The sequence below is a fragment of the Cuculus canorus genome, chromosome 28 (genome assembly GCF_017976375.1).
Source record: "Cuculus canorus isolate bCucCan1 chromosome 28, bCucCan1.pri, whole genome shotgun sequence".
Lineage (NCBI taxonomy): Eukaryota > Metazoa > Chordata > Aves > Cuculiformes > Cuculidae > Cuculus > Cuculus canorus.
In genome coordinates, this window is record NC_071428.1 from 1124527 (window position 1) to 1396441 (window position 271915).

General features: G+C 56.1%; 14 protein-coding genes across 31 annotated transcripts; 4 read left to right on the forward strand and 10 right to left on the reverse strand.

The window, feature by feature from the left end:
- Window positions 1-5126: 5126 nt before the first annotated feature.
- On the reverse strand, window positions 5127-27120 carry SEMA6C (semaphorin 6C). The gene is made up of 18 exons (XM_054050941.1): window positions 27060-27120; window positions 24199-24316; window positions 24003-24105; window positions 22262-22316; window positions 22112-22168; window positions 20251-20352; window positions 18774-18864; window positions 18567-18689; window positions 17797-17885; window positions 16083-16300; window positions 13845-13970; window positions 13611-13766; window positions 11661-11906; window positions 10044-10181; window positions 8830-8907; window positions 8687-8742; window positions 7939-7986; window positions 5127-6951 (listed from the first exon to the last, which is right to left on the reverse strand). The coding sequence occupies exons 2-18, from the start codon at window positions 24299-24301 to the stop codon at window positions 6242-6244; spliced, it is 2499 nt and encodes an 832-aa protein (XP_053906916.1). The 5' UTR covers window positions 24302-24316; window positions 27060-27120; the 3' UTR covers window positions 5127-6241.
- Window positions 27121-28877: 1757 nt separating this feature from the next.
- On the reverse strand, window positions 28878-31185 carry LYSMD1 (LysM domain containing 1). Its single transcript, XM_054050930.1, has 3 exons — window positions 31096-31185; window positions 29487-29758; window positions 28878-29380 (listed from the first exon to the last, which is right to left on the reverse strand). The coding sequence occupies exons 1-3, from the start codon at window positions 31168-31170 to the stop codon at window positions 29236-29238; spliced, it is 492 nt and encodes a 163-aa protein (XP_053906905.1). The 5' UTR covers window positions 31171-31185; the 3' UTR covers window positions 28878-29235.
- Window positions 31186-31703: 518 nt separating this feature from the next.
- Window positions 31704-36620, forward strand: SCNM1 (sodium channel modifier 1). The gene is made up of 8 exons (XM_054050927.1): window positions 31704-31812; window positions 32728-32798; window positions 34063-34151; window positions 34263-34348; window positions 34426-34520; window positions 35380-35525; window positions 35639-35762; window positions 35830-36620. The coding sequence occupies exons 1-8, from the start codon at window positions 31762-31764 to the stop codon at window positions 35927-35929; spliced, it is 762 nt and encodes a 253-aa protein (XP_053906902.1). The 5' UTR covers window positions 31704-31761; the 3' UTR covers window positions 35930-36620.
- Window positions 36621-36688: 68 nt separating this feature from the next.
- On the reverse strand, window positions 36689-46099 carry TMOD4 (tropomodulin 4). Its single transcript, XM_054050918.1, has 10 exons — window positions 45981-46099; window positions 43773-43915; window positions 43548-43704; window positions 40910-41032; window positions 39028-39117; window positions 38691-38821; window positions 37467-37574; window positions 37137-37280; window positions 36912-37056; window positions 36689-36835 (listed from the first exon to the last, which is right to left on the reverse strand). Exons 2-10 carry the CDS (start codon window positions 43893-43895, stop codon window positions 36813-36815), a joined length of 1044 nt encoding a protein of 347 aa, XP_053906893.1. The 5' UTR covers window positions 43896-43915; window positions 45981-46099; the 3' UTR covers window positions 36689-36812.
- A 752-nt stretch (window positions 46100-46851) lies between these two features.
- VPS72 (vacuolar protein sorting 72 homolog) lies at window positions 46852-51347 on the reverse strand. Its single transcript, XM_054050917.1, has 6 exons — window positions 51170-51347; window positions 49233-49382; window positions 48282-48390; window positions 48020-48199; window positions 47718-47859; window positions 46852-47510 (listed from the first exon to the last, which is right to left on the reverse strand). Exons 1-6 carry the CDS (start codon window positions 51284-51286, stop codon window positions 47120-47122), a joined length of 1089 nt encoding a protein of 362 aa, XP_053906892.1. The 5' UTR covers window positions 51287-51347; the 3' UTR covers window positions 46852-47119.
- Window positions 51348-52121: 774 nt separating this feature from the next.
- Window positions 52122-83001, forward strand: PIP5K1A (phosphatidylinositol-4-phosphate 5-kinase type 1 alpha). Of its 3 annotated transcripts, XM_054050885.1 has the most exons (17): window positions 52128-52214; window positions 58756-58797; window positions 62703-62737; window positions 63859-63948; window positions 66371-66501; window positions 66861-66978; window positions 67207-67359; window positions 68421-68720; window positions 69244-69449; window positions 70810-70893; window positions 71538-71586; window positions 71983-72067; window positions 72389-72526; window positions 73050-73179; window positions 74090-74170; window positions 77256-77340; window positions 79653-83001. In XM_054050885.1, exons 1-17 carry the CDS (start codon window positions 52157-52159, stop codon window positions 79653-79655), a joined length of 1788 nt encoding a protein of 595 aa, XP_053906860.1. In that variant the 5' UTR covers window positions 52128-52156; the 3' UTR covers window positions 79656-83001. The 3 variants fall into 3 exon arrangements, with proteins under 3 accessions (XP_053906861.1, XP_053906860.1, XP_053906862.1); XM_054050886.1 differs by lacking the exon at window positions 58756-58797 and having other exon boundaries at window positions 52122-52214; window positions 79653-83000; XM_054050887.1 differs by lacking the exon at window positions 74090-74170 and having other exon boundaries at window positions 79653-82998.
- An 853-nt stretch (window positions 83002-83854) lies between these two features.
- On the forward strand, window positions 83855-90383 carry PSMD4 (proteasome 26S subunit ubiquitin receptor, non-ATPase 4). 4 transcript variants are annotated; one of them, XM_054050907.1, is made up of 10 exons: window positions 83855-83995; window positions 85940-86080; window positions 87085-87199; window positions 87721-87807; window positions 88584-88652; window positions 88937-89152; window positions 89236-89344; window positions 89706-89840; window positions 90030-90097; window positions 90214-90383. In XM_054050907.1, exons 1-10 carry the CDS (start codon window positions 83970-83972, stop codon window positions 90379-90381), a joined length of 1134 nt encoding a protein of 377 aa, XP_053906882.1. In that variant the 5' UTR covers window positions 83855-83969; the 3' UTR covers window positions 90382-90383. The 4 variants fall into 4 exon arrangements, with proteins under 4 accessions (XP_053906882.1, XP_053906883.1, XP_053906885.1 ...); XM_054050908.1 differs by having other exon boundaries at window positions 89709-89840; XM_054050910.1 differs by lacking the exon at window positions 83855-83995 and adding an exon at window positions 84890-85436.
- A 1412-nt stretch (window positions 90384-91795) lies between these two features.
- ZNF687 (zinc finger protein 687) lies at window positions 91796-116949 on the forward strand. 9 transcript variants are annotated; one of them, XM_054050827.1, is made up of 10 exons: window positions 91825-91881; window positions 102022-102130; window positions 108550-110815; window positions 112527-112705; window positions 113610-113786; window positions 114033-114195; window positions 114455-114751; window positions 115012-115124; window positions 115380-115521; window positions 116029-116949. In XM_054050827.1, the coding sequence occupies exons 3-10, from the start codon at window positions 108569-108571 to the stop codon at window positions 116500-116502; spliced, it is 3792 nt and encodes a 1263-aa protein (XP_053906802.1). In that variant the 5' UTR covers window positions 91825-91881; window positions 102022-102130; window positions 108550-108568; the 3' UTR covers window positions 116503-116949. The 9 variants fall into 9 exon arrangements, with proteins under 9 accessions (XP_053906800.1, XP_053906807.1, XP_053906802.1 ...); XM_054050829.1 differs by lacking the exon at window positions 102022-102130 and adding an exon at window positions 93599-93682 and having other exon boundaries at window positions 91865-91881; XM_054050825.1 differs by lacking the exon at window positions 102022-102130 and having other exon boundaries at window positions 91796-91881.
- Window positions 116950-118357: 1408 nt separating this feature from the next.
- On the reverse strand, window positions 118358-147656 carry PI4KB (phosphatidylinositol 4-kinase beta). 4 transcript variants are annotated; one of them, XM_054050857.1, is made up of 13 exons: window positions 147513-147656; window positions 147200-147314; window positions 138910-139879; window positions 129156-129200; window positions 124873-125100; window positions 124042-124269; window positions 123768-123877; window positions 123285-123389; window positions 122508-122631; window positions 122149-122414; window positions 121863-121995; window positions 121532-121652; window positions 118358-120188 (listed from the first exon to the last, which is right to left on the reverse strand). In XM_054050857.1, exons 3-13 carry the CDS (start codon window positions 139849-139851, stop codon window positions 120007-120009), a joined length of 2484 nt encoding a protein of 827 aa, XP_053906832.1. In that variant the 5' UTR covers window positions 139852-139879; window positions 147200-147314; window positions 147513-147656; the 3' UTR covers window positions 118358-120006. The 4 variants fall into 4 exon arrangements, with proteins under 4 accessions (XP_053906832.1, XP_053906833.1, XP_053906834.1 ...); XM_054050858.1 differs by lacking the exon at window positions 147513-147656 and having other exon boundaries at window positions 147200-147491; XM_054050859.1 differs by lacking the exons at window positions 147200-147314; window positions 147513-147656 and adding an exon at window positions 142107-142252.
- A 1227-nt stretch (window positions 147657-148883) lies between these two features.
- Window positions 148884-153588, reverse strand: RFX5 (regulatory factor X5). Its single transcript, XM_054050874.1, is given in 10 exon segments — window positions 148884-149923; window positions 150047-150144; window positions 150326-150527; window positions 150764-150842; window positions 151204-151323; window positions 151555-151680; window positions 151843-151925; window positions 152346-152443; window positions 152446-152545; window positions 152547-153588. Coding segments are annotated over 10 exon segments (2082 nt in total). The 5' UTR covers window positions 152757-153588; the 3' UTR covers window positions 148884-148957.
- Window positions 153589-157159: 3571 nt separating this feature from the next.
- Window positions 157160-167638, reverse strand: SELENBP1 (selenium binding protein 1). The gene is made up of 12 exons (XM_009556861.2): window positions 167480-167638; window positions 165882-165935; window positions 162930-163042; window positions 162117-162302; window positions 161126-161246; window positions 160728-160910; window positions 159775-159953; window positions 158900-158978; window positions 158678-158799; window positions 158468-158560; window positions 158168-158286; window positions 157160-158021 (listed from the first exon to the last, which is right to left on the reverse strand). Exons 1-12 carry the CDS (start codon window positions 167532-167534, stop codon window positions 157859-157861), a joined length of 1467 nt encoding a protein of 488 aa, XP_009555156.2. The 5' UTR covers window positions 167535-167638; the 3' UTR covers window positions 157160-157858.
- Window positions 167639-168979: 1341 nt separating this feature from the next.
- Window positions 168980-174404, reverse strand: LOC104055704 (methanethiol oxidase). Its single transcript, XM_054050895.1, has 12 exons — window positions 174296-174404; window positions 174104-174157; window positions 173678-173790; window positions 172739-172924; window positions 172137-172257; window positions 171869-172051; window positions 171388-171566; window positions 170885-170963; window positions 170464-170585; window positions 170274-170366; window positions 169927-170045; window positions 168980-169662 (listed from the first exon to the last, which is right to left on the reverse strand). The coding sequence occupies exons 1-12, from the start codon at window positions 174297-174299 to the stop codon at window positions 169500-169502; spliced, it is 1416 nt and encodes a 471-aa protein (XP_053906870.1). The 5' UTR covers window positions 174300-174404; the 3' UTR covers window positions 168980-169499.
- A 7786-nt stretch (window positions 174405-182190) lies between these two features.
- LOC128849350 (methanethiol oxidase-like) lies at window positions 182191-187598 on the reverse strand. The gene is made up of 12 exons (XM_054050896.1): window positions 187466-187598; window positions 187274-187327; window positions 186848-186960; window positions 185903-186088; window positions 185301-185421; window positions 185033-185215; window positions 184596-184774; window positions 184093-184171; window positions 183672-183793; window positions 183482-183574; window positions 183135-183253; window positions 182191-182870 (listed from the first exon to the last, which is right to left on the reverse strand). Exons 1-12 carry the CDS (start codon window positions 187467-187469, stop codon window positions 182708-182710), a joined length of 1416 nt encoding a protein of 471 aa, XP_053906871.1. The 5' UTR covers window positions 187470-187598; the 3' UTR covers window positions 182191-182707.
- Window positions 187599-192864: 5266 nt separating this feature from the next.
- LOC104054232 (olfactory receptor 1052) lies at window positions 192865-195660 on the reverse strand. 2 transcript variants are annotated; one of them, XM_054050924.1, is made up of 3 exons: window positions 195536-195660; window positions 193566-193944; window positions 192865-193358 (listed from the first exon to the last, which is right to left on the reverse strand). In XM_054050924.1, exons 2-3 carry the CDS (start codon window positions 193928-193930, stop codon window positions 192992-192994), a joined length of 732 nt encoding a protein of 243 aa, XP_053906899.1. In that variant the 5' UTR covers window positions 193931-193944; window positions 195536-195660; the 3' UTR covers window positions 192865-192991. The 2 variants fall into 2 exon arrangements, with proteins under 2 accessions (XP_053906899.1, XP_009557700.2); XM_009559405.2 differs by having other exon boundaries at window positions 192865-193944.
- Between the last annotated feature and the right edge of the window lie 76255 nt (window positions 195661-271915).

Genomic DNA, 271915 nt, shown 5'->3' on the forward strand with positions numbered 1-271915 from the left:
GACTGGACCTAAGGAAGAACTTGTTCACAGTGAGGGTGGAGAGGCCCTGGCCCAGGTTGCCCAGAGCAGTGGTGGCTGCTTCATCCCTGGAGGGGTTCCAGGCCAGGTTGGATGGGGCCTTGGAGCCCCTGATCCCATGGGAGGTGTCCCTGTCCATGGCAGGAGGGTTGGAATTAGATGATCCTTGAGGTCCCTTCCAACTCAAACCATTCTATGATTCTATGGTTTTAGTTTCTTTTCCCTGCTAAGAGTTCCTGTGTTTCCTGATTCCCTTCCATAAGGAGCATCCCCGGAGCCTCGAGCTGCGTGCTTGAACATTTTCCCCAGCCCTTGGTTTCTATTCAAGGAAGAGAGAAGGAAACGCTGCCTCTTTTTTGGCGCTTACTTTATTTCTCAAGGTAAGAGGGAGGAAATAGTGGAAGCGAATCCCGTCAGTTCTGTTCTTCAAGAAGTGGTTGGCAGTAGAGCTCCAGAGCGCTCCTGCAGGGAATTTTGGTGTCCTCAGGAGATGCAATTCATCAGTCTTGTCTTCTACCACCAGTTCTTTCAGCGTATCCCAGGGATACGCGGTTATTTGGATTAACGTTGGTGCAGAACAAGAGGATTAGGGAGCCGAGCGGCTCTGCCGTCACACGCAGACAGCGTTACGCTGGTGGGTAGGTCACAGCGGTTCTGCCTGTTCACGGACGAAAAGCAACTTTCTAAAGCTGTTAATCATTCAGAGTTATTTGCCAGATTGCTACAAGTAATTCCTGGCTTGCAACCCCCTTCGTGGCCTAAGGAAGACAAAGGGAGAACTGTTGAGCCACCTTCAGCTGCGTTCCTCCGCCTTGGCCGGATGGGTTCTCGCTGCTGCCCTCCCGGAGTGCAAACCCAGATTGAAATGTGTTCGTGCCCAGGAGCATTTGCAGCTCCTGCAGGTGCCTAAAGCTGCTTTGGAGCTGGGCCGTCGGCATTGGCTGCGTTGGGAACGTTCAAGAAGAGCTTTCTGAACGCTTAGCCTGAGGGAGGATTGTTGCCTCGCGGTTTATTGAGATGTGGAGCTTTGACTTTGCGTTCCGTCAACCCCGTTGTGAAATACTTGAGGATTTCAGAGTCCTGAATAAAGAAAATGGGAAACCTGGTCCAGAGTTTCTCTGCTCTTTGGGAAGGCTTCGGCATTGCCGATCCATGGGTCTCCTTTTCTCCAGAACCACACCAGCAAAGAGATTTTGGAGAAGCCTTTTGAGAAACATCTGTCTCACCCTGTGTAATTTGTCACCTTTTCAATGTTTCAGTTTTAATGGTACCTGCTGGCCAGGTTGTGGGAGAGACCGTTACCGGAGACAGCGGTAACGCAGAGGAGGAAAAGCTGCTGACCGAGAAGCCGAAAGTGGAACGGATTGTAGCGCGCTTGCTAGAAGCCAAGGTAGATACTCCCACTTGTAACTCCAATTGGCACCAGCTCTGGCGTGTTTCTCCACACTGCTGAGGGTGTCTGGCTCCCGGTCTGCCAAAAAACCTCAGAAATGAGCTGAGCCATCACTTTGCCACCCTCTGCTCTTCTCCACGTGCTCCTGCGTTAGCAATGAACACAGGAGGCTGAGGGGCGACGCTCAGTTGAGTTACAGGTAGGAGGAAAAGAGCTGCCGAAATCCCTCGTGTGGTTTTTGCTGAAGCTGTAGCTGTAGCTCAGGGTTTTTAGTGGACTTAATGTTGCTGACTGAGGTTATTTAGGATTTCCCGTGGAAGTGCATGGGCTGAGCAGAAGGCGAGCTGCAGCTCTTGGTAAAGCAGCAGTAGCTCCATCGCGCTGTGCTGGGAGCGAGGCCGGTATTCCCCATCACTCCTCAGCTTTCCAGCACTGACAGCTGTTCCTTTTTCTTGCACCTCACTCACTCCTGCTTCCGACCTCTGAAATTCATCATAGTGTGAGAGCATCCCTGCAGAGGAGGACTCGGGGTGCTGTTTGAGGAGAAGCTCGACAGGAGCCGCAACGCGCGCTCGCAGCCCAGAAACCAACCGTGTCCTGGGCTGCATCAAGAGAAGCGCGGCCAGCAGGGAGGGAGGGGATTCTGCCCCTCTGCTCCTCTCTGGGGAGACCTCAGCGGGAGGATTGGGGCCAGTTCTGGAATCCTCAACAGAAGAAGGAGATGGAGCTGTTGGAACGGGTCCAGAGGAGGCTCCGAGGATGCTGCGAGGGCTGGAGCACCTCCCGTCCGAGGACAGGCTGAGAGAGTTGGGGTTGTTCAGCCTGGAGAAGAGAAGGCTCCGAGGAGACCTCAGAGTGACCTTCCATTACCTGAAGGGGCTCCAGGAGAGCTGCGGAGGGGCTGTTCATAAAGGCTGTGGGGATGGGATGAGGGGAAATGGGGATAAACTGGAGAGGGGCAGAGTTAGACTGGACATGAGGAGGAATTTCTTCACCATGAGAGTGGGGAGACATTGGCACAGGCTGCCCAGAGCAGTGGTGGTGCCCCATCCCTGGAGGGGTTCAAGACCAGGTTGGATGGGGCTTTGGAGCCCCTGATCCAGTGGGATGTCCCTGCCCATGGCAGAGGGTTGGAACTGGATGATCTGTTGGGTCGGGTTCTGCCTCTCACGTTTCTCTGCTGATAGATGGTCTGTGAAGGGACGTCGGAGCTGCGACTCGCGCTTCTGAGCCCATAAAGGTGTGAGTGCGCCATCACAGCTCTCAAGTCATTCCTCATCCCAAAAGATCCCGGCTCCGGTAGTGTTCTGGAGGATTCCCCAGTGAGAAGAGGAGACGTAGGTTTATGGGAGTTCCTGCAAAGACCTACAGAGACACTCTTGGTCTGGAGAATCCAAGTGCAGTTATTTATGACCAGGGCAGCACTGTTAATAACCTCTTTATCCTTTTCCAAGAGGGGTTTGGAAGATGTTTTTTTAAGGATTACTGTTTGGAGGAGCTTGGTTCCCGGCTGTAGTGTTCCCTCATTGACTTCAAGCGCAGGTTATTTCCTTCTCTTCCCCAGAATGCCAACAGTTTGGGTCTCTTGAGCTGAAAGTTGGTGTTGGAGGGTTTGAGACGGGATTACGGTAAAGCCAGGGCAATTCTTCTCCATCCCAAAAGTGTTTATGGATGGAAAAGGATGCTGTCAACATCAGCTTTTGTGTTTTGCCTGAAATTAGTGTTTATCACGTGTAAATGTGAGGGCTCGGCCGCTGTCAGGTGTACAAACACCAGCCTTTGCCAGCGTCGCGGTTCCTGGTGATGTCCATCCTCCCCGGCTGTGCCAGGAAGTCCTTCCAGCTGGGAAAACTTAAACGGAAGGGAGAGGCCGCGGCGCTCGTGGTGACGGATGTCATTGGTAGAGTTGGAATCGGGAAAATTGATGGTGCTTCACCTGCACAGCGAACCGCGCGGGAGTGGCATTTATCAGAGTGCCACGTTGGGGGTCGAACAACACCGAGGAGAATGTGTTCTCCGCATGACATTTTGAAGGAATTTAAACCCCACTGCATCCTCAGCTCTTCCACAGGAGCCAAAAGCAGTGCTTTTCCAGGGGGTGCGTGGTCAGCAGCCTCCCACCACCTCTGCTGCGTCAGGGCTTCTCCCGCCCGCGCCAGCGCCGCATCGCAGAGGTCAGCGCTGAGCCAACCCTGTGCCGAGGCAGCCCACGCGTCCGGCGCCGTTCCCCTCGGAGAATCCCTGCCCACTTCCCCGGGAGCAGAATCTGTGGTCGGAGAAGGGCGCGTGTTGTTCCTCCCGGGTGGAGGCAGCGTCGTGGCGCTAAACTGAGCCAATTTGGTTTGGTTCGTTGGGATTTCACTCACAGGAACCAATTCCCGTTATTCCACTTGGGAATCGAAGCGTTGAAAAGCAGTATGAGGGTTGTTTTTTTCAGTGGGATGAGAATAGGCCATGGAAATGCGAGCTCGATCCTCTCCGGAGGAAGGGAACAACAACCCTTGGGAGTCCTTGGCGGGGCCGGCCCTGGCTGTACCCTATTGCGACCCGATTCAACCCGCTCCGGGGGCCAAATCCGATTATGTTCCTAATCCCACCTTTATCAGCTTGTTCCTCGTGCCAGGCGCGGCGCCGGGGTGATTTATCGCAGACTGAGTCGCCACTGCTGGCGGTGGGGCCCCTGCGCCGTGCCGAGGAACGGGGCGCTCCGGCCCCGTGTGTCGTAGAATCATAGAACAGCTTGGGTTGGAAGGGACCTTAAAGATCATCCAGGTCCAACCCCACTGCCATGGGCAGGGACACCTCCCACTGGATCAGGGGCTCCAAAGCCCATCCAACCTGGCCTGGAACCCCTCCAGGGATGGAGCAGCCACAACTTCCCTGGGCAACCTGTTCCAGGGCCTCCCCACCCTCATGGTGAAGAAATTCCTCCTCATGTCCAGTCTAACTCTGCCCCTCTCCAGTTTATCCCCGTTCCCCCTCGTCCCATCCCCACAGCCTTTATGAACAGCCCCTCCGCAGCTCTCCTGGAGCCCCTTCAGGTACTGGAAGGTCACTCTGAGGTCTCCTCGGAGCCTTCTCTTCTCCACAACCCCAACTCTCTCAGCCTGTCCTCGGACGGGAGGTGCTCCAGCCCTCGCAGCATCCTCGGAGCCTCCTCTGGACCCGTTCCAACAGCTCCATCTCCTTCTTCTGTTGAGGATTCCAGAACTGGCCCCAATCCTCCCGCTGAGGTCTCCCCAGAGAGGAGCAGAGGGGCAGAATCCCCTCCCTCCCTGCTGGCCGCGCTTCTCTTGATGCAGCCCAGGACACGGTTGGTTTCTGGGCTGTGAGCGCACGTTGCGGCTCCTGTCGAGCTTCTCCTCGACCAGCACCCCAAGTCCTTCTCCTCGGGGCTGCTCTCCATCCCATCATCCCCATTGTGTACTGAAACCGGGGATTGCCCCGACCCAGGGGTAGGACCTTGCCCTTGGCCTGGTTGAACCTCCTGAGGTTCTCAGAGGGGTTCAGAAATGTGGGAATTCCGATGTTTATACGGGTTCTGTACTCTGTTTCTTAATAAACTACCAGGAGCTGTGCGAGCAGCTTCCTCTGCTTTGGTCCCTGTCTGTTCTCCCAGGGCCACCCCTGTCTCCACGCTGCGCTCTGGTGGCACCTTCCCATTGTCCCATCCCACTCCCGTCCCATCCCGCGCCCCGGACAGAGCCAGAGTGCAGGAAGGACCATGGCTTTAATGTGGAATTGGACCTACACAGTAGGAGGAACCGAGCTCTGGGGCCAAGAGCTGCCGTGTCCCGCGCCCTTCCCGGTGTTCCGGGGGCTGCAGCCATCAGGGCGGCCACGGCGGCTCCCGAGGCTCCAAAGCAACCAATAAATTAGAGAGGATCCAAAGGGAAAAGCCCTGGGAGCTCAGGACATAGAGGGGGGGACATAGGGATGGGGATCCTCGCACCCCCGTGGGGAGGGAGGGGACAGGGGGACCCTCCCTGGGGGCCACAGGGACCCTTGTCACCATGGCGGGGGGCTGGGGACACGGGGACACTCCTCACCCTGGGGAGGGGGACACCTGGGGACGTGGGGACCCTTGTCACCCTGGGGAGGGGGACACCTGGGGACACGGGGACCCTCGTCACCCTGGGGAGGGGGACACGGGGACCTGAGTCTTGCCAGGGGGGAGGACATCTGGGGATATGGGGACCCCAGTGACCTGGGGAGGGGGACACCTGGGGACACGGGGACCCCAGTGACCTGGGGAGGGGGACACTTGGACTCTTGTCACCTGGGGATGGGGGCACGTGGGGACACGGGGACCCTAGTTTTGCCAGAGAGGAGGACATCTGGGGATATGGGGACCCCAGTGACCTGGGGAGGGGGACACTTGGGGACACAGGGACCCTTGTCACCCTGGGGAGGGCGACACCTGGGGACATGGGGACCCATGTCACCCTGGGGAGGGGGACACGTGGGGATGTGGGGACCCTTGTCACCTCAGGGAGGGGAACACATGGGGACCCTCTTCACCCTGGAGAGGGGGCCCTTGTCATCCTGGAGAGGGGGACACGTGGGGACATTGGGACCCTCATCACCCCAGGGAGGGGGACACCTGGAGACGTGGGGACCCTCATCACTGCACAAAGAGGGACACCTGGGGACATAGGGACCCTCATCACCCCGGGGAGGTGGACACATGGGGATGTGGGAACCTTTGTCACCCTGGGGAGGGGGACACCTGGGGACACAGGGACCCTCGTCATGCCAAGGAGAGGGACATGTGGACTCTTGTCACAGCCCAGGGGAGGCTCGGGGCTGTCCCCATGTCCCGGGGGGGGCTCATGGCCGGCCGGGGGCCGCTGGTGGCAGCAGGGGCTTGGGCAGCATGGAGGGCTTCGGGGCGAAGGCTCGCTCCATAGCGGGGGGCCGGGGTCCCCAGGGGGGCCCCCCCAACGAGTGCATGCGGGTGAGCGGCCGGGCTGTGCCAGGGGGTCCCGCGGGTCCCCCCAACGAGTGTCTCTGTGCCAGCGGGCGCCGGGGCGGTGGGGGGCTGTCGGGGGGCACATCGAACCGGCGGGGCGCCCCATCCCGGGGGGCTGCGGGGACCCCCGCGCCCGGCTGCACCCGGTTGGCGAAGGAGCTGGTGACCGGGGGGGTCAACGGCCACCCCGAGCCCCCCGATCCGTGCAGGCGCTGCAGCAGCTCCTCCAGCGCGGCCTTGGCTGGGGGGCCCGGCCCGGGGGGCTCGGGGGTGCCCAGGCGGGGGGCCAGGCCGCGCTGCGGGGTGGCCTCAGGGGTGGCGGGTGGTGGCGGGGGGTCTGGCAGCCCCCCGGGTCCCGGCAGCGTGGGGTAGAGGCGGGGGGCAGGCGGTGGGGCTGGGGGTTGCGGGATGGCGGCGGCGGGGGGCTCTGGGGCACCCTTGGGTGCTGAGGGGCGGCAGATGGCCGCCAGCAGCCCCGTGGCCACGGCGCCCAGCGCGAAGGCGCCCAGCACGCAGCCCACCAGCACCGGCACCGGCACCGCGGGCCCCGGGCCGGCCTGGCAGACCCCTGTAGGACCGGCCGTCAGCCCCACGCACGGGCACCCCAACACCCCTGGGGGCCTCCTGGGGTCTGGGGGTTCCCTCTCTGGACCCTGGGGTCCTCCCCAACCCGAGGACTCTCTCCCACCCCTGGGGTCCCCCTCATCCCTGAGGTCCCTCCTGGTCTCTGGGGTCCCCTCCCACCCCTGGCGTCCATTTCTGGTCCCTGGGGTCAACCCCTACCCCGAGGACCCTCTCCCACCCCTGAGGTCCCTTTCTGGTCCCTGGGGGCCCTTTCCCACCCCTGGAGCCCTTCCTCATCCCTTGGGGCCCCACTCCAAGTCCTTCTCTGGTTTCCAGGGTCCCTCCCGGTCTCTGGAGTATCCACCACCCCAGGGGTCCCTCCAGGTCCATGGGATCCCCCATCCTGGACCTCTCCCACCCCACAGGTCCCTCCAGGTCCATGGGATCCCTCCATCCTGGGTTCCCTCTCCCACCCCAGGGGTCCCTCCAGGTCCATGGGATCCCCATCCTGGGTTCCCTCTCCCACCCCAGGGGTCCCTCCAGGTCCATGGGATCCCCATCCTGGGTTCCCTCTCCCATTCCAGGGGTCCCTCCAGGTCCATGGGATCCCTCCATCCTGGGTTCCCTCTCCCACCCCAGGGGTCCCTCCAGGTCCATGGGATCCCCATCCTGGGTTCCCTCTCCCACCCCAGGGGTCCCTCCAGGTCCATGGGATCCCCATCCTGGGTTCCCTCTCCCACCCCAGGGGTCCCTCCAGGTCCATGGGATCCCCATCCTGGGTTCCCTCTCCCATTCCAGGGGTCCCTTCAGGTCCATGGGATCCCTCCATCCTGGGTTCCCTCTCCCACCCCACAGGTCCCTCCAGGTCCATGGGATCCCTCCATCCTGGGTTCCCTCTCCCACCCCAGGGGTCCCTCCAGGTCCATGGGTCCCTCCCTGGTCCCCAGGATCCCTCCCAGTGGGTGTCTGGGGGGCAGATGGTGTCACTGACCATGGGCCAAGTCCCCGTCCCTGTCACTGTCCCCCTCAGCTGAGGCATCTGGGAGAGCAGAGCAGAATCAGACTGGGCCACCCGAGACCCCCAGTGGCAACCAAGGCCACCCGCATCCCCAAGACCACCCACATCCTGAGGCCACTAGTGTCCCCCAAAGTCACCCATGTACCCCAAGACCACCCACATCCCTCAAGGCCACCCATGTCCCCTGATGTCCTCCACATCCTCCAGCGTCACTCATGTCCCAGGTGTCCCTCAGTGTCCCCCTGGTGCCACCTCCATCCCCTCATGACTTCATGTCCCTCAGTGTCCCCCTGGTGCCACCTTCATCCCTTCATGACCTCACATCCCCAGAAGTTCCCTCTGTGATCCTCTATCCCCAAATGTCCCCCAGGTGCCCCTGAGGCCACTGTTTTCCCCCAAAGTCACCCATGTACCCCAAGACCACCCACATCCCTCAAGGCCACCCATGTCCCCTGATGTCCTCCACATCCTCCAGCGTCACTCATGTCCCAGGTGTCCCCTAGTGTCCCTCTAGTGCCACCTCCATCCCCCCATGCCCTCATGTCCCCAGAAGTTCCCTCCGTGATGTCCCCTGATGTCCTCCACATCCTCCAGTGTCACTCATGTTCCAGGTGTCCCTCAGTGTCCCCCCGGTGCCACCTCCATCCCCTCATGCCCCCATGTCCCCAGAAGTCCCCATGTCCCAGCTCCCCCCGATGTCCCCTCGGTCCCCTCCCTTCACCTCGGCAGCTCTCGGTGATCCCAAGGGCTCCCTCCACGTCCTGCTCAAAGCCGCTCCTGGGGCACAGGGGGGACGTCACCCGCTGTCCCCAGTGTCCCCACGCCGGGGGGAAGGGTCGCAGGGGACGGGCAGGGGGCACTCACGGGAGGTCCCGCGAGAAGGGGACGCAGCCCCTGGGTGGCAGCCACACGCAGTAGGGGTCCCGCGCCGCCAGGCAGCTCCTGCGCCGGGCACAGCGGGCACACAGCTGCCCTCGCACGCCCCGCGCCCTCCTGCCCTCCCGTGCCCGGTGCCCTCGCACGCTCCCAGGCCCTTGGCACACCCCATGACCTTGCACACTCTTGCACACTCCTGTGCCCTCGCCCATCCTTCGAGCCTTGCACCCTTCCACCTCCTTGCACACTCCTGTGCCCTCGCCCATCCTTCGAGCCTTGTACCCTTCTATTTCCTTGCACACTCCCATGCCCTCACACACTCCCATGTGCTTGCACATTCCTGTGCCCTCGCACATCCTTCAAGCCTTGCACCCTTCCACCTCCTTGCACACTCCTGTACCCTTGTCATCCTTCGAGCCTTGTACCCTTCCATCTCCTTGCACACCCTCATGCCCTCGCACACTCCCATGTGCTTGCACACTCCTGTGCCCTTGCACACCCTTCGAGCCTTGCACCCTTCCATCTCCTTGCACACTCCTGTGCCCTCGCATACCCTTCAAGCCTTGCACCCTTCCATCTCCTTGCACACTCCTGTGCCCTTGCCCATCCTTCGAGCCTTGCACCCTTCCATCTCCTTGCACACTCCTGTGCCCTTGCCCATCCTTCGAGCCTTGTACCCTTCCATCTCCTTGCACACCCTCATGCCCTCGCACACTCCCATGTGCTTGCACACTCCTGTGCCCTCGCACATCCTTCGAGCCTTGTACCCTTCCATCTCCTTGCACACTCCTGTGCCCTCGCCCATCCTTCGAGCCTTGTACCCTTCCATCTCCTTGCACACTCCTGTGCCCTCACCCATCCTTCAAGCCTTGTACCCTTCCATCTCCTTGCACACTCCTGTGCCCTCACCCATCCTTCAAGCCTTGTACCCTTCCATCTCCTTGCACACCCCCATGCCCTCCCACACTCCCATGTGCTTGCACACTCCTGTGCCCTTGCACACCCTTCGAGCCTTGCACCCTTCCACCTCCTTGCACACTCCTGTGCCCTCGCACACCCTTCAAGCCTTGCACCCTTCCACCTCCTTGCACACTCCTGTGCCCTTGCCCATCCTTCGAGCCTTGTACCCTTCCATCTCCTTGCACACTCCTGTGCCCTCGCACCTTCCCAGCCCCTCGCACGGCCTTGCACGCCCGGCTCACCTGCGGCAGGTGCTGTGCTGGGCGCAGCGGCTCAGGGGCAGCCGCACCAGGCACCCGGCGAAGGCGACGTAGAGCTCCTGGCCCGGTGGGTGCAGCTCCAGCCCCAGCACCCGGCTGGCATCCCGCGGCCCCCGGCACCTGCACCCCCACAGCACCCATCATGCCCGCACCCTGCTCAGCTTCCCCGGCCCCACGGCACCCACCAGCACCCCCCAAAGTCTGCCGGCACCTACCAGCGTCCCGCAGCCCCATGGCACCCACCAGTACCCCACGGCACCCATCAGCATCCTGCAGCCCCACAGCACCCACCAGCACCCCACAGCACCCATGAACACCCCACAGCACCCACCGATACCTGCATGAGTCCATGGCACCCACCAGCTCCCTATGGCACCCACCAATGCCCCACGGCACCCATCAGCATCCTGCAGCCCCACAGCTCCCCATGGCACCCACCAGTACCCCACAGCACCCCATCAGCATCCTGCAGCCCCACAGCTCCCCATGGCACCCACCAGTACCCCATGGCACCCATCAGCACCCTGCAGCCCCACAGCACCCACCAGCGCCCTACGATACCTGCATGAGTCCGTGGCACCCACCAGCTCCCCATGGCACCCAAGCACCCCACGAGCCCCCCAGCACCCAAGGACCCTATGAGCCCCCTAGCACCCCAGGACCCCATGAGCACCCCAGAGCCCCATGAGCCCCCCAGAGCCCCACGGTGCTCAGAAATCCCCCGGCACCCAAGCACCCCATGAGTCCCCCAGCACCCCAGGACCCCATGAACCCCTCAGAGCCCTACGGAGCTCACAAGCCCCCCAGAACCCCATGAGCCCCCCAGCACCCCAGGACCCCATGAGCCCTAAAGAGCCCCACGGTGCTCACGAGCCCCCCAGCATCCAATCACCCCACAAGCCCCCAGCACCCAAGGACCCCATGAGCGCCCCAGAGCCCCATGATGCTCACAAGTGCCCCAGTACCCAAGGACCCCATGAGCCCCCCCAGAGCCCCACAGTGCTCATGAGCCCCACAGCCCCCCAGCACCCCGTGAGCACCCCAGAGCCCCACAGTGCTCATGAGCCCCACAGCCCCCCAGCACCCCATGAGCACCCCAGAGCCCCACAGTGCTCATGAGCTTCCCAGCACCCAAGCACCCCACGAGCCCCCCAGCACCCCAGGACCCCATGAGCACCCCAGAGCCCCACGGTGCTCAGAAGCCCCACAGCACCCAAGGACCCCACGAGCCCCACAGTGCTCACAAGCCCCCCCAGCACCCCATGAGTGCCCCAGAGTCCCACGGAGCTCATGAGCCCCCCAGCACCCAAGGACCCCACGAGCCCCCCAGCACCCCATGAGCCCCCCAGAGCCCCACGATGCTCATGAGCCTCCCACCAACCAAGCACCCCACAAGCCCCCAGCACCCCAGCACCCCATGAGCCTCCCCAGCACCCAAGGACCCCATAAGCCCCCCAGCACTACAGGACCCCATGAGCCCCTCAGAGCCCCACGGTGCTCACAAGCCCCCCAGCACCCAAGCACCTCATGAGTCCCCCAGCACCCAAGGACCCCATGAGCCCCCCAGCACCCCACGCGTCCCCCACTCCCAGCTCTCACCTCCCAGGGTCGAAGAGGCTGATCTCCTCCAGCAGCAGCGTCTTGGAGCCGGTGTCCCCAGTGTCCCCGGGGTCCCCAGGCTCCTGGCTGTCCCTGGGGGCTGCGGTGGCACTGGGGGGCCGGGGGCCCTCGGGAGGCCGTGTGTCCACCAGGACCTTCAGCACGCGCCCATCCTCGGCGCCCAGGAACAGCACAGTCCGGTTGCCCCCTGGTCCCACGTCCACGTCCACCGCCAACTGCGTCAGCCTGCACCCAGCGCACCCTCGCACGGGGCCTCGCACACAGCTCTGCAGCCGCTCGCACACCCTCACACCAGGGCTTTGCACACTCGTGTACCAGGGCTTTACACACTCTTGCATGGGGCCATTGCACCCTTGCACCCAGGCCTTACACACCCTCACACACCCTCGCGCCAGGGCTTTGCACACCCTCACACCAGCGCTTTGCACACCCTCACACCAGTGCTTTCCACACCCTTACACCAGTGCTTTGCACACCTCACACCAGCGCTTTGCACATCCTCACACCAGCGCTTTGCACACCTCGCACCAGTGCTTTGCACACCTCGCACCAGCGCTTTGCACACCCTTGCACCAGTGCTTTGCACATCCTTGCACCAGCACCCCCTGTCCCCACAGTGCCCCTCTGTCGCCAGTGCCCCCCGTCCCCAAAGTGCCCCACAGTGCCCCCATCCCCAGTGTCCCCCTGTCCCTCCCTGTCCCCACAGTGCCCCACAGTGCCCCCCATTCCCAGTGCCCCCCTGTACCCACAGTGTCCCCACAGTGCCCTCTGTACCCAGTGCTCCTGTCCCCCAGTGCCCCCCTGTACCCACAGTGTCCCCACAGTGCCCCCTGTACCCAGTGCTCCTGTCCCCCAGTGCCCCCCTGTACCCACCGTGACACCCCCATCCCCAGTGCCCCCCTGTCCCCATAGTGCCCCACAGTGCCCCTCATCCCCAGTGCCCCCCTGTCCCCACAGTGCCCCGCTGTCCCCCCCGTCCCCACAGTGCCCCCATCCCCAGTGTCCCCCTGTCCCCCCGTCCCCACAGTGCCCCCCATTCCCAGTGCTCCCGTCCCCCAGTGCCCCCCTGTCCCCCCCGTCCCCACAGTGCCCCCATCCCCAGTGTCCCCCTGTCCCCCCGTCCCCACAGTGCCCCCCATTCCCAGTGCCCCCATCCCCAGTGCCCCCCCATCCCCACAGTGCCCCCCATCCCCAGTGCCCCCCTGTCCCACCGTGTACCCACAGTAACCCCCATCCCATGTGCCCCCTGTCCCCTCTGTCCCCACAGTGCCCCCCATCCCCAGTGCCCTCTGTCCCCCCGTCCCCCCAGTGCCCCCATCTACCCAGTGCCCCCCTGTCCCCACAGTGCCCCCCATCCCCAGTGCCCCCTGTACCCCCAGTGCTCTCCTGTCCCCCCAGTGTCCCCCAGTGCCCCCAGTTCCCACCAGTGCCCCCCTGTCCCCTCCGTCCCCCCTTGTCCCCCCAGTGCTCTCCTGTCCCCCCAGTGCGCTCCTGGCCCCCCAGTGCCCCCCTGTCCCCCCCCCCGTCCCTACAGTGCCCCCCCATCCCCAGTGCCCCCTGTCCCCCAGTGACCCCCTGTCCCCCCAGTGTCCCCCAGTGCCCCCTGTCCCCCCCGTCCCCCCTGTTCCCCCCAGTGCCCCCCTGTCCCCACACTGTCCCTCATACCCAGTGCCCCCTGTCCCCACAGTGCCCCCCTCCCCAGTGCCCCCCTGTCCCCACACTGTCCCTCATACCCAGTGTCCCCCTGTCCCCCAGTGCCCCCCAGTGCCCCCCTGTCCCCCCAGTGCCCCCCTGTCCCCACACTGTCCCTCATACCCAGTGTCCCCCTGTCCCCCCAGTGCCCCCCAGTGCCCCCCTGTCCCCCCAGTTCCCCCCAGTGCCCCCCTGTCCCCCTGTCCCCCCAGTGCCCCCCGTGTCCCCAGCACTCACCGCGCCCCGGGGTGGGTGAAGAGGGGCCGCCGGCCGGCGGGCGCGAGGGCGCGGTGCAGCAGCGGGTGCTCTTTGGCGAAGGCCAACGTCTCGTCGGGGAACTCGGCCGAGGTGGCGATGGCGGCAGCCGATGCCATCCCAGCGCAGCAGCCGGGCCTACGGCACAGCGGCCACCGTGGGCTCACCGTGCCAGCGCCACCGTGGGGGTCCTGGGCCGCAGGATAGGGGGGGTACCTGGGTCGGGGCACCCTCTCCTCGGGCACCGGCGCCCACACCGCCCCGCGGGCCTCGGCGAAGGCCCCCTCGAAGGCGCGCTCCACGTCCGCCAGGTAGAAGGCGCAGACGGCCGAGCCGGGGATGCTGGGGTGGTGGCAGCGGGTGACACCGGCGCTGGGGACACCGCTGTCCCGTCCCACCGCTGCCAGGCTGCCTCGGGTTTGGCCGGGGCGCCTCCATGTCCTTATGGGTCCCCGTGGTGGCCCCGCACTCTGTGCTGCTGCCACTGCGTCCCCATTTCCCTTCCGACTCCATCCCCATGTCCCATCTCCTGCAGCCCCGTGTCCCTCCTGTGTCCCCATCTCCCACGTCCCCGTTGCCCCTGTCCCCATCACCCCCATGTTCCCATGTCTGTCCCTCCCGGGTCTCCATGTCCTCATCTCCAATGTCCCCAGACCTCCACCTCCTGTGTCCCCACGTCCCCACATCTCCAACCTGTGTCCCCACATCCCATGTCCCCATCTCTTGTGTCCCCATATCTCCATCCCACGTGTCCCCACATCCCACATCCCCATATCTTCATCTCCTGTGTCTCCACATCCCCATATCTCCATCTCTTGTGTCCCCATCTCCCATGTCCCCACGTCCTACCTCCCCATATCTCCATCTCTTGTGTCTCCATCTCCCATGTCTCCATATCTCCATCCCATGTGTCCACACATCCAATGTCCCCATATCCCCATCTCGTGTCCCCACATCCCAGATCCCCATATCTCCATCTCCTGTGACTCCATCTCCCACGTCTCCATATCTCCATCCCATGTGTCCACACGTTCCATGTCCCCCATATCTCCATCTCTTGTGTCCCCATCTCCCACGTCCCCATATCACCATCTGCTGTGTCCCCATCTCCCACTTCCCCATATCTCCATCTGCTGCGTCCCCACGTCCCGTGTCCCCATATTTCCATCTCTTGTGTCCCCATATCTCTATCCCATGTGTCCCCACATCCCCATATCTCCATCTCCTATGACTCCATCTCCTGCGTCCCCATATCTCCATCTCGTGTCCCCATGTCCCACATCCCCGTATCTCCATCTCTGTGTTTCCATCTCCCACGTCTCCATATTTCCATCCCATGTCCACACGTTCCATGTCCCCCGTATCTCCATCTCTTGTGTCCCCAACTCCCACGTCCCCATATCACCGTCTGCTGTGTCCCCATCTCCCATGTCCCCATATCTCCATCTCCTGTGTCTCCATCTCCCATGTCTCCATATCTCCATCCCATGTGTCCACAGGTCCCATGTCCCCATATCTCCATCTCTTGTGTACCCACGTCCCCATATCTCCATCTCTTGTGTCCCCATCTCCCACGTCCCCATATCTCCATCTCTTGTGTCCCCATCTCCCACGTCCCCATATCTCCATCTCTTGTGTCCCCATCTCCCACGTCCCCATACCTCCATCTGCTGCGTCCCCACGTCCTGTGTCCCTATATTTCCGTCTCTTGTGTCCCCATGTCCCCATATCTTCATTCCATGTGTCCCCACGTCCCACATCCCCATATCTTCATCTCCTGTATCTCCATCTCCCACATCCCCATATCTCCATCTCATGTCCCCACGTCCCACATCCCCATATCTCCATCTCTTGTGCCCCCATCTCCCATGTCTCCATATCTCCATCTGCTGCGTCCCCACAGGTCCCATGTCCCCATATCTCCATCTCTTGTGTACCCACATCCCCATATCTCCATCTCTTGTGTCCCCATCTCCCACGTCCCCATATCTCCATCTCTTGTGTTCCCATCTCCCACGTCCCCATATCTCCATCTGCTGCGTCCCCACGTCCTGTGACCCTATATTTTCATCTCTTGTGTCCCCATCTCCCATGTCCCCATATCTCCATCTCGTGTCCCCATGCCCCACATCCCCATATCTCCATCTCTTGTGTCCCCATGTCCTCATATCTCCATCTCTTGTGTACCCACATCCCCATATCTCCATCTCTTGTGCCCCCATCTCCCATGTCTCCATATCTCCATCTGCTGCGTCCCCACGTCCCATGTCCCCATATCTCCATCTCTTGTGTCCCCATGTCCTCATATCTCCATCCTTTGTGTCCCCACATCCCATGTCCCCATATCTCCATCTGCTGTGTCCCCACCTCTCCCGCCCGCATGTCCCTGCCCACGTGACCCCCTCCCCTCCAGCCCCACGTCCCCTTGGCCACCGTGTCCCCATGTCCCCGTGCCTGTTGGGTTGGGTGCCGAAGAGGGCGAGGACAGCCGGGTGCCCGTGGAGGGTGCAGGGGGGCGTCACCGCCTCCAGGACGTCGAAGTAGAACACGGTGTCACCGGGGATGGAGCAGTGCAGCCGAACCTTCAGGAACGATGTCCAGCGCCGCTCCAGCACCCGCGGGGAACCCCCCCGGTCATTGCGGCACACGCGGGCCACCCGGGCCACCAGCACCTGCGCCAGCACCCATGGGTGTCAGCACCCAGGGACCCACGGGCATCGGCACCCGTGGACACATAGGAATCGGCACATGGGCACCCATGGGTGTCAGCACCCAGGGACCCACAGGCATCGGCACCCATGGACACACAGGCATCGGCACATGGGCACCCATGGGTGTCAGCACCCACAGACCTGCAGGCACCAGCACCCATGGACACATAAGCATCAGCACATGGGCACCCATGGGTGTCAGCACCCAGGGAGCCACGGGCATTGGCACCCATGGACACACAGGAATCGGCACATGGGCACCCATGGGTGTCAGCACCCAGGGAGCCACAGGCATTGGCACCCATGGACACACAGGCATCGGCACATGGGCACCCATGGGTGTCAGCACCCAGGGAGCCACAGGCATTGGCACCCATGGACAGACAGGAATCGGCACATGGGCACCCATGGGTGTCAGCACCCAGGGAGCCACAGGCATTGGCACCCATGGACACACAGGCATCGGCACATGGGCACCCATGGGTGTCAGCACCCACAGACCTGTGGGCACCAGCACCCATGGACACACAGGCATTGGCACACAAGCAATCATTGGTGCCAGCACCCAGGGATCAAGGGACATTGGCACATGGGCACCCATGGGTGTCAGCAGCCAGGCACCCATGGGAACAGGGCACCCATGGACACCGGCACCCATGGACACACAGGCATCAACACACAGGCACCCATGGGTGTCAGCAGCCGGGCACCTGCAGGCACCGGCACCCATGGACACAGGCATTGGCAAATGGGCACCCATGGGTGTCAGCAGCCAGGGACCCGCGGGTGCCAGCACCCATGGATATATGGGCATCGGTACATGGGCACCCATGGGTGCCAGCAGCCACGGACCCAAGGATATCAGCACATGGGCACCCATGGGTGCCAGCAGCCACGAACCCAGGGATATCGTCCCACGGGCACCCATGGGTGCCAGCAGCCACGGATCCAGGGAAATCAGCACATGGGCACCCATGGGTGCCAGCAGCCATGGACCCAGGGATATCAGCACACAGGCACCCATGGGTGCCAGCAGCCACGGACCCAGGGATATCGGCACCCATGGACACACAGGCATCAGCACACGGGCACCCATGGGTGTCAGCACCCAGGGACCAAGCGGCATCAGCAGACAGGCACCCATGGATGCCAGCAGCCATGGACCCAGGGATATCGGCACATGGGCACCCATGGGTGCCAGCAGCCACGGACCCAGGGATATCGGCACATGGGCACCCATGGGTGCCAGCAGCCACGGACCCAGGGATATCGGCACATGGGCACCCATGGGTGCCAGCAGCCATGGAGCCAGGGATATCGGCACATGGGCACCCATGGGTGTTGGCACCCAGGAACCTGCAGGCATCCGCTCCCACAGCGCCAGGGGCACTGCCCAGGGGGGTACCCGCAGGCAGCAGCCCCCCCCGTTTCCCCCCCGTGCCCCCCCCCGTGCCCACCTTGCCCAGAGCGCTGAGCTCCACCGCCACCTCCCTGAAGAAGAAATAGACGTGGGGGCCATAGGGCAGCGCCTGCACAAAGTGGGGTTCTGGGGGGACCGGGGAGGGGGGGAGGTGTCAGCCCTGTATCCGCTGCCCTTCCCTACCCTCCCCCCCCAGCCTGAAACCCAGCCGGGTCCCCCCAGCCCCCCAGTACCCTGAGCCACACACCCCCTCGGACAACCCCAGAGCCCCGACAGCTGCACCCCCACTGCACCCCAACCCCTCTACCTGCCCCCATCACACCCCCAGCCTGTAACCCCCCCCAATCTTCATCCCCCCTCCCTGTAGCCCTCTTTCTGCCCCCCATCCCCATATCCTGCCTCCCAGTACCCCCCTTCCTGCACCAGAGCCCCCCATCTCTGCACCCCCATACCCCCAACTCCCCCCTCCCTGTACCCCTCTTTCTGCCCCCTATCCCCGCAACCCTCACCCCATTCCCATCCCCCCGGTACCCCCTTTTTGCCCCCATCACCCTCCATCCCAGTACCCCCAAATCCCCTCTCCCAGTACCCCCCTTCCTGCCCCCACCACCCCCTAATCTCTGCACCCCCCAGCGCCCCCAGCACCCCCCTTCCTGCCCCATATCCCCCATCTCTGCACCCCCCCATACCTCCAACTCCCCCTTTCCTGTACTCCTCTTCCCGCCCCCCATTCCCCCCCCCCCCAATCCCCTCACCACCACCACCCCCCATCCACCTGTACCCCCCACCCCCCTAATCTCGGGGTACCCTGGAGCCACCGAGAGCTGTATTTGAGGGTGCGCAGGGGGGGTCGCCCGGGGCTGAGGCTGCGATAAATCACGGGGTCACTCGCCTGGAAATCGGCCACTGTGGCTGAGTAGAGGCTGTTGTCTGGGGGAGGGGGGGCAAAGCATCAGCCCTGTGTCCCCCCCACCCCATGGTGACCCCCCTGTCCCCCCCAAATCCAGCACCCACCGACAAAGAGGGCGACGACGCTCTGCTTGGCATCGAAGGGGCAGCGGGCCTGTCCGCTCAGCTCCTCGCCCTCCTGCGCCAGGCTGCTCACCTTGGGGGGGGGGGGAAGAGATGTGAGACCCCCCCCCAAAACTCATTACAGCCCCCCCCAACACCCCAACACTGCCCCCGTCTTCCTGAGTTGCTGCTGAGAACCCCCCAACTCATCACACCTTCGGGTGTTGCCGCAAAGAACTCCACAGTGAGGGCTGAGCCCCCCCAACTCATCACACCCCCTGTGACCCCCAATAAGAGCTGAGCCCCCCCAACTCATCACACTCCTTTTGCCCCCACAAGAAGGGCTGAGCCCCCACCAACTCATCACACCCCCTGTGCCCCCCAACAAGGGCTGAGCCCCCCCCTACTGTGCCCCCCCACACGAGCTGAGCCCCCCCAACTCATCACACCCCCTGTGCCCCCAACAAGGGCTCAGCCCCCCCAACTCATCACACCCCCTGTGCCCCTCAATAAGAGCTGAGCCCCCCAACTAATCACACCCCCAGTGCCCCTCAACACAAGCTGAGCCCCCCCAACTCATCACACCCTCTGTGTCCCCCAACACGGGCTGAGCCCTCCCCAACTCATCACACCCCCCGTGCCCCCAACACGGGCTGAGCCCTCCCCAACTCATCACACCCCCCGTGCCCCCAACAAGGGCTGAGCCCCCACCAACTCATCACACCCCCCGTGCCCCCTAACACGAGCTGAGCCCCCACCAACTCATCACACCCCCCGTGCCCCCTAACACGAGCTGAGCCCCCACCAACTCATCACACCCCCTGTGCCCCCCATTAAGAGCTGATCCCCCCCAACTCATCACACCCCGTGTGCCCCCAACAAGGGCTCAGCCCCCCAACTCATCACACCCCCTGTGCCCCCCATTAAGAGCTGATCCCCCCCAACTCATCACACCCCGTGTGCCCCCAACAAGGGCTGAGCCCCCCAACTCATCACACCCCCTGTGCCCCACAATAAGAGCTGAGCCCCCCCCAACTCATCACACCCCGTGTGCCCCCAACAAGGCCTGAGCCCCCCAACTCATCACACCCCCTGTGCCCCCCATTAAGAGCTGAGCTCCCCCAACTCATCACACCCCCTGTGCCCCCCAATAAGAGCTGAGCCCCCCAACTCATCACACCCCGTGTGACCCCCAAGAAGAGCTGAGCCCCCACCAATTCATCATACCCCCTGTGCCCCCCAACAAGGGCTGAGCCCCCCCCTACTGTGCCCCCCCACACGAGCTGAGCCCCCCCAACTCATCACACCCCCTGTGCCCCCAACAAGGGCTCAGCCCCCCCAACTCATCACACCCCCTGTGCCCCCCAATAAGAGCTGAGGCCCCCCCAACTCATCACACCCTCTGTGCCCCCCAACACGAGCTGAGCCCCCACCAACTCATCCCACCCCCCGTGCCCCCCAACAAGGGCTGAGCCCCCACCTGGATGGTTCTGCAGACGGGGCTGAAGGCGTTGGTGCCGCAGGCCAGGAGGGTGCGAGCGTCGCGGGGTACCAGCACCCTGATATAGTTGTGGCACTCATCCTGCCGGGAGGGATATGGGGGGGACATAGTGGGGGGCCCCCCACCATCCCCATCCCCCTCTGCCCTCAGCCCCCTGTTTGCCCCACACCCTCTACCCAGCACTTCTGCACCCCCATATTGTGTCCCTGCACCCCCATTCCATGCACCCCACTCACCCCATATCCCTACACTCCCCGTACCCCCCACCCCTGGCACACCCCCCCCCGCACCCCGATACCCCACGCCCCAAATCCCAACACCCCAATACACCCCCACTATTGTCCCGCACCCCAATAATTTGCACCCCAATGCCTCTTGCCCCACACCCCAACACCCCGCACCCCAATAACCCACACCCCAATACCCCCCACACTGACACACAGCACCCCAATACCTCACACTGCATCCTCCAAACCCCCATATTCCAACGCCCTGCACCCCAATACCCTGCACCCCAATGTCATGCACCTCAATAACACACATGCCAATACCCCCCACGCACTGATACCCTGCACCCCAATACCCTGCACCCCAATATCTCACATCCCAATGCCTTTCACCCCAATACCTCATGCCCCACACCCCAACACCCCATAATCCAATACCCTGTACCCCAATGCCCTGCACCCCAATACCTCACACTCCCTGCACCTATACCCTGCATCCCAATATCTTCACCCCAGTAACCTGCACTCCAATATCCCGCATCCCAATACCCCGCACCCCAAATTCCAATGCCCTGCACCCCAATACCTCACACCCCACACCCCAATACTCCAATGCCTTGCACCCCAATACCCTGCATCCCAATATCCCACATCCCAATGCCCTGCACCCCAATACTCTGTACAACAACACCCCACAGCCCAATGCCCCTCACCCCAATACCCTGCACCCCAATATCCCACATCCCAATGCCCTGTACCCCAATACCCCATATTCCAATGCCTCGCACCCCAATAACCCACAGCCCAATGCCCCCACTGCAATACCCTGCACCCCAATATTCCACATCCCAATGCCCTGTACCCCAATACCTCACACCCCACACCCCAATACCCCATACTCCAATGCCTTGCACCCCGATACCCCCCACCCCAATACCCTGCACCCAGTATCCCACATCCCAATGCCTCGCACCCCAGTATCCCACATCCCAATGCCCAGCACCCCAATACCCTGTGCAACAATACCCCACAGCCCAATGCCCCCACCCCAATATTCTGCACCCCAATATCCCACATCCCAATGCCCTGTACCCCAATACCCCATACTCCAATGCCTTGCACCCCAATACCCCGCATCCCAATACCCGCACCCCAATATCCCACATCCCAATGCCCTGCATCCCAATACCCCATGCACCAATACCCCACAGCCCAATGCCCCCCACCCCAATACCCTGCACCCCAATACCTCACATCCCAATGCCCTGTACCCCAATACCTCACACCCCACAACCCAATACCCCATACTCCAATGCCTTGCACCCCAATACCCCGCACCCCCAATACAACTGTGCAACAATACTGTGCAACAACACCCCACAGCCCAATGCCCCTCACCCCAATACCTTGCACCCCAATATTCCACATCCCAATGCCCTGTACCCCAATACCACATACTCCAATGCCTCGCACCCCAATACCCCCACCCCAATATCCTGCACCCCAATATCCCACATCCCAATGCCCTGCACCCCAACACCCCCACCCCAATACCCCATACTCCAATGCCTTGCACCCCAATATCCTGCACCCCAATATCCCGCACCCCATACCTGTTGGCGTCCACGTAGGGCGCAGCTGCCCCTGTCGCGTGGCTCCCACGTCAGGTGCTGCGGGCGAGAGGGGGGTGGGCACAGGCACCCCCAGTTTGCCCCCCCCGCGAGCACCCCCAGTTCCCCCCCCACCCCCGGGTCCCCCCTTACCCGCTGGGGGCGCAGAGGCCCCGTCGTGCCCAGCTCGAAGGCGAAGATGTGATCCCTGCGGAGGGGAGTGTGTGAGGGACACGGGGACACACGAGGGACACGGGGACACGTGGGGGCATGGGGACATGCAAAGGACATGGGGACAGGTGAGGGACATGGGGACAGGTGAGAGGACACACGAGGGGACACAGACATGTGAGGGACATGGGGACATGCGAGGGGACACGCGAGGGGACACAGGGACACATGAGGGGACACGGACATGCCCAAGCCCAGATGAGCATGCACAGGTGAACATGCTTGAGCCCAGGTGAGCGTGCACAGACCCAAGTGAACACGCACAAGCCCAGGTAAGTGTGTCTGAGCCCAGGTGAGTGTGCATGGACCCAGGTGAATGTGCACAAGCCCAGGTGAGCGTGCCCAAGCCCAGGTGAGCGTGCACAGACCCAAGTGCACATGCACAAGCCCAGGTGAGCGTGCACAGGTGAACATACACAAGCCCAGGTGAGCGTGCCCAAGCTCAGGTGAGCATGCACAAGCCCAGGTGAGTGTGCCCGAGCCCCGGTGAATGTGCACAAGCCCAGGTGAGCGTGCACAGACCCAAGTGAACATGCACAAGCCCAGGTGAGCGTGCACAGGTGAACATGCACAAGCCCAGGTGAGCGTGCCCAAGCCCAGGTGAGCATGCACAAGCCCAGGTGAGTGTGCCCGAGCCCCGGTGAATGTGCACAAGCCCAGGTGAGCGTGCACAGACCCAAGTGAACATGCATAAGCCCAGGTGAGCGTGCCCGAGCCCAGGTGAGCGTGCACAGACCCAAGTGCACATGCACAAGCCCAGGTGAGCGTGCCCGAGCCCAGGTGAGCGTGCACAGACCCAAGTGCACATGCACAAACCCAGGTGAGTGTGCGCAAGCCCAGGTGAACATCCACAAGCCCAGGTAAGCGTGCCCAAGCCCAGGTGAGTGTGCACAGACCCAGGTGAGTGAGCACAAGCCCAAGTGAGCATGCACAGGTGAACACGCTTGAGCCCAGGTGAGCGTGCAAAGGTGAACATGCACAAGCCCGAGTGAGCGTGTACGGAGCCAGGTGAACAAGCACAACTCCAGGTAAGTGTGCACAAGCCCAGGTGAGTGTGCACAAGCAGAGGTGAGCATGCACAGACCCAGGTGAGCGTGCACGAGCCCACGTGAGTAAGTACAAGCCCAGGTGAGCGTGCACGAGCCTGGGTGAGTGTGCACGGACCCAGGTGAACATGCACAAGCCCTGGTAACTGTGGTAACTGTGCCCATGCCCGGGTGAGCATGCACAAGCCCGGGTGAGTGTGCACAGACCCAAGTGAACATGCATGAGCCCAGGTGAGTGTGCACGAGCCCAGGTGAGCATGCACAAGCCCAGGTGAGCATGCACAAGCCCAGGTGAGCGTGCACAAGCCCAGGTGAGCGTGCACAGACCCAAGTGCACATGCATGAGCCCAGGTGAGTGTGCCTGAGCCCCGGTGAATGTGCACAAACCCAGGTGAGTGTGTGCAAGCCCAGGTGAACATCTACAAGCCCAGGTAAGCGTGCACACATGAGCATGCACAAGCCCAGGTGAGTGTGCACAGACCCAGGTGAGCGTGCACAGGTGAACATGCACAAGCCCAGGCGAGCGTGGATGAGCCCAGGTGAGCGTGCACAGACCCGGATGAGCGTGCACAGACCCGGGTGAGCGTGCCCGAGCGGGGGTGCCCCCCCCCCCCCACCTGGCCGCCAGCAGCAGAGCGCCGTCGATGCGCACCATGCGCTGGAAGCCCAGTCCGGTGCCGTTGCTGCCGAAGCCGCCGAACCGCGGGAGAGCGGCGGTGCCTGGAGGGGGGGGAAAGGGGGGGAGTGTCATGGGTCAGGGTGTCCCCCCGGGGGGTGTCAGTGTGTGCGTCCCCCTCCCCGGTCCCCGCTCACCTGACAGCCCCACCGCGCTGAGCGCCCGCGGCGCCCCCGGGAACGCCTGCGCCCCCCCCGCCAGCAGCAGCAGCAGCAGCGCCAGCAGCGCCCCGGCCGGCATCGCCCTGCGGGGAAACTGAGGCACGGGGCGAGGGTGGCACCCGCGGACCTTCCCCCCTCCTCCCAGGTGTCCTCCCAGGGACACCAGCGCCCCTCCCAGTGCCCCCCCCAGTGTGCCCTGTGCCCCTCCCAGTGTCCCTCCCAGTGCACCCTGTGTCCCTCCCAGTGTGCCCAGTGCCCCCCCAGTGCCCCCCCAGTGCACCCTGTGTCCCTCCCAGTGTGCCCAGTGCCCCTCCAGTGCCCCCCCAGTACACCCAGTGTGTCTCCCAGTGCACCCAGTGGGCCCCCAGTGTACCCAGTGCACCTCCCAGTGCACCAAGTACACCTCCCAGTGCCCCCCCAGTGTGCCCAGTGTCCCTCCCAGTGCGCCCAGTGCCCCTCCAGTGTGCCCAGTGTCCCTCCCAGTGCAACCAGTGCCCCTCCCAGTGCCCCCCAGTACATCCAGTGCACCTCCCAGTGCCCCCCCAGTGTGCCCAGTGTCCCTCCCAGTGTGACCAGTGCTCCACCACTACACCCAGTGCACCTCCCAGTACACCCAGTGCCCTCCCAGTTTGACCAGTGCCCCCTCAGTACATTCAATGCTCCCCCCCCGGTTGGCCCAGTGTGCCCAGTGCTCCCCCAGTGTGCCCAGTACCCCTCCCAGTGCCCTCCCAGTACACCCAGTGCCCCCCCAGGCGATAGTCCCCCCTCTCCAGTGTGCCCAGCACCCTTCCCAGTGCCACCAGTGTCCCCCCAGTACAACCAGTGCTCTTCCCAGTGCACCCAGTGCCCCTCCCAGTACCCCCCCAGTACACCCAGTATACCTCCCAGGGCACCCCACTGGCCGCCCCAGTGTGTCCAGTGCCCCTCCCAGTGCACCCAGTGCCCCCCAGTACAACCAGTACCCCCCCCAGCATCCCCAAACCATCCCCCAAACACCCCTAAAGACCTTCACAGCACTCAAAACACCCCAATTCATCCTCACAGCACCCCAAAAACCAACTTCACAGCCCCCCAACACCCCCACCTACAGCCTCACAGCACCCCAAAACCATACAGCACCCCAACATCTGCACAGCACCCCAAATCCCTCCAACACATCCCTACTCCACCTTCATGGCACCCCTAAACATCCTTACAATTACTCAAGTACCCCCCAGCACCCCAAAACACCCCCAAACCAACCCTAAATACCTTCAGAGCACCCCAACCCCCCCAAAACACCCCCAAAACACCCCTAAACTGTCCCCAAACACCTCTAAACACCTTCAGAGCACCCCATACACCCCAAAACCACCCAAAGCACCCCAAAAGCACCCCCAAAGCACCCCTAAACAACCCCCAGCACCCCCCGACACCCTTGCAGCACCCCTAAACACCGTCACAACTACTGAAGTACCCCCCCAGCACCCCAAAACACCCCAAAGCCGCCCCCCAAAAAACCTGAACACCTCCACAGCAGCCCTAAACACCCCAAAACACCCCCAAAACACCCCTAAAACACCCCTAAGCACGCCCAGCACCCCAAAGCACCCTCGCTGCACCCCTAAACACTCACAACTCCTCAAATACCCCACAGCACCCCAAAACACCCCAAAACTACCACTAAACATTCCCCAGCACCCCAAAACACCTTCGCAGAACCCCTACACACCCTCACAACTACACAAGTACCTCCCCAGCACCCTGAAACACCCCAAAACCACTCCAAACCACCCCTAAACACCTTCAGAGCACCCCAAAACACCCCTAAACCACCCCTAAACACCCCTAAACACCTTCGGAGCACCCCTAAACACTCCAAAACCACCCCTAAACACCTCCCAGCACCCCAAAACACCCCAAAACCACAGCAAACCACCCCAAACACCCTCACAGCACCCCAAAACCAGCCTTAAACACCTCTCAGCACCCCCAAAGTAGCCCTAAACACCCCAAAACACCTTTGCAGCACCCCAAAACACCCCCAAACACCTTCAGAGCACCCCAAACCACCCCGAAACCACCCCGAAACACTCCTAAACACCTTCAGAGTACCTCAAAACACCCGTAAACCACCCCTAAGCACCCCTAAACACCTTCAGAGCACCCCTAAACACCCCAGAACACTCCAAAACCATCCTTAAACACCTCCCAGCACTTCAAAACACCCCAAATCCACCCCAAACTACCCCTAAACACCCTCACAGCACCCCAAAACCACCCCTAAACACCTCAAAACCACCCCCAAAATAGCCCTAAACACCCCAAAACACCTTCGCAGCACCCCAAAACACCCCCAAACACCTTCAGAGCACCGCAAACCACCCCGAAAACACTCCTAAACACTCCTAAACACCTTCAGAGTACCTCAAAACACTCGTAAACCACCCCTAAGTACCCCTAAACACCTTCAGAGCACCCCAAACCACCCTGAAACCACCCCAAAATACTCCTAAAAACCTTCAGAGTACCCCCAAAAATATCCTAAACCACCCCAAACCACCCCTAAACACCTTCAGAGCACCCCTAAACACCCCAGAACACTCCAAAACCATCCTTAAACACCTCCCAGCACTTCAAAACACCCCAAATCCACCCCAAACTACCCCTAAACACCCTCACAGCACCCCAAAACCACTCCAAACTACCCTTAAACACCTCCCAGCACCCCAAAACCACCCCAAACCACCTCAAAACCACCCCAAAGCAGCCCTAAACACCCCAAAACACCTTCGCAGCACCCCCAAAACGCCCCCGAACACCCACGAACCTCTCGCCCCCCCCCCCCCCCCCGGTACCGCTTGCGCTCCCCGAACGCTCCGGAGCGGCTCCGAACGGCTCCGAGCGGCTCCGCCCCGGAACGGGGCCGGAGGGGGGGGGAGAGGGGGGGGGGCGGGACTGGGGACCCCCGGGGACACCCCCCCCCCCCACTCTATAGATAGTCGTTAATCTGCGGTAATGAGATGAGCCTCATTAGCCGGGGGGGGGCTGCTCGCGCAGGCGTGGGGAAAGGGAAGGGGGGTACGCGGGGGGAAACTGAGGCACGAGGGCAGCGGGGGGTGCGCCCAGTGCTCCCAGTCCCCCCCTCCCAGTACACCCATCCCTACACACCCAGTGCACCCAGTACTCCCTCCCAGTGCGCCTGGTAACCCCTCCCAGTGTGCCCAGTGCACCCATCCCAGTGCTCCCAGTACCCCACCGGTGCTCCCATCCCTGCGCACCCATCCTCGTGGTCCCAGCGCCCCCTCCCAGTGCTCCCAGTAGCCCCCTCCCAGTACTCCCATGCCTGTGCACCCAGTGCTCCCTCCCAGTGCGCCTGGTACCCCTCCCAGTGCTCCCAGTGCTCCCACCAGTGCTCCCATCTCTGCGTACCCATCCCAGTGCTCCCAGTAGCCCCTTCCAGTACTCCCATCCCTGCTCACCGAGTGCTCCCACTGCTCTCAGTCCCCCCTCCCAGTGCTCCCAGTGCTCTCATCCCAGTGTCCCCAGTGCTCCCATCCCAGTGCGCAAGGCGGAGGGGGGGGAGGGAAGGGGGGACTTTGGGGAGAGCCCGGAGGGTTTGGGGGTTCCCGGGGGGTCCCGGGGGTGCCGAGGTCCCAGGTCGCGGGTGCAGGGCGACACCTGGTGGCACCTCCCGGAGCAGCACCGGGAGCGCGGGGGGACCGGGGCGGGGGGGGAACCCGAGGGGTGACAGCACCCCCGGGGACAGGACCGAGTCCCCAGGGGGGTGACAGTGTCCCCGAGGAGGTCACCATGTCCTCAGGACTGTGACCATGTCCCTGGGGGGGCAATCACATCCCCAAAGGGGTATCCATGTCCCCAGGGGGTGACAGTACCCCCAAGGGGGTGTCCATGTCCCCAGGGTGTGACAGTACCCCCAAGAGGATGTCCATGTCCCCAGGGGGTGACAGTGTCCCCAAGAGGATGTCCATGTCCCCAGGGGGTCACAGTGTCCCCAGGGGGTGACAGTACCCCCAAGGGGGTGTCTATGTCCCCAGGGGGTGACAGTGTCCCCAGGGGGTGACAGTACCCCCAAGGGGGTGTCCGTGTCCCCAGGGGGGTGACAATGTCCCCAGGGGGTGTCAGTACCCCCAAGGGGGTGTCCGTTTCCCCAGGGGGGTGACAATGTCCCCAGGGGGTGACAGTGTCCCCAGAGGGTGACAGTGCCCCCAAGGGGGTGTCCATGTCCCCAGGGGGTGACAGTGCCCCCAAGGGGGTGTCCATGTCCCCCGGGGGTGTCCGTGTCCCCAGGGGGTGTCCGTGTCCCCAGGGGGTGACGGTACCCCCAAGGGGGTGTCCATGTGCCCAGGGGGTGACAGTGTCCCCAGGGGGTGACAGTACCCCCAAGGGGGTGTCTATGTCCCCAGGGGGTGACAGTGTCCCCAGGGGGTGACAGTACCCCCAAGGGGGTGTCCATGTGCCCAGGGGGTGACAGTGTCCCCAGGGGGTGACAGTGTCCCCAATAGTGGTATCCACATTTCTGAAGGGATGATTGCACTCCCAAGAGGAATGACTGTGTCCCAGGGGGTGTGACAGCATCCCTGAGGGGGTGACAGCATTCTCAGAGGGGTGTCCATGTCCCCAGAAGGGGTGTCCATGTCCCCAGGGGGGTGACAAACAGGCAGAACCGCGTGACAGTGCTCCGTTTTATTTACAGGGCTTTCGGAGTTGGGGTTCAGGCACTGGTCCGGGGAGGGCGAGGCAGGGGGGGGTCCCACATTCCTGCCTCCCCCCGCGAGGTCAAAGACAAATAAATACAACCAGAGGGAAAACATCAGCTGGTGAACCCCATCCCAGTGGCTCCCAGTGCCTCCCAGTAGCCCTGTGGGAGGGCTGGCACTGCACCCCGGCGCTGGGTGGTCCCACAGCGGGAAAAGTCCCTCGAGGAGACAGGGAGGGGACACGGCTTTCACCCCAAACCGTTGTCCCCCGGGCTGTCCCCGTCACCGCAGGGTGGGAGTGACATCCCTGGTGTCACAGCGTGAAGATCTCGTCCTCGGTGTCACGCAGGATGGCGGCGCGCGGGGTCCGCGTGAGGGGCCGGGGGCCGAGGCGCGGGCCTCGCGCGGCCAACACGCGCCCAGCATCGACGCTCCGGGAGCCTTCGGCCTCGGCCGTGCTGCGGGGGACACAGCGGGTGACACTGAGAGGTGGCCCTGTCACCTGCCCAGAAGCCAAAAGCCCTTCATTTTGCCTTCAAAATGGGAGGTGGGATAGATGCTCACCCTGCGTCGCCGGCGCGGAGCTGTTGGGCCTCCGCCATCGCTTTGGAGCGTCCGATCTCGGCGTCGAGCTGCCGCAGGAAATCTGTGGCGGAGAGGTCGTGGCGGGATGGGGTGACAGTGGCCGAAGTGTCACCTGGCAGAGCGGGAGCATCCGGGTCGTTATCCTGGGGACAGGGTCCCCCCGGCTGCAGCGGCGCGGGGATGAGGAGGGTGGGCTTGAGGAAGATGGTGTCCGAGGTGTAGAGGCGGTTGGCGCGCTTGATCTGCTCCACCTGCGGGGACGGGGACAGAGATGGGCTGAGGTGACACACAGGGATGGGACGCGGAGAGGGACAAGGATGGGATTGAGGATGGGGATGGCGATGGGGACGGGGACAGTAGGGGGGACCAGGATAGGGATGGGGATAAGTGGGGACAGGACAGGGATGGGGACAGAGATGGGGACAGGGAGAGGATGAGGACAGAGGTGAGGATGGGATTGGGAACAGGACAGGGACAGGGTAAGAATGGGGACAGGGATGGAGACAGGGATGGATGAGGACAGAGATAAAGCTGAGATGGAGATAGGGATGGGGAGAAGGACAGGATAGTGATAGGTATAGGGATGGGGACAGGGATTGGGATGAGGACCAGCGTGGGGACAGGATGGGACATGAAGGGGACAGGGATAAGAATGGGATAGGGATGGGGACAAGGATGGGGATGGAGACAAGCATGGGATGAGAGGTAAGGATGGGACAAGGACAGGGATGGTGACAGGATAGAACAGGGATGGGGACAGGAGACGGCAGGGGACAGGGTGGGAGAGGGATGGGAACAGGATAAGGGTGGGGACAGGGATGGGATTAGGAGAGGATGGGACAGAGATGGGGACAGGGATGGGGACAGGATAAGGATGGGGACAAGGACGGGACGGGGATGGGGATGAGCGTGAGGAGCAGGATGGGTGAGGGATGGAGACAGGGATGGGGACAGGGATGGGATGGGGATGAAGATGGGGTCAGGGACTGGGACAAGGACTGGGATGAGGATGGAAATGGGGACAGGGATGGGGACAGGGATGGGGTGGGGAAAAAGACATGGATGGGGACAGGCACAAAGATGGGAATGGGGACTGGGATTGGGATTGGGATGAGGATGGGGACAGGACAGGGATGGGGATGGAGACAGGCTTGGGGACATGAATGGGGACAGGATAAGAATGGGGACAAGGATGGCATGGGGACAAGGTTGAGGGTGAGGAGCAGGATGGGAGCGGGATGGAGACAGGGATGAGAACGAAGACAGGGATGGGGACAGGGATTGGGACGAGGATGGGGATGGGGACAGGATAAGAAAGATGACAAGGAAGGGATGGGGACAGAGATGAGGATGGGGAGCAGGACAGGAGGGAGATGGAGACAGGGATGGGGACAAGATAGGGATGGGGACAAGGATTGGGATGAGAAAGGAAATGGTGACGGGGATGAGGGTGGAGATGGGGACAGGGATGGGGACAGGGATGGGGTAGGGCCAAAGATAGGGATGGGGACAGGGACAAGGATTGGGATGAGGATGGGGACAGGGACAGGATGGGGACGGGGACAGGACAGGGCCACCCCGCGCTGACCGTGACTCCGTAGCGCAGCGCCAGCCCCGGCAGAGTGTCCCCGGGCTGCGGGCGGTGCTGCCACGGCCCCGCCATGGCCGGGCGGGACCCGCCCCCACCCCCACCCCCACCCCGGTCCGTCCCCGCCCCCCTGTCTGTCCCCGCCCCCCCGGTACCCCCCCCCCCCCGGCCCGAGACCGCGCGGAGCCCGCCGGGAGCTGTAGGCGGGGGCGGACGGACCAGTGCCCCCAGTGCCCCCAGTGCCCCCTCCCAGTGTGCCCAGTGCCCACCCGGTGTGCCAGTGCCCCCATTCCAGGGTGCCCAGTGCTACCATCCCAGTGTTCTTTCTCCAGTGTGTCCTGTATCATCTTCCCACTGTGCCCAGTGTTACTGCTCCAGTGCGCGACCCCTCTGAACTACAACTCCCGTGATGCCACGGGGCACGCCGCACGTCGGCCCCTGTGCCCGCCCCTCCGTGCTCTGATTGGCTCTCGCTTCCACGCGAGCCGCCCGCCCCGCCTCCAAGGGCGGGAGCGTCAGAACTACAACTCCCATGATGCCAGGGGGCAGCCCCGTCCGTCACGCCCTTCTCCCCGCCTTCCGCGCGCTCTGATTGGCCGTCTCTCGCGCACGCACCCGGAAGTGGAGCGCGGCAGGAGCGGTTCCCATGGTAACGTCCAGACCGCCATGTCCTTCAAGAGGGAGGGGGACGACCCCAGCCAGCTCGGGGTCCTGCAGGTGGGCCCGATCCCCCCCGACCCACACACCGGGTCACCAGACCCCCCCCCCCCCCCCTTCGTACCTTCTGCTCCTCCCCCATTCCTTCAACCCAACCCCCAACTCTCCCAGACCCTCCCAACCCACCCTCAGATCCCCCAAACCCAGCCCCACCCCCCCAAGATCCCCTACCTCCCCCCACACCTTCCCAGTCTCCCTTTTGCACCCTGTGCCCCCCCCGCTCCCCCAACACAAACTCTGTCGTCCCCCAACCATCCCCTCCCCGGCCTTCCCCTGCCCCCCCCATTCCCTCAACCACCCCCACACCGTCTCAGACCCCCCGTCCCCCCTGACCCTCCCCAGCTGAACCCTCACATCTCCCAGACTCCTACAACCCACCCCTTGCCCCTCAAATCCCCTCAGCCCCCTCCAGCCCACCCCCTATCCCCCAGCTCCTCCGATCTAACTCCCCCAACACCCCCAGACTCTCTCCAATCCACTCAGCCCCCCGCAATCCAACACCCCCAGCCCAACCTCCCACCTCCTAGAAGCCCCAACCCACCCTTTGGAACCCCCAGACCCCCTTAACTCTCCCCCCTGCCCTGCCAGACACCCCCAACCCAGCCTGCAGACCTCCAGCACCCCCCCAAACCCCCCAACCCAGCTTCCAGACCCCTCAACTCACCCCTTACTCTGCTTGGTCCCCCTAATTCCCTCCTTCCCCCACTCCCTACCCCACCCTCTCCAGAACCCCTGCCCCCCTCAATTACCCCTAGCCCCTACAGGCCCCCCAACCCACTCCCTGTCCCCCCAAGCCTCCTAACATCCCCCCCCTGCCCCTCCCACTACACCCCTCACCCCCAATTCCTTCCTCCCCCTGGCTCCCACGGCCCTGGTGGGGGGGCTGAGGTGGGGTGAACCGGGCTCCCCCCGCAGCGGCGCCGCGTGACCGAGCTGCTGGCCCGTGGGGTCCCCGAGGAGGAGGCGCTGCTGCTGCGCAGCGGGAGGTGAGCAGAAATCGGGGACACCAGTGCTGCCCCAGCAACCCCCCCAGTGTGCCCAATGACCCCTGTGTGCCCAGTGACTCCTCCCCCAGCAACCCTCCCACCCCATGTGCCCAGTGACCCCTCCCAGTGACCCCAGTGTGCCCAGTGACCCCTGTGTGCCCAATGACCCCTCCCAGTGACCCTTCCAGTGTGCTCGGTGACTCCAGTGTGCCCAGTGACCCCTCCCAGTGACCCCAGTGTGCCCTGTGACCCCTCCCAGCAACCCCCCAGTGTGCCCAGTGACCCCAGTGTGCCCAGTGACCCCTCCCAGTGACCCTTCCAGTGTGCTCGGTGACTCCAGTGTGCCCAGTGACCTCTCCCAGTGACCCCAGTGTGCCCAATGACTCCTCCCAGTGACCCCCCCAGTGTGCCCAGTGACCTCGTGTGTGTCCAGTGACCCACCCAGCAATGCCCACAGCCTGCCCACTGCCCCCAGTGTGCCCAGTGACCCCTCCCAGTGACCCTTCCAGTGTGCTCGGTGACTCCAGTGTGCCCAGTGACCTCTCCCAGTGACCCCAGTGTGCCCAATGACTCCTCCCAGTGACCCCCCCAGTGTGCCCAGTGACCTCGTGTGTGTCCAGTGACCCACCCAGCAATGCCCACAGCCTGCCCACTGCCCCCAGTGTGCCCAGTGACCCCTCCCAGTGACCCTTCCAGTGTGCTTGGTGACTCCAGTGTGCCCAGTGACCTCTCCCAGCAACACCCCCATTGTGCCCAGTGACCCCAGTGTGCCCAATGACCCCTCCTAGCGACCCTTCCAGTGTGCTTGGTGACTCCAGTATGCCCAGTGACCCCTCCCAGTGACCCTTCCAGTGTGCTTGGTGACTCCAGTGTGCCCAGTGACCCCTCCCAGTGACCCCAGTGTGCCCAATGACCCCTCCCAGTGACCCTTCCAGTGTGCTCGGTGACTCCAGTGTGCCCTGTGACCCCTCCCAGCAACCCCCCAGTGTGCCCAATGACCCCTCCCAGCAACCCTTCCAGTGTGCTCAGTGACTCCAGTATGCACAGCGACCCTCCCAGTTATCCCAGTGTGCCCTGTGACCCCCCCAGTGTTCCCAGTGACCCCTCAGCGAGCCCCCCAGTGTGTCCAGTGACACTTCCAGTGACACTTTCCCCGCCCCCCCAGCACCCCAGCTCTCAGTGCCCCCAGTACCCACACCACTGTGCTCCCAGTGCCCTCCCATTCCCTCCCAGTGCCCCCAGCTGACGGTGGCTCCCGGCACAGGTACGCCTGCACGGTGTGCGCCCACCGCCCGGTGTTCGACACGCTGGCCGTGCTGACGCTGCACCGCGCTGGCCGGAAGCATGCAGGCCGTGAGTGGGGATCCAGGGGGGGTTGGTTTGGGGTGTTTTAGGTGGTTTAGGGGAATGGGGGAGGGCTGCACCCCACGACATGGCCCCCCCACCCTCTCTGCTCCCCCCCAGACCTGCAGCGCTTCTACAGCCACAAGCGCTCATGTCAGGATGTGGCCCCGAAGCAGGAGGTACAGGCAGAGGCAGCCGGGGTGCAGGTGGGTGTGGACACCCCCTCCTCGCCCACCAGACCCTTGCCGCAGCCCCCCCTGAACCCCATCCCCCCTCTCCGCAGGGCTCCCCGGCCCCGCTCCTGGCTCGGACACGCCAGATCACCCGCAGCGCACTGCTCAAAGAGGCTCCCTACAGCAGCTGCTGCCGCAGGACCGCGTGAGGCCTCTGCTTCGGCCCCCCCAGATCTCCTCCATCCACCCCTTGTCCCCCTGTGACCCCCCGACCCATATTCCCCCCCCTCCCTGGACCCCCAACCAAACACCCTTGCCCCCCAGCCTCCCCCGAACTCACCCCTTGGCTCCTGTGGCCCCCCAGCTGAACCACCAGCCTCCCTAGACCCCCCCCAACCCCCTCAGATCCCCCAACCGACCCCCCGACCCCCTCAGCCCCCTAACCGACCTCCCTGCCTCCCCAAGCCCCAAAATTGACCCTTTGTTCCCCACAAAACTCTCCTCAACTCTCCACTGTGCCCCCCCAGATCCTCTTAACCCACTTCCCCATCTTCTCTGACCCTCACAACTGAAACCCCAGACCCACCCTCAACTCCCCCCTTGGCCCCTGTGATGCCCCCCCTACCCCCCTCACCTCCCCTGACCCCCCCAACTGAACTGCCGGCCTTCCTAGACCCCTCCCAACCCACCTCCAACCACCCCGGATACCCCATCTGACCCCCCCCGGCCCTTTCAGACCCCCCCTAATCCACAGCCCTCCCCTAACCCAAACCTTTGCACCCTCCCCAAACTCCCCCAGCTCCCCATTGTGCCATCCCAGATCCCCCTAACCCTCCTCCCCAGCCCCTTCCAAACGCCCAGACTCACTGCCCTGCCTCCCCGACCCCCCCAAATCCACCCCCCCTCCTACCCAGATCCCCCCAAACCACCCCACGTGCCCCACTGTGGCCCTTGGGGGATTTTGAGGCTGGAGACTGGGCAAAGCTTGGGCTCTCCGGGCAGTTCTGGTCACACTGTGGCCTCGTGTCGGTGGGTCGAGGCCCTGATGCCTTCTCCCATCGCAGGGCGCAGGGCAGCAGCTCCCGAGCTGGCATCCCCCGCACGGGGCCAAACGCTGCTCCGACGTCTCCAGAGCCATTGCAGATGGACAGAGAAGCCGTGATCGCCAGTCCCGCGGCCCTGCTGCCGGGGCACCGCGGCACGCAAGCGGGTAAGAGCCAGCCGGCTGTGCTGGAGCTGCGCTGGCACCAGAAAGGGGTGCCCAGGCTCGCAGCCGGGTCTTTCCACTCCTGGGGTCCCGCCAGCTCCTCTCTGCCATCCCAGATGCGCCGAGAGCGGCTCCGGTGCAGACACAGCGAGGTGGGAAAGCAAAAGCCTCCCTGAGCCAACCTGATGCCCTCAGCCCTGAGCGCCGCCGCGTGCTGGAGCGATACCTGCAGCTGCGCAGGTAAGTCCGGGCCACGTCGGGATGGGGAGCCCCAAAAGGAGCCATCCCTCACTGCCTCCATCCCCAGTGCCGGCTGGATCCAGGATGGCTCCGGCAAGTGGGTGAAGGATGAGAATGCCGAATTCGACTCCGATGAGGAGGAGCCACCCGTGCTGCTGCCGGCCTGAGGGTACCCCCACACCCCACCAGCAATAGAGGAGCACAGAGGCATCTAAGCCGCTGGGACTGTGCCAGGAAGCACTGGGATTGGGGATTCCCGTGTTTCACTGTCATGGGGTGCTCAGCCCAGTGCCTTTTTGGGGTGTCCTGGCTGCGGAGGGCACGTTTGGCTCATCCCCTCCTGTCCCAAGTCGCTGGCAGCTGCCTGCAGGTCGTGGCCTTTTGGGGTGGCAGTGCCGAGTTCCCCCCCTCCTTCCCAGCTCCAGCAGCTGTCCTGGTGCTTTGGAAAGAGCCCAGCCTCGCTTTTTCCCGCTGGCCTTTGGGTGCCTGTGGGTGCTCCCACATCTCTGGTTTTCAGGGCTGTATCCTGAGCTTACACCCACCTCCCCTACAAGGGTCACTCCGGGGCTGGATTCTGCCCCTGGGGAGCTCCTGGCGCCGCTTCCCAGGCTGATTTACCCCCGGCCACTGGGATTTGCCCACTCAGCTCGTGCCTATAAATAGTTGTGGGCCCTATAAATAGCTCCTGCATCCCCCTCGCCCGCCTGGGTGTCCCCCCACCACCCTGGGCACCTGGATCCATGCGGGGGAGATGTCTCCCTGCACCCCCAACCCCTCCCAGTGTTGTAACCCAATCCCTGGGCTGTAAATCCCGTGCTCCCGAGGGGCTCCAGGCGTCCGGCTCGGCCCCACAGACCAAGGGCTGGACGCTGCTGGAGGCCTGGAGCCCCTCTGGGACGAGGGTCCCTCTCCCACCCCGTGTCACCCTCCCTTGCGATCCTGATCCCAAATCCTATCCCGGGATGCATCCCGGTGGATCCCAATGCCATGTTTCTCCGTCTTCTTTATTTACACTAGATGCAGAGCTCATTCGTGCCGGGGAGGGAGGTGTTAGGTTTTCTTCTGCTTGCGACCTAGAGGCAGAGGGAAACGGGGGTCAGGGCTGGGCCCCCCACCCCGGTCGTGGTGCAGGGACACGGGGACACTCACGGATTTCGTTGTTCTTGGTGATGGCGATGGCGGCGCGGGCGCGGGGGCCTTGCTGCGTGAAGTGGTAGCCAAAGCGGGTGACAGAGGGACACTGCTCCAGCATGGTGGCCATCTCCATCTCCACCGTGTCTCCCAACCGCTGGCACTGTAGGGCCGTGGTGAAACTGGGAAGCTGGGGACACCCCAGTCCCCTCCCCGGGTCACCCATGGGTGCCCGTCTCCTACCTGGTTGTCCACCTTGAGCTCGCTGAGGGTGGTGTTGTTGTACATGGCCTTGATGATGCTCATCATGCCGGTGCTGGTGATGAAGTTGGACTCAATGTTGAGGCTCTGCAGGGTCTTGTTCTCCATCAGCATCTCAGCCACAGCCTGTGTGTCACCTCAGAGTGTCACCCAGTGCTGGCACTCCCCCCAGTGCGTCCTGGGCCACCGATGCCCCAGAGGACAGTGGAAAAGCCACCATTGCCCATGGTGTTGGCAAAGATGGAGCGAGGGGCAGGAGATCATGTCCCCTCCCTGTTAGGGGACATGTGGGGACACGGGGCCAGGACTCACGTTGGCCACGGGGTCGTTGCTGCGGGTGGCAACCAGGCTGAGCTTCTTGACGTGGGTGTTGGTTTTCATGGCTTCACAGATGGCCTTCAGAGTGGAGATGGGAATGTCCTGCAGGAGGGATGGGATGTGGGTGTCTCCAAGGGGATGGGGACATCCCAGAGGGAATGTGTCACCAAGAGCATGGGATGTTTCTGAGGGGCTGTGGGTGTCACCAAGGGGATGGGGACATCCCAGAGGGAATGTGTTACCAAGAGCATGGGGATGTTTCTGAGGGGCTGTGGGTGTCACCAGGGGATGGGGACATCCCCAAGGGTGCAGGATGTCACCAAAGGATGCAAGTGGCAGCCAGGGGGTATAGGTGTCTCCAAGGGTTTGAGGAGATGTCACCCAAGTGATGGATGTGGGATGTCCCTAAAGGGACACAGATGCTCCCAGATGAGGACCAGCACCCTGGATTCCCCAGAGCCACTCCAGGATGGGAACAAACACCCAGAGAAGCTCCAAGACAGGGACCCACCCCGTGGGCACACAGCGAGCAGCACCCTGGGACAGGGTGACCAGGCTCCATGGGGACACCCCATGGTGGAACCTGTCACCCTGGCAGCACCCAGGATTGCCCTGGGGACACTGGGACAGGGACCAGCCCCACCGTGATGCCCCTCCAGCATGGGGACCAGCACCTTGGGGACACCCTGGGATAGGGACCAGCCCCATGTGGATGGGGACTGTCACCCCAGGAGTGGGATCAGCACCTTGGGGACACCCTGGGATAGGAACCAGCCCCATGTGGATGGGGACTGTCACCCCAGGAGTGGGATCAGCACCTTGGGGACACCCTGGGATAGGGACCAGCCCCATGTGGATGGGGACTGTCACCCCAGGAGTGGGATCAGCACCTTGGGGACACCCTGGGATAGGAACCAGCCCCATGTGGATGGGGACTGTCACCCCAGGAGTGGGATCAGCACCTTGGGGACACCCTGAGATAGGGACCAGCCCCATGTGGATGGGGACTGGGACCCCAGGAGTGGGATCAGCACCTTGGGGACACCCTGGGATAGGGACCAGCCCCATGTGGATGGGGACTGTCACCCCAGGAGTGGGATCAGCACCTTGGGGACACCCTGGGATAGGGACCAGCCCCATGTGGATGGGGACTGGCACCTCAGGACCAGGATCAGAACCCTGGGGACAACTTGGGGTTGTCACCACCAGGTCCCTCACCTTGATGTTGTTAAGGTTGACGTCTTCCAGCGTGCCATCATTGGCCTGGATCTGCCGCAGCGTCTCCTCCACATTGGTGGGGTTGGGGGGCTCATCCGGCACCGGTTTGTACGTGTCAGGCTTCACCACACCTGGGGCACACGCGTGTGCGCAGAGACACACATCACCGTGTGCAGTGACATGACCACATGGGAGCACACGTGCACACACACGTGCATGGCATCTCCATGGGGAATCCCAGAGGGGTTCTGGTCCACAAATCCCCCCCCAAACAGCCCCAGGGACCCCATGTCCCCTGTCCTGGAAGAGCTTGTCCCCGTGTCCCCTCGGCACTCACTGTTGATGCCCTCCGTGTTGGTGATGTTGCCGCTGCAGATCGCGTCGTAGTACTGTTTGTTGCTCATCAGTGTGTACATGCCCAGGATGGCTGTGGGACAAGGGGGGGTCAGCAGGTCCCCTCGTGTCCCCCTGCTGTCCCCTCCTGTCCTCCCTGGGTGGCCAGGGAAGCCACGGGTGGGCCGGGGGCCAGCAGTGAAAGCCGAGCGCGGGGGCACAGCGCTGCTTTTAGCTGAGCGCTGGCGGGGACCCAGCACGCGCCTGGCAGCGGGGAGCACGGCTGGGACACGGGGCTGCGGCGGGCGTACGGCGTGCTGGCGCCGTGCAACGTGCTGCGCTGCTGCGGGGCCGTGTGCTGCTCCCATGTGAAGCTGCCGTGGGATGCGCTACCCCCTCTGCGAGGCCGTGGTGCGACACGGCTGCAGCGCGAGGCAGCGGCCGTGTGTGAGGCTGTGGTGCAAGGCGCAGCCCCGTGCAAGGCTGCAATGCGAGGGGGCTGCGCTGCGAGGCCATGGTGGAAGGTGCAGCCCTGTGTAAGACTGCCGTGCAAGGCTGTGGTGCGAGGCGTAGCCCCGTGTGAGGCTGTGATGCAATGTGGCTGCCCTGCGCGAGGCTGTGATGCAATGTGGCTGCCCTGCGCAAGGCTGCGGTGCGAGGCCATGGTGCAAGACCACAATGTGAGGTGCAGCCTCGTGTGAGCCCGCAGTGTGACGTAGCTGCCCTGTGCAAGGCTGCGGTGCAAGGTGCAACCCCATGCAAAGCTCTGGTGTGAGGCTGCGGTGCGATGTAGCTGCCCCGTGCAAGGCTGCGGTGTGAGGCATGGTGTGAGGTGCAGCCCCATGCAAGGCTGCAGTGCAGGGAGGCTGCAGTGCGATGGGGCTGTGGTGCGAGACTGCAGTGCAATGGAGCTGCCCTGTGCAAGGCTGCAGTGCGATGGGGCTGCAGTGCGATGTAGCTGCCCTGTGCAAGGCTGCAATGCGATGGGGCTGTGGTGCAATGCTGCAGTGCAATTGGGCTGCGGTGTGAGGCTGCAGTGCGATGGGGCTGCGGTGCAAGCCTGCAGTCTGATGGGGCTGCGGTGCGAGGCTGTGGTGTGATGTAGCTGCCCCGTGCAAGGCTGCGGTGCGAGGCTGCAGTGTGATTTAGCTGCCCTGTGCAAGGCTGCAGTGTGATGGGGCTGCGGTGCAAGCCTGCAGTCTGATGGAGCTGCCCTGCACAAGGCTGTGGTGCGATGAGGCTGCAGTGCAGGGCTGCAATGTGCAAGGCTGTAGTGTGAGACATGGTGCTCCCTGCAAGGCTGTGGTGTGAGACATGGTGCGAGGCGCAGCCCCATGCAAGGCTGCAGTGCAATGAGGCCGTGGTGCGAGGCTGCGATGCGATGTAGCTGCCTTGTGTGAGGCTGTGGTGTGAGGTGCAGCCTTATGCGAGGTTGCAGTGCAGGGAGGCTGCGGTGCAATGTACCTGCCTTGTGCAAGGCTGCAGCGTGATGAGGCTGCGGTGCAGGGCTGCAATGCAATGGAGCTGCCCCGTGCAAGGCTGCGGTGTGAGACATGGTGCGAGGCACAGCCCCATGCAAGGCTGCAGTGCGATGAGGCCGTGGTGCAAGGCTGCGATGTGATGTAGCTGCCCTGTGTGAGGCTGTGGCGCGAGGTGCAGCCCCGTGCGAGGCTGTGGTGCGATGAGGTCGCGGTGCGAGGCTGCGGTGCAAAGGCGCTGCCCCGTGCAAGGCTGCAGTGCGAGGTGCAGCCCCGTGAGAGGCACAACCCCATGCAAGGCTGCAGTGCGATGCAGCTGCCCTGTGCGTAGTTGTGGTGCGAGGCTCTGCCCTGCACGTGGCTGCGGTGCAAGGCTGCGGTGCGAGGCGCTCCCCGTGCCGGACGCACCGGCGATGTCACACATCTCGGCGTCGGTGGCGTTGGCCAGTGCCTCCTCCAGCTCGGGCTCCAGCGTGATCTGCTCCTCCCGTGGGATCTCCCGCTTTGGGTTCTTGGGCACAAACGGTTTCCCTGCGCACGGGGACGTGGGGACATAGGTCACACCCTGCACAGCCTCGTGCTGACACGGGACGTGGAAATATAGGGGGTGCAGGTGACACCATCATGGGGACACAGGGATGCAAATCACACCCCACATGGCTTTGTGGTGACTTGGAGTGCAAGGATGGGGGGATACAGGGGTGCAGGTCACACCTTGATGGCCTCGTGGTGACACAGGACAGAGGGACATGGGGAGGTGGGGACGTGGGTCACATCCTGCACGGCCTCGTAGGGACATGGGGCACAGGGACATGGGGATGTGGGGACGCGGGTCATATCCTGCATGGCCTCGTAGGGACATGGGAATGTGGGGATGCAGGTGACATCCTGCACAGCCTTGTAGGGACATGGGACACAGGGACATGGGGATGTGGGGGACGCAGGTCACATCCTGCACGGCCTTGTAGGGACGTGGGGCACAGGGATATGGGGATGTGGGGATGCAGGTCACATCCTGCACAGCCTCGTAGGGACATGGGGCACAGGGACATGGGAATGTGGGGATGCAGGTGACATCCTGCACAGCCTCGTAGGGACATGGGGCACAGGGACATGGGGATGTAGGGACGCAGGTCACATCCTGCACGGCCTCGTAGGGACATGGGGCACAGGGACATGGGGATGTGGGGATGCAGGTCACATCCTGCACGGCCTCGTAGGGACATGGGGATGTGGGGACGCGGGTCATATCCTGCATGGCCTCGTAGGGACATGGGAATGTGGGGATGCAGGTGACATCCTGCACAGCCTTGTAGGGACATGGGACACAGGGACATGGGGATGTGGGGGACGCAGGTCACATCCTGCACGGCCTTGTAGGGACGTGGGGCACAGGGATATGGGGATGTGGGGATGCAGGTCACATCCTGCACAGCCTCGTAGGGACATGGGGCACAGGGACATGGGAATGTGGGGATGCAGGTGACATCCTGCACAGCCTCGTAGGGACATGGGGCACAGGGACATGGGGATGTAGGGACGCAGGTCACATCCTGCACGGCCTCGTAGGGACATGGGGCACAGGGACATGGGGATGTGGGGATGCAGGTCACATCCTGCACGGCCTCGTAGGGACATGGGGATGTGGGGATGCAGGTGACATCCTGCACAGCCTCGTAGGGACATGGGGCACAGGGACATGGGAATGTGGGGATGCAGGTCACATCCTGCACAGCCTTGTAGGGACATGGGACACAGGGACATGGGGATGTGGGGACGCAGGTCACATCCTGCACGGCCTCGTAGGGACATGGGGCACAGGGACATGGGGATGTGGGGATGCAGGTCACATCCTGCACAGCCTCGTGCCAGCGTGGGGACATGGGGTGGCAGAGGCAATGGGGACACGGCTGTGGCAGGAGAGTGATGAGGGCCACGGGTGGCTGTGCTGGCGGTGGCACCGTCGGGGCAGGGGTCCGGGGGGGGCTCAGAGGACCCGCCTGGGGGTGACGGCGCAGAGGTGGCTGTACTGGGAGTGGCACTGCAAGGGGTGGCATTGCCGGGATGACATTGCTGCAGGTGACAGTGCAGGGGATGGCATTGCTGGGGTGGCCATGTAGGGGGGTGACATTGCCAGGGGTGGCCGTGCTCGGGGCTGGCAGGGCCCCAGCTCGCCCGGACACCTGAGCCGCTGGCGAGGACCGTTCTGCCGTGCTCCAAACTAAATATACCCATCTGCGGGGCCCCAGTCCCCCTGCTCCCCGCCGGGTCCCCCCCTGGCCCTGTCCCCCCTGTCCTCCCTGCTCCCCACATCCCTCCCTGTTTCCTGCCACGGTCCCCGCAATGTCCCTTCCCATCTCCCCATCCCCTCTGGTCTCCACCACAGTCCCCAGCGTGGCCCCACTCGGCTCCCCCTGCCCTTGGGTCCCCATCCCTCCTGCTCCCCACCATCAGCCTTCCCTGGTCCCCGTGTCCCCTGCTGTGTCCCCCCACCCCATGTCCCTGTCCCCCCCCAGTGTCCCCTCCAGGTTCCCCCACCCCATGTCCCCCCCAGGTTCCCCCACCCCACGTCCATGTCCCCTCCAGTGTCCCCCACCCCATGTCCCTGTCCACCCCCAGTGTCCCCTCCAGGTCCCCCCACCCCATGTCCATGTCCCCCCCAGTGTCCCCTCCAGGTTCCCCTCCAGGTTCCTCCACCCCATGTCCATGTCCCCTCCAGGTTCCCCCACTCCATGTCCATGTCCCCCCCAGTGTCCCCCCAGGTTCCCCCACCCCATGTCCATGTCCCCCCCAGTGTCCCCTCCAGGTTTCCCCAGTCCATGTCCCTGTCCCACCACGTGTCCCCCCAGGTTTCCCCACCCCATGTCCATGTCCCCCCCCAGTGTCCCCCCAGGTTCCCCCACCCCATGTCCATGTCCCCTCCTGTGTCCCCTCCAGGTTCCCCCACCCCATGTCCATGTCCCCCCCCCAGTGTCCCCCATCCCATGTCCATGTCCCCCCCAAGTGTCCCCTCCAGGTTCCCCCACCCCATGTCCATGTCCCCCACCTTTCTTCTCGCCGGTGAAGGGCACGAGGTCCTCGCGCTCGACGGCCTCCAGCGCCTGCTTCTCGAGGTGCTGCAGCAGAGCCTCCCTGTCCAGCGGCCCCGTGGGGCTCTTCTGGGTCTGGTCTCGCTGCCGCAGCCCGGCCGGCAGCAGCACGTTCTGGGGAGCCAGCAGGTCACCCCGGGGTCCCCGTCCCACCCGTCCCCAGCCCCTGTCCCAGCACCCACCTCGGGATCCATCTCCAGCAGCTCCATGTCCAGCTGCTCCAGCTCCTCGGCTGACAGCTCCTGCAGGATCTTGTCCTCATCGATATCCCGGTACTTCTCCAGCTCCTGCCGGTACGACGTCATGGTGGGAGCCGGGGGGTGGCCTGGGGGTGACAGGGGGGGTTAAGAGATGGGCAGGGGGGTCCTTGGGGCTAGGGGGTGGCCCTGAACCACCAGGGACTCCCCCAATGCTGAGGTGACACCTATGCCATGGAGACCCACCCTCACGCCAAAGGGATCCCCCCCAACACCGTGGTGACCTCCATGCCATGGAGAACCCTCCAGCACCATGGTGACCCTTCCCATGCCATGGTGACCCCCATGCCATGGAGAACCCCCCAGCACCGTGGTGACCCTTCCCATGCCATGGAGACCCACCCTCATGCCAAAGGGATCCCCCCCCAACACCGTGGTGACCCTTCCCATGCCATGGTGACCTCCATGCCATGGAGAACCCCCCCAGCACCATGGTCACCCTCCCCACGCCATCGTGACTCCTATCACCATGATGACCTCCATACCATAGAGACCCACCCTGACACCAAAGGGATCCCCCCCAACACCGTGGTGGCCTCCATGCCATGGAGAACCCCCCAGCACCATGGTGACCCTTCCCATGCCATGGTGACCCCCATGCCATGGAGAACCCCCCAGCACCGTGGTGACCCTTCCCATGCCATGGAGACCCACCTCACGCCAAAGGGATCCTCCCCAATACTGTGGTGACCCCCATGCCATGGAGACCCACCTTCATGCCAAAGGGATCCCCCTCAACACCGTGGTGACGCCTATGCCATGGAGAATCTCTCCAGCACCATTGTGACCCTTCCCATGCCATGGTGACCCCCATGCCGTGGAGACCCACCTTCATGCCAAAGGGATCCCCCTCAACACCGTGGTGACCCCCATGCCATGGAGAACCCCCCCAGCACCATGGTGACCCTTCCCATGCCATCGTGACTCCTATCACCATGATGACCCCCATGCCATAGAGACCCACCCTCACACCAAAGGGATCTCCCCGAACACCGTGGTGGCCTCCATGCCATGGAGAACCCCCCAGCACCATGGTGACCCTTCATGCCATGGAGAACCCCCCCAGCACCATGGTCACCCTCCCCAAGCCATCGTGACTCCTATCACCATGCTGACCCCCATGCCATAGAGACCCACCCTCACACCAAAGGGATCTCCCCAAACACCGTGGTGGCCTCCATGCCATGGAGAACCCCCCAGCACCATGGTGACCCTTCCCATGCCATGGTGACCCCCATGCCGTGGTGACTCTTCCCATGCCATGGAGACCCACCTTCATGCCAAAAGGATCCCCCCCAACACCGTGGTGACCCCCATGCCATGGTGACCCCCCAGCACCATGGTGACCCTTCCCATGCCATGGAGACCCACCCTCATGCCAAAGGGATCCCCTTTGCATGGAGCAGTTGGGGAAACTGAATCCTGCTTCCAAGGGTGACCCCAGGGCCAGGACCTGGCGGCCCCCCCTACACTCACTGTTTGGGGGGGCAGGTCCTGCTCTGGCCCCTGTGGATGCCCCCCCAGTCCTTGCCCTGTTGCCCCCCAGTGCTGTCTCTATCTCCTGGGGGGACAAATCCTCCTCCATTCCCCCCCCTCCAGTCCATGCCTCATTGCCCCCCAGCACCCTTCCCTGTCTCCTCGGGGTGGGGGGGGTGTAAATCCAGCTCCAGTCCCCCCAGCCCTTACCCTATTGCTTCCCAGCGCTGTCTCCATCTCCCGGAGGGGTAAATCCTGCTCCATCCCCTCTGCCCCCCCCCACTCCATGCCCTGTTGCCCCCCCAGCACCATTCCTTGTCCCCCAGGGTGGCAGCAGGGTGACCGCTGCAGCCACGAACCTCGAGTCTCCCTGAGGAACTGGGCTGGGATTTGCCTCCTAAATCCTAAGGGCTGGGGAGTGGGGGGACACACAGCAGCAGGGGGGACACAACCCTGGTGCCCCCCAAATGATCGGCCACCCCTGGGCGAAGGGGATCCCCAATGGCCCCAGGGACCCTGGTGTTCCCAGTAGTGAGAGATCCCCCCACCTTTGGGCTCCCCCAAGCTGGGAACCCCCCCTTTTTGGTGACCCCCCCCTCACCCTGGGAACCCCCCCTTTTTGGTGACACCCCCCCTCCCCTCCCCTTTGGGCCCTACCTGGCCGCTGGCCGGCGCCTGCCTGGGTGCGAGCCCCGGTGCTGAGCCAAGGGCTCCGGCCGCACAGTGCATGAGATCAGCGTTTTATTCCACGGGGAGGGGCAGGATCGCATGTCCCGGGCGTTATCGCACCCTCCCAGCCCCACCACGGCTCCACCCCGGGGCACCCCTGCACCAAGGGGGCTCCCCAGTGACTTTTAGGGTGCAGGGAAAGCCTCGAGCCCCCCCAGCCCCACTGCACGCCCCCTCACCCCCAGGTTGTTGGGGTGAGGTGGCTCCCAATCCCTCAAATCCCAACCAGTAGGGGTTATGGGGGGCAGCGCCGCGCTCAGAATGAGCTGCTTGTTTATTGGAGGGTCTTCTGGAAAAGCAGGGGTCAGAGGGTGTCACGGTGCCCCAGGTGCTGAGCGGTGAGTGGGAAGCAGGGAATTGTTGCGGTTGGAGAAGGCCTCCAAGCTCATCCAGTCCAACCATCAGCCCAACGCCACTGTGGGACTGAACCCTGTCCCCACGGCCACACGGTTTGTGACCCCCCTCCAGGGTGAGGACTCCCCCAGTGCCCTGAACAGCCTCTGCCAGGGCTTCACCGCTCTGTCAGTGAAGGAATTGTTCCCAAGATCCAACCTAAACCCTCCTGGCACAACTTGAGGCCATTCCTACTCATCCCATCACTTTCCTTGGGAGCAGAGAGCGGTACCCACCTCGCTATAACCTTTCCGGGAGCTGCGGAGAGCGATGAGGTCTCCCCTCAGGCTCCTCTTTTCTAGGCTAAACACCCCCAGGTCCCTCACTGCTCCCACAACCCCTGTTTTCCAGCTCTGTTCCCATCTCCGGACACGCTCCAGCCCCTCAATGTCCTTCTTGGAGTGAAGGGCCCAAAACTGAACTCAGGATTTGAGGTGCAGCCTCACCAGCACCGAGTCCAGGGGTACAATCCCATCCCTGCTCCTGCTGGCCACCGCATGGCTGATCCAAGCCAGGCTGCTGGTGGCCTTCTTGGCCACCTGGGCCACTGCTGGCTCACGTTCAGCTGGCGAATGAGTCCGCACCCTCGTCGTACGCAGACTGCTCCGTTTTATTTCTTTTTTTATATAAAAACCGTGGGAAGGAGATAAATAGAGCAAGAAAGCCTCTCTCACTCAGGCAGTGGGGACGCTCTGCTTGATGATGATCTTCTGGCGCGTGGGGCGGATGCCGGGATCGGGGCCGGAGGGAGCAGCGGCTCCCAGGGTGGCAGAGGCGGTGGCGGCACTTGGCAGCCCGTGGGCCGTGATGTATTTCTTGTACGCCTCACGAATGATTTTGAAGGCGCGGATGTTGGAATAAGGGATGTCGGTGATGGGGTCGCGGTAAACGGCTGGTTTGTGGGTGACCGGGCAGATCTCCCGCACCGGCAGTCGAGGTGGCTTCGATTTAGGAAAGAAACGCTCAAAGGTTTCATCGTCGCTGAAGGAAACGAAGGTGCGGGAGCACTTCCCGGCAGAAGGCGGAGCTGGGGCCGCTTCAGCCTGCTGCGGGTCTTGGTCCAACCTGGAAGAGCAGGAAACAAGAGCTGGCTGATCTGCTTGAGACCCCCCCCCACAAGACCAGAGCCAGGGGGTTCCTAGCGCTGCCCCAAATCCCCTTTTCCCACACCGTGCTGGCGCAGAGCCCGGAGAGGGATCGGGGTGGGAGCTGGGGAGCGGCTCAAGGGAAAAAAAAACCCACCAGGGCCACGCTGAGGTGACCCCAACCTACCCCTCCACGTCCACGTTCTCCTCTTTTCCCGGCTCTGGGACAAGGGGCATGGTGACGGACCAGTAGCGGATCACCGGCCCCACACACTTGCGCTTCTTCTGCACCTGCTTCTTCTTGTCGGCTTCCAAGCGCTCATAGTTCTCTGTGGGAGCAGTGACAAAAGGACGGAGGCTCAGCACCTCCCCGACCCCTGCGCTGTTCTGGGGGGGTCCAAGTCCCTCGCCCAGTGCCATTCTAGGGGGGTCCTGAGCCCCTCGCCCTTCTAGGGGTTCCCACATCCCTCGGCGCGGCGTCCAGCTCACCCAGCGAGCGGAGGTTGATCTCCTCGGTGATCTTGGCCTCCTCCAGCAGCTCCTCCTGCGTCAGGGGCCGATCATAGTTGGGGCCGCCCTTCTTCCGCTTGGACTGCACCTGCCGCTCCTGGATGCGCAGGAAGGTTTGGCGCGTGTGCTCTGTCGTCGACTGCCGCATGTGCTTCCGGCCTGTGGCGGGAGGATGGGGGTCACCGGGAGCAATCCTGGAAGGTCCCCTTTCCTGCTCCCGGCGCATACTCTATGGACTCACTGTCTCCCAAGTCATCCTGGAGCTCCACAGGGATGGATTTAACCTCTCGTGGCTTCTGGGAGCTGCTGGGGACATCCGACTTCTTGGGGCGCAGGGGCTTGAGGGGTTCCTACGGGATGGGGCAGAGGATGACGAGAGGAGAAAATTCATAGAATCATAAGGTTAGAAAAGACCTTTGAGATCATCAGCTCCAACTGAACCTGTCCACTATTAAACCATGTCCCGAAGCACCTCATCTCCTGCCTTTTAAACCCCTCCAGGGATGGGGACTCAACCACCTCCTTGGCAGCCGTTCCAGGGCTTGAGAACCCTTTCAGTGAAGAAGTTTTTCCTGATGTCCGATCCAAACTTCCCCTGATGCAGTTCGAGGCTGTTCCCTCTTGTCACCTCTCACTCGGGAGAAGAGACCAACACCCGCCTCTCTGCAACCTCCTTTTAGGTAGTTCTAGAGAGCAATAAAGTTTCCCCTCAGCCTCCTCTTCTCAGCTGAACACCCCCAGGGCCCTCAGCCGCTCCTCATAACTTTGGTCTCCAGCTCCTTCCCAGCTCCGTTCCCTTCTCTGGACGTGCTCCAGGACCTCAAGGTCTTTCTTGGAGTGAGGGACCCAAAACTGAACCCAGGATTTGAGGTGCAGCCTCACCAGCGCTGAGTACAGGGGATAATCCCATCCCTGCTCCTGCTGGCCACACTGTTTCTGATCCAAGCCAGGCTGCTGGTGGCCTTCTTGGCCACCTGGGTCACTGCTGGCTCACGGTCAACCACTGTCGACCAATACCCCCAGGTCCTTCCCTGCCAGTTGCTCTTCCCCAGGCCTGGAGCTGCTCGGAGTTGTGTCCCAAGTACAGGACTGGGCACTTGGCCCTGTTAAACCTCCACTGCCCCCGGCTGTGGCTTCGGCCTCGGTTAAACCTCATCTCTTCCTAACAGGGAGCCAGTCCCCGGTGTCGCACCCGATAGGCCTTGGTGACGAGGCGGCGGCGCTTGGGTTCGCTCTCGTCCTGGTCGCTGGCCGGTTCCTCGCCCTCATCGATGTCGAAGTCCGAGTCCACCTCATCGTCGCTGTCTGACTGGTCACCACGGTACTCGTCATCGCCCGACTCCTGCAGGGACAGTGGGGCCGCGTCATCCCCGGGCTCCCCACACTGTAGCCCCCAGCCCCATAGTGGGTGCCTCTTTGTCACACCCCCCAGCTCCTCCCGGGGCCCCCCAAAAATCCCCCCCTAGTGCTCCCCTCCCTGGGAGCCCCGGACACCCCTTCCCCCCCCATCCCCTCATCCTGTGCTCCCACCTCCGTCCCTTGGACTCCTATCCAACACAGCTTCTCCCAGACATCCCCTAGACCTCCTCCCTCAGACCCCCATGTACTCCTCCTCTCCCTCGTGGAGCCCCTCAACACCCCTCAGGGCTCCCCATCTCTCCCCCCAGACCCTCCCCCCATAAACTTCTACCTCCCTCCCACCCGAGAGCCCCCTGCGACCCCCAACCACCGACATCCCCCCCACAACAGGGCTCCCAATCTCTCCCCCAGGACCCCAATCCCCTCTCTGGGTCCCTCAAACAACCCCTCCTCAGAACCCCCTGTCCCCCCAGACACCCCTTGGGACCCCCAACCAACCCCTTACTCCCACCAGGACCCCCAGTTACCCCTTGGGGCTCCCATCTCTCCTCCACACAGACCCCTCCCAGGACCCCCGGTCCCCCAGGACCCTCAACTCCCGTATTCCTCCAGCCCCCCTTAGTCCTGCCCCCCCCCCCATGCACCCTCAGGACCCTCATTTCTCCCCTCAGGGCCCCCCCACTTTGAGACCCTCAACTCTACACTTCTCCCTTGCCCCAGTACCCCCCAAGGAACCCTTAGGCCCCCCCCCAGGCTCCCAGGGATCACCCCCTCCCCAGGAACCGCCACTCCCCAGTGCCCCCAGGACTCCTCGGACCTCCCAACACTCCCCCCCCCGAACCTCATGCACCCCCACCCTCAAGACCCTCATCTTATCCCCAGGACCCCAATCCCCCTTCCTCTGTGTCCCCCCCAAACATCCCTCTCCTCAGAAGCCCACCAGCCCTGCTTCCCCCCAGACAGCCCCCCAGACCCCCCTCGACACCCCCCGGGGCTCCCATCTCTGCTCCCCAGGACCCCTCCCTCCTCTTGGACCCTCAACTCCCCTCTTCCTCCAGCCCCACCCCTGGGTCCCGATGTCTCCCCAAGGACCCCCCCCTCCCCCCGAGAACCCCTGGGACCCTCAGCTCCCCCCCCTCCACCCTCCCAGGACTCTTAGAAAACCCTCAGGACCTCTCCCACCTCCCAGGCCCCCCATCTCTCCCCCTGACACCCCCTACCCCCCAGAACCTCAACTCCTCCATTCTCCAGGGCTGCCCCCCCAGTCCCATGCACCCCTAACCCCAGCCCCCCATCTCTCCCCCCAAGACCTCCCTCTCCCAGACGCCCATGAGGCCCTCAACTCCCGCGTTTCCCCAGGCCCCCCGAACCCCTCCTCCCCCCCAGCCGCCCCCCCCAGGCCCCTTGTCTCTCCCCCAGTGACCATCTCCTCCCTGAGGACCCCAATTTCCCCCAGGACCCTCAACTCTCCCGTTCCCCCAGCCCTCCCCAGCCCCCCCACTCTCCCTCCATGCACCCCCACCCCCAAGCACCCCTATTTCTTCCCTCAAGGTCCCCTCCTCCTCTAGACGCCCCCCCACCCCAGGACTCTTAACTCCCCCGTTCCCCACGGACCCCATACACTCACTCCCACCCCCCCCGGACCCTCAACTTACCCGTTCCTACAGCTCCCCACGGGCTCCCCCCTCCCCGCAGGCCGCAGCCACCCCAGGGGCCGCAGCCACCCCAGGCCCCCCCCGCCTCCGAGGACTCCCGCCCTCCGGCCCGCACCTCGTTGAAGCCGCCGTAGGTGGTCTGGTAAAACTCGTCCTCCTCCTCGGCCTCGAGCAGCCCCGACAGGCGGTTCCCGGCCGTGCGCCGCGGGGCTCGCCCCTCCGCCAGGCTCATGACACCGCATCGGCGCTCGGCCCGGCCCCCTGCCCGTCTCACCACACCGCCAGGCAGCGCCAAGCGACCGCCGAGCGACCGATCGCGACAGAGCGCCCCCAAACGGCGCGATGAGGCACTGCGGAACGACGGGGGAGGAGGTACGTAGCAAATGGAGGCGTGGCCACCGCGTCAGCGCAATATGGGGAGGGGTTATGGGGAGGGGCGTGGCCAAGAGGGGCGTGACCAAATTTGAGGCGTGGCGAATTGGTCCGGAACCGAGGGGCCAAGGGGGCGGGGCCAATCGGGGCTGCTGCGCGCTCAGCAGCAGCGTTACGTCAGCAGGGTAGTGACGTAATGGCAGCACGACGTCACTGCAGTGTGACGTCACATGAGCGGCTCACCCCGGGTGCTGCTCCAACCCCCCCCCCCCGCGTACAGCCACGTGATGCCTCAGGGGAGGGAATATGGACAATATTCCCCTGCCGTGATGTGCCACGTGCCCTCACACCACCTCCTCCCCCCAGGGCTTTGTTTTAGCCCCTGCCCCCTGAGGGGTTCCCTCCCCCCAGCCCGGCCCCGAGTGGTTCGGTCGGAGGGGCGGGTCCTGAGGGGCAGGGGGCGTGGCCAAACTTGTAGGGGCGTGGCCATTCTGGACCGGGTGTGGGCAACCGGGACGGTGCTGAGAGGAAGGGGCGTAGCCAAAGGCGAGGGGCGGGACAAGATCAATCTGGCCGCGCGGAGCTGTAGGGGACGGGGCTCTAAGGGGCGGAGCTCTAGAGGCGGGGCCTGGGGTGGGGCGGGGCCGGATGGGGCACGCGCGCAGCGGCCGCCGCAGGGGGGGGGAGGAGGAGGAGGAGGAGGAGGAGGAGGAGGAGGGCGCGCTCCAAGATGGCGGCGGCGGGGCCCGAGTCAGGGGGCAGCAGCGGCAGCAGCGGTGGTTTGGCTGGTACGAACGGGGAGCCTGAGGGGGTTCTGTTGGTTGGGTGTGAGCCTGAGGGGGGGCTCTGTGGTGGGGTGTGGGGCTTAGAAGGGGGGGCTCTGTGGGGCTGAGGGAGTCTCTGTGGGGCTGAAGGGGTCTCTGTGGGACTGAGGGGGGCTCTGGGGTGGAGTGTGGGGCCTGGAGGGGGAGTGCATGTGGGGTTTGAGCGGCGCTCTTTGGGGATATGTGGGAAGTAGCACTATGGGGTGTGAGGGGCCTGTGGGGCTGAGAGGGGGGCTTCGTGGGCCCTGTGGGGCAAGGAGGGGGCCTCTGTGGGGCTGACGGCGGCTCTTTTGGGGTGCGTGCAGAGTAGCATCGTGGGGTGTGTGAGGGGATAGGAGCTGTGGGACTGGGGGGTCTCTCAGGGTTGTGGGGGGTGTGAGGCTGAGAGGGGCTCTTTGGGGGGCTGAGGAGGCACCTGTGGGGCTGAGGGTGATTTTTCCAGGGTGTATGGGATGCAGGAGATTGGGGCTGGAAGGGGGGAGGCTGTGGGGTGCGTGGAGCCGGTAGGAGCTGGGGGTGTGGGAACTATGGGGCTGGGTGTGACTGGAAAGGAATGAGGGTCTGGGCTCGGCCCTGCATGGGGCGACGGGATGGGCAGGTGCGTGAGGTGGGGAAGGGGCTGTGGCTGAACGTGGGGAGGTCAGTTCGGTGCTGTGGTGCAGTGCTGTGGGGTACAGCTAGGGTGGAGGGGGCGCGATGGGGCCGAGCTCTCTGGAGAGGGTGGAGTATGGACACGAGGATGGGGAGGGTGGGCTGAGCCCCGACTTGGGGGGCTCTGTGGGGCAGGTTCTGTGGGGCAGCCCCTGGGGCTGAGCTGTGGTTTAGGGAGGTGGGCGCAGGATTGCCCTTTTCCTGGGGGGCGTCTGTGAGTGCGTGGCAGAGACCCCCTGGGTACAAACAGGAGGCTTGAGGGGGGTTGAATCCCCCCTCCAAGAGAGAAGCTGGAGGGGGTGGAGGTTGGGTTCTGTTCGGAGGGGGCTGCGATGGCGAGAGGAGGTGTTGGTGCCAGAGGAAACATAGCTGCTGTTCCTTGGTGTTCCCAAAGCCATGGATCATGGTTGGCAGGGAGTCTGGGGGCCCTGAAGTTGGATTGTGGGGTGGGGGGAGCTGGAATCCCCTTCTCAGGGAAGCGAGCATCTCCTCTCCCTGCGTGGTTGGTGGTGGAGAGGGCGCAGGCGGCTGAGGAGCCATTCGGCACCTGTGGGAGGCAAGATCTTGTGGGATGTAAACATCTCCCGTTTGGATCCTTTCTGGTGACTGGAACCAGAGCCAGAGAGCCCAGGGGAAGGGCCTGGAGTCCTGAGGGCCAAGGTTTTCATTTGCTCTGCTGATTTCGAACCAGGAAGATACAGAGTTAGAATTGGGCACCATCCTCATCCTGCAGGGGGATGGGAATGAGGTCTGGGATAAAATAGGGTGCTTTGGGTTCTTACACCCACAGCTTTGCCTCCTCGTAGCATTTCTGGGGGAGTTGGGAACCCCATTCCCCTTTCTACAGGCCCCAAACCACCTCTTGCATGCTTGTTTGTGGCTGGAAACCAGCGTGACTTTCTCAAAGCCTTGAGATTTGCATTTGGATGGATCCAGCAATCATTCCCGAGCCTCTCCAGGTTGTTATTGATGGTGTTGCCATGTGCTGAAGGTTCCCAGTCTCCGCATTTGTCACACGCACCACAGCAGGGAGAGAAGAAACCCCTGTGAGGACTCGTGGCTCTGCCCCATGTCTCTGCTATGAGTGTTTAGGGCCGGATCACCGCGCACCGCCATAGGAGACATTAACTTAATTACTGCTGCAGCGCTGATGAAGCATGGTCTGACGGGGGTGTCTGCCTGTGCTCGATTTTCTGGCTGTGTAGCCGTTTCCTTCGGGCGGTTTTGGAGGCAAACATCCGACATTCTGGCTTTGTCGTTGCTCACCGTGTGAACAGGCCCAGGGAAGTCATTCCCGTTGTTCTGACAGAGCCAGTTTGGCGAGGATGAGGAGGGTGCTCCGGTCTTTGTTGGCTGGGGCAGCCATGGGGCCTCGGCTTCTGGCTGAGCCATCAGGATCAAGACCTCTGTGTCTTCTCCTTTGGGGCTTCCTTTGGGATCTGTATCTTCCCTGTGCTTCCCCGTCTTCTGTGCTGAGAAGGAGAAGCCGGCTTGGGAAGGCTGGACGGATTTGAGAGCGTTACTTAAGAGAAAATATGCGAGTAGTCGGGTAAATCTCTGCTCCCTTCCCGGTGAGATAATGGCCATTGTTTGCTTCTCCGGCTGGTGGTATTGGTTTAACGCGCCTTTCCCACAGGATTTGAATCCTGGTTGTGACAGAGCCTTGGCCGCGTGACGTGTGCGGTGGTTGACGTGCGGTCACCTCGGCTGATCCCTGCCAGCGCAGGCTTTAAACCTCGGATCCTAGCTCCAGCAGATGCAGGGCTCTCCGGGTGGTATCCAGGCTTTGGGCAGGACCTGGTTCCTCTGTGGCTTCCAGAGGATGGGTCGAGCTGTGAGCTGAGGAGAGCAATCCTGAAATGGGCACTGGGAGGGCTCTGGTGCTGGATGAGCAGCCGGCAGTTGTTTTAGACAGGTTTTGCTTTGTTCCAGGGTGAACATTAAACCCCCTCAAGCCCTGCCAGGGCTTTTTTGGGTGGTCACCCTGAGGTGCCACCTGCCCTGGGGGCTGTTCCTCGGTCACTGGCATCATCTGGTGTAGATAAAGGAGATGTGGGTGGCTTTGGAACCCTTCCCATGCCAGGCTGGCAGCGAATTCCCCCCCTCCCTGTCTCAAAGGATGTTTAACTCCTGGGGGAAACACCCGCAGAGGTTTTTCTCATTTTTTTCTTTTTCATTTGAAGCAGAATCTGCCAGAAACTGCTCATGTGGGGTTGCAGTTGTTTGCTCCTTTGTGACTTGGGTGCCGGCTACTTGGGAATGGCGAGTTGGAGAGAGCTGGGAGTTCATTGTTGCCGCAGCTTTGAGCCCCTCCCTGGAGCCCACAGACAAAGGAGAGGCTCTCAGAACAGCTCTGTCCCTTCTGGGGACAGGGAAGTCATCCTGACACATCTGACCGGAGCTGGAGCAGAGTCGAGGCTGCTGAGCCCTGACTGTGGGTGTGAAACACCCAGAAAAGCTCACTCTCCGTCGCAAATTCATAGAATCATGGAATGGCTTCAGAGGGAAAGGTCCTCACAGCCCATCCAGTCCCACCCCCTGCCACAGGCAGGGACACCTCCTACTGGCTCAGGGGCTCCAAGCCCCATCCAACCTGGCCTTGAACCCCTCCAGGGATGGGGCAGCCACCACTGCTCTGGGCAATCTGTTCCAGGGCCTCCCCACCCTCACAGCAAAACGTTTCTCCCCAGGATCTCATCTCAATCTCCCCTCTTGCAGCTCAAAACTGTCCCCCTTGTCCTGTCCCTGCCCCCCCTGATCCAGAGCCCCTCCCCAGCTTTTCTGTAGGTGAAATAGGGACAAAGCTTTCCTTGATCCCACCTCACTGAGCCTGAGCGTATGAGCGGGAAGATGAGTTCATTAAGTAGGAACATCTGAAGGGCTCTTCATCCTCAAGTTGGAAACAGGACTGGTGAGTGACTCCAAGCCCTGGCTCTGTTATAAACATCTCCTTCTTCCTAGCCCTTTTCTGTGGGATCTCTGGGTGCTTCAGGTTCCTATCACAGCTGGGCCCATCACCCTAACTCCCACTGTTCCTTTGGGGCGATGCCCACCCCAGTGTGGGGCCAGGCTCCTTGTTTTCACGATGGAAAAGGTGACCATAAGAATTGGATCCCGCTCATCTAAATCAGTAGAAATCAAGACTGGAGCAACCTCCCGTATGAGGACAGGCTGAGAGAGTTGGGGTTGTTCAGCCTGGTGAAGAGAAGGCTCTGAAGAGACCTTCCAATACCTGAAGGGGCTACAAGAAAGCTGGGAAGGGACTGTTTCCAAAGGCCTGTAGCGACAGGACTAGGGGCAGTGGATATAAACTGGAGAGGGGCAGATTTAGGCTGGACATAAGGAAGAATTTCTTCACCATGAAAGTGGTGAGGCCGTGGCACAGGTTGCCCAGGGAAGTTGTGGCTGCCCCATCCCTGGAGGGGTTCAAGGCCAGGTTAGATGGGCCCTTGGGCAGCCTGATCCAGTGGGAGGTGTCCCTGCCTATCGCATGGGGTTGGAATTAGATGGTCTTTGAGGTCCCTTGCAACCCAAACCATACTGATTCTATGACTAGAAACCTTGTCTGTCGAGGAGAGCTGGACTGGGGAAGTGGCCACTGGAAAGCCAGGGAGAAGTGTGTGGTTTTGGGGGGCCCCTGATGACCTCGAGCACCATTTCCTGAATTATGACTGCATTTCCCTTTGGAAAGTAAAAGCCGTGCCTCCTCCCTCTGGCTGCGCTGTGTGGTGTTGGCGGGGCCGCTCAGTGTCCGTTTTTCTTCCCTACTGACTCGCATGAGGCGTCAAAAAGCCTTCCGTGAGACAGAGGGACATTAATGCTGCCTGCGCTGCTTCCCACTGCTCACCCAGAGCTTCCTTCTCCAGAGTGGGGCTTTGTTTCCCCGAAACGAAGGATTGGGATTGTTCTTGTCCTTTCTTGATTACTCTGCAATCACGGTGATTAAGCGTATGATTCTGCCGCATCCCAGTGGACTCTGCCTTGTTTAAGAAGCTGAGCAGTCCCAGGGCAGGTGGATATGTTCCGTCTGACCTAAATCCTGATCTTCTGGGAGAGGATTGCTGATCTTCCCCCTAGTTAAGGCAGAGGTGCAACAGGTGGGATGTCAGTTGTTCATCCTGGAGAAGAGAAGGCTTTAGGGAGACCTTAGAGCAGCTTCCAGTACTGAAAGGGGCTTCAGGAAAGCTGGGGAGGGGCTCTGGATCAGGGAGGGCAGGAACAGGACGAGGGGAATGTTTTTGAGCTGCAAGAGGGGAGATTGAGATGAGACCTTAGGGAGAGATCTTTTGCTGTGAGGGTGGTGAGGCCCTGGCCCAGGTTGCCCAGAGCAGTGATGGCTGCCCCATCCCTGGAGGGGTTCAGGGCCAGGTTGGATGGGGCTTGGAGCCCCTGATCGGGTGGGAGGTGTCCCTGCCTGTGGCAGGGGGTGGGACTGGATGGGCTTTGAGTTTCCTTTCAACCCAACCCATTCCGTGGTTCTGCCCTGCTCTCCTGTGTTCGGAGCAGGCTGTGTTTCTCTGTGGCAGAGCGTGTGCTCTCCCCACAGAGTGCGTGGTGGTTTCTGGTGAGGGGAGATGTGGAAGGGTTTACTATTTCTGCAGAGCAGCAAGCAGTGTCCAGATAACGTTACTGAGATTGCGTCTCCGCTGGCATTCCCTGGGTCTTTTCCCAGCGCGTCACCCGCTCGCTGGCACGCACACGTCAGCGCTATCCAGTGACTTCCCGGAGCACGCTGTCCTGTGCCTCCATCACCACGCTGGGGAATCGAGTGCAGGGGAGAGGGAGGAGGATATACTAGTCTGGGGCTGTAAAATCCATCACGGTCAGCTGTCGACGGCTAACGGCAGTGGGAGATATCCCCAGAGAGGGATCTCCAATGGGTGAGAGCTCATTAGTGAGGAACCGAATTCACCAGCAGTCTCGGCTTTGGTGCCTTTGGATTGAATCATAGAATCACCAGGTTGGAAAGGACCCACTGGATCATCGAGTCCAACCATTCCTAACACTCCCTAAACCATGCCCCTCAGTACCTCATCCACCCTTCCCTTAAACACCTCCAGGGAAGGTGACTCCCCCCCGTCCCTGGGCAGCCTCTGCCAGTGCCCAATGACCCTTTCCGTGAAAAATTTGTTCCTGATATCCAGCCTGAACCTCCCCAGTGGAGCTTGAGGCCATTCCCCCTTGTCCTGTCCCCTGTCCCTTGGGAGAAGAGCTCAGCTCCCTCCTCTCCACAACCTCCTTTCAGGCAGTTGTAGAGAGTAATAAGGTCTCCCCTCAGCCTTCTCTTCTCCAGGCTAAACAACCCCAGCTCTCTCAGCCGCTCCTCGTAAGACTTGTTCTCCAGCCCCTCACCACTGATGTCCTTAACGTATCAACCAAATCTCTTGATGCAGAGAATGTCACAATCCTTATTCGCTGCTTGGCCTTCGGGCCGGGATTGAATGTTAAGGGTTTATCTCCCTCTGGAGAGCCCCGTGCAGCGCTGGCAGAGGTTGCTGCCTGGCCCCACGCGTTTCTCTCCATCTCCAGCTGCCGGGATCAAGAGCGTTGGCTCTGACTCTTGGTTAGGCCAGACTTCCACAGTTTTTCATCAGAGGTTCCTGACTTAAAATATTCAGGCTGTTCTCTTATGCAGCAGAGGATTGGACTGTGCATGAGAGGTGCTGTGCTCGGGAGCGCTCTGCTCCTGAAGTTCATCCCTTTCTTTTCTCATTGAGCAGGAAGAGGATTTCTTGTGTCTTTAACTGTCTTGTGGGGACTTATCAAATATTTGAATATATTGAAAGATACTCGGGTGGCTGAAGTATCTGCTCACCGCCACAGCCCTGTAACCTCTCTGTTTTTCCTCATTTAGATCTCAGCTTTTTGTGCTGCTCAGTGGTCTCATTTCGAAGAGGTAGAAGTATTGCATATTTGTGTTTAAAACAAAGCATGGTTTCTTCCTCTCAGTAACCATTGGTGCAATGCTGCATCCCGTAACCGCCTGGGCTGTGGGAATTGACCAAACCCCAGTGGCACGAGGCCTCATCCTCTAACCGCCTGGGATTGACAAACCTTGGTGGGTGTTTTCTCCCTAAATCAGCCGCTGCTGCTTTACCAAAGCTGCTGTGGTTGGAGTGTTGTGTAAGCGCCCTCCTGATGCCCAAACGGCTCCCCGCATCCCTCTGCGCACCAGCGGGATTGTTCCAGCGGGGCTTTTCTGCTTTGCTTTCTGCCTGGTTTGCACTTTGACAAAAAGCAATCCCGCTGCCATTCCCGTTTGCAGCTGTGGCCTTGGATTAGTGGGGACTGAGCCCAATGGACGTTTGGGAGGGATTTGCAGGCAGAGAAGAAAATGTGTATGGAGATTTCTGTGCAGACCGTGGCTTGGACATGTCCGTGGAGTCTCCAAGGTACCACATGTCCTCCAGGGAGGGTTTGGTGGGTCCAGGGCTTGGTCTCACATGCTCTGGCCGATGGTGCCACTGCCTGCAGGCAAAGTCCAGGCAAGGAAGGTGAGAATGCCCATTTTTGAGCACTGAGCCCATTTTTGAGCACTGAGAGGACATTTGGGTAATACCCAGTTGCCTCTCTCCCCGTTTGGCTGGGATAAACCTGGGAGTGGGAGCAAGGGCGGTGCATGCGGCGTGGTGTGTCCTGGCATTCGCCTTGCCCTGCTCCGACACCAGAACGCTGAGCTTGACGCTGCGTTTGGGTGTGCTAACGTTTTCACTTTGTATTTTTGTCCCTAACACGAGGTGCAGACAGAATCTGCCTGAGAAGCTCTGAGTAAAAATAGAGTGAGGTGGGTTCTGATCCAGGCTCTGCCAAATTGGTGTCCGAGTGCAGATTGGAGCTGAACATCTTGTTACACCGTTGAACCAGGTGCCACCACCACGGCTTCTCCTTAGCCTTTTCCCCAGCATTTATGTCTCGGTCAGTAGGAGGGTGCTGGAAACAATCTCGGGCAGCTTCGGCCGGGAAGGCAGGCAGTTATTTATTCAGGTTGATTCAGCTTCCAGTAAACAGCTCTGAAACTGCCATAGGGTTTGCTGCTGGAATCCTGAAAGAGAGAAAGAAGGAAGCTTTTTGGGACACCATGAATTACTTTTTGGACAGGACTTTCTAACCCTGATCCATTCCTGTTAGCCAGAATTAACTACTTGGGGCACTCAGGCAGTGTTTCTAGTTGCCATTCTGGGTTGCGTTTACGGATGACAACGCTGTAGTTTAAATAGAAGCAGAAATAGCAGCTTTTGGGGGATGATTTCATGTTGTTACCTTTAAGCCATTGAATTCAACACCTTCGCTTCTCCAAGCAGTGTGGGATGGCACAAACCTGCCTTTGCGCAGCCATGAAAAGAGGAGGAGAGAATAGAAGCGTTTTCATATTGAAACCTCTGAGTTTTGTGCCCTGATCTCAGCTGCTGATGCTTTTGGTAATCAAGCACTTGTTTTCACACGAGGATGCGCAAGGGATGTGTCCGTAGCTTCATTCTGGCCGTGGAGCCGAGCAGACCTTGCGAGCTGTGGGTTCATCCCTGCACACAGGCCCGAACAGGCGCTTTAATCATGGTCAGACAGGAATTGCCTATTTCCCGATCAGCAGCAAACTCATTTGGAAAGGAGTAGGAGGGAGGGGGAGCTTCCTGCTGCGGAAACTGGGTGTGCTTGGACCAGGGCGACACTCCAACCGCAGCCTGCGGCTTTCCCTGCTTGACTCACCCTGTCTTGTAATCTCCCCAACTGGGAGGGTCCACAGCGCTTCCCGTATCCCTACGGGAAAGGGTGAACCAAGCCTCCGTGGTCTTGAGGGGGGGCTGGTGCTGTCCATCTTCCATAAGATCATGGTGCAACCTCCAAGATAAAGTGCCCTGTGCGTGGCAGGGGATGGCCGAGCCGGGCTCTGGGACGCCAGCGCTTCCAGCATTGCGTGTTCTTGCTTTCCCTGTTTGTTCCATGCAGTCGAAGCAGCGGAGCGATCTACTGCTGCGTCCTTGGCGAGGGAGCTTCAGTTAAAGCCTTGCAGAATACGGTTTTGCACAGATAATTAAATGTTAACACAGTGAATCTCCAAGGCGATGAGGCTGGATTGCTTAAATCATGGGGCTTTTGGAGGGTTGATTTACATAGTTATGAATCCTTGCTTAAAAAAAGACTTAATTGTTATTACACAAATGTGCTGTTGTGATGCCAGGGGTGTTTCCTCCCTCCCTGGGTCCCAGTGGATCCTGGTGAGTTCAGAAGCTTTGTGGCAAGGTCACGGTGTTGAGCTTTATCAGTTTCCTCACAACGAACAGAGTGATGGAAGCGTCCTTCAGGCTGGATCTGTTCCCTCTTCTTCTCACTGATGGCCCTGATTTGAGAAGGGGTGCAAGAAGGTCTTGAAGGTCTTTTCCAACCAGAATGATTCTGTGATTCTGTTGTAGATGTAGCATGACATAGTTTGGTGGGACTCAGTGGTGAGAAGTTTATGGTTGGACTTGATCTTAAAGATCTTTTCCAGCCTAAATGGTTTTGTGAGAGGTGAAGTGGGGCCGGATCCAGAGAGCCTCAAGTGTGCCAGGGTGGAAGAGAGTGGCTGGAAGAGACTTCAAAATGCCCAAATTGGAGCTTGTTGGTACTGTTTCCCATCTTTAAAAGAGGCGAGGGGGTGGGAGGGTGGTGGGAGCCACCACTCTGTGCTCGCTTTGTTCAGCAAAAAGCGTTTGTTATGGATTTTCTCCTTGTCCGCCTGTTTAATCTGTACTGAAATGAGAACTTTGATCATGCGATAAGGGGCTCAGAGGGTTTTGCTATTCAGCACCTCTGTTCCTCCAGCTGAAATGCAGCTTTTGTGGAGTGGTTGGGCTTCCTGAAACCCCAGCGTGAGCCTTTGCCTCATCTGTGACAGGGGCTGCTCCACTGAGGAGCGCTGTGGATGGACCAGGACATGGTGGGTTGACCAGATTCATCCGGTATCCCCATCCACCGGAGGCTGGGGAAGCACCCGCTGCTCACCCCGTGGTATTGCACAGGTGTAGCTTTTGGGTGGGGGTAGGTTTATACGGCTGTGGCCAAGGCTCCCACCTCAAAAAATCTGTTGCTGTGTCTGAAATGAGGGAGCTTGTCCAGTTTCCCGGTCTGGAGCGGAAAGCCCTTCACTATTCTGTGCATCTGCCTGGCGAGAGCCACGACCCCGTCGTGGGAGCTCCTGGCCTCCCTGTGCCTACCCCAGCCTGGCTGTGGTTTTGAGGTGCATGTGGACGGCAGTGGCATCCCATGGCCTTTTTTCCTTCCTGCATCCAGAAAAACCCAAGATGGGAGTCCAGGCCAAAAAGATAAGAGTTAGCGCAGCCCCTGGCAGAGATTTAAGCACAGGTTGGTTAGGAAAATCCCTGAGCTTGGCTTCAGGCAGAAGGGTCGATGTTCCCAGCCTCCTCATAAAGCTCCTGGAAGGAATTGTAGGATAAAGCGTGGTCAGCCTGTCTCCTGAAATGCTTGAGACCGCTTGGCTCTCCTAGTTTGAATTAAGAGGTGGCGATGATCCTGCCAAGCCCCAGAACCCCACAGCAGGCAGGGAAGGTGCCGCCTCCAAAGACAGTCCTGGTGTCGGGGTTCCGAGCAGGAGAGTGTGGGCCCTGGTTGGAAGCAGGAGCTAGAAGCAGCGTTGCCTTGTGGCTCAGCAGAAATCCTCCCTACTGGAAGAGGAAAGGGAATCAGCCGTGAGTCAGTGCTTTCTCAGCTGCCTTCAAAACCCTCAAACAGAGGCGGGGTGTGAGGCTTTTTGTGATGCTTAATAATGCTTAACCCTCTCTGAGCATGGCTTTGTTCTTTTGACAGGATCATCCACCTTCAAAAAATCACTCACCCCTGAGGTAAGTCGATGTCTGACAAAGCTGGTTTGGGCCCTGCCTGCGAGAGTCCCCACTTCCAGGTTTCTCGGCTGTTTTTCTGGGCTCATTCAAGTTAGGGATAACCAGGCAGCAGTCAGTGCTGTCAGCTGTAGATATCTCTTGGGAAATGAGAGCGTTTCTCCTTACCAAGGGAATCTCTGCCTAAAAACCCAGCTTGTCCTGGAACTGAGCGATTCTCCTGCCACCAAAACACTACCCAGATCTGCCGTGACGATCATCTCATTTTGACTGAGAAACAACTGCATGTGTCAGACAGAAGGCAATGAGTCAAGTGAGTTCTTGTGACATGAGTCAGAGTAGAGTTTTGCCGCCTGACGTGTTTCCTCAAAGACTTGGCCTTGCTGGCAAAAAAACATGGTGGCCGCTGCGCCGGTCCAGGCTTGCTTGGAGCCATTCTGTTTGTGATGATCATAGAATCGTGGATTGGTTTGGGTTAGAAGGGACCTCAAAGCCCATCCAGTCCCACCCCTGCCATGGGACACGTCCCACTGGATCAGGGGCTCCAAGCCCCATCCAACCTGGCCTGGAACCCCTCCAGGGATGGGGCAGCCACCACTGCTCTGGGCAACCTGGGCCAAGGCCTCCCCACCCTCACAGGGAAACATTTCTCCCTAAGATCTCGTCTCAATCTCCCCTCTTCCAGCTCAAAACCATTCTCCCTAGTCCTGTCCCTGCCCTCCCTGACCCAGAGTCCTTCCCCAGCTTTCCTGGAGCCCCTTTCAACTCTGGAAACTGCTCCAAGGTCTCCCTGGAACCTTCTCTTCTTCAGGCTGAACAACCCCACGTCTCTCAGCCTCTGACGGCGATTAGAAGAAAGCAAACCTTGAAGGCTCTTTAATTAGCTGTCTGGCCTCAATCATGCAGGAGTCAGTGGGTTCTTGGAAGGCATTTTGGTGCCTTTGCTGTCCTGGAGGCTGCACCATGTTCTCCCTTTGCACGTGTGCAGTGACCTGGGGCTTCAAAGCTTCACAGGTTCCCTGTTTGAGAAGAGCAAAATGAGGCTGGGTGCTTTCTGGGCAGCCGCCCGCTTCTGAATTGGGGTGTACATCCTTGGTTCTTACCATCTTTTACTTCCATCTTAGATGCCAGGTTCTTCTGGGCAGCCAGGCTCGCAGACAATAAAGAAAGGGCACAGAGGAGTGGATTCCACGGGCGAGACCACCTACAAAAAGGTATGTAGTCTCTTGCAAGGCTTGCCTGGCTGTTGTTCTCATCTTTGCAGTGCAGGTGCTGTCAGAATGGCATCTGCGAGAGATGCTGAGGAGGATCTTGAAGGAAGGAACCAGAGGACAAGATGTGTGCAGCTCAGCATCTCTCTGAGGAGGGAATTATTTAAAAACTTTGCTTGTTAGTGACACTTTTGAGGCCTCTTCTGGTTCATCGGTTGCTCTCTGGGCACAACGGTTCCTACAGATCTTGTGGCGCTGCTGGAATTTGTTTTACAAAGGGGAAGTTGTTGGGGTATTCTTAAAAAAGCCTGTAAATGTGGGGATTTTGTGGCTGCTATTCCCGTTTATCCAACTCATCAGAGGGAAATGAGTTTCTCTGTAGTGAGGTTGGCATCTGGGATGCAGATTAAACTGGTGATGACTTGATCTGGGCATTTCACCGCTTTGGGTCAGCGAAGCTTCTGGTCCCAAATCTCTAATCCAGATGCCCCTCCCTGTGTCGCGAATCAGAGTGGAAAGGAGGGAGGAATTCAGGTGGGATTTCTACAGAAGGCAGCTTTTGTTATTCTGCCTCTGTGGAACCACTGGTGTCTTTGGGATTGTGATCTGGCTTTTGGTTTCCCAGCACATTCAGAGGCAGAATTTTAGGCAGCAGTAACAGGAGAGGAAGCTAGGAGCCTATGGAGAATGCCTGCACTGTTTCTTGCCAGTGTCCCTAAAACATTGTGGGACACTGCATGGAATTTATCAGGAGATGAGGCTAGTGGGCAGCCTCTCTCTTTGCCATACCCTCTTTTTCCAGGGACGGTCAGTTGGTTTTTAGGATTCTTTGCTCTATAAAAGTGGTTGTAAACAGGCAGTCAGCTGCTCAGCTGCTTGTGCTGGCTGTGGAAGAGAAAATCCTCATTCCTTGGCAACCTGGCCCTGTGGCTCTGTGTTCGTAAACAAGGAGCAGCGCTGCGCCTGCTCGGCGGGTTCTGTTTCTCCTCAGCAGGGCTGTTCTGGGAGTCTGAGTGGGGCCAAGTGAGCTTAGACGAGGTCGGTTTTCTGCAGCTGTGGCCTGCAGAAAGTGAGGAAGGAAAGCAGAGTTGAGTTCTTCCTCCTTCCCTGTCTCATACCGAGGTAAACGTCAAACACAAAGAGGGAGCTGAGGTAGGAGAGGATGTTGTCTTCCAGTGGGCTGAAGCTGCTGCCAGTTCTTGTTGCTCTCTCCTCAGGGAACCATGAGCGGATCTCTTGCAGCTACGATAACAGGAAAGCCATTAAGGGGGAGAGATGTTCCTGGTCGGTTTACCAGGCTTCATGGAGGACTTGTGTCGGGGGAAGAGGCCTGGAATGTTTGTCCCCGAGACACCAAGGTCTCTTCTGTTGCCAAATGCTTTGATCCACAGTGATTTCTCACATGAGACAGGAGACTGGGCTTTGTTGAGTTTAAGGAAAACACATGGACTAGCGGGATCCTGAGCCTGGAACTCATGCTGGGTCCTGCTGTGAGCCAAGTGGGGTGTCTGTGAGCTGCAGAGAGCAAACCCAACACACGCCTGATCTGCAGCCTGGGTGTTTCCAGCAGGCTTTGCAGCAGGACTCCTGTCTCCGTGCTCGGAGAACGGACAGACTACATAGTGTTATGCTGTTCGGTTATAGGTTAGGTTATAGATATCAGCTGGGCTGTTCTGGGAAAGAATGCATCGCAGCAGCTAGGCTGAAGTGCGTCTTGGTGGTCTGGGATGAGATCACAGACAGAGGAGGTTTTTGATGCGAGTGGCTGTCACATGAGCATCGCCCTGCGTTGTTCTCAGGCAGTTTGAGCAGAGGATGCAGTGGGATTTGCATCTCTGCTGTTTATTTGAACATGACAGTGAGCTCTGTAGGGTTAAAGAGCTGTGGCCTGGTGAGAGAAGCAGACAGGAATGCTAATAGCACCATTATGTGCTTGCCCTGCCTGCCTTGTCCTATGGAAGACCCAGTTCTGTGCGCAAGGTGGGGAAGGGCGAGCTTCATGACATACAGTTCTGAGACCCGGCAGACCAAGGTGTCTAGAAGTGCATTTATTGCTAGGGGCACGAGCTAATCTGGCCCTCGATGTCTTCCACCTCCGGCTGCAGGGTGTAGGGAGTGCGGTGGAAGGATGAAATGGAAGTCAGGCCTTTAAGGACCATCTTGGTGTCGATTCTAGCTCAGATCCTTTCCTGCCCCCGAGAGCACAGGAATCAAGCAGGATGCTGTTGGGATGAAGAGGTGTTCCCGTCGCCAGAGCGATGTCAGTCAGTGAGAAAGAGGTGACGGAAGCTGGAAGCATTGGGTGTAAAACACCCTGGCTAACATATCTGTTTTAAACTGAGGGCTCTCTTTTCTTTCCCTCTTTTCACTCCCATTTCCATTCTGCTGCTCCACGTTGTCTAACTCCTTTTCTCTGCCCTTCCAGACGACATCATCAGCCTTGAAAGGTGCCATTCAGCTCGGCATCACACACACGGTTGGAAGCTTGAGCACCAAACCCGAAAGAGATGTTCTCATGCAGGACTTCTACGTAGTAGAAAGTATTTTCTTCCCAAGGTCAGTGTTCACTTTCTTCCCTACGTGGTACTTTGATAGTGGGTGGCAATGTTATTCCTAACCCCGCTGGCACCAAACCAGGGTAGTGACTGCAGAGTGGGCACAGATCTGAGCAAAGCTGCGCAGTGCACTGCTCACAGACCAACCCGTGCTCTTGGCTATGCCTCTTTCCAGAAGAACCTTGCCTTTCCGCATTGGTTGTAGGAACAAACACAGCGTGGCTGTGTGGCCCTTCTGGGTGGGTGCTTCGAGCCCTGTGGTGCTTGGTCGCAACCAGTCAGCAGGTATTTGCTTTTTGGGCCATTTCTTAAGGACTCTTTCAAATACAAACACTTGGGTGTGGTTCTCTCCTTGATCAGTGAAGGGAGTAACCTGACCCCAGCTCATCACTACAATGACTTTCGGTTTAAAACCTACGCGCCGGTGGCCTTCCGCTATTTCCGGGAGCTGTTTGGGATCCGACCGGATGACTACCTGGTAAGTTGGTGCCTGGACCAGGCTCTGTTTGCTGTGTACTCTGTGTGAGGGGTGTTTCTCCTCTGCTCCCTCCTGAAGCCTTGGAGCACCGTGAGGCCCTGTGGCACGCTTCAAATGCAGCATTGCTGTGTGCGACCCCTGGGCTTCGCCTCTGTTAATGTGTAAAGGAAAGAGCTTTCATGCTGGAGTTCGTTCTCACGTCTGCGTTTCTCACCTCGTTCTCCTCAGTACTCGCTCTGCAGCGAGCCCCTCATCGAACTTTCAAACTCCGGGGCCAGTGGATCCCTCTTCTATGTATCCAGCGATGACGAGTTCATCATCAAAACTGTTCAACACAAAGAGGCTGAGTTCTTACAGAAGCTGCTGCCTGGCTATTACATGGTGAGTGCTGGCGCTGAGGGACTCAGTTCGAGCTGGGTAAGGGCCCCAGATGTGCAAGGACACGGATATTGCCGTGTGCCGCCTGGTGGGTGTGAGGGAAAGGAAGGGAAGATCCAAAGGATGGCTTCTTCAGCTGGCCAATGGCAAAGTCAGTCTCACACAGACTCCCTGGAATCACGAGTGTGGTGCTGTGCAGGGGTCACGGGTTGCACTTGGACTTTTTTGGAAGGTCATAGGCTGCTTCATGACCAGCCGTGAAGTGTTCATTACTTCGCTGCTGCACGGTGTCACACGACATCCTTGTTTCCCTTCCCAGCTTGGTACTGGCTGCAAAGATGCAGAATCCCGTTAGAGAGCTCTGGGATTGAGTTCCTGCGTGTAGAAGCAGCAGCTTTGAAATCAAAGGCTTATTGATTTTATGAAAGTGTCTGTAGCAAAAAAGTTTTTTTTCAGTTCTGGAGCAACAAAAGATCCCAGCCTGAACACTGTGTAAATGATAAGAGTGCTTGTGTTTCTGTCCAGCCAGCCCTGAAGGGGAATTTAGCTGTGAGGATGTGGGAGCGCCTTAGGGCTTCTGATGCTCTTGGGGTCACTAGCTGCATTCTTTAAACTCCTTCTGATTCCACAAACCTTTTTGCTGTGGTTGAGTCCCAGAAACACATTGTTTTTCTTCACAATCCCGTCTGGTGTCTTGTGCATCCATGGGTGTTCAGCTCAGTCTCTGTCCTGATGTATTTAGCTTCACCTAAGCGCCACAGTTAAAAAGGTGAAGCTTAAGGTCTTCCTTGGCTCTTGAAGCCTCCCCAACTTAGCCTCTGTGTGGGTGGGCAGCAAACTCCTTCCTTCCTCCCTACAGCCTTTCTCTGGTCCATCCAGCCTCACAGAGGGTTTACTGACTGCTCATCTCTCCCTGTGTTCGCCTGCCCTTTTCTCTTAGCTGCTTTGAATCGTTGCCAGCTCCATTTAGATATGGAAGCATAGGAAGGAGCAGAAACTCCCCTCACAGGCAGGTGAATAGCCAGAACGGCTTTGAAGGTATTGCTTTGGTTTTGGCATTTCAGAATTTGAACCAGAACCCAAGGACGCTGCTGCCAAAGTTTTACGGCTTGTACTGTGTCCAGGCTGGAGGCAAAAACATCCGCATTGTCGTGATGAACAACCTGCTGCCACGCTCTGTCAAAATGCACCTGAAATACGACCTGAAGGGTTCCACCTACAAACGCCGAGCATCCCAGAAGGAGCGGGAGAAGATCTTTCCAACATACAAGGACTTAGATTTCATGCAGGACATCCCCGATGGCCTCTTCTTGGACTCTGACATGTATAACGCTCTGTGCAAAACGTTACAGAGAGACTGTTTGGTGAGTGGAAAGGTGGAGGGATGTGTGGAGGGATCTTTCCTTTTCCCAAGCGCCTGTGCCTGGGGCAGTGACTCAGAGACTGTGTTTTCAGACAAGAAGTAGGACCTGGACCTCAGTTCTGTTCAGTGCTTCAAACCTGAATTAAACCCAACGTTTTCTCTGGAGGTGGGGGAAGCCCCCTCTGCTGAGGCTGAGCTCTGGAGCAGGGCAGGATCTGAGGAGAGGGTTGGGATGCTGGTTGAGCTGGTCTCCAGCTGTCCTCTGCCTGTGAGCGACTGTGCAAAAGGCACTGTTCTCCCTGGCTTGGGTCCCTGTCTGCACAGGGAGAGCACGGACAGCTTTCCTGTAACTCCCTGTGGTGACCAGACATGAGCTGACTCTGCATGAGCTGCGGATTAAGAGTTGTCCCCTCAATACGCTTGGGGCTGGACGCAGAAATGCTGAGTGTGCTCCGGACGATGTCTGCTCCGGCAGTTTCACTGGGCTTGCAATAACTGCCACCCTTTGTTGCCTTTCTGCCCAGGTCCTGCAGAGCTTTAAAATCATGGATTACAGTTTGCTTGTTGCCATCCACAACATCGACCTGGCCCAGAGAGAGCACGCAATGGCAGATGGGACATCCCAGACGGATATGCGGCGACCCGCTGCCCAGAAGGCCCTCTACTCCACAGCCATGGAATCCATCCAGGGAGAGGCCCGGCGAGGCGGCACCATAGAGACCGATGACCAGTAAGTGTGTGTCCATGTTCCCAGTGAAATCCTGCAAGGAGCGAAGGGTGAAACCCAAGCTTGGTTAAAGGGGACCTCCACGGAGGTGCAGACTGGGCCATGCAGGGCAGAGGTCTTGGTATCATAGAATCCCCAGGTTGGAAAAGACCTTTGAGATCATCTGCTCCAACCGTCCCTGTCCACTACTAAATCATATCCCCAAGCAAATTATCTCCCCACCTTTTAAACCCCTCCAGGGATGGGTACTCCACCACCTCCCTGCCAGCTGTTCCAGTGCTTGAGAACCCTTTCTATGAGGAAGTTTTTCCTAATGTCCAATTTAAAATTCTCCTGACGCAGCTTGAAGCTGTTCCCTCTCATTCTATCACCTCTCACTTGGGAGAAGAGACCAACACCCTCCTCTCTGCAACCTCCTTTTAGGCAGTTGAAGAGAGCAATAAGGTTTGCCGTCAGCCTCCTCTTTTCCAGGCTGAGCAGCCCCAGTACTCTCAGATGCTCCTCGTAAGACTTGTTCTCCAGCCCCTTCACCAGCTTCATTGCTCTTCTGTGCTTTTATCTTTGATTTCCCCTCCTTAACATACAAAAGTTTTTTCCCCTTCCAGGTGGGATTTGAGAGTTCTCTGCCCACTGGTTCCTGCCTTCTGCCCCTAAAGCATTGTGAATGCTTTGTTCAGATAGGATGACAGCCTGGGAAGTCCACTGCCATCTCAGTGTAGATGGTAGTCGATGCTTTTTGCACTTGCTTGGGCCCAGATGAATCGGGATTAATCCTTCCCTCAAATCATAGAGTCATGGAATGGTTTGGGTTGGAAGAGACCTCAAAGCCCATCCAGTCCCACCCCTGCCATGGGCAGGGACACCTCCCACGTGGTCAGGGGCTCCAAACCCCGTCCAACCTGGCCTGGAACCCCTCCAGGGATGGGGCAGCCACCACTGCTCTGGGAAACCTGGGCCAGGGCCTCTCCACCCTCACAGCAAAACATTTCTCCCTAAACTCTCATCTCAATCTCCCCTCTTCCAGCTCAAAACCGTCCCCCTTGTCCTACCCTTGCCCTCCCTGATCCCAAGCCCCTCCCCAGCTTTCCTGGAGCCCCTTTCAGCACTGGAAGCCGCTCTAATCTTCAGTTAAACTGTCAGATGGAGAGATGAGGTGCTGGTCCTCAGCAGTTTTAGCTGCCATACTGAAAATGCGTTTTGTTTTGCCATGGTTTCCCCAGTTTTTAGCTGGACAGTGGGCACTTCCTGCATGTTAGTGCTTGTGAAATGGTTCCCATAATACTTGGCCCGTGCTGAGCTGTATGAGAGAAATGGTGGGTTGTGAAAATGCCCTGTTCCACCTTTGTGCCCTGTCCTCTTCTAGGATGGGAGGCATCCCAGCCCGTAACGCCAAGGGGGAGCGGCTGCTGCTGTACATCGGCATCATTGACGTGCTGCAGTCCTACCGGTAAGGAAGAGTTTCTTGCAGCCATGCATCACCCCTTTCCCAGCACCATCCAGCCCTGCCTGCCTGTCAAGAAATAGTTCAGACACAAACATTTTTTTTCTATTTACCACTTCCTATTTTGTTGAAATTGGGCATTTTTGGATCGATTTTTGGGCTTCGCTTACTGTATTTGGTTCGTGTTCCCAGAATAGATTCACTCTTGTGAAGCTGTTTTTGTTTGCTGTGGTGGTTGAACACAGGCATCGTGCAGGAAGTGGCAAAGAAAAAAACAAGCGGTGGCTTAAAATGGCCATAACCACTTCTCCCTGGGAGATGAAACACAGTTGTGAGGCTCACCTTTTCTTCTGCTCGTGTTAAAAGGCAACATGCAGGGGGTTACCTATGTAAAGCCTCTGTTAAATGTCATGGCGAGTTAACTGCCTGTGGTAATTAAGCCTGTGAAATTCAGCCCTTGGAGAGGGAATAGTGTCTGTGGAACAACCCTAGAAAAATGGGAAAATGCAGAGGATCAAAGCCAAACTGTCTGTACTGGGGGTTTGTTTGCCCCTGGGGTTGGAGGCCAGGTTCCATATGGAGCGAGCACGGTGTGTGACAGACGGTGGAGACTCTGGGTGAGAATTGGTCTGAATCCTTTCCTTTCTCAGGTTTGTCAAGAAGCTGGAGCACTCGTGGAAGGCCCTTGTGCACGATGGGGTGAGTAGAAACAGATCAGTTTGACTTATTTAGCAAGAACACTAGCATCTGTTTGAAACCTGCCTGATATCGTTGTTCCTCCTGGGCGTGGGATCGGAGTTTCTAAGGCATTTGTGCGTGTGTTTGCTTCTTATGTGAAACTACAACTCTCTAGGTACTCCCAGAAGTGTTGGGTTTGTTAATGCTGGTCACCTCCTTGTTGGTTAACGATTATCGATTGATTTGTATATAATCCTAGTGTTGGTGGCCAGTCTGCTTCTCGCAGCTGCTAGAGAGTAACTGTGAGATCTCTTGGCTGCTCTGAGCCCAACACAGCGTGTGTTTCAGGCCTGACAGTAACCTTGATCGCCTACCCGTTCAATTCCACGTGTTAACATTTGTTCCTCGTACTTCTAGGATACCGTTTCTGTGCACAGACCCAGCTTCTACGCTGAAAGATTCCAGCGGTTCATGTGCAACACAGCCTTCAAGAAAATACCCCGTAAGTCCCTCTGTGTGGCTGCACCCTTGGCGATTGCCGTGGCTTCTGGCTTCTTTCTCCCTGCTAAGCAGCTGTGGTTTGGGGAGGTGGACGGCTGTGCAAGAGCTTTAGGAAGTCTCTTGTGCTGTGGATCCTCTTTCTTCCTCCTGGACTGTTCTCACCTTCCAGATATGACTTTATGGGAGCTGTTTCATACGTCAGCTTGCTCCTTCGGGGCCCAGCCCTCGCACCAGACTCATGGGGAAGTTGCTTTGTCAGGTCTTTTACTCCTTCCTGAACATGTTAGAAAAATGCTTTCTGGTTTGTTTTTTGTCTTTTAAGTAAAGCCATCCCCTTCCAAGAAGGGCCGGCCTGGCATGGCAGTCCCTCGGCGGAGCTGTCAAGGAGGAGTGCCTTCCCAAACACAGATGTCGTGTGAGACAAGGGCACAAGTAACGACAGAGGCAGATGTTGAGCAAGGTCAGTGCCTCAGCTGTGGAAAAAAAAAAGCCTGGATGACTTTTTTTTCAATTTATTCATGTAATCGAAGTTTGCTGCCTCCCAAGCCTTCAGAGGCTTTGGGCTGTTTCCAACAAACGCAAGGCGGGTTGATAAACGCCATGTTTCAGTGAAGGCCAGTTTTCACTCATAAAGAGGATAAGAGCAGGTTGGGGATGTGGGGAATTGTTTCTTTGTGCATCTTCTTGGGGCCTTTCAGCCTCATCCAAGCATCCAGCGTGGCCTGCGCTCCCCTGGGGAGTTGGCTGGGGCTGCATCTCGCATGCCTGGTCTCTTCCCAATAACTCGCATCTGTGAGGTTTGGGTCGGGAGAAGCTCAGCCGGGCAGTTGTGTGGGGGCTTGGGACACAGAGCTGCCTGCAGGGCTGGTTCTTAGCCATCTTGGGTGGGATCCCACCCTGATCCTCCCCCCTGACTGGCATGGGAGCTTGTGCCACGCGATCACACTTGTGCTGGTGATGGAACAGTCTGTGCTTCAACTCAGGTTCCCACCTTGGTCGCCCAGATCTTCTGCCCAGGACTCTGCCAGTAGATGAAGCCAACAGTGACTCCATCGCAACCACCCTGTCCACCTCTTCCTTGGGCAGTGGAGGCCTCAACTCACCTGCAAACAGGTAAGGCTCTGCTGTTTTGGTGCATGGCAGGCCCGTGGCTCCTGCAAGTCAAGTTTGTGAGCTGTGGGAGGACTTTGTGCTGTATGGATGTTGCAGGGTTTGGCATGCTCGCAGAAATCCCAGTTGGAGTGGTCTGTATGTTGTGGAGCACGTTTCATGCTGTTGGTTCAAGCATGTGCAAGGCAGGAGCATCGTGTCCCTATTCCAGCGTGCAGTTCTCTGCAGATGACGTGATCCTGCATCTTCTGCTTGGGCTGCGTGGAGGTCCCAGTGGCTTTGAGTTCCTTCTGTGTTTTGTATTTATTTGCTTTTTTCTGGAGTCGAGGTAATTGGAGTTGGTGACACTGCCAAACCGTTTGTGGAGAGCATTAATGTGATGGTGGTGATGCTGAGGGTGACCTTCCTGCTGCTCTTCTCATAGGACTGGGCTCTTGTGACTTCCCAGTTGGGTTGGCATTGAGCTTCTACAGCTCCTTAGGAAAAGAGGCCGCAGGATGCGTCCTGGTGTAGTTCAGAATGTCTCAGAAGCTGAAATGCATGGAAGGCCCGGAGGGAGCTGGTGGCTGCCTTGAATGTTTTGTTTCTCGGTGAAGTGGTCGGACTGGCAGGGACGAGGAGGAGCTGTGGTCGGAGGACAATCCCTTTCGCATAAGTTGTTCTGAGGTGTTCGCTTCTCCTTGGAGCAACCAGAAACTATCATCCCCATTCCTGATAGAAGTGCCTGCTCTCTCCTGAGCTGCGGGAGAACAACGTGCAATTGTAACCAACCCCTCTTATCCCTCTGTAAAGCACGGAAACTTCTTGGTAGGGATCCTAAACCAGAGCTGCTCCTTTCCAGCACATCAGCATGCCAGAGGTTTTCGTTTTTGGTTACTTAACCACAGGTCTCTCTCCTTCAATCTCTACGTAGGTCAGTGGGCGTGCAAGTGCATAAAGCTGACAGCTCAGCAAAGGATTTGCCTAGAACAGCTCCTGGCATCTTCCTGTCTAGGTGAGGGGAGGAACTAGACTTTGCCTGAAACCTTCTCCTGGCTGTGCTTAGTGGGATTTACCTTCATGCATATTGCTGGCCAGTGGTTACAGAGGTTCTGTGCAGTTGAGTCACCCCTAAACCCAGCGGTTACAGAGCATCTGTGCAGTTGGGTCACTCCAACTGCAGTGCTGTGACGCAGGGTGTCCCTGTGCCAAGGCTTAGCATCTTAACGTGTCTGCCTGCCATGACAAAACCTCTCAGGACGGTTCCCTCCTTGCCCTGAGTGGTGTTGAGCATCCTTCCTGGTAAAAATGTGGTTCTGGTAGGTGAGATTGAGTCCCAGGTGGTTCCCAAGGTACAAAGCTTGAGCCGTGTTTGCCCCAGGTACCTCTGGGGAGCAGAGCACACCACTTCCCCTATGCTGTGGGCACTACAGCACGTGGTTACTCTCTGCCAGCATCCCATAAACCATGTGCCAGCACTAGACCGTGGTAATTAAATCCAAGAGGGAGCATGGAGCAGCATTTTCCCCTGCGTGGGGCCGTGGGAGGTGAGCTCCCTACATCATCTCTGTTGTAAGAGGCTTAAATCCGCTTTTGTGACCTTGGGAGATCCGTAAAGCTCTACTCTTGTGACGTGTTAGTTTATAACAACAGAACTTGGTGACTGGGTTTAAAAGGTGTGGGTTTTCTCTCTACAGGATCAGCCAGGCAAGTGGGGTGTTTGCCCCCCTAAATCTCAGTATTCCTGTACAGAGGGGCATGATCTCACGCCACAACTCTTCAGCCAGAGCTTCCACCCTTCCAGGGGTGAGCCCAGGGTCCGTCTTGCTCTGGATCTGCCTTAGGAACCAGGAGCTCAGCCCCTTTGTCCATACTATGACAACCCTGGTCTCTCTTTTGCAGCACGACCTCATGCCTGACTCGGAAACGTTGCCACATGTCTGTGTACATGGTGTGCAACCTGTGCATGGAAAATGTGCTCTCCACAGTGGCATAAGTGATGCTGGGCAGGCCGGGGCTGGCATTCCCTTGGGCCTCAGCTCGGTTCTGCCATTAAGTCTTGGCAGAAGCGTGCTGGGGGCACCTAAACATCGCCTGTGCCACTGGGAATGGGAGCTGCCGCCTGGTGTGCTGTGGCACAGGGGTTCCAGAGGGGAATCGCCTTTGTCTGAGGCACTTCTTTTTTCTTATCCGTGCTGGACGCACTAGGGATAATGATTGGACTCAAGGATATTGAAGGTCTTTTCCAACCAACCTAAGCTAGTCGGTGATCCGTCCTGCAGCCCTGCATTAGGCCAGTGCTGCTTCATGTTAATTAAGACGGACCTCAAGGACTGTGTGTGCTGTAACCGACACTGAGTATCCTTGCCTTTAAATCCATGCCCAGGGCAGAAGCAGCGAGACATCAGTTAGAGAGCTCAGCAGAGGCCAGGGCAGCGCAGAGTAACCAGGCTCAGAGGCCTTCCCGTGTTGATCTGAGCTCATTTGTGCGGGATGAGGTGTAGACCAATGATGGAACAGCTCGGGCAACAGGCGATGGGACACCTAGTCATTACGGCAGCCACTGCAGGCAGGCTGGGCCAAGCCCTTGGTGTCAGCTGCAGGAGAGCCCATCCGTAAGCAGTCCAAGAATTCCACTCTCACTTGCAAGTGCACCAAGAGCTCTGACTGATGAAATGTGTGCTTACAGACATGACTTGTCGTTCAGGGCACAGAGAGAGAAGCTGTAGTCACCATATCCTCGGTAGGAAGCGGGGTGAGATCCACACTAGGAATTGCCAAGTGCAAGGTCCTGCACACAAGCACAAATCAAGGCTGGGCAGAGAATGGATTGGGAGCAGCCCTGAGGAGAAGGACTTGGGGTGCTGGGGGAGGAGAAGCTCCACAGGAGCTATGACACTCTACTATGATACTACGAGCTGGCAATGTGCGCTTGGAGCCCAGAGACAACTCGTGTCCTGGGCTGCATCCAAAGCAATGGGGCCAGCAGGGCCAGAGAAGGGATTCTGCCTCCTGTGTCCAGTTCTGGTGTCCTCAGCCCAGGGAGGACCTGGATCTGTTGGAGTGTGTCCATAGGAGGCCACGGAGATGATGTGAGGGCTGGAGCACCTCCCATACGAGGACAGGATGAGAGAGTTGGGGTTGTTGAGTGTGGAGAAGTCTGTGGGGAGAACTTAGAGCAGCTTGCAATAGTGAAAGGGGCTCCAGGAAAGCTGGGGAGGGGCTCGGGATCAGGGAGTGCAGGGACAGGATGTGGGGAACAGTTTTTGAGCTACAAGATGGGAGACTGACATGAGATTCTTAAGGAGAAATGTTTTGCTGTGAGGGTGAGGAGGCCCTGGCCCACGTTGCCCAGAGCAGTGGTGGCTGCCCCATCCCTGGAGGGGTTCAAGGCCAGGTTGGATGGGGCTTGGAGCCCCTGATCCAGTGGGAGGTGTCCCTGCCCATGGCAGGGGTGGGACTGGATGGGCTTTGAGCTCCCTTTCAGCCCAAAGCATTCCATGATTCTTTAACTCTTCCTCCTGCAGCAGGTTGCAGCCTTTTAGCTGTAGGATTGTGAAAGAAGCAGGGAAATACAGGGTGTATTTGGGTAAATTGGTTGTTGCTCTATGACCCCTGTTTCCTCCTCGGCGATGTCGTGCACTCAAGTGTGCTTGTATAACAGATCTGCTCGCAGAGCACAGCTTGCAGTCAGAGCATGAAGGATTCATAAAAGCTTTGCCAGGGGCTTTTCCAAACAGAAGTGCCTCTGGGAAGGCTGAGGCTGACTGAGCTCCGGTGCTTTGCCGTTTCTTTGTCCTGGGACTGTTTGCTCCCGGGACCATTTCTGCGTGAACAAGGTTCTTGAAGACTTCCGTAACACGGTGCTGCTGCTCGGCTGGAGCACAGAGCCTCCTGTAATGCCACTGGGAGAGGGATTTTCTAGTTGGTGTTTTGAGTGCCTGGCCCAGCAGGGGCACCTCTGTATTAAACCTGCCTCCCAAACGCCTCTGTGCCGTGCTGGGATGTTCTCGATGGCCGAGTCCTCTATCAGGGTGATGACTTATTGATGGCTCACTTCTAAAAACTGCTTAACAGGTCTCCTCCTTCTGTTTCCCCAGTGGCTCCCCAGGGCCTTCCGTACCCGAGCGCTCTGCAGAGCTGAGAGAGCAGCTTGAAGACCTGCAGGAGACAGAGATAAGCTTTGTGAGTACTGCCCCACTCGCGAGGAAAGGAGTGGCTCTGGAGGTGGATGGGGCATTGCCGGGGTGATGAAGTCCCTTGTTGTGCCACGAACATGCGCACGGAGCGGGATGTGTGAGCTCCAAGCAGGGGTAGAGGTTCTCCTTCCCCCTCTGGTGTGTGAAAGCTCAGCCTGCCTTGTGCTGGGCGCTATTGGTGCTCTTAGTGATGCTCTGCTGCCTCAAATCATAGAATCATAGAGTCATAGAGTGGTTTGGGTTGGAAGGGACCTTAAAGATCATCCAGTTCCAACCCCCATGCGAAAGGCAGGGACCTCCCACTGGATCAGGCTGCCCAAGGCCCATCCAACCTGGCCTTGAATGCCTCCAGGGATGGGGCAGCTACAACTTCCCTGAGCAACCTATGCCGTGGCCTCCCCACTCTCATGGTGAAGAAGTTCTTCCTTATGTCCAGTCTAAACCTACCCCTCTCCAGTTTATACCCATTGCCCCTAGTCCTATCACTACAGGCCTTTGGAAACAGTCCTTCCCAGCTTTCCTGGAGCCCTTTCAGCTACTAGAAGGTCGCTCCAAGGTCTTCTTGGAGCCTTCTCTTCTCCAGGCTGAACAACCCCAGCTCTCTCAGCCTGTCCTCATATGGGAGGTGCTCCAGCCCTCGCATTGTCCTCAAAGCCTCTTCTGGACCCGTTCCAACAACTCCATCTCCTTATGCTGAGGATTCCAGAACTGGCCCCAATCCTCCAGCTGAGGTCTCCCCAGAGAGGAGCAGAGGGGCAGAATCCCTTCCCTCCCTGCTGGCCGCGCTTCTCTTGATGCAGCCCAGGACACGGTTGGTTTCTGGGCTGTGAGCGCGCGTTGCGGCTCCTGTCGAGCTTCTCCTCGACCAGCACCCCAAGTCCTTCTCCTCGGGGCTGCTCTCCATCCCATCATCCCCATCATATACTGAAACTGGGGATTGCCCTGACCCAGGGGTAGGACCTTGCCCTTGGCATTGTTGAACCTCCTGAGGTTCTCCAGCCCCACTTCTCCAGCCTGTCCAGGTCCCTCTGGATGACATCCTGTCCTTCCGTTGTGGCAACTGCCCCACTCGGCTCGGTGTCATCTGCAAACTCGCTGAGGGTGCCCTCGATCTCGCTGTTCATATCATTAATGAAGATATTGAACAGACCCCTGAAGAACACCACTGGTCACAGATCTCTGTCTGGACTTTGAGCCATTGACCACTACTCTTTGAACATGACCATCCAGCCAGTTTCTTATCCACCATACTGTCCACCCATCAAATCCATATCTCTGGAGTTTAGAGGGAAGGATGTTGTGGGGGACCGTGTCAAAGGCTTTGCAGAAGTCCAGATAAATCACATCCATCAGTTTTCCTGTGTCCACTGCCACAGTTACCCCGTCATAGAAAGTCACTAAGTTGGTCAGACAGGACTTGCCCCTGGTGGAGCTGTGCTGGTTGCCGTTAATCACCTCCCTGTCCTCCATGTCCTCTAGCAGAGCTTCTAGGAGGATCTGTTCCATGATCTTCCCAGGCACAGAGGTGAGGCTGACAGGTCAGTAGTTCTCAGGGTCGTCTTTTCTACCCTTTTAAAACATAGGGACATCGTTCCCCTTCTTCCAGTCATGGGGGACTTCTCCTGACTGCCATAACTTTTCAACTATCGTGGGGAGTGGGTTGGCAACCACATCGGCCAATTCCCTCGGGACTCTGGGATGGATCTCATCAGGTCCCGTAGACTTATATATGTTCAGGTTCCTCAGGTGTTCATGAACTTGATCCTCCTCTACTGTGGGAGGGGGTTTACCCCCCTGATCTCCATCTTCTTGTCCCGTGACCCAGGAGAGGTGAGGAGAGTGGCTTCAATGAAGACTGAGGCTAAAAAGTTAAGTACCTCAGCCTTCTCCTTGTCTGTTGATATGAGGTCACCATTTCCAACCATCAGTGGGGGTACGTTCTCTTTAACCTTCCTCTTCTGATTGACATACCTGTAGAAGCCATAAATCCCATAAATTAGATGAGCAAGAGGCAAAGCAAAGCCATTCTGCTCTCCAAAGGCCTGGAGTGGGTCTGAGGGCAGAGACAGAGCAGGTTGAAGCTGAGTGGGCTCATTGTTCTGTCCCTGAGGTGGTGAAGAGCGCTCAGCCCCCCTGGTTTGGTGTGAGGTGTTGGATGTGCCTGACCACGGTTAGGCTCAACTGCACCTTCCCTCCACCTCTTGCAGAAGGGGCGAAGCCAGGCAGGAGCGTTTCGGTTGCTCTTTTGCAGAGGAAAGCAGACTCCTCACTAGCATCTCCCCTCTCTTCTCTTTACAGTGAAGCAACATGGAGGCCTTGGCGATGGAAGCAGATTGTTCTGTGCTCTCTGGAGTCTGACAACCATTCAGCCCCCGTTGCTGATTCATTATATTTTGTATTTTATAAAAGAAACCTTGTCTGGACAGAAACCTTGAAGCTGGAGAGGCTGGGTTACACATAGCGGGATAGGATTAACAAAGCGCGCCAGCACGGCTGCGTCTCGGACACCAGGGAGTCTCCTCCCAGCAGAGCCCACCGCTGCATCCCTGCCATCTTCCTTCCTTCGAAGCCAGGCGGGAGCAGAGCCGGCTGGCGGGAGGAGGAATGGCTCCGCGTGGGCTGTAGTGCGCTGGAAAAGGGATCTGACTTGCAGGGAGTTGGCTGCTTACGATGCTGACACCGTAAACAGTGCGGAAGCGGGTGGCTCTTTGGAGTTACTAGGGGAGAAGGGGGCTTTAGAGCCTCGTGGGGTAGCTGGCACAGAGCAACGTACGTTTATTTTGTATTTCCGACGAGTTTTTAATTTCAGCGTTTCTCTGAACTTGGTCACATCACTCTTTTTAGTCCTACGGTAGAGTCATTCTTTTTTTCTTTAATAAATAGGGGGTTTTTTAGTGTTGCACCGAGCAGTATCCCATGGCAGAGAAGCAGAAAGGGAGAGCGGGAGTTATGCTGCCCATGGACAAGCTCCTCTCCCCTGCCAGCTGCTCTCGGCTGCCGAAGCCTCCTCCGTGTTCACTCCTGCATCGCCTCATGACAGCGACGAGGAGGGTTGCCCAGAGGACTTTGAATGTGTGAAGCTTTTTCAGACGTCAGGGAGGTTTTTAGGATCGCTTTCACCCCGGTTTTTAAACAAAGCTCTTTGGTCCCTTCCCCGCCGAGCAGGGAGTCGCAGGAGAAGGGAGACCTTTGTCAGGGGCACTATTTTTAAAGTATTTCTAAAGCAAATGGACCAAACCCAGCTGCTCCGCTCCCTTCCCCGGCCTCCATCCTGTGCTGGCACCCCCTGCAAATTCCTTCGCCGTTTTATAGCTCGACTCCCTTTTGATATCTCGCCTGTAGCAACACCGGTGCTCCCAGTGGTTTTGAAACCGGATCCCTACCTAAGCGGGACTGACTTCTGCCTCCAACAAAGCACGAGGTGTTCTGAGTCCGATTTTAAATGGAACAATCAGCTGGAGGGTAGAGATGGATCCGCTGCTGATCCCCCATGCCTGCTGCAGGCGCTGCTCTCCCGAGCTCGGAGCAGGCATCAGACTGATTGTTATTTTGACTAAATGTGTTTTTTTAAAGAGATGAAGTGACCCTTCCCCATCCTCCTGGTGGGTAAGAACCCTCCCTTTTTTATATATATATATTAAAAAGTAATTTAAAGCTTGCCCTTGCGGTAGTGCAAGGGCTTTCTATACTAATTAGCAATGATTGCTAAGGAAACGAGGAATGTAGTGGTGTAGAAAGGGGTGATTTTTAGTTGATGTCTCAGAGCCAAGTCTCTCCTCGCCTTCCACTTCAGTCCTCAGAAGTGGATGCGATGACACACGCTGAAGTTTTTTAAGAAAAAGCTTTGTTTTTTTAAAAAAAAAAATTGTATCATGTTTTTTCACAAGAAGGAGCGGAATGGCCTTATTCAGGGTCTCCGGATTCCGGGGGTCGGTGGAGCGCCGGGATGGTGCCCATTCACAGATGATTTGCTTCTCAAGGGCTCTCAAACCTTTCGACATGGATGAACGTCACGCTGAGGCAGGAGGAGGATCTGCTTGGGGCTGCCTGTGCCGGCTCTGCTGGATCCCCGTGTTCTCCTGCACCTCTGCCTGGATCCAGCGGCTCACACGTCCCTCTCCGGTCCTGCTGGATCCCCCTGATCTCCTGCACCTCTGCCTGGATCCAGTGTCTCTTGTCCCTCACTGGCCCTGCTGGATCCTCTGATCTCCTGCACCTCTGCCTGGATCCAGTGGCTCACGCATCCCTCTCCGGCCCTGCTGGATCCCCCTGATCTCCTGCACCTCTGGATGGATTCAGTGGCTCACGCATCCCTCTCCGGCCCTGCTGGATCCCCCTGATCTCCTGCACCTCTGCCTGGATCCAGAGGCTCACACGTCCCTCTCCGGCCCTGCTGGATCCCTCTGATCTCCTGCACCTCTGCCTGGATCCAGTGGATCACACATCCCTCTCTGGCCCTGCTGGATCCCCCTGATCTCCTGCACCTCTGGATAGATTCAGTGGCTCACACGTCCCTCTCCGGCCCTGCTGGATCCCCCTGATCTCCTGCACCTCTGGATGGATCCAGTGGCTCACACATCCCTCTCTGGCCCTGCTGGATCCCCCTGATCTCCTGCACCTCTGCCTGGATCCAGCGGCTAACGCAGCACAGTGGACGTACCTGTCTATATTAGACACTTCTCTCTCCTACCCCAGATTTGTTTGGTTTTTTTTTTACCAGGAGGGGAAAACCCCCAAGTCTCGAGTTTCTTTTCATGATTTAGTATTTATGAATTCTATTTAAGTGTTGGGATTTTCCTTTTCCAGGTAGTTACCGTCGAGGCGGGAGAGGGAGGGTGGGATGTTTCTATCTTGACCTTTGCTTTGTAATGGGGTTTCAGAACTGCTTCTTTTCTGTGTGTGCGTGTTTCAAAGCGCCGGGTTTTCCTATTTTTAACCACCTGAGCAGCTTTTCTCCAGCGCGGGGATGGGGACCTCATTTCCTGCCACACTGGACGGAATCAGGGAACAACCGATGCCGCCGGGTCAACACCGGGTGATGGGATGGAGAGTGGATGGGATGTCTCCAGTGATGCTACCTAAGCAGGACAATCATCACCACTGGAACTCCACGAGGGGTGGCCCTGTCCCCGGGAAGAGCTCGTGCTGTGTGTGCCTGATGTCCTTTCGGCTCTGTAACGCTTGTGGCTGGGGCTGTGGTGGGCACCAGGCCAGCTCTCGGACACGCAATACATGGTGTGCTGCCTACCCACCCGCCTGCCTCCTCTGTCCGTGCGTGGCGGGGCCCTGCCTGCTGCCACCTCCGTGTTTCTCTGTGTCACAATTTAAGGCAGAATAAGAGAAGTCAGAGGGAGAGTTTTACCAATTTAACTCGATCTCGCAAGAACAAAATAAATCACTCAGTTTCTCCGGTTACGGCAAACACTGAGCAGTCACGCCAGGATGTTTGATCGTGCCGAGCTTGCTCAACACCGTGGCACTTGAGTTCCTATCAGCAACCTCAAAGACAATTAATCTTGTCCAGTTCGCTGAGTTTGAACCAGAACCTCCCTTTAAATGCTCTTAACAGTTACTCGGATTCCTGAGACTCGTACTTGTGAAAACAGGTCAATTCTATTATAAACAAGTCTATTATAACAGTTTGTGACTCAAGGGTTCGGTGGTGGCTGAGGAGAAGAAGCCATTTGTGAAAATACATTAAACAACACTATATAGGACTGGGTCAGGGGGATCCCAAATCCAGGCTGGGAGGGGAATGGATTTGGAGCAGCCCTGAGGAGAAGGGGTTGGGGTGCTGGGGGAGGAGAAGCTCCACAGAAGATGGCAAAGCGTGCTTGGAGCCCAGAAACCACCCGTGTCCTGGGCTGCATCCAGAGCAGTGGGACCAGCAGGGAGGGAGGGGATTCTGCCCCTCTGCTTCGTTCTATGACACCCACTTGGAGGCTGTGTCCAGTTCTGGTGTCCTCAGCACAGGGAGGACCTGGAGCTGTTGGAGCGAGGCCAGAGGAGGCCATGGAGATGATCCAAGGGCTGAGAGCACCTCCTGTACGAGGCCAGGCTGAGAGAGTTGGGGGTGTTCAGCCTGGAGAAGTCTCGGGGAGACCTTAGAGCAGCTTCCAGTGCTGAAAGGGGCTCCAGGAAAGCTGGGGAGGGGCTCTGGATCCGGGAGGACAGGGAGAGGACAAGCGAGGAGAGTTTTGAGCTGCAAGAGGGGAGATTGAGATGAGATCTTGGGGAGGAATGTTTGCTATGAGGGTGGGGAGGCCCTGGCCCAGGTTGCCCAGAGCAGTGGTGGCTGCCCCATCCCTGGAGGGGTTCCAGGCCAGGTTGGATGGGCCTTGGAGCCCCTGATCCGGTGAGAGGTGATTTCGTATGAAGGGGCTTTTGGGGGTTCTCCCCCGTCCCCAACATAACTAGGGGTGTGGTGGTGACCCGGGCCTCTGCCCCCCCAACATGGCGGCCCTGCCTGGACTACAACTCCCAGCACGCCCCGCGGCGCAGTCACTTCCGTCGCCTCGTAGGGTGAGGGCGGCCATTGGCCGGCAGCGAGGAGCAAAGCGGCGTTTGCTGTGTTCAGCCGAACCGGGCCCGGGGCGAGGGGAAAAGGGAGCCAAGATGGTTCTGGAGAGCACCATGGTGTGGTGAGCGGGGCCGGGGGGGCAGCGAGGGGGCCACCGCCGCCCGAATCCCACCTCCTTCTGCGGCCTGGGCCGAGTCCGGATCCCTGAGTCACGGGGCGGGGGCGGAGCTGGGGGGCGACATGGGGGCTGAGGAGGGGGTGAAGGGGCCTGGGGGGGGACATAGGGGCTGAGGAGGGGGTGAAGGGGCCTGGGGGGGGGGAATTGGAGGCTGAGGAGGGGGTGAAGGGGCCTGGGGGGGGACATGGGGGCTGAGGAGGGGGTGAAGGGGCCTGGGGGGGGGACATGGGGGCTGAGGAGGGGGTGAAGGGGTCTGGGGGGGGGACATGGGGGCTGAGGAGGGGGTGAAGGGGCCTGGGGGGGGACATGGGGGCTGAAGAGGGGGTGAAGGGGCCTGGGGGGGACATTGGGGTTTGAGGAGGGGGTGAGGGGGTCTGGGGGGGCATTGGAGGCTGAGGACGGGGTGAAGGGGCCTGTGGGGGGAATTGGGGTTTGAGGAGGGGATGAGGGGGCCGGGGGGGAATTGGAGGCTGAGGAGGGGGTGAAGGGGCCTGGGGGGGGCATTGGAGGCTGAGGAAGGGGTGAAGGGGCCTGGGGGGGGAATTGGAGGCTGAGGAGGGGGTGAGGGGGCCGGGTGGGGGAATTGGGGTTTGAGGAGGGGGTGAGGGGGCCTGGGGGGGGAATTGGAGGCTGAGGAGGGGGTGAGGGGGGCTGGTGGAGGAATTAGGGTGGTGGGAGGCAGGATCTAGGGGGGAAATTGAGGGGAGGGGAGACTTGGGGTGGAGCGAGACAGGGCCAGAGGGGCTTCAGGGGGGAAATGGGGTGGGGGAGGCAGGACCTGGGGAAGCATGAGGGGGCAGGGGTGGGGGTAAGGGAGACCGGGGAGAGGAACTGGGTATGAGGGCAGGCTGAGAGAACTGAGGTTGTTCAGTCTAGAGAAGAGAAGGCTATGGGGAGACCGTAGAGCAGCTTCCCGTGTTGAAAGGGGCTCCAGGAAATGTGGAGAGGGGCTCTGGATCAGCGGCTGCAGGGACAGGATGAGGGGAGCTCATTTGAGCTGCAAGAGGGGAGATTGAGATGAGATCTTGGGGAGAAATGTTTTACTGTGAGGGTGGGGCCCAGGTTGGGCAAAGCAGTGGTGGCTGCCCCATCCCTGGAGGGGTTCCAGGCCAGGTTGGATGGGGCTTGGAGCCCCTGAGCTAGTGGGAGGTGTCCCTGTCCCCAAACCACTCCAGGATTTAGCAGTCACTTCTCGAGTTGTTTTCTTGAAGGCTGGTGTAAGGGAAGGGTTGTTTTTGCCTTTCTGTGCTATATTTGACAGCTGACAGAGTGCAGGGCAGGTATTTAATTACAACAACACGGGCTGTGGCTGCTGCCATCAGTGCTGAGGGGCCTGGTTCCCTGTGCGCGGCACAGGACCAACCTGCGTGCTGTGTGCAGGATGGTAAAGCCGTGCTGTGGGGCTCAGGGTTTGGCTCCTCATCGAGGAGGGCACCGTGCTGGCAGAGCAGAGACAAGTGTGGATAACTCTTGCTGTCCCCGTGCTGGGAAAGCTGCATTCATCCGCGTCAAAGCTCTGTGGTGAAAATGACTGCAGAGCTTTGTGCTTTCCCTGGGTGCCTTTTGGTGGGAGTTTGTTTGTGGAGAAGTCATTGAGAAGATGTGGGGCTGAGGTTGTGTCTGTTCGCAGCCACCTCTCCAACTCCACAGTGAGAAGCGGGAGCTGCCGGCTCTGGCCTGGCCGTTGTGGGGCTGCCCCATTTGTCTCGTGATCCAGAAGTCGGATCTGGAAGCTCAGGGAAGCACAGAGGCAGCTCTGCCTTGGAAAACATCAGTGTCCTGCTGCCTTTCCTCAGCTGCCTGACCTTACTGCGCTGCCCCAAAAAGCGCATTTTGGGGTAAAACTTGGCTCTTTCCCAAACTTAACCTTTCGTTTCTGCGTTCCAGCGTTGACAACAGCGAGTACATGAGGAACGGTGACTTCCTACCCACTCGCCTGCAAGCCCAGCAAGATGCTGTCAACATCGTGTGCCATTCAAAAACCCGCAGTAACCCTGAGAACAACGTGGGGCTCATCACCTTAGCCAAGTACGTGGGGGAGTGGCTGGGGGACCCTTGGGAGAGTGTAGGGACAGGGAACAGGAGACGGTGCAAAATAAGGCAGCAATAGGGCAGTCCAGACCCAAACCAGTTCTTCCAGGAGGACTAGTCTGAGAAAACCTGGTTCTGAGAAGTTTCTGGCTCACTTCTGCAGCACCAGGGAATGTCCTGGGGGCATTTCTCTCCCCGGAGCTCTCCCAGACCCATCCTCTTGTGGCCTGGTGTGCCCAGGGGTGGCAAATCCACACTGAGCTTTCACTGCAGCTCCCAGGATGACCTGAGCGAGCAGTTCTTCCATTTTCATAGAATCACAGACTGGTTTGGGTTGGAAGGAACTTCACAGCCCATCCAGTCCCACCCCCGCCATGGGCAGGGACACCTCCCACTGGATCAGGGGCTCCAAACCCCATCCAACCTGACCTTGAACCCCTCCAGGGATGGGGCAACCACCAGTGCTCTGGGCAACCTGGGCCAGGGCCTCCCCACCCTCACAGCTAAACGTTTCTCCATTTCTCCCTAAGATCTCATCTCAATCTCCCCTCTTGCAGCTGAAAACTGCTCCCCTCATCCTGTCCCTGCCCTCTCTGATCCAGAGCCCCTCCCCAGCTTTTCTGGAGCCCCTTCAGCACTGGAAACTGTTCTAAGGTCTCCCCAGAGCCTTCCAGGCTGAACAACTCCAGCTCTCTCAGCCTGGCCTCATCCTTCCCTGGAGTCTCAGTACCTCTATCAGCTCCCTTTCAGCCAGAGCTGGTTGAAACTGGCCTGTGGGCTCGGGATTGCTGGGGCAGGGACAGATATACCTTCATGAAGACAAAGTTCTTTGGGTTTTTTAAGAAACCAGGCTACAATTGCTGCTCCCTGCACGCTCTGACTGACCCAGGCGCTGGTGGGCTCCTACAGGCTCTGTGGCTCTTCTGCCCTACAAAAAATCCAGGGTTTCACAAAAAAAAAACCTCGGTGCAAGGTTGCCAGCGTAAGTGTTTGTGTTGCAGTAACTGTGAAGTGCTGACCACGCTCACGCCAGACACAGGACGGATCCTTTCGAAGCTCCACACGGTGCAACCCAAAGGGAAAATCACCTTTTGCACAGGGATCAGAGTTGCTCACGTATGTGGTATTGTTGGTTCCTGACGAGTGAGGCTGCTGCTTCTCCGTGATCCCTTTTGCCTCAGACTATCTCTTTCATCACCCATCCTGTTGATGGCTCCAATATGGGAAACCTTCTTCTTCCCTGCCTCTGGCAGAACAATACTGAGCAAATCATTTTGATTTTGCCTCTGTTTCCCTGTTTGCAAAGTGCAGATGAAACCCCATTTGTAAAATCCCATTTAAAAGCTCAGACGTTTTGGACTCCAACCCTGGTTTGCTTCCCAGAGTAGTGCAGGCTCCCCTGGGATGTGGCTGCCTTTTTGTCCCCTTTTCTGCTTCTGTCCCATGCTGTCTCTGCTAACAAATGTTTCCCGGCTGAGCCGTAATGTCCAGCTGAGAGAAGGCCCAGGCTGGTGGAACTCGCTCCTGCGAAGTCTCTCCTTGTGCTCAGCCTCAGTTTCCCTCTATGACCAGAGAAGTTGGGATGATACCCGACTGAGAGTGGCTTCTCAGGTACTGATGTTCCTTCTGTCCCACAGCTGGCTTTGAAACATCGCCAAGGCAAGAACCACAAGATGCGAATCATTGCCTTTGTTGGGAGCCCCGTTGAGGATAATGAGAAAGATGTGAGTAACAGCCCAAGAAGGAGACACTGGGTCGGCTCCGTGCTCTGCCTGGAGCTGTGCATCGCCTTTATCCTTTATTCCTTGTCCTGTACAGAAAGGAAGGATTTATACCCTAGTGGGGAGGCTGCTTGACAGACACTTGGGAGGAGAAGGAGGGAGAGAGATCTGGATGCCACGGCACAGCCAAGGACAGGTCTCACACTGGTTTGTGTGGGATTGCTTCCCATCCCCAGTTCAGGTGGCTCCAGAGGGAGCTTGTGCCATGTCTAGTGCCTCCTGGCTCGGGGCTGTCAGTGGGACCACTGAGGCAGGGTTGCTGGGGAGGAAATCTGCGTCCCTGAGCAGAAACAGTGCTCCCTGCCTCTGGAAGATCATAGAATCGCTAGGTTGGAAAAGACCTTTGAGATCATCAAGATGTTGTTTCCCTTGGCACTGGAAGTAATGTGAGTGGAGTTAATCCAGATGTTCTGTGTGTCTTGGAAAGAACAGGGCAGAAATGACCGTTTCCAGGGATGAGGAGAGCTACCTCCTCCAGGCTCTCCCTGGCTTTGCTGCCTTGCAGCGCCTCAGGCACTGTGCAGCAGCTCCTGTCCCACCGTGAGAGCTGAAACGCCTCGAGCGCTTTCCTGCTGGGAGGGTTTGGTCCTGGGAGGCTGATTCTGGGCCTCATGCATCCAGGACTGGATCCTAAGCGCTGCTGTTGTCTGGTTTCTGATGAGCTGAGTCAGGGTGAGAGCTGAAACCCAAGCTAATGCTGTGATGTCTTCTTATTGCAGCTGGTGAAGTTGGCAAAGCGTCTTAAGAAGGAGAAGGTCAACGTTGACATCATCAATTTTGGAGAAGAGGTGAGTCTTCTGCCATGTTTTTTGCCTAAGATACTAGCAGGATTTTTTCCTTTCCAGCCTGGAGCCCTTACTCCGGTGCAGGGGTTGTCTGAGCCTCACTCTACTCCATGGCTGCCCCAAGCGTGGATGATGTGAGGGGCAGCATTTCCCTCTGGGAGGACCCCTTTGCTGTTTTGCTGCGGGCGCTGTGAAATGCTTTCTATCCTGATGGAGACACTGGAGCTCTTGGCTCCCTCCCAGTGCAGGGAGAGAGCTCTGGTCCCAGCCTTTGCCTTTGGCCACAGGAAGCCAACACGGACAAGCTGACCGCCTTCATTAACACCCTAAATGGCAAGGATGGCATTGGCTCCCACCTGGTGACGGTGCCGCCGGGGCCCAGCCTGGCCGATGCCCTCATCAGCTCCCCGATCCTGGCTGGAGAGGGAGGTGCCATGCTGGGCCTTGGTGCCAGCGACTTCGAGTTCGGTGTGGACCCCAGTGCAGATCCAGAGCTGGCTCTGGTGAGTGCTGGGAGCTGAGGGTGGCTGCGGGCGCTCAGCTTGGTTGGTCCTGCTTAGCTCCCTGCTTCTCCCTGCCTCTCCAGGCTCTCCGCGTCTCCATGGAGGAGCAGCGGCAGCGGCAAGAGGAGGAGGCCAGGAGGGCTGCGGCCGCCTCTGCGGCAGAGGCTGGGATCGCCGCTACTGGAGGGGACGGTAAGGAGCTGCACAGGGAATAGAACAGCAGGAGGGTCCCCAGGGGTGCGTCTGGCTCCCCTGGCGGTGTTTGTTGCTGCGAGGCTGCCTGGTGCTGTGGGAAGTGTTTCTGTTTGTGACGGGGCCCTCTGGTATCTCCCAGACCTGCTGGGGTGCAGAGTGAGGGGCGGCTTCTGCCCCAGAATGTCAGAAGGAGACAATTTGCCTAATTCCTTTGCTTCCACTGAAATTCCCGATCAGAGGTGGGCTCGCTTCTGTCCTGGGTGCTGTGGGGAGTTGCTTTGCTTCGATTGCGTGTGCGTGAGAGGGGCTGGGATTGCTGGGAAAGCCCTCGCTGGTGTTGGAGCGTGGTTTTTATTAGCAGATTCAGATGATGCTCTGCTGAAGATGACAATAACGCAGCAGGAGTTTGGCCGGGCTGGGCTGCCTGACCTGAGCAGCATGACGGAGGAGGAGCAGATCGCCTACGCCATGCAGATGTCACTGCAGGGAGCGGGTGAGCGCCTGGGGCCAGCTCTTTGCCCCTTTGCAAAGGGAAAGGCAGTTCCTCTGCCTCCGGATGTGGAGCCCCGTGTCCTGTGGGGCTTTGTCACCTGGGCAGGGTCCCAGTCTCCCTGAATGCTCGCCAGGGTATGGGAGGCCGTGGGTGTAAATCCCATCCTCAGCCGTTCCTCTCCTCTGTCAGAGTTTGCCCAGGCAGAGGCGGCAGAAGTGGACAGCAGCACTGCCATGGACACCTCTGAACCCGCAAAGGTGAGCATTTGCCCTTCTGGGAGGGGATCCTGTCACAGCCCTGTCCTCTTGTCCTCTGTGTTATGATGCATCCCCCAGCCTGTCCCTAGCTCCTCTCCCTCTCCCTCTCCCTGCAGGAGGAGGATGACTACGATGTGATGCAGGACCCTGAGTTCCTGCAGAGCGTGCTGGAGAACCTGCCGGGTGTGGACCCCAACAATGAGGCCATCCGCAACGCCATGGGCTCCCTGGCCTCGCAGGCCTCCAAGGAGAGTAAGGACAAAAAGGAGGAGGAAAAGAAATGAGGGTGCAGGGCCAGGGCTCAGCAGTGCCTGGCACACGGGAGGGTTCTGCTATAAGGTGGCAATAAAGGCTTTCACCAGGGTCTCTGTCCTGTTGTGTCTGTAGGGAGGAACACTGCGTGCCTCAGTTTCCCCTGTATGGGGGAGCACTGAGAGCTGGGGCTTGCATGTGTTGGGGATGCTACGACTCAGGCTTCTCCTGTGTGAGGGTTGAGGAGGCGAGCTGAGACTTGGGCTCGTTCTGTCCTGAGGGACGATAGGACCAGCAGCTCCCCTGTGCTGGGGCACTGGCATCTAGGCTTCCCTTGTACTGGTGGCACTGGGATCTGGGGCTCCCCTAGGCAGGGGGCACTAAAATCCAGGGCTCCCCTGTGTGTTGGGAAGGAGGGATGCAGGGATCTAGGGCTCCCCTGTGCGAAGGCGGGGAGGCGCTAGCTGTACTGGGGTTTGTCGGGCTGCAATGTGTTGCGGGCAGGGGGCACTAGGACCCGGCACTCCCCTATACGAGGTGGGGGCACTAGGACCCAGTTCCTTTGCTTACGGAACCCCAGTGCTCTGCCGGATGTCTGCGGCCGGAAGGGGCGGGCCTTGGCGGTTGATGGGCAGTGACTCGACCAATCGGCGGGCGGTCGGGGCGGATGTTGCCACTGAGGAGGGCGGCACTGCGGCCCAAAGGGCGGCGGGGCGGAGGGAGGGATTACGGCAGCCTCCAGCCGGTAGCGCGGGGCAGGAGAGCGCTGGAGCGGCCCGGCCAACGGGGCGGGCGGGGTTGGGAGCCGCCCTGGCGGGCGTTCGCTGCAGCCAATCGCTGCGGCACCCCGAGCTTGAAGGGCGGTGGCGTTTCGCCCACGGGAAGCGCGAGGAGGCGGGAGGACGAAGGCTTCGGCTAATCCGCAGCGCGGCGGGGCGGAACCGCCCGCCCACGGGGCGCGGGGCTCTCGGCCAATGAGGAAGCACCAGCTGGGAGCCGCCGGGACGGGCGTTCGCGCCGCCCAATGGCCGCGAGAGCCGCGCTCGGGGGGGGGTCAAAGGGAAGCGGGAGAACGGGGGCTTCAGCCAATCGGCGGCGCGGTGAACGTTTGACCGGCAGCGCCGCGCACCACTGCGGCGCGGGCCCCCGCCGCGGCCTTTCCTCGCGCTCCGCCAATCGGCAGTGCGAGCGGGCGCCCCCCCAACCCCCCGCTATCTCCGCCCTCTCGGGATCGACAGCAGCGCGGGCCAATGGCGGCGCGCGGAGCGGGGGGGCGGTGCGCAGCTCGGCCAATAGGAACGCGCAGGGTTGGGGCGAGCGCGCGGCTCGGCCAATGGGAGGGCCGAGGGGCGGGGCGGGCGCGCGGCTCGACCAATAGGCTCGCACAGGGGGCGGGGCGAGCGCAGGACTCGTCCAATGGGAATGCGAGGGGGGCGGGCCGGGCGCGCGCGCGGTGCGGGGCGGGGGGCGCGCGGCCAGCAGGAAGCGGCGGGGGAAGCGGAGGGGTCCCCGGCGGGCGCCCCCGAGCGCAGGTATCCGCGGAGGTGGGTGGGAATGGGGGGGCACGGAGCTGGCAGAGCTCCCCCCCAGCTCGGGAACAGCCGGCATAGGGGGAGGGGAGAGTCCTGGGCCCGGTAGGGGTTGAGAGTGGGGGGGTCCTTGGCCCGTAGAGGGATTTTGGGGCTCGGGGAAGGGTCCCGGGCCCGGAGAGGGGGGTTGAGGCTCGGGGAACGATCCCTGGCTCGGAGTGGGAGGTGGGGGTTTGGGCTCGAGGAACGGTTCTGGGCCTGGAGGGGAGGGTTGGGGCTCGGGAAAGAGTCCCGAGCCCGGAGGAAGCGGGGGGGGCTCCGAGAAAGGTTCTGGGCCTGGAGGGGGCGAGGGCGGGGGGGACCCGGCAGAGGCCTCCCCAGCTCGGGAAGCCTCAAGGTGGGGGGTGTGTGTGCAGGGGGGGTTCCTGGTCATAGAGGGCGTGGAGGAGAAGGGGGTCGTGGCACGGACCCGGCAGAGCCCCTCACCCCCCATCAGGTACCGCCGCTCTGGGGTGGGGGGTGGTAAGGGGGAGTTTGGGGGGGTCCGAGGCCTCGAAGAGCGGGGAAAAGGGCCCTGAGTGGCCAGCTCAGATAACCCCCATGGGGTCTGGGGGGGGGGCGGTGTCCGGGGGTGAAGGGGCTTCACCAGGGCCGAGGCACCCCCTTCTCGCTGGGGGTGCAGCGGCCTCTGGTGCTGCAGGAGGGGATGATGGGGTCCTGGTCTCCCCCCATCCCCGCCCAGGCCGTGGGGGGGGGCACCGTTTGCCCCTGTCCTTCCTGGGAGATGGGCCTGGGGGGGGGGCAGTTTAGGGGTCATCCTGCCCCACCCCTCTGGAATTGTGTGAGGGGTGGAGTGTACTGGTAATTTAGAGGGGATTTTGATAGGGGGGGAGCGCAGCTGAGGGATGATCCTGTCCCATTCCCCTCTGGAATCGGGGTTGAGGGGCACACAGGTCATTCCTGGAGGGATTTGGGTAGGGTAGGGGGGTGCTGAGTAGTGTTTGGGGTCACGTCCCCGTCTCTTTCCAGTGGTGGGGGTTGAGGGTGCCCCACTGCCTCTCCTGGGAAGACCCAGGCTGGTTCCCTCTCCCCAAGCATCACTGGGAACGAGGTGGGGTGTGTCTGGCTGTGCCCCCTGTACTCAGGGGCAGGATGAGGCCCCCCCATGACTGAGGGAGGCTTTGGGGAGGGGATGGTGTTCCTCTCCCCCTGCAGATCCCTTTCTCTATCACTGGGTTTTGGGACTGCTCTTTCCTTCCCGAGCTCCAGGGATTGAGCTCCATCCTTCTCCCTGCCTTGGGGAGGGGGCAGCCCCAGCGCAGGGCTGGTAGAGTGTCTTCCCCCCCCCCAGTTTTCCAGCTGTGACATCATTTGTGAATGAGATGGTGCCTTGTTTTGGGGTGCTGCTTCCTGGGGGGAGTTTCTTGCTCCCCCAGTTTTTTGAGGAGCAACCGTGTGAGCCTGCAGCCAGGCAGGAGTTGGGCTGTCAGGTTCTGCTCCGGTTTCTCCAGGCACCGGTGACCCAAGGACGGTAACACGTGGGTTTCTTATCACATCCCGGCATCCTGGGAAGAACAGTGCCGTGGGTTTGGGTGGAGGGAATCTCGTTATTGCTTTGGTTTTGGTGAGGGAAGAGAATATAGGAGGCATGGAGAGGATCCTGTGGCAGCTTGGTAACGCAGGTGTTTTCATCTCTCTGCCTCCTTGGGATGGCTGGGAGGAATCGGGAAGCTTGCTGGGAGAACCGTGAAGCTCACTGGGAGCCCTCGTGCAGTTCCAGATGCAGGAGGAAGCTTACGGAGAGGTGAGCACCGTGGGATCTAGATCCACCGTGCAGGAAGGAACCTGGAAATAGCGAAGGATACAGGCAGGTCCTGTTGCTGCTCCCCAAGCCCAGCAGGGTTTGGGGCTTCTGGCATCGAGCATTTCAGCAGGGCAGCTCCTCTGGTCCCTGTGGGTCTTGGGCGCTTCCCTAAAAGCCTCCCAGGTTTTGGTTAGGAAGAGGGAGAGTGGGTTGGTAGCGAGAAAGGCTCGGTTCCACTCAGACTCAGTTCTTTTCTCTCTTTGACTCCCATTTCTCAGTCTTGGTCTCTGTAAAATCCATTCATCCCTCGGTGCTGGCATCCTGGAGTGCGTTGGGGCTGCGAGTGCCGGCCAAAATGAGTTTAATGCAAGCAGACTCCCCTGAAACGGGAGCAGGGAAGTCTGACAACCTCCATCCTTAGGTTTTGAGCAATGTGTTAGGAATTGTGCCTCGGCTGTGGCATGGCTGTCCCAGAAGATGAGTTTTCGGTTGTCTGAGGAGAAGAGGATCCAGGTCACCCGCACACGGCGGTGCTGGCGGAGGGGCTTTCCAAAGGCTTTTTCTCCCAAGCATTCCTGGTGAGGAGCAGGAGGCTCGTCGTGCTCTGCTAGCTCTTGCTCCTGGTGTGAATCCGGATGCCTGGGATGTGAGAGGGCCCGGATTCCCCATCCGGACTGCTCCAAAAATGCCCGGCTCCGGCAGTGGCATCAGCATGGAGGTAGCTCAGGATCGCCCGTGATGACCAGCAGTGCCAGCAGCACCTGAGGCTCCTGTTGTCGTGCAGGAACCACGTTTGTCTCCTGTTTCCTGGGTTGATTCCACCCTCATTTGGTTCTCCCGGGCCTGATCCCTGCTCCCGTGAATCCCTGCTTCCCCCTGCTAGGAATTTCTTAGGGCTGTGGTGTGGGGCAGTTGCAGCGTGCGATGGGAGTGAAAGAACTCGCTGTCCCCTTCCTTTCGGCACGAATTTCCTATCGATACTCCTGAGATAATCAGGGTGTCCTGGCTGAGTTTAGAAACTTTGCATCATCAAATCTGATGGAGTAGCAGGGATCACGCCGGGATGACTGCTCATGATGCGGAAGCGATCCTGGCAAGGGCGGCGACTGTTCGCGATGTGGAAGTGATCCCGGCGAGGGCAGCATCGTTAGGCTGAGCGCTTGGGGAGATCCTGGTCACTCTTCCATGAAATGTCGGCCTAGAAGCACCGAGCCGTTCTCTATGGATGCCAGCGCGGATCCTGGTCAATCTGGGAATACAATGCTCCTGGTGGTGATGTTCTGGTTGCTTTCTGCTGATTGTGGCTACGGAAACACCTGCCAGGGCTTAAAAACTGAGTTTTTCAGGCTGGTCAAGTTGTTGGGATTTCTGGATCTCGTCTACACTTGTTTATTCTGGAATCTCCAGAGTTGGCAGATGGGAGGGATGGAACATGTGGGGGTTTAATACCCAGTCAGGCTCCGGTCGGGGTGCGGCATCGCTGTCTGGCGGCTGTGCTCTGTACTGGGATGGAGCGTGGGACCGTGCTGCTGGGCTCTTCTCCTTGGATTTCCCCTGGCCTGTGGGGATGGGGGACAGGGAATAACAGTTTCCTGCTCCTCTTCCTGATGAAGCAGCCTTTTTTGCTGGAATTCAGTGTAATCCATGAGCCGGCCATTGATATCCGAATCTGGGTTTGCTGTGTGGAGCTGAGATTGTCTCCTCGTGCCTTTTGCCGCAGTATTGGGATTCCCTCTTGCTTTTACCGGCTCCCGCTGCCGCAAAATCTGTGGGAAGAGAAGCCCAGTGTTCTGGGGCTAATGCCACCAGGTCTTGCCGTGCCCTTTCCTGGCACTAGAACCGTTCTTCTCTCCTGGTTTCATTCCCTCTGATGCATCAGAGGGAGATCCAGGTGGGATTTTGCCCCCCAAACAGCAGGGAGGGATCCCCGAGGAGTGAGCATGTGGAACAGAGGGAGCATGGTTCTTAATTACTTTAATTACAGCAATCCTAAATCTGTCTTATAAAAAAAAACCAAACAAGGTTCAAACTTTGTAACCCAGCATCTTCAGACCGAAGACGGCAAAAAAGTTGTTTCCTTCTCCGAGCTTGGCTCGCCCGGCTCTGCGGAGCTCCGGGAGCGTTTGGAGCAGGTGGAGCAGCCTGGATGCAGGATGCTGTGTCCTTCTCTGGGAGGGCTGAGCTTCTGCGGGGATTATCAAGAGGGATTTCAGCTTGGGATGTCCAGGACAACCCAAGAACTCCCTTGTGCCGTCTTCCAGTGAATCCTCCGGGAAATCAGAGGTGGATGGCAGCTGCAGGTGTTGCTGGGGAGGCGATGAGGAGAAAATGTATTTTCTTCCATGTTAAACTTTAAAGCCGAGATAATTGGGGTGTGTGAAAGAGGAGGCAAAGGAAAATGCTGCTGGGCACAAAGCTTTGTTCCTCGGCCTCCGCCAGCGGTGTGAGGCTGGGCGGCGTCGGATGCGCTGGGGACTCGGGTGCCTCGTTGGGAGCTGGTGAGCCTTTTTGGATGGATATGGCTTATGGTATTTATGTATTGAAACCGAAATCTACCTGGCCAGACCGAGTCACCGGACCAACCCCAGCAGGACCAAACCACCCTGTTTAGTACTGGCCCTGTGGGTCCAAGTGGGATTTTCCTACTCTTTGCCCCTGCTCCTGTAGTTTTTACCCCAGGCTGAGGGGATTTTGGCAGCAAACCCTTCCAGGTCCAGGACCCAGGATGGCCTCAGCTCCCAGTTTGGAGGCTGGGATTTGCCACGGTGTTTGTGTTCTCACGGATGGGACGATCCTTTCCTGGGTGCCATGGCGTTTGGAGCGTTGCTCTGCCCTGGCAGCACTCTGCCTGCTCACTCTCCCTTAGGAAATGGAGCTGGGAAGGGGTTTTCAAGTGGCGTTGCTTCTCCTCCTCCTCGCGTGGAGCCCATGCAGGAACGCAGCAGAGCGGTCGAGGGGTTCGCAGTCCTTGGATTTGGGGGTTCTGCCAAGGGGAATGGCTGCTGCAGAGTGTGGATATGCTTATTCCTGAGCAAGGATAGGAAGGGATCCCCGCGCAGAGGTGGTTTTGCCGCACCGTTCGGAGAACCACGAGCAAATGGGATGGCCGTGACCCTTCAGAAACCACTGTCAGCACTCTGCAGTTTCTCCTGCTCGGCTCACTCAGCTCCAGTACGAGCTCTGGAGGTTGGGCGGACGTAGTGGAGGAGATGCTGGGTGAGCACTGGGCTGGATGTGTGACCTGTTTGGATGTTAATGCGGAGGGACGGCTGAGCCGAGCACAATGGAGCACAAACCATGCACATAATGGCTGGAGTTTTAATCCCCTGCTGCTGCCTGGAGCAGGGAAAACAATGCCGAGGGTTTTAGATGGCCTGTGGAGCACCCAGCAGAGGAGAGTTTTCTACCTGGTGCCCCCAGAGAGCCTTTTCATGTGCTGGAAGGGAGAAAAAAAGGGAAGGGGGAAGGATGGGTGGTCAGAGTCCTTTCCAAGGGGCGTCAGCAGCCAGGTGCAGGCTTCCCCTGGGCCAGGCAGCTTCCTGCCCTGCGAGGCAGTGGATTTCATTGGGAAAAATTAATCATTAAACTCTTGGAGTGCCTTAAAGGGGCTGTTCCTGTCTGTGAGCTGGCAGCCGGGCTCGGCAAGAGCCGCCGTGCGTTCTACCCTGCCACCTCCATCCTTCTGCGTTATCTGGGCTATGCTGCAACAGCCCCTGGATGCAGGATGGACCAGACCTGTGCAGGTTTCCTGCCTGGAGTGCAATGGAAACGAAGGAACAGGCTCTGAGGAGAAGCTATCTCAGCATTCTCAGCGTGAGGGAGTGTTTTATTCCAGCAGAAGCTGAGTTTGTGCGGCTGGAGGTGTTGGAGAGGACAGATCGGAAGCAAACAGCCAGTGGGTCTGCTGTGAGCATCGATTCTCCAAGCTGAGCCCAAGTTAGGAGGCTGGAAAACCTGCCTGGCTGCTTCCCTCAAAACCAAGGTGCTTATTTCCCACCTCAGTAACAGCTGCTGGGAATATGGATCCAGGTGTTCTGGGTTCAATCAAAATCAAATTCAGATCAAATCACACCACGGCTTTTGTCCCCTTGGCCTTGGGATGGGATGTGCTGGGAAGTGTGGCCAGAGGTACAGAGCAGCCCTCATGGACAGGTTGTTGTCTCCTTGCCCACAGGAGCTGCTCTGGTGGCAGCATTTGCCGTTACCCTGGGTATCCATGCATGTTTGCATTCAAAAAAATGACAAAAAAAAATAGCCTGAAGTGTTGGAGGAAGCACTGCTGGGATTGTGTCATCGGTGTCTCCGTTCTTTCCTTGCAAATCCTGCAGCTGTGGCTGCTGCTGGGTCCACAAAACATGCAGGGATGCTGTGAAAGCTGCTCTGGGCATCCCAAACCACCCTGGAGCTTAGCCGGAGCATGCGGTGCCTGTGCCTTGCAAGCGGATGGACCCTACCCTCTGGCTCAATGTGGAGGGAGAGAAAGCTCTGGGGAGTCTCCTCGGCAAATTCCATTCTCCGAGACACCGAGCACTTGGATTTTGCACCAGTAGCGTCCACACTGAGGCCTGAACTGCTCCGGCTGCCGCCAGCTGATTCTCCAGCATCGCTTCCCCTTCTGAGCAGTTGTTTTTTGGGATGACCTTTGGTTTGAATATGGAGGCGTGAGCTCCTGGTTGGAAAGCGTGAAACAAACATCTCTCCCCTGCGCTCTCAGTAAATCAAGGCGAGCTGGGCATTTGGGAGGAAGTGATGTTGTTGGCTCACAGTAACCCTGGAAAAGAGCAGAGCAGAGAGCAGGTGGAGGCCGTGCCGTGCCAGGGAGGTGCCTGGAGCAGGCAGGAAACAAGGCAAGGAAGAGGCTTCGTGCTGGCCGGTGCATCTGGTGCCTCCAGCCAGGAGAAGAGAAGGACCTGGAGTGCTGGTTCCTGCGCTGCTGGGAGGTTTCCATCGGCTCTGGGATTCCAAACTGGTCTGTAGAGCTCCCTTAGATGCCCATTTCCCACGTGCTTTGGGGTTTTTCCATAGATCTGAATGGATGTTGGGCTTCAGGCAGCAGCTTCCCTGCTGGGACAAGGGCGATGGAGCTCCCAAAGCCGTGTGCCTCGGGTGCTCTGTGCACTTTTCCCTCTGTGCAGGAGGAGCCTGGGGGATTTGGCACAGAGGATGGGTTATGAAACTCCCCAGGCGCTGCCTTTGCCGTGAGCTCGCCTCCTTGCTGCCTGCCTCTCTGAGCTGTCGGAGCTTCCCGTTCAGGGGAAGAAGTGGGAATCAGTCAGTTGGATGTCTGGGTGCTCTTGGGCTTTGGCTCGGGCCGTTCCCCCTTGGAGGATCCCAGAACCACAGAGGCTGCACCTTTTGCCTCGCTGCATTGCTCCAAGGGGCCGGAGGGGTGGTCTGTGCTCTCCAGCAGGCAATATTTTGTCCCTGATATCTCTCCCACGTGGGTCTGGACACGTTTCGAAGCCCCACAGCATCCTTGGAGCCTTGTGAGTGGGGAAGCACAGGGATTCTAACCCCCTTTTCCCCTTGCGTGGGGGATCCCAGTCTGGTCAAGCTTAGGGCACACGGAGGTGGCTGCGTTGGCAAATGCAGACCCCTCTCTGTCCCAGAGCTCCCGGGATGCGTGTTGGAGAGAGGGAAAAACCTCTCTTAGAATCACTGAGGACTTTGCTTTGAGTTGTCGGTGGAGGACAGGATGCAAACGCTGCCAGGGAAGCTGAGCATCTTGGTTTGATGCAGCAGAGCCTGGACACCCCGTAGTCACCGCTGCTTGCCCAGCCCTGCCCGTGCCAATGGCAGTAGCCGAGCTGCCCAGTTTCTGGCTCCTGGTGCTGGCAGATGGCCGGGAAGAGGGGGGCTGCTCCGGCATTTGGCCGCTGCACTGGCGAAGGCGTCAGGAAAAGACCCCTGGCTCCCAGCGCCGTACCCGGAGCCGCCCTCCCGGAGCGCAGAGGGCAGGGGAGCTGCGTGCTGGGTTATTGCATTTGTTCCTCTCTGTTTTCCCCTCTGAGTCTCCCCTCCTGGGGGGCCACTGTCCCCGCTGAGCCCTGGCCTCTCCATGCCGTGCTGTGAGCAGGATTTGACCCGCTTGCCTTCTGTCACCCTCTCCTGCGCGAAACCCGAGCCTGCTCGCTGCCCCTTCCCCCCACGCTGTTTTCCTCTTCTTCCTCCCTCTCCGCTCCATCCAGAGGCTCCTTCCCATCAGGTGCTGGGCTGGGGACCCTGGTCCAGCGTCGCCGCTCCGGAAGCACAGCGTGGCCAGCGTTGCCACTGGAGGTGGATTTGCTGGATAAGCGAATTCTCTGGAGATCAGGAAAGCAGAGGGAAATCTCGTGGCGAGGGTTGGGTGCTGGGATTGCAGATGGAACTGCGGTTATGGGATTGCAAGGGGAGCAGGGGTGATGGCCGGGGAACTCTGGATCGCTTAAAGGTGCGTGGGAAAAGGTGGAAAAGCTTTTGGGATCGCAGCAGAGCATGGAAGTGCCAAGAGACTGGCGTGAGCAGGGGCTGCCGGTTGCAGAGACCCCGTCAGGGCTCCCTGAGGGCTGGGGACCCGGCCTTCCGCCCGCTTCGGTGCCCTTGCTGCTTGTCTTTGCCTGCTTCCTTCATCCCAAAGAGCAGGAGGTGACATTTCCTCCCAGAGGAGGCGGAAGAGATTTAATTCTATAGCCATGGATCCACAGATTTTGATTTTTGGATCCACAGACGTGGAATTAAATACTTGTAATGTGCAAAAGCCGTTCTTAACGTGTTTCTCTCCTGACCTGTGTTCTCTCTTCCCAAGCCTGGTTGAGTCCCTTCTGCTGTTTAAATTAGTAACGCTAATTAGAGTTGTGGAAGGTAACGGCTAACGAGCGGTGCAGGTGGAGGCTCTGGCGCCGCGCTGGGTCCCAGGAGGTGGTTCCCGGTGGGGCTGTGGGCGCAGAGAGGGGCAGGATGGAGCTCCAGCAGTTGTGGAGTTTCAGCAGGGTGGGATCCGTTGATGGCAATGAGCCTGGATGATGGGAGATGGTGCTGGGACGGGTGCTGGTCCAGCTCTGTTGATGTAAATGCCGTTTGGAGATGGAGAGTAAACCGTCGTGCAGGTTGGGGACAGAGCTTTCCGCTGGGCTGACAGCAGCGCAGCCTTAAAATCATTTCAACTCTCAAATCTTGATCACTTTCTGCCATCCCAATCTGGACATAAAATGACTGTTCTGTGTCACTTGAAAAGTACCGTATTGGTTTTGGCTTCTTGCTGGGGGAAGGGCTCTATCCGGCTGCTCTCCACAGGTTTTCCTTTTCGGAGCTATCCTGGAGCAGGGCCCTGTGCATGTGGCAGGGAGAAACTTAAATGAAACCACTTAAACAACTCTTCCTCGGGGTTTTAAAGCTGCTTTTTACTGCAAAGCCACGGCTGTTGCTACCAGCTTGTGCCAGACTTGTGAAAACTGCAGTTCTGGTCCTAAAAAAGAGGAGAGCTGCGTGTGGAGCTCACATGGGCTCCGGGCTTTGCTCCCAGCTCGGCTTTATTGGATGAGCTGCAGGGCTGCAGCCATGGCAAGGCAAGGCAGGGCAAAGCTGCTGCTCTGTGGCTTTACCTGCGCGAAGGAAACCCAGAGGTCTGGAGCACCTCCTTTACAAGGACAGCCTGGGAGAGTTGGGGTTGCTCAGCCTGGAAGGCTCGGGGGAGACCTCAGAGCAGCTCCCAGTACAGAAAGGGGTTCCAGGAAAGCTGGGGAGGGGCTCTGGATCAGGGAGTGCAGGGACAGGACGAGGAGAACAGTTTTGAGCTGGAAGAGGGGAGATTGAGATGAGATCTTGGGGAGAAATGTTTTGCTGTGAGGATGGGGAGGCCCTGGCCCAGGTTGCCCAGAGCAGTGGTGGCTGCCCCATCCCTGGAGGGGTTCCAGGCCAGGTTGGAGCCCCTGATCCCGTGGGAGGTGTCCCTGCCCATGGCAGGGGTGGGACTGGATAGGCTGTGAGGTCCTTTCCAACCCAACCCATTCCATGATTCTATGATCCCATCCCCAGCTCTGACCCACATCAACCATTAATGTGGCAGCAGGAGGTGGTGCCCCTGGAGAGAAGAGAAGGGGAACAGATGAACCTTGGCCGTCGCATAAATAACCGATTGCTTGGCTTTCCTTCCCTGCTCTCCACCAGTTGCCAGTGGGGCCAGGGAGGATTTGGAGGCAGTGGAATGGAGAGAAGCTGTGGCAGGTGCTGCGGGTTTGTTGCTTGGGGAATTTGTCTCCGTCCTCCCCCTTCCTGTGATCTCTGGGGTTTGTCTGCGAGGGGAGCGAGGTCGGAGAACGCCCCACACTCCTCAGGCTCATTAAAACAGTTGTTCCCTCTAGTGACGTCTCCTCGGCACAAAGACCAGAGCTTTTAGCAAGGGATCGGGTTTAAAACAGCTCCAAGAACCTCTGCGAGGAGGAGAAAGGAGGCAGCGATCTGCTCAGCCAGGTGAGCCTGTCCGTGTTATCCTGTATTTTGCCGATTCCTGCCACAGGGATTTGTTTTTCCTGCAGGACTCCCTGAGCGCTGGCGGCTCGAGGGAGGCCATGGGCTCGAGGCCTGGGAGCAGCGGCACGGGGACAGCTTTGTCCAAGGTTTCCTCCGTGCCTCGGAAGCTAATCCTGGCTGTCACGTGGTGCCGGAGTGTGGCGATCCCGCTGGCCTCGGACGCAGCAGCAGGCAGGGCCGCAGGCCTCCCACGCGTGTGTACGCAGGGGTGGGGGTTCAACCCGCCTTAACTCTCTGTCGGAGTTGGCATTTTCAGGGTGATTCTGGCAGTTTGGGTGCAAAGCGACTTTAGGCAACGCGGCCCCGCGAGGGTCAGGAAGGGAAACAGGAAAAGCAGCTTTTAAAAATAGCAAAGCCCTTGAAATATAGTCGCAGCTTTCGGGTTCTTGTCTGAGCGGCTCCGGAGCAGCGGCCACGCTCGCCCCAGTGCTTTGGGGGATCAGTGTCTCCGCAGACGGCGGCCGCCGCTCTCGGGCCACAACTGTGTGGTGGGAAGTGCTTCGGGTGCTCTGGCATCACGGTGAGTGTGCCGTTCTGGCGAGCGGTGAGCCGGAGCCCCGGGCTGGCGAGGGCTGCGGCTCCCATGGGAATGTTGATCCCCAAACCCCTGTGAGCGGTGGGCGCTCGCAGAAAGGTGGGATCCATCAAATAGGTTTTAATGCAACTCCAGTGGGGAAATGATATGCGAGGTGGAGAATCGCTCCGGTTTGGCACACAGAGGGGGATGTGGGATGAGCAGCTGATGGTGGGAGTGGAGCTGCGTGTGGTGAGGGGGTTTTGGGGCAGCGCCGTCTCCATGTGGGCTTCAGTGCCGGGGTCTTAAAACAGTGGGCAAACCCCTCCTAAGGAGCAACAGCTCTGCCTGCAAGGGAGAGGAGATTTTTAACTACATTTTATCTGCTTTGTGGTAGAGTAAATAAGCAAACGAGTCGTAAGAATAACCGTTGTGTTTCAGCAGCTGCTTCACTGTGAGCCTGATTGACCTCTGGGGGTTTGCAGGGTTCCCCTCACTGGGACCAACTCAGTGTCTCGGCAGTGCCGTAGCGGCGCTGGGGCCGGTTCAAGCTCCAAACCAGCTTTCCCAAATCACTAGCAGGAGACTGGCATTGTTTCCTCTGATCGGGATCATCCCAGAAAACTCCTGGGCTCTTGTGCTGCTGGATCTGGTAGTGGGATGCCTGGGCTGCTCCAGGCTTGGAACTGCATATCTGCGGAGCTGGGAAGCAGAATCTTCTCTTCTTCATGGTTGTTCTTCTGAAGCTGGTGGGGTTTTATTGTCTCTGATGTGCATGGAGGGCAGCAGCCCAGGGCTCCTCACCCAGCATCCTGCTCTTCCTAATGCAGGACCCAGAACCTCGGAGCTGCTTCCCTCTCCTGCCAGGGAGCAGCTAAGAGGCGTCCCGGCTGCAGCTCCTGTTGCCTCGCAGGTATCTGCGTGGTTCCATGAGTTCATTCCCTGTGCCTGGTTTGTGTCCCACGCAGGATCAGACCCTGGTGACAAAGTTGAACTGAAGCAAAGCGGTGCCGTGAGAGCTGTGTCCTCCTTCTGCGCCCGGAGCCTGGGCAGCCGCGCCGGATGCTGGCGCCGATGCTGGGAGCAGCCGGCTGACACAAAACCGTGTCCACCTGCCCCAAACCGAGAGCTGGGCGATGGCTGGGGTGGGATTCACTGGGCAAATAACGGTGTTGGCTGCCCTGCTTCCCTGCTTCTCAGCTCCAGCCTCTTAACTGGTAACCAGTTCTTTTAACCAGTAACCAGTTCCCATAACTAGTTCCCCAGAGCTCCATTTCTGGAGAGGGGAGACCTTATCACTCTCTAAAACGGGCCTGAAGTGAGGTGGTGAGGTGAGGATTGGTCTCCCAGGGAACAAGGGGTGGGATGAGAGGAAACGGCCTCAAGGTGTGGTGGAGGAGGTTTAGATCGGATAGTGGGAACAATTCCTAGTGGGAACAATTCTGTTGTGGACAGGGTGATGAAGCCCTGGCGGAGGCTGCCCTGAGCACTGGGGGAGTCTGCATCCTTGGAGGGGTTCACAAACCGTGTGGCTGTGGCACTTGGGGACAGGGTTCATTCCCACGGTGGGGTTGGGTTGACGGTTGGACTTGATCTCGGGTGGCTTTTCCAACCTCACTGATTCTGGGATTCCATGATTCTGGGAAAGAGGAACTGGTAACTGGTTCTGGACTTGGTAGCCTGCACCAACCCTATTCTCTGGCCAGGGATCTGCTGATCCCGGGATGTGTCCCGCTCCTGAGCAGCATGGGGCTTGATGATTGTATGCCATCTCCCAGTGGAGCGGCTGGCAGTGCCCTGCACTGCCCTGCCTTGCATTTCCCATCAGGGTATCCATCTCCGTGGGGTGTTCCTCGGGGTGATCCTGCACCCCGCGTGCTTTGATGCGGTTTTGGTAGGAGTTGGGATCACAGAGTGGGGAATTCCACCTGGGGAGTCTCCTAGCCTCTAATTTAGAGCTGGGGCTGTGATGTTCTGGGCAGGCTGGCAAACAAGTTTGGCAACCTTCTGGTGTTCCTCATCGCATCCAGAGTGGAGCTGGGGTTCTTTCCCGCAGCCGGGGTGGATCTCTGCCTCTGTTCTTTCCCTATGTCTCAGTTTCCCAGGCTGTGAAGCCACGGGAGCGGTGCTCACTGCGCCGGTGGATGATGGGACCCCTTGAAACCACATGGCCGTGGAGGAGTCCTGCATCCCGGTGTGGCTCCTGCTTCCATCGCCCCATCTGGGAGCTGCTTCCGCTTGAAGCTGGTGCCTGTTGTCAACTCTTCTCTCTCCGTGGGGTAGGATTGTCAACACTGATTGGCCAACGGGGTTAAAAATACCCATCCCTCCCCCTCGCTGGCTTTGCTTCAACCCAAGGAAAACAGTGCTTTCGCCTAAGAAAACAGTGGTGTTTTGAGCCACCAAAATAACACTCCGTGTGAGCCGGGGAGAGGGTGAGGTGGAGCCAGCACTTCCCAGCTCTTCTGTCTCTGTTCTGCTGGGAGTTACTGCCTCGAGGTCGTGGCTCCTCTTCCATTGGAAGGGGCTGAACTGGGGGCTGTGAGGATTTTTGAGAACAACAAAAAAAACCTCTTTTAGGGTGGAGACCTTTCCGTTAACACCGCGCCTGGATAAGCACGGGTGTAATCAGTCCTGTGCAGGAGGAGCCGCCCTTTTGGTGGGAAGCCACCAGCGGAGGAGCATCTGGGAGAGCGAAGAAGCCATAAATGTTCATAAATGGTTTCATCCCTGCCTTGGAGTTGTGAGCTTTGAAAAAAACAGACGGAGGATCCATAATGTGGTTGGCTTTTAAAAGCAGGGATGCTGAAAGCGGAGTGTGGCTGGCCAAGGGCTTTTAGAGGCAGGAAAAGCCAGAAACCATTTATTGAGGGGCTGGGGAGGCAAAGTAACGGAAGCAAACACTTAAAAAGAGCAGTAGGTTGTATTTAAACCCATCGGTGAGGTGAGAAGAATTGGGTGCTGTGGGTTTGTTCTTTCCTCTCTCCATTGGAAGCCCTGATGAGAATGAATTCAGGTTCGTAGTGGATCACAGCTAAATGCGATCAGCGAGGGCGAGCACCGAGCTGGCCTGTCAGCACACAGAGCATTTTGTTTCCCTTAAGCAGTGTCAAGAGGAACCGGCAGGGACGCAACCAGAGCGACCTCCTTGTGCCCAGTGCTGGCCTGCCGTGCACAGTCCTGCCTTTGCCAGCATCTCCGGGTCTGCTCAGCCCAACGAGTTTCACCATCTCACCAGCATTTCCTGTCCTGTCTGGAAGAGATGCTGCTCTTATCACCTCCACGTTTGCAGTCCCAGGCTCCTTTTTCTTGGGAGCCGCAGTGGGGATTTATTCCTTGTGGGAAGTGCAGCAGGGCCAGCTCTTCCAGGTCGCTCATGACCCATCCCTTGGCATCGGGAAAAGCGATACTGAGCTTGTAGATGGATCTGTCATCATCCCTGGCCTCCAGGCTCCAAAGCTGCTGTGAGGATGGAGCTGATACCGTCTCTCTGTGCTACACAAAGGAAGATTTCCCTCTTGTTGCCTCTTTTCCTCGTGGGAATCTTTTCCAACATAGCATCCTGCTTCTCTCTGCTTTGCTGTAAATATTTGTGTCCTAAACAGTGGTGAGAAGAGTCATTTGGAAAACAAATATCCTTGTGTTGCGCCGCTCTCAGGAATGATCGTGGCTGGAGAACCAGCTGGCAGCACCGGAAGAGGAGCGGAGCCTTCGGTATCGCCTCGCGATGCAATGTTTCAAAGCCTGGTGCTTTTCCTTCTGGTCCGACAGCTTCTGCCTCTGCGGTTGCAGCTGGAGCCCTTCGTTGCCCAGAGGAGCAGCCTTGTTTTGGTGAACTCAGTGGGATCTCCCAGGAATGAGTGCTTTTCCCCAGAGCTGGTGCTGGAAGGGGAAGTTGAGCAGCACAGAGCAGGATCTGGGGGCACACGCAGACAGTCAGGGCAGCCGGCAGCAAAGGCCAATTGTCTGCTTGGGTTTGAGGTGAGAGACTCTTTCTTAGGGATGGGCTCTTCCCCCTGGATGCAGGTTCTTTGGCTTCATCCCAAAGCAGAACAGGACGTGTGGTGAAAACCCCACATGGTTTTGGGGCGATAAGGAAGCACAATCCCACTTGCGCTGTTTGCGACCTCATTCCTGTGCATCCTGACCTCCCAGAGACGATTGTCCTGTTGTGGTTGTCCCCTTCCACCGCCTGAGCAGGGAGGCCTGTGCTGCAGCATCCTCGGGGATGACTGCTTTGGGAACATCCCTGGCTGGATGGTGGCTCTGCTCTTTACCTCAGTGGTTTTCCATTCCGAGGTGTGGATACCTTCCTTTTCCTCTCTCCCAGTGGTTTCTTCTGATGTCAACTCCTTTGTGCTTTCCCAGGCAAGAAATGTTGCTCTTCCCTGCAGAGCCACCTCTTCGACTTTGACTGTCCACTTCTCCCGGGCGCTGCTGCCAAGGGATCTGTGGGTCAGTGGATGGGGCTGTTGGTGCGAAGTCACCCACTTGCATTCTCAGCGTAATTCCGGAGCAGCGGATTCCTTGTTGACCCACAGGCCCAGCGCTGCACCCACCCAGTGGATCCCCTTGGGGTGACCTACGGCGAGAGTTAAAAATAAAGCCAGACTAAGCCTGCTCGCTAAGCTGTCTGCAGGAAACCCACGGAGTCTTTGCAGCCCGGCTAAGCCGGAGAAGAGCCAAACGGGGCGTACGAGGGGGTTTACCAGGCACAAAAGAGATGCAACCACATGTGAGAGCAGGATAGGAGTTCCTGAGCTCCCTCTGACCTCCAGCGTGGCTCTGCCACTGAGTACTTGTGCATGAAGGCCAGGTGAGAGAATTCCAGCTGCACGAGGCAGTTTTTGCTTTGGACACAGCTGAAGTGGAGCTGAGATCGCTGCTGCTCGCCTCCAAGGAAACCCAGGCTCGGTGGGAGCTGCTGCTGCTTCCCCGAGGCCGGATGCTGCCACGGAGGGGATAGGCACAAGCGCTGCTCCTTTTCTCCATCCAGCTCCAGGCTGGGCGAGGAAGAACACTGTGGATGGAATCCCTGTGCCCTCCTGGCCAAGCTGCTCCCCCAGATGGACACATGTCCAGCTGCTCCTGTGGGGCATCCCCCATCCTCCTGCCTGGCGGGATCCTTTTCGTGGTTATACTTATAAATCAGCCTCTCCTGCTGTCTAAGCCGCATCCCCTGCCTGCAGCATAATCCTGGGATTTCTGACCCAGCCTGCAGTGACAGGAGGAACGTTATTCCCTCTGTCTCCATCACGGCCATGTTGTGAAACCTGTTGTCCCGTCTCCCCTCAGCCTCCCCTGTTTTTCACTCTTTGCTCCGCAGTCTTCGTGTTTGCAGCCCCTTATCTGAGTCGTCTTGTCTTCTTTGCCATCCGGACGCCTTCCTTGGAGCTGTGTCCTCGCGGCGCTGCCCTCAGGATGGGGACGGGCGCTTCCCCCCATGGCCTGGTCCCCTTGCGAGGCATTTGCTCCTTCTGCGGCTCTTCAGTCACGATGGAATGATCTGTGGGCATCCGCCGATCTTCCGCTGTGGGGCTGTTGTGGGTGGGGAATTGCACCGGCCGCGAGCAAGGGCTCCTCGCCCGGCAGCATCGCAAGGGCTTCAACATCAATCCCAGGGCTCTGGGATCCGTCTGAACCTTCTGCTGTCCTGACTGGGGATCACAAACTGCTGTGCAACCAAAGGAAGGGAAAAGGTTGGAAAGCATTGGGATTAGCTCAAGGGAAGGAGTATGGGGGGGTTCGTGTTTAGCGAGGGGTTCAGGAGAAGCAAATTCCCATCTGTCTCTCATAGCTTTGGCCGCATCGCGGTGCTAATTCTCCTCTCCATGCTCTGTTGCAGCCTCTGCCACATCCCCACCATGGGTGACATGAAAACTCCGGATTTCGATGACCTCCTGGCAGCTTTTGATATTCCTGACATCGATACGAACGAGGCCATCCACTCTGGCCACGAGGAAGCTGACACTCACATCAAACAAGTCCCAGGGGAACCGGGACCCCCTGACCACGTCCTGCCCCACGCGGACATCACCGCCGTCAGCGTGATCGTGAAAAACACTGTCTGCCCTGAGCAGCTCGATGCGTTGGACGGGCGCAGTAAGGATGGCCATGTCCTGGCACCCCGCCTGCTGCAGAACGGCTTCGGCGCCACCGAGATGCCCAGATCCCCCACCGCCAGGTCCGTGGAAGCCGTGGCGTCCTCCAACGGGGAATGCTGGGTGAAAGAGAAAGGCCCCAAACCCCTGGATATCTTCTCCCCTTTTAGCCCCGATCCCAACGAAGACAACGCTGCCAACCTGATTGACAGACCGCGGGAATGCAAACCGAAAGAGAAATCCCTCGCCGTGCCCTCCCTCTCACCATCTCCCACCCCGTCGCTGGACTGCAAGGAGCCCCTGGGGGAGAGCACGGAGAACCTGCCCCCGGCGTTTCCACCGTCCTTCGAAACAAGCCAGGCTGGGGGAGCAAATGGGTCACCTCCTGCCATCGCCTGCATCAAGAAAGAGGAGTCTGACTCGGAGGAGGTGGGACGTGAAGCCAGCCCCAAGGGTTTGGCTGCAGCCTTGGGCGACAGCCCCTTGGATCACCTGAAATCTGTCACTGTGCGCTACTCCACAGATGATTCCCCCATTGTGTCCTGGCCCGGTTCTGACCCAAACCTTGACAGCAGCGCCAGCAACATGCCCGAGGTGAAGCGCTCGCCCACCAGCCCCCGGGAGCCGTTCTTCAAGCCCTCCTCACCGGTGGTGCAAAGCCCTCGGCTCCCTGCTTCGCCAAAGCCGCTGGACAACATTGCCCTCAAGGAAGAGCAGGAAGTTCTGGAGAAGTCAATGGGGAGCCCGCAGAGTATGTCCAGCGCTGAGGAAGCCGATGAGGAAGAAGACAACAACAACGATTCACCTTCTTCCAATTCCTCCCGGCCCCTGAAAGTGCGGATTAAAACCATCAAAACGTCCTGTGGCAGCATCACCCGGACGGTGACCAGGGTCTCGTCGGATTCAGAGCCAGGCTCCACGAAGGGCCCGGCCGAGCAGAGCTCTCAGGAGGCCACTCTCGAGACCGCCAGCTTCCCAGCAGCGGCAGAGAAAGAGGAAGGGATCGCACTGGAGGTGCCTAAGGAGAAGATGGAGCTCTCCAGCCCTCTGAAAACCATTGAGGGGCCCAAAATCGTCAGCGTTCAGCTTGGCAATGGCACCAAGCTCAAAGGGACTGTCCTGCCCGTCTCCACCATCCAGAACGCCAGCAGTGCCATGCTGATCGCTGCCAGTGTGGCTCAGCAAAAGTCCGTGGTGCTGCCAGCCAAGACGGGCAAAGCCGTGGCGAAGAACATCATCAACCTGGTGCCACAGACCCTGCCCAAAGCCGACACCAGGACCAACGTCAGCACGGTGACTCAGACCAGCACCATCACCACCACGGCCAACCAGAAAGTCAACGGCACCACGGTTGTCATGGTGCAGCCGCAGAAGCCATCCCCGACTATCGCAGGCACCGTCATCTCCCGGAGCCAATCCAGCCTCGTGGAAGCCTTTAACAAGATCCTCAACAGCAAAAACCTTTTGCCGACGTACAAACCCAACCTGAACCCACCAGCTGACGCGAGCCTCGCGCTGCCGCCCTTCGGTTATCGCTGCCTGGAGTGCGGAGACTCCTTCGCCCTGGAGAAGAGCCTGGCTCGCCACTACGACCGGCGCAGCATGCGCATCGAGGTGACCTGCAACCACTGCACCAAGCGCCTCGTCTTCTTCAACAAGTGCAGCTTGCTCTTGCACGCGCGGGAGCACAAGGACAAGGGGTTGGTGATGCAGTGTTCCCACCTGGTCATGAGACCCATCGCTTTGGATCAGATGATTGGACAGCCGGACATCACCCCTCTGGTCTCGGTGACTTCCTTCCCCGCCAGCAAAGTGACCGGCGTGGCTCAGGACGCCTTGGTCACAGCCAACGGGGTGCAGGAGCTGCCAATCCTGCCCCTCAGCACCAGCGCTGAGCAGAGCAACTACAGCTGCTTCCGTTGTCTGGAGTGCAAGGAGCAGTGCAAGGACAAAGCTGGGCTGGCTGCGCATTTCCAGCAGGCGGTGACCACGGGGACGACCAGCAGCACGGTACGTGGGTGAGAGCAGCGGGACGTGGACGTTAGAGCTGCAGGAAAGCAGCTCCCGGGAATGCGGGAGGGCTCTGGATGGGATCTGGGCAGCGCCTGCCTGCACACTCCCCATTTAAAACTCACGCAGGAAGGAAAAACCCCGTGAGCCGGGCTTCGGTTTGTGCCCAGCAGGCTCTGGGCAGAGAAAAGGGAGGCTGGGGATTGTCAGCAGGGATAAAGCCGCCCTATGGGTGCGGGAACCAGAAGGGAGGAGCGGATCCCTGCACCCCAGAGCCCTGGCACCCGCTGCAGGATGCGGCCGGCCCTGTGGAGCCATGTTAGAGCCGTGGGTGACGCTTCCTCTTTCGCCGCCTCGAAGCGCAAATGGAGGCTGGAGACACCAGGGGCCACAGGGTTTGTTTTGCTTTCCCCTCTTCGAGTGCCAACCTTGAGATCCCAAGCGCTTCCTGCTGCTGCCGGCACCTCCCGGTTGTTAGCGCGGGCAGGCTCCGGCAGACACAGGATTAACGCTGCCGAGGGATGACATTGAAAGGGAAGGAGGGAGAACGGGACCGCAGAGGAGCCCTGTCCTCCCTGTGGCACGTCTTCACCTTTCCCTTTGTCCGGAGCCACTCAGCCCCTTCGGAATCCTTGTTGCATAGAAGGAATTTGCTATTTCCTGGTAACTCTGTTTACTCCGAGGCTGCTGCTGCAGCGGGGACGCTTTCAAACGTGGGTATCACGGCCCTGCGGCTGCAGGGGAGGCTGCTTTCTGTTCGAAGGTCACCAGGAACACTGGGTTTCCCATGATTATATGGATTGTCCTAAGGAACTTTCCTTTAATAGGGACGGCCTCGGTGTCGATGGAGGGTTTTGGGTGTCGGGTCTGCGGCCGGAGCAGTGAGAGGGCACCAAAAGCAGGGGCTCAGGGACAGGAGACCTGGGGGAAATTGTCCTTATCTCCTGGAGGACTCCGCTGCCTGTGGATGCAGCAGCGCCCCGGAATCCACAGGGAGCTCTTGGCCTTGGAAATCAAACCTGAAGCTGCTGGCAGGGCAGAACCAGCCTTCACCCAGCCAGAGCAGCTCTGTCCAGTGCCCAGCAAACAGCCTTTTCCCTGCACCAACGCTGCCCACAAACAGCATTTTTCCTTTTAGACCCCAGGCTTTGCTTGGCACAGCGAGCGCTGAAGCCATAACCTCCCTAACTCTGCTCTTCACCTGCCACCATCCATTCCTTCTCCCTGCTCCATCTCCTGGCCCATCTTTCGCTGCTGTTCCCTGTCTGGTTTCTCCCTCCCTGCTGTTGTTCCACTGCCAGAATCACCTGTGGGGTCTTTCTCGGCATTGGACCCTGGTGGGGTATGGCAGGGAGAGGAGCCTGAGGGCAGCTCCTCCATCCTCACCCCACGTCGGCTTCGGTTATCACGTCATTGGCGGCAGCTCCAGCCAGTTTTCTTGAGTCCTTGACAGTTTCTCCCCTCCCATCCCTGTATTCTGAGATGGGGCTGGAAGGAGTTTTGAGATGTGCCTGTTGGAATGTGCCCCAACTCCTCCCACAGAATTCCCTTACGGAGCGGCTGGGCACGTGCCGTGTCTGGGACCCAGCTAGGATGAAAAGCCTGGAAAAGGGGTATCAGCCATGTGCCAAATGCCCTTGGCGATCACGCCGCGAGCTGGTGCGCACAGATCATCCCCTCAAACGTCTTTCTCTACGCTCTTCTCCCCCAGGTTTGCTCTACGTGTCCCATGATCATGGCCAACCGCTGCAGCTTCAGCGCCCATCAGCGAATGCACAAGAACCGCCCGCCCCACGTCTGCCCGGAATGCGGCGGCAATTTCCTTCTGGCCAACTTCGAGGCCCACCTGAAGGAGGCCTGCCTGCACTTCTCCCGCAGAGTCGGGTACAGGTAGGGCATCACAACCTCCATGTGGGGCAAAGGGACCGGGAGACGCCCAGGAATGAAGGGGACGGTCCCAAATCCTGAGCCAAAATTGAGGAGATGGAGAGGAGATCTTAAGGAGAAATGTTTTGTTGTGAGGGTGAGGAGTTCCCTGGAACAGGTCGCCCAGAGCAGTGGGGGCTGCCCCATCCCTGGAGGGGTTCAAGGCCAGGTTGGATGGGGTTTGGAGCTCCTGATCCAGTGGGAGATGTCCCTGCCCATGACAGAAGAGTGGAACTGGGTGATCTCTAGGGTTCCTTCCTACCCAACTGATTCCATGATTCCGTGACTCCCTGTGCCGGTGCCGGCTGAGCATCCCTGTGCAGCCCTTTACAAGCTGACACTAGATGGCTTTTGAGATCCCTTCTGACCCAAACCGTTCAGTAATTCTATGAAATTCACAACACGTTCCCATTTTCCAGATGGGGCAGGAATCCATGTTCCTCTCCCCACTGGTTCTGGGTGCAGGGTTAAGGGTGAATGTCTCATTTCACCCCTCCTCTGGCCCTTACCCTGCTAATCCTAGGAGAATTTTCCTCCTCCCTGGACCTCCTGGCTGCTGTTTCCACCCTTTGTCATGGCTGGCAGTGTCAAACTCCCCCAGTCTCTCCCTGTTCTTCCTGATGAGCTGCCTGGGCCCTGGATCCACCAGTGCTGGGCGGGATGGGTTTCCCCAAACTGGAGTCCTCCCAGACACTGGTTTGGATCCTGGTGACTGTGAGGCAGGAGCTCTTCCCAAGCCCCGTGGTTGGAGCGGCTCTGGGCCCCTGTGCTCCGTTTCCGTGCTGTGTGCCGGGCCCTGTGACGTGGCCAACCCTCCCTGTGTCGCGTGTGTCCCTCCCGTTGCCTCCCGCTCTCTTCCGCTCTCCAGGTGCCCCAGCTGCGCTGTGGTCTTCGGTGGCGTCAACTCCATCAAGTCCCACATCCAGACGTCCCACTGCGAGGTGTTCCACAAGTGCCCCATCTGCCCCATGGCGTTCAAGTCGGCTCCCAGCGCCCACGCCCACGTCTACACGCAGCACCCCGGCTTCAGCAACCAGCAGTCCAAGTAAGTGTTCCCAGGAGCCAACATCCCTCCACGACAACGGGGAGCATCCTCGGAGGGTGGAGTGGTGGGGAAAGAGGTCAACACCAGAACCAGGTGCTGCATCCGTCTCCTTTTCACTTCCCCATCCCTTGGCGTGGGTCTGACCGCACCCAGGGCTGCTCTGCGCCCTCTTGGCGAATGGTTCTTCCTGGTTTCTCCTGCTCCAGCCCCGGGCCGTGCCGACAGCGGTGTTTTTCCCTCCAACAGGATGATTTATAAGTGTGCGATGTGCGACACTGTCTTCACCCACAAACCGCTGCTTTCCTCCCACTTCGATCAACATCTGCTAAACCAGCGCGTCAGCGTCTTCAAGTGTCCCGACTGCCCACTGCTCTTTGCCCAGAAGCGCACCATGCTGGAGCACCTCAAGGTACGGCTCTGAAGGGCCCGGTGCTCCGGCCACGGCCTGGGGGTGTCCGTACTGCCACGCTGTCCTGCACCGGGGGCAGCTGAGGCCTGGTTAGGCCCCTCATCACTGCCGCAATGAGGCCCTGGGATCTTCCCTTGTCCCAAAGCCTGAGGAGATGGGCAAGCTGGAGCCTGGGATGAGGCAACAGGCTTTCCTTGGAGCTTGCTCTGGTGCCGGGGGTGGAAAATCCCAACCTCAACCCCTTGTCCCTGCTTCCCAGAACACCCACCAGCCCCAGAAGCCCAAGGACGACGTGGTGAAGAAGGCGGCTGTCCTGCTGACGCCGAAGCAGGAGCCTGTGGAAACCCCAGTGTCCAAGATCTCGGAGGAGTCGTCGTCCTCCACAGAGGAGGATGAGCCCCCCAGCTCCCCGGAGCTGCGCAAGACCAAGCGGAGCCGCTTCCAGCGCAAGACAGTCAACAAGTCCAAGTGCAGCGGGTGGACGTGTGGCGTTTGCCACTCCTGGTTCCCAGAGCGCGATGAATACGTCTCCCACATGAAGAAGGACCATGGCAAGGTGAGGAGAAAGCTGGGGGCTCCGGCTGGGCCGAGCCCTTGGGAAGGGGAGCAGAGGGTTTGGGGGGCAGAGGCGGTTTTGGTGAGCAGCAGAGACCAGGTACCCGTTATCCGAATGCGCCACCGTGGGATGGATAAGGAGAAGGAATCTGAGGTGGCACTGAGTTCCCACGTCTGGCTTCTGAGCGCAGCCGGGAGCCCCGCGCTCCGGTCTCTGGGCTCCCCATGCCATACACACCTCTTTCTTTATTTTTTTTGCAGTCGGTGAAGAAGTTCCCGTGCCACCTGTGTGAGCGCTCGTTCTGCTCTGCTCCCAGCCTCCGGAGACACGTGCGAGTCAACCATGAAGGGATCAAGCGCGTCTATCCCTGCCGGTACCCACCGCTCCGTCTGGGTTTGGCGCTAAAAGGGGGTTTCATAAGGGTTGACTCCGGTGTCCCTCAGCCACGCAGTGTCTGGGAATTAGGAGGGAAAGGCACTACTGAGAGGGACTCCGGGCATTTATACCCTCTAGAAGGATGTGGATGAGCATGAGAGGGAACTTTCCCAGGGGAGCCAGGGCTGGAGCATGTGTGGGGCTCAGCTCCTTGTGGCAGTGTCGCTCATCACCTCCCTGCTCGCGCCGGCAGGTACTGCACCGAGGGCAAACGGACCTTCAGCAGCCGGCTGATCCTAGAGAAACACATCCAAGTGCGACATGGAATCAAGGTGACTGACCAGACGAAGAGCCAGGAGGTCGTTATCGCCCGGATAGGGTCTGGCACTGGGCAGGTACGAGGTCTCTGGGGTCTCTCGGGGTGCTCGCTAAGGGCTCGGGCCTTGTGGAGCTTCTGGGCAGGGTTGAAGGCGTCACCGGGAGCCGCGATCCTGCTTTGCTTGTTGCCTCAACACGTCCAGCAGCAGCTGGGACCGGCAGCTCCTCCTGCTGCGAGGCCCAACGCCTGCTGGGTGGGTGCGGGCCCCGTCCGGGCACAGCTCCTGCCTCTCCCTGCCCAGCGGGGACTGAACTTGGCTGGCTCTGCTCGCTGCCTGCTGGGAGAAACAGCAAAACATCCTAGCTTGCTGCGCTCCCTGAGCGGCCCTGGGCTGCAAGGGATGAATCCGAAGTGTTTTTAGGAGCCCCTAGACCAGGGCAGAGCTCCTCGGGTCACCGGTTGGGCCTCATCTGAGCAAATCCCTGTGGGAGCCTGTTGGGAAGCCCCCCTGTGGGTTGGGGTCACACCAGGAGCTGCTCAAATGAGGCACTGTTAAAGCCAATGTTGGGAATGGTTCCCGCAGGTGTCCGGTCGGAAGCGGAAGCTGTCCTCGGATGAGGGCGACTCGTGCAGTGAGGAGCCGGACAGCACCACCCCTCCCTCCAAAAACCCCAAGGGCGAACGCAAAGCTCCCTTCCGGTGCCGGAAATGTGGATACCTTGCCAGCAGCTCCGCTGAATTCCAGGAGCACATTCCCCAGCACCGGACTGACGAGAGCTCCCACCAGTGCCGGGAGTGTGGGCTCTGCTTCACCTCCCAGGTGTCCCTCAACCGCCACCGCTTTATCACCCACAAGAAGAAGAAGGGAGCGGGCGAGGCTGAGGAGCCAGGGCCGCGGAGCCCGCTGGAAGGAGGCGCCCAGCATGCAGCCGACGGAAAACTCTCCTGCAAGGTGTGCGGCCGCTGCTTCGACAGCCAACTCAACCTCAAGACGCACTTCCGCACGCACGGCATGGCCTTTATCCGCGCCAGGCAGAACGCGAGCCCCGAGAACTAGGGCTGCGTGGAGGGGACGAGACATGTACAGAAGAGCACGGCGCCTCCCTGGGCTCCCCCTGCTCCCTCATCCTGGGCAGCGTTTCCACACGGATAAAGGAGCCATGAAGAGGGAGGAGAGCCTGGCCTGCACAATCTGCCCCGATTCCGTGTGCCCGTGGGCTGCACCAGCTCGGCTGGTGTTACCTGGGGCTCAGCCCAGGTGGTTTTGGGGGCAGGAGCTGGGGAAGGTGCAGGATTTGAGCTGCTTTATTGTACAGAAAACGAGAGCGGCATCTGGCCTCGCTGCCCGGCTCTCGGGACACAGAATGGTTCTTTCACTGACCCTCCTCGGGCGCTGCTGCAGCCGCTCGTGTCCATGTCCCTCCCCGGGACGAGGATGGAGAACGGCACCTCCCGCCCCTGAGCCATGGCTGCGCCACACCATGGGTCTCTGGTTCCTCACACCATGGGTCTCTGGTTCCTCCCATCCGGGATGCTCCGTGCCGGAGCCGGGCAGAACCTGAGGAGCAGGGGTGGTTTCTCCACCGCAAAAAGCGATGATATCTCTGCTGACAGCGACATCACAGCAAAATCCATCGGTTAGGGTTTTTTTCTTTTTCTTTTGAATGTTCCTTATTTTGTGTTTTGCTGTTGGGGAGAAGCCCATTCCAGCTCCCAATTCCAGCCTCGCAGCCGCGCTCCATTGTTGCAGAGATGCCCCAACCCTGCTGGGCTCTGCTTGCCCGTGGTCCTGCTCCACCTGCACCAACCACGGCAGCCCAACCTCCGGACGTTTCATACCCCGGGATCGCCACGCTCGGGGCTGGCAGCTTCCCGTGAAGAAAGAGGGAATTTTCCTTGGGCAGCGGGAAAACAGAAGCCAAAAAAAAGGTGAGGTCTGCACAAACCTGGCGGTACCATCACTGCCCTGATATCGCGGAGCTGCAACAAGTGTTTTGACATCTCCCCGTGCTCCGAGCGGGAGCAGTGCCGTGGGGAGGGAAAGCCGCTGCCGGAGCCGTTACGGACTGCAACGCTGACGGTGAGTCCAAGAGGCTCATCCTGGGGCACCGGCATCGCCCACTGCCGCCCCTGTGAACCGCGGCCCTGCGCACACATGTGTGCGAGCACTCGGCTGGGCCGTCCCCTGCGGCCCCAAAACATGTGGGGACGGAGAAAAAAAACAGCCGGAAAAAGGAACTTTCTGCTTGTCCTGTCCGTTAGCGCCTGTGCTTGGCCTAGGGTGTTCGTGCGCGTGATGATTTCAGTCCCTTCCCTTTGGCTCCTCTCCCTTTGATCACTGCTAACACGCTCTATAAAGTCGTTCCATACACTAAAAGTGACAAAAAAACCATCTTCTGTCGTGATTTTGGGTTTTGTTTGGGTTTTTTTCCTTATTTTCCAGGCCTGCGCTGTGGGGGTTAGGGGGAGGTCGTCTTTTTTTTTTTAGTTTTTGTCCTTTTTAGCTCCTATTTTTGCTGCGCGGGGGCTGCCCCTTCGCCACAGGTGGATTCAGCTGAGCGGCACCCACGGAGCCGGAGGGGGGAGCTTTGAAAAGAAAATGAGAGGAAAGCAGCAGCCCCATCCCTACCTTCACCTGGCTGCGTGGCGTGGGGCTGCGTGGGGCTGTGTCGCGTAGGGCTTCGCCCCTGTAAATGCTGTTTGATAAAGAGAAGAACTTCAAATTTGTTTCTACGAGTTTTAGAGGCAGGAAACAAACCCAATTGCGCTTTGTACTTGGGGGTTCACGCGCTCAGTGCCTTCGGATTGGGGTCTGTAACTGCGGGCGGGGTGGGGTGGGGGGGGTGGGGAAGACATGGGATGCTCAGATTTCGGGGTTGTGATTCCGCTTCAGTAACTCGGGCACTGCAGGAGGCTCTCAGGTATCCTTTATTCTTGTAGTAATAACGCAATTCATTAAACTTTTAGTGGTTTAACCCCTGCTGTGCCCTGTTTTGCTTCCACGGCCCCCCACTCCGGCGCCGCTCCTGCCCTGAAGGTTGGGGGGTGCGGAAGGGGCTCGGTGCCCCCTGCTTCCATCCCTGCTTCCCGGGAGCTCCCAGGGCTGCAGAGCTGGGGGGGGACCGGCCAGGGCGGTGATTGCCTGCGCCCACGGTTTTAGGGTGCCCCTGGCATGGCCCCCCCCCATGATTATTCCCCCCTCCCTTACTCCGAGGGTCCTGGCCACCGGTGGCGGCAGCTTTTAAAACAGAAATTCTGTGTTTTAATGCTAAATAATCACCAGAACAAAGAATTCTGAGCAGGGAGCGTGGGGGCTGCAACCACGGAGAGGGGGGGAAATGAGGGGAGCAAAGAAACGAGGGGACAAGGGGAGGGAACAGGGCTGGGGGGGACAAGTGGGAGACCAGATTGGAGGGGACAAAGGGTGGCTGGTGGGAATGGGGAGGATGGGAGGGGACAAGGAGGGGATGAGGGTGGGAGACACAAGAGGGGGGACAAGGGACAGGGCTGCACTGGCAGGTGCCACCATGTCTGACCTGCAGGACGGGCTGAGACTGAGGGGATGGGGCTGCAGGGTGGGTTCACTGCGCTTAAAGCAGAGGAAGGGGCTGAAGAACGACAGCTGCGGGGGTCACAGCTGTCCCCCCCCTGCCAGGGTCACCCCCACCTGCCCCAGGAGCGGCCAAGAGAGCTGGGGTCCAGCAGGGGGACTCGGGGAGGCACCAGGCCCCTTCCTGCCCCCCCATTCCTGGAGCCTCTCCCGGTCAAATCCACCCCAGGGAGCCCTTCAGCCCCCACAGCCGAGGGAAGGAAACAGCCAGGAATTGCTGCAAAAGGGAGAGGAGGCGTCTGAGTCCCGAATCCCTGGAACGGAGTCAAGCCAAAAGGTGCAGGAGGTGGCAGCGGCCCACAGGTGGGCATGGAACGAGGAACTCAGCCTGACCGCAGTCCATGGGTGCTGTGGGTGTCAGAGCAGGACCCGCGTCGGGGACGGGGGGGGATTGCAGCGCTCACGGAAAGGTGGGAGTGGGGAGGGAAAAGGAGTGGGAGAACCAAAGGAAGAATTGGAGTTGGGCGAGGCCGCGAACATGCAGGGAAGGGGCTGTCGGGGATTCGCCTCCGCAGCCTTCACGTTGTGCTGCCAGGAGGCCCAGGTCACGGCAGACGCTGCGGGGAGACCAGGCCCGGTCCCCAGACCCTGAACATTTCATGGATTGTGGGAGTGTTCACAGACACCAACGGGCGGAATGCTGACGGGGGGAGGACCCTCACTGGCTTTCACCCTGCTGCCGCCGTACCCCGTGCGCCGGACAGTAATGGTTACCGCATGATCCGAACCATGATCCGCTCCGCTTTGACTTCCACAATGGGTTTTTCCTGCTTCCACTGCTTGGGTTTCCCTTAATTCATTTTGTTGAGGAGTCTTGGCCACCCCGGGTAGATGCTGAGGCCTTTGTTACCAATGAGGACCGAGCCCTCTTCTCCAGGGGGCGAAGCTCTGGCCTGGACCGGGCGTGGTGGCGGGTGCGGAGCGGTTCCGGGAGAGGGAGGCTGGTGTCCATCACATGATGCCGTTGGTGAGGTACTGGAACCCATCGTAGAGCTTGGTGGTGATGGAGCGCATGCTGCCATCCACCATCTGCTCGATGAGCAGCTGGAGCTGCTCCTCCGTCATGTTCATGTGGAACCGCTCCTTCAGGTTGCGGATGGTGGAGGAGCCGTGGAAACAGGGAAGCTGCGACCCTGCCAGGAGAGAGGAACCACGTTTGGCACGGGGGAAAGGGAGTGAGAGGACTCGCAGCCTCAGTGCTCCGTGGCCCCCAAAGGCAGGGCCGTTCCCGTTGTTCTGGGGTTGGTTGGCAACACAGGGACCCCCCAAATCATAGAATCACCAGGTTGGAAAGGACCCACTGGATCATTGAGTCCAACGATTCCTAACGCTCCCTTAAACCATGTCCCTAAGCACTTCATCCACCCGTTCCTTAAACACCTCCAGGGAAGGGGACTCGACCCCCTCCCTGGGCAGCTGTTCCAGTGCCCGATGACTCTTTCCATGAAGAATTTTTTTCTGATATCCAACCTGACCCTCCCCTGGTGGAGCTTCAGGCCATTCCCCCTTGTCCTGTCCTCAGTCCCTTGGGAGAAGAGCCCAGCTCCCTCCTCTCCACAACCTCCTTTCAGATAGTTGTAGAGAGCAATAAGGTCTCCCCTCAGCCTCCTCTTCTCCACGCTAAACAACCCCAGCTCTCTCAGCCGCTCCTCGTCAGACGTTCTCCAGCCCCTCACCAGCTTCGTTGCTCTTCTCTGGACACACTCCAGAGCCTCAACATCCTTCTTGTGGTGAGGGGTCCAGAACTGAACACAGTATTTGAGGTGCGGTCTCACCAGTGCCGAGTACAGAGGGAGAATCCCCTCCCTGGCCCTGCTGGTCACACCGTTTCTGACCCAAGCCAAGATGCCATTGGCCTTCTTGGCCACCTGGGCACACTGCTGGCTCATGTTCAGTTGCTGTCAACCATTACCCCCAGGTCCTTCTCCTCTGTGCAGCTCTCCAGCCACTCTTCCCCCAGTCTGTAGCACTGCAATGCGGCTGCACAGGACGCTGGCGCATTTATGGATGGAGGGAACATCAGCCTCTTCCATTGTGTGTGTTTGACACTTCCCTGGTGCACAAGGGTGCTTGGCCCCTACCACGGGCATCTTCCCACTCCCCTCCGGCTCCCCGGTGCAGCCTGGATACCCCTTGCCTTGTGAGATCTGAGCGGCTAAGGAGGTTTGGGGGACACTCCTTTTCTGCCACCCTGCTCTGAGCCGCGCAGCGCTCACAGCTCCGACACAGCCAGATGGACTTGGGCACCCTTTGGCCTCACAGGATCCAGTGTCCAGAGCCCATTGCAGAACCCAGACCCTAATAGGGCTGCCCAGAACCTCTCTTAGTGCAAGTTTCTCCAGGCTTTCCAAACCCTGGGAATTCTCCATGCCCTGAGGGTGCCCGAGCCGCTTCTGGGTGATGCTCTGTGCAGCCTGGACCCAAGCGTGGCACCATAGGGGAAGGAGCCGACCCCAGGGCCTCCATCTCCCCTTACCTTGCTGCATGATCTCCACGATCTGCACGACTTTATCCATGTGCTTCCGGGCAGCGATGAGCCCCTGCAGCATCAGCATCTTGTAGTAGTTGAACATGTCCCCGTCCAGGCCGCCCATCACCTGGAAGGGAGAGGTTGTGTGTAGCAGCAGGCAGAGAAACTTCAGGACAGCGAGCCCTGAGCAGAGGGATCGGCAACAGGAGGGTGGGATAGGATATTTTAGGGAATGCTACTTGTCCGAGTGAAGCTGCGCTGCCAGCCTGGCTGCCAAGGGCTTGGCTGTGCCACCTGATGCGGTGGGACCCCCCGACCCCATCCCCTGCTCACGTACATCCACAAATTCTGTGGTGAGCTTGAAGGCTGATGTCTCAAAGCCAAGATTCCGAGGGGAGCTGGAGAGGATGAACCCGAAATCGATGTGGATTATGTGTCCGTCCGCATCCAGCAAGATGTTCCCGTTGTGCCTGTGGGGAGACGGGATGTTTTTCATACAAATCTGTAAGTGCATGCGTGACCCCGGGAGCAGCAATGCTCCCTGCTCCCAGGATTTCTCTGCTGTATCCAGGGATGAAAAGCCAAATCCTGGCAGAAGAGACTCCTCTGGCATGGGGACCCACCTGTCCTTGACCTGCAGGAGGTAGCATACCAGGCAGTAACCGGCACAGCTCTGCACGAAGTTCCGCTGGGCCGTCAGGAAGGATTCTGTGTTGTAATTGCCATGTTCCTGCAAGAAATAATCTAGCAGCGAAAGCAGGGATTGCTTCTTGATTTGGTGGATGGACACAGCATTCACAACTGGCTCAATCATGCCGCTGTCAGCAGAGATGACGAGGATTTTGTATGGCTTGATCCAGAGCGGGACACGTTCCTGTTCCCAGATGGACTGCGGGAAGGAGCAAGAGAATGCGTCAGGGCCTCAGGGTCCGGTGCAGCCTCTGCGGCTGCAGCTCCCGGCGCAGTCCCACTCCCGTCTCACCTGCAGCTGCTTAAGGACCTGGAAGGCAAGCAGCTCCTGCCTGAGGTCGTCCCCGCACTTGACGATGACGGAGAGGAGGCGCCAGGAGGGCAGGTGGCCGTAGGGAGACCCTTCCCGAATCCTCCTGCAGGGAACAGGCACAGTTGAGCGTAAGGGAGGGGAGGGTGGGCAGCGAGACAGCCTGGAGGGCTCAGATCAGGGATTCAGGAGCAAGAGAAGCCTCCGGCCTCTGCCCGATTGGGACTGAGGCAGAGCGAGCTCCAGGGCCTGAGACTGCTAGAATCGCACACCCAGCCCTCATCCAACTGCAGCCACAATCCATCTCTGGGAACGGGGAAGGGAATTAACGCTCCCTGGATCACCCAGGATGGAAGGCTTCCATCAGACCATGGACAAGACCACACCGAACCCAGTGGGCTTTGCCTTGCTCATGGAGAAATTTGGGGGCTGGATGTACAACTGAGGAAGCAGGAACAGGAATGAGTTTATTTTGGGCCAGGCTGAACTCCTCTGACGTCGGAGAGGCCTATAAATACGTGGCAAAGCCCCTCAAAGCTGAACCCAGGAGCAGCAAATCTGCCATGGATTTTCTCCCTCCTCTGACACAGCCACCGCTCGCTGTCCACCGCCTCCTTGTGTTCTGAGCCAACACCACTGCCCCGGGGACAAGCAGGGCCTAAAGTTGGGGCCACAGTTATTCCCTGAGCAAATCACAGAGCGAGTTCCAGGATGTACAAGGTCCCGGCAACACTGAGAGCAGGATCCCTGCAGCCCTACCTGACTTTCTCCTGCCAGGGCTCCTTAAGGGCGACAGCGGACGGATCCTCAGGGTCCCTCCGGAAGGACGTGGGGGTGTGCGCCAGCTGCTCTGAGAGCCGTCGCCTGCAAAAGCAGGAAAACTCGATGTTCGGAGAGAATGCAGCATCCCCAAGCGCACCCAGAGCCTCTTTGATACAAAGTGCTTTACAAAGGTCAGGGATTCACTCCGAATTCCATGCCAAGGCCACGCTCACAGCTTTGCTGGCAGGGAAGATGCCAGTGGCTGTGCAGAGGACGCTGCAGCAGCCCAGAGTGTCTCTTATTTAGGGCTCTCACAAACCTCCACTGCCCGGAGTTTGCACAGCCCCTCCTTATCCACGCAGATGTTTTCTCTCTGGGAATCCAGCAGGGAAACTTCGCACCCTGCCTTTTTTACACCTGAACTCATAATCCACCCCAGCAACACTCCTGCCTGTGCTGCTCCGGCCATGCCAGCCTCACCTGATGTCTCCAGCAGCGATGAACACGGGCTCCCGGCTCTCCTGGCTGGTGATGCTGTCCACGGAGAACTGGGAGATGTTGTCACAGCTGTTGGTGTGGATCTCTGGCAGCTGGGAGGGAAAAGGCACAAGAGCTGGGATGTAGTGGCTACCAAAAGCCATTCCCAGGAGCTGGGATGGCACTGCTGCCTGGAAAGGCCATCCCACCCTGTGATGATGCCGTGCCGGATCCTGGCAGCACCAGCAGCGTCAGCAAGGGCCAAACCCAGCCTCACCTCCACCTGCAGCTCCACGATGTCATCCACAGACCAAGCCTCATCATCGTTGTCGTAGTTGGGGACGGTGGTGAAGCTGCTGGTCCTCTGCTCGTGTGTGATTCCGCACTCGGGGAGGTTCTCGGCCGAGCGCGTGCTCCGGATGCGGTTCTCAGGGATCCGAGCGGGCACATTCGCTGTGTCAAAATTGTCACATTCAAGCACTTCAACGTAGATTAAATAGGGAGCCTGGGGGGAGGAAACGCAAGCGTTAGGAAGGCACAGGCACTGCAGGTGCCAGGAGGCTACAGGAGGCAGAACAATGCTCTCTCTCTTTGGCCTCTCATTGCCTTTTGCTTTGGTGCATGGTTTTGGGGGAAAAGCTGGGCTTTCCAGGAGATGTGGAGCAGCCCCCCAAGTCAAGGCTGGAATCCTACAGAGCACGTTTCGGGGATGGTTCCTCTCCAGGGTATTTCTCCCCCCTCTCAGCTGCCTGTACAGATCATGGAATTACAAAATGGTTTGGGTTGGAAGGGACCTCAAAGCCCATCCAGTCCCACCTCCTGCTACGGGCAAGGACACCTCCCACTGGATCAGGGGGTTCAAAGCCAACCTGGCCTTGAACACCACCAGGGATGGGACAGCCACAACTGCTCAGGGCAAGAGAAGATCCCTCTCCCTGCCAATTCCAGCCCTGGAAGCAATAACAGATCCCTCTGCATCATATGGGTGCAAGGACATACCCTACCCCAATGCCCTAAGCACATTTATTTTGCTCAACACCCAAACAGGGACTGTGCCAAGGACAAGAACCTGCCTTTCGAGGTGAAATTGCTCTCTCGCCACTCGTACCTTGTCCTTGGAGTTGAGGACAACTGCCTGGGTGTGGGGCACCCGCACCACATGATGGTCGAAGCCGGCCGTTGGGAGCCAGGCGCGCGCCGGCAGCTTGTGGTTCAGCAGCGACAGCTCTGAGATGAGCCGCTGGGTCTTCTGCTCTTTGGTCGGCAGGGTGGCCAGGCGCTTCCCGATGGCGATCAGGGATTTGATGAACTCCCTCTCGGGGGCGAGTCTGACAGGCTGGAAAAGGGTCAGGGAAGGAGAGGAGAGAGTGTTACAAAGGCAGTGGGCTGATAAGATCTTGGCAGTTTTGCAATCGGAGTCCACAGTCTGAAAACACTGGGATAAACTCCAGAGAGAGGAAGAGTCTCTCCCCATCCCACCCTCTTCCCTGCTCTTGAGTGATGCTCCTGTAACCGGAGAGCTGGGCTCATCATCCGGGCAGGATAAGCACTTCTTCCCTCCTGCTGTGCTATCCAAGAAATCTTCATCTCTGGAGGAGCCAACATCCCCACCAGAGTCCACGTTGGGGGAATCGGCCACGTCCCCACCTCAGCACTGGGTTTTTGTTGTATCCTCACCCTGAAGCCTCGATAGTGGCTCAATCCAATCATTTCGCAAAAAAATCAAACTGGGATTTTTGGGAAGCCCCCACAGCCCGTGACATAAGGCGAGCTCTCTGCTCAACTTTTCTAAGTGCTTAAATCAGAACAAACAACGATTGCAGCTGATTCGGCCATTTCAGATGCAGAATTAAACTTGCCAAGTGGTCACGGTACAATCATGCTGGAGATGCACATGCAAAAAAGCTACGGAGGGTGAGAAAAGGAAGCAAAAGAAAACACTGGAGAGACAGGAACGGCTGCACAGCAAAATAAAGGGATGGTAAAGAGAGGAAGGATCGGTCTGGTGGTTCCCTTCTGGGAAAAGGGGGTGGGAAATCATTTGTATCTGTAGTCCATGTCAAAAATCCTTCCAAAAAAGTCCCTCCTGTCCTCTCCTTCTCACTCGTGTGGGCAGCAGAGGAGCCCTCAGAATCACAGAATCACAAGGTTGGAAAGGACCCATTGGATCATTGAGTCCAACCATTCCTAACACTCCCTAAACCATGTCTCAGGACAGGGGGAAGCTTTTGCACAGCTCTTACCAGGCAGAAATCAGTGTTTAAAGCTATGCCTCAGCTGATTTTTCTGGATCCGATGGGCTAGAAAGCACCTGGTCCCATCCAGCCCCTGCTCTGTCCCTGCCCCCTCAGCCCACCCTGCACGCCAGTGACTCCTTGGCCTCCAGGACCACTTTGCTCCATTGCATCTAATCCAATTTCTGCCAAAAGCAGGAAGATATTCCAAGGATGCTCTGCTGCTTCTGATGCCTCTTCCATGAAACCCCGGCAGCTGCACTGGGCTGGCTCCTTAAAGGCCAAGCTCTCCAGCTGACCCAGGTTTGGCAGATTTGATGTTACCAAACCAGCCCTGCACCCCTTCACCTGCTCCAAGGTCTCCATGTGCTCCTTGGCTTAGCAGAACGACTTAATGAGAGTCACTGGGTGGGAATTTAAGGTCGTGCCCAGGTAGGAAGGTGCCCACAAGCAGGAGGAGACTGTGAGCAAAGGCTTCCTGGTTCTGACCTGTTCCCAAGCACGGGCAGCTTTTAAACCCCTTCTTCTTTGGGGATCCCAAATGGTCTCCCAAAGCACCTTTAACGTGTTCCACAGCGAGCAGGGTGAAGCCATGCCAACCGTGGGAGCACCCCATCACCTTCCTGACCCATTCTGCTCCCCCAACGTTCACGCTGTGGTTAGAAACCTCCAGGTCTTGGCTCCTCCAGCCAGAAATACATGGCCAGGAATGTCCTCCCCATCCTGTCTGTCCCTCTCTGAAGGCATCCATCCCACCAAGTGCTGCTCCGGTCTTCGCTTTTATAAGGGGCTCAGCATGGGAAATTTTGCAGCCTGTTATGGAGAAGCAACTTTGGAGAAGGGCATTGGCTGAAGTAGGGCTGTCCCTGGCCAAGCTGGCACAGGAAACGCTGTCTCCATCCTGGCTGAAGCGCTGCAGGGTGTCCGGCACACAGACACTGCTGAGAGCTGTGTCCGTCCTGACTCATTAACATCACGTTCCTAAAGCCAAGCAAAGAGATGAAGACAGGAGACTCTTCCCATCTCCAACCACCCGGAGGAGCCTTCTGCTGCTCTGAGCCAAAACAGTTACCTTCTGCCCTTTCCTTTCTATGGCAGCAAAACACTTCCCCTGGGAAAACAAAATATTCCTGCTCCTAAACTGGGCAGGGCTTGTGTTTGTGTTTGGCTCAGACACGCTCCAGTGTCCTTCTCTGTGCGAGGGTTCAAACCGCTTCCCAGGAGTGGGCAGGGTTGACACCACAGCTCCATTCCTGGTTACAGCACCAGCAGAGGAGGGAGCTCCAGCTTCGGCTGATGGCTTCGGAGCGGTGCCGGCAGCACTGGGATGCAGTGAAGAGCTGGTCCAGCTCTGCAAGGCCATTACACCTGGGCAAGAGTTAAGCACCTCAAAACCCAGGAGGGTTCATCTCCAGAGGGGTTATTCTTTCCAGCCTCAGCTGCCTTTCTGCTGCTCCCTTCCCTCACCCCAAGGTCCTGCTTCTCAAACCACCACAATTCCTCATTTATGAGCTTTACACAGCAACACTGTGGCTGTTCCAGATCCACGCAGAGCTAGAACCTCTTCAGCGGTGCAGAGCTGCAGCCCAGCCCTTCAGCTCAGCCACCTGCCATGAGGATTCCAGCATCGCTTCCGAAAACTGATACCCAATGTGGTTTACAGACATCCTGACCCTTCGGATCGGTACAGGTTCCTGCAGTGGGTTTAGAAACGCGGCAGGAATGCCGAGAAAGAACCCGTCTGCTGGGACAACCATGAACAACTTGGGGCTGCAAAGCCAGGAGGAAAAGAGCTCCTGGGCCCGGGCAGAGGAGCAGGTGAGATGCATGGCATGGTGGAAGCGGAGGAGATGATGGCATCAATTGTCCCGCAGCCGCAGGACTGTGAGGACTCTCCTGACCACAGCTCTGCCGACACGGAGCCCCAAAAAGCCACAGGGGGAGGAGGCATCGCTGCCACTGCTTGGCCAGGGAGGAAACAAAAAAACTCACTGGGTGGCAAACTGGGACTCGGAGCCTGGTGGTCTATCTCCCACCCAACCACCAGCACCCATGGCCACTTGAGTGTCCTGCTGTCCCCTGTGCCTCTGGAAAGAGTGGGATTGGAGGAGGGTGATAAAAATGAACAGAGGAGCCTGTGTCGGGGTGGACCTGGCGGTGAGAGTCTCGTGCCCTGTGTCTGCGCGTGACCGCGGCATCCACGCTCCTGCCCATGCTGGGAGTAAAACGGGTAGATGTGATCTCTTGGAAGGCACAGAAGGATGAGAGCTGGGAATACATCAAGTAACTTGTTATAAAGGCCAAGAAGCCTGGAGTTCCTCACACAAACCCCGTCCTGGAGCTTGGGCTCCATAAGGCACCACGGCCTGGGATGTTGTTTTGATCATGGACTACACATCCAACGTGTGGAAGCCCACTGGGAATCCCAGACGGAGAACACCTGCCCTGTGGCAGGCGAGCAACACAGAGGAGGGAGATGCTACTGATTGGAACAAAATAATAATGGAAAAGGCTCATTTTGAAAGAAAAATGCTCCATCAGGGAAACACTGGGGTTTGATTGAAAGACCAAAGTTGAACACACAGAGAGGGAAAATTGATGATTGGTTGGAAAAGCAAATTAAATCCCATCTGGCAGAGAACTTGGAAGTGAAATCCAAGGAAACAGCATTTCCTCTTTTGTCTGCGGCTGCTGCCGCACAAAGGTCAGTGACTGCTCAGCCCTGGCAGAGCAGCCAGGTCCCTCCCGGCCTCCGCTGCTCCGGGTGCTGCCAGGGTTTCCCTCTCCCTCGCTGCCTGGTTTTGGGGGACAAAGAGCACGCAGGGCCCTTCCTGGCCCCTCGAGCTTTCTGCTTTATTTCAGCCAAGCCAGTGCAAGCGAATTTGCCCAAAGCTTCTGTTGTGCCAGTGTTTTAACAAGCGAGAAATGTTTGGAAGAAGCTGGCACTGCCACGAGTTCAGCTGCGGTGGCACAAGAGGCAGCCAGCGCGATGCCGGTGATGCTGACTTTGTGGTGCGGCTGTTGGAGCTGACGGGGGACCAGAGCTGCTCACGGAGCATCGGTGGGAGCTGGGGTTTGGGATTTTGGTGGCACAGAGGAAATGCTGCTGTGGCAGGGGAGCAGGCAGCCGGGCGCAGGAGCGAAACGGGACACTTACGGGAGAGAATGACTTATCGAGACTTTCCGTACTGGAGGAGAGCTCCTGGGAAATGGAGGAGAGGGGGGTGGTTGGCAGGTTTGGGTGGAGTTTGTTTAATAGGAGAGAGAAGAAGGAGGGAGAAGGGGAGAAAAAGCAACAGTTTAGCTCCAGGTTTACAACCATCATGATTCAGTTAATGGTTTCGATTCCCCCACCCCAGCACTATCTTGCTGCCTTTTACCCCTGGATGGGAAGTGGTGCCTCAACCAGCACAGAATCTTCCAAAGCAACACAGCAACACCTTCACGGAATTAAGCTGGCGTCTCCTTCAGCTGAGGGACTCGTGGTGGCACCAAAGAGCAGATTTGAGTGCTAACAGCCCACAAAACCCCCACAGATTTTATCCATTTACATCTCTTAACCGGCTGGGTACCCAAGTTCTGACTTCCCTGGCTCAAAGCAGCTGCAGCGCCCAGAGATGTGAGGGCAGGGATGCTCCGGGTGATCCCCAAACCCAGCCTCTCTCCGTCAATAAATCCACTTCATTTCTCTCCCCTGGGCTCTGCTTCAGCCTCCAGTTTCAGCAGATAAAACGAACCCATGGAAACTTCCCTAAGGATTAAAAAATCCAACAATTAAACTATTTCCAGGATCAAGCTGATGAGGCAGCTCCCATTGGCCTCTGCACGAGGCACTGCCTGCGTTTCCCAGCAGCCACTGGAAGCTGCTCTGTGCATCCTCCCTCAACAGTCACTTCCGTCTCCGACCCCGCATCCCACAATTCCTGCAGCACTGCGCTTACAGCCCAGAAATCCATTAGTTTCATGTCAAAAAAAGACAATAATTGAGCTTCGCGCCCTTGAGACCGGTGTGTAATTTGGTTTAAAAATCCACTTCCCGAAAAGAAACAAACAGCTCTGCTTTGGGGTTAATTACAGGGATTCGCTAATTCCACCAGGCTGTCTCCCTGGGAGAAATAACAGTGCTAAAGTAATCACTTCTGCCTGACCACATGAAAACCCCGATGGTGTTGGGACCCAGTGAGGCTCACCAGGAAAACCATCACGGCGCTGCCTCCCTGCTGGGCATCAGACAAGAGCCCGTTCTGCTAAAGCCGGGCTAATTTGCAGTGATAGAGGGCAGGGGTTTGAAATTCCTCTCGGATTTAGGAGCCAAGCTCCCAGTTTTCATTTGGAAGTCTTAAATCCCTGACTTTCGAGGTCATACACAACCTCTCCTTTGCTGCGCACGGCCTCTGCGCTCTGATGGCTTCACACGTAGCTCCTGAGATGCTGTTAGGACTTCGATCCTGTTGGAAACCTTTACGAAGTCGTTTTCCAACCAGGAACTGTCCTGCTTGCAAAACACACCGGAGAATACCTGCGCTCGGGGCAGCGCCTGCAGCAGCTTCCCACGGAGCCAGGAATGTCAGCAGGAACCAGCACAGAGTAAATCCAAGGCTCTTGCTGCTGCAGGAATGGTTGGACTCGATGATCCTGGAGGTCTTTTCCAAACTAGTGATTCTGTGATTCGAACTCTCCAGGCGAACCCACGGCTCAGCCTGGCAAAGCTTTGGTTTTCCTGAAGACAATTGATAGCGCTGGTGGATTCTAAGCTGAACCACGCAGCTTCCAGGAGCCCAAGACCCACAAGAGGTGTCCGTATCAACAAGAACTCAGACACAACATGGGTTTGACCCTCACGTAGATGAGTTGGAGCCAGCTCAGGGCCTGGGAAGCTGAGTTCCTCCAAGGATCAGCTCTGGCTTTGTCACTAAGCCACTCCCTGGACGCAGCACAGCTGAGATCTCGGCTCTTATCTTCCTCTCAGGGAAGGCCCTGGTATCTGCTGCATCTCGTTACCTGCTGCGCCTCATTACCTGCTCGCCACGCGGGTGTGAGTGACAAAACCTGCTGGCACCACTAGGCTTTGACCTGGAGAACAGGAATAACAAACTTGGAAGGGGAATTAAGTGCATCCTTACTTCGCTGCTTAGTGCCTAACCCTCTGGCATCATCTCAGCAGCTCTGGACATGTTTGGAGCTGGCTCCTTCCCACCTGCCTGTGCTTCCAGCAACACCACAGTGTGGGTGGCTTCAGTCCCTGGTTCCAAAGGATGAGGAGCTGCCAGGACAGTAAAAGCTGGGACCGAGCTTGGCCTGAACCCATTTGCTTCACCCCAAAGACTCTGCTGCAGGAGGAGCCACTGCAGCCCTGCGAGGGCTCCATCATTCCCTGTTCCCCAGGACACAGCGGGACACCTGGACCGACTGCCTGTCCACAGAAAAGAACTTTGGGGCCTCAATTCAATATCTGATGATTTCTGAAAAGACCTAGGGAAGTTTGGGTTCCTCCAGATGCATCTGATATCCCTCGTACCTTCCTCTCCCTGCAAGAGCTCCAGGCACCTCAAAACTCCCTGCGACACCTCGAGTGTCCCCTTGTGAGGGGCACAAACCTCTGCAAAGCAGAAGCAATTCGGCACTGCATGAAGAAACTCAGCAGGATTCCACTCTGCGGCCTTTGGTCAATGCTTCAGGAATTTCCTGCTGGAGGAGACAAGGATCACAAGAGGCTCATTTTCCTGGGAAACCGGGCTGGAAGGAGCAGGAAAAGGCACCACATTCCAAGGGTGCCAGCTCTCAGCTTTGACCTCGCCATGGGTCTGCATTGCCCTGCAGTGATTTCCCACAGCAGCACCGGCATGGATTCTCTGGTGGCCACGCTGCTCTCCTTGCAGCAGGGGAACAAGTTCAACCAGGCTGTGCAGCTTCGCCAGCACTGCCCGGGGTGTGGTTCCAGAGGAAAAAGGCCAACACTCCTGCACACCCCTGATCATAGAATCATTAGGTTGGAAAAGACCTTGGAGATCATTAACTTCAACCATACCTGTCCACTACTAAATCACATCCCCAAGCACCTCATCTCCCCACCTTTTAAACCTCTTCAGGGATGGGGACTCAACCACCTCCCTGGCAGCCGTTCCAGGGCTTGAGAATCTTTTTGGTGAAGAAATTTTTCCTATTGTCCAATCTAAACTTCCCCGGACGCAGCTCGAGGCCGTTCCCTCTCGTTCTATCTCCTCTCATTCAGAAGAGACCAACACCCGCCTCTCTGCAACCACCTTTTAGGTAGTTGTAGAGAGCAATAAGGTCTCCCGTCAGCCTCCTCTTCTCCAGGCTAAAATGGGCAGGGCTGTGGGCTGAAAAATAACAGACCAGGGATGGCCTCGACGGGCAACCTCAATTAAAAAGCAGCTTTCGAATCCAGATGTCACCTGCGAGTACTGAGGCTCCAACAAGCAAGTCTGCACAGAAACACAGAATTGCATACAAACCCTCGCTCCGCTTCTCAAGATAACGCTGATGCTGTGGTTAAAAACCAAACCCCCGACACTGTGGGCAGCACTCGTGTTGCCCAAAAGCTTCGCTCATCCTCCCCACCCATCCATGTGTGACAGCCCCCCATCACCTGCGAGGCACTGGCATCTCCAGCTTCCCCTTCCAGCAGCCAGCCCAGATTCTTCACTGATTAGCCAATTAGCAGCTATCTAATTAAAATTGTTTCACTTGATTCGTGGAACTATTTCAACCAAACATTTCTGTTCACATGGACACACAACCCTTCCTGGCTCTCCCCACCATCCCAGCCCTGGGCGGGCGCCGGGTGCAGGCTCACAGCTGTAGCAATTCCTGTTTAAACCAGACAGTTTCAGCCCAGTGGGTGAAAATAAATGAAAAGAAAGGTTTTTCCTTCCCTGCTCTGCCTGTTTTGAACCTTGATCTTGGCTCATGAATGGATCCGAGGGATGAATCACCGCCCTGCAGGCGGTTGCTGTGATTTATTCTTCCCACTTCTGAAGGTTCAGGAGTTGAAACCCCGGTGGGAGGCAGACGGGGGCACTGGGAGCATCGCCTGCTTGATCCAGGTGCAGGCCCCAAGCTCCAAAGTCTAGTGCATCTGCCCTAATATTGAAATTATTTAAACCCCAGGATGGGCCATGTCAGTCCCAGTTGCTCAGCACCCTCGGTTCTGCACCCTGCCACGCTGGTGGGGACGCTGGGGTCAAACTGCGGAGCGCGGCTCCTGGGGAGATAAAGGGCTGAGCGCTGGAGCCTGGCACAAGCCCCAGCCTGCCAGGAAAACCGGAGTGTGAAAGAGCTCAAAGCCACCCCAGCTTCCGCCCAGAGCTGGGGGCTTCATGTCTGAAAAAAAACGTTTTGCCAAAGCACCAGCCCTGAGAAACGTGAGGCGCGTGGCAGAGCCGAATCCTGGGCACGTTCATCCCTGAAAACGCTGGTTGAGCCAAGCTCCGGGAGCACAGAGCCCCAGGGTCCTCATCCATCCATGAGAGCAGTGGGGAACCACAGGGAAGGTGCTGCCACTGCTCAGCACCATAGAATCATAGAATCACCAGGTTGGAAAGGACCCACGGGATCATGGAGTCCAACCATTCCTAACACTCCCTTAAACCATGTCCCTGAGCACTTCATCCACCCGTTCCTTAAACATCTCCAGGGAAGGTGACTCCCACCTTCCTGGGTGACTGACCCCCTCCCTGGGCAGCTGTTCCAGTGCCCAATGACCCTTCCAGTGAAGAACTTCTTCCTGATATCCAACCTGACCCTCCCCTGGTGGAGCTTCAGGCCATTCCCCCTTGTCCTGTCCTCCATCGCTTGGGAGAAGAGCCCAACTCCCTCCTCTCCACAACCTCCTTTCAGATAGTTGTAGAGAGCAATAAGGTCTCCCCTCAGCCTCCTCTTCTCCAGGCTAAACACCCCCAGCTCTCTCAGCCGCTCCTCGTCAGACATTCTCCAGCCCCTCACCAGCTTCGTTGCTCTTCTCTGGACACACTCCAGAGCCTCAACATCCTTCTTGTGGTGAGGGGCCCAGAACTGAACACAGTATTCGAGGTGTGGTCTCACCAGTGCCGAGTACAGAGGGAGAATCACCTCCCTGGACCTGCTGGTCACACTGTTTCTGATCCAAGCCAAGATGCCATTGGCCTTCTTGGCCACCTGGGCACACTGCTGGCTCATGGTCAGTCGCTGTCAACCATTACCCCCAGGTCCTTCTCTTCCGTGCAGCTCTCCAGCCACTCTTCCCCCAGTCTGTAGCGCTGCATAGGGTTGTTGTGCCCCAAGTGCAGGACCCGGCATTTGGCCTTGTTGAACCTCATGCCATTGGCCTCGGCCCAGCAGTCCAGCCTGTTCCGATCCCTTTGCAGAGCCTCCCTACCCTCCAGCAAATCCACATTTCCACCCAGATTAGTGTCATCCACAAACTCGCTGAGGGTGCACTCAATGCCTTCATCCAGGTCATTGATAAAGACATTGAACAGAGCTGGACCCGTACCAAGCCCTGAGGAACCCCACTTGTGACTGCCCTCCAGCTGGAGTTAACTCCATTGACCACCACTCCATCAGTGAGGAGGAGCACAGGCACCGGCGGCCACATGCTGTACACGCAGCACAACCCGTTTGGGCAGCAAACCCCCCCCAGCGCAGGCACTAGCGAGGCCTTGCTGCGCCCTCATGGCAAATCCTGCTGGGTGGATGGAGGAGCCATCATTAAAAATCACCCGGTCCAAAGCCAGCGAGGCTGGAGGTCCACAGGACATGAGAGAAGGATGGTGATCAGACAGCACAATGACTGTCCCTGCTTTGAATTCCACTTCTCCTCACCCAGCCAGGGCCTCCAGGCCAGCTCCAGACATTCCTGGAGCCTGGCCCTACCACGAATGGTTTCACTGCAGTTTAAGGAGCTACTCTGCCCTGGAGGAGGTTTTGCTTCCAGGTTCCTGCCTGCAGCTCGGCCAAAGCCCCGCGAGCCCAACGCAATGTCCCCATGGCAGCTCCCACCCCAGTGAGGTTCCCCAGCCACGAGCCCAACCCCACCGCGTTCCTTCCCAGTGCTCCTTCTCCCATCGCAGTGGGCTCCACAGTCGGACATCTCAGACCACCTCCTCCAGTAAAACACTGATTCCTGCTCCCCTGGCTTCCAGCATCTGGTTACAGCGAGCTCCTCACTGGGGCTCAGGTTCCTCAGGTGGGAAATTCAATGCCGAGCAGCCCTGCACATTTAATCCACCCTTTGGATGTAAATAGATCGGAGAACAGGAGCACCTGAACCCCAGCAAAACGCAACCACCTCCTGGAAACCAGGGCTGGGAAAGAGAGGTCGAGTCCCTCCACTGGAGGGACACGAGACAACAGGGGTTTGGAGTTTGCGGCTTCTCCTTTGCACCCCTTTGTATAAGTTGACAAGTAACGCAGAAGACATTTACACCATTCCGTATCGTGGAACGCTGTTACAGATGCACAACCTGACAAGGATTTAATCCTACAGCACAAAAGACACCTGAATTAAAGCCTCTCTTGCCCAATAATATGATTTTTTGTGCAGCACGAAGGGACAACTGGGACATAAGGACATTGGTGGGAAGAACTATCCTCTAGGAACAAGGCACAGTGGCTGCTGGTGACCATGGGGAAAGGAGATTCATCCCAGAGTGACCAAAGACTCTGCTACAAGCTGCCCCCCACTCAAACCCACACAGACAGAGGTCGAGGATAAGCCACCCAAGGGAATGTCGAGAGGGCAGAAGTGTTCAGGGATGGATGGGAGATGGGAAAAGAACACCAAAGTGTTCGGTAGAGAGAGGGTGGATGGGAATAGAACCAGCCAGGCACGGAGGGATGCTGTTGAGTAGGGAACACTGTGTCACCTCCTTGGTAGAGCTAAAAAGTGTTTTTGAGATCCCACGGTGAAGGGGGAGAGGAAGCCTGGGTGTGGGAAGCCCTTCCTGGGAAAAGGCTTGGATGTAAGCCATTCAGCAGAGCCTCCGGCACCAGGAGGGCCTGCAGGACCCTACCACAAGAGCCCCTTGGGCATGGGCAGGACAGTCCTGCCCTGCTCCGCACCCTCCTTCCCCTGCACCTTTGCCTCTCATCCCATCCCTACGGCACAGATCCCAGATTTATGCCTGCCTGCCAAGGCACTGGGTGCCCAGCGCTCCAGCTCTTCCTCTCTGCAGCTCTTCAAGGGCTTATTCCATTCCTCTTGATCTTCAAGAGCCTCCTGTCACAGACCAGAAAGAACCAACATCTCTGTCAACGCCTCCTCCATCCTCTGATCCTCTCCTCTGCTGGGACCAACCCTTGCACCTGGCAGATTTGACTCCATTGGCAGTAGTCAACAACTCACCCATGTCCACACACCGGCTCTCTGTGCACAGGAACACAGTGCTGGCATCACAGGTTGGCTGCAGAAATGTTGGATTTTACCTGGGTTGTACCTGTTTTCTTGGGTTTTGTTTAAGATGGGAAAGAGCAAAAGCCAAACACCAGCAGTGCCAGCAGTGCTCGCTAAGGAGATTCCAGCCTTGCAGCCTTCCTTCATCAGGACAATCAACTTCCCAGTTTGCATTCAGGTTTTGCAATGTTCTGCAGAGGGATAAGCCGATGTTTCTTGAGGCACAGTGGAAACCGGTTCCCAACCCAGGGCTGGACGGTGTGAACCCGGAGGCAGAGATGGAGCATGCGGAGGAAATAATGTGATTCCCAGAGGAGCACGCAGGAGAGGTTACTGCTGAAAAACCTCCAGTTTAAGGAAATTTGGGGAACAAGCCCAGGGCTGGCCCCAGTGGAACGCAACCCAGACATCCACTGGGTTACTGGGTTGAGGGGAAACCAGCTTGTCTATTCAAGTTGTGAATTCCGGAATGCGCTGGCATTCACACCAGACCTGCCTGGCTCCAGGGATCGTTGCTCTCCAACAAGAGGCAATAACATCCAGCACTTAAAATAATACTCGTCCAGGAAGCTGGCTGGGAGGCCAGGGAAGTCCTTACGGTGCCTTGTGTATCCCTGTTGCCGTGCCCATTTAAACAGCTCAGCCTCCAGAACAAAATCCATCCCAAACGTTGCATGGAGAACCCCTTTGCAACTCTGCTTTCATGCATCATTCATGGAAAGCTCCGGTTTCCGTTATCCAAGCCGCTGCAGCCAGCACGAGCAGGAGAGGCCTTGGCACATCCTGCTCTCCAGCAGCTGCTTCTTTTCCACCAGGAAGAGACAGAAGACTCATTATCCATCTGTGAATGCTGCGGTCCCAGCTTGCAGCAAGGTGTTTGCCATGGGGAGCAGGACAGGGTGGTTTGAGCTTTGAAACCAGCCCAGGTGGCTGCCGCTTCACACCTCCAAATCCTTCTTCAAGTTTGTATCCAAAAGAGCCTTCCCCAAGTCTGGCATCAGGCAGGAAACCACGAGGCCCCTTCCAATGATTTATAGCCCAGCACGGAGCCAAGGGAAAGGAAGAATCTCAGGCAAGGCAGGAAAGCCAAGAAACACTCCACTGTTATGAAACAGTCACGAGATCTCTGTGTCCAGACAGAGCTGCAGGGAAGTCGGCTTCCAGGTCTTACCCACACGAGACACAGGGATGACTCTCCATGGACTCGCAAGGCTGTCGAAGTCTTGCGGAGACCAGACATTTGGCAATGAGGTTTTGTGAGCCATTCCCATGACTGTGGAGCCATCCCAGCTGGAGAGGTGAACAACCTCCCCATGGGATCATTCCAGATCCTGGAACCCAGGCAGGAAAATGGCACTACTGGCTCCAATTCCAGGAGCACTGCTTGTAAAATCTGCATTTGAAAGCTGCTCACCACTTCTCACTCAGCACCCTCGCACCTCTCACCATCCCATGAGCACACTGACACCCATTGTCCCCAAGCAGCAACACAGAAAATCCCCATTCCCAGCTCTTTTCCTTCCAGCCTCACATCCCCACTGCAACAGATGCTGCTCCAAGCAGCTCTGTGGGACGTGGATAATCTGCATTTCCTGTGGGAGAAACATTCACTTCCCAGTTCCCACTTCACTGGGCATGTCGGGTCTTGGAGCCCGCACCAGTACGGCAGCTCAGCACCGAAGCCACTTTGTGCCGATAACTTTTTGACACTTAAACATAAACATGTCAAATCCCATGGGAGCCATGGGGTTTGGAGAACCGCGTGTGTGCCCGAGTTCACCTCTTTAATCGTTGTTTGCTTTGGCATTAAACCACATTCGCGCCCAGCCCTGGAAACTGGAAGTGGCCTCTGCACGCAGCCTGGTCCCTCTGGCTGGGAAAGCCCGGCTTCCCCCAGTTTGGAGCTATGGAAAGGAGGCAGAAATCCAAAGCAGAGCTCAGCTCAGGACAGCAGCCACAGACAAAGCCCTGTCTGCAGCTCCTAGTCCCACAGCCAGCGGGGTGTGCGCTCTGGAGGCTCATCCTGGTCGGGGTATAGGGGTGGCAGAGCCGATGGGTTTGCCTGCTCCCCTCCTGCTCCCAGGGCCTTTCCTGCCTGCAGATAAACCTCATCCTTGTTAAATCTGAACAAGTTGGGACAAGAGAAATCCAGATTCCAGCAGTGACCGGATGGTTGTGGATTGCAAAACAAAGACACCGGCCGAGTTGCCCAAATCACATGGGAATTCAGGAGTGCAAGAAGCAACTCTGTCCTCCTGAATCACCTTCCTGCCTTATTTTGAAGCCACCTAATGTCCCTGCTTCCCTCAACACCAGAAGAACTACCCCTCCGGAGCCCCAGCACCCACTGGTGTCTGCCAGCTTCCGTAGGGACACTGGAATCAAAACTTCACATGTGTGCAGCAACTGGGATAAAAAAAAAACTCCGTGGGAAAGGGGGAGCTACAAGATGGGAACCAACCGCACGAACACGGCCCTGGCACATCCCTTCCTGAGCCTCGGAGAGGCCCAACATTACCTCTTCCTCGCTCTCGACTTTGGGATTGCTGGCTGTGCGCTTCAGATTGCTGCTCAGGCTGATGGTGACAGTGGCATCCGACTTGGACCTCTGGTGAGTTCGTTTGGAAGGAGAGAGCCCCATGTCGGGCGCCGGGCTCAGCGACGGCAGCTCCCTCTTCTTGTGAGCTGGTTTCAACTCGTCCGAGAGGATGAGTTTCCGCAGCTTGGTCCCACGGGAGTGTCGCTGGGTGGAGATGTGCATGTCCGAGGAGTAGGCGCCCAGCAGCAGGGCGCACTGCAGCGAGAAGTTGATGCTCTGCCGGCAGCGATGCACGATGTAGGGCTTGATTGCGTCGCCCACGTCCTCGTCCATGTGAATGTACATGTTCAGCAGCTGTGGCAGGTAGAAGTCCACGTCTTCATTTCTAAAGTAGAACAACCTGTTCCCAATGTAAGCCTGCACGCCAGGCTCCTTTGAATTGTACAGGTATGAAATGGCCATGGAGATATCAAAGAGCTTGGATTCAAAGAGCCGGAGGAGCCAGGACTGCTTGGCAGAGTTGTTCTTCTGCCGCTTGCGGGCGGTTTTCACTGTGTTGGCTGCGGTCTCATCCTCCTCCTGGATCTTGGAGGCTGTGCCAGGCGGATCGTCCAAGCACTTGATTTCACAGCCCTCCCCGATGTCTCCGTTGGCCAAATCCGCTGCGGTCCATGGGGTGCGCTTTGCCTCGCTGCTATCGGCCGGCTTCGTTCCGCTGTCAGAGGAGACGCCATGCATCAGCTTCACCTTCTCCAGGACCTCTTCACAGGCTTTCTTGGCCACCTCAGGGTCAATGACCGCCAGCTCCGCGACGCCTTCCGTGATGACACTGAGGGATGTCCCACCATTCCCTTGGGGCGCTGAGCCGGGCGCTGGCTCTGAGCCTGTCCCACGGGCTGGGGCTGCCGCGGAGTCTCCCATGGCAGCAGCGGGCCTGCGCACTTCAAAGCTGAAAGAAAAGCAAGAAAAAAAAGGAGTCAGGGACAAAGCCTAGCAAGGAGACTTCAGCCCAAAGGTGGGAAAACGGGAATCCATGCTGGGATACAGCTTAAGGGACACTGACAGCTGAGATGAGGTGTGGTGCAAAACCTTCTGGAAGGACAGGGAAGGTGTCCCAAGCCAATGTGCCCAACGGCAGCCAGGTTAGTACGATGCTGCACTGCTCCTGATGGGTTCTGAAAGTCTCTGTGTGCTCCTTCTGCTCAGATTGGAAAGAGCCATGAGTACCTACCAGCCATTCCATAAAACATCCCTGTTACCATGACAATAAAAAACTGAGCAAGTCAAAATGAGAGTAGGGAGAGAAGAAAGAACCAGGTTGCTCTATGCCCTCTGCCCCAACGGCATTCCAATGCTCGGAATGAGAGAGCACAGGCAGTTTTTTGTGCTAGGGAAGACGAGGTTTATCCCCATGCTCAGCTCTTGCTCAGTTCCCTCTGGGATGGAATCCCTGCTGGTGGCAGGTGATGATGAGCCGAGAGCCGGGGCAAGAACCGTGCATTGCAGCAAGGTCCCCATTTACCAAGTCCTGGCATTGACTCCCAGATCACGAACACTTAATTACACTGTAAAAAATAACATAAATGAGGGATCATGGAATCATAGAATCGTTTGGTTGGAAAAGACCTTAGAGATCAAGTCCAACTGTACCTGTCCACCACTAAACCATCCCTGACATCTCCAGGGATGGAAACTCCTTCTCTGCTGTGGGCAGCCTCTGCCAAGAACCCTTTCCATGAAGGAATCTTTCCCAATATCCAACCTAACCCACCCTGGCACAATTGGAGGCTGTTTCTTCTCATCCCATCACTTGTTGCTTGGGAGCAGAGCCCAAGGAGCTGTGCAGAGCAATGAGGTCTCCCCTCAGCTTCCCCTTCTCCAGACTAAGCAGCCTCAGGACCCTCACCGCTCCTGAACCCCTGGGCTCCAACTCCTTTAACAGCTTCGATTGAACAGACTCCTTAGTTTCCTATCCTGATAAAAGGAGCAGTGGGGCATCTCTAGATACCGTCAGGAAAACAGGCGGCTGGTACTGACCAAAATCTCCCTCTAGGAATAAAAGCAGGGGCTCCATTCAGGCCGGCACCGTTCCTACAGCTCCGGCCGCTCCCCAGCTCCAGCCTGGCAGCTCGTGACCAGCGGAAGGGCACGAGGCCTCTCAGAGGTTGAGCACTGCCAGCTGATCACCAATCCCCTCCCGCTTTTCACATCCAGCACAGTGGGAAACACGATTGTCTTTGGAAAAGAACACCGGACTTTTCTGCTCGCCCATTCCTTACCAATCCCAGCCCTTGCCGCGCTGGCAGGATCCTTCACTGAGATATTTCCCCACTAATTTAAAGCCCTCGTTTTATCTGTTCATTATCACAAGCAGTCACGGCTCCTGACACGGAAGGAAGGGGATGAGGAAACCCTCAGCATTTCATTCCAAATGTTCCAAGTGAGTCACAATGTGGCCAATGCATCCCGACGCCAGCGCCACTTCTCAGCAAGCTTTCCTCCTCCTGCTTCCAAAGCACTTAAGCTCTTGCTCCACAGTGAACGGAGCCCGACCAAAGTTCAGCGTGCTGGCCGATATGAATAGCATCTTTCATCCCGCCGCACGGCAGCGACGCACAACGCTTCCCTCTGTGCCCGCCGTCCCCTTCGGCACAAATCCCGCGTGCTTCACATACTTGTGGTCATCAGATCCCAAAGACCCCGCGAGCCGAAGGAAGCAGTTTTACCTCCTTAGCATCCTCCGGATTTTTAAATGAACACCATGATGGTCAGGAGGGGAACCGTTGGCAAAGCAGGATCTGCAGAGGCATGGAGGGAGCGGAGCCGGGTCAAGGAAGAGTCACATGGAACTCCGCTTGTGCCAACCCTGCTGGGCTCCATCAAGCATTCCCACCGAGACAACTGGGATGAGAAACTGAGCCCATGCACTGGGTGCAGAAGTTCCTGCAATCCCGGGCAACCTGGTCACCTGGAGAGCCTTTCCCAGCCCCAACTGATTTATCCGACGCAGGGAAATGCGGGGACATCCCCTTGCCAGGTTGCAAAGGGAGGAAAAGAGTGCAGGAACCCCTCAAAGCTCCCTCCCTGTAACCAGGCAGGAAAAGCCTGGTGCAATCTGGGCCATTACGCCTCCTCCACGTCTACAGGAGAGGTTGGATCCAACCTGACCTACTCACGCGAGGGATCCGATGACTCCGAGGCAGCCGGCTTGCGTGGTGCAGTCACTGCAGGCGGAGCTGCTCCCAAACTCCTGCTCCTTTTGCTACCCTCACCCGGGCCCCGTGCACTGGCTGTGCACCGGGGAGGACACGGTGGCCGGAGCTCAGAGCTCGCAACTGCTGAGTGGGTTAAACTTGGATTAAGGAACTGCGCAAGATAAATCCACCCACGGGCTCCAGGTTACCTCTGCGCCGCCGGCATAGCTTGGAAATCCATGCAGTGCTGGCTGGTTTAATTCCCATTATTTTGTTTCTCAGCCCCCTCAGCATTTACACAGCCGTGCTCTTCCGTGACATCTTGGCGATGGGGCTGTTCAGAGCCTGCCAAGGACAATCCCCACTCTGAGTGCTCCCTAAAAATCCCAGCAAGGGAATCTCCCCCCGCCTCCTGCACCCCTCCACGTTTTCCCGTGGTTCACATCGCCATGGGTGAATCGTAGCCCAACGCTTTGTACTTCTGGAGGCTCAGAGCTGCCCAGCTCCAACCCACTGGTCTTGGCAAGGATGAAAACCCCATCAGCTGCACGGGATGAAGCAATCCCTTCTGGAAAACAGACTGGGCTGAACCCAGGCAGCTCATCCTCCACCCACAATCATAACGGGCCAAGTTTCTCCCTGACGGAGCGGCCCTGGAGCTGGTGATTAAATCAGGAATAAAGGGAAGCCCCGATTAGCACCGAAACTGCCGATGGAGGAGCCAGATGTCAGCGCAGCGATCCGAGAGCAGAGTCCCTTTGGGAAGGGACAAAAGCAGAGGGACATCGACAGGAACAGAGCTGTGGGCTTTCAGGAAAGAAAAGGGCAAACTCTCACTCCTGCCTGACTTGAATAGGAAATATTTGCTCTGGCAAAGGACCAGAAGCCGGAATGAAGCCACACCGGGACATCTGGTCTCTATTACCCGGCGTTATTTTTTGGTTTGCTCAGCACTGACGGCTTTCAGCATCTCGCTGTGCCTCCGGGAAGGTCTCAGGGGTTGGGATGTGGGCTGGAAACATCACCGCAGTGCTGGAGGCCAGAGAAGCATGCACTTTCCGAGGCCCTCACTACACTAAGGGGAGAGGCTCTGCTTCTCAGAGAGGTTCCCCTGCTTCCCAGAGAGCCGATCCGCTGCAAACGCAGCAACTCTGCGCAACTATTGGGTGTCAGCTCAGAGGTTGGGGAAACCGAGGCACACGGGATGGTGTCCAACTCTGCTCACACTGAGGGGAGGACAAATAATTCCTCCGGGCGGGGTGGGGGGGGACACTGCATTCTCTTTCAAGTTCAAAATCCTCTTATAGCAGACACTCAGCACCACCACAGCCATTTTCCCCACCTGGCTGGAGCGGATCCAAGCCCTGCACACTGCACAGCTCTCCCTCCGCTTGACACAAATAAAACACCAGGTTCCCAACATTCCCCATGGACAAACTCTGCCCATAACCTACCCTGCTGTACAAGGGCACGGCCAGGGAACGTTTCCCCCACAAAGCAGCACTGCTTTTCCCTTGGAATGCACACCATGGAGCAAATAGCTGAGGGAAAGCAAAAGAGATGATTTTTTAGGGAAAAGGGCAGCCAGATTCCCTGTGGCAGAGCGTGGCACCATGGACACGACAGGCTCCTCCACTCAGGGTGCCCATCCCGCAATGGAGCAGCCTCCGAGAGCCTTTCCTGGGACACAGACCAAGCGCAGCTCCTCTCAGCTGCGCCAGTGCCTCCAGCAGCACCTCAAAGCCTCGGGATGCTGGGCCAGCAGTTTCCTTACGGATCAGCAGGCTCTGAGCAATGCTCCACTGGAAGAAACTCACTCACAGCTTAGCTCTGCACTACACCGCTCTGAAGACCCACCCTGGTCCCTAGCCCAGCAGCAGGGCTCTCCAGCTCAGCCCCACTTGGCTTCTCTGGCAGGATGGGACACAGGATGCTCGGTTCCAGTTCAGCCTCACTGGGACAATCGCACGGGAAGGACTCCACATCCCGGTAGCGAGCTGTGTTCCACCAAGCCTGTATCCCCAGAACAGTGAAAACCCTGAGACTCACAGAGCAGAGCAACGGCTCGACCCTAAATCCGGAATAAAATAAGAGCCAAGGAATGCAGCAGGAGGATACAAACCACATGGCGCAGTAAGGGGGACACGTCTCTAACTCCCTGCTCCGAACATTCACCCGCAGCAAACTGTTTATCATTTTCCCTTGTGGCATCGTTCCTAGGAAGCCTTTCCGCCTCCCAGGCTGCTGAGGAATAGAGGCGCTGGGAAGAAGGAAAGCCGCAGCCTTCCAGCCCTGAACGCCCCGCCAGCGCTCCTTTCGTTCCTTCCGCCTCCGCAAACAGCACGGCCCCACAGGAAGGAGTCAAACCCAGAGATTTACTTACAAATTAACTTCCCCGTGTGAAAAAAAAGCCCACAATAATTGTGAAAGCACTGAAACCTCCCTTATCTGAGGGGGCCCCAGCCTCTGGGAGAGGTGGCTCCATCTGCACCGGGCATCACGTGGCAGGGAAGCACCTCATGAGCCCACCCCAAGGCAGCATCACTCAAACACATCCAAACTTCGGCGGCCTCTTCCCTCACTCCCATCCCTGATAAGCACTAATTACAATCCCTGAGCAAGAGAGAACAAACCCTTCCAGCACCAGGAACCTGTTTCCGAGCACACCAAGCCCTCAAGCCTCCACAGAGAGCTCCCTCCTTCCCATCATCCTGGGGTACTTTGCGCCTGGATGTTCCCACGCTCCTGTCTGTAGGCAAACTCCCTGTTTCCAGGCGCTGTTGTCACCCCCAGCCTTTGGCCAAAGTGACGGTCCTGATGTGACAGAAAATGGAAGGAGGAAAGACAGGAGCCCACGTTCCTGGGTCAGACTCCAAGTGCAGCTCTGCTGCTGATCCAAACGCAGACTCTGAACTGCACGATGACAAATCAGCTGTGAGTTAAGGAGCATACGGACTGAAATCCCATTTGGATTTCCCAGCGAGAAGTCAGAAACTTTTAACTCCACTGAGCAGAGACAGTGGATTCAGTCCAAGCCTAAGGTTGACTTGGATGGAGCAGAGCCCTCTTGGGACCTCTACTCGGACCATACTGAGACCCTTTGGAGCTCACAGGAGTCCAGAGCAGCCGCCGGTTTGCGCTGAAGTCCCCGAGGAGCATTCAAAACCCCAGAGGTACCAAAAAAGGCCCTTTTCTTGCAGCCGGCACTGAACACAGCACGGCAGCGCTGGGCAAAAGTGCATTTCCCACCCAGTTCCTTCCCCACACTGCTTCTCCAAGTTTCACCGTGAGTAAAAGGGAAGAGCAAGGCAGTGATTAATAATTATTATTACTACTTAGCAATCGTTCGTCTGAAGTCGCTATTGACGTGAAACAGAAGTTTTAGGGGGGAAAGCACGGAGGGATCAGCAGCCCATGGCAAAGGTGCATAGAATCATAGAATCACTAGATTGGAAAAGACTTTTGAGATCCTCAACTCAAACTGAACCTGTCCACTACTAAATCATATCCCCAAGCACCTCATCTACCCTCCTTTTAAACACCTCTGGGGATGGGCACTCGACTACCTCCCTGGCAGCCGTTCCAGGGCTTGAGATCCCTTTCAGTGAAGAAATTTTTCCTGATGTCCAATTTAAACTTCCTCTGACCCAACCTGAGGCCGTTCCCTCTTGTCCTCTCTCTTCTCACTCTGGAGAAGAGACCAACACCCACATCTCTGTAATCTCCTTTTAGGATGGAGTGGGCTCAGGGGCGGCAAAGCTCGGGCAGAACGGACACAGGGAGGGCTCAGGGGCGGCAAAGCTCGGGCAGAACGGACACAGGGAGGGCTCAGGGGTGGCAAAGCTCAGGCAGAAGGGACACAGGGAGGGCTCAGGGGTGGCAAAGCTCAGGCAGAACGGACACAGGGAGGGCTCAGGGGTGGCAAAGCTCGGGCAGAACGGACACAGGGAGGGCTCGGGGTGGCAAAGCTCGGGCAGAACGGACACAGGGAGGGCTCAGGGGTGGCAAAGCTCGGGCAGAACGGACACAGGGAGGGCTCAGGGGTGGCAAAGCTTGGGCAGAAGGGACACAGGGAGGGCTCAGGGGTGGCAAAGCTCAGGCAGAACGGACACAGGGAGGGCTCAGGGGTGGCAAAGCTCAGGCAGAATGGACACAGGGAGGGCTCAGGGGTGGCAAAGCTCAGGCAGAAGGGACACAGGGAGGGCTCAGGGGTGGCAAAGCTCGGGCAGAATGGACACAGGGAGGGCTCAGGGGTGGCAAAGCTCAGGCAGAACGGACACAGGGTGGGCTCAGGGGTGGCAAAGCAGGGGTGGCAAAACCCAGGAAGAACAGACACAGGGAAGGCTCTGGGGTGGCAAAGTCTGGGCAAAACAGATGCAGGGACCGTTCAAGGGTGGCAAAGCCCAGGTAGAATGGATGCAGGGACAGCTCAGGGGTGGCAAAGCCCGGGCAGAACGGACACAGGAAGGGCTCGGGGGTGGCAAAGTCCAGGCAGAACAAACGTAGGAGGGCTCAGAGGTGGCAAATCCCGGGTAGAATGGATGCAGGGAGGGCTCAGGGGTGACAGAGCCAGGGCAGAATGGAAGCAGAGAGGCTTAGGGGTGGCAAAGCCCGGCTAAAACCAACGCAGGGAGGGCTCAGGGGTGGCAAAGCCCGGCCAGAACGGACGCAGGGAGGCTCAGGGGTCGCAAAGCCCGTGTAGAATCGATGCAGGGAGGCCCAGGGGTGGCAAAGCCCGGGCAGAAGGGATGCAGGGAGGGCTCAGAGGTGGCAAAACCCGGATAGAACGGATGCAGGGACAGCTCTGGGGTGGCAAAGCCTACAAAGTTTTGCTGGCACAAGTAAAAAACCTCGCGATCTCGGTGCTGCTCACCAGCCGCTCACACGGGAGCCTGGCTGCAGCCCGACGGGACACGCTGCTGGCCAGCACCACAGCCCGGGAGGCTGGGGACCCCCTCGGCCGGTACGGGGGGGTCCCGGGAAGGCTGGGTTCCCCCTGGCCAGGTAGGGATACTGGCTGCATCCTCCTCTTGGAGGAGGGGGACCGGGATGGGGAAGCGGACGAGGCGCCGTACCTGGTGCGATCGCCTCCAGCGCGGCCGCCGCTCCGGTCGGGGTCGCCGCGGCTCGGGGCGGCGCAGGCGGCTCATCCTGGGCAGCGGCGCCGGAGGGCTCCGGGACGATGGGTGGCTGCGGGAGGGAGGGAGAACGGGACGCTGTGACGAGGATTTCCTTACTCTCCGAGGCCGCCGAGCCCGGGCCAGCGGGAGGCGCGGCTCCCGGGAAGGGAGCGGGCCGGGACCACCCGGAGGGGCCGCAGAAGGCCAGAGCCCCCGGTGACGGAGCTGCGGGGCGCAGAGCGGAGCCGAGGGGGCCGAGGTCGCTCACCTGCGAGGGGCCGGGGCACAGGCGGCGGGGGAGGCGGAGGCCTCGGCCCGCGGCGCCGCCGGACGGGGCAGAGTGTACCCCGAGCGCGCTGGCGCCGTCGCCGCCTGCCGGCCCGGAGGAACTCGCGCCGTCGCCCCCTGCCGGCCCGGAGGAAACAGCGCCATCACCCCCTGCCGACCCGGAGGAGACTGCGCCCTTACGGGGGCCGCGGGGCGGGGCCAGAGCAGAGGGAGGGGACTGGGGCGGGGCCAGAAAATAGGGGCGGGGTAGAAGGGCGGGGCCAGGGCTGGGGCGCGAGCTGGGGGCGGAGGGTGGGCACAGGGCGGGGCCAGAGCAGAGGGGCGGAGGCTCAAGAACACCATCTGGGGGCGCGGTCTCGGGAGTGATCAGAGTAGGCGGGGCCAGCGCGGATGGGGCGGGGCTAGAATGGATCGGGCGGAGTCAGAGCAGGGGGCGTGTCCAGAGGAGAGAGGGCACGGCAAGAGAGGAGAGGGTGGGCGGGGCCAGCGCGCAGTGGGCGGTCCCCGGCTGCATCCATAGCAGTGGGATCAGCAGGGAAGGAGATGATCCTGCCCCTCTGCTCCGCTCTGTGAGACCCCCCTGGAGCCTGTGTCCAGCTCTGGAGTCCTCAGCACAGGGAGAACATGGAGCTGTTGGTCCAGAGGAGGCCACGGAGATGATCCAAGGGCTGAGAGCACCTCCCGTACAAGGCCAGGCTGGAGAGTTGGGGGTGTTCAGTGTGGAGAAGAGAAGGTTCTGGGACACCTTAGAGCAGCTTCCAGTGCTGAAAGGGGCTCCAGGAGAGCTGGGGAGGGGCTCTGGATCGAGGAGTGCAGGGATAGGACGAGGGGAACGGTTTTGAGCTGAAAGAGGGGAGATTGAGGTGAGATCTTGGGGAGAAATGTTCTGTTATGAGGGTGGGGAGGCCCTGGCCCAGGTTGCCCAGAGCAGTGGTGGTGCCCCATCCCTGGAGGGGTTCCAGGTCAGGTTGGATGGGGCTTGGAGCCCCTGAGCCAGTGGGAGGTGTCCCTGCCCAAAGCACAGGTGCGACTGGATGGGCTTTGAGGTCCCTTCTAACCCAAAGCAATTCCAGGATTCTACAAGAGGAGGCAGTGATTCTGTAGGATTGGCAGAATAAGCCATTTTTTCATTGGCAACGTGCTCTGCCAAAACTGCCCCCACCTGTGCTGAGACCCTTGCTTCAGGCCAGCCGCTGCCTGCACCCCCATGGGGAAACTGAGGCACAGATCCACGCTTCCCCATGTCCCCTGCCCACGCCTGCCCAGCTCAGTTCCCACTCACCCCACGCCAAGGCTGAGCCCACTCAGAGCTCTGGAACCCCTTCCACATGGAACTCCCTTTCCCCTAAAGCCCCCACAGCGCTGCAGGACACAGACAGCACATATGGACAGTGTTCCGTTTTAATATGGGGTGTGGGGCAGCCCCTAAGTGCCAGGGTGGGAGCAGAGCCCTGCCCACCTCGGTGAGCCCCCCCGGGACGTGGGGACATTGGCGGATGTGTCCGAGCGCTGCGGGGTGGCTGCACCTGGACAGGTCCCTGCCTGCGTCTGTCCATCGTGGGGGATGTGGGGCAGCTCCTCATCCTCCGGGGGACCCCTGGTGTCACTCAGAGGGGAGCCGGCTTCCCCTGAGCTCCGCTGCGCTGCTGTTATCTGCAGTGCTGGTTCGTGGCCGCTGGTGACCTTGGCGCTGCTCCTGCCATCATGGATGACGCTGACCTGGGTGGGTTGGGAGCCCCTGGCTGGGCTGTCCCCAAGGGGGCTGGTGGCACCAGGAGAGCCACCGCCATCAGTGCCCGCAGCCACCCTGGGGCCAAGCTCTGCCATCTCGCCTGGACCAGCTTCCTCCGGCCTCTTCCTTGGCCGCCCACGTCTCCTCTTCTGTGGGGTGGCATCGCCGGGCAGCTCCAGAGAACGCTTGGTGGCTTTGGGGCGCTGTGAGTCCTGGGGCCCAGGCCCCTCGCTACCCCCTGCGCTCCAGGGGTTGGCAGGGCCCTCGGCTGCAGGGACACGCACGCTGGGCAGCAGCACGTTGAGGACGGGCACGGCGGCTTGCTGGCTCAGCAGCCCCGCTGGCCCGGTGCCCGCTGAGGCCAGCCCCAGTGGCAGGGACGGGGAGGCTGTGCCCACCGGCAGCGGCAAAGCCACCTTGACTGTACCCCCAAGAGGAGCGGCTGTGATTTTGGGGGCCAGGACAGGAGGGGAGGAGCGGATGGCCGCGGCACTGGGTGCCGTGGGTCGCTCTGCTTGCGGGACACGGGGCAGGAGCAGGGGCAGGCGGGCAACTAGGGCTTTCACCTGGGGGCTGCTGGCCACTCTGGGGGGCTCTAGGGGCTTCTTCTTCTCGGGTCGAGGTGGCCCAGGAGACTTGGGGCCACTATCCTTCTTCATCTGTGGGCAGAGAGAGATGCTGGCAGCATGGACATCGCAGTGCTGCTTCTCCCAGGTATATCCCGATGCTAATGTGGAGTACTCGGGGGTCCTGGCTCCCCACACGGCTCCGTGGGGTCTCACCTGCCCCTGGCTCCTGTCACCGCTTTCCGAGGGCTCCAGGCCACTCTTCTTTGCTGTCATCAGGGACTGACTCTCCCGGGGGAGCTTCTCCGTGCTCTCTGTGGGAGCACAGGAGATGATGAAGGTTAGATGACCCCTGGGGCCCCTCAGCAGCTCCAGCACAGGGAAGGAGCTGGAATTGCACCCCGTGCCCCAGGGCACCCTGGTCCCCAACCATTCTGTGCCCCTTGGGGGTCCTCAACACATGGGTGGCTGAGGCCTGAGCTCCATCCCACCCACCTGAAACCACCATGGCCATGACCAGGTCAGCGTGGGCAGAGCGGGAGCTGATGATATGCTGCTGGATAAGGAACTGGGCCACCTCCACAATGTTGTTGAAGGAGCGTTTGAGGATCTTCTCTGCCCAGTCGCAAGTCAGGGCGCAGGCTGCCTCCATCACCTCGCTGCTGTAGGACTGCACCAGGTCTGTCAGCTCCGACTGCTGCTGGTGGGAGAAGCAGTGAGCTCCCACGGCCCAGGACAGGACAACCCAGATGCGAACAGGGGCTGATCCTGACATCCCAGCAAGTCCTTACCCACTCATGGAACACAGCAGAGCCTGCTTGCAGAGAGGGCAACCCACCACTCCCTGCTTTTCTTAGATCTAATGAACAAGGAGGTTCATTGCCCCGTCAAAAGAGCCCGTGAAACCCAAGCCATGGAGGCGCCAACACTTACGGTCTCTGTCACTTTGAGGTCCAGGCTGGGCAAGGGCGGCAAGCTGACCACTGTCTTTGTCCGGATCCCACTGTAGCAGTATGTTCGGCAGGGTTAAGGTGCTTCACTGTCTGACGGCTGCGGCTGCGAGAGGTCACAGCTAAAAGGGATGGGGCTGCGGGGCCAACGCTGTACTCGTCCTGGGGTTGGGACAAGCAATCAGCCCCTGACCTGCCACAAGCTCCCCGGCTGCCCTGAGTGCACAGCACAACTCCAAGCCACTCTCAACCAACCAAATTGAACCTTCTGGAGCTGAAAAAATCAGTACCTGGACCCTCACAGAAGCTACAAAATCCCCCATGCGCACAGACTTATAAATGGGAAAACTGGAGAAGTGGCACTGTCGCCACCAGTCCCACCAGCTCTTGGTGCTTCCCCTGCCAGCCCGGTACACACAAGGATATTTGGACTGTCCTCGGCCTCCCAGCCGCCGGGCTTTGATGTTTGGGAAGATCTCCCGGATGATCTTGCCGAAGTTGGCGGTGCTCAGAGGGCGGCAGCAGAGGCTATCGCAGTATCGCCTGCCAGGAGACCACGGGGGTAAAGCCACGGAGCCCTTCTTGCTGCCCTCCACATGCAGCCGCTTCTCCCCACTGACGTGGCTCATTTTGGGAATCCAAGCTTGGGCCAGGTCACTCCCAAAAAACCCCAGCCTCCTCACTGCCCTCCAAACCGACCTCCCCATCACTTTGCCAGACAAGACCGGCCCCGGGGAGGGAGGCTCCTTGCACTAGGCTGGCCCCTGCGCTCACTTGTAGGCATCGTAGACGTCCTGCTTGGGCAGGCAGGTGTCTGTGTGCTCCTCCAGGTGGTTCCGGATCCAGTTGCACGCATGCATGTACTCGGCTGTGCTCAGTGAGCTGAGGTCCAGGCTACTGCTGCTCCCACGGGAGCCCAAGAATTATGTTTAATTAGCATAAAAGCAGCACAAGGAGGACAGGAGAATGCAGAGCCATGCCATCTCCCCCATCCTCTGGTGATCTGTGTCCCCACCATCCCCAGCTCTCCCGACTGTGGCCCCAGCACGCTCCAGCACCTACCTCTTCTCCCCAAGGCTTGGCCCTGACGGCAGTTGGAGGTAGAGGTAGAGTTTTTCGCTGTCGGAGAACTTCTGCACATCTTGCTACGGTCAAAGGGTCCACGGGGAAAGGGGAAACGGACCAGAGACAAAGAAACGTTATGCATCCAACATAGGGAAGATCTGATGTCAGCGTTGCTCTTGTCACACTCCTAAGTGCAGTAATGGATGGGGCACTGAAACTGGAGCAGCTTCCTCAGTGTGAACACACCCTGTGTACAGGGGAACTGGGTAATGCAGTCACGGGGATGGGAAAGGGCGTCCCACACTGCGCTGGGAGTGGGGGCATCCCCTGGGTGAGGGGGGATCAGGGATCCCTCAGGCTAAGCCCCGCAGCTAGATCCTCATCCAGTGGGAAGCAGGATCAGGCAAACCCCTAGGTTCAATTTCCAGTGGGAGCCCCAAGGAGAGGGGGAGAAGTGTCGTTCCCATGCCCTTGGCACAATGTGCCATGGAAGCACTCACCAGGATGGCGTCGACTTTCTTCTGCACGGATTTGCTGTGTGGGACAGAGACAAAAGCCTTTAGCACAGACCAGGGTGGCACCACAGTACCCAGAGCACCTGCAAGCTGCCCCACTCCCTGCCAGAGCCGCTGCTGGGGGCTCCTGAGGACGTCATCGTCCCCATGCCTTTCTGGACCCCACACAGGCACCCTGCTGTGAGAGGTGATGCCGAGAGCAGGACACCAGAGTGCTGAGAGCCAAAGGCTGCCTGCACGCATGGGTAAGAGCAGCTCATTCTCCCCACACTCGGGGCTTCCCTGTGCACCCACAATCCTGTGCCAGAGCTGCGTGCTCAACCCTAGTCTAGGGAGAGAAGAGCAGGCAGAAAACCACATCCCACAGGGTCCCTGCAGGCAAATCCCTACAACCATAGAATCACGGAATCACTGAGGCTGGAAAAGCCCTCCAAGCTCATCTAGTCCAAGCGTGAGCCCAGCTCCACTGTGGGACTGAACCCTGTCCCCAAGTGCCAAGGCCAGACGGTTTGTGACCCCCTCCAGGGATGGGGACTCTCCCAGTGCCCTGCAGAAGCTTTACCATTCTGTCAGTAAAGACGTTGTTCCCAATATCCAATCTAAACCTCCCCTGGCACAACTTCAAGCCATTTCTTCTTGCCCCATCCCTTGCTCTGTGGGAGCTGAGCCTGATCCCTGCCTGGCTCCAGCCTCCTTTCTGGGAGCTGTGGAGAGCGATGAGGTCCCCCCTCAGCCTCCTTCTCTGCAGACTAAACAGCCCCAGGGCCCTCACTGCTCCCAGAACCCCTGGGCTCCAGACGCTTCTCAGCTCCATTCCCCTTCTCCAGATGCACTCCAACCCCTCAACATCCTTCTTGTACTGAGGGGCCCAAAACCACAAAGCCCTGAGTTGATTTTGCATGCAGAAGTGCCAGTGCGGGGCTGTGTTCCATGCATGGCACGAAGCAGGGTCCTGAGCCTGTGCCACTCCACAGCGTCAACGCAAGAATCATGGAATGGTTTGGGTTGGAAGGGACCTCAAAGCCCATCCAGTCCCACCCCTGCCATGGTCAGGGACATCTCCCACTGGATCAGGAGGCTCCAAGCCCCATCCAACCTGGCCTGGAACCCCTCCAGGGATGGGGTGAGAAGCTGCAAGGCACTGCAACGCTTATCCCTTTGGTCCCTGAGACTGCCAATTAATCAGTCTTGTTAAATTAACTCCTGTTGGCAACGCTCAGATTAAGTGGAAAGGCCACTCAGTGCCCTTACGAGATGGTGCTCCGCAGCTCCTGCAGCAGCATGCTTGACTCAGCTGGGCTGCTCCGTGAGCTGTTGGGTGACAAACTTCCCTTTCTGGTGGCTCGGGCGCTCAGGTCCTCATCAGCCATGGCATCTGGTTCCTGTTGGGCGGTGAAAACAAAAATTCAGCTGAAGAGAATGGAAGAAAACCTCTTCAGAACCGTAAAGCCTCACTGGGCAACAGTAGTGGTGATGTCCAGATGCATGCCCCCAGCCTGGGCTCGGCGAGAGACGCAGTGTGGAGCGTCCTGGCTGTGGAGCCTGGTGCACCCCAAACTTATCTGCCCTCAGCCCTGTCCATCCTGCTCCAAAGACATGGGAATGGGAGGGCAGGGATATCAGTGGGACATGAGCCACCACTGGATGTGGAAGTGGCCAAAGAGGTCCCAGGAGCAGCATCTCCACCAGCAGAGATTGAACCGGCTCCGGATACCCCATTCCAGGCAGGGATATCAGTGGGACATGAGCCACCACTGGATATGGAAGCGGCCACAGAGGTCCCAGGAGCGGCATCGCCAGCAGCAGAGACCGAACCAGCTCCGGATACCCCATTCCAGGCAGGGATATTAGTGGGACGTGAGCACCACTGGATGTGGAAGTGGCCACAGAGGTCCCAGGAGCAGCATCTCCAGCAGCAGAGATGGAACTGGCTCCGGACACCTCATTCCAGGCAGGGATATCAGTGGGACACAAGTCACCACTGGATGTGGAAGTGGCCAAAGAGGTCCCAGGAGCGGCATCTCCAGCAGCAGAGATGGAACCGGCTCCGGACATCCCATTCCAGGCAGGGAACAGGGATGCTGAAGGCATCGGAGAGCAGCCCTGGACCAGCATTCCCAGAAGGGGACCAGGACCTGTGTGGGCTTGTTATGTCCAGGACTGGGAATACTGAGGGGACAGCACAGTCCCAAGAGTCCAGGACGGGAATTCCAGGGCATGGAGGCAGAACAGGGATGAAGGGGGACAGGACCCAGGGCTTGGGGACAGGGACAAGGCAGGACCTCAGGGTGTGAGAACAGGGATAGCAAGAGGACAGGAAGGCAGGGACAGTGACAGTGGCAGGGCAGGAACATAGAGTTTGAGAACAGGCTTAGGGAGAGGAACAGCGGGAGGGAACGAACGCCGGACACGGGGAGAGGGGGAGCGCAGGGACCCAGGACACGGGGACAGGGGGGGCGCAGGGACCCAGGACACGGGGAGAGGGGGGGCGCAGGGACCCAGGACACGGTGACAGCGAGGGCAGGGACCGGGGTGCGGGGACAGGGACTGCAGGACACGGGGACGTGGATACCAGCCCCCTCGCCCCCACCCCGGGGGCCCCGCTCGCCTCGTACCGGGCCTGTTCGGGCCTGTTCGGGCCGTTTGGACCGTTTCGGGCCAGAGTTCGCCACGTGCCGCTGCCCCGCGCGCAACAGGAACCGAAAGCACCGAGCCCCGCTGGACCCCGTCGGGCCGCTTTTTTTTCTGATTGGCTGCGGGGGCGCCAGTCTGCCCGGATACCGCGAGCTGCGTTAACGTGATTGGCTGCTCCAGGTCTCCTACCCGGATACAAGCGGGACCCGGCTCAGGAGTGGGCGCGAGGGCTGAAGTCTGCCTGGTAACAGCTGCTGATTGGTGGGGCGGGAGGGGCAGCGCCGGCGCTGAGAGAGTTCCTGCGCGTGCAGCGCAGCGTGGGCGTGCGGGTGTGTGTGTGTGTGTGTGTGTGTGTGTGTGTGTGCAACGGGGGTGTGCGCAGCGTGTGCATGCAAGATGGGTGTGTGCACGCAAGGGGTGTGCAAGGGGCGCGCGTGCAATGCCTGTGCAACAGGCGTGTGCAAGAGGTGTGCACACTGTGTGTGCAATGGGCGAGTGCAAGGGGTGTGCATGCAATGTGCGTGCAACAGGTGTGTGCAAGGCGTGTGCATGCAAACTGCATGTGCAAGGTGCGCATGCAATGTGTGTGCATGCAAAAGGCGTGTGCAATAGGTGTGTGTACAGTGCATGTGTCCATGCAAGGTGTGCGTGCAATGAGTGAGTGCACAGCATGTGCTTGCAAGGTGTGTGCGTTCAAGAGGCGTGTGCAAGGTGTGTGCATGCAAGGGGTGTGTGCAATGGGTGTGTGCAAGGTGTGTGCAACAGGTATGCACACAGTATGTGTGCAGTGGGCGCATGCAACAGGTGTGCATGCAGCACGTGTGTATGTGTGTAAGAGTGTGAAACAGATGTGCATGCAGTGTGTGTGCAATGGGTGTGTGCAGGGTGGGGTACAACAGGTATCTATACAGTGTGTATGCAATGGATGTGTGCATCGTGTGTGTGTAATGTGTGTGCGCATAGTGTGAGTGCAATGGGTGCACAGTGCACATTCAGCGAGCGTGCAATGCATGTGGGCACGCAGCGAGCACAGGTGTGTGTGCACAAAGTGTGTGTGCACTGCGCGTGGCACGTTTGTAAGGGGGGGTGTGCAGACTACATGCATGTGCTGTGTGTGCTTAAGGGTGTGTTGGGGGGGGGTGTGCAGGGCACCGCGTGGTTCCCATTCCAGCATCTCAGCATCCCAGAATCACAGAATCACCAGGTTGGAAAAGACCTCCAGGATCATCGAGTCCAACCATTCCTGTCAACCACTAAACTATGTCCCTGAGCACCTCATCCACCCGTCTTTTAAACACCTCCAGGGATGGTGACTCCACCACCTCCCTGGGCAGCTGTTCCAGTGCCCGATGGCCCTTCCAGTGAAGAACTTCTTCCTGATATCCAGCCTGAACCTCTCCTGGTGGAGCTTGAGGCCATTCCCCCTTGTCCTGTCCTCAGTCCCTTGGGAGAAGAGCCCAACTCCCTCCTCTCCACAACCTCCTTTCAGGCAGTTGTAGAGAGCGATAAGGTCTCCCCTCAGCCTCCTCTTCTCCAGGCTAAACACCCCCAGCTCTCTCAGCCGCTCCTCGTCAGACGTTCTCCAGCCCCTCACCAGCTTCGTTGCTCTTCTCTGGACACACTCCAGAGCCTCAACATCCTTCTTGGATTGAGGGGCCAGAACTGAACCCAGGATTCGAGGTGTGGTCTCACCAGGGGCAGAATCCCCTCCCTGGACCTGCTGGTCACACCGTTTCTGATCCAAGCCAAGATGCCATTGGCCTTCTTGACCACCTGGGCCACCACTGGCTCATAGAATCATAGAATCACAGAATCACCAGGTTGGAAAGGACCCACTGGATCATCGAGTCCAACCATTCCCAACACTCCCTTAAACCATGTCCCTCAGCACTTCATCCACCCGTTCCTTAAACACCTCCAGGGAAGGCGACTCGACCACCACCCTGGGCAGATGTTCCAGTACCCCCAGGTCCTTCTCTTCTGGGCAGCTTTCCAGCCACATCTATCTCAATCTCATCCATGTTTGCTCCTTCGGGACAAAGTGCTCGGTGCTGAGCTGGCGGCACACGGGGCGAGTTGGGAAAACACTGCAGCGAGGCCGGCGGTGCCGCATCCTGACCTGGACACGCGCCCGTTCTCGTGACTCCTGGAAACACTAAAGCAGGATTTGAGACGCAGGAGCTGCAGTGGGAGACAGCCTCTCCTATTTATTCCAGCACACGTGGGATGCACGGATCATCAGTGGCTCACTGGAGGTACTGGGATGTTGGGATGCTGGGATTTGTAGGCACTGGGATTTTGGGGTGCTGGGATGCTGGGGTGCTGGCACGTTGAAGCGTTGGGATGATGGGGCACTGGGGTGTTGGAGCACTGGGAGGTTGGAGTGCTGGGATGCTGGGACAACGGGATGCTGGGGCAGTGGGAGGTCGGAGCTCTGGGGTGTTGGGGTGCTGGGATGCTGGGGTGTTGGTGCACTGGGATACTGGGGTGGTAGGATTTTTGCATGCTGGGGTATTGGGGCGCTGGGATGTTTGGGCACTGGGATGCTGGAGTGCTGGGAGATTGGGGCAGTGGGATTTTTTGGGTGCTGGGATTTTTGGGCGTTGGGGTGCAGGAGTGCTGGGATGTTGTTAGGGTGCTGGGATGCTGGGAGGTTGGGGCACTGGGATTTTTTGGGTGCTGGGATTTTTGGGCATTGGGGTGCTGGGGAGCTGGGATGTTGGGGAGGTAGGACTTTTGGGTGCTGGGATGTTAGGGTGCTGGGATGTTAGGGTGCTGGGGTGGTAGGATTTCTAAGCACTGGGATGTTGGGGTGTTGGGATGTTGGGGTGCTGGAATGCTGGGACACAGAGCGGCTGAAGGACCTAAACCCAGATGTCGGAGGTGCAGTCTCCACCCGGGTACCGCATCTCATGTGCCAGGCAGGGCCCGTCTGGCTCCTTCCCAAAATCCACCAGAAAGCACTCGTTGACAGTCAGGCCACCCCGCTCCGTGTCCACATCCAGCTGCAGCATGACGGAGCCTTCCCTGCGGAGCAGCGAGAGTAGGGAGGCTGAGGTAGCGGGCATCCTACCTCCAGGAGCTGATGAAATCCCATGGCTGAGCTCTGGGATCTGCATTCCCACCGGGTGAGATCCCACCATCATCCTCCTCGTTATCCCAAGTGTCCATACCTGATGAGGTCAGGATAGAACTGCCGATCCCAGGCGCTGTAGAGCGAGGTGGTGACGTAGAGCCGCTTCCCATCCAAGCTGAGCTGGATCATCTGAGGTCCTCCTGGAACCCTCTTCCCCTGGGAGCAGAGGCAGCTGTGCTGCCGCGGGATGCAGGACCGGGGACGCCTCCGCATCCCTCAGACCCACGGTGTGGGTGCCATCTCCATCCCATGGGAAGCGATGGAGCAGAACTGCAGGGGCGCGCTCCACAGCATCCCCACTGCCATCCAGGGATTCCCTGGAGACGGCCTAGCTCACCTTGATGGAGAACGGCTCCGGCTGGCTCTGCAGCTCCTCATCTCTGCAGACGGTGACAGGGCCACCCTTGGAGATGCTGCCGCCCACAAAGACCTGGAGGAAACCAAAGGCCTGGGTGGCTGAGACAGTTGAGGATAAGGCTGATCCCAACCATCCCCAGGAGATGGAAGGAAAGCACTGGGATATGCCTGGACTCTGCTTCCACCTCACCTGCCCCACCAGCTTGGGCTTGCGGGTGTTGGAGATGTCGTACTGGCGGATGTCTCCATGCAACCAGTTGCTGAAGTAGAGGAACCGGTCGTCCAGTGAGATGAGGATGTCCGTGATGAAGCCTTGGGGAGCGGACAGCAGAACCGCACTAGCATGCAGCAGCACTGCAGCAGGCAGAGAAGCCGGGGAACCCCTTGGCACCCAGCCCGCGGTGGCACTGACCTGGCATCTCCGGGAGGAGCCATCCCTCCACCTTCTTGCTGGGAACCTGGATCACCTTTTCAGCCGCCCAGTCACCTTGCTGGGGGTGGATGGGTGGAGCAGGAGAGAGAACAACCCTGAGGGGCTCAGCGTGCAGAAGCAGGATGAGACCCCATTATAGAATCATGGGGTCATTAAGTTTGCAAAACACTTCCAAGATCATCAAGTGCAACCATCAACACAACCCCACCCTGTTGACTGAACCTGGTCCAGAAGTGCTACATCTACATGGTTTGTGAACCTCTCCAGGGATGGGGACTCCCCTACTGCCCTGGGCAGTCTCTGCCAGGGCTTCACCACCCTGTCAGTGAAGAAATTTTCCCTAATATCCAATCTAAAGCTCCCTATGCTCCCCCCCCCCAAGCCTTTAGGGCTGTAGTTTAGCTGCTTTTCCAGCCATCTCTGGCTCTGCAGCACCATGGGCAGTTGAGCTCTGGGACAGGAGAGAGGGCTCCGGGGCCAAAACTCTGTCTAATTTAAGATCTAGATGAGCTGGTTCGGTGAAAGATGTTCTCTCTCCTCACCCTGTTTATCATTACACACAACAGACACCGAGAACATTGCTTGAGCTGTTGTAAACCCACAACAAAGGGGTAAATAAATCTCCTTTAAAATTAAATCATTTCAGACTAAACGCTGCCAGTCAGAACAAGTCTGCTGCTAAGGTTACCCCAAACCACGGGAGCGGTGGCTGCGCGGCGTGGGGAGGTGGTTTGTGCATGGTGGGGAATGGAGGTGGGCTCGGAGGACCATGGCAGGAGGGATGCGGCAAGCGCCGTGCGGCTCGGTTGAGCCCAGGACAGCCCCGCTTCCCCTCCAGCCCTGAGAGCGCGTACCTGGGTCTTGTAGAAGCGGTGGATGGCGCTGCTGATGGTGCAGCCCACGAAGCCCTCGGCGGCATCGGGGTTATGGAGGAAGCGGATCTCCAGGGGGGCTGAGTCCTCACCCACGTCGATGGCCTGGATGTAGGTGTGGGTGGTCCAGTCCCACACGTTGAGGTGGCTGCCGTAACGCCCTGGGAAGGGGAATTGGAGGGGATGCTGTGGGGACCAGGGGCTCAAGCAGATCTGCTACGCTCTCAGGTGAGTCCCCAGCCCTATTAGCTCCACGCAGGGACAATGCCATGGTCCCTCCCCAGCACACGCTGGTTGCGTTAGACCTCGGCAAAAGGCACAGGAAGGTGCCCAGCATCCAGCAGGGACCATCTCGCCAGGACCGGACTGGGAAGGGCAATGAAACCTTTGAGGGAGAGCTGGGCTGAAGTGGAGCTTCACCCTTCATCCTTACGGCCAGAATCCAACTCCACGCACAGCTTGGCAGAGTTTTATGGTCTGTCTTGGGTTGAACTTCTGCTACTTGCATCTAAAGTGTGTTTGTAGTAGATGGGCTGAGTTTCTCTTTTATAAACCAACGAGATCTCTGGGAACTGGTGTGGAATTAAACTGCCTTGGACAGATTTAGAACCATGGAATCAGGGAATGGGTTGGGTTGGAAGGAACCTTAAAGCCCACCCAGTTTCACCTCCATGCCATTGGGCAGGGACACCTCCCACTGGATCAGGGGGCTCAAAACCTCATCCAACCTGGCCTTGGACACCTTCAGGGATGGGGCACCACCACTGCTCTGGGCAACCTGGGCCAGGGCCTCCCCACCCTCACAGGAAAATATTTCTTCCTAAGATCTCATCTACGCCTGTTGGATGCCAGATCTTGCCACCAACAGAAGTGAGCTGAAATTCATCCTTCTCACAGTCCTGCTCAGCATCTCCCCCCTCCCGGAGATCTCTCACCTTTCTTCAGATCCTTGGGGTCAAACCCGTACCCCAGGCACCGTGGGATTCCCCATTCTGTACTGATCAGGACATTATGGCGTGGCTGGTACCAGAAGTCATAGCCCATTGGGGGGACCTTGTCTCCTTTCTCCCAGGTCCCCTTGATCTCAAATGTCTCCGCATCCAGCAGGATGAAACCACCTGATGTAGAGACAAAACCCCACGGGGAGTGAGGAGATGGTCCCAGTTAGCAGTTTACATGATATAAAAGAAGCAGTGGCAGATGAACCTGCTGAGACCAGGTTGCGGAAGGGGAAGGGAGACTTGGATGGATCCTTCAGGGCAGCTGGGAATGCGGGGACCCTTCCTGCTGCCCCAGCACCCACTCCCCGGGGAACTGGAAGGGACAGGGATACCTTTCCCGCTGCCGGCCGGGTCTCCCAGGGTGCTGATCATGACTTCACCGCTGCCCAGGCAGTGGGACGTGTGGGGGAAGCCTAGGTCGCACTTCCAGAAGACGTCTTCTGGGTTGATGACCTGCCAGGGGTCCACAGGCACCATAACATCATCCGTGCTGGGCGAGCAGGGTGCTGGCTGTGGAGCTGAGCACCAGCTCACAGCCTGGGCAGCTCCTGCTGGAGCTCAGGAGGAGACTTTCTGAGCAGCCAGAGGGGCTGAGTGAGCACAGCCCCACGTCCCCGCCACGTGCCGGCACGCGGAGAGGCTGCGGTGAGGCACCCGCATGCCCAAACTGCAGGCAGAGGCGCAGGGCTCCTCCAGAGATGGGTGGTATGGGTTGAAAACCTGCCAGGCAGGTGGTGGCACCCTGCGTGCCCTGCTCCCCTCCTGTGTGGGTCTAGGTGGAAAACTCATAGAATCATTTGGTTGGAAAAGACCTTTAAGATCATCGAGTTCCACCACACCTGTTCACTACTGAACCACCTCTGAGCACCTCAGCTACCTGGTTTTTAAACCCCTCCAGGGATGGGGACTCAACCGCTGCCCTGGGCAGCCTCTGCCAGGGTTTCACCGCTCTTTCGGTAGAGGAATTTTTCCTAATATCCAATCTAAACCTCCCCTGGCACAACTTGAGGCCATTTCCTATCATCCCATCACTTGTTCCTTGGGAGAAGACACCAGCATCCACCTCCCCACAACCTCCTTTCAGGGACCTGTAGAGAGCAATGAGGTCTTCCCTCAGCCTCCAGTTCTCCTTGTCCAATTTTGAACATCAGCAGGAGAAGGACTACCATCCACAGCCCTCCCGCACTGTCACCCAGCCACCCAGGTCCCACTAAGCTCTGAAACACACCCCAAAGCCTTTTTTTTTCAGAGCTATAACCATGCCAGAAGCCACAATCCCAGCTGTTTAGTCTTTAACACGCGTCGTCGCTGCCTCCAACCTACCTTGAAAAGTCTGGGTGCTCGTGGGTCAGTTCCCACATCCACCACGTAGATGCGGGCGGAGATCAAGCTGGGGAGGACCAGGCGGTTGCGCTTCTTGGAGGCATCTCCAAAGCAGCTGCTGCAGGTGTTCCAGCCCGAGTGGTGCAGCTCATCCCCAACATTGGGCATGGGCAGGCGGTGGATCACCTGCAATGCCCCAGCCCTGCTCGTGATGCTCATCCCACTGCCAAAGGTGGGATTGTGGGCAGATGGGAGCTCAGGGCAGGGCAGACCCCACCACAGGGTCAGGATGCTTTGAGCAAGCTTTGCCCTGCGGTGGGAAGTGGTGGTGCTCATGCGTGTTAAGGATTGTGTAAGAACTGGAGTTCATAGAATAACACAATGGTTTGGGTCAGAAGGAACCTCAAAGCCCATCCAGTTCCACACCCCTGCCATGGGCAGGGACACCTCCCACTGGATCAGAGGCTCCGAACCCCATCCAACCTGGCCTTGAACCCCTCCAGGGATGGGGCAGCACCACTGCTCTGGGGAACCAATTCTTCCTTATGTCTATTGAAGACCTCATCTCAATCTCCCCTCTTGCAGCTCGTAACTGTTCCCCTTCATCCTGTCCCTGCCCTCTCTGATCCAGAGCCTCTCCCCAGCTTTCCTGGAGCCCCTTTCAGTACTGGAAATACAGGAAGACTTAGAGTCTTGGGAAGCAGCAGGCAGGGATCAGCTTTCAGTGCTGAGTCAGCAGCGTTGGGGAGTGTGAGGGACAAGCCCTGAGCTGCTTCCCAGGCCGGTTTGGTACCCAGAGAAAGCGTTTGGTACCTGGCAGTAGTGCGGAGATTTGGGGTCAACATCCACAGTGGCCAGGAAGTCAGGTTTGTTCCTCCCGGTGTTCCTGTAGATGCAGGGCACGTAGATAATCTCTTCCCGAGGACCTTTCAGCACAGAAATGTTGCAGGAGCATCAGCAGAAAACACATTTGACGGAACAGAAAACTTGCAGGAGTCCCTGACCAGCCTGGATCTCCCTCGCAGGAGCCGCTTTGTTCACCTTTGTGTATGGGACCTCTGTGTCCCTGTTGTAGCGGAGCACCAGGAGGGGCTCTGTCTGAAGGGGGCTGCCCTGTGGGGCGCTGGGCTTGTTGGGATCCCTTGCCCTGCAAGGGCATCTCCGGACCTCAGGGTCCCTAAGGAAGTCTCTGCCTTTGGGATTGCCCCATCCCTGCAAGGATGTGCCGGCTCAAACCACATCACGTCTCATTCCATAGAATCATAGAATCCTTTGAGTTGAAAGGGACCTTAAAGATCATCCAGTTCTAACCCCCAGCCATGGGCAGGGACACTCCGCTAAACCAGGCTGCCCAAAGCCCATCCAACCTGGCCTTGAACCCCTCCAGGGATGGGGCAGCCACAACTTCCCTGGGCAACCTGGGCCAGGGCCTCCCCACTCTCATGGTGAAGAAATTCCTCCTCATGTCCAGTCTAAATCTTCCCCTCTCTGATTTAAAGCCATTACCCATTGTCCGATCACTCCGTGCCTTATAAACAGCCCCTCCACAGCTTTCTTTTATCCATTTCAGCACTGGAAGGTCACTCTGAGGTCTCCTTGGAGCCTCCTCCAGGCTGAACAACCCCAACTCTCTCAGCCTGTCCTCCTACGGGAGGTTCTCCAGCCCTCTGATCACCCTTGTAGCCTCCTCTGGACCCGTTCCAACAGCTCCATCTCCTTCTTAAGTTGAGATTCCAGAACTGGACACAATCCTCCAGGTGAGGTCTCACGAGAGCGGAACAGAGGGGCCGAATCCCCTCCCTCCCTGCTGGCCGCGCTTCTCTTGATGCAGTTCAGTATACAGTTGGCCATCTAGGCTGCAAGCGTGCATTGCCAACTCATAATTTCTATCACGTCTACACAGGAGAAGCCTTACAAATACAGGAGAAGCTCTTGCCAGGCTGAAGTCAAAGGCAGGAAGCCCCCAGGCCCCTGTGCATCCCAATGTTCTTCCCAAGCAATGAATATCTCCGTGAGGCGCTGATGCGGGAGATCCCAACCTGCAGGGCATCTTCTGGGAATGAAGGCTCTGCCCCAGGAATACTCTAACAGCAAGAGCCCTACTGTGCTCTCTGATCCCCAGCCAGGAGCTGCTGCCTTGGGCACACAATGTTCTGGTGGTCAGTGGGATTGGTCCTGTTGGGAAATGGCTTTGCTCTGTGTCTGGAGCCGTGCCCAGCCCTTGGGGAAGGACACCCAGATCCCACAGAGCATCCTCATCCCGGCCGAGACACATGCTCTGCTGTGTCAGGGAAAAGTTCTGCCCAAGGGAGGGCTGGTGGGGAAGAACTGGTTTGGAATATGTTGAGGAAGAGGGAGCGGTGGGGAACAGAGACAGATGTGGGATCTTTGGATTCAATCCAAAGCAGATAAGAACTGGTTTTGCCACACGGAGCCTGCACAAATCTTTCTACAGTGGCGCCTGTGTGGGTCTGAGGTTTGAGTGTAGATGCTGAATGCTGAGGGATCCCCAACGCTGAGGGATCTCAAATGCTGAGGGATCCCCAATGCTGAGGGATCCCAAATGCTGAGGGATCCCCAATGCTGAGGGATCCCAAATGCTGAGGGATCTCAAATACTGAGGGATCTCAAATGCTGAGGGATCCCCAATGCTGAGGGATCCCAAACGCTGAGGGATCTCAAAAACTGAGGGATCTCAAATGCTGAGGGATCTCAAATACTGAGGAATTCCAAATGCTGAGGGATCCCAAATGCTGAGGGATCTCAAATACTGAGGGATCCCAAATGCTGAGGGATCTCAAACACTGCGGGATCCTGAACGCTGAGGGATCCCATCCCCACAGCTGCAGCAGGACCAAAAGCCAGGGTACTGACATGGCTCCAGAGCTTCCATCCTCATGGACCTCTTGTCCAGAGGGCACCTCAGCATCTCCCCATCTGCACAGCAGCCTGACCTGCTGGTGTCTGCTCGGAAGAGATGTTGGGTGCCAGATCTGCTTGGCATCCCTGAAAAACCCAGGGAATTCCCAAGGAATTTGCCAGAGTTAGTGGGATTTGTGCAATTTGCTGTTAATTTAAATCCTCCTCCAGTCCTGCCAGGATGTCAGGATATTTTAAAGACTCATCTCCTCATTGTTTTCTTGGATCAAAGATGTTTCAGGGATAGGAATCAGACCATGAGCAAGTGTCAGAGCTCTGCAGGGTTTCAGGGACGGGAGGGATTAAGGGAGGGAGAGCCAGAAATGATGCATTCATCCAGCACCGGAGTTTCGGCAATGCAGTAAGAAGGATTCCCAGGCAAAAGTGTCCAGACGAGTAACGAACTAGCCTGTGAGATGGTTTTACACAGGGAGTCATGAGGAGCAGAAGACAATGAAAACTTAGGACGGTCCCCTCTCTCTCAGCAGATTCAGCTCAGTGCCAGAGTCACAGTGCTACAGCAATGCTGTTGCCTCTGAGAAACCTAAAAAAAATGCTTTTGGTTTCACACAGGGAAACCACAACTGAATTGGCTGCAGGCTGTGACCCAGCCCAAGCCACTGTAAAACCCAAAAAGGTTTGTTCTGACACCAAGCTCTTGTTACGCAGTTGATGCTCAGCCTCAGGACAGGTCAGGAGCAAACCCTCCACTTCCCTAACAGTTGCTGGGAACTCCTTGGAGAGCAGAGCTCAGCTACAGTACCCTCTTGAAAGCCTACTTTTAACCCTCACCCGAACTGCAGGCAGCACAGGGCTCTTCCCTGCCTGCCCGAGATTCCCACTTGCCTTTCATCGCATCCAGCGGTGAAGCAAAGCCAGGACCACATCCTCCACACTTCTCTGCATGGAGAAGAACAGAAACAAATAGAATCATAGAATCATCAGGCTGGAAAAGACCTTTGAGATCATCGAGTCCAACCCTACAGGTCCACTACTAAATCATATCCCCAAGCACCTCATCTCCCCTCTTTTTCAATATCTCCAGGGATAGGGACTCAACCTCCTCCCTAGGCAGCCGTTCCAGTGCTTGAGAACCCTTTCTGTAAAGAAATTTTTCCTAATGTCCAAAATATTAGACATCAGACCATTCTTTTAATCCCCTTCTTTGAAAGAAGTGCTTGCTGGAGTGGCTGTGGATTTTCCTACTCTATAGCAGTATCCAAGGCAGAGCAGGATGCTCACGTGCACCCAAGTGACCCCAGAAAGGCTCTGGGCAGCCAAAAATATTGGGGATCTGTTCCTGGTGCGGCAAAGTATGAGCTTCAGAGCCGATTCGCTTCCCGTTGTTGCTGTAGGGGAGAGGGAGGGTGGCTCAGCAAGCGTAGGGGCAATGGCAGGCTCTGCCGTTCTTCTGCCAGGAGGGGAGGCCGTCAGGAAGAAGGGCAGTGTGGTTGGGCTGCTCCTCTGGAGGAGCCTCCGTGGGTGCCGAGTGTAGAGAATTCTCCTCAGAGCCAAATGGGGAGAGAGCATCTCCTCACTGTGGGGTGATGAGGGATGAGCTGAGCCCCAGGCTCTGCTCTGGGCTTCTCCTGTCCTCTGGTTTGACTGCTCTTCGCTGAGCTTTGGTTCTGGGCATACAGAATCCAAAGCTTTGACACCAAAAGCCCCATTTCCATCCAGGCCATTCAGTGCTCAAGGAATCACCCCATCCTGGAGGTCCCCTGCTTGTTGGTCCCCGGGGTGCTGGGATCCCCACAGCCTCGATCTCTTAAAAACTACTGAGAAAATGGTCCTAGTGTGGTTGAAGGAGTGCTTATTAGGGAACAACCACCATGGAAAGGAGCCCTGGTCCCTATTCCCAACAGCTGAGAGGGAGGAAAACCCCAGCTGAATTGTAAGACTCGGCTTTGTTGTGTCGGCTTCTTATTCGCTTTCCTTCTTATTCGCTTTCCTTCTTATTCGCTTTCATTCTGATTCGTTTTAATTCTTATTATCACTCCTGTCCCTGCTTCTCCCCGAAGCACCAGGAAAGAGCCCCTCCAGCCCATTCTGCCTTCTCCTTAGCTCACTCCTGCAAAACTAGACCAGTCAAAACCAGGCTCTGTGCTGACGCCCTGCACGGTGAATCCCACCGTCACGAGCGCAGCCGAAGGAATGAGAGAATGGTTAGAAAGCTTTTAATTATCACTTTAACTAAACCGCCTCGTGCTCTCATTAGCTGGAGAATAGAAACCCTTTCTTGGCCCCAGAAAACACCACTTTCATCCCCACATTTCTTTTTACTTTATATTTTCTGGGTGTCACGGTTAACAGAACCACAAGAATCAGCTCTAAATGAGGTGAGGATTCTGGAGCAGAGCCCATGGTCAGAAGGCAGCAAGGCACCAACAGCTCCAAGCGTCTCCTCTTGGGAGACAGCTGCTGAGAGCGGTGAGGTCTCCTACCTTGGCTGGAACCCATCCGCTGGGGAATGGTGCAGAGAGAGGATCCTGCCTGCATTCTGCTGCTCGGAGCAAGTTGGGAGAGAAGGTGCAGGTCCGCAGGAGTTCTGCTGTAAAGTGAGTGGGATGAGGAGAGGAGGGCTTGGGATAAGGACACAAAGAGAGGATCCACATGCCTCGGGCTGTGGGAGGTACCAGAGCAAACTTTAGCCTCTTACAGCACTGGAAAGGTACAGGGAAGCTGTTTCAGCACCGCAGAACCTCCTCCCCTCCCAGAGGCGAGGGGACCTGACCGTGACTGCCCTGCACAGTGCATCCAGCCTTGCACCCTGGCAAACCAGAGGCTTCAGCCAGAACTTGTGGGCAAACTGCTCCTCTCCACCTCCTGGACAGAAGCAGGGTCTGGACTTTCCCCTTGGGGCTGGTGGGAGACACTGATGAGGGATGGGCAAGCGCCGCGCTCTCAACCGCGGCAATAACTGTGTGAGGCTGCAGATGTTAATCACAAGTGAAAATGAAAAGTGAGGACTGGGTTTCTTGTAATTGCAGGATGAGTATTTACTTGTGGGATGTTAATTTGCTGGCCGGGAGAAGGGCAGGAGCTGTGCAACCATTTTCCCCATGACAAATCTGACTGAGTCAGTGCTTGCGGCTGAAGCCAAGTGTCAGCTTGTAAAGGGCTGCACGGGGATGCTCAGCCGGCACCGGCACAGGGAGCCACGGAATCATGGAATCGGTTGGGTAGGAAGGAACCCTAGAGATCACTCTTCTGTCATGGGCAGGGACATCTCCCACTGGATCAGGGGCTCCAAGCCCCATCCAACCTGGCCTGGAACCCCTCCAGGGATGGGGCAGCCCCCACTGCTCTGGACAACCTGTTCCAGGGCCTCCCCACCCTCACAGCAAAATATTTCTACCTAAGATCTCATCTCAACTGCCCCTCTTTCAGCTCAAAACTGTTCCCCTCATCCTATGCCTGCACTCCCTGATCCAGAGCCCCTCCGCAGCTCTCCCGGAGTCCGTTTCTGCACTGGAAGCTGCTCTAAGGTTTCCCCACAGCCTTCTCTTCTCCAGGCTGAACAACCCCAACTGTCTCAGCCTGTCTTTGAATGGGAGGTGCTCCAGCGCAGAGATCATCTCTGTGACCACCTCCGGAGTTCCAGGGCTCCATTTCTCCCAGACCCCTTTGACACTTCATCGAAGTATGAAGCTGTAATCCCAGAAGGGATTATTTTTCTCCTGGGAACATTTAGGCTGCACAAGGGAGCCGGAGCGATATGTTTGGCCACAGCAAGGAAGAAAGTGAAAATCATTTCTTCGAAGGTAAATATGTAAAACGCTAACATTTATAAGGATCCATGTTATGGATTTTTACAACCTTTTCAAGAAGACTAATAGACGTTCCCAACCCAACAGTGATTTCTATAATCCCCACCTAAACATTAACCTCTGCGGAAAGGATGTAGAAAGGCCTCAGTGAAGTGAGACACATGGAGGTCTGGCTGATGCAATGAGCAGTTTTATTCATGTTTAAAGCACAACAAGCAAACTACTGACAGAAACAGGGACCTGTCTTCAAAATAAGGCACTTTGCATCCTTCAGCTGTGACCACAGCTGCCCAAGCATGTGAGGAGAGAGCCACGAGGACTCTTGTGGCAGGGAAGACTGTGCAGGAGTGTCCTGGCAGAAGAATGGGAAATCAGACGAATTGGGCACTTCACTTTTTGCCGAAAGGCAATGTGCATACACATATCACTGTGTTGGAGCGATCGCCCTGGGCTCTGCTCTGGGACTCACACCACAGGGGCTGCTCAGCACAGAAAACAAGGCTGAAAACAGGCCGTGCGTCGTTCACTGATCTGCCTGGAGCAAAACCTCACAGCAAGCAGAGCTCCCACAGCTCAGGCCAACAGAAATTGAGACTCTAGCAAGGAACAGGGACCCCAGACCCAATTGCCCTACGCTCTTCGTTAACGGTTGCACTACAGAAGAGAGAGAAGAAGGCAGCCTTGCCCGTGGGGCCTAGGCAAAGTTCTCAGTGGTGGCGTCCCCACAGGGGAAATGGATGGCATGGGCAAGGCAAGGCCCATTGGGCTCCTTTCCAAAATCCACCAGGAAGTTCTTGTTGACGGTCAGGCCTCCCTTCTCCGTGTCCACATCAATCTGCAGCATGACAGAGCCTTCCCTGTGAGGGACAAGAGCGCAGCAGTTACGGACGAGCAAACCATGGTCCCGATCGAGAAGTCCTGCCCTTCACCTCCTCTTCTGTGTCCAGGAAGGGGTAGAGCTGATGATTGGACTGGACGAGCTTGGAGAGCTTCTCCAACCTGGATGACTCTGTGAATCTATGGTTCTAATATGGCCTCTGCAGCCCCCGGATGAGACCCTTCCCATTTCCAGTGGAGAGGCCATGCAAAAGAGGCCCCTGGTCCTGCCAGTTGTTCCTTACCTCACCACATCCGGGTAGAGCTGCTTGTCCCAAGTGCTGTAGAAGGAGTTGGTGACGTACAGCCTCTTGCCATCCAAGCTGAGCTGCATTTGACTCGGGCCGCCATACACTCTCTTGCACTGAGGGTACAACCAAGAGCAGGGATGTGAGCAGGGCTGCCCTGGCTGCACGAGCAGGAACAGAGGAGCAGAGCCAAGCTGAGTGGCCGCCTCCCCTCACACCACCACAAACTACAAGAGGCTGCCGACACGGACAGACACAGAGGAAGCCCCAAACCTTGGTCAGAGAATGAGCAGAGCAGAGCCAAACCCAAAGGGCACCTGAGGGCAACGAGACTGCCAACTGACCTTGACCACCAGGGGCTCCGGCTGGCACTTCAGCTCTTCATCTCGGCACACGGTCACGGGTCCCCCACGGACGATGCTGCCTCCCAGGAACACCTGCAGGCAAAGCACGGTAAGACGCATTGCCCTCTCATCCAACCACTGGATGCTGTGGGGAAACCCATCCCCACAAGCCCTTCTGCACCCGCCTCACCTGTCCCACCAGCCGGGGCTTGCAGTTTCTGGAGAGCTCGTACTGGCGGATGTCTCCGTGCAGCCAGTTGCTGAGGTACAGGTACTTGTCATCCGGGGAGATGATGATGTCCGCAATGAAGGCTGAGGCACAGAAAGACAGAGCTCCAGAGAAGCAGCATCAACAGACAACGCACTGGGCATCGTGTCACAGCGCGCCCCTCTCCCTGCCACCCGTGTGCCGCGCCTCAGCAAAAGGGAGGTGGCTGCAGGCACAGGCTCCGTCTGGGGCAGTGGGGTCTTATGGGGTTCTGCAAAGCCCCTCAGCCTCTCCAACAGGCTGTGGGTGCACAGCATGGCTTGGAGGGACAGTGTGGGGCTTTGCCAGGCTGCAAACACAGCGCTGGGAGGAAAAAAGAACCGCCAGCGGATGGCACACAAACCTGGCATCTTGCACATGATCCATCCTGTCACTTCCTTGGGTGGGATCCGGATCACTTCTTCTACTACCCAGCTCTCTCTCTGCACGGAAAACACCAGCAGCACAGTGTGAGCCTTCCTGGCTGCTCAGGAAAGATCTCTCCCCTGCACCCTCCTCCCTGTCCATGCCAGCAAAGCTGGCGGAGGAAGGCGCCCACTGCTCCCAGAAACATCCAGCAGATACCACCAGGAGAGCAGCCTCGATACCAACAGCCAGGCTGGGATTCATCCCCCAAAGGGATCCCCCCAGAGTTCATCCCAGCTGCTCTCGATGGTTTTCCCTCCCACTCAGAGTAGAAGCAGCATCCTGTCATCCCGGCACACACGGCCAAAGCCAGGGCTGGACGCTGCCCTATCCATACACCCCATTCCTGCTCTCTGTGACCCCTCATTTCTGCAGTGCATTTCCCGATCTCGGGCAGCTCCCCACGGCCACATCTCCCCTGCCTGTGGGTGGAATCCTTGCCTCACACTTGTAGAAGCGGTAGACGACACCACTCAGGGCACAGCCGACGTATCCCTCAGCAGCATCGGGATTGTGCAGGAACTTCACACTCAGGGGCAGAGAATCCTCCCCCAGGTCAAAGCACTGTGTCAGAGTGTGACAGGACAAGTTCCACACATTCAGGCGGCGCCCAAAGATCCCTGAGGAGAAAGAAAGCCAAGTCAGAAGGAGGCAGTGTCCAAGGACACTAATGTCACCGCAAAGTGCGCAGAGCTGGGGACAGCCATGGCAGTGGGGAGCCAAAAGCAGCAGAGAAACTGCATGGATGGAGGGAGCAGCAGGAGAAGACAAGGCCAGCCTGGCTTAGGGATAGTGGCTGCGTGTCCTGCAGCTGGGTACAAGAGTCTGGGCAGGGACGAGTCTGCCCGTGCCCCTCACTGACCACATCAACAGCTTCACCCCAGTGAGTGTGGGCTCAGCGCTGGCATTCCTACTCTCTCACCCTTCTTGAAGTCGTTGGGATTAAATCCACGTCCTGCACATTTTGGGACAACTCCGGAAGAGCTGATCAGGACGTTGTGGCATGGTTTGATGCAGAAGTCGAAGCCACTTCGGGGGACATCACAGTCGTATTCCCAATTCCCCTTCAGTTCAAAGTTCTCGCCATCCAGCACGATAAATCCACCTTGATACAGAAGGGAGCAAGACACATCACACACCCCACTTCCAAACTGGGCTGTTTGTTCATGGTGCTATTCCAGGAAAAGTACCTTTCCCATTGCCGGATGGATCTCCCAAGTTGGCAATCAGGATATCGCCGTTGGGCAGGCTGCGAGGCACGTTCAGATATCCCTTGTTGCATGTCCAGAAGACGTCCACTGGCTCAATCATCTGAAACATATTGACGCATACACATACAGACTTCAGCCTCCGACCTCTCGGCTTTGTCTCACCTCCATATCAGAGCCTTTGGCCAGTGGAGACCCTTGAGGATCTCTGAGCTCTGCAGGAGCTTTCGTTCCAAACATGCACACTTGCTGGGCTCACTCCTGCTGAAGCCTCTGAGCTCCCCTCTGTGCAGACAACCAGAACACAGCAACTCCCAACTCCCAACAGCTCAGCCGTTGGCGGGTGACTGCCAGTTGCTGTCTGCTCTCAGAACACGACAGGGGCATAGAAAGGAAGGCAATGCACGCATAGCCTCCCCTGCTCTGAAAAGGAGAGGGCAGAGGGGAAACGTGGCCCATCTCTCTCCAAGGAGGGTGGAAGAGAAGATGAAGAGAGACTTCTTCTTCCCTGGCTGTGATTCCACAAGCACCAGTTCCCAAGTCCTTCCCAGAAACCAATCGTTGAGCCACCACCTCAGGCGTACCTTACACAGCTTGGGAGCCCGGCACTCTGAGCCCACATCCACCACGTAGATGCGGGAGGAAATCAGACAGGGCAGAATCAGCTTGTTCCTTCTCCTCGTGACGCTGTCAGGGCAGGCGCAGGCAGTGCTGAACCCCGAGGCGTGCAGCTCGTCCTTGAGGTTGGGCATGGGCAGGCGGTGGATCACCTAGGCAGCCAAGGCAGAGTGAGGGTCGCATGGGGAGCAGGGGGAAAAGGGGCCCCTAATGCTGTCTCTGGAGCCTCCGTTTGTCTGGAGCTGCGATGCCTGCAGAGACGCAGGGAGCAGAACCCTGCTCCTTGCACGGACCACTGCGCTTTGTGAGGGTCCTGAAACTCATGAAACCATGGATATGAAGGAATTCTGGTGATCATTGCAATGGGACGTGTGTTGCTCTGCAAAGTCCTCCTAGGTCTGGAGTCCAGAATGGATTAAAAACTTCCAGAAGCCAGTGTTGGCTTTGAAGTGCATTTTCTTCTGGAAGTGCTCGGGAAGGGAGTTGGGAAATGAGTCAGAGCCAGCATGTCCCCGGGACACGGAGACAGAGATGATTCAGCTGGAGCCAGGCACACTGAGGAGAGGGGAAAAGGAGCAGGAAGGGAAGATTCCAAGTGGAAACCATACCTATCCCATGCACGACACCAGAGGAGAAGCAAGGAGTTCACTTGAAATGCACCAGGGAGTTCCAGACAGGTCCAGTCAGGACAGAAGAAGCAGGGGGAAAGAGGCAGGGCAGGGAGGGTGAGACGAGAAGGGACAGGAAGACAAGGAGGTGTGAGACACGAGCGTACAGCCGGCATGGCAGAGCAGCAATTGAGCAGCCGGATCCATCCCAAGAAAGAGAGTGAATGGCCTGGGTCTGGGGCACCACGAAGCACAGAACCAGCAGCCGGTGACCAACCCAGTCAAAGCCTCTGGTACCTGGCCATAACACGGAGATCTGGGGTTGAGATCGATGGTGGCCAGGAAGTCAGGCTTGTCGATGCACGTTTCCCTGTAGGTACAGGTCACGTAGGCAACCTCCTCCCTGGGAACTGGGGATAGAGAAAGCTTGGGTTAAAACAGGCCAGGATGGAAGAGAAAGAAAATCTTCCCTGGTGTCTTGGCTAGGATGGAACTGACTTTTCAGAATGCTGTGACCTCCCTCCTTGGTCACTGTCAACTGTCCGACCCAGCTCCCGTTACTGACCCAGACATGAGAGAACAACAGGAGTGGATCTCCAGGCAGTGACAGTTTCCTCCCTTTGGAGCAAGGATTTGGCATGCATAGTTCATTACTGGTGGGCTCCACCAACAAGGACCTCGTTCCAAGTCCCCCCGCTCCCATGCACGTTCAAGAGGGCTTGCCTTTCAGAGCCTCTGGGCAGGTGGGGTACTCGTAGCACTGAACGCGGCATCTGTCTGGTTGAGAAGAAGAGAAGAATAAAGTGAGAAATGCCCACGTCCTTCAGAGGTGCCGGTGGAGAAGACCCTGCCCACCCAAGAGACCTACTCCTGTCTCGGCTCTCAGTGTAGGAGAGACTGCGGAGCATCTCTTACCCATGTTGGAGCCTTCTGGGTCCTCTTCTCACGAGCAGAGGTGCTGGAACTGGAGTTGCTGCTCGCTGTTGGTGTTGCTGGAGCAGGTTGTGTTGTGCCGAGGCTGCTCCGAGGGGGCCTTATATCCAAGACCAAGGGGTGGGGGGAGAAGGCAAGCTGCCAGGGAGGAGCCATTGCTCCCAAGCGTTTGGGAGGTGCCGGACCAGCGTTGTGGCTTGTTTCCGCCTTGCAACCTCCAATCTGGAGGGAAGATCTGCTGCTCCATGCAGGTCTTTTCCTCAATCGCAACCGTCCGTATCTGATCCTGGGGCTCTGTGGATTTCCAGTGGGATTTCTTCTCACTCTGGAGGTGCCCATGGCCCAGTATCCATGTTATTAAAGCCATCCCCTGACACAAGTTCTGCCATCAAAATGTGCAGTGACTGCAAATTCCTCAGCAGGGATTCAAAGCCCAGTGAGATAATCAGCCCCACCAGTAGCCTCCTGGAAATTACAAGGTCTGGATGCATGGAAGCTACCAAAAGCACTTTTGAAAACTGGACCCTGACAGAACGCACGTCTCTGTCTGAGGGCCCAGCTGAAGATGTGGGGTCCCTGCCTTCAGCCCAGAAAGGCAGGCCCAGAGGTGCCCCTACCCATAATGGAGATGTTTGGAGCTCCTAAGGATGGCGAACTGGGAACCAGTGCAGACGACAGGACAGAAGGGGCTCCAACAGTGCCAACATGAGCAAAGGAGCTGGCAGGATCTCCCAAAGAGATGGAAAAGACACCAGGCCAGAAATGGATGCCTTGATCAATACAATAGGTGCCCTCGTTGAAGCAGCATTAGCAAAGTCAAGACGTACCCGCTGCCCCTCTGGTTTAACTCCATATAGGAAGAGTCAGCCTGTGGGAAGGAGGAAGTTCGGGATTCGTGGCAGCTCAGTGCAGTGAAACTAGGCCTGAGCAGGAGCTACGAGCCGTCCCCACCAACCTGGTCAACGAATGCCCCAAACCCACAGCAGGCACCAACAGCGCAAAGCACTTGGCGCCAGAGGGGTTGAAATTGGATTCAGCATCCCCCCATGGGGACAAGAGAGAGGGTTGGAGAGAAGTATTTTGGAATGCAGGGTGGTCTCTGGAGATCCCCGTGAGTCTGTCTGCCACCGGATGCCAAACGCCAGCAGGGTGAAAACACCAAGAGGCATGGAATGTGATTGATGAAGTGTCACATCTTGTGGAAGAGCTCCTCAACAAAATTACATGGGCAAATTAAGTAATTGCTCCAGGAAGGAATGCAGAATCATCTGACAAAGCCACTGGAGAGGCCCTCAGATCTCTATCGGAAGGGAAGACAGCAGAGCCCGTCTCAGGCCTCTAATTAAATGGCTTCCAGAACTGCATGTGAAACATGCAAGAGGTGGTCATGGCATCAGCCAAATGCCTGGGCTCTTCTCTAAGCGAGGAACATCAACCTGCTGAAACCTGCAGAACTCGGGAGTTGTTCAGCAGAAATCCATCCCAGCAGCTTCAGTGGAAGGGGCAAGGGCAACCAGGAGAGGGATTGTTCCCCACCAAGGCCAAACACCTCCATGCCACCAGCCGATGTGCAGTTATTGTTGACACACTGCATCCCAGGTACAGCATGTTTTTCTATAAGGCAAGGAGAAGGTTTAATATGATGGATGAAAGGAGAAAGTCTGCAAAGAAACAACCCAAAGCCTTACATTATTGACTGTGAAAGAAGTTGGGAGCCTGGGAAAGAGTAACCACACAGAAAGGAATTCTGTCCTGATATCAAATCAGCTGGGTAATGGATGAATTTTTGGATGGCTTTTCCACCATGTGGAGCACCCCACAGCACCCACCTGGGACCTGGAAGACTCCAGCAGAGGAACTTCTCTTGGATGCCAGAAAAAACAGCAAACGTAAGAAGGAAAGGATGTAAAGGGCCAGAAGAAAGAGGCACCACAAATTTCAGCTGCTCCAGGCCAAGCCGGGTTAAGGCACTGGGCTCCACATTGGACCTCAGGAGGTGCCGGGTTTAATGTGTACAGGATGTTACCATCTCCAGAGGGTAAGGAGACTCAATGAAGACCACTGCACATCCACACACCACACAATGCAGACCAACTGGCCAAAGCCATAAGACTAAGAGTATGGCACATTGGCTCTGCTGTCCCTCACGGCTGTGTGAACATTAAACACTTCCATTCCAGTGTGTGAAACCAGCAGTGTTCCAGAGGTGAAGGACACAGAGAAGCTCCTGGGGCTAAGCATTGCTTCCTGGGACTAGCAGGTTGTTGCTGAATTTCTCCTTCTGGATTATCAACAATCACAGCGCTTATACAGTAACTCTCAAAGGAGCTTGTTTTATAAACGTGTGCTTCTGAACAGGAGTCACGGCTCTGCTTTTGGGGGACTCTTCACAACATGCCGTGAGTTTGGGGCCAAACTTGAGTGAGTGGAAGTAAGGAATCCATCCCTGGCTTGCAGAGGCAGGACACGTGGCCAGGCTCAGGGACCACAAGCTTCTCCTGCTCCATCCGAGGCAACGTCAGAGACTCAGCTGATGTGATCCTGTTGTCACGCTATGTGTGTGTCGCTGTGCCTTCCCCTTGCATCTGTACACTTGCTAATTAAAAAGCTCATTAGCCTTGCACTAATTACCAAAGTTTGCTGGTTATCTCATTTGGCTGTCCCTGGTGACGTTTTTGGCGTCCCTCACAAAACCAAGCTCTAGGGTGTAGAGTTTGCTAATTAAAGTGATCAGAGGGAGGATAAGAGCCGGCTCAGCAGCACCAACGAGCAAGCAAGCAATGTTAAGTGGAGAACATGATCCATGTGGTCTACTTGCAGCCCAAGAAAAGCTTCCCTTCACCAGGTGAGGTGACTGGCACAGAGCAGCTCAGCACACAGTATTTTGTGGAATCAAACCCTATAACCCAAAATGAGTTATAAAGCAGGTATGTTTATTTTCAGCGCTGGGGAAATAAACATGGGGGTTCTCCTCCTAGCTTGCACACTGTATAACTTCACAAACAGCTACTTATAGTGTAAAAACACGCATAGTTATAAGTGCCTACTACATATTCATAACTTTTCCCCGCTTCATATTATAATGAGTTCTGGAAGATTTGGTCCAATCTTGCGCCTACGTAGTACCTCCTTGTGGTCGTGGGCCAGGGTCTTAGGGATGAAGTAAGACGTCTTCCTCAGGATGAAAAAGGTTTTCTCCATATTGGAGAGGACTTTGCTGCACCAGGGACACTAAGTCTCCTCTGAACACCCAGCTGGCCATGGGAGCAGTCTCCAACCTTCCGCTCTTCTCCAGGGATGACATTCTCCTGCTTCCCACCTGCCCCTGCCATAAAGCTCTTGAAGCGCCCCAGGTTATCTAACTGTTGCTCATCATCTGGCACTCTTAAATCCCCCTTTTCCATGTTTTTTTCCTGGTCTCCATACCCTTCTTACAGACTTCGGCCACATTTAAACAGCTCAGGATGGCACTCAGCACCACAAGCAGCAGAGTTTGGAAAGACCGTAGTCAGTGCCAGTGTCCCAGCAAAATTGCCAGCACAAGTGTCTTGTCCCAGACCTTCCCAGGTTTCCCAAGGTTTTCACTCTGTTTCCATCCATCCCTTTCTTTAGGAGAAGAATGAGAACCATGGCATCCAACCCTTGTGTCAAACCAGGCACGATTTATCCCCTTGAGCAGCAGAGGACAGGTTTGTTGGTTAATTCCCATGCTGACATGGCATGGGAAGCTTGAGGTTCATTGTTAACTTCTTCAAGATGTAATTCTGAGAGCATAAGAGCAAAGCCCCCACCACTCTGCACATCTGTGTTTACTTCTTAACAGCCCTGGCCCTTGGGACCTGATTAGAAGCAGCTGCAGTTGTTTTTAATGATGTTCTGGAGCAGAGCTCCACTGACAAAGCTTAATCCACAGAGCAAACCCTAGCTTATGTTTTTTATTCCTACCTGGACTGCTGTGGACCTGGAATTCCATCACCAGGGACCAAGGGGGGACAACAGGGTCCCAACCATCCCACCAGCAGTGAACAGAAACCAGAGAGGGACCGGGTGACAGGTTTTTGACAATGGCAGACTGACACACGTTTGCCAGGAACCTTCTGGTGGTGAGGAGAAACGCGACAATTAACACACGTGGCATTGCACTGCTGACAGAAAGGGGGGAGACAATGTAGGGAGTGGGGTTCCCACTGGGGGGAGTTTTTTCAAAACATATTATTTTTTAATTACAAAGCACGCACAAAGCAGGGTCCACCTTAGGTACAGAGAAGCTGTAGGTGCAGGTGAGCATGGAGCAAAACTGGCTGAGCTCTGCTCCTGCCAGGGCAGAGGGGTGGGCAGAAAAGGAGAGGGACAGTGAGATTCACAGAATCACAGAATCAGTGGGTTGGAAAAGACCTCTAGGATCGTCGAGTCCAACCATTCCTATCAACCACTAAACTATGTCCCTGAGCACCTCATCCACCCATCTTTTGAATACCTCCAGGGATGGTGACTCCCCCCCCCCCTTCCCTGGGCAGCCTCTGCCAGGGCCCAGTGACCATTTCTGTGATTTTTTTTTTTCTGATGTCCAGCCTGACCCTCCCCTGGTGGAGCTTGAGGCCATTCCCCCTTGTCCTGTCCCCTGTCCCTTGGGAGAAGAGCCCAACTCCCTCCTCTCCACAACCTCCTTTCAGGCAGTTGTAGAGAGCAATAAGGTCTCCCCTCAGCCTTCTCTTCTCCAGGCTAAACAACCCCACCTCTTCCAGCCGCTCCTTGTCAGACGTTCTCCAGCCCCTCACCAGCTTCGTTGCTCTTCTCTGGACACATTCCAGAGCCTCAACATCCTTCTTGTGGTGAGGGGCCCAGAACTGAACACAGTACTCAAGGTGCGGCCTCACCAGTGCTGAGTACAGAGGGAGAATCCCCTCCCTGGCCCTGCTGGTGACCCCATTTCTGATACAAGCCAAGATGCCATTGGCCTTCTTGGCCCCCTGGGCCACCGCTGGATCACGTTCAGTCAACCATTCCCCTCAGGTCCTTCTCCTCCGTGCAGCTCTCCAGCCACTCTTCCCCTGGTCTGGAGCTGCATAGGGTTGTTGTGCTCCAAGTGCAGGGCCCGGCGTTTGGCCTTGGTGAACCTCATCCCATTGGCCTCAGCCCAGTGGTTCTGCCTGTTCCGATCCCTTTGGAGCCTCCCTACCCTCAAGCAGATGGACACTTCCTCCCAGCTTAGTGTTGCCGGCAAACTTCCTTAGGGTGCATTTGTTCCCCTCCTCCAGGCCATAGATAAAGACACTGAACAGGGCTGGACCAAGCACTGAGGCCTGGGGGACACCACTTGTGACTGGCCTCCAGCTGGAGTTAACTCCATTGACCACCACTCTCTGGGCCATCCAACCAGTTTTCCACCCAGGAGAGTGTGCTCCTGTCCAGGCCAGAAGGCAGACAGTTTCCTAAGCAAAGCGCTGTGAGAAACTGATGGTGAGTGGGCAGCCTCCCTGCTGGGCCGCACTGCCGGCAGAGCAGCACCAGGCCGATGGCAGGGCCACAGCTCACTGCACGCAGGTTCTGGCCAGGCACAAACAGCTCTGGGGCAGCGCAGAGGTGACAGAGAGCTCAGAGCTGTGGCCCAGTGGCCACGCAAACAGCCCAAGAGATGGGGGCTGAAGAGAAAAGGCAGAGATGGTTACAGGCAGGCAGAGTGTGTGAAGCCGAGACCCACCACCCTGGGCCCCTTCATCATCTCATGGATCAGAGATAAAGCCAATGGCTCTGCATTTTGCAGCTGGGGAGGACGCACCAGCAGGACCTGCTTTCTCTCCCATTCCATTCGTCTGCCTGAAAACCAGCATTAGCAGCTTTCCTCAAGTTCTGCAAGCCAACCCCAAGCTTAGAACAAAGAGAACCATTTCCCCTCCACTGAAGGAGATGGAAATGGAAACCAGGAATACACCTGCTGAGCAGTTCACCTGAACATCTCATGTTCCCCTCCAAGGACTAACTTACTCTTCTCTGTGTGAGTTTCCTATCCGTCTCTGTTCATCCTGATATGAATGTGGATGCAGAAGATGCACCCGGGATTTCTTTTTCTGTTGAGTTGGTGCAAAAAAAATCACTGTTTTTGTCATTGTAAACTGTGCTGCTTATTCTCGATTAGACTTTTGTTTAACCATGTTCAAGCAGTTTTACTGTTTTAAAACACAAAATTCGCTCTACTTATCGATGTTCATGGGCTTGTTCTCATTGTTTATGCTTTTTTTTACATTACACTGTCAAATTATAGACGGGGAACAAAAGCAGACTTGAGTGATTTTATTGTATGAGTTCCAAAGGGGCTGTAAAGCAGCAGAAGATGCTGCAATATCAGCCAGAGGTTTGGCCAGGGGACAAATGATTACACAGCTTGATAGAATCATAGAACAGTTTCAGCTGGAAAAGACCTTTAGCTGTAATAGAAACCAGAGACTTGAATCTGAGGAGGTCACAGGCATCCTGCTGTGACAAATGACACCAACTCAGGATGGTATTGAAGGGGACCCACACAGAACAATGCGAGAGGTTCCAGAAGAACTCAACGTTGACCACTGAACAGTTGTTCCACATTTGCAGTATAATCTCCCTTAAAGAGAAAGAAAGGTGCCAATTCCACCCAGCGCAGGTTCCCCACGTCCAGCCCAGATCCCAAGACTGGAATGTGCTGTATAAACCCAGCACAAAGTGTTCTGGAGGGGAGGAGATCTCAATGTGAACCTGGTACAGCTAACAGAGAGGCAAGGAGATTGAAAACGTGAGTCTGTTCCTGCCAAGAAGTGAATTCAGCCTGGGACCGTTCCTTGTCTGCCCCGCTGGCTGGAAGGGGAGGGAAATTTGCAGGTTCGTCTGAGAAGACTCTGGGCAGAACAGAGCACTCAGAAAGCTGCACCATCCCCCTGATTTCGAAGGACATTCCTTTCCAGTCCTGTATCTCCAAGGCTCATCTTATCCTGGTGCATCCATGCTCAGTGCAGCCTCAGGATGCCCCCAGTTTCTCATGAAACACCAGAAAAAAAGGACTTTTGGGGAGCTGGTGGAAGCTGTGAAGGGCTCAATGGGTGCTAGAAAGCAGCCCATCCTCCAGCCATCCACTAGAGGCAACAGAAGCAGCACCCAACTGCAGCCACCCCAGATCGCCGCCTCCCGGGTGAGGCACTTTTAGCCATGCAGGTGCACCGCGTCCCATGTTCCTCGGGAGAACTCTTGCACAAGTGGCAGGAAAGGCTCACACTCCCTGACGCATGGAAATCAGGATCCACAGACTTGGAACGGGAGTTGGAGGGATGAAAGACTTTGCTCATACCAGCAGAAATGTGAAAAGGGACTTCCACTCTGCGTTTCTCACAGATGCAGATGTGGTCCATGGAGGACTCCAAAGGCACTGAGGTCGTTTTGCCAGACTTGTGTGAAGCACAGGCAGAGCACTGCAGGTGAAACCCCCTCACTCTGCCTCTGCCATGTTGCAACTGTGCTGTCTGTGGAACCATTGAGTGGAACTCAATGTTCTCCCTAGCAGCGAGGCAGCTGCTTAAGACGGTCAATCCCACACCCACCTTCAGGGGAGCCCTACTAAAGCCAAAGGACTGGTTCGGGTGATGACAGTTCTGCATCACTGTGATCAGGGACGTTTGTTTGGGGCAGAAAGAGAACAAAAGGATGCGAAGTTTCCCTGCAAGGCATGTGCCGGCAAGAAGGCACAAAACCAGAGAACAAGTGAAGACAATTTCTCCTAGAAACATCCAGGAAGACACAGGTAATCCAGGGATTGTCAAGCCCTGATGTTATTATGAAACACTGAGGGTGTTAGTTTGCTCCTGAAATAAACCCAAAAGGCCTCAGTGGAATGAGACTCGTAGAGCTCCGGCTGATGCAATGATTTTATTCATGTTTAAAGCACAACAAGCAAACTAGTGGCAGAAACAGGGACCTGTCTTCAAAATAAGGCACTTTGCATCCTTCAGCTGTGACCACAGCTACCCAAGCATGTGAGGAGAGAGCCACGAGGACTCTTGTGGCAGGGAAGACTGTGCAGGAGTGTCCTGGCAGAAGAATGGGAAATCAGACGAATTGGGCACTTCACTTTTTGCCGAAAGGCAATGTGCATACACATATCACTGTGTTGGAGCGATCGCCCTGGGCTCTGCTCTGGGACTCACACCACAGGGGCTGCTCAGCACAGAAAACAAGGCTGAAAACAGGCCGTGCGTCGTTCACTGATCTGCCTGGAGCAAAACCCTCACAGCAAGCAGAGCTCCCACAGCTCAGGCCAACATAAACTGAGACTCTAGCAAGGAACAGGGACCCCAGACCCAATTGCCCTACGCTCTTTGTTAACGGTTACACTACAGAAGAGAGAGAAGAAGGCAGCCTTGCCCGTGGGGCCTAGGCAAAGTTCTCGGTGGTGGCGTCCCCACAGGGGAAATGGATGGCATGGGCAAGGCAAGGCCCATTGGGCTCCTTTCCAAAATCCACCAGGAAGTTCTTGTTGACGGTCAGGCCTCCCTTCTCCGTGTCCACATCAATCTGCAGCATGACAGAGCCTTCCCTGCGAGGGACAAGAGCGCAGCAGTTACTGATGAGCAAACCATGGCCCTGATCGAGAAGTCCTGCCCTTCACCTCCTCTTCTGTGCCCAGGAAGGGGTAGAGCTGATGGTTGGACTGGATGAGCTTGGAGGGCTTCTCCAACCTGGATGACTCTGTGAGTCTATGGTTCTAATATGGCCTCTGCAGCCCCCGGATGAGACCCTTCCCATTTCCAGTGGAGAGGCCATGCAAAAGAGGCCCCTGGTCCTGCCAGTTGTTCCTTACCTCACCACATCCGGGTAGAGCTGCTTGTCCCAAGTGCTGTAGAAGGAGTTGGTGACGTACAGCCTCTTGCCATCCAAGCTGAGCTGCATTTGACTCGGGCCGCCATACACTCTCTTGCACTGAGGGTACAACCAAGAGCAGGGATGTGAGCAGGGCTGCCCTGGCTGCACGAGCAGGAACAGAGGAGCAGAGCCAAGCTGAGTGGCCGCCTCCCCTCACACCACCACAAACTACAAGAGGCTGCCGACATGGACAGACACAGAGGAAGCCCCAAACCTTGGTCAGAGAATGAGCAGAGCAGAGCCAAACCCAAAGGGCACCTGAGGGCAACGAGACTGCCAACTGACCTTGACCACCAGGGGCTCCGGCTGGCACTTCAGCTCTTCATCTCGGCACACAGTCACGGGTCCCCCACGGACGATGCTACCTCCCAGGAACACCTGCAGGCAAAGCACAGCAAGACGCATTGCCCTCTCATCCAGCCACTGGATGCTGTGGGGAAACCCATCCCCACAAGCCCTTCTGCACCCGCCTCACCTGTCCCACCAGCCGGGGCTTGCAGTTTCTGGAGAGCTCGTACTGGCGGATGTCTCCGTGCAGCCAGTTGCTGAGGTACAGGTACTTGTCATCCGGGGAGATGATGATGTCCGCAATGAAGGCTGTGGCACAGAAAGACAGAGCTCCAGAGAAGCAGCATCAACAGACAACGCACTGGGCATCGTGTCCCAGTGCGCCCCTCTCCCTGCCATCCGTGTGCCGCGCCTCAGCAAAAGGGAGGTGGCTGCAGGCACAGGCTCCGTCTGGGGCAGTGGGGTCTTATGGGGTTCTGCAAAGCCCCTCAGCCTCTCCAACAGGCTGTGGGTGCACAGCATGGCTTGGAGGGACAGTGTGGGGCTTTGCCAGGCTGCAAACACAGTGCTGGGAGGAAAAAAGAACCGCCAGCGGATGGCACACAAACCTGGCATCTTGCACATGATCCATCCTGTCACTTCCTTGGGTGGGATCCGGATCACCTCTTCTACTACCCAGCTCTCTCTCTGCACGGAAAACAACAGCAGTGCAGCGTGAGCCTTCCTGGCTGCTCAGGAAAGAGCTCTCCCCTGCATCCTCCCCCCTGTCCATGCCAGCAAAGCTGCCGGAGGAAGGCTCCCTCTGCTCCCAGAAACATCCAGCAGATACCACCAGGAGAGCAGCCTTGATACCAACAGCTAGGCTGGGATTCATCCCCCAAAGGGATCCCCCCAGAGTTCGTCCCAGCTGCTCTCGATGGGTTTCCCTCCCACTCAGAGTAGAAGCAGCATCCTGTCATCCCGGCACACACGGCCAAAGCCAGGGCTGGACGCTGCCCTATCCATACACCCCATTCCTGCTCTCTGTGACCCCTCGTTTCTGCAGTGCATTTCCCGATCTCGGGCAGCTCCCCACGGCCACATCTCCCGTGCCTGTGGGTGGAATCCTTGCCTCACACTTGTAGAAGCGGTAGACGACACCACTTAGGGCACAGCCGACGTATCCCTCAGCAGCATCGGGGTTGTGCAGGAACTTCACACTCAGGGGCAGAGAATCCTCCCCCAGGTCAAAGCACTGTGTCAGAGTGTGACAGGACAAGTTCCACACATTCAGGTGGCGCCCAAAGATCCCTGAGGAGAACGAAAACCAAGTCAGAAGGAGGCAGTGTCCAAGGACACTAATGTCACCGCAAAGTGCGCAGAGCTGGGGACAGCCATGGCAGTGGGGAGCCAAAAGCAGCAGAGAAACTGCATGGATGGAGGGAGCAGCAGGAGAAAACAAGGCCAGCCTGGCTTAGGGACACTGACCACATCAACAGCTTCACCCCAGTGAGTGGGGTGACAACAGCTTCACCCCAGGGCTCAGCACTGGCATTCCTACTCTCTCACCCCTCTTGAAGTCGTTGGGATTAAATCCACGTCCTGCACATCTTGGGACAACTCCGGAAGAGCTGATCAGGACGTTGTGGCATGGTTTGATGCAGAAGTCGTAGCCACTTCGGGGGACATCACAGTCATATTCCCAATTCCCCTTCAGTTCAAAGTTCTCGCCATCCAGCACGATAAATCCACCTTGATACAGAAGGGAGCAAGACACATCACACACCCCGCTTCCAAACTGGGCTGTTTGTTTATGGTGCTATTCCAGGAAAAGTACCTTTCCCATTGCCGGATGGATCTCCCAAGTTGGCAATCAGGATATCTCCGTTGGGCAGGCTGCGAGGCACGTTCAGATATCCCTTGTTGCATGTCCAGAAGACGTCCACTGGCTCAATCATCTGAAACATATTGACACATACACATACAGACTTCAGCCTCTGACCTCTCGGCTTTGTCTCACCTCCATATCAGAGCCTTTGGCCAGCGGAGACCCTTGAGGATCTCTGAGCTCTGCAGGAGCTTTCATTCCAAACATGCACACTTGCTGGGCTCGCTCCTGCTGAAGCCTCTGAGCTCCCCTCTGTGCAGACAACCAGAACACAGCAACTCCCAACTCCCAACAGCTCAGCCGTCGGGGGGTGACTGCCAGTTGTTGTCTGCTCTCGGAACACCACAGGGGCATAGAAAGGAAGGCAATGCATGCATAGCCTCCCCTGCTCTGAAAAGGAGAGGGCAGAGGGGAAACGTGGCCCATCTCTCTCCAAGGAGGGTGGAAGAGAAGATGAAGAGAGACCTCTTCTTCCCTGGCTGTGATTCCACAAGCACCAGTTCCCAAGTCCTTCCCAGAAACCAGTCACTGAGCCACCACCTCAGGCGTACCTTACACAGCTTGGGAGCCCGGCACTCTGAGCCCACATCCACCACGTAGATGCGGGAGGAAATCAGACAGGGCAGAATCAGCTTGTTCCTTCTCCTCGTGACGCTGTCAGGGCAGGCGCAGGCAGTGCTGAACCCCGAGGCGTGCAGCTCGTCCTTGAGGTTGGGCATGGGCAGGCGGTGGATCACCTAGGCAGCCAAGGCAGAGTGAGGGTCGCATGGGAGCAGGGGGAAAAGGGGCCCCTAACGCTGCCTCTGGAGCCTCCGTTTGTCTGGAGCTGCGATGCCTGCAGAGACGCAGGGAGCAGAACCCTGCTCCTTGCACCGGCCTCTGCGCTTTGTGAGGGTCATGAAACTCATGAAACCATGGATATGAAGGAATTCTGGTGATCATTGCAATGGGACATGTGTTGCTCTGCAAAGTCCTCCTAGGTCTGGAGTCCGGAGTGGATTAAAAACTTCCAGAAGCCAGTGTTGGCTTTGAAGTGCATTTTCTTCTGGAAGTGCTCGGGAAGGGAGTTGGGAAATGAGTCAGAGCCAGCATGTCCCCGGGACACGGAGACAGAGATGATTCAGCTGGAGCCAGGCACACTGAGGAGAGGGGAAAAGGAGCAGGAAGGGAAGATTCCAAGTGGAAACCATACCTATCCCATGCACGACACCAGAGGAGAAGCAAGGAGTTCACTTGCCCTGAGAAATGCACCAGGGAGTTCCAGACAGGTCCAGTCAGGGGAGAAGAAGCAGGGGGCAAGAGGCAGGGCAGGGAGGGTGAGACGAGAAGGGACAGGAAGACAAGGAGGTGTGAGACACGAGCGTACAGCCGGCATGGCAGAGCAGCAATTGAGCAGCCGGATCCATCCCAAGAAAGAGAGCGAATGGCCTGGGTCTGGGGCACCACGAAGCACAGAGCCAGCAGCCGGTGACCAACCCAGTCAAAGCCTCTGGTACCTGGCCATAACACGGAGATCTGGGGTTGAGATCGATGGTGGCCAGGAAGTCAGGCTTGTCGATGCAGGTTTCCCTGTAGGTACAGGTCACGTAGGCAACCTCCTCCCTGGGAACTGGGGATAGAGAAAGCTTGGGTTAAAACGGGACAGGATGGAAGAGAAAGAAAATCTTCCCTGGTGTCTTGGCTAGGATGGAACTGACTTTTCAGAATGCTGTGACCTCCCTCCTTGGTCACTGTCAACTGTCCGACCCAGCTCCCGTTACTGACCCAGACATGAGAGAACAACAGGAGCGGATCTCCAGGCAGTGACAGTTTCCTCCCTTTGGAGAAAGGATTTGGCATGCATAGTTCATTACTGGTGGGCTCCACAAACAAGGACCTCGTTCCAAGTCCCCCCGCTCCCAAGCACACTCAAGAGGACTTGCCTTTCAGAGCCTCTGGGCAGGTGGGGTACTCGTAGCACTGAACTCGGCATCTGTCTGGTTGAGAAGAAGAGAAGAATAAAGTGAGAAATGCCCACGTCCTTCAGAGGTGCCGGTGGAGAAGACCCTGCCCACCCAAGAGACCTACTCCTGTCTCGGCTCTCAGTGTAGGAGAGACTGCGGAGCATCTCTTACCCATGTTGGAGCCTTCTGGGTCCTCTTCTCACGAGCAGAGGTGCTGGAACTGGAGTTGCTGCTCGCTGTTGGCGTTGCTGGAGCAGGTTGTGTTGTGCCGAGGCTGCTCCGACGGGGCCTTATATCCAAGACCAAGGGGTGGGGGGAGAAGGCAAGCTGCCAGGGAGGAGCCATTGCTCCCAAGCGTTTGGGAGGTGCCGGACCAGCGTTGTGGCTTGTTTCCGCCTTGCAACCTCCAATCTGGAGGGAAGATCTGCTGCTCCATGCAGGTCTTTTCCTCAAACGCAACCGTCCGTATCTGATCCTGGGGCTCTGTGGATTTCCAGTGGGATTTCTTCTCACTCTGGAGGTGCCCATGGCCCAGTATCCATGTTATTAAAGCCATCCCCAGACACAAGTTCTGCCATCAAAATGTGCAGTGACTGCAAATTCCTCAGCAGGGATGAAAAGCCCAGTGAGATAATCAGCCCCACCAGTAGCCTCCTGGAAATTACAAGGTCTGGATGCATGGAAGCTACCAAAAGCACTTTTGAAAACTGGACCCTGACAGAATGCACGTCTCTGTCTGAGGGCCCAGCTGAAGGTGTGGGGTCCCTGCCTTCAGCCCAGAAAGGCAGGCCCAGAGGTGCCCCTACCCATAATGGAGACGTTTGGAGCTCCTAAGGATGTCGAACTGGGAACCAGTGCACACGACAGGACAGAAGGGGCTCCAACAGTGCCAACATGAGCAAAGGAGCTGGCAGGATCTCCCAAAGAGATGGAAAAGACACCAGGCCAGAAATGGGTGCCTTGATCAATACAATAGGTGCCCTCGTTGAAGCAGCATTTGCAAAGTCAAGACATACCCGCTGTCCCTCTGGTTTAACTCTGTACGGGAAGAGTCAGCCTGTGGGAAGGAGGAAGTTCGGGATTCGTGGCAGCTCAGTGCAGTGAAACTAGGCCTGAGCAGGAGCTATGAGCCGTCCCCACCAACCTGGTCAACGAATGCCCCAAACCCACAGCAGGCACCAACCGCGCAAAGCACTTGGCGCCAGAGGGGTTGAAATTGGATTCAACTGCCCCCCATGGGGACAAGAGAGAGTGTTGGAGAGAAGCATTTTGGAATGCAGGGTGGTCTCTGGAGATCCCCGTGAGTCTCTCTGCCACCGGATGCCAAACGCCAGCAGGGTGAAAACACCAAGAGGCATGGAATGTGATTGATGAATTGTCACATCTTGTGGAAGAGCTCCTCAACGAAATTACATGGGCAAATTACACGGGCCAAGTAATTTCTCCAGGTAGGAATTCAGAATCATCTGACAAAGCCACTGGAGATGCTCTCAGAAGATTGCTATCAGAGGAGATCTTTTATCTCACCAGGGCTGTCATTAGTGGCTCTCGGGTTCTGAACCAGCACCTGAAACACTCAGATGGGCACAGGAGCAGCCAGACACCACCACCCAGCTCTGAGGAGATCCTCCAATAATTAGTGTAGCTCCCAGAGGTATCAGGGCCCTACTTGGCAAATACTTTCTGTCAGCAGTGGGAAAGGAAAAAATGAGGGGTTTTGCAGGGTAGTTCTCATTCCTTCCTGAAAAACCCAATGCCCTGAATAGGGCCGAGGCCGAGATTGACTTATGAGACGAACCCTGGCACACTTAGCCGGTGCAATCATACACTGCTGATAATTTAAGACTAAATACATTTTTTTGTTGGCACTTTAAAAACTAACACAACAACGGCAACTCCTCACACTTTAGAGATATTTTTGCTGATAGCAACTAACTGTTGAAATACCACGCTGACAAAAAGTGTAGCAGGAGTATTGTAGGAAACCCTACCAGGCACGTCTCGGGCTCTGGCCAAGCTCCAGGGTGCACCACCAGATGTTTCTGCAAAATGAAATGCAAGTCATCCTGACTTGCTGATTGGTAATGGATAAGCCGGACCCCAGGGTCAGTGGCCTTTGGAAGACAAGGGACGCCCTGAGCAGGATTTTTCCTGCTTGGGGAAGAATCATGAAATCCCCACTCTATCCTGGAACCCACTGGTAATTATGGATCTGGATGATGGTAAAGTACTGATTAGGGCAAGCAGTGATGTATTTTTCTTAAGCATTATTCTACCATGTAGTAATTTTTAGATGTATTACCTTATAGCGTTTTCTTCAGCGCCTCATTCTGTACTATTCATTGCTTATTTCCTGTGTTGTTTAATTATATCTTTTGGGTGTTAACAGTAAAATAAATTTAGCCCTTTACTCAAGTGTCTGAATTTAATTGGCATCGTCGATTGGTGTAAGCATAAATAATTAGCACCCTCTTGTGGCAAAACACTTCCACATAGACTAGGATATTGAATTTCCAGGCTGGTAGGATGCACTGCTCCCATACGAGCTCCAGGCAATGTGGAGCAGAGGACGCTGCTCACGGAAGAAGACTCAGGCAGCTCTGATCCAGCAATGAGGATCATAGAATCATACAATCGGTAAGGTTGGAATTGACCTCTAAGTGCTGAAGTGCCCCCACCGCCCAATCTCAGAATGGGAAATGTTCGCTTCTAAAACCATCTTTCCGAGACCCAGTAACTGGAGAAGAAGGGAATTCTTAAACTGGACTAAACTGGTATCTCAAGGCTGAGGAATGAACAATTTTGCGACTGATAAGGTCAGTAATCATTGGATTATGGGGCATTCCTCACAGAACGCTCATAACAGCCCTACAATTACGGGCGAATGTCTACTCCGCAAGAGAGTTTTTATCTAGGGGTAGACAGGAAATCCGTGTAAAATCTTGTAGGCTCTCCTTGGCCGAAACAGAGTCCTGTGCCAATATAATAGGATATTGTCCTATGGTACAGGATGCAAGGATTAAAAGACATAACCTAATTTTTGAGATCTTAGGTAACGAAGCCAGAAAGAAGCATCGAATGGTATTTGCAGAGCCATCCATAAGAGATAGTAAGAGTGAATTGTATAAACTGAATTTGATAACAGTTAAAGCAGATGCTGCAATTGTTATAGGGAAATGAGAAAACGTGATAAATATATCCATGTAGGACTTGGATATTATTGATAGTTGATTGTGATAAATAGAGTATTGTATTAAGAAAGAATATAATACGAACAGGTGTTGGAAATAAATCTTTATGACAGCTACAAGAATACAGTTCAATTGTCCCGTGTATAGCCCCAGTCCAGCTGAATCAACAGAATATTAGACTTAGGACATAGGTATTAGATTTTTATGACAAGAGGAGGAAGGTGGCCTGCTGAAGCATCTCTTCGGAGGGAGAACCGAAATGAGACAGCAGAGATGAATTATCAAGGTGGACTTCTGTGGACTTTCAAGTAATGAAGAATAAAGAACGAGGAGCACACGGAAAAACACAAACAACTTTACAGGGAAAATAACTATTGTATAATGCTGTATAAATATCTGATGATTTTGTGTGGGCCATCAGATGGCCCAACTCTGAGTTGTAAATAAAGCAAGCCTAGAGTTACACACTGTCTGGTACAAATCCTTTAACAAGATGTATAATTTGAAATGGGACCCTCCTGATCCCTACAAGAAAAATGTCAAATGTTTATCAAATGTGGCATTCTTTCCCTCTGTTGATAACGTTCATATTTCTTGCAGATGTGTCACGTACGTTGCGTGAATGACTGTTTCCTTCTCATTACTTTGTTAACCATATTCATCCAATAAAGTTTTAACTTGGACTTCGGTAAACAGCATCTTGTAATAATTAGAAAACATGACATCCTCACACGGGACTTGGACAAACCACCTTAACTTAACTTGGGAAAGGAGCACATACCTGTATAAGATAAATAAATAGCCATATGTGTTGTCATCCAATTAGTGACATGCATGTCAGAAAAGTTACCATGGGGATAACTGGTTTGGGGTATCCAAGTGTTCACATCAACATTGCTTTTTGATCCTTCCATGCTGGCTCTTCCCGTCATCGTGAAGCAGAATCCACCAAGGGTTGGGTCGTTCACCCACTAATAGGGAACTTAAGGTGGGTTTTGACCATAATTAATAATATCTATAAGTAATTTCTAACACCTGTCCCTCTGATTGACAGTGCTTCAACATGATTTAATAGACAGTGGTAATAAATATTAAGGGAACATGATTAATGCTGTGATGCTGTTATTAACTACTGATACTTCCTGCCATTAATGATAATAATCATTGCAGGCCATTCTAATCATAGAATCACCAGGTTGGAAAAGACCTCTGAGATCATCGAGCCCAACAGTACCTGTCCACCACTAAATCATATCCCTACGCTCTTCATCCACCTGTCTTTTAAATACCTCCAGAGATGGGGACTCAACCACCGCCCTGGGCAGCTGGTTCCAGTTATTTGACTGGGGTGGTACAGCAATCATTAGCTATTAATTGTGTTGTATTTATTTATTAATAGGCTATTTTTTGTTTATTAATTAATTTTAAAAAACCAAATAAACAATCATAAATACTAATACACAACAGATCATCATCATCATCAATAGGTAATAAAATTAACGTGATGCTCCTGGTATTAAATACTCTTAGTAACAGCATCACTAAATCCTATCAATTGAAGTACGAATTAAATATTTCTTTTATAAAATATTATTGAATATTACTAAATATAAATTGAAATAATTACAATTGGGCTCTTCTCCCAAGGGACAGGGGACAGGACAAGGGGGAATGGCCTGAAGCTCGGCCAGGGGAAGGGGTAAGATTTAGATTAGACATTAGGAAGGAATTCTTCAGAATGAGGCTGGTGAAACACTGGCTCAGGTTGCCCAGGGAAGTCATGATTGCCCCATTCCTGGACTTGTTAAGGCCAAGTTGGATGGGGCTTTGAGCCCTCTGATCCCGTGGGAGGTGTCCCTGCCCATGGCAGGAGGGTTGGAACTGGATGACCTTTAAGGTCCATTAGAACCCAAACCATTCCATGATTCTATAATTTAACTCATCAGCCTGGTTTCACAGACAGACTCATTTAAGAGTTTATATTTCATTTACTTGACTTGTGCATGAGATCCCATTGCTCCCGACTGCATGACACCCTCAAGGTTTATCCATTTAACTCTTGCGTTTCCGTCCTTCAATTGAAGAGCTTTTCACAGGAGCAATCTCCCCGATCCAGCCCATAAATCATAGAGAATTCAGTTAAATTGATGCTAGGGAGTCTCAAGAAAAAGTAGCAATGCGTGTGTGTGCGGGCGTACATATTTCACACAAGAATATAAGGCATTATGCATAAATGTATGGTATAATGTACATTTAATACTGTATTTATATACATATACACACACACGTATATGTACAGACGTATACAACTCGCCATTCATAGGACCAGAGACCTCCTAGATGTCCTTTCTATGCCTATTATTCTATGTCCCGCTCGTAGCAGGGCTGACTTCACAGCCATGTCAGGTTGTTCATGGCCCCATCCAGGTAATGGTTGAGTATCTCCATGGGTGGAGGCTCCACAGCCTCTGAGAGAAATCCTGTATCAGGTTTTATTGAGGAGGGTTTAGAGCCTGACTGTGATTCTTTCTGCTCTTCTCCTCAGAGCATCCTTCACCTCCTGGTTCCTCAGGCTGTAGATGAGGGGGTTGAGCATTGGGATGACCACTGTGTAGAAGATGGAAACTATTTTGTCAGTGCTTGGGGAATAATTGGAGGTGGGGCGTAAATACATGAAGATTGTTGTCCCGTACAACATGGCCACGGCTGTCAAGTGGGACGCACAGGTGGAGAAAGCTTTTTGTCTGCCTTCAGAAGAACGGATCCTCAGGATGGCAAAGAAGATGAAGATGTAGGAGACCAGGATGGCAGAGATTGTGCTGAGCTCAATGGTGCCAGCCAAGGAGAAGAGGATCATCTCATTGATGTAGGAGCTGGCACAGGACAGAGCCAGGAGGGGAGGAATGTCGCAGAAGAAATGGTTAATGATATTGGAGCTGCAGAAGGGCAGACCGATGATGAAAGTCATCTGTATGATGGAGTTCAGGACACCTCCAATGTAGGACCCCACCACCAGCCACATGCACAACCTCCAAGTCATAACAGAGGAATAGAGCAGGGGGTTACAGATGGCCACGTACCGGTCATATGCCATGACGGTCAGTAGGAAACACTCAGTTGTCACAAAGATGATGTAGAAGAAGGCTTGGCTCATGCAGCCAACAAAGGAAATGGTCTTCCTCTCCGATAGGAAGTTCACCAAGGTCTTGGGAGCAATTACAGAGGAGAAGCAGATATCAACAACGGAGAGGCTGCCGAGGAAGAAGTACATGGATGTGTGGAGTCGTGGGTCACCTCGGATGACTAAGATTATGCCCAGGTTGCCCAAAAGGGTGGTGGCGTAGACGAGCAGGAACAGCACAAAGAGGGCTGCCTTTATCTCCGCTTGGTCACTCAAACCCTCAAGAATGAACTCCGCCACTGAGGTGTGATTCTGCTGTGCCATTCAGGGCTTCGTGCCTACAAAGGAGGGAAAGAGCCTGAAGATAGAGGACAATGGAAACTGTTTTATTTATCTGAAGTGGAAAAACTTGACAATTTACTCCCTCTGCAGCCAGATTGCTTAGACCCTTCACTTCTAAGGAGCTACAGCAGGATGGAGAGTCCAAGGAAAGAGGAGGTCCCTTCTGAAGGGAGAGCATCCCAGCTTTCCCAAATACATTTCCTGCATGCAGTGAGACCCTGCCTCTCACCTTCTCACTGCGGGCAAACCTGTGAGCAGGTTCATTTCTAGCCCAGAATCCCACTGTGGTACCTAGAGTTTGATGAGATCGACGGATAGAGCAGTAGATAGGGGTTCGAGGTGATGCAAACCAGGTCATCAGCTCTGCCCTTGACCTCCTATGATTAAGTTTCAGTCTGCACCCGTTTCTCTTCCTCCCAATTTCAAACTGATTATAAGATTCCCAGAATGAGAGCTCTCATTTATAATTGTAATTGTTTGGAGGAAATGTAGCTTTCCTTCACTGGTTTTTGGAAAAAACACTGTAATACAGAAAAGCATCTTCTATTTTTTAGGAGGGAGGGAATTCTTCATGATCCTAAAACTCATTCGGGACACGAGGAATTTAATATCACTGTCTCAGAAACCTTGGGGAGATTAAATGATGGACAACATGAGAGGAATATGAACCCGAAGCTGTTAGTTTGAACTGGGGTGAGCATCGAACTGTTCCTCGGTGCAATTTGGAGAACATGCAATTAAGAGATTAAAAGCCATAAAATCTGTCTTGACTGCCCCTCGACACGCAGAGCACAGGTATTGGCCACGGTGTTGGGGTTCCTGGTGTGAAGAGTTTCTGTCAGCCTGTCAATAAGCCAGCCCGTTGCATCCTCGCTCATGGCTCCCCTTGTCATGTAGGCACCATGAACCACCGTGAGATGGTGATGAATTTAATCACCTTGTATGTCCAGAAATGGACTGAGAGGTGAAACCTGACTTACAGAAGTAATTCAAGGTCAGGAGACAGCTGTGAGCGTTTATGGGTATGAACCAGCTGAATCGCACTGAGTAAAACCAGACAAATGCAGAACCCGCGATGCTGTCCTGGAATACCAAACCACTCCCCAATGTGTGGAAACAGCAGCATTTGACTTCAAATCGCACTTCAATTTGGGGTGGAAACAAGGTATGGCTGAGAGCACTGGCAGAAGGCATGAGGGAGGGGGGGAAAAAAGAGCCAGACTAAGAATTGACCGGTTTAGGATGCCATGTGAAGAGGAAAAGGTTCTTGGAGGGAGCCCGACAGGGGCAGAGCAGAGCATCCTGGCAATTAGGGCACTCACAAGCATCTCTCTCACCCCATTTTCAGCAGGCAAATGCTCAGCGTCTCCTGCCTCTCTCCCTTCGGCTGAGTCAACACCACGGATGAGACCGTGGAGCTGTGCTGCGACAAACTCACTCAACCCCAGTTGCCTCAGTTTGGGTATCTTGTTAAGATGCTCACCCTAATGAAAATGTGAAATATGCGTATCTGTCCCTGGTAACAGGAAGGTTCAGAACAAAATAATTAAAACTTCACAGGCTGAAAAATGAGAATCTAAGTCTTACCCCACCAGATGAACAGCAGGATCAGAAGACTCATTGAAGAACCCTTCTTCATCAGTAGAATATTTCTTTATAGAAACAGTATGTTTTAAAGTGAATATCACTTTATTTCAGGCTCAGTGGGTGGCTTAGTCTTTCCTTGAGAGCGTTCTCCTTTCTTCTTCTCCCATCCCAGGTTCCTTAAACACACCATAGACACCACGATTTCTGATCTTTTTATTTCCAAATACCACAATGCATCCCAGCAGAAATAGTCTCATCTTTTTCTAACCAACTACAGGAGCAAACCTTTACCTGATGTAAACCAAAACACCCTCCGCAAAGGCAGCATTGCTGCAGCAATTTATACCAGAGGAGGGTGGTCCCAACAGAGCTCACCTGGACCTTTCGGGGAATGGTCCCACCTACCTGTGGATGGGGGGTCACCTCCTCTTAGCAGCTGCAAGGTGTCTTCCACTTAGGGTCGCACTACAAACTCAGGGTGTCTGCACAGTAAATCTGGGGGACTAACCCTTGTGGCCATCATCCTTGCGTCTAGATAAACAGGAACGTCTCTCCTCAGCATCTGAGAGCCTCCTACACGTTTTCATCAGATGCAGCTCTTCATTTGCAGCAAGAGGTTGCTTTTAGAGGTCTTTGTGAGCAGCAGACATCTCGCCTCAGGGAGCAAGTGTTTGTCACAACTTTGGCTACAGTTCAGGTCTCTAAGGGAAGTGGATCTTGATTTTATACTGCTGGCTCCTTAACGAGAACCCATGAGTCACAACTGTCTACACTGCTAACAAAGGCTCAGCCACCTGTGCAGGAAGAGGCCAAATCCTGCTGATTATTGTCACAAATGGCAATAACCTCTTACAACACTTGGCAGCCTCATGGGACAGAAAAGGTAGAGATCCAAAGGAGCACAAGTTACTTTTTCACAAGCTCCTCTGAAAATCAAGGGAGAGGTGAGAAGTTGCATCTGAAGGACAATTTACTCCAAGTGTCTTAAACACCTACTGCAAGCAGCTCCGGCTGTTGTGATTAGTACTGGATGGATGCCTGGAGCAGGTGGCTGGGATCACTGGACATGAAAGTTGACCCAAGCCTCCAGGTGACAAATGAGCCTGAAAGGCTCCCAGGGTATGAGTCATTAAGGACAGGGAGGTCTATACAGGACCCCCATGGTTGATAGTCCATAAACCTTTTTACCGTGCTCCAAGTATCCCCAGGAATGTCTCAGCTGCCCTATTTTGACTCCTGTGCAGAAAGCCAGGTTATTCTCCTGCCCCACCTCTCTTAGAAGATCAAACCCATCTCACCACAGCCTTGTTTTGAAAAGAGATGGTGCTAATCCTGTTCCTTCCGCAAACTTAGGAGTGGATTTTTTTTTTGGCTAGCAGAAAACTGACAGCACATTCATGGTAACTTCACTATAATTCATCTCTGCTCAACACACTCAACAGAAAGCAGCTTCTTTCGGTATGTGGAACATTTCCACAAGTTTACAATTGACATTCTTTCTTTCAGTATAGTTGTCTTTTCCTTTCAAATAATAGAAGCTCAGGCTTATAGATTAAACTGACAGCATGGAGAGAGTCCCCATATAAACAGCTGCTCATATTAGTATTGTATCTGATCCATAGATGGGATTTATTCATCTGTTACCTACATTAAGCGTAGACATATGAGCCGAGTGCCAGGGCTCTCTTTGCGCTCAGTAAAAATGAAGGTGGTGGTGGTGGTTCAGCTGTTTAGACATGGGTATCCAGGACTATCTGAGACCAACCACACATCTCTCCAGCTCCCCTAAAGGGAACAAGTCTCCCTACATCTCGTGCCATATTTGCCAGACTTGTGTCCATATGTCCCATTATATCTTAGGTGGAAATAGATGGATCAATAGACTCGGTGTAGCCTGGAGAAGGATTTGCCGTGTCCAAAGGAGAACCCCTCATGGCCACATGAACAGGCAAGTCCTCCATTATTATTGCTGAAAGCCTAGAGGACTGGATGAGAGGGGCACATGGGTTTGGGCTCACCTTGCTCCGGGTCAGCATGACATTTGGACCTACATCCAAACTGGCCTTGAACACCTCCAGGGACGGGGCCTCCACAGCCTCCCAGGGCAACTTGTTCCAGTGTCTCACCACTCTCCAAGTGAAGAAATTCTTCCTAATATCTAGTCTAAATCTGACCTTCTCCTGTTTAGACCCATTCCCCCTGGTCCTATTCCCACAGCCTTTATGAATAGCCCCTCTCCAGCTTTCCTCTAGACCCCCTTCAGGTACTGGAAGGATGCTAGACGATCTCCTTGGAACCTTCTCTTCTCCAGGCTGAACAAGCCCAACTCTCTGAGCCTGTCCTCGTAGAGAAGGTGCTCCAGCCCTCCCATCATCTTTGGAGCCCTCCTCTGGACCTGTTCCAACAACTCCATATCCTTCTTACACTGAGGATTCCAGAACTGGACACTGTATTCCAGATGAGGTCTCACAAGAGAGGGGAGAAGAGAGGGGCAGAATCACTTCCCTCCACCTTCTCAGTTTGCCAAGTTGCATATGCTTTCCCAAAATAGCAGCTGAAAGGAATTACAGTCATTCTCCATACCAATACTTCCCTGTCAGCTCAGCAGCCATGGGAAAGCCTTGGATTAGATGATTCCCTCCAACAAATACCTTTTGCATAGACTACAAGAACTGCTAAGACCTCTCTCTCTTCAGGAGAGTTTTTCCACGTGCTGCTTTGCAGGCAGAAGTCACTTTGTTCATCCACTTGGCGAGTTTTTCCATCTTCCACATTATGCCCACATTAGCAAGTGAGGAAAAGAATGATTTTTGATAGAACTACGTCTCTTCACCCTAAAAAGCCAAAGCACACCCCACACACACATACAAACACTGCAAAGACTTAAGACAGAAAAGAGTTTATTTTCCACTCCAAGTGATCTGAATAACAACATTTCCAACTCATTGGAAACAAGCTTTAAAGTAATACTGCAAGGGACACACAGTAAAGTTCTCTATTTCCTGGAGAATATCTGGAAGGAGCTGTACCACGGGACTATACCAAAGAGGTGCAGACGAAAAAGCAAAACACTGGAAACGTCCAAGCAGCTGCAGGTGAAGAAGCAAAGGCAGAGCTCCTCAAAGGTGCTGGACGGGAAGAAAAGCGCAGGACTCCATGAATGCTCAGGAAAAAAAGCAAAACAAAGGACTATTCCAGCCAAAACCACAAAGCATGATAAACATCCAGGCTGCTGCAAGCGTACAAGAAAAGGCAGGGCTCCTCAAAGGCGCTGGATGGGAAGAACAGCACAGGAAACCTCCAGGGAGGCTCAGGCGAAAAAACAAAGAACAGCACTACTCCAAATAGGTGCAGATGAAGAAGCAAAGCGCTGGAAACATCCAGGCTCCCACAAGAGGAGAAACAAAAACTGAAAATACCCAGGCTGATGCAGGAGAAGAACCAATGGCACGGCTCCTCAAATGTGCTGGATGAGAAGAAAAGGACAGGATTCCTCCAGGGCGGCTCAGGCGAAAAAGCAAAGCACAGGACTATTCCAGACAGTTGCAGGAAAAAAACAAAGCGCTGTAAACATCCAGGCTGCTGAAGGCAGAGAAGGAAATCGGTGGAAAAATCCAGGCTGCTGCAGGTGAAAAATCAAAGTGCTGGAAACATCTAGGCTGCTGCAGACAAAGCAAAGACGGTGTTTCTACACTGTGCTAAAAAGGAAGAAAAGTACAGGCGGCTCAGGCAAAAAAAAGCAAAGCACAGGACTACTCCAAACAGATGCAGGCAAAAAAGCAAAGCGCTGTAAACTTCCAGGCTGCTGCAGGCAAAGAAGAAATGGCAGGGCTCCTCGAAGAAGAAAACCACAGGACTCCTCCACGCTGGCCTAGGAGAAAAAGAAAAGCACAGCATTATTCCAATGATACACAGGCAAAAAAGGAAAGAACTGTAAAATTCCGTGCTGATGAAGGTGAAGAACCAAAGGCAGGGATCCTCAAAGGTACTGGTTGGGAAGTAAAGTACAACATTCCCCCAGGGATGCTCAGGCACAAATGCAAAGCACAGGACTCCTCCAGGGCGGCTCAGGCGAAAAAACAAAGCATAGGACTATTCCAAAGAGGTGCAGACAAAGAACCACATCACTGGAAACATCCAGGTTGCTGCAGGCGGAGAAGGAAACCGGTGGAAATATCCAGGAAGCTGCAGGTGAAAAAACAAAGGCAGGGCTCCTCAAAGGTGCTGGATGGGAAGAAAAGCACAGGACTACACAAGGGCGGCTCAGGCGAAAAAGCAAAGCACAGGACCATTCCGAGGAGGTGCAGGCAAAAAAGAAAAATGCAGTAAACTTCCAGGCTGACGCAGGCGAAAAACCAAAGGGCTGGAAACATCCAAGCTGCTGCAGGTGAACAAGCAAAGCACAGTAAGCATCTAGGCTGCTGCAGACAAAGCAACGGCAGGCTTCCTGTAATGTGCTAAAAAGGAAGAAAAGTACAGGCGGTTCAGGCAAAAAAAGCAAGATTGGGGAATATTTCAAACAGGTGCAGGCGACAAAGCAAATCGCTGGAAACATCCAGGATGCGGCAGGCAAAAAAGTAAACTATTGGAAAAATCGTGGCTGCTGCAGGCAAACCCCAAAGTGCTGCAAACATGAAGGCTGCTCCAGGTGAAGAAGCAAAGGCAGGGCTCCTCCAAGGTGCTGCATGGTTAGAAAAGCAAGGCACTCCTCCAGGGTGGCTCAGGCAAAAAATGAAAGCACGAGCTTATTCCAAACAAGTGTAGGCAAAAAAGCAAGTGCTGTAAACATCCAGGCTGATGAAGGCGATGAAGCAAAGGTATGGACCCTCAAAGGTGCTGGACGAGAAGAAAACCACAGAGCTCCTCCACGCTGGATTAGGTGAAAAAGCAAACCACAGGATTATTCCAAGGATCTGCAGGCAGAAAACCAAAGCGCTGTAAACATCCAGGCTGCTGCGGGTGCAGAAGCAAAGGGAGATATCCTCAAAGGTGCTGGACGGGAAGAATACCACAGGGCTACTCCACACTGGAAAAGATGAAAAAGCAAAGCAAAGGACTATTCCAGACAGGTGCAGGCAAAAACCCATAGCACTGTAAACATCCAGGCTGATGAAGGCGAAGAATCAAAGCACTGGAAATATCCAGGCTGCTGGAGGCTAAGAAAAAAAGGCAGGGCTTCTAGAAGGTGCTGAATGAGAAGAAGCACTGGAACTATCCAGGCTGCTGCAGGCGAAGAATCGAAGGCAGGGATCCTCAAAGGTGCTGGACGGGAAGAAAAGCACAGGACACCATGAACGCGGCTCAGGCGAAAAAGCAAAGCATAAGACTATTCCAAATTGATGCAGGCAAAAAAACAAAGCACTGTAAACATCCAGGCTGATGAAGGCGAAGAATCAAAGCACTGGAAATATCCAGGCTTCTATAGGCTAAGAAGCAAATGCAGGGCTCCTCGAAGGCGCTGGATGGGAAGAAAACCACAGGACTCCTCCAGGACGGTTCAGGCAAAAAAGCAAAGCAAAGGATTATTCCAAACAAGTGTAGGTAAAAAAGCATGTGCTGTAAATTTCCAGGCAGATGCAGGCAATGAAGCAAAGGAAGGGCTCCTCAAAGGTGCTGGATGAGAAGAAAAGCACAGAACTCCTCCACACTGGAATAGACGAAAAAGCAAACCACAGGATTATTCCAAGGATCTGCAGGCAGAAAACCAAAGCACTGTAAACATCCAGGCTGCTGCAGGCGCAGAAGCGAAGGCAGGGATCCTCAAAGGTGCTGGATGGGAAGAATACCACAGGGCTCCTCCACACTGGAAAAGACGAAAAAGCAAAGCAAAGGACTATTCCAGACAGGTGCAGGCAAAAAACCAAAGCGCTGTAAACATCCAGGCTGATGAAGGCGAAGAATTAAAGCACTGCAAATACCCAGGCTGCTGGAGGCTAAGAAAAAAAGGCAGGGCTTCTAGAAGGCGCTGAATAAGAAGAAAAGAACAGGACTCCTCCAGGACGGTTCAGGCAAAAAGCAAAGCACAGGACTATTCCAAAGCGGTGCAGGCAAAAAAGCAAGAGCTGTAAATTTCCAGGCAGATGCAGGCGACGAAGCAAAGGTAGGGCTCCTCCAAGGTGCTGGATGAGAAGAAAAGCACAGAACTCCTCGACGTTGGAATAGACGAAAAAGCAAACCACAGGATTATTCCAAGGATCTGCAGGCAAAAACACAAAGCGCTGTAAACTTCCCAGCTGATGCAGGCCAAGATCCAATGCGGTGGAAACATGCAGGCTGCTCAGAAAGAGAACCAATGCACTGGAATCATCCACGCTGCTGCAGGCAAAAAAGAAAACCATTGGAAACATCCGGGCTGCTGCAGGCGAACCCCCAAAGTGCTGCAAACATGAAGGCTACTCCAGGCGAAGAAGCAAAGGCAGGGCTCCTCCAAGGTGCAGAAAGGGCAGTAAAACAGAGCACTCCTCCAGGGCGGCTCAGGCGCAAAAGCAAAGAACGGGACTATTCCAAAGAGGTGCAGGCAAAAAAGCAAGTGCTGTAAATTTCCAGGCAGATGCAGGCGGAGAAACGAAGCAGTGGAAATATCCAGGCTGCTGCAGGCGAAGAACCAAATGCAGAGATCCTCAAAGGTGCTGGACGGGAAGAAAAGCACAGCGCTCCTCCACGTTGGAAAAGATGAAAAAGCAAAGCAAAGGACGATTCCAGACAGGTGCAGGCAAAAAACCAAAGCGCTGTATACATCCAGGCTGATGAAGGCGAAGAATCAAAGCACTGCAAATACCCAGGCTGCTGGAGGCTAAGAAAAAAAGGCAGGGCTTCTAGAAGGTGCTGAATGAGAACAAAAGCATAGTACTCCTCCAGGACGGTTCAGGCAAAAAAGCAAAGCAAAGGATTATTCCAAACAAGTGTAGGTAAAAAAGCAAAGCACTATAAACTTCCAGACTGATGCAGCCGAAGAAGCAAAGGTATGGATCCTCAAAGGTGCTGGACGAGAAGAAAAGCACAGAACTCCTCCACGCTGGATTAAGTGCAAAAGCAAACCACAGGATTATTCCAAGGGTCTGCAGGCAAATAAACAAAGCGCTGTAAACTTCCATGGTGATGAAGGCGAACAACAGCACAGGAAACCTCCAGGGGGGCCCAGGTGAAAAAGCAAAGAACAGGACTGTTCCAAATAGGTGCAGATGAAGAAGCAAAGCGCTGGAAACATCCAGGCTGCTGCAGGTAAAGAAGAAATGGCAGGGCTCCTCAAAGGTGAGTGACGGGAAGAAAACCACAGGACTCCTCCACGCTGGCCTAGGAGAAAAAGAAAAGCACAGCATTATTCCAATGATACGCAGGCAAAAAAGGAAAGAACTGTAAAATTCCGTGCTGATGAAGGTGAAGAACCAAAGGCAGGGATCCTCAAAGGTACTGGTTGGGAAGTAAAGTACAACATTCCCCCAGGGATGCTTAGGCACAAACGCAAAGCACAGGACTCCTCCAGGGCGGCTCAGGCGAAAAAACAAAGCATAGGACTATTCCAAAGAGGTGCAGGCAAAGAACCACATCACTGGAAACATCCAGGTTGCTGCAGGCGGAGAAGGAAACCGGTGGAAATATCCAGGAAGCTGCAGGTGAAAAAACAAAGGCAGGGCTCCTCAAAGGTGCTGGATGGGAAGAAAAGCACAGGACTACACAAGGGCGGCTCAGGCGAAAAAGCGAAGCACAGGACCATTCCGAGGAGGTGCAGGCAAAAAAGAAAAATGCAGTAAACTTCTAGGCTGACGCAGGCGAAAAACCAAAGGGCTGGAAACATCCAAGTTGCTGCAGGGGAACAAGCAAAGCACAGTAAGCATTTAGGCTGCTGCAGACAAAGCAACGGCAGGCTTCCTGTAGTGTACTAAAAAGGAAGAAAAGCACAGGCGGCTCAGGCAAAAAAAGCAAGATTGGGGAATATTTCAAACAGGTGCAGGCGACAAAGCAAATCGCTGGAAACATCCAGGATGCTGCACGCAAAAACAGCAAACTATTGGAAAAATCGTGGCTGCTGCAGGCAAACCCCAAAGTGCTGCAAACATGAAGGCTGCTCCAGGCGAAGAAGCAAAGGCAGGGCTCCTCCAAGGTGCTGCATGGTTAGAAAAGCGCAGGATTCCATGAATGCTAAGGAAAAAAAGCAAAACAAAGGACTATTCCAGCCAAAACCACAAAGCATGATAAACATCCAGGCTGCTGCAAGCGTACAAGAAGAGGCAGGGCTCCTCAAAGGTGCTGGACGGGAAGAAAAGCACAGGACTCCATCAAAGCAGCTCAGGCAAAAAAGAAAAGCAGAGGACTATTCCAAAGAGGGGCTGGCAAAAAAAACCAAAGCGCTGTAAACATCCAGGCTGATGAAGGTGAAGAATCAAAGAACTGGAAATATCCAGGCTGCTGTAGGCTAAGAAAAAAAGGCAGGGCTTCTAGAAGGTGCTGAATGAGAAGAAAAGAACAGCACTCCTCCAGGGCGGCTCAGGCAGAAAAGCAAAGCAGAGGACTATTCCAGCCAAGTGCAGGCAAAAAAACCAAAGCACTGTAAACATCCAGGCTTCTGCAGGCGGACAAGCGAAGGCAGGGATCCTCAAAGGTGCTGGACGGGAAGAAAAGCACAGGACTCCATCATGGCAACTCAGGAGAAAAAGCAAAGCTCAGGACTATTCCAAAGACGTGCAGGCAAAAATTAAGTGCTGTAAAATTCCAGATGACGCAGACATAGAAGAAAAGTTAGGGCTCCTCACAGGCACTGGACGGGAAGAACAGCACAGGAAACCTCCAGGGAGGCTCAGGTGAAAAAACAAAGAACACCACTACTCCAAATAGGTGCAGATGAAGAAGCAAAGTGCTGGAAACATCCAGGCTCATACAGGAGGAGAAACAAAAACTGAAAATACCCAGGCTGATGCAGGAGAAGAACCAATGGCACGGCTGGATGAGAAGAAAAGGACAGGATTCCTCCAGGGCGGCTCAGGCGAAAAAGCAAAGCACAGGACTATTCCAGACAGTTGCAGGAAAAAAACAAAGCGCTGTAAACATCCAGGCTGCTGCAGGCAGAGAAGGAAATCGGTGGAAAAATCCAGGCTGCTGCAGGTGAAAAATCAAAGTGCTGGAAACATCTAGGCTGCTGCAGACAAAGCAAAGACGGTGTTTCTACACTGTGCTAAAAAGGAAGAAAAGTACAGGCGGCTCAGGCAAAAAAAAGCAAAGCACAGGACTACTCCAAACAGATGCAGGCAAAAAAGCAAAGCGCTGTAAACTTCCAGGCTGCTGCAGGCAAAGAAGAAATGGCAGGGCTCCTCGAAGAAGAAAACCACAGGACTCCTCCACGCTGGCCTAGGAGAAAAAGAAAAGCACAGCATTATTCCAATGATACACAGGCAAAAAAGGAAAGAACTGTAAAATTCCATGCTGATGAAGGTGAAGAACCAAAGGCAGGGATCCTCAAAGGTACTGGTTGGGAAGTAAAGTACAACATTCCCCCAGGGATGCTCAGGCACAAACGCAAAGCACAGGACTCCTCCAGGGCGGCTCAGGCGAAAAAACAAAGCATAGGACTATTCCAAAGAGGTGCAGGCAAAGAACCACATCACTGGAAACATCCAGGTTGCTGCAGGCGGAGAAGGAAACCGGTGGAAATATCCAGGAACCTGCAGGTGAAAAAACAAAGGCAGGGCTCCTCAAAGGTGCTGGATGGGAAGAAAAGCACAGGACTACACAAGGGCGGCTCAGGCGAAAAAGCGAAGCACAGGACCGTTCCGAGGAGGTGCAGGCAAAAAAGAAAAATGCAGTAAACTTCCAGGCTGACGCAGGCGAAAAACCAAAGGGCTGGAAACATCCAAGCTGCTGCAGGTGAACAAGCAAAGCACAGTAAGCATCTAGGCTGCTGCAGACAAAGCAACAGCAGGCTTCCTGTAATGTGCTAAAAAGGAAGAAAAGCACAGGCGGCTCAGGCAAAAAAAGCAAGATTGGGGAATATTTCAAACAGGTGCAGGCGACAAAGCAAATCACTGGAAACATCCAGGATGCTGCAGGTAAAAAAGCAAACTATTGGAAAAATAGTGGCTGCTGCAGGCAAACCCCAAAGTGCTGCAAACATGAAGGCTACTCCAGGTGAAGAAGCAAAGGCAGGGCTCCTCCAAGGTGCAGAAAGGGCAGTAAAACAGAGCACTCCTCCAGGGCGGCTCAGGCAAAAAATGAAAGCACGAGCTTATTCCAAACAGGTGTAGGCAAAAAAGCAAGTGCTGTAAATTTCCAGGCAGATGCAGGCGATGAAGCAAAGGTATGGATCCTCAAAGGTGCTGGACGAGAAGAAAGGCACAGAACTCCTCCACGCTGGAATAGACGAAAAAGCAAACCACAGGATTATTCCAAGGATCTGCAGGCAAATAAACAAAGCGCTGTAAACTTCCATGGTGATGAAGGTGAAGAAGCAGAGGCAGAGACCCTCAGAGGCGCTGGATGGGAACAACAGCACAGGAAACCTCCAGGGCGGCTCAGGTGAAAAAGCAAAGAACAGGACTATTCCAAATAGGTGCAGATGAAGAAGCAAAGCGCTGGAAACATCCAGGCTCGTAGAGGCGGAGAAACGAAGCACTGGAAATACTCAGGCTGCTGCAGGCGAAGATTAAACGCAGGGATCCTCAGAGGTGATGGACGGGACGAAAAGCACAAGACTCCAGCATGGTGGCTCAGGAGAAAATGCAAAGCAGAGGACTATTCCAAACAGGTGCAGGCAAAAAAACCCAAAGCGCTGTAAACATCCAGGCTGATGAATGTGAAGAATCAAAGCACTGGAAATATCCAGGCTGCTATAGGCTAAGAAGCAAATGCAGGGCTCCTCGAAGATGCTGGATGGGAAGAAAAGCACAGGACTCCTCCAGGGCAGCTCAGGCAAAAAGCAAAGCACAGGAGTATTCCAAACAAGTGTAGGTAAAAAAGCATGTGCTGTAAATTTCCAGGCAGATGCAGGCGATGAAGCAAAGGAAGGGCTCCTCAAAGGTGCTGGACGAGAAGAAAAGCACAGAACTCCTGCACGCTGGATTAGGTGCAGAAGCAAACCACAGGATTATTCCAAGGATCTGCAGGCAAATAAACAAAGCGCTGTAAACTTCCATGCTGATGAAGGCGAAACAACAGCACAGGAAACCTCCAGGGCGGCTCAAGTGAAAAAGCAAAGAACAGGACTGTTCCAAATAGGTGCAGATGAAGAAGCAAAGCACTGGAAACATCCAGGCTCCTGCAGGAGGAGAAACGAAGCACTGGAACTATCCAGGCTGCTGCAGGCGAAGAAGCGAAGGCAGGGATCCTCAAAGGTGCTGGACGGGAAGAAAAGCACAGGACTCCATGAACGCGGCTCAGACGAAAAAGCAAAGCATAAGACTATTCCAAATAGATGCAGGCAAAAAGGCAAAGCCCTGTAAACATCCAGGCTCCTACAGGCGGAGGAACGAAGCATTGGAAATATCCAGGCTGCTGCAGGTGAAGAAGCGAAAACAGGGCTCCTCAAAGGTGCTGGACGGGAAGAATAGCACAGGACGAAAAAGTAAAGCATAGTATTCCAGACAGGTGCAGGCAAAAAAACCAAAGCGCTGTAAACATCCAGGCTGATACAGGCAAAGAAGCGAAGGCAGGGATCCTCAGAGGTGCTGGATGGGAAGAATAGCACAGGACTCCTCCAGGGCGGCTCAGGTGAAAAAACAAAGCATAGGACTATTCCAAAGAGGTGCAGGCAAAGAACCACATCACTGGAAACATCCAGGTTGCTGCAGGCGGAGAAGGAAACCAGTGGAAATATCCAGGAAGCTGCAGGTTAAAAAGCAAATGCAGGGCTCCTCAAAGGTGCTGGATGGGAAGAAAAGCACAGGAATCCACCACGGCGGCTCCGGCAAAACAAAAAACCACAGGACTTTTCCAAAGAGGTGCAGGCAAAACAGAAAAGAGCTGTAAACTTCCAGGGGGATGCAGTCGAAGAACCAAAGGTAGGACTCCTCAAAGGTGCTCGACGAGAAGAAAAACACACAACTCCTCTATGACAGAAGAGGCGAAAAACAAAGCACAGGACTATTCCAAAGAGGTGCAGGCAAAAAAGCAAAGCGTGGTATCTTCCAGGCAGATGCAGGCGACGAAGCAAAGGTAGAGCTCCTCAAAGGTGATGGACGAGAAGAAAAGCACAGAACTCCTCGACGTTGGAATAGACGAAAAAGCAAACCACAGGATTATTCCAAGGATCTGCAGGCAAAAACACAAAGCGCTGTAAACTTCCCAGCTGATGCAGGCCAAGATCCAATGCGGTGGAAACATGCAGGCTGCTCAGAAAGAGAACCAATGCACTGGAATCATCCACGCTGCTGCAGGCAAAAAAGAAAACCATTGGAAACATCCGGGCTGCTGCAGGCGAACCCCCAAAGTGCTGCAAACACGAAGGCTACTCCAGGCGAAGAAGCAAAGGCAGGGCTCCTCCAAGGTGCAGAAAGGGCAGTAAAACAGAGCACTCCTCCAGGGTGGCTCAGGCGCAAAAGCAAAGAACGGGACTATTCCAAAGAGGTGCAGGCAAAAAAGCAAGTGCTGTAAATTTCCAGGCAGATGCAGGCGGAGAAACGAAGCAGTGGAAATATCCAGGCTGCTGCAGGCGAAGAACCAAATGCAGAGCTCCTCAAAGGTGCTGGACGGGAAGAAAAGCACAGGACTCCATCACTGCGGCTCAGGAGAAAATGCAAAGCAGAGGAGTATTCCAAACAGGTACAGGAAAAAAAAACCAAAGCGCTGTAAACATCCAGGCTGAGGAAGGCGAAGAATCAAAGCACTGGAAATATCCGGGCTGCTACAGGCTAAGAAGCAAATGCAGGGCTCCTCGAAGATGCTGGATGGGAAGAAAACCACAGGACTCCTCTCCAGGGCGGCTCAGGCGAAAAAGCAAAGCACAGGACTATTCCAAACAAGTGTAGACTAAAAAGCAAAGCGCTGTAAACTTCCGGACCGATGCAGCTGAAGAAGCAAAGGTATGGATCCTCAAAGGTGCTGGACGAGAAGAAAAGCACAGAACTCCTCCACGCTGGAATAGACGAAAAAGCAAACCACAGGATTATTCCAAGGATCTGCAGGCAAATAAACAAAGCGCTGTAAACTTCCATGGTGATGAAGATGAAGAAGAAGAGGCAGAGATCCTCACAGGCGCTGGATGGGAACAACAGCACAGGAAACCTCCAGGGCGGCTCAGGTGAAAAAGCAAAGAACAGGACTATTCCAAATAGGTGCAGATGAAGAAGCAAAGCGCTGGAAACATCCAGGCTCCTGCAGGCGGAGAAACGAAGCACTGGAACTATCCAGGCTGCTGCAGGCGAAGAAGCGAAGGCAGGGATCCTCAAAGGTGCTGGATGGGAAGAATACCACAGGGCTCCTCCACACTGGAAAAGACGAAAAAGCAAAGCAAAGGACTATTCCAGACAGGTGCAGGCAAAAAAACCAAAGCGCTGTAAACATCCAGGCTGATGCAGGTGAAGAAGTGAAGGCAGGGATCCTCAAAGGTGCTGGATGGGAAGAAAAGCACAGGGCTCCAGCATGGCAGCTCAAGAGAAAATGGAAAACAGAGGAGTATTACAAACAGGTAGGGCAAAAAACCAAAGCACTGTAAACATCCAGGCTGATGAAGGTGAAGAATCAAAGCACTGGAAATATCTGCGCTGCTATAGGCTTAGAAGCAAATGCAGGGCTCCTCAAAGGTGCTGGATGGGAAGAAAACCACAGGACTCCTCCAGGGATGCTCAGGCGAAAAAACGAAGCACAGGATTATTCCAGAGAGGTGCAGGCAAAAAAGCAAGAGCTGTAAATTTCCAGGCAGATGCAGGCGATGAAGCAAAGGAAGGGCTCCTCAAAGGTGCTGAACAAGAAGAAAAGCACAGAACTCCTCCACGCTGGAATAGACGAAAAAGCAAACCACAGGATTATTCCAAGGATATGCAGGCAAAAAACCAAAGCGCTGTAAACATCCAGGCTGCTGCAGGCGCAGAAGCAAAGGGAGATATCCTCAAAGGTGCTGGACGGGAAGAATACCACAGGGCTCCTCCACGCTGGAAAAGACGAAAAAGCAAAGCAAAGGACTATTCCAGACAGGTGCAGGCAAAAAAACCAAAGCGCTGTATACATCCAGGCTGATGAAGGTGAAGAATCAAAGCACTGCAAATACCCAGGCTGCTGGAGGCTAAGAAAAAAAGGCAGGGCTTCTAGAAGGTGCTGAATGAGGACAAAAGCATAGTACTCCTCCAGGACGGCTCAGGCAAAAAAGCAAAGCACAGGACTATTCCAAAGCGGTTCAGGCAAAAAAGCAAGAGCTGTAAATTTCCAGGCAGATGCAGGCAATGAAGCAAATGCAGGGCTCCTCAAAGGTGCTGGATGAGAAGAAAAGCACAGAACTCCTCCACGCTGGAATAGACGAAAAAGCAAACCACAGGATTTTTCCAAGGATCTGCAAGCAAAAAACCAAAGCACTGTAAACTTCCAGACCGATGCCGCTGAAGAAGCAAAGGTATGGATCCTCGAAGGTGCTGGATGAGAAGAAAAGCACAGAACTCCTGCACGTTGGAATAGACGAAAAAGCAAACCACAGGATTAAAGCAAACCACAAAGCACTGTAAACTTCCCAGCTGATGCAGGCCAAGATCCAATGCGGTGGAAACATGCAGGCTGCTCAGAAAGAGAACCAATGCACTGGAATCAGCCACGCTGCTGCAGGCAAAAAAGAAAACCATTGGAAACATCGGGGCTGCTGCAGGTGAAGAACCAAAGTGCTGCAAACATGAAGGCTACTCCAGGCGAAGAAGCAAAGGCAGGGCTCCTCCAAGGTGCAGAAAGGGCAGTAAAACAGAGCACTCCTCCAGGGCGGCTCAGGCGCAAAAGCAAAGAACGGGACTATTCCAAAGAGGTGCAGAGGAAGAAGCAAAGCGCTGGAAACATCCAGGCTCGTAGAGGCGGAGAAACGAAGCACTGGAACTATCCAGGCTGCTGCAGGCGCAGAAGCGAAGGCAGGGATCCTCAAAGGTGCTGGATGGGAAGAAAAGCACAGGACTCCATGAATGCGGCTCAGGCGAAAAAGCAAAGCATAAGACTATTCCAAATTGATGCAGGCAAAAAAACAAAGCACTGTAAACATCCAGGCTGATGAAGGCGAAGAATCAAAGCACTGGAAATATCCAGGCTGCTACAGGCTAAGAAGCAAATGCAGGGCTCCTCGAAGGCGCTGGATGGGAAGAAAACCACAGGACTCCTCCAGGGCGGCTCAGGCAAAAAAGCAAAGCAAAGGATTATTCCAAACAAGTGTAGGTAAAAAAGCATGTGCTGTAAATTTCCAGGCAGATGCAGGCAATGAAGCAAAGGAAGGGCTCCTCAAAGGTGCTGGACGAGAAGAAAACCACAGAGCTCCTCCGCGCTGGATTAGGGGAAAAAGCAAACCACAGGATTATTCCAAGGATCTGCAGGCAAATAAACAAAGCGCTGTAAACTTCCATGGTGGTGAAGGCGAAGAAGCAGAGGCAGAGATCCTCACAGGCGCTGGATGGGGACAACAGCACAGGAAACCTCCAGGGCGGCTCAGGTGAAAAAGCAAAGAACAGGACTATTCCAAATAGGTGCAGATGAAGAAGCAAAGCGCTGGAAACATCCAGGCTCCTGCAGGAGGAGAAACGAAGCACTGGAACTATCCAGGCTGCTGCAGGCGAAGAAGCGAAGGCAGGGATCCTCAAAGGTGCTGGATGGGAAGAAAACCACAGGGCTCCTCCATACTGGAAAAGACGAAAAAGCAAAGCAAAGGACTATTCCAGACAGGTGCAGGCAAAAAAACCAAAGCGCTGTATACATCCAGGCTGATGAAGGCGAAGAATCAAAGCACTGCAAATACCCAGGCTGCTGGAGGCTAAGAAAAAAAGGCAGGGCTTCTAGAAGGTGCTGAATGAGAACAAAAGCATAGTACTCCTCCAGGACGGCTCAGGCAAAAAAGCAAAGCACAGGACTATTCCAAACAAGTGTAGAAAAAAAGCAAAGCACTGTAAACTTCCAGACTGATGCAGCCGAAGAAGCAAAGGTATGGATCCTCAAAGGTGCTGGACGAGAAGAAAAGCACAGAAGTCCTCCACGCTGGATTAGGTACAGAAGCAAACCACAGGATTATTCCAAGGGTCTGCAGGCAAAGAAACAAAGCGCTGTAAACTTCCATGGTGATGAACGCGAACAACAGCACAGGAAACCTCCAGGGGGGCCCAGGTGAAAAAGCAAAGAACAGGACTGTTCCAAATAAGTGCAGATAAACAAGCAAAGCGCTGTAAATTTCCAGGCTGCTGCAGGTAAAGAAGAAATGGCAGGGCTCCTCAAAGGTGAGTGACGGGAAGAAAACCACAGGACTCCTCCACGCTGGCCTAGGAGAAAAAGAAAAGCACAGCATTATTCCAATGATACACAGGCAAAAAAGGAAAGAACTGTAAAATTCCGTGCTGATGAAGGTGAAGAACCAAAGGCAGGGATCCTCAAAGGTACTGGTTGGGAAGTAAAGTACAACATTCCCCCAGGGATGCTCAGGCACAAACGCAAAGCACAGGACTCCTCCAGGGCGGCTCAGGCGAAAAAACAAAGCATAGGACTATTCCAAAGAGGTGCAGGCAAAGAACCACATCACTGGAAACATCCAGGTTGCTGCAGGCGGAGAAGGAAACCGGTGGAAATATCCAGGAAGCTGCAGGTGAAAAAACAAAGGCAGGGCTCCTCAAAGGTGCTGGATGGGAAGAAAAGCACAGGACTACACAAGGGCGGCTCAGGCGAAAAAGCGAAGCACAGGACCATTCCGAGGAGGTGCAGGCAAAAAAGAAAAATGCAGTAAATTTCCAGGCAGATGCAGGCGAAAAACCAAAGGGCTGGAAACATCCAAGCTGCTGCAGGTGAACAAGCAAAGCACAGTAAGCATCTAGGCTGCTGCAGACAAAGAAACAGCAGGCTTCCTGTAGTGTGCTAAAAAGGAAGAAAAGCACAGGCGGCTCAGGCAAAAAAAGCAAAATTGGGGAATATTTCAAACAGGTGCAGGCGACAAAGGAAATCGCTGGAAACATCCAGGATGCTGCAGGCAAAAAAGCAAACTATTGGAAAAATCGCGGCGGCTGCAGGCAAACCCCAAAGTGCTGCAAACATGAAGGCTGCTCCAGGTGAAGAAGCAAAGGCAGGGCTCCTCAAAGGTGCTGCACGGTTAGAAAAGCAAGGCACTCCTCCAGGGTGGCTCAGGCAAAAAATGAAAGCACGAGCTTATTCCAAACAAGTGTAGGCAAAAAAGCAAGTGCTGTAAATTTCCAGGCAGATGCAGGCGATGAAGCAAAGGTAGGGCTCCTCAAAGGTGCTGGACGAGAAGAAAAGCACAGAACTCCTCCACGCTGGAATAGACGAAAAAGCAAACCACAGGATTATTCCAAGGATCTGCAGGCAGAAAACCAAAGCGCTGTAAACATCCAGGCTGCTGCAGGCACAGAAGCGAAGGGAGATATCCTCAAAGGTGCTGGACGGGAAGAATACCACAGGGCTCCTCCACACTGGAAAAGACGAAAAAGCAAAGCAAAGGACTATTCCAGACAGGTGCAGGCAAAAAACCAAAGCGCTGTATACATCCAGGCTGATGAAGGCGAAGAATCAAAGCACTGCAAATACCCAGGCTGCTGGAGGCTAAGAAAAAAAGGCAGGGCTTCTAGAAGGTGCTGAATGAGAACAAAAGCATAGTACTCCTCCAGGACGGCTCAGGCAAAAAAGCAAAGCACAGGAGTATTCCAACAAGTGTAGAAAAAAAGCAAAGCGCTGTAAACTTGCAGACTGATGAAGGCGAAGAAGCAAAGGTATGGATCCTCAAAGGTGCTGGACGAGAAGAAAAGCACAGAACTCCTCCACGCTGGATTAGGTGCAGAAGCAAACCACAGGATTATTCCAAGGGTCTCCAGGCAAATAAACAAAGCGCTGTAAACTTCCATGGTGATGAAGGCGAACAACAGCACAGGAAACCTCCAGGGGGGCCCAGGTGAAAAAGCAAAGAACAGGACTATTCCAAATAGGTGCAGATGAAGAAGCAAAGCACTGGAAACATCCAGGCTCGTAGAGGCGGAGAAACGAAGCACTGGAACTATCCAGGCTGCTGCAGGCGAAGAAGCAAAGGCAGGGATCCTCAAAGGTGCTGGATGGGAAGAATACCACAGGGCTCCTCCACACTGGAAAAGATGAAATAGAAAAGCAAAGGACTATTCCAGACAGGTGCAGGCAAAAAACCAAAGCGCTGTATACATCCAGGCTGATGAAGGCGAAGAATCAAAGCACTGCAAATATCCAGGCTGCTGCAGGCGAAGAAGTGAAGGCAGGGACCCTCAAAGGTACTGGACGGGAAGAAAACCACAGGACCCCTCCAGGGCGGCTCAGGCAAAAAAGCAAAGCACAGGATTATTCCAAAGAGATGCAGGAAAAAACCCAAAGCGCTGTAAACATGCAGGCTGCGGCAGGTGCAGAAGTGAAGGCAGAGATCCTCAAAGGTGCTGGATGGGAAGAAAATCACAGGATTCCTCCAGGGCGGCACAGGCAAAAAAGCAAAGCACAGGACTATTCCAAACAAGTGTAGACTAAAAAGCAAAGCGCTGTAAACTTCCAGACCGATGCAGCCGAAGATGCAAAGGTATGGATCCTCAAAGGTGCTGGACGAGAAGAAAAGCACAGAAGTCCTCCACGTTGGAATAGACGAAAAAGCAAACCACAGGATTATTCCAAGGATCTGCAGGCAAAAACACAAAGCGCTGTAAACTTCCCAGCTGACGCAGGCCAAGATCCAACGCGATGGAAACATGCAGGCTGCTCAGAAAGAGAACCAATGCACTGGAATCATCCACGCTGCTGCAGGCAAAAAAGAAAACCATTGGAAACGTCCGGGCTGCTGCAGGTGAAGAACCAAAGTGCTGCAAACATGAAGGCTACTCCAGGCGAAGAAGCAAAGGCAGGGCTCCTCCAAGGTGCAGAAAGGGCAGTAAAACAGAGCACTCCTCCAGGGCGGCTCAGGTGCAGAAGCAAAGAACGGGACTATTCCAAAGAGGTGCAGGCAAAAAAGCAAGTGCTGTAAATTTCCAGGCAGATGCAGGCGGAGAAACGAAGCAGTGGAAATATCCAGGCTGCTGCAGGCGAAGAACCAAATGCAGAGCTCCTCAAAGGTGCTGGACGGGAAGAAAAGCACAGGACTCCATCACTGCGGCTCAGGAGAAAATGCAAAGCAGAGGAGTATTCCAAACAGGTACAGGCAAAAAAAAACAAAGCGCTGTAAACATCCAGGCTGAGGAAGGTGAAGAAGCAAAGCACTGGAAATATCCAGGCTGCTACAGGCTAAAAAGCAAATGCAGGGCTCCTCGAAGATGCTGGATGGGAAGAAAACCACAGGACTTCTCCAGGGCGGCTCAGGCGAAAAAGCAAAGCACAGGACTATTCCAAACAAGTGTAGACTAAAAAGGAAAGCGCTGTAAACTTCCGGACCGATGCAGCCGAAGAAGCAAAGGTATGGATCCTCAAAGGTGCTGGACGAGAAGAAAAGCACAGAACTGCTCCACGTTGGAATAGATGAAAAAGCAAACCACAGGATTATTCCAAGGATCTGCAGGCAAATAAACAAAGCGCTGTAAACTTCCATGGTGATGAAGGTGAAGAAGCAGAGGCAGAGATCCTCACAGGCACTGGATGGGAACAACAGCACAGGAAACCTCCAGGGCGGCTCAGGTGAAAAAGCAAAGAACAGGACTATTCGAAATAGGTGCAGATGAAGAAGCAAAGCGCTGGAAACATCCAGGCTCATACAGGCGGAGAAACGAAGCATTGGAAATATCCAGGCTGCTGCAGGCGAAGAAGCGAAAGCAGGGATCCTCAAAGGTGCTGGACGGGAAGAAAAGCACAGGACTCCAGCATGGCAGCTCAAGAGAAAATGGAAAGTGGAGGAGTATTCCAAACAGGTGCAGGCAAAAAACCGAAGCGTTGTAAACATCCAGGCTGAGGAAGGCGAAGAATCAAAGCACTGGAAATATCTGCGCTGCTATAGGCTAAGAAGCAAATGCAGGGCTCCTCGAAGGTGCTGGATTGGAAGAAAACCACAGGACTCCTCCAGGACGGCTCAGGCGAAAAAGCAAAGCACAGGACTATTCCAAACAAGTGTAGACTAAAAAGCAAAGCGCTGTAAACTTCCGGACCGATGCAGCCGAAGAAGCAAAGGTATGGATCCTCAAAGGTGCTGGACAAGAAGAAAAGCACAGAACTCCTCCATGCTGGAATAGATGAAAAAGCAAACCACAGGATTATTCCAAGGATCTGCAGGCAAATAAACAAAGCGCTGTAAACTTCCATGCTGATGAAGGTGAAGAAGCAGAGGCAGAGATCCTCACAGGCGCTGGATGGGAACAACAGCACAGGAAACCTCCAGGGCGGCTCAGGTGAAAAAGCAAACAACAGGACTATTCCAAATAGGTGCAGATGAAGAAGCAAAGCGCTGGAAACATCCAGGCTCCTGCAGGAGGAGAAACGAAGCACTGGAACTATCCAGGCTGCTGCAGGCGAAGAAGCGAAGGCAGGGATCCTCAAAGGTGCTGGACGGGAAGAAAACCACAGGGCTCCTCCACACTGGAAAAGATGAAATAGAAAAGCAAAGGACTATTCCAAACAGGTGCAGGCAAAAAACCAAAGCGCTGTATACATCCAGGCTGATGAAGGTGAAGAATCAAAGCACTGCAAATACCCAGGCTGCTGGAGGCTAAGAAAAAAAGGCAGGGCTTCTAGAAGGTGCTGAATAAGAAGAAAAGAACAGGACTCCTCCAGGACGGTTCAGGCAAAAAAGCAAAGCACAGGACTATTCCAAAGCGGTGCAGGCAAAAAAGCAAGAGCTGTAAATTTCCAGGCAGATGCAGGCGACGAAGCAAAGGTAGGGCTCCTCAAAGGTGATGGACGAGAAGAAAAGCACAGAACTCCTGCACGTTGGAATAGACGAAAAAGCAAACCACAGGATTATTCCAAGGATCTGCAGGCAAAAACACAAAGCGCTGTAAACTTCCCAGCTGATGCAGGCCAGGATCCAATGCGGTGGAAACATGCAGGCTGCTCAGAAAGAGAACCAATGCACTGGAATCATCCACGCTGCTGCAGGCAAAAAAGAAAACCATTGGAAACATCCGGGCTGCTGCAGGCGAACCCCCAAAGTGCTGCAAACATGAAGGCTACTCCAGGCGAAGAAGCAAAGGCAGGGCTCCTCCAAGGTGCAGAAAGGGCAGTAAAACAGAGCACTCCTCCAGGGCGGCTCAGGTGCAAAAGCAAAGAACGGGACTATTCCAAAGAGGTGCAGGCAAAAAAGCAAGTGCTGTAAATTTCCAGGCAGATGCAGGCGGAGAAACGAAGCAGTGGAAATATCCAGGCTGCTGCAGGCGAAGAACCAAATGCAGAGCTCCTCAAAGGTGCTGGACGGGAAGAAAAGCACACGACTCCATCACTGCGGCTCAGGAGAAAATGCAAAGCAGAGGAGTGTTCCAAACAGGTACAGGCAAAAAAAACCAAAGCGCTGTAAACATCCAGGCTGATGAAGGTGAAGAATCAAAGCACTGGAAATATCCGGGCTGCTATAAGCTAAGAAGCAAATGCAGGGCTCCTCGAAGATGCTGTATGGGAAGAAAACCACAGGACTCCTCCAGGGCGGCTCAGGCAAAAAAGCAAAGCACAGGACTATTCCAAAGAGGTGCAGGCAAAAAAGCAAGAGCTGTAAATTTCCAGGCAGATGCAGGCGACGAAGTAAAGGTAGGGCTCCTCAAAGGTGATGGATGAGAAGAAAAGCACAGAACTCCTGCACGGTGGAATAGACGAAAAAGCAAACCACAGATTATTCCAATGATCTGCAGGCAAAAACACAAAGCGCTGTAAACATCCAGGCTGCTGCAGGCACAGAAGCAAAGGGAGATATCCTCAAAGGTGCTGGACGGGAAGAATACCACAGGGCTCCTCCACGCTGGAAAAGACGAAAAAGCAAAGCAAAGGACTATTCCAGACAGGTGCAGACAAAAAACCAAAGCGCTGTATACATCCAGGCTGATGAAGGTGAAGAATCAAAGCACTGCAAATACCCAGGCTGCTGGAGGCTAAGAAAAAAAGGCAGGGCTTCTAGAAGGTGCTGAATGAGAACAAAAGCATAGTACTCCTCCAGGGTGGCTCAGGCAAAAAAGCAAAGCACAAGAGTAATCCAAACAAGTGTAGAAAAAAAAGCAAAGCACTGTAAACTTCCATGGTGATGAAGGCGAAGAAGCAGAGGCAGAGATCCTCACAGGCGCTGGATGGGAATAACAGCACAGGAAACCTCCAGGGTGGCTCAGGTGAAAAAGCAAAGAACAGGACTATTCCAAATAGGTGCAGATGAAGAAGCAAAGCGCTGGAAACATCCAGGCTCCTACAGGGGGAAAAACGAAGCACTGGAACTATCCAGGCTGCTGCAGGCGAAGAAGCGAAGGCAGGGATCCTCAAATGTACTGGATGGGAAGAAAACCACAGGACTCCTCTCCAGGGCGGCTCAGGAAAAAAGCAAAGCACAGGACTATTCCAAACAAGTGTAGACTAAAAAGCAAAGCGCTGTAGACTTCCGGACCGATGCAGCCGAAGAAGCAAAGGTATGGATCCTCAAAGGTGCTGGACGAGAAGAAAAGCACAGAACTCCTCCACGCTGGAATAGACGAAAAAGCAAACCACAGGATTATTCCAAGGATCTGCAGGCAAAAATCCAAACCGCTGTAAACATCCAGGCTGCTGCAGGCACAGAAGCAAAGGGAGATATCCTCAAAGGTGCTGGATGGGAAGAATACCACAGGGCTCCTCCACGCTGGAAAAGACGAAAAAGCAAAGCAAAGGACTATTCCAGACAGGTGCAGGCAAAAAAACCAAAGCGCTGTATACATCCAGGCTGATGAAGGCGAAGAATCAAAGCACTGCAAATACCCAGGCTGCTGGAGGCTAAGAAAAAAAAGGCAGGGCTTCTAGAAGGTGCTGAATGAGGACAAAAGCATAGTACTCCTCCAGGACGGCTCAGGCAAAAAAGCAAAGCACAGGACTATTCCAAACAAGTGTAGACTAAAAATCAAAGCGCTGTAAACTTCCAGACCGATGCAGCCGAAGAAGCAAAGGTATGGATCCTCAAAGGTGCTGGACGAGAAGAAAAGCACAGAACTCCTCGACGTTGGAATAGACGAAAAAGCAAACCACAGGATTATTCCAAGGATCTGCAGGCAAAACCACAAAGCGCTGTAAACTTCCCAGCTGATGCACGCCAAGATCCAATGCGGTGGAAACATGCAGGCTGCTCAGAAAGAGAACCAATGCACTGGAATCATCCACGCTGCTGCAGGCAAAAAAGAAAACCATTGGAAACATCCGGGCTGCTGCAGGCGAACCCCCAAAGTGCTGCAAACATGAAGGCTACTCCAGGCGAAGAAGCAAAGGCAGGGCTCCTCCAAGGTGCAGAAAGGGCAGTAAAACAGAGCACTCCTCCAGGGCGGCTCAGGCGCAAAAGCAAAGAACGGGACTATTCCAAAGAGGTGCAGGCAAAAAAGCAAGAGCTGTAAATTTCCAGGCAGATGCAGGCGGAGAAACGAAGCAGTGGAAATATCCAGGCTGCTGCAGGCGAAGAACCAAATGCAGAGCTCCTCAAAGGTGCTGGATGGGAAGAAAAGCACAGAACTCCTCCACGTTGGAATAGACGAAAAAGCAAACCACAGGATTATTCCAAGGATCTGCAGGCAAATAAACAAAGCGCTGTAAACTTCCATGGTGATGAAGGTGAAGAAGCAGAGGCAGAGATCCTCACAGGCGCTGGATGGGAACAACAGCACAGGAAACCTCCAGGGCGGCTCAGGTGTAAAAGCAAAGAACAGGACTATTCCAAATAGGTGCAGATGAAGAAGCAAAGCGCTGGAAACATCCAGGCTCATACAGGCGGAGAAACGAAGCACTGGAACTATCCAGGCTGCTGCAGGCGAAGAAGCGAAGGCAGGGATCCTCAAAGGTACTGGATGGGAAGAAAACCACAGGGCTCCTCCACGTTGGAAAAGACGAAAAAGCAAAGCAAAGGAATATTCCAGACAGGTGCAGGCAAAAACCCAAAGCTTTGTAAACATCCAGGCTGATGCAGGCGAAGAATCAAAGCACTGGAAATATCCGGGCTGCTATAGGCTAAGAAGCAAATGCAGGGCTCCTCGAAGGTGCTGGATGGGAAGAAAACCACAGGACTCCTCCAGGGCGGCTCAGGCAAAAAAGCAAAGCAAAGGACTATTCCAAAGGGGTGCAGGCAAAAAAGCAAGAGCTGTAAATTTCCAGGCAGATGCAGGCGATGAAGCAAAGGAAGGGCTCCTCAAATGTGCTGGACGAGAAGATAAGCACAGAACTCTTCCACGTTGGAATAGACGAAAAAGCAAACCACAGGATTATTCCAAGGATCTGCAGGCAAATAAACAAAGCGCTGTAAACTTCCATGGTGATGAAGGTGAAGAAGCAGAGGCAGAGATCCTCACAGGCGCTGGATGGGAACAACAGCACAGGAAACCTCCAGGGCGGCTCAGGTGAAAAAGCAAAGAACAGGACTATTCCAAATAGGTGCAGATGAAGAAGCAAAGTGCTGGAAACATCCAGGCTCATACAGGAGGAGAAACGAAGCACTGGAACTATCCAGGCTGCTGCAGGCGAAGAAGCGAAGGCAGGGATCCTCAAAGGTGCTGGATGGGAAGAAAACCACAGGACTCTTCCAGGGCGGCACAGGCGAAAAAGCAAAGCACAGGACTATTCCAAAGGGGTGCAGGCAAAAAAGCATGTGCTGTAAATTTCCAGGCTGCTCCAGGCGAAGAAGCAAAGTTAGGGCTCCTCAAAGGTGCTGGACGAGAAGAAAAGCACAGAACTCCTCCACGCTGGAATAGACGAAAAAGCAAACCACAGGATTATTCCAAGGATCTGCAGGCAAAAAACCAAAGCGCTGTAAACATCCAGGCTGCTACGGGTGCAGAAGCGAAGGCAGGGATCCTCAAAGGTGCTGGATGGGAAGAATACCACAGGGCTCCTCCACGCTGGAAAAGACGAAAAAGAAAAGCAAAGGACTATTCCAGACAGGTGCAGGCAAAAAAACAAAGCGCTGTAAACATCCAGGCTGATGCAGGTGAAGAATCAAAGCACTGGAAATATCCGGGCTGCTATAGGCTGAGAAGCAAATGCAGGGCTCCTCGAAGGCACTGGATGGGAAGAAAACCACAGGATTCCTCCAGGGCGGCTCAGGCAAAAAAGCAAAGCAAAGGATTATTCCAAACAAGTGTAGGTAAAAAAGCATGTGCTATAAATTTCCAGGCAGATGCAGGCAATGAAGCAAAGGAAGGGCTCCGCAAAGGTGCTGGACAAGAAGAAAACCACAGAGCTCCTCCACGCTGGATTAGGTGAAAAAGCAACCACAGGATTATTCCAAGGATCTGCAGGCAGAAAACCAAAGCGCTGGAAACATCCAGGCTGCTGCGGGTGCAGAAGCGAAGGCAGGGATCCTCAAAGGTGCTGGACGGGATGAATACCACAGGGCTCCTCCACGTTGGAAAAGACGAAAAAGCAAAGCAAAGGACTATTCCAGACAGGTGCAGATGAAGAAGCAAAGCGCTGTATACATCCAGGCTCATACAGGCAGAGAAACAAAGCACTGGAACTATCCAGGCTGTTGCAGATGAAGAAGCGAAGGCAGGGATCCTCAAAGGTGCTGGACGGGAAGAAAAGCAGAGGACTCCATGAATGCGGCTCAGGCAAAAAAGCAAAGCACAGGACTATTCCAGACAGGTGCAGGCAAAAAACCAAAACGCTGTAAACATCCAGGCTGATGAAGGCGAAGAATCAAAGCACTGCAAATATCTGCGCTGCTATAGGTTAAGAAGCAAATGCAGGGCTCCTCGAAGATGCTGGATGGGAAGAAAACCACAGGATTCCTCCAGGGCGGCTCAGGCAAAAAAGCAATGCACAGGAGTATTCCAAAGAGGTGCAGGCAAAAAAGCAAGAGCTGTAAATTTCCAGGCAGATGCAGGCGACGAAGCAAAGGTAGGGCTCATCAAAGGTGATCGACGAGAAGAAAAGCACAGAACTCCTCCACGTTGGAATAGACGAAAAAGCAAACCACAGGATTATTCCAAGGATCTGCAGGCAAATAAACAAAGCGCTGTAAACTTCCATGGTGATGAAGGCGAAGAAGCAGAGGCAGAGATCCTCACAGGCGCTGGATGGGAACAACAGCACAGGAAACCTCCAGGGCGGCTCAGGTGAAAAAGCAAAGAACAGGACTATTCCAAATAGGTGCAGACGAAGAAGCAAAGCGCTGGAAACATCCAGACTCCTACAGGGGGAGAAACGAAGCACTGGAACTATCCAGGCTGCTGCAGGCGAAGAAGCGAAGGCAGGGATCCTCAAAGGTGCTGGATGGGAAGAAAAGCACACGACTCCATGAATGCGGCTCAGGCGAAAAAGCAAAGCATAAGACTATTCCAAACTGATGCAGGCAAAAAAACAAAGCACTGTAAACATGCAGGCTGATGAAGGCGAAGAATCAAAGCACTGGAAATATCCGGGCTGCTATAGGCTAAGAAGCAAATGCAGGGCTCCTCCAAGGTGCTGATGGGAAGAAAACCACAGGACTTCTCCAGGGCAGCTCAGGCGAAAAAGCAAAGCAAAGGATTATTCCAAACAAGTGTAGGTAAAAAAGCAAGAGCTGTAAATTTCCAGGCAGATGCAGGCAATGAAGCAAAGGAAGGGCTCCTCAAAGGTGCTGGACGAGAAGAAAACCACAGAGCTACTCCACGCTGCATTAGGTGAAAAAGCAAACCACAGGATTATTCCAAGGATCTGCAGGCAGAAAACCAAAGCGCTGTAAACATCCAGGCTGCTGCGGGTGCAGAAGCGAAGGCAGGGATCCTCAAAGGTGCTGGATGGGAAGAATACCACAGGGCTCCTCCACGTTGGAAAAGACGAAAAATCAAAGCAAAGGACTATTCCAGACAGGTACAGGCAAAAAAACAAAGCGCTGTAAACATCCAGGCTGATGCAGGTGAAGAATCAAAGCACTGGAAATATCCAGGCTGATATAGGCTGAGAAGCAAATGCAGGGCTCCTCGAAGATGCTGGATGGGAAGAAAACCACAGGACTCCTCTCGGGTGGCTCAGGCAAAAAAGCAAAGCACAGGACTATTCCAAACAAGTGTAGACTAAAAAGCAAAGCGCTGTAAACTTCCAGACCGATGCAGCCGAAGATAGCAAAGGTATGGATCCTCAAAGGTGTTGGACGAGAAGAAAAGCACAGAACTCCTCCACGTTGGAATAGAAGAAAAAGCAAACCACAGGATTATTCCAAGGGTCTGCAGGCAAATAAACAAAGCGCTGTAAACTTCCATGGTGATGAAGGCGAAGAAGCAGAGGCAGAGATCCTCACAGGCGCTGGATGGGAACAACAGCACAGGAAACCTCCAGGGCGGCTCAGGTGAAAAAGCAAAGAACAGGACTATTCCAAATAGGTGCAGATGAAGAAGCAAAGCGCTGGAAACATCCAGGCTCCTGCAGGAGGAGAAACGAAGCACTGGAACTATCCAGGCTGCTGCAGGCGAAGAAGCGAAGGCAGGGATCCTCAAAGGTGCTGGATGGGAAGAAAAGCACAGGACTCCATGAATGTGGCTCAGGCGAAAAAGCAAAGCATAATACTATTCCAAATTGATGCAGGCAAAAAACCAAAGCGCAGTAAACATCCAGGCTGATGAAGGCGAAGAATCAAAGCACTGCAAATATCCAGGCTGCTATAGGCTAAAAAGCAAATGCAGGGCTCCTCGAAGGTGCTGGATGGGAAGAAAACCACAGGACTCCTCTCCAGGGCGGCTCAGGCAAAAAAGCAAAGCACAGGACTATTCCAAACAAGTGTAGACTAAAAAGCAAAGCGCTGTAAACTTCCATGGTGATGAAGGTGAAGAAGCAGAGGCAGAGATCCTCACAGGCGCTGGATGGGAATAACAGCACAGGAAACCTCCAGGGCGGCTCAGGTGAAAAAGCAAAGAACAGGACTATTCCAAATAGGTGCAGATGAAGAAGCAAAGCGCTGGAAACATCCAGGCTCCTGCAGGGGGAGAAACGAAGCACTGGAACTATCCAGGCTGCTGCAGGCGAAGAAGCGAAGGCAGGGATCCTCAAAGGTGCTGGATGGGAAGAAAACCACAGGGCTCCTCCACACTGGAAAAGACGAAAAAGCAAAGCAGAGGACTATTCCAGACAGGTGCAGGCAAAAAAACAAAGCGCTGTAAACATCCAGGCTGATGAAGGCAAAGAATCAAAGCACTGGAAATAACTGCGCTGCTATAGGCTAAGAAGCAAATGCAGGGCTCCTCGAAGGTGTTGGATGGGAAGAAAAGCACAGGACTCCTCCAGGGACGCTCAGGCGAAAAAACGAAGCACAGGATTATTCCAGAGAGGTGCAGGCAAAAAAGCAAGAGCTGTAAATTTCCAGGCAGATGCAGGCGATGAAGCAAAGGTATGGATCCTCAAAGGTGCTGGACGAGAAGAAAAGCACAGAATAGACGTTGGAATAGACGAAAAAGCAAACCATAGGATTATTCCAAGGATCTGCAGGCAAATAAACAAAGCACTGTAAACTTCCATGGTGATGAAGGTGAAGAAGCAGAGGCAGAGATCCTCACAGGCGCTGGACGGGAACAACAGCACAGGAAACCTCCAGGGCGGCTCAGGTGAAAAAGCAAAGAACAGGACTATTCCAAATAGGTGCAGATGAAGAAGCAAAGCGCTGGAAACATCCAGGCTCCTGCAGGAGGAGAAACGAAGCACTGGAACTATCCAGGCTGCTGCAGGCGAAGAAGCGAAGGCAGGGATCCTCAAAGGTGCTGGATGGGAAGAATACCACAGGGCTCCTCCACACTGGAAAAGACGAAAAAGCAAAGCAAAAGACTATTGCAGACAGGTGCAGGCAAAAAACCAAAGCGCTGTAAACATCCAGACTGAGGAAGGCGAAGAATCCAAGCACTGCAAATACCCAGGCTGCTGGAGGCAAAGAAAACAAGGCAGGGCTCCTCGAAGGTGCTGAATAAGAAGAAAAGAACAGGACTCCTCCAGGGTGGCTCAGGCATAAAAGCAAAGCACAGGAGTATTCCAAACAAGTGTAGACAAAAAAGCAAAGCGCTGTAAACTTCCAGACTGATGAAGGCGAAGAAGCAGAGGCAGAGATCCTCACAGGCGCTGGATGGGAACAACAGCACAGGAAACCTCCAGGGCGGCTCAGGTGAAAAAGCAAAGAACAGGACTATTCCAAATAGGTGCAGATGAAGAAGCAAAGCGCTGGAAATATCCAGGCTCCTGCAGGAGGAGAAACGAAGCATTGGAACTATCCAGGCTGCTGCAGGCGAAGAAGCGAAGGCAGGGATCCTCAAAGGTGCTGGATGGGAAGAAAAGCACAGGACTCCAACATGGCAGCTCAGGAGAAAATGCAAAGCAGAGGAGTATTCCAAACACGTAGAGGCAAAAATACAAAGTGCTGTAAACATTCTAGCTGATGAAGGCGAAGAATCAAAGCACTGGAAATATCCGGGCTGCTATAGGCTAAGAAGCAAATGCAGGGCTCCTCGAAGGTGCTGATGAGAAGAAAAGCACAGGACTCCTCCAGTGCGGCACAGGCAAAAAAGCAAAGCACAGGAGTATTCCAAAGAGGTGCAGGCAAAAAAGCAAGAGCTGTAAATTTCCAGGCAGATGCAGGCGACGAAGCAAAGGTAGGGCTCCTCAAAGGTGATGGACGAGAAGAAAAGCACAGAAATCCTCCACGTTGGGATAGACGAAAAAGCAAACCACAGGATTATTCCAAGGATCTGCAGGCAAAAACACAAAGCGCTGTAAACTTCCCAGCTGATGCAGGCCAAGATCCAATGCGGTGGAAACATGCAGGCTGCTCAGAAAGAGAACCAATGCACTGGAATCATCCACGCTGCTGCAGGCAAAAAACAAAACCATTGGAAACATCCGGGCTGCTGCAGGCGAACCCCCAAAGTGCTGCAAACAAGAAGGCTACTCCAGGCGAAGAAGCAAAGGCAGGGCTCCTCCAAGGTGCAGAAAGGGCAGTAAAACAGAGCACTCCTCCAGGGCGGCTCAGGTGCAAAAGCAAAAAACGGGACTATTCCAAAGAGGTGCAGGCAAAAAAGCAAGTGCTGTAAATTTCCAGGCAGATGCAGGCGGAGATCCTCACAGGCGCTGGATGGGAACAACAGCACAGGAAACCTCCAGGGCGGCTCAGGTGAAAAAGCAAAGAACAGGACTATTCCAAATAGGTGCAGATGAAGAAGCAAAGCGCTGGAAACATCCAGGCTCATACAGGCGGAGAAACGAAGCATTGGAACTATCCAGGCTGCTGCAGGCGAAGAAGCGAAGGCAGGGATCCTCAAAGGTACTGGATGGGAAGAATACCACAGAGCTCCTCCACACTGGAAAAGATGAAAAAGAAAAGCAAAGGACTATTCCAGACAGGTGCAGGCAAAAAAACAAAGCCCTGTAAACATCCAGGCTGAGGAAGGCGAAGAATCAAAGCACTGGAAATATCCAGGCTGCTATAGGCTAAGAAGCAAACGCAGGGCTCCTCGAAGGTGCTGGATGGGAAGAAAACCACAGGACTCCTCCAGGGCGGCTCAGGCGAAAAAGCAAAGCACAGGACTATTCCAAAGAGGTGCAGGCAAAAAAGCAAGAGCTGTAAATTTCCAGGCAGATGCAGGCGACGAAGCAAATGCAGGGCTCCTCAAAGGTGATGGACGAGAAGAAAAGCACAGAACTCCTCCACGTTGGAATAGACGAAAAAGCAAACCACAGGATTATTCCAAGGATCTGCAGGCAAAAACACAAAGCGCTGTAAACTTCCCAGCTGATGCAGGCCAAGATCCAATGCGGTGGAAACATGCAGGCTGCTCAGAAAGAGAACCAATGCACTGGAATCATCCACGCTGCTGCAGGCAAAAAAGAACACCATTGGAAACATCCGGGCTGCTGCAGGCGAACCCCCAAAGTGCTGCAAACATGAAGGCTACTCCAGGCGAAGAAGCAAAGGCAGGGCTCCTCCAAGGTGCAGAAAGGGCAGTAAAACAGAGCACTCCTCCAGGGCGGCTCAGGCGCAAAAGCAAAGAACGGGACTATTCCAAAGAGGTGCAGGCAAAAAAGCAAGTGCTGTAAATTTCCAGGCAGATGCAGGCGGAGAAACGAAGCAGTGGAAATATCCAGGCTGCTGCAGGCGAAGAACCAAATGCAGAGCTCCTCAAAGGTGCTGGACGGGAAGAAAAGCACAGGACTCCATCACTGCGGCTCAGGAGAAAATGCAAAGCAGAGGAGTATTCCAAACAGGTACAGGCAAAAAAAAACCAAAGCGCTGTAAACATCCAGGCTGCTGCGGGTGCAGAAGCGAAGTCATGGATCCTCAAAGGTGCTGGACGGGAAGAATACCACAGGGCTCCTCCACGTTGGAAAAGACGAAAAAGCAAAGCAAAGGACGATTCCAGACAGGTGCAGATGAAGAAGCAAAGCGCTGGGAACATCCAGGCTCATACAGGCAGAGAAACGAAGCTTTGGAAACATCCAGGCTGTTGCAGATGAAGAAGCGAAGGCAGTGCTCCTCAAAGGTGCTGGACGGGAAGAAAAGCACAGGACTCCATGAATGTGGCTCAGGCAAAAAAGCAAACACAGGACTACGCCAGACAGGTGCAGGCAAAAAACCTAAGCGCTGTAAACATCCAGGCTGATGAAGGCGAAGAATCAAAGCACTGGAAATATCCAGGCTGCTATAGGCTAAAAAGCAAATGCAGGGCTCCTCGAAGATGCTGGATGGGAAGAAAACCACAGGACTCCTCTCCAGGGCGGCTCAGGCGAAAAAGCAAAGCACAGGACTATTCCAAACAAGTGTAGACTAAAAAGCAAAGCGCTGTAAACTTCCAGACCGATGCAGCCGAAGATAGCAAAGGTATGGATCCTCAAAGGTGCTGGACGAGAAGAAAAGCACAGAAATCCTGCAAGTTGGAATAGACGAAAAAGCAAACCACAGGATTATTCCAAGGAACTGCAGGCAAAAACACAAAGCGCTGTAAACTTCAATGGTGATGAAGGCGAAGAAGCAGAGGCAGAGATCCTCACAGGCGCTGCATGGGAACAACAGCACAGGAAACCTCCAGGGCGGCTCAGGTGAAAAAGCAAAGAACAGGACTATTCCAAATAGGTGCAGATGAAGAAGCAAAGCGCTGGAAACATCCAGGCTCCTGCAGGAGGAGAAACGAAGCACTGGAACTATCCAGGCTGCTGCAGGCGAAGAAGGGAAGGCAGGGATCCTCAAAGGTGCTGGACGGGAAGGATACCACTGGGCTCCTCCACGTTGGAATAGATGAAAAAGCAAAGCAAAGGACTATTCCAGACAGGTGCAGGCAAAAAAAACCAAAGCGCTGTAAATATCCAGGCTGATGAAGGCGAAGAATCAAAGCACTGGAAATATCCAGGCTGCTATAGGCTAAAAAGCAAATGCAGGGCTCCTCGAAGATGCTGGATGGGAAGAAAACCACAGGACTCCTCCAGGGCAGCTCAGGAAAAAAGCAAAGCAAAGGATTATTCCAAACAAGTGTAGGTAAAAAAGCATGTGCTGTAAATTTCCAGGCAGATGCAGGCAATGAAGCAAAGGAAGGGCTCCTCGAAGGTGCCGGACGAGAAGAAAACCACAGAGCTCCTCCACACTGGATTAGGTGAAAAAGCAAACCACAGGATTATTCCAAGGATCTGCAGGCAGAAAACCAAGGCGCTGTAAACATCCAGGCTGCTGCGGGTGCAGAAGCGAAGGCAGGGATCCTCAAAGGTGCTGGACGGGAGGAATACCACAGGGCTCCTCCACGTTGGAAAAGACGAAAAAGAAAAGCAAAGGACTATTCCAGACAGGTGCAGATGAAGAAGCAAAGCGCTGGAAACATCCAGGCTGAGGAAGGCGAAGAATCAAAGCACTGGAAATATCCGGGCTGCTACAGGCTAAAAAGCAAGTGCAGGGCTCCGCGAAGATGCTGGATGGGAAGAAAACCACAGGATTCCTCTCCGGGGCGGCTCAGGCGAAAAAGCAAAGCACAGGACTATTCCAAACAAGTGTAGACAAAAAAGCAAAGCGCTGTAAACTTCCAGACTGATGAAGGCGAAGAAGCAGAGGCAGAGATCCTCACAGGCGCTGGATGGGAACAACAGCACAGGAAACCTCCAGGGCGGCTCAGGTGAAAAAGCAAAGAACGGGACTATTCCAAATAGGTGCAGATGAAGAAGCAAAGCGCTGGAAACATCCAGGCTCATACAGGCGGAGAAACGAAGCACTGGAACTATCCAGGCTGCTGCAGGCGAAGAAGCGAAGGCAGGGATCCTCAAAGGTGCTGGATGGGAAGAATACCACAGGGCTCCTCCACACTGGAAAAGACAAAAAAGAAAAGCAAAGGACTATTCCAGACAGGTGCAGGCAAAAAACCAAAGCGCTGTATACATCCAGGCTGATGCAGGTGAAGAATCAAAGCATTGGAAATATCCGGGCTGCTACAGGCTAAAAAGCAAATGCAGGGCTCCTCGAAGGTGCTGGATGGGAAGAAAACCACAGGATTCCTCCAGGGCGGCTCAGGCGAAAAAGCAAAGCACAGGACTATTCCAAACAAGTGTAGACTAAAAAGCAAAGCGCTGTAATCTTCCGGACCGATGCAGCCGAAGAAGCAAAGGTATAGATCCTCAAAGGTGCTGGACGAGAAGAAAAGCACAGAACTCCTCCACGCTGGAATAGACGAAAAAGCAAACCACAGGATTATTCCAAGGATCTGCAGGCAAAAAACCAAAGCGCTGTAAACATCCAGGCTGATGCAGGCAAAGAAGCGAAGGCAGGGATCCTCAGAGGTGCTGGATGGGAAGAATACCACAGGGCTCCTCCAGGGTGGCTCAGGTGAAAAAACAAAGCATAGGACTATTCCAAAGCGGTGCAGGCAAAACAGAAAAGCGCTGTAAACTTCCAGGGGGATGCAGTCGAAGAACCAAACGTAGAACTCCTCAAAGGTGCTCGACGAGAAGAAAAACACACAACTCCTCTATGACAGAAGAGGCGAAAAACAAAGCATAGGACTATTCCAAAGAGGTGCAGGCAAAAAAGCAAAGCGTGGTATCTTCCAGGCAGATGCAGGCGACGAAGCAAAGGTAGGGCTCCTCAAAGGTGCTGGACGAGAAGAAAAGCACAGAACTCCTCCACGCTGGAATAGATGAAAAAGCAAACCACAGGATTATTCCAAGGATCTGCAGGCAAAAAACCAAAGCGCTGTAATCTTCCATGCTGATAAAGGCGAAGAAGCAGAGGCAGAGATCCTCACAGGCGCTGGATGGGAACAACAGCACAGGAAACCTCCAGGGCGGCTCAAGTGGAAAAGCAAAGAACAGGACTATTCCAAATAGGTGCAGACGAAGAAGCAAAGCGCTGGAAACATCCAGGCTCCTACAGGCGGAGAAACGAAGCACTGGAAACATCCAGGCTGCTGCAGGCGAAGAAGCGAAAGCAGGGATCCTCAAAGGTGCTGGATGGGAAGAATACCACATGGCTCCTCCACGTTGGAAAAGACGAAAAAGCAAAGCAAAGGACGATTCCAGACAGGTGCAGGCAAAAAAACAAAGCGCTGTAAACATCCAGGCTGATGCAGGTGAAGAATCAAAGCACTGGAAATATCCGGGCTGCTATAGGCTGAGAAGCAAATGCAGGGCTCCTCAAAGGTGCTGGATGGGAAGAAAACCACAGGACTCCTCCAGGGCGGCACAGGCAAAAAAGCAAAGCACAGGACTATTCCAAAGGGGTGCAGGCAAAAAAGCAAGAGCTGTAAATTTCCAGGCAGATGCAGGCGATGAAGCAAAGGTAGGGCTCCTCAAAGGTGATGGACGAGAAGAAAAGCAGAGACCTCCTCCACGTTGGAATAGACAAAAAAGCAAACCACAGGATTATTCCAAGGAACTGCAGGCAAAAACACAAAGCGCTGTAAACTTCCAGACCGATGCAGCTGAAGAAGCAAAGGTATGGATCCTCAAAGGTGCTGGACGAGAAGAAAAGCACAGAACTCCTCCACGCTGGAATAGACGAAAAAGCAAACCACAGGATTATTCCAAGGAACTGCAGGCAAAAACACAAAGCGCTGTAAACTTCCCAGCTGATGCAGGCCAAGATCCAATGCGGTGGAAACATGCAGGCTGCTCAGAAAGAGAACCAATGCACTGGAATCATCCACGCTGCTGCAGGCAAAAAAGAAAACCATTGGAAACATCCGGGCTGCTGCAGGCGAACCCCCAAAGTGCTGCAAACATGAAGGCTACTCCAGGGGAAGAAGCAAAGGCAGGGCTCCTCCAAGGTGCAGAAAGGGCAGTAAAACAGAGCACTCCTCCAGGGCGGCTCAGGCGCAAAAGAAAAGAACGGGACTATTCCAAAGAGGTGCAGGCAAAAAAGCAAGTGCTGTAAATTTCCAGGCAGATGCAGGCGGAGAAACGAAGCAGTGGAAATATCCAGGCTGCTGCAGGTGAAGAAGCGAAGGCTTCCTCAAAGGTGCTGGACGGGAAGAAAAGCACAGGACTCCATGAATGCGGCTCAGGCAAAAAAGCAAAGCACAGGACTATTCCAAACAGGTAGAGGCAAAAAACCAAAGTGCTGTAAACATCCAGGCTGATGAAGGCGAAGAATCAAAGCACTGGGAATATCCGGGCTGCTATAGGCTAAGAAGCAAATGCAGGGCTCCTCGAAGATGCTGGATGGGAAGAAAACCACAGGACTCCTCCAGGGCAGCTCAGGCAAAAAGCAAAGCACAGGACTATTCCAAACAAGTGTAGACTAAAAAGCAAAGCGCTGTAAACTTCCAGACCGATGCAGCCAAAGAAGCAAAGGTATGGACCCTCAAAGGTGCTGGACGAGAAGAAAAGCACAGAACACCTCCACGTTGGAATAGACGAGAAAGCAAACCACAGGATTATTCCAAGGATCTGCAGGCAAATAAACAAAGCGCTGTAAACTTCCATGGTGATGAAGATGAAGAAGAAGAGGCAGAGATCCTCACAGGCGCTGGATGGGAACAACAGCACAGGAAACCTCCAGGGCGGCTCAGGTGAAAAAGCAAAGAACAGGACTATTTCAAATAGGTGCAGATGAAGAAGCAAAGCGCTGGAAACATCCAGGCTCATACAGGCGGAGAAACGAAGCACTGGAACTATCCAGGCTGCTGCAGGCGAAGAAGCGAAGGCAGGGATCCTCAAAGGTGCTGGATGGGAAGAAAAGCACAGGACTCCAGTATGGCAGCTCAAGAGAAAATGGAAAGCAGAGGAGTATTACAAACAGGTAGGGCCAAAAATCGAAGCGCTGTAAACATCCAGGCTGACGAAGGCGAAGAATCAAAGCACTGGAAATATCCAGGCTGCAACAGGCTAAGAAGCAAATGCAGGGCTCCTCAAAGGTGCTGGATGGGAAGAAAACCACAGGACTCCTCCAGGGCGGCTCAGGCGAAAAAGCAAAGCACAGGACTATTCCAAAGGGGTGCAGGCAAAAAAGCAAGAGCTGTAAATTTCCAGGCAGATGCAGGCGATGAAGCAAAGGTAGGGCTCCTCAAAGGTGCTGAACGAGAAGAAAAGCACAGAATAGACGTTGGAATAGACGAAAAAGCAAACCACAGGATTATTCCAAGGATCTGCAGGCAAAAAAACAAAAAACTGTAAACTTCCATGCTGATGAAGGTGAAGAAGCAGAGGCAGAGATCCTCACAGGCGCTGGATGGGAACAACAGCACAGGAAACCTCCAGGGCGGCTCAGGTGAAAAAGCAAAGAACAGGACTATTCCAAATAGGTGCAGATGAAGAAGCAAAGCGCTGGAAACATCCAGGCTCGTAGAGGCGGAGAAACGAAGCACTGGAACTATCCAGGCTGCTGCAGGCGAAGAAGCAAAGGCAGGGATCCTCAAAGGTGCTGGATGGGAAGAAAAGCACAGGACTCCATGAATGCGGCTCAGGCGAAAAAGCAAAGCATAAGACTATTCCAAATTGATGCAGGCAAAAAACCAAAGCACTGTAAACATCCAGGCTGATGAAGGCGAAGAATCAAAGCACTGGAAATACCCAGGCTGCTATAGGCTAAGAAGCAAATGCAGGGCTCCTCCAAGGCGCTGGATGGGAAGAAAACCACAGGACCCCTCCAGGGCGGCTCAGGCAAAAAAGCAAAGCACAGGATTATTCCAAAGAGATGCAGGAAAAAACCCAAAGCGCTGTAAACATGCAGGCTGCGGCAGGTGCAGAAGTGAAGGCAGGAATCCTCAAAGGTGCTGGATGGGAAGAAAAGCACAGGACTCCAGCATGGCAGCTCAAGAGAAAATGCAAAGCAGAGGAGTATTACAAACAGGTAGGGCAAAAAACCAAAGTGCTGTAAACATCCAGGCTGATGAAGGTGAAGAATCAAAGCACTGGAAATATCTGCGCTGCTATAGGCTAAGAAGCAAATGCAGGGCTCCTCGAAGGTGTTGGATGGGAAGAAAAGCACAGGACTCCTCCAGGGATGCTCAGGCGAAAAAACGAAGCACAGGACTATTCCAAAGAGGTGCAGGGAAAAAAGCAAGAGCTGTAAATTTCCAGGCAGATGCAGGCGACGAAGCAAAGGTATGGATCCTCAAAGGTGCTGGACGAGAAGAATAGCAGAGAACTCCTCCACGCTGGAATAGACGAAAAAGCAAACCACAGGATTATTCCAAGGATATGCAGGCAACAAACCAAAGCGCTGTAAACATCCAGGCTGCTGCGGGTGCAGAAGCGAAGGCAGGGATCCTCAAAGGTGCTGGATGGGAAGAATACCACAGGGCTTCTCCACGCTGGAAAAGACGAAAAAGCAAAGCAAAGGACTATTCCAGACAGGTGCAGGCAAAAAACCAAAGCGCTGTATACATCCAGGCTGATGCAGGCAGAGAAGGAAATCAGTGGAAAAATCCAGGCTGCTGCAGGTGAAAAATCAAAGTGCTGGAAACATCTAGGCTGCTGCAGACAAAGCAAAGACGGGGTTTCTACACTGTGGTAAAAAGGAAGAAAAGTACAGGCGGCTCAGGCAAAAGAAGCAAAGCACAGGACTACTCCAAACAGATGCAGGCAAAAACCAAAGCGCTGTAAACTTCCAGGCTGCTGCAGGCAAAGAAGAAATGGCAGGGCACCTCGAAGAAGAAAACCACAGGACTCCTCCACGCTGGCCTAGGAGAAAAAGAAAAGCACAGCATTATTCCAATGATACACAGGCAAAAAAGGAAAGAACTGTAAAATTCCGTGCTGATGAAGGTGAAGAACCAAAGGCAGGGATCCTCAAAGGTGCTGCACGGTTAGAAAAGCAAGGCACTCCTCCAGGGTGGCTCAGGCAAAAAAATGAAAGCACGAGCTTATTCCAAACAACTGTAGGCAAAAAAGCAAGTGCTGTAAATTTCCAGGCAGATGCAGGCGACGAAGCAAAGGTATGGATCCTCAAAGGTGCTGGACGGGAAGAATACCACAGGGCTCCTCCACACTGGAAAAGACGAAAAAGCAAAGCAAAGGACTATTCCAGAAAGGTACAGGCGAAAAACCAAAGCGCTGTATACATCCAGGCTGATGAAGGCGAAGAATCAAAGCACTGGAAATATCCAGGCTGCTATAGGCTGAGAAGCAAATGCAGGGCTCCTCGAAGGTGCTGGATGGGAAGAAAACCACAGGACTCCTCCAGGGCGGCTCAGGCAAAAAAGAAAGCAAAGGATTATTCCAAACAAGCGTAGATAAAAAAGCATGTGCTGTAAATTTCCAGGCAGATGCAGGCAATGAAGCAAAGGAAGGGCTCCTCAAAGGTGCTGGACGAGAAGAAAACCACAGAGCTCCTGCACGTTGGAATAGACGAAAAAGCAAACCACAGGATTATTCCAAGGATCTGCAGGCAGAAAACCAAAGCGCTGTAAACATCCAGGCTGCTGCGGGTGCAGAAGCGAAGGCAGGGATCCTCAAAGGTGCTGGATGGGAAGAATACCACAGGGCTCCTCCACACTGGAAAAGACGAAAAAGCAAAGCAAAGGACTATTCCAGACAGGTGCAGATGAAGAAGCAAAGCGCTGGAAACATCAAGGCTCATACAGGCAGAGAAACGAAGCATTGGAAACATCCAGGCTGTTGCAGATGAAGAAGCGAAGGCAGCGCTCCTCAAAGGTGCTGGACGGGAAGAAAAGCACAGGACTCCATGTATGCAGCTCAGGCAAAAAAGCAAAGCACAGGACTATTCCAGACAGGTACAGGCAAAAAACCAAAGCGCTGTAAACATCCAGGCTGAGGAAGGCGAAGAATCAAAGCACTGGAAATATCCAGGCTGCTACAGGCTAAAAAGCAAATGCAGGGCTCCTCGAAGCTGCTGGATGGGAAGAAAACCACAGGACTTCTCCAGGGCGGCTCAGGCAAAAATGCAAAGCACAGGACTATTCCAAACAAGTGTAGACTAAAAAGCAAAGCGCTGTAAATTTCCGGACCGATGCAGCCGATGAAGCAAAGGTATGGATCCTCAAAGGTGCTGGACGAGAAGAAAAGCACAGAACTCCTCCACGCTGGATTAGGTGAAAAAGCAAACCACAGGATTATTCCAAGGATCTGCAGGCAAATAAACAAAGCGCTGTAAACTTCCATGGTGATGAAGGTGAAGAAGCAGAGGCAGAGATCCTCACAGGCGCTGGATGGGAACAACAGCACAGGAAACCTCCAGGGCGGCTCAGGTGAAAAAGCAAAGAACAGGACTATTCCAAATAGGTGCAGATGAAGAAGCAAAGCGCTGGAAACATCCAGGCTCGTAGAGGCGGAGAAACGAAGCACTGGAACTATCCAGGCTGCTGCAGGCGAAGAAGCGAAGGCAGGGATCCTCAAAGGTGCTGGATGGGAAGAATACCACAGGGCTCCTCTACACTGGAAAAGACGAAAAAGAAAAGCAAAGGACTATTCCAGACAGATGCAGGCAAAAAACCAAAGTGCTGTATACATCCAGGCTGATGAAGGCGAAGAATCAAAGCACTGCAAATACCCAGGCTGCTGGAGGCTAAGAAAAAAAGGCAGGGCTTCTAGAAGGTGCTGAATGAGAACAAAAGCACAGGACTCCTCCAGGACGGCTCAGGCAAAAAAGCAAAGCACAGGAGTATTCCAAACAAGTGTAGAAAAAAAGCAAAGCACTGTAAACTTCCAGACCAATGCAGCCGAAGAAGCAAAGGTATGGATCCTCAAAGGTGCTGGACGAGAAGAAAAGCACAGAACTCCTGCACGTTGGAATAGACGAAAAAGCAAACCACAGGATTATTCCAAGGATCTGCAGGCAAAAACACAAAGCGCTGTAAACTTCCCAGCTGATGCAGGCCAAGATCCAATGCGGTGGAAACATGCAGGCTGCTCAGAAAGAGAACCAATGCACTGGAATCATCCACGCTGCTGCAGGCAAAAAAGAAAACCATTGGAAACATCCGGGCTGCTGCAGGCGAACCCCCAAAGTGCTGCAAACATGAAGGCTACTCCAGGCGAAGAAGCAAAGGCAGGGCTCCTCCAAGGTGCAGAAAGGGCAGTAAAACAGAGCACTCCTCCAGGGCGGCTCAGGCGCAAAAGCAAAGAATGGGGACTATTCCAAAGAGGTGCAGGTAAAAAAGCAAGTGCTGTAAATTTCCAGGCAGATGCAGGCGGAGAAACGAAGTAGTGGAAATATCCAGGCTGCTGCAGGCGAAGAACCAAATGCAGAGCTCCTCAAAGGTGCTGGACGGGAAGAAAAGCACAGGACTCCATCACTGCGGCTCAGGAGAAAATGCAAAGCAGAGGAGTATTCCAAACAGGTACAGGCAAAAAAACCAAAGCGCTGTAAATATCCAGGCTGATGAAGGCGAAGAATCAAAGCACTGGAAATATCCAGGCTGCTATAGGCTAAGAAGCAAATGCAGGGCTCCTCGAAGGTGCTGGATGGGAAGAAAACCACAGGACTCCTCCAAGACGCGTCAGGCAAAAAAGCAAAGCACAGGATTATTCCAAACAAGTGTAGACTAAAAAGCAAAGCGGTGTAAACTTCCGGACCGATGCAGCCGAAGAAGCAAAGGTATGGACCCTCAAAGGTGCTGGACGAGAAGAAAAGCACAGAACTCCTCCACGCTGGAATAGATGAAAAAGCAAACCACAGGATTATTCCAAGGATCTGCAGGCAAATAAACAAAGCGCTGTAAACATCCAGGCTGCTGCAGGCGCACCATTCCATGGTGATGAAGGCGAAGAAGCGAAGGCAGGGATCCTCAAAGGTGCTGGATGGGAAGAATACCACAGGGCTCCTCCACACTGGAAGAGACGAAAAAGCAAAGCAAAGGACTATTCCAGACAGGTGCAGGCAAAAAACCAAAGCGCTGTAAACATCCAGGCTGATGAAGGTGAAGAATCAAAGCACTGCAAATACCCAGGCTGCTGGAGGCTAAGAAAAAAAGACAGGGCTTCTAGAAGGTGCTGAATGAGAACAAAAGAACAGGACTCCTCCAGGGCGGCTCAGGCATAAAAGCAAAGCACAGGAGTATTCCAAACAAGTGTAGACAAAAAAGCAAAGCGCTGTAAACTTCCATGGTGATGAAGGTGAAGAAGCAGAGGCAGAGATCCTCACAGGCGCTGGATGGGAACAACAGCACAGGAAACCTCCAGGGCGGTTCAGGTGAAAAAGCAAAGACCAGGACTATTCCAAATAGGTGCAGATGAAGAAGCAAAGCGCTGGAAACATCCAGGCTCGTAGAGGCGGAGAAACGAAGCATTGGAACTATCCAGGCTGCTGCAGGCGAAGAAGCGAAGGCAGGGATCCTCAAAGGTGATGGATGGGAAGAAAAGCACAGGACTCCATGAATGCGGCTCAGGCGAAAAAGCAAAGCATAAGACTATTCCAAATTGATGCAGGCAAAAAACCAAAGCACTGTAAACATTCAGGCTGATGAAGGCGAAGAATCAAAGCACTGGAAATATCCAGGCTGCTATAGGCTAAGAAGCAAATGCAGGGCTCCTCAAAGATGCTGGATGGGAAGAAAACCACAGGACCCCTCCAGGACGGCTCAGGCAAAAAAGCAAAGCAAAGGATTATTCCAAACAAGTGTAGGTAAAAAAGCATGTGCTGTAAATTTCCAGGCAGATGCAGGCAATGAAGGAAAGGAAGGGCTCCTCAAAGGTGCTGGACAAGAAGAAAACCACAGAGCTCCTCCACGCTGGATTAGGTGAAAAAGCAAACCACAGGATTATTCCAAGGATCTGCAGGCAGAAAACCAAAGCGCTGTAAACATCCAGGCTGCTGCGGGTGCAGAAGCGAAGGGAGATATCCTCAAAGGTGCTGGACGGGAGGAATACCACAGGGCTCCTCCACACTGGAAAAGACAAAAAAGCAAAGCAAAGGACTATTCCAGACAGGTGCAGGCAAAAAACCAAAGCGCTGCATACATCCAGGCTGATGAAGGTTAAGAATCAAAGCACTGCAAATACCCAGGCTGCTGGAGGCTGAGAAAAAAAGACAGAGCTTCTAGAAGGTGCAGAATGAGAAGAAAAGAACAGGACTCCTCCAGGGTGGATTAGGTGCAAAAGCAAACCACAGGAGTATTCCAAACAAGTGTAGACAAAAAAGCAAAGCGCTGTAAACTTCCATGGTGATGAAGGTGAAGAAGCAGAGGCAGAGATCCTCACAGGCGCTGGACGGGAACAACAGCACAGGAAACCTCCAGGGCGGCTCAGGTGAAAAAGCAAAGAACAGGACTATTCCAAATAGGTGCAGATGAAGAAGCAAAGCGCTGGAAACATCCAGGCTCCTACTGGATGAGAAACGAAGCATTGGAAATACCCAGGGTGCTGCAGGCGAAGAAGTGAAGGCAGGGATCCTCAAAGGTACTGGACGGGAAGAAAACCACAGGACCCCTCCAGGGCGGCTCAGGTGAAAAAGCAAACCACAGGATTATTCCAAAGAGATGCAGGAAAAAAACCAAAGCGCCGTAAACATGCAGGCTGCGGCAGGTGCAGAAGTGAAGGCAGGGATCCTCAAAGGTGCTGGATGGGAAGAAAATCACAGGATTCCTCCAGGGCGGCTCAGGCAAAAAAGCAAAGCACAGGACTATTCCAAAGAGGTGCAGGCAAAAAAGCAAGAGCTGTAAATTTCCAGGCAGATGCAGGCGACGAAGCAAAGGTAGGGCTCCTCAAAGGTGATGGACGAGAAGAAAAGCACAGAGCTCCTCCACGTTGGAATAGACGAAAAAGCAAACCACAGGATTATTCCAAGGATCTGCAAGCAAAAAACCAAAGCACTGTAAACTTCCAGACCGATACGGCTGAAGAAGCAAAGGTATGGATCCCCAAAGGTGCTGGATGAGAAGAAAAGCACAGAACTCCTGCACGTTGGAATAGACGAAAAAGCAAACCACAGGATTATTCCAAGGATCTGCAAGCAAAAAACCAAAGCGCTGTAAACTTCCCAGCTGATGCAGGCCAAGATCCAATGCGGTGGAAACATGCAGGCTGCTCAGAAAGAGAACCAATGCACTGGAATCATCCACGCTGCTGCAGGCAAAAAAGAAAACCATTGGAAACATCCGGGCTGCTGCAGGCGAACCCCCAAAGTGCTGCAAACATGAAGGCTACTCCAGGCGAAGAAGCAAAGGCAGGGCTCCTCCAAGGTGCAGAAAGGGCAGTAAAACAGAGCACTCCTCCAGGGCGGCTCAGGCGCAAAAGCAAAGAACGGGACTATTCCAAAGAGGTGCAGGCAAAAAAGCAAGTGCTGTAAATTTCCAGGCAGATGCAGGCGGAGAAACGAAGCAGTGGAAATATCCAGGCTGCTGCAGGCGAAGAACCAAATGCAGAGCTCCTCAAAGGTGCTGGACGGGAAGAAAAGCACAGGACTCCATCACTGCGGCTCAGGAGAAAATGCAAAGCAGAGGAGTATTCCAAACAGGTACAGGAAAAAAAACCAAAGCACTGTAAACATCCAGGCTGAGGAAGGCGAAGAATCAAAGCACTGGAAATATCCAGGCTGCTGCAGGCTAAAAAGCAAATGCAGGGCTCCTCGAAGATGCTGGATGGGAAGAAAACCACAGGACTCCTCCAGGGCGGCTCAGGTGAAAAAGCAAAGCACAGGACTATTCCAAACAAGTGTAGACTAAAAAGCAAAGCGCTGTAAACTTCCAGACCGATGCAGCCGAAGAAGCAAAGGTATGGACCCTCAAAGGTGCTGGACGAGAAGAAAAGCACAGAACTCCTCCACGTTGGAATAGACGAAAAAGCAAACCACAGGATTATTCCAAAGATCTGCAGGCAAAAAACCAAAGCGCTGTAAACTTCCATGGTGATGAAGGTGAAGAAGCAGAGGCAGAGATCCTCACAGGCGCTGGATGGGAACAACAGCACAGGAAACCTCCAGGGCGGCTCAGGTGAAAAAGCAAAGAACAGGACTATTCCAAAGAGGTGCAGATGAAGAAGCAAAGCGCTGGAAACATCCAGGCTCCTACAGGAGGAGAAACGAAGCATTGGAAATATCCAGGCTGCTGCAGGCGAAGAAGCGAAGGCAGGGATCCTCAAAGGTGCTGGACGGGAAGAATAGCACAGGACTCCAACATGGCAGCTCAGGAGAAAATGCAAAGCAGAGGAGTATTCCAAACAGGTAGAGGCAAAAAAAAAACAAAGCGCTGTAAACATCCAGGCTGAGGAAGGTGAAGAATCAAAGCACTGCAAATACCCAGGCTGCTACAGGCTAAAAAGCAAATGCAGGGCTCCTCGAAGATGCTGGATGGGAAGAAAACCACAGGACTCCTCTCCAGGGCGGCTCAGGCGAAGAAGCAAAGCACAGGACTATTCCAAACAAGTGTAGACTAAAAAGCAAAGCGCTGTAAACTTCCAGACCGATGCAGCCGAAGATAGCAAAGGTATGGATCCTCAAAGGTGCTGGACGAGAAGAAAACCACAGAACTCCTCCACGTTGCAATAGACGAAAAAACAAACCACAGGATTATTCCAAGGATCTGTAGGCAAATAAACAAAGCGCTGTAAACTTCCATGGTGATGAAGGCGAAGAAGCAGAGGCAGAGATCCTCACAGGCGCTGGATGGGAACAACAGCACAGGAAACCTCCAGGGCAGCTCAGGTGAAAAAGCAAAGAACAGGACTATTCCAAATAGGTGCAGACGAAGAAGCAAAGCGCTGGAAACATCCAGGCTCGTAGAGGCGGAGAAACGAAGCACTGGAACTATCCAGGCTGCTGCAGGCGAAGAAGCGAAGGCAGGGATCCTCAAAGGTGCTGGATGGGAAGAAAAGCACAGGGCTCCTCCACACTGGAAAAGACGAAAAAGCAAAGCAAAGGACTATTCCAGACAGGTGCAGGCAAAAAACCAAAGCGCTATAAACATCCAGGCTGATGAAGGCGAAGAATCAAAGCACTGGAAATATCCGGGCTGCTATAGGCTAAGAAGCAAATGCAGGGCTCCTCCAAGGTGCTGGATGGGAAGAAAACCACAGGGCTCCTCCACGCTGGAAAAGACGAAAAAGCAAAGCAAAGGACAATTCCAGACAGGTGCAGATGAAGAAGCAAAGCGCTGGAAACTTCCAGGCTCATACAGGCAGAGAAACGAAGCATTGGAAACATCCAGGCTGCTGCAGGCGAAGAAGCGAAGGCAGGGATCCTCAAAGGTGCTGGACGGGAAGAAAAGCACACGACTCCATCACTGCGGCTCAGGAGAAAATGCAAAGCAGAAGAGTATTCCAAACAGGTATAGGAAAGAAAAACCAAAGCGTTGTAAACATCCAGGCTGAGGAAGGCGAAGAATCAAAGCACTGGAAATATCCAGGCTGCTACAGGCTAAAAAGCAAATGCAGGGCTCCTCGAAGATGCTGGATGGGAAGAAAACCACAGGACTTCTCCAGGGCGGCTCAGGCAAAAAAGCAAAGCACAGGACTATTCCAAACAAGTGTACACTAAAAAGCAAAGCGCTGTAAACTTCGGACCAATGCAGCCGAAGAAGCAAAGGTATGGATCCTCAAAGGTGCTGGACGAGAAGAAAAGCACAGAACTCCTCCACGTTGGAATAGAAGAAAAAGCAAACCACAGGATTATTCCAAGGATCTGTAGGCATATAAACAAAGCGCTGTAAACTTCCATGGTGATGAAGGTGAAGAAGCTGAGGCAGAGATCCTCACAGGCGCTGGATGGGAACAACAGCACAGGAAACCTCCAGGGCGGCTCAGGTGAAAAAGCAAAGAACAGGACTATTCCAAATAGGTGCAGATGAAGAAGCAAAGCGCTGGAAACATCCAGGCTCATACAGGCGGAGAAACGAAGCATTGGAAATATCCAGGCTGCTGCAGGCGAAGAAGTGAAGGCAGGGATCCTCAAAGGTGCTGGATGGGAAGAAAACCACAGGACCCCTCCAGGGCGGCTCAGGCAAAAAAGCAAAACACAGGATTATTCCAAAGAGATGCAGGAAAAAACCCAAAGCGCTATAAACATGCAGGCTGCGGCAGGTGCAGAAGTGAAGGCAGGGATCCTCAAAGGTGCTGGATGGGAAGAAAAGCACAGGACTCCATGAATGCGGCTCAGGCGAAAAAGCAAAGCATAAGACTATTCCAAATTGATGCAGGCAAAAAAAACAAAGCACTGTAAACATTCAGGCTGATGAAGGCGAAGAATCAAAGCACTGGAAATATCCGGGCTGCTATAGGCTAAGAAGCAAATGCAGGGCTCCTCCATGGTGCTGGATGGGAAGAAAACCACAGGACTCCTCCAGGGCGGCTCAGGCAAAAAAGCAAAGCACAGGATTATTCCAAAAAAGTGTAGGTGAAAAAGCATGTGCTGTAAATCTCCAGGCAGATGCAGGCAACGAAGCAAAGGAAGGGCTCCTCAAAGGTGCTGGACGAGAAGAAAACCACAGAGCTCCTCGACGCTGGATTAGGTGAAAAAGCAAACCACAGGATTATTCCAAGGATCTGCAGGCAGAAAACCAAAGCGCTGTAAACATCCAGGCTGCTGCGGGTGCAGAAGCGAAGGCAGGGATCCTCAAAGGTGCTGGATGGGAAGAATACCACAGGGCTCCTCCACGCTGGAAAAGACGAAAAAGCAAAGCAAAGGACTATTCCAGACAGGTGCAGATGAAGAAGCAAAGCGCTGGAAACATCCAGGCTGATGCAGGCGAAGAATCAAAGCACTGGAAATATCCGGGCTGCTACAGGCTAAAAAGCAAATGCAGGGCTCCTCGAAGATGCTGGATGGGAAGAAAACCACAGGAGTCCTCCAGGGCGGCTCAGGCAAAAATGCAAAGCACAGGACTATTCCAAACAAGTGTACACTAAAAAGCAAAGCGCTGTAAACTTCCAGACCGATGCAGCCGAAGAAGCAAAGGTATGGATCCTCAAAGGTGCTGGACGAGAAGAAAAGCACAGAACTCCTCCACGCTGGAATAGACGAAAAAGCAAACCACAGGATTATTCCAAGGATCTGCAGGCAAATAAACAAAGCGCTGTAAACTTCCATGGTGATGAAGGTGAAGAAGCAGAGGCAGAGATCCTCACAGGCGCTGGATGGGAACAACAGCACAGGAAACCTCCAGGGCGGCTCAGGTGAAAAAGCAAAGAACAGGACTGTTCCAAATAGGTGCAGATGAAGAAGCAAAGCGCTGGAAATATCCAGGCTGCTGCAGGCAAAGAAGTGAAGGCAGGGATCCTCAAAGGTGCTGGATGGGAAGAAAACCACAGGACCCCTCCAGGGCGGCTGAGGCAAAAAAGCAAACCACAGGATTATTCCAAAGAGATGCAGGAAAAAACCCAAAGCGCTGTAAACATGCAGGCTGCGGCAGGTGCAGAAGTGAAGGCAGGGATCCTCAAAGGTGCTGGATGGGAAGAAAAGCACAGGACTCCAGCATGGCAGCTCAAGAGAAAATGGAAAGCAGAGGAGTATTACAAACAGGTAGGGCAAAAAACCGAAGCGCTGTAAACATCCAGGCTGATGAAGGCAAAGAATCAAAGCACTGGAAATATCTGCGCTGCTATAGGCTGAGAAGCAAATGCAGGGCTCCTCGAAGGTGCTGGATGGGAAGAAAAGCACAGGACTCCTCCAGGGACGCTCAGGCGAAAAAACGAAGCACAGGAATATTCCAGAGAGGTGCAGGCAAAAAAACAAGAGCTGTAAATTTCCAGGCAGATGCAGGCGACGAAGCAAAGGTAGAGCTCCTCAAAGGTGATGGACGAGAAGAAAAGCACAGAATAGACGTTGGAATAGACGAAAAAGCAAACCACAGAATTATTCCAAGGATCTGCAGGCAGAAAACCAAAACACTGTAAACTTCCATGCTGATGAAAGTGAAGAAGCAGAGGCAGAGATCCTCACAGGCGCTGGATGGGAACAACAGCACAGGAAACCTCCAGGGCGGCTCAGGTGAAAAAGCAAAGAACAGAACTATTCCAAATAGGTGCAGATGAAGAAGCAAAGCAGTGGAAATATCCAGGCTGGTGGAGGTGAAGAACCAAATGCAGAGCTCCTCAAAGGTGCTGGATGGGAAGAAAAGCACAGGACTCCATCACTGCGGCTCAGGAGAAAATGCAAAGCAGAGGAGTATTCCAAACAGGTACAGGCAAAAAAAAAACCAAAGCGCTGTAAACATCCAGGCTGAGGAAGGCGAAGAAACAAAGCACTGGAAATACCCACGCTGCTATAGGCTAAAAAGCAAATGCAGGGCTCCTCGAAGATGCTGGGTGGGAAGAAAACCACAGGACTCCTCTCCAGGGCGGCTCAGGCGAAAAAGCAAAGCACAGGACTATTCCAAACAAGTGTAGACTAAAAAGCAAAGCGCTGTAAACTTCCAGACCGATGCAGCCGAAGAAGCAAAGGTATGGACCCTCAAAGGTGCTGGACGAGAGGAAAAGCACAGAACTCCTCCACGCTGGAATAGATGAAAAAGCAAACCACAGGATTATTCCAAGGATCTGCAGGCAAATAAACAAAGCGCTGTAAACTTCCATGGTGATGAAGGTGAAGAAGCAGAGGCAGAGATCCTCACAGGCGCTGGATGGGAACAACAGCACAGGAAACCTCCAGGGCGGCTCAGGTGAAAAAGCAAAGAACAGGACTATTCCAAATAGGTGCAGATGAAGAAGCAAAGCGCTGGAAACATCCAGGCTCATAGAGGCGGAGAAACGAAGCACTGGAACTATCCAGGCTGCTGCAGGCGAAGAAGCGAAGGCAGGGATCCTCAAAGGTGCTGGACGGGAAGAAAAGCACACGACTCCTCCAGGGCAGCTCAGGCGAAAAAGCAAAGCAAAGGATTATTCCAAACAAGTGTAGGTAAAAAAGCATGTGCTGTAAATTTCCAGGCAGATGCAGGCAATGAAGCAAAGGAAGGGCTCCTCAAAGGTGCTGGATGGGAAGAAAAGCACAGAGCTCCTCCACGCTGGATTAGGTGAAAAAGCAAACCACAGGATTATTCCAAGGATCTGCAGGCAGAAAACCAAAGCGCTGTAAACTTCCAGGCTGCTGCAGGCGCAGGAGCAAAGGGAGATATCCTCAAAGGTGCTGGACGAGAAGAAAAGCACAGAACTCCTGCACGTTGGAATAGACGAAAAAGCAAACCACAGGATTATTCCAAGGATCTGCAGGCAAAAACACAAAGCGCTGTAAACTTCCATGCTGATGCAGGCCAAGATCCAATGCGGTGGAAACATGCAGGCTGCTCAGAAAGAGAACCAATGCACTGGAATCATCCACGCTGCTGCAGGCAAAAAAGAAAACCATTGGAAACATCCGGGCTGCTGCAGGCGAACCCCCAAAGTGCTGCAAACATGAAGGCTACTCCAGGCGAAGAAGCAAAGGCAGGGCTCCTCCAAGGTGCAGAAAGGGCAGTAAAACAGAGCACTCCTCCAGGGCGGCTCAGGCGCAAAAGCAAAGAACGGGACTATTCCAAAGAGGTGCAGGCAAAAAAGCAAGTGCTGTAAATTTCCAGGCAGATGCAGGCGGAGAAACGAAGCAGTGGAAATATCCAGGCTGCTGCAGGCGAAGAACCAAATGCAGAGCTCCTCAAAGGTGCTGGACGGGAAGAAAAGCACAGGACTCCATCACTGCGGCTCAGGAGAAAATGCAAAGCAGAGGAGTATTCCAAACAGGTACAGGAAAAAAAACCAAAGCGCTGTAAACATTCAGGCTGATGAAGGCGAAGAATCAAAGCACTGGAAATATCCAGGCTGCTATAGGCTAAGAAGCAAATACAGGGCTCCTCGAAGGTGCTGGATGGGAAGAAAACCACAGGAGTCCTCCAGGACGGTTCAGGCAAAAAAGCAAAGCAAAGGATTATTCCAAACAAGTGTAGGTAAAAAAGCATGTGCTGTAAATTTCCAGGCAGATGCAGGCGATGAAGCAAAGGAAGGGCTCCTCAAAGGTGCTGGACGAGAAGAAAACCACAGAGCTCCTCCACGCTGGATTAGGTGAAAAAGCAAACCACAGGATTATTCCAAGGATCTGCAGGCAGAAAACCAAAGCGCTGTAAACATCCAGGCTGCTGCGGGTGCAGAAGCGAAGGCAGGGATCCTCAAAGGTGCTGGACGGGAAAAATACCACAGGGCTCCTCCACGCTGGAAAAGACGAAAAAGAAAAGCAAAGGACTATTCCAGACAGGTACAGGCAAAAAACCAAAGCGCTGTATACATCCAGGCTGATGACGGCGAAGAATCAAAGCACTGCAAATACCCAGACTGCTGGAGGCTAAGAAAAAAAGGCAGGGCTTCTAGAAGGTGCTGAATAAGAAGGTGCTGAATAAGAAAAGAACAGGACTCCTCCAGGGCAGCTCAGGCAAAAAAGCAAAGCACAGGAGTATTCCAAACAAGTGTAGACAAAAAAGCAAGGTGCTGTAAACTTCCAGACTGATGAAGGTGAAGAAGCAGAGGCAGAGATCCTCACAGGCGCTGGATGGGAACAACAGCACAGGAAACCTCCAGGGCGGCTCAGGTGAAAAAGCAAAGAACAGGACTATTCCAAATAGGTGCAGATGAAGAAGCAAAGCGCTGGAAACATCCAGGCTCATACAGGCGGAGAAACGAAGCACTGGAACTATCCAGGCTGCTGCAGGCGAAGAAGCGAAGGCAGGGATCCTCAAAGGTGCTGGATGGGAAGAAAAGCACAGGACTCCAGCATGGCAGCTCAAGAGAAAATGGAAAGCAGAGGAGTATTACAAACAGGTAGGGCCAAAAATCGAAGCGCTGTAAACATCCAGGCTGATGAAGGTGAAGAATCAAAGCACTGGAAATATCCAGGCTGCTATAGGCTAAGAAGCAAATGCAGGGCTCCTCGAACTCCTCCACGTTGGAATAGATGAAAAAGCAAACCACAGGATTATTCCAAGGATCTGCAGGCAAATAAACAAAGCGCTGTAAACTTCCATGGTGATGAAGGCGAAGAAGCAGAGGCAGAGATCTTCACAGGCGCTGGATGGGAACAACAGCACAGGAAACCTCCAGGGCGGCTCAGGTGAAAAAGCAAAGAACAGGACTATTCCAAATAGGTGCAGATGAAGAAGCAAAGCGCTGGAAACATCCAGGCTCGTAGAGGCGGAGAAACGAAGCACTGGAACTATCCAGGCTGCTGCAGGCGAAGAAGTGAAGGCAGGGATCCTCAAAGGTGCTGGACGGGAAGAAAACCACAGGACACCTCCAGGGCGGCTCAGGCAAAAAAGCAAACCACAGGATTATTCCAAAGAGATGCAGGAAAAAACCCAAAGCGCTGTAAACATGCAGGCTGCGGCAGGTGCAGAAGTGAAGGCAGGGCTCCTCGATGGTGCTGGATGGGAAGAAAATCACAGGATTCCTCCAGGGCGGCTCAGGCAAAAAAGCAAAGCACAGGACTATTCCAAAGAGGTGCAGGCAAAAAAGCAAGAGCTGTAAATTTCCAGGCAGATGCAGGCGACGAAGGAAAGGAAGGGCTCCTCAAAGGTGATGGACGAGAAGAAAAGCACAGAACTCCTCCACGTTGGAATAGACGAAAAAGCAAACCACAGGATTATTCCAAGGATCTGCAAGCAAAAAACCAAAGCACTGTAAACTTCCAGACCGATGCAGCTGAAGAAGCAAAGGTATGGATCCTCAAAGGTGCTGGATGAGAAGAAAAGCACAGAACTCCTCCACGTTGGGATAGACAAAATAGACGAAAAAGCAAACCACAGGATTATTCCGAGGATCTGCAGGCAAAACCACAAAGCACTGTAAACTTCCCAGCTGATGCAGGCCAAGATCCAATGCGGTGGAAACATGCAGGCTGCTCAGAAAGAGAACCAATGCACTGGAATCAGCCACGCTGCTGCAGGCAAAAAAGAAAACCATTGGAAACATCCAGGCTGCTGCAGGTGAAGAACCAAAGCGTCCTTTAACAGCAGAAGTAGCCGGGCCCTTTGGCCAGCCGGCCATTCTCTGGACCAGTATCAGCCAGGGTTCATAAAAGCCACACAATTTCACTGAAAAAAATTGCAAAAACCCAAACATCACCTCTCTTTCAGCCCCGCACTGAAAATTGGAATACCACTGTTTATGTCCCCAGGACACAGTAACAACTAAACCCAGGTGAAGCTTCACCTGCTACAACAAATTCGCACTGGTCCCACTTAGAAGGGATAGTGTTGACCCCTTTGAAAGAGCACTAATGGCACAAAGAAGTTACTAATTACATTTCTTGAGATACATTCCTTATAGACTTCTCCAAGACCTCTTTGAAAGATGACTTGGGTGGGAGGGCATATAAAAATAAATATATAGGTTTCAGCCAGCAATCCGTACTTGCAGAATACTGGCATGTTTCCAGGTACAAGCTCAACAGCAGGAATCGCTGCTATTGGATTTTACGAGTTTGACCAGTATCATCATGGGTCAGAAGCAAAGGCAGTGCTCCTGAAAGGTGCTGGACAGGAAGGAAAGCACAGGACTCCCCATGGAGGCTCAGGCAAAAAACCAAAGCAGAAGACTATTCCAAACAGGTTCAGGTGAAAAAGCAAACATGGTAAACATCCAGTTGCTACACAGACTACATAATGCCTCCCTTAAGACTATGCGTGGACAGGCAAAGCTAGGCTTGCATCCTCAGTATGTAGCACAGATCAGGATATACTCTGCCTAAAAGAAATGAAATGGTGAGGCTTTTCTCTCCGCATACAGACTATATTTCAGCTATAGATAGACCATATGCAGGCAAAGCATATCTAGTTAAGGAGCAGACATCACCAAGGCCAAACCAGAGCTATTTACTCTGCTCACACAGTGTAAGCTGGCTGTATAGAGAAGAGAAAAACAACAGAAAGGTGAGCTGAGGCGATACCTTTCTGTCACCACACACAATATAAAGTCATGCTCTCCCACCTGAAAATCACAACTACGGCTCTTTGGCCAGGAGTTACTACAGGCACGGCTTGGTGGCTGAAACTTCCACCCTCTCAAGACACCCCGGTTTGGCTCCCTCGTGGAGGGGCTTAGAGCATCAGCATCCCAGCAGAAAAACACAAAACGCACCACCTGCCTCTCTCCCTTCTTCCCATCTGCTGGAGGTGCCCTCCCCGCACACTGCCCTGCACTCTACTGCAGGCCACGGGACGGAGGAGAGGCTGCCTGTGATGCCAGGCTGTCATCACAAAGGGAGACGCGACCAGTTTCCTGACCGGGGCCCAGTGTGCTAACCAGGGCCCCCACTAAATGCTGCCTTAGAGGGCAGCATTCGGATCAGGAACTGCAGGCCTGCAACCATCTACACCAGCACAGACATCGAAGACTCTGCACGAAGGCAGAGGGGAGGAGGTGGACAGCTGAAAGCACCACCCACCAATATCCTCTCCAGCACCATCAGGGACAGCAGACTGACTGGGCACCAGTCTCTGCCCTCCAGGGGTTCAGCTTAGAGAAAATAAACCTCGTGGGGGTCCACAAAGACAGTGTCTTAACGATGTCCTGTTTCCCTGAAAGGGAGACCCCTGCGTCCCTCAATAGCAACAGGCACCCACACCGCAAACAAAGCCACAGTGGGGACACAGCACCCGAGGTCACCGGTCCCCGACTCCAGCGCTCAGCACCTCACCTGATGGCACCTCAGCCTTCAAACCCCCACCGAGACACCCGCCTTCGACACACCTGCACGGCAGCAGTGCCGGGCACGCGCTCCGCACCTCGAGGCAGCCGCCCGCCCCCTGCTCCCTGCACACAGCGGCTCCCTCCCCTCCACAGCAAGAGGTGGCCACTCCACCAACAGCACGATGCCCCCGGCAACCACCATGCACTCGCCAACCGCCCCTCTGGCCACTCCCCCAACCCCACTGGCCACTCCCCCAACCCCACTGGCCACTCCCCCAACTGCCAACTGCCACACACTCACTCGCTGCCACACGGCGCCGCCCCATTGGCCGCAGCCTCGATGCCTCCGGGCGCAGCCGACACCAGGGATTCTGGGAGGCTCCTGGGGCTCTCTACAGGGCTCCAGGGGATACTGAGAGGCTCCTGGGGCTCTCTACAGGGCTCCAGGAGATACTGAGAGGCTCCAGGGGCTCTCTACAGGGCTCCCAAGGACTCTGAGAGGATTCTGGGGCTCTCTACGGGGGTCCCGGGGGTTCAGGGAGGGTCCTGGGGCTCTCTACAGGGCTCCAGGGGATTCTGAGAGGTTCTTGGGGCTCTCTACAAGGCTCCATGGGATAGTGAGAGGGCCCTGGGGCTTTTTACAGGGCCTCAGAGGATTCTGGGAGGGTTATGGGGCTCTCTACAGTGCTCCAGGGGATTCTGAGAGGTTCTTGGGGCTCTCTACAGGGCTCCATGGGATAGTGAGAGGGCCCTGGGGCTTTTTACAGGGCCTCAGAGGATTCTGGGAGGGTTATGGGGCTCTCTACAAGGCTCCAGGGGATTCTGGGAGGCTCCTGCGGCTCCCTACAGGGCTCCCGGGGACTCTGGAAGGATCCTGGGTCTCCCTAAACGGCCCCGGGGCATTCAGGGACGCTCCTGGGGCTCCCTACAGGGCTCCCGGGGACTCTGGGAGGCTACTGGGACTCCCTACAGGGCTCCCGCAGACTCGGGGAGGCTCCTGGGGCTCCCTACAGGGCTCCCGGGGACTCTGGGAGGCTACTGGGGCTCCCCACAGGGCTCCCGCAGACTCGGGGAGGCTCCTGCGGCTCCCTACAGGGCTCCCGGGGACTCTGGGATGGTTCTGGGGCTCCCCACAGCTCTCCCAGGCATTCTGGGAGGCTCCTGGGGCTCCCAACAGGGCTCCCGGGAATACTGGAAGGCTCCTGGTGCTCCCTAAACAGCCCCAGGGCATTCTGGGAGGCTCCTGGGGCTCCCTACAAGGCTCCCGGAGACTCGGGAAGGCTCCTGGGGCTCCCTAAACGGCCTCGGGGCATTCAGGGAGGCTCCTGGTGCTCCCTACAGGACTCCGGGGGACTCTGGGAGGCTCCTGGGGCTCCCTACAGGGCTCCCGGAGAATCGAGGTAGCTCCTGGGGCTCCCTAAACAGCCCCGGGCATTCTGGGAGGCTCCTGGGGCTCCCTACAGGGCTCCCGGGGACTCTGGGAGGCTCCTGGGGTTCCCTACAGGGCTCCCGGGGACTTTGAGAGGCTCTTGCTTCTCCCTACAGGGCTCCCGGGCATTCTGGGAAGCTGCAGGGGCCCTTTAAAGAGCTCCCGGAGACTCTGGGAGGCTCCTGGGGCTCCCTACAGGGCTCATGGGGACTCTGGGAGGCTACTGGGGCACCCTAGACAGCCCCGCGGCATTCTGGGATGCTCCTGGGGCTCCCTACAAGGCTCCCGGGGACTCAGGAAGGCTCCTGTTGCTCCCTACAAAGCTCCCGGGGACTCTGGCAGGCTCCTGGGGCTCTCTAAACGGCCCAGGGGCATTCTGGGAGGCTCCTGGGGCTCCCTACAGGGCTCCCAGGGACTTTGGGAGGCTCCTGGGGCTCACTAAACGGCTCCGGAGCATTCTGCGATGCTCCTAGGGCTCCCTACAGGGCTCCCGGGGACTCTGGGAGGCTCCTGGGACTCTCTAAACGGCTCCGAGGCATTCTGGGATGCTCCTGGGGCTCCCTACAGGGCTCCTGGGGACTCTGGGAGGCTCCTGGGGCTCCCTAAACAGCCCCGGGGCATTCTGGGAGGGTCCTGGGGATCCCAACAGGGCTCCCGGGGACTCTGGGATGCTCCTGGGGCTCCCTACAGGGCTCCCGGGGACTCGGGGAGGCTCCTGGGGCTCCCTACAAGGCTCCGGGGCATTCTGGGAGGCTGCAGGGTCTCCGTACAGGGCTCCCGGGCGTTCTGGGAGGCTCCAGGTGCTCTCTAAACGGCCCCGGGGCATTCTGGGAGGCTCCTGGGGCTCCCTGCTGGGCTCCCGGGGACTCGGGGTAGCTCCTGAGGCTCCTTACAAGGTTCCCGGGGACTCTGGGAGGCTCCTGGGGCTTCCTAAAGGGCTCCCGGGCATTCTGCGAGGCTGCAGGGGCCCTTTACAGAGCTCCTGGGGACTCTGGGAGGCTCCTGGGGCTCCCAAAACGGCCCCGGGGCATTCTGGGAGGCTCCTGGGGCTCCCTACAGGGATCCCGGGGACTCTGGAAGGCTCCTGGAGCACCCTACAGGGCTCCCGGGTATTCTGGGAGGCTCCTGCAGCTCCCTAAACGGCCCCGGGGCATTCATGGAGGCTCCTGGGGCTCCCTACACGGCTCCGGGGACTCTGGGAGGCTCCTGGGGCTCCCTAAACGGTCCCGGGGCATTCTGGGAGGCTCCTGGGGCTCCCTACATGGCTCCGGGGACTCTGGGAGGCTCCTGGGGCTCCCTAAACGGTCCCGGGGACTCTGGGAGGCTCTTGGGGCTCCCTACAGGGCTCCCGGGGATTCAGCAGAAAGCACCACCCACCAATATCCTCTCCAGCACCATCAGGGACAGCAGACTGACTGGGCACCAGTCTCTGCCCTCCAGGGGTTCAGCTTAGAGAAAATAAACCTCGTGGCGGTCCACAAAGACAGTGTCTTAACGATGTCCTGTTTCCCTGAAAGGGAGACCCCTGCGTCCCTCAATAGCAACAGCACCCACACCGCAAACAAAGCCACAGTGGGGACACAGCACCCGAGGTCACCGGTCCCCGACTCCAGCGCTCAGCACCTCACCTGATGGCACCTCAGCCTTCAAACCCCCACCGAGACACCCGCCTTCGACACACCTGCACGGCAGCAGTGCCGGGCACGCGCTCCGCACCTCGAGGCAGCCGCCCGCTCCCTGCTCCCTGCACACAGCGGCTCCCTCCCCTCCACAGCAAGAGGTGGCCACTCCACCAACAGCACGATGCCCCCGGCAACCACCATGCACTCGCCAACCGCCCCACTGGCCACTCCCCCAACCCCACTGGCCACTCCCCCAACCCCACTGGCCACTCCCCCAACTGCCAACTGCCACACACTCACTCGCTGCCGCACAGCGCCGCCCCATTGGCCGCAGCCTCCATGCCTCCGGGCGCAGCCGACACCAGTGCCCTGGCACCCGGTGCTTGGCCACAGCACCCACAGCCCCGACGGGCCCTGCGCCTCCTGCCCGCCCTGATGAAGATTGGACAGAAATCTTCATACACAGATCGATAGTTACGGCCTTATATAATATCAGCACTTTTACAGAGAGGACACTCCTAAAAACAGCCCCATGGAAATACAGTTACGGACAGCACTGCGCTGCAAGCACAGAGAGACACACGCAGCAAAGGGAAAGCACATTTCCCGGGGACAGATATCTTCCTTCTCCAGTTTGTAGCCATTCCCCCTAGTCCTGTCGGTACAAGCCTTTGGAAAAAGGCCATCCCCAGCTTTCCTGGAGCCCCTTCAGGTCCTGGAAGGTCACTATAAGGTCTCCTCAGAGCCTTCTCCTCTCCAGGCTGAACCACCCAAACACTCTCAGCCTGTCCTCATGGCAGACAGAGGTGTTTCAGCCCTCCGATCATCCCCATCGCCCTCCTCTGGACCTGTTTCAACGGTTCCAGATCCTTCTCATGTTGGGGATTCCAGAACTGGACACAGTGCTCCAGATGAGGTCTCACAAGAGAGGAACAGAAGGGCAGAATCACCTCCCTTGACCTGCTGGCCACACGCCTTTGCTGCACCCACACTCTCCACACCTCACGGCTGATTCGGTCCCTTCCCATTGAAAAAGGATTTCTTTTGAGGACAAAGTGTTGAAGAACTGCTCCTCAAAGCACAAACATCGTGTCTATTCACCTTCAGCTTAGGCATTTATTGCGTTCTTCAACGCCAGCGGTAGCCGGGCCCTTTGGCCAGCCGGCCATTCTCTGGACCAGTATCAGCCAGGGTTCAGAAAAGCCATACAGCTTCACTGAAAAAAAATGCAAAAACCCAAACATCACCTCTCGTTCAGCCCCGCACTGAAAATTGGAATACCACTGTCTATGTCCCCAGGACACAGTAACAACTAAACTCAGGTGAAGCTTCACCTCCTACAACAAATTTGCACCGGTCCCACTTAGAAGAGATTGTGTTGACAACTTTGAAAGAGCACTAATGGCAAAAACGAGTTACCCATTACCTTTCTTGAGACACATTCCTTATTGTCTTCTCCAAGACCTCTCTGAAAGCTGACTTGGGTGGAAGGGCATATAAATAGAATATATATTTCAGCTATAGATAGACCGTATGCAGGCCAAGGATATACAGTTACAGACCAGACACCACCAAGGCCAAACCAGAGCCTTTTACTCTGCTCACACAGTGTAAGGTGGCTGTACAGAGAACACATGAACACATGAACAACATTCTGGGAGGCTCCTGGGGCTTTTTACAGGGCCCCAGGGGATTCTGGGAGGGTTATGGGGCTCTCTACAGGGCTCCAGGGGATTCTGGGAGGCTCCTGGGGTTTTCTACAGGGCTCCAGGGAATACTGAGAGGGCCCTGGGGCTCTCTACAGAGCTTCAGGGGATTCTGAGAGGCTCCTGGGGCTCTCTACAGGGCTCCCGGGGATATTGGGAGCCTCCTGGGGCTCTCTACACGGTTCCCGGGGATTCTGGGAGGGTTATGGGACTCTCTACAGGGCTCCAGGCGATTCTGGGAGGGTTATGGGGCTCTCTACAAGACTCCAGGGGACTCTGGGAGGCTCCTGGTGTTCTCTACAGGGCTTCAGGGGATTCTGGGAGGCTCCTGGGGCTCTCGACAGGGCTCCAGGTGATTCTGGGAGGCTCCTGGGGCTCTTGACAGGGCTCCAGGGGATTCTGGGGCTCTGTACAGGGCTCCAGGGGATACTGAGAGGTTCCTGGACCTTTCTACAGAGCTCTCGGGGATTCTGAGAGGCTCCTGGGGCTCTCTACAGGGCTCCAGGGGATTCTGAGAGGTTCTTGGGGCTCTCTACAGGGCTCCAGGAGATACTGAGAGGCTCCAGGGGCTCTCTACAGGGCTCCAGGGATTACTGAGAGCCTCCTGGGGCTCTCTACAGGGCTCCCAAGGACTCTGGGAGGATCCTGGGGCTCTCTACGGGGGTTCCGGGGGTTCAGGGAGGGTCCTGGGGCTCTCTACAGGGCTCCAGGGGATTCTGAGAGGTTCTTGGGGCTCCCTACAGGGCTGCATGGGATAGTGAGAGGGCCCTGGGGCTTTTTACAGGGCCTCAGGGGATTCTGGGAGGTTTATAGGGCTCTCTACAAGGCTCCAGGGGATTCTGGGAGGCTCCTGGGGCTCCCTACAGGGCTCCCGGGGACTCTGGGATGCTCCTGGGGCTCCCTACAAGGCTCCCGGGGACTCTGGGAGGCTCCTGGGGCTCTCTAAACGGCCCTGGGGCTTTCTGGGAGGCTCCTGGGGCTCCCTACAGGGCTCCCTGGGACTCGGGGAGGCTCCTGTGGCTCCCTACAGGGCTCCCGGGCGTTCTGGGAGGCTGCAGGGGCCCTTTAAAGAGCTCCCGGAGACTCTGGGAGGCTCCTGGGGCTCCCTACAGGGCTCCTGGGCATTCTGGGAGGCTCCTGGGGCTCCCTACAGGGCTCATGGGGACTCAGGGAGGCTCCTGGAGCACCCTACAGGGCTCCGGAGACTCTGAGAGGCTTCTGGGGCTCCCTGCAGGGGACTTCCCTCCCGGGGACTCGGGAAGGCCCCTGGTGCTCCCTACAGGGATCCCAGGGACTCTGGCACCACCTACAGGGATCCCAGGCACCTGGGACCACCTACAGGGCTCCCGGGGACTCTGGGAGGCACCTGGGGCTCCCTAAACGGCCCCGGGGCATTCTGTGAGGCTTCTGGGGCTCCCTACTGGGCTCCCGGAGACTCTGGGAGGCTCCTGGGGCTCCCGACAGAGCTCCCAGGCATTCTGGGAGGCTCCTGGGGCTACCTACAGGGATCCCGGGGACTCTGGCAAGCTCCTGGGGCTCCTTAGTAGCCTCCCGGACATTCTGGGAGGGCCCTGGTGCTCCTTACAGGGGTCCTGTTCATTCTGGGAGGCTCCTGGGACTCCCTGCAGGGCTCCCGGGGACTCTAGGAGGCTGCAGGGGCTCCCTACAGGGCTCCCGGGCATTCTGGGAGGCTCCTGGGACTCCCTAGAGGGCTCCCGGGCATTCTGGGAGGCTTCTGGGGCTCCCTACAGGGCTCCCGGGGACTCGGGGAGGCTCCTGGGGCTCCCGACAGGGCTCCCGGAGACTCGGGGAGGCTCCTGGGACTACCTACAGGGCTACCGGGCGTTCTGGGAGGCTGCAGGGGCCCATTACAGGGCTCCTGGAAACTGTGGGAGGCTCCTGGAGCTCCCTACAGGGCTCCCGGGAATACTGGAAGGCTCCTGGTGCTCCCTAAACAGCCCCGGGGCATTCTGGAAGGCTTATGGGGCTCCCTACTGGGCTCCAGGGGACTCTGTGAGGCTTCTGTGGCTCCTTACTGGGCTCCAGGGGACTCTGGGACGCTCCTGGGGCTCCCTACAGGGCTCCCGGAGACTCGGGGAGGCTCCTGGGGTTCCCTAAACGGCCCTGGGGCATTCTGGGAGGCTCTTGCGTCTCCCTACAGGGCTCCCGGGCGTTCTGGGAGGCTGCAGGGGCCCTTTAAAGAGCTCCCGGAGACTCTGGGAGGCTCCTGGGGCTCCCTACAGGGCTCCTGGGCATTCTGGGAGGCTCCTGGGGCTCCCTACAGGGCTCATGGGGACTCTGGGAGGCTACTGGGGCACCGTAGACGGCCCCGGGGCATTCTGGGATGCTCCTGGGGCTCCCTGCAAGGCTCCCTGGCATACTGGAAGGCTCCTGTGGCTCCATAAACGGCCCCGGGGCATTCTGGGATGCTCCTGGGGCTCCCTACAGGGCTCCAGGGGACTCGGGGTATCTCCTGGGGCTCCCTACAGGGCTCCCGGGGACTCTGGCAGGCTCCTGGGGCTCTCTACAGGGCTCCCGGGCATTCTGGGAGGCTCCTGGGGCTCTGTACAGGGCTCCCGGGCATTCTGGGAGGCTCCTGGGGCTCCCTAAACGGTCCCGGGGCATTCTGGGAGGCTCCTGGGGCTCCCTACAGGGCTCCTGGGGATTCAGCAGAAAGCACCACCCACCAATATCCTCTCCAGCACCATCAGGGACAGCAGACTGACTGGGCACCAGTCTCTGCCCTCCAGGGGTTCAGCTTAGAGAAAATAAACCTCGTGGGGGTCCACAAAGACAGTGTCTTAACGATGTCCTGTTTCCCTGAAAGGGAGACCCCTGCATCCCTCAATAGCAACAGCACCCACACCGCAAACAAAGCCACAGTGGGGACACAGCACCCGAGGTCACCGGTCCCCGACTCCAGCGCTCAGCACCTCAGCCTTCAAACCCCCACCGAGACACCCGCCTTCGACACACCTGCACGGCAGCAGTGCCGGGCACGCGCTCCGCACCTCGAGGCAGCCGCCCGCTCCCTGCTCCCTGCACACAGCGGCTCCCTCCCCTCCACAGCAAGAGGTGGCCACTCCACCAACAGCACGATGCCCCCGGCAACCACCATGCACTCGCCAACCGCCCCACTGGCCACTCCCCCAACCCCACTGGCCACTCCCCCAACCCCACTGGCCACTCCCCCAACTGCCAACTGCCACACACTCACTCGCTGCCGCACGGCGCCGCCCCATTGGCCGCAGCCTCGATGCCTCCGGGCGCAGCCGACACCAGTGCCCTGGCACCCGGTGCTTGGCCACAGCACCCACAGCCCCGACGGGCCCTGCGCCTCCTGCCCGCCCTGATGAAGATTGGACAGAAATCTTCATACAGACATCGATAGTTACAGCCTTATATAATATCAGCACTTTTACAGAGAGGACACTCCTAAAAACAGCCCCATTGAAATACAGTTACGGACAGCACTGCGCTGCAAGCACAGAGAGACACACGCAGCAAAGGGAAAGCACGTTTCCCGGGGACAGATATCTTCCTTCTCCAGTTTGTAGCCATTCCCCCTAGTGCTGTCGGTACAAGCCTTTGGAAAAAGGCCCTCCCCAGCTTTCCTGGAGCCCCTTCAGGTCCTGGAAGGTCACTATAAGGTCTCCTCAGAGCCTTCTCCTCTCCAGGCTGAACCACCCAAACACTCTCAGCCTGTCCTCATAGCAGACAGAGGTGTTTCAGCCCTCCGATCATCCCCATCGCCCTCCTCTGGACCTGTTTCAACGGTTCCATATCCTTCTCATGTTGGGGATTCCAGAACTGGACACAGTGCTCCAGATGAGGTCTCACAAGAGAGGAACAGAAGGGCAGAATCACCTCCCTTGACCTGCTGGCCACACGCCTTTGCTGCACCCACACTCTCCACACCTCACGGCTGATTCGGTCCCTTCCCATTGCAAAAGGATTTCTTTTGAGGACAAAGTGTTGAAGAACTGCTTGGATTCTTGGAGGGTTATGGGGCTCTCTACAGGGATCCAGGGGATACTGAGAGGCTCCTGGGGTTTTCTACAGGGCTCCAGGGAATACTGAGAGGCTCCTGGGGCTCTCTACAGAGCTTCAGGGGATTCTGAGAGGCTCCTGGGGCTCTCTACAGGGCTCCAGGCAATTCTGGGAGGGTTAAGGGGCTCTCTACAAGGCTCCAGGGGACTCTGGGAGGCTCCTGCGGCTCCCTACAGGGCTCCCAGGGACTCTGGGACGCTCCTGGGTCTCCCTAAACGGCCCCGGGCATTCTGGAATGCTCCTGGGGCTCCCTACAAGGCTCCCGGGGACTCTGGGAGGCTCCTGGGGCTCTCTAAACGGCCCTGGGGCTTTCTGGGAGGCTCCTGGGGCTCCCTACAGGGCTCCCGGGGACTCTGGGAGGCTCTTGGGGCTCCCTACAGGGCTCCCGGGCATACTGGAAGGCTCCTGGGGCTCCCTAAACGGCCCCGGGGCATTCAGGGACGCTCCTGGGGCTCCCTACAGGGCTCCCGGGGACTCGGGAAGACTCCTGGTGCTCCCTACAGGGCTCCCGGGCATCCTGGGGGGCTCCTAGGGCTCTCTAAACGGCCTCGGGGAATTCAGGGAGGCTTCTGGTGCTCCCTACAGAGCTCCCGGGGACTCTAGGAGTCTCCTGGGGCTCCCTAAACGGCCCCGGGGCATTCTGGGGGCCTCGTGGGGCTCCCTACAGGGTTCCCGGGGACTCTGCGAGTCTCCTGGGGCTCCCTACAGGGCTCCCGGGTACTCTGGGAGGCTCCTGGGGCATCCGACAGGGCTCCCGGGGAATCTGGGAGGTTCCAGGAGCTCACTACAGGGCTCTCAGACATTCTGGGAGGCTCCTGGGTCTCCCTACAGGGCTCCCGGGGAGTCTGGGATGCTCCTGGGGCTCCCTAAAATGCCCTGGGGCATTCTTGGAGGCTCCTGGTGTTCCCTTCAGGGCTCCCGGGGACTCGGGGAGGCTCCTGGGGCTCCCTAAACTGCCCCAGGGCATTCTGGGAGTCTCCTGGGGCTCCCTACAGGGCTCCCAGACATTCTGGGATGCCCCTGGGGCTCCCTACAGGGCTCCCAGGCATTCTGGGAGGCTCTTGCGGCTCCCTGCAGTGCTCCTGGGGACTCTGCGAGGCTCCTGAGTATCCCTACAGGGTTTCCGGGCATTCTGGGATACTCCTGGGGTTTCCTAAACGGCCCCGGGGCAATCTGGGAGGCTCGTGGGGCTCCCTACAGTGCTCCCGGGCATTCTGGGAGTCTCCTGGGGCTCCCCACAGGGCTCCTGGGCGTTTTGGGAGGCTGCAGGGGTCTTTTACAGGGCTCCCGTGTACTCTGGGAGGCTCCTGGGGCTGCCTACTGGGCTCCCGGGCATTCTGGGAGGCTCCTAAGACTCCCTACAGGGCTCCTGGGCATTCTGGGAGGCTCCTGGGGCTCCATGCAGGGCTCCCGGGCATTCTGGGAGGCTGCAGAGGCCCTTTACAGGGCTCCCAAGGACTCTGGGAGGCTCCCGGGGCTCCCTACAGGACACCCGGGCATTCTGGGAGGCTCCTAAGACTCCCTACAGGGCTCCCAGGCATTATGGGAGGCTCCTGGGGCTCCCTAAACAGCCCCGGGGCATTCAGGGAGGCTCCTGGATCTCCCTACAGGGCTCCCGGGGACTCTGGGAGGCTCCTGGGGCTCCCGACAGGGCTCCCGGGGACTCTCGGAGGCTCCTGGGGCTCCCTACAGGGCACCCGGGGACTCTCGGAGGCTCCTGGATCTCCCTACAGGGCTCCCGGGGACTCTGGGAGGCTCTTGGGGCTCCCTAAAACACCCCGGGGCATTCTTGGAGGCTCCTGGTGTTCCCTTCAGGGCTCCCGGGAACTCTGGGAGCCCCCTGGGGCTCCCTACAGGGCTCCCGGGGACTCGGGGAGGCTCCTGGGGCTCTCTACAGGGCTCCCGGGCATTCTGGGAGGCTCCTGGGGCTCCCTACAGGGCTCCCGAGGACTCTGGGAGGCTCCTGGGGCTCCCTACAGAGCTCCCGGGGACTCTGGGAGGCTCCTGGGGCTCCCTACAGGGCTCCCGGGCATTCTGGGAGGCACCTGGGGCTCCCTGGGACTCTGCGAGGCTCCTGAGTATCCCTACAGGGTTTCCAGGCATTCATGGAGGCTTCTGGTGCTCCCTACAGAGCTCCCGGGGACTCGGGGAAGATCCTGGGACTCCCTAAACGGCCCTGGGGCATTCTGGGAGGCTCCTGGGACTCCCTACAGTGCTCCCGGGGACTCTGGGAGGCTCCTGGGGCTCCCTACAGGGCTCCTGGGTGTTTTGGGAGGCTGTAGGGGTCTTTTACAGGGCTCCCGGGGAGTCTGGGACGCTCCTGGGGCTGCCTACAGGGCTCCCGGGGACTCTGGGAGGCTCCTGGGGCTGCCTACAGGGCTCCCAGGGAATCGGGGAGGCTCCTGGGGCTCCCTACAGAGCTCCCGGGGACTCTGGGAGGCTCCTGGGGCTCCCTACAGGGCTCCCGGGGACTCTGGGATGCTCCTGGGGCTCCCTACAGGGCTCCTGGGCATACTGGAAGACTCCTGGGGCTCCCTAAACTGCCCCGGGGCATTCTGTGAGGCTCCTGGGGCTCCCTACAGGGCTCCCGGGGAGACTGGGAGACTTCTGGGGCTCCCTGCAGGGCTCCTGGGGACTCTGGGAGGCTCCTGAGTATCCCTACAGGGTTTCCGGGCATTCTGGGAGGCTCCTGGGGTTTCCTAAACGGCTCCGGGGCATTCTGGGAGGCTCCTGGGTCTCCCCACAGGGCTCCCTGGGACTCTGGGAGGCTCCTGGGGCTCCCCACAGGGCTCCCGGACATTCTGGGAGGCCCCTGGTGCTCCCTACAGGGCTCCCGGACATTCTGGGAGGCTCCTGGGGCTCTTTACAGGGCTCCTGGTCATTCTGCAACGCTCCTGGGGATCTCTAGAGGACTCCCGGGCATTCTGGGAGGCTCCTGGGGATCCCTACAGGGCTCCTGGGGACTCTGGGAGGCTCCTGGGGCTCCCTACACGGCCACGGGGCATTCTGAGAGGCTCCTGGGGCTCCCTACTGGGCTCCCGGGGACTCTCGGAGGCTCCTGCGGCTCCCTACAGGGCTCCCTGGCATTCCAGGAGGCTCCTGGGGCTCCCTACACGGCCCCGGGTCACTCTGGAAGGCTCCTGGGCCTCCCTACAAAGCTCCCATGGACTCTGGGAGGCTCCTGGGCCTCCCTACAAAGCTCCCATGGACTCTGGGAGGCTCCTGGAGCTCCCTACACGGCCCCGGGGCATTCTGGGAAGCTCCTGGGGCTCCCCACAGGGCTCCCAGGGAATCGGGGAGGCTCCTGGGGCTCCATGCAGGGCTCCTGGGCATACTGGGAGGCTGCAGAGGCCCTTTACAGGGCTCCCAAGGACTCTGGGAGGCTCCCGGGGCTCCCTACAGGGCACCCGGACATTCTGGGAGGCTCCTAAGACTCCCTACAGGGCTCCCGGGCATTCTGGGAGGCTTCTGGGACTCCCTACAGGGCTCCCGGGGACTCTGGGAGACTTCTGGGGCTCCCTACAAGGCTCCGGGGGACTCGGGGAGGCTCCTGGGGTTCCCTAAACAGCCCCTGGGCATTCTCGGAGGCTCCTGGGGCTCCCTACAGGGCTCCCGGGGACTCGGGAAGGCTCCTGGGGCTCCCTACAGGGCTCCCAGGCATTCTGGGAGGCTCCTGGGGCTCCCTGCAGGGCTCCCAGGCATTCTGGGAGGCTCTTGCGGCTCCCTGCAGGGCTCCCGGGGACTCTGCGAGGCTCCTGAGTATCCCTACAGGGCTCCCGGGGCATTCTGGGAGGCTCCTGGGGCTCCATAGAGATCCCGGAGACGCTGGGAGGCTCCTGGGGTTTCCTAAACGGCCCCGGGGCATTCAGGGAGGCTTCTGGTGCTCCCTACAGAGCTCCCGGGGACTCGGGGAGGATCCTGGGTCTCCCTAAACGGCCCTGGGGCATTCTGGAAGGCTCCTGGGGCTCCCTACAGGGCTCCAGGGGATTCTGAGAGGCTCCTGGGGCTCTCTACGGGGTTCCAGAGGATTCGCAGTGGCTCCTGGGGCTCTCTACAGCGCTCCAGGGGATGCTGATAGGCTCCAGGGGCTCTGTACAGGACTCCAGAAGATTCTGAGAGGCTCGTGGTGCTCTCTACATTGCTCCACGAGATTGTGAGAGGCTTCTGGCGCTCTCTACAGGGCTCCACGGGATACTGTGAGGCTCCTGGGGCTCTCTACAGAGATTCGGGGGATTCTGAGAGGCTCCTGGGGCTCTCTACAGGGCTCCCGGGGTTACTGAGAGGCATCTGGGGCTCTCTACAGGGCTTCAGGGGATTAATTAAAGCTCCTAGGGCGCTGTACAGGGCTCCAGAGGATTCTGAGCGGCTCCTGGGGCTCTGTACAGGGTTCCCGGGGATGCTGAGATGCTCCTGGGGCTCTCTACAGGGTTCCAGAGGATTCTGAGAGGCTCCTGAGGCTCTCTACAGCGCTCCAGGGTATACTGAGAGGCTCCTGGGGCTCTGTACGTGGCTCCCGGGGTTAATGAGAGGTTCCTCGAACTCTATAGAGGGCTTCAGGGGATTCTGAGAGGCTCCTACAGCGCTCTACAGGGCTCCAGAGGATTCTGAGAGGCTCCTGGGGCTCTCTACAGGGCTATCGGGGTTACTGAGATGCTCCTGAGACTCTCTACAGCGCTCCAGAGGTTACTGAGAGGCACCTGGGGCTCTCTACGGGGCTTCAGGGGATTAAGTAAAGCTCCTAGGGTGCTGTACAGGGCTCCAGAGGATTCTGAGAGGCTCCTGAGGCTCTCTACACAGCTCCCGGGGATGCTGAGAGGCTCCTGGGGCTCTCTACAGGTTTCCAGAGGATTCTCAGTGGCTCCTGGCGCTCTCTACAGCACTCTAGGGGTTCTGAGTATCTCCTGGGGCTTTCTACAGGGCTCCAGGGTATACTGAGAGGCTCCTGGAGCTCTCTAAAGGGCACCACGGGATACTGTGAGGCTCCTGGGGCAATCTACAGAGATTCAGGGGATTCTGAGAGGCTCCTGGGGCTCTCTACAGGGCTCTAGGGGTTACTGAGAGGCTCCTGGGGCTCTCTACAGGGCTCCAGGGGATACTGAGAGGTACCTGAGGATCTCTACAGGGCTTCAGGGGATTCTGAGAGGCTCCTGGGGCTCTCTACAGGGCTCCAGAAGATTCTGAGAGGCTCCTGGGGCTGTCTACAGGGCTCCAGGGGATGCTGAGTGGTTCCTGGGGGTCTCTACAGGGCTTCAGGGGATTCTCAGAGTCTCCTGGGGCTCTGTACAATGCTCCAGGGGATTCTGAGAGGCTCCAGGGGCTCTCTACAGGGCTCCAGGGGTTACTGAGAGGTTCCTGGGGCTCTCTACAAAGCTCCAGGGGATTCTGAGAGGCACCTGGGGCTCTGTACGGGGCTTCAGGGGATTATGAGAAGCTCCTAGGGCGCTGTACAGGGCTCCAGGGGCTTCTGAGAGTCTCGTGGGGCTCTCTACAGGGCTCCAGGGGATACTGAGAGGCTCCTGGGGCTCTCTACAGGGCTCCAGAGGATTCTGAGAAGCTTCTGGGGCCTTCTACAGGGCTACAGGTGATACTGAGAGGCTCCTGGGGCTCTCTACATACCTCAAGGGGATTCTGGGAGGCTTTTGGGGCTCACAACAGTGTTCCAGGGTATGCTGAGAGGCTCCTGGGGCTCTCTACAAGGCTCCTGGGGATTCTGGGAGGCTCCTGGGGCTCTCTACATGATTCAGGGGATACTGAGAGGCTCCTGGGGCTCTCTACAGGGCTCCAGGGGATACTGAGACCACCACTCTCTGGGCCATCCAAGCAGTTTTCCACCCAGGAGAGTGTGCGCCTGTCCAGGCCAGAGGCTGACAGTTTCTGCAGCAGAATGCTGTGATAAACTGTGTCAAAGGCTTTACTGAAGTCCAAGAAGACTCCATCCACAGCCTTTCCCCCATCCAGTAGTCGAGGGATTTTGTCATAGAAGGCGACCAGGTTAGTTTGACAAGATCTGCCTTTTGTAAACCCATGTTGACTGGGCCTGATCACCCGGTTCTCTTGCATGTGCTTCATGATAGCACTCAAGATCACCTGTTCCATGACTTTCCCCGGCACTGAGGTCAGACTGACAGGCCTGGAGTTCTCCAGATCCTCCCTGCAACCCTTCTTGTAGATGGGCACAACATCAGCCAGCCTCCAGTCCAGTGGAACTTCCCCAGTCAGCCAGGACCTCTGGAAGATGATGGAAAGGGGTTTGGAAAGGACATCCGCCAGCTCCTTCAATACTCTTGGGTGGATCCCATCCGGCCCCACAGACTTGTGGGTGTCTAGCTGGGCAAGCAAGTCTCTAACCGCCTCCTCTTGGATCATGGGAGCCTCATTCTGCTCTTTTAACTCCTGGGTTTGTAAACAGAGGGAACAACTTTCCTTGCTATTAAAGACTGAGGCAAAGAAGGCATTAAGTACCTCAGCCTTGTCCTTATCCCCTGTCACTGTTGTTCCTTCTGCATCCAATAGGGACTGAATATTCTCCCTCGTCCTCCTTTTCTTGTTGATGTATTTGTAGAAAGATTTTTTTATTGTCTTTCACAGACTTAGCCAATTTGATTTCTAGTTGGGCCTTGGCCCTCCTGATTTTTTCCCTGCACGATCTCATTTCCTCCCTGTAGTCCACCCAAGACGCCTGCCCCTTCCTCCAAAGCTCATAGACCTTCTTCTTCTTTTTTATGCATCTCAAGATCTTCCTGCTCAACCAAGCTGACTTTTTCCCCTGCCAGCTCCTTTTCGGGAACACAGGGATGGCTTTCTCCTGAGCCAACCTTCTGAACAGGCCAAAGTCTGCCCTCTGGAAGTTTAATGTGACTGTTTTGCTAATCCCCTTCTTTATCCCACCTAGAACTGAAAACCCTATCATCTCATGATCGCTTAGTCCCAGGCATTCTCCAACTGTCATATCCCCCACAAGACCTTCTCTATTCACAAACAGCAGGTCAAGGAGGGCACCCTCCCTTGTTGGTTCGCTAACCAGTTGTGTGAGGAAGTTGTCTTCCATGCACTCCAGGAACCTCCTAGACTGCTTCCTTTCTGCTGTATTGTACTCCCAGCAGATATCCGGAAGGTTGAAGTCTCCCACGACTTCAAGAGGTAGAGATCTAGAGACCATCCCCAGCTGTTTATAGAAGACCTCATCAGCTGCTTCCTCTTGGCTGAGTGGTCTGTAGCAGACTCCCATCACAATGTCTGCCTTCTTGTGGGCTCCTCTGATTTTAACCCATAAGCACTCAGTCCCTTCCTCACCGTAATCCACCTCAAGGGTATCAAAGCACTCTTTAACACAGAGGGCTACCCCACCTCCTTTTCTACCCTTCTTGACCCGCCTGAAGCATTTATATCCCCCATAGCTGTACTCCAATTATATGAGTCATCCCACCAGGTTTCTGTGATGGCAACGACATCGTAGTCACGTGGCCCTACAACAGCTTCCAACTCCTCCTTCTTATTGCCCATGCTGCGTGCATTGGTGTAAATGCACTTCAGCTGGGCTGGCGAACCTTCAGCCCTCGTAAAAGGAATAGAGTTCATTCCCAATGGACTGGTCCTTGGAATACCTAACTCCACAGTGCCAGTTTCATTCTTGCGGTCCCCAGCTGTACTCGCGCCCTCTTGCTCTGTGGTGGTGTACAGGCGGTCCTCTCCAGTACACCATATCTCAGTCGCTGGAGTCCCACTTTCAGGCTCATTCCAACTAGCCTGGTCTCCTCCCCCTCCCCCTTCACATCTCGTTTAAAGCTTTATTTAAGAGCCTAACTAGATTTTTTTGAAAGTACTTTAGTCCCCCTTGGTCTCCGCTGGGCCGAGGCCAATGGCATGAGGTTCAACACGGCCAAACGCCGGGTCCTGCACTTGGGGCACAACAACCCTATGCAGTGCTACAGACTGGGGGAAGAGTGGCTGGAGAGCTGCACGGAGGAGAAGGACCTGGGGGTGCTGGTTGACAGCCGACTGACCATGAGCCAGCAGTGTGCCCAGGGGGCCAAGAAGGCCAATGGAATCTTGGCTTGGATCAGAAACGGTGTGACCAGCAGGTCCAGGGAGGGGATTCTCCCTCTGTACTCGGCACTGGTGAGACCACACCTCGAATACTGTGTTCAGTTCTGGACCCCTCACCACAAGAAGGATGTTGAGGCTCTGGAGTGTGTCTAGAGAAGAGCAACAAAGTTGGTGAGGGGCTGGAGAACGTCTGACGAGGAGCGGCTGAGAGAGCTGGGGGTGTTTAGCACGGAGAAGAGGAGGCTGAGGGGAGACCTTATTGCTCTCTATAACTGCCTGAAAGGAGGTTGTGGAGAGGAGGGAGTTGGGCTCTTCTCCCAAGGGACAGGGGACAGGACAAGGGGGAATGGCCTGAAGCTCCACCAGGGGAGGGTCAGGCTGGATATCAGAAAGAAGTTCTTCACTGGAAGGGTCATTGGGCACTGGAACAGCTGCCCAGGGAGGGGGGGAGTCACCTTCCCTGGAGGTCTTTAAAAGTCGGGTAGATGAGGTGCTCAGGGACACGGTTTAGTGGTTGACAGGGATGGTTGGACTTGATGGTCCTGGAGGTCTTTTCCAACCTGGTGATTCTGTGTGATTCTGTGGGACTATGCTCGGTAAAGCGCGGCTGCAAACTTTGAGATATCCAGGCAGAGGCAATCCAGGGCGCTGCCAGAGCTTTCCTGCAATGAGCTGTCTCGCAAAGGCTACCAGTCTTCAAAGCCCAGCTGTAAAATTGACGAGTCCAGTGATTTCTCCTAAGGAAGCTGCTTCTTGATAGTTCCTTTGATACAATACGTGGAATATTTCAAAGTAGACTATTTTGATTTAATCTTAAGTACAGTTTCATTTCATCTGAGAAGTTGCAGGTTTTGAAAGTTCAACAGAATGTCTCTCTGGTAGCATGTTTTCTTTACAATGGTGTTTTCTAGACATTATTTTTTCCTTGAAGATGATAACGTCTTGTGTTCGGTATGATCTGCACTGAGCAGATGTCTCCTCTGTAATCACCTCTGTTTGGAGTTTCTACATATCTTAAAGCCAAGGTCAAGCGGAACCAGCTCAAAATTAGCAAGAGTTTTGACTGTTGCAAAGTTTCATAGCATTAAAATTGAACCTCGGAAAGTAATGTCATATGAACAAGATTTCCAGGAAAAAAAAACATATATACATTTGCATGTAAGAGGGAAATATATTCTGTACCCAACCTTTGTCTCGTGACACATGATTGATGGACATCACTCCCTCATGTTGCCCAGGTCTGGTAAAGGATACTTGCTTTCTAAAACTCCAAAATTGCAGCGAAGGACTTGGGGGTGCTGGTCGATGAGAAGCTTGACAGGAGCCGACAACGTGCGCTCGCAACCCAGACAGCCAACCGTGTCGTGGGCTGCATCCAAAGCAGCGCGGCCAGCGGGGAGGGAGGGGATTCTGCCCCTCTGTTCCTCTCTGGGGAGACCTCATCGGGAGGATTGGGGACAGTTCTGGAATCCTCAACAGAAGAAGGAGATGGAGCTGTTGGAACGGGTCTAGAGGAGACTACAAGGATAATCAGAGAGTTGGGGTTGTTCAGCCTGGAGAAGAGAAGGCTCCGAGGAGACCTCAGAGTGACCTTCCAGTACCTGAAGGGGCTCCAGGAAAGCTGGGGAGGGGCTGTTCATAAAGGCTGTGGGGATGGGACGAGGGGGAACGGGGATAAACTGGAGAGGGGCAGGTTTAGACTGGACATGAGGAGGAATTTCTTCACCATGAGAGTGGGGAGGCCCAGGAACAGGTTGCCCAGAGCAGTGGTGGTGCCCCATCCCTGGAGGGGTTCCAGGCCAGGTTGGATGGGGCTTTGGAGCCCCTGATCCAGCTGGAGGTGTCCCTACCGATGGCAGGGGGTTGGAACTGGATGATCTTTAAGGTCCCTTCCAACCCAAACTATTCTATGATTCTATGATTCTATGATTCTATGATTCTATGATTCTATGATTCTATGATTCTATGATTCTATGATTCTCTGAAAACGAGTCTTAGAGAGTTTTATTTGATGGCCTTTTCAGTATCTTTTTGACAACCGAGATGAGGCTTGCTTTAGGATTTCGGATCTGTGGGGATCGAGGATGCTACAGTCGGCAACCAAGAACTTTGAGGTGGAGGGGAACATCCACTCCCTTGGACCGTGCCTTGGAAGCAAGGATTCCACTGGTAAGGATTAAAGAATTAGAGCACTGCTTTTGGATTTTGGTTTGGTTGCATCTCGTAAGTCACTGACAAAAGCCTTGTAGGGTTGGGCTTGAAAGCTACCTAACTTGGGTTTCAGTTTAGAGTCCCCATCTTGGTATCTTGGTACATCGGGTAATCTGGATTTTGGTATTTGGTATTTTGGTTTGGGGCCCAGTTTGGTATATAATCTTGATTTTTGGTTTGGTTTGTTTCTAGTTTGCCATCTGGTCATGGGGGGATGGGGTCCAGGGGGCCTCTAGAGTGAGTCCTGGGGGGGCCCCAAAGAGGTCCTGAAATCCCTAAAGAGTTCCTGGGGTCTCTAGAGAGGCCCTGTGGCTCCCTTGAGAGATCCTGGGACGCTCTAGAGTGGGCTCTGGCGAGCCCAGAGGTGTCCTGGGGTCCCTAAAGGAGTACTGGGGCACCCTAGAGGGGTCCTGGGGGTCCAAGAGGGGTCCTGAGGGGCTCTAGAGGGGGCCCAGAGCACCCTAAAGGGATTCTAGAGGGTTCCTTGGCATCCTAGATGGGTTCTGGAGGTCCTAGAGGGGTCCTGGGTGTCCCTATAGGGGTTCTGAGGGTCCCTAAAGGGGTTCTGGTGGTCCCTAGAGGGGTCCTGGGTTCTCTAGAGGAGTCCTGGGGGTGCTAGAGAGGTCCTGGAGGTCCCTAAAGTGGTCCTCGGGGTCCTGGGGGTCTCTAAAGGGACCTTGGGATCCCTAGAGGGGCTCTGGGGGCTCCAGAGAGGTCCTGGGGAACTCTAGAGGGGTCTTGAGGGTCCCTAAAGGGTTCCTGGGTATTTCTAGAGGGGTTCTAGAAATCCTAGAGGAGTCCTGGGAGTCCCTAAAGGGGTCTCTTGGGTGACTGGAGTGTTCCTGAGTGCTCGAGAGGTCTCTTAAGGGTCCCCAAAGGGGTCCTTGGGGTCCCTAGAGTGGTCCTGGCAGTTTCTAAAGGAGTCCTGGGGGTCTTAGACTGATCTTGGGGGTACCTAAAGGGGTCCTGGGAGTAGGAGAGGAGTCACGGTAGTCCCTAAAGGTGTTCTGTGTGCCCTAGAGGGGTCCTGAGGGTCCTTAGAGACCTCTTTGCAGCCCTATAGGGTTCCTGGAGGTCCCTAAAGGCGTTCAAGGCGTCCCAGAGGGGCCCTGGGGGTCCCTAAAGAGGTCCTGGGAGTACGAGAGCAGTCCTAGGGGTCCCTAAAGGTGTTCTGGGTGTCCTAGAGGGGTCCTGAGGGTCCTTAGAGACCTCTTTGCAGCCCTATAGGGTTCCTGGGGGTCCTTGGAAGTGTCCTGGAGGTCCCTAAAGGAGTTCAAGGCATCCCAGAGGGGCCCTGGGGGGTCCCTAAAGGGGTCCTGGAGAGGTCCTGAAGTTCCTAGAGTGGTCTGGAGGTATCTAGAGGGGTCCTGGGAGGTCTTAGGGGGATTCAGGGTGTCTGGGGGTCCCTTGAGGGGTTCTAGGGGGGGGCTCTAGAAGGTCCTGGAAGTCCCTAGAGGGGTCCTGGAGGTGTGTAGAGATGTCCTGGGGGTCCCTAGAGGGGTTCAGGCAGGCTCTAGATGGATCCTTGGGGTCCCTAGAAGAGTTCTGGGTGCTCTAGAGGGGTCCTGGGGGACTCTAGAGGGGTTGTGTGGGTCCCTAAAGGGGTCCTCAGGGTCCCTAGAGTGCTCCTGGGGGCTCTAGAGGTGTCCTGGGGTCCCTAGACGGGTTCTGGGGGCTCTAGAGGGGTTCTAGTGGTCCCTTGAAGGGCTCTGGGGGTCCTAGATGGGTTCTGGTGGGCCCTGAAAGCAACCTGGGCATCCAAGAGGGGTCCTAGGGGTCCTAGAGGAGTCTTGGGGGTCCCTAGATATGTCCTTAGGGATGTATATGGAGTCTTGGGGTCACTAGAGGAGTCCTGGGAGTCCCAGAGGGGTCTGTTTGGTCCTAGAGGGGACTTGCGGGTCCCTAAAGGGGTCCTTGGGGTCCCTAGAGTGGTCTTGACGGTTTCTAAGCGCGTCCTGGAGGTCCCTACAGGGGTCCTGAGGGTCCTGGATGGGCCCTGCAGGTCCCTAAAGGGGTCCTGGGAGTCCCTAGAGACGTCCTGGGGGTCCCTAAAGGGATCTTTGCAATCCAAGAAGGGTCCTGGGGATCCCAAAAGAGGTCCTAGGGATCACTAGAAAGGTCGAGGGGGGGTGTCCCTAAAGGGGTCCTTGAGATCACTAGGGGGGTCCTGGGCATCCAAGGGCTGTCCTGGGGGTCTCTAAAGGAGTCCTGGATGTCCCTAAATAGGATTCTGGGGGTCCCTAAAGGGGTCCTGGCATGTCAGTGGAGTTCTGGGGGTCCTAAAGGGGTCCTGGGGAGGTTGTAGGTGTCCTCAGAAGGGTCCTGGAGGTCACTAGAGCATTCCTGGGGGCTCTACAGGGGTCCTGGGGTCCCTTGAGGGGTTCTGGAGCTCCTAGAGTGGTCCTTGCTGTCCCTAAATGGGATCCTGGGGGTCCTAGAGGGTCCCTTGGGGTCCCTAATGGGGTTTGGGTAGTACTAGAGGGGTCTGGGGTGTCCTGGTCGCCCTAGAGGCGTCCTGGGCATCCTTGAATGGGTCCTGGGAGTACAAAAGGCATCCTGGGGGTTCCTTAAAGGGTCCTGGGGGTCCCTAGAGAGGTCCTGGTAGCTCTATAAGAGTCCCAACAGCCCCTGAGGGGTCCTAGGGTTCCCTAAAGGGTTCCATGTCTGCAGCTGCCAGGCTGGTGCTGAGCCCACCAGACCGGACATCCACAGCTGCTCCATGCAGGCAGCTTTCCCAAGCCGGCACAGCTTCTGGCAACTGCTCCAGGTGCTTGTCCTGGAGGAGCCAGCACAGCGGAGGACATAGAACCTGCCAGGTTGGTGCCCGATCCCACCACCCCCTTGACTCAACAGCGCTGGGCAGTGCCACCCTCCAGGATGCGGCCCTGAGGTGGGACGAGGCAGACCCTCCACCCAGGGCTGTGCAGACCTGGCCTCAGCATCATTTCCTTGCCGGCACCACACTCTGCTCCAGCCCCATCCATGTCCCAGAGCCTCTCCCAGCACCACAAGCGCCCCCAGCAACCTGCCCAGCACTAAGGACGTGGGGTAGGCAGGATGGAATGTTTGGGGCGCACAGCACCATCTCCATCTCCCCTTTCTCCTGCTGCACCCCAGCAGTGGTAGTTAGCCACGGGGCTGC

Bases quoted from the DNA above. Each gene is read 5' to 3' on its own strand.
- SEMA6C (XM_054050941.1), bottom strand. From the start codon at position 24,301: ATGCCGGCCGGGGCGCTGCTGGCGCTGCTGCTGCTGCTGCTGGCGGGG. The intron at 13,971-16,082 runs GCACGGGGACAT...CCACCACCCCAG, and splicing joins TTCGGCACCCAACCCAACAG to CATCCCCGGCTCGGCCGTCT. The intron at 13,767-13,844 runs GTACCCCCCCTA...GCTGTGCCGTAG, and splicing joins GAGAGGGTGCCCCGACCCAG to GCCCGGCTGCTGCGCTGGGA.
- LYSMD1 (XM_054050930.1), bottom strand. From the start codon at position 31,170: ATGGCGGGGCCGTGGCAGCACCGCCCGCAGCCCGGGGACACTCTGCCG. The intron at 29,759-31,095 runs GTCAGCGCGGGG...CCGTCCCCGCAG, and splicing joins CGCTGCGCTACGGAGTCACG to GTGGAGCAGATCAAGCGCGC. The intron at 29,381-29,486 runs GTGAGCATCTAT...TGTCCCCCGCAG, and splicing joins CTCCGCGCCGGCGACGCAGG to CACGGCCGAGGCCGAAGGCT.
- SCNM1 (XM_054050927.1), top strand. From the start codon at position 31,762: ATGTCCTTCAAGAGGGAGGGGGACGACCCCAGCCAGCTCGGGGTCCTG. The intron at 32,799-34,062 runs GTGAGCAGAAAT...CTCCCGGCACAG, and splicing joins CTGCTGCTGCGCAGCGGGAG to GTACGCCTGCACGGTGTGCG. The intron at 35,526-35,638 runs GTAAGAGCCAGC...CTGCCATCCCAG, and splicing joins GCACCGCGGCACGCAAGCGG to ATGCGCCGAGAGCGGCTCCG.
- TMOD4 (XM_054050918.1), bottom strand. From the start codon at position 43,895: ATGACGTCGTACCGGCAGGAGCTGGAGAAGTACCGGGATATCGATGAG. The intron at 43,705-43,772 runs GTGGGTGCTGGG...CTGGCTCCCCAG, and splicing joins TGCTGGAGATGGATCCCGAG to AACGTGCTGCTGCCGGCCGG. The intron at 37,575-38,690 runs GTGAGGGACCTG...TCCCTCCTGCAG, and splicing joins TCAACCTTAACAACATCAAG to GACATTCCCATCTCCACTCT.
- VPS72 (XM_054050917.1), bottom strand. From the start codon at position 51,286: ATGAGCCTGGCGGAGGGGCGAGCCCCGCGGCGCACGGCCGGGAACCGC. The intron at 48,391-49,232 runs GTGCGACACCGG...CCCATCCCGTAG, and splicing joins TCGTCACCAAGGCCTATCGG to GAACCCCTCAAGCCCCTGCG. The intron at 47,511-47,717 runs GTAGGTTGGGGT...CTGCTCTTCCAG, and splicing joins GAGAACGTGGACGTGGAGGG to GTTGGACCAAGACCCGCAGC.
- PIP5K1A (XM_054050885.1), top strand. From the start codon at position 52,157: ATGGCGGCGGCGGGGCCCGAGTCAGGGGGCAGCAGCGGCAGCAGCGGT. The intron at 62,738-63,858 runs GTAAGTCGATGT...CTTCCATCTTAG, and splicing joins AAAAATCACTCACCCCTGAG to ATGCCAGGTTCTTCTGGGCA. The intron at 66,979-67,206 runs GTAAGTTGGTGC...CGTTCTCCTCAG, and splicing joins TCCGACCGGATGACTACCTG to TACTCGCTCTGCAGCGAGCC.
- PSMD4 (XM_054050907.1), top strand. From the start codon at position 83,970: ATGGTTCTGGAGAGCACCATGGTGTG. The intron at 83,996-85,939 runs GTGAGCGGGGCC...TCTGCGTTCCAG, and splicing joins CTGGAGAGCACCATGGTGTG to CGTTGACAACAGCGAGTACA. The intron at 89,841-90,029 runs GTGAGCGCCTGG...CTCCTCTGTCAG, and splicing joins GATGTCACTGCAGGGAGCGG to AGTTTGCCCAGGCAGAGGCG.
- ZNF687 (XM_054050824.1), top strand. From the start codon at position 93,588: ATGGCTGGGAGGAATCGGGAAGCTTGCTGGGAGAACCGTGAAGCTCAC. The intron at 113,787-114,032 runs GTAAGTGTTCCC...TCCCTCCAACAG, and splicing joins TTCAGCAACCAGCAGTCCAA to GATGATTTATAAGTGTGCGA. The intron at 115,125-115,379 runs GTACCCACCGCT...TCGCGCCGGCAG, and splicing joins AAGCGCGTCTATCCCTGCCG to GTACTGCACCGAGGGCAAAC.
- PI4KB (XM_054050857.1), bottom strand. From the start codon at position 139,851: ATGGGAGACTCCGCGGCAGCCCCAGCCCGTGGGACAGGCTCAGAGCCA. The intron at 129,201-138,909 runs GTAATGTTGGGC...TCCATTTCCCAG, and splicing joins AAGTCGAGAGCGAGGAAGAG to GAGCTCTCCTCCAGTACGGA. The intron at 122,415-122,507 runs GTGAGACGGGAG...TCCTTCCCGCAG, and splicing joins AGGTCCTTAAGCAGCTGCAG to TCCATCTGGGAACAGGAACG.
- SELENBP1 (XM_009556861.2), bottom strand. From the start codon at position 167,534: ATGCAGGCAGGATCCTCTCTCTGCACCATTCCCCAGCGGATGGGTTCC. The intron at 163,043-165,881 runs GCAAGTGGGAAT...CTGTGCTGAAAG, and splicing joins ACCGCTGGATGCGATGAAAG to GTCCTCGGGAAGAGATTATC. The intron at 158,979-159,774 runs GTACGCGCTCTC...ATCCACCCCCAG, and splicing joins ACCGCTTCTACAAGACCCAG to CAAGGTGACTGGGCGGCTGA.
- LOC104055704 (XM_054050895.1), bottom strand. The intron at 173,791-174,103 runs GCAAGCCCTCTT...CTCTATCCCCAG, and splicing joins CTGCCCAGAGGCTCTGAAAG to TTCCCAGGGAGGAGGTTGCC. The intron at 171,567-171,868 runs GTGAGAGAGTAG...CTTTCTCCTCAG, and splicing joins TCCCAACGACTTCAAGAAGG to GGATCTTTGGGCGCCGCCTG.
- LOC128849350 (XM_054050896.1), bottom strand. The intron at 185,422-185,902 runs GTACGCCTGAGG...AATATGTTTCAG, and splicing joins GGGCTCCCAAGCTGTGTAAG to ATGATTGAGCCAGTGGACGT. The intron at 184,172-184,595 runs GCAAGGATTCCA...TTTTCCGTGCAG, and splicing joins ACCGCTTCTACAAGTGTGAG to AGAGAGAGCTGGGTAGTAGA.
- LOC104054232 (XM_009559405.2), bottom strand. From the start codon at position 193,930: ATGGCACAGCAGAATCACACCTCAGTGGCGGAGTTCATTCTTGAGGGT.